This window comes from Culex pipiens, chromosome 2 (assembly GCF_016801865.2).
Source record: "Culex pipiens pallens isolate TS chromosome 2, TS_CPP_V2, whole genome shotgun sequence".
In the NCBI taxonomy this organism is placed as follows: Eukaryota; Metazoa; Arthropoda; class Insecta; order Diptera; family Culicidae; genus Culex; species Culex pipiens.
In genome coordinates, this window is record NC_068938.1 from 191,035,194 (window position 1) to 191,299,282 (window position 264,089).

The 264,089-nt window shown below is 33.4% G+C and overlaps 3 protein-coding genes across 3 annotated transcripts; 2 read left to right on the plus strand and 1 right to left on the minus strand.

Annotated features, from left to right (window-relative positions):
- Positions 1-47,908: 47,908 nt before the first annotated feature.
- LOC120414045 (frizzled) lies at positions 47,909-233,618 on the minus strand. The gene is made up of 5 exons (XM_039575065.2): positions 231,930-233,618; positions 182,913-183,032; positions 176,551-176,745; positions 175,568-175,793; positions 47,909-49,195 (listed from the first exon to the last, which is right to left on the minus strand). Exons 1-5 carry the CDS (start codon positions 232,641-232,643, stop codon positions 48,639-48,641), a joined length of 1,812 nt encoding a protein of 603 aa, XP_039430999.1. The 5' UTR covers positions 232,644-233,618; the 3' UTR covers positions 47,909-48,638.
- Positions 90,657-91,212, plus strand: LOC120414047 (cysteine-rich venom protein 6-like). Its single transcript, XM_039575068.2, has 2 exons — positions 90,657-90,898; positions 90,959-91,212. The coding sequence occupies exons 1-2, from the start codon at positions 90,829-90,831 to the stop codon at positions 91,204-91,206; spliced, it is 318 nt and encodes a 105-aa protein (XP_039431002.1). The 5' UTR covers positions 90,657-90,828; the 3' UTR covers positions 91,207-91,212.
- On the plus strand, positions 186,942-188,507 carry LOC120414046 (juvenile hormone acid O-methyltransferase-like). The gene is made up of 2 exons (XM_039575067.2): positions 186,942-187,633; positions 187,688-188,507. Exons 1-2 carry the CDS (start codon positions 186,982-186,984, stop codon positions 187,837-187,839), a joined length of 804 nt encoding a protein of 267 aa, XP_039431001.1. The 5' UTR covers positions 186,942-186,981; the 3' UTR covers positions 187,840-188,507.
- Positions 233,619-264,089: the final 30,471 nt, after the last annotated feature.

Sequence of the window (264,089 nt, forward strand, 5' to 3'; positions counted from 1 at the left end):
TTAATTACAGTATGTAAAAAAAGTATTTACACCCGTTGGGCACTATACACATTTTGTGATGAAACATGTAACAATTTAAAGTTTGACAGAAACCTAGTACTATGTTTTGTTCAGAAACTCATGCCGAACATTTTGCTACAAAAAGCTCATGAAAAGATGTTTTCTATAAAAAGTTATATATCAAATACTATTACAAAAATAAAAAAGGTGCAAAAAAAGTTTGTACACCTTTCGAAAAATTAACATAAATACCGTAAACTGGGGTCAATCGGGACACATGGGGCGAATTGGGACAGCAGTTTTAACCATGTTGGAGCACAATATTTTGATTTTTCTGGTTGGTTTCGGTTAGAACAGACTCAGGCCAACAAAATGTGTACATCCATTTCCAAATTTAAAAGCTCTAAGTGCTCTAAAAACTGCTGTCCCTATTCAGACTGTAGTCCCGATTCACCCCAGGTTACGGTAATGTTATTTGTTGACAAATCACCATAAATCCAGTCTCCCAACTCCAAATAGGCTTCCTTGACTGATTAAAAAAATAATTTGGATTGTATATAAAGTTTACTAACTACTTAGTATAAAAGTTTATATAACTCTGGAAATTTTATATAAAACTTATCTAAACTTAATTTTGCAAACTTTCAATTTAACTAAATGTCAATATATTACCATAAAATTGCTATTTAAACATTCTGGAGTGGGTATAACACCGTTTTGGGGGTCTTTGTATCGCTAGAATAGATTTTTCGTTGGAATTTCGTACCAACCCGGAATTACGTCGTCGGAAAATCCGCCGGCATCCGAACCGGTCCACAATTCACAAGTCAACCTATGTGGCATCGGAAAGGGCATACAATTTCCGATCTTTTGATACCCATACATCCAGGTTTTCTATAAAACCCACGTTTTTAAATACCTAGGCAAAAACGTTGTTATGGTTTCGTTTGAGCAACCTGCCAAAAATGTATGGAATTTCGTAATTTTTGTTCTCGTGGATCAAACTTACTTTTTGCCCAGGTATTTAACAACGTGGGTTTCATAGAAAACCTGGATGTATGGGTATTAAAAGATCGGAAATTTTATGCCCTTTCCCATGCCACATACGTTGACTTGTGAATCGTGGACCGGTTCGGATGCCGGCGGATTTCCTGACGACGTAATTCCGGGTTGGTACGAAATTCCAACGAAAAATCTATTCTATCCATACAAAGACCCCCAAAACGGTGTTATTACTACTCCAAAATGTATATTTAGCAATTCTATGGTAATATATTGACATTTAGTTAAATTGAAAGTTTGCAAAATTAAGTTTAGATAAGTTTTATATAGAATTTCCAGAGTTATATAAACTTTTATACTAAGTAGTTAGTAAACTTTATATTCAATCCAAATTTTTTTTTAATCAGTAAAGGAAGCCTATTTGGAGTTGGGATACTGGATTTATGGTGATTTGTCAACAAATAACATTATCTATTAGGATGGGTCATTTTTTTCGAAAGTGCTCGGATCCGGCTGAAATAAGGTCCATCTTGTAGAGGGTACCCATAGGGACTCTCATACCAAATTTGAGCTCATTTGGTTGAAAACTGGCTTGTCGCTCGGGGGTTGAAGTTTGCATGGAAATTCTTATGGGAAATGTGTGATTTTACTTCAAACGCTCCTACAAGCTAAGCGACAAACTTTAGTCCACACTTACACTAGGTAGCCGTGTCGGGGGTGGTCCAAGGAACATTTTTCTCTAAGGGTTCATGGTCATCCGTTCAACCCTGAGCTTGCGCAAAGCCGAAACATCCGGCGACGCCGGAATTCTTCGAAATCTCAGTTTTAACGGTCAACGCATGCTACAAACTATGACAGAAGCATCGTTTGAATGAATGGAAAACGCGACGCCAAACGTCAACTCACTGTTTGGAATCAAATGTAAGGGTTTGCGCTTTTCCAACAAAGTGTTTTTTTTTTTTCTTGAAAAATAAAATGGTTTTCAATAGGCAATTTGAAAATAAACATGGCCTCCGAACCCGAGTTCGTCGTTGAGCGGGTCGTTGCAAAGAGAACTCGGCGCTAAAAGGTCCAGTTTCAGATCAAGTGGAAGTGCTGCAAGGATTCTGAAAGCACCTGGGAACCGGAGGAAAATCTCAACTGCCAGGATCTTCTGGAGAAATTTGCAAGCGAGGAGGGCGAATAGCGGGTCAGCAGCGACAAGCGAACATGGATCGGGTCGAAGAAGATGGGGGGGGCCTCCGGCGATTTCAGTCAAACAAATGAAAGCCAAAAATGGATTCGAAAAGGACACGTGGCGGAGAAGTTGGAAGGAGTGCCCGAAGAGGACAGCGACGAGGTGGAACTGGTCCAGTCCAGAATGGTCCGCCTGCACGTTCAGGAGCTTTGATTTCTACGAGAGCCATAAGATAAGCGTTCAAGTGATACAAAGTTGAAGATATTTAGTAAACTTCAATAAAATAACTTTTATTCGTCTAAAAAATAAAAAAAGCTTTACTTTCTTAGTTTGTTTCTTACAAATAAAAATATTATCCTGATTAACCGATGCTAACCGCTTCGATAAGGTCAGTTAAAACATGTCCTGTCCATCCCGATGGCTCTTCCGGTGAACATCTCGCCGACGATGCCGCTGGACTTGCCAGACGAACCCCAAGCCGGCTATTCCGCTGGCCCTGTGCGTCGAGCAACCACTTCCATCCACGAATTCCAACCGTAACTACCTGTACATGTCCTGCCTCGCCGTCGATTCCACTGCCCCGGGGCGACGATTAAGGACAGGAAGTCCTAACGCAAAAAGGGGTTTTTTTATTCAATTATGTTTCTTGCATACCTTAATTCGAATAATTCTCACTAGAAATAAGCATGAAAAATTATGAATAATTAGTTATTTAATGCAAAAAGTAAAACCCACAATACTGAACCTTTTATTTTACTAACATTTGAGTGTTTTGACGTTTGGCGTCGCGTTTTCCAATCATACAAACGATGCTTCTGTCATAGTTTGTAGCATGCGTTGACCGTTAAAACTGAGATTTCGAAGAATTCCGGCGTCGCCGGATGTTTCGGCTTTGCGCAAGCTCAGGGTTGAACGGATGACCATGAACCCTTAGAGAAAAATGTTCCTTGGACCACCCCCGACACGGCTACCTAGTGTAAGTGTGGACTAAAGTTTGTCGCTTAGCTTGTAGGAGCGTTTGAAGTAAAATCACACATTTCCCATAAGAATTTCCATGTAAACTTCAACCCCCGAGCGACAAGCCAGTTTTCAACCAAATGAGCTCAAATTTGGTATGAGAGTCCCTATGGGTACCCTCTACAAGATGGACCTTATTTCAGCCGGATCCGAGCACTTTCGAAAAAAATGACCCACCCTATTATCTATGTTAATTTTTCGAAAGGTGTACAAACTTTTTTTGCACCTTTTTTTATTTTTGTAATAGTATTTGTTATATAACTTTTTATAGAAAACATCTTTTCATGAGCTTTTTGTAGCAAAATGTTCGGCATGAGTTTCTGAACAAAACATAGTACTAGGTTTCTGTCAAACTTTAAATTGTTACATGTTTCATCTCAAAATGTGTATAGTGCCCAACGGGTGTAAATACTTTTTTTACATACTGTACATGTTTTTTTATATATTCGACTTATATAGCAAAAAAGTTTCGTGGCGCAGGGGTAGCGGCTTCGGCTGCCGATCCCGATGATGCTATGAGACGCGGGTTCGATTCCCGCCTTATCCACTGAGCTTCTATCGGATGGTGAAGTAAAACGTCGGTCCCGGTTTCTCCTGTCTCGTCAGAGGCGCTGGAGCAGAAATCCCACGTTAGAGGAAGGCCATGCCCCGGGGGGCGTAGTTGCCAATAGTTTCGTTTTTAGCAAAAAAGTTTTCGCTTATTTGCATTTATTTATCTTTTAAAATTTAATTGAATTTCATATCAGAGCATTATTCAATATTTTTTTCCAACCAAAATTTTTGAAATAACTTGAATTTTCTGCGACATTTGGCCAGGGTTTTTTATTTCTCTTCTCAAAAGCTAAATTGAAGATTAATAGACAAACAAAATTATCTCATACAAAATCATAAAAACGTTATTCAAGACCAGAGTAAAAAAAATTTTTTTTTAACTTCCACGGCAACGGTATCGTGAAAATTTAAGGTGACTCAGAAAACTTTGAAATGTTCTGAAAATGTGATTTTAAAGATTAAAATTCTATACATTTAATCTTGCATAACCCAGCTTTAATCTTTTAATTTCTTTTAAACTTATACCATTTTAATAAAATAGAAGTCAAGAAAACCGAAACCATTCATTTGATAACTTGATGTATCCTAGAGTATGTTTTTTACTTTGACTGATTTTTGATAACATAATTAAAGTATTCGCAGCATTCACTTCTCAGCAGATGTTTTACCATTTTTTTTGGTTAATGTTTGTTTTCAATTGAAATCTACTATTAAAATTTACCTTAAAAACATCTATTATTTTGCTATATCAAAAAATTTACATTTGAAAATTGATAAATTTCACGGGATTTCACGGAAATCTTAAAATTTCACGAATTTCACACTGCCCTCGAAATCGTGAAAATTCACAAATCCTTAAAATAACTCAGTCACTTTAAATATTTTTTAAAGTTTACTTCCTTTCAAAATTGGCCTGAAAAATAAGGGTTGCACCCCTAATTTATTTAATGGAAAATGAATTCTAACCAGCTGAAAACAATAAACAAATGTAGCTTTCTGCGGTGAAAAACATATAATACACACAATTATTTTAATGTTCTTAAAGTGTCATGATTATCTCAATGAAAATGTGTTTGAATTGAAAAACGGACTGCCTTTCAGATTCTTTGGACAATTTCATACTAAAAGAAGATAAACTAAGTTTGTAAATGATCATTTGCATGTGTTTTTGAACACAATATAAAAAAACGCATAATTTATAGAAATTTTCAGTAGAACACATTTCATAAAAATTGATGAATTCTTACAAATTAAGTTTAAAATGCAATATGAATCGATATAAACAGCTGTAGAGAAATTTATGCAAAATTTTGACTTTTCACAAATTTCACCAAAAAAGCATATAAACTTAGAAGAATAAGCAACAACAAAAAATGCTTTTTTTTTGTATGAAAATTGTCCATTGGGAATGAGATTTCCAAAGAAGTGTCCACGTGGTTTATGGATAGTCCCTTTGTTTTTCTACCTTCGAAATAAATTGGTAGTCAAGTTGTTATTTCAAGTCGACTGTATCTACTGAATGTTACTTGTACAAGAATATTTGCTATTTTTTGATCATTAAAAATGATTTAATTTTCGAAAACAAATCTGATCAATCCTTTGAAAATTAATCACATTATACTTTTGTAGAATCAGATGGAAAAGTTTTGATTGAGTTACTTTTTAATTATAAAACAAATATGAAGAATTACCATGTGTTTAAAGGATTCTTACTTACTTAAGGGGTTACATACATGTAAATCGGAAAAAATGTCAGAGGTTGGTTTAAGCATAAGCATAAGCATAAGCATAGGTGCCCACCCGCAGTTGCTACTCCGTTATTGACCAGGACCTCCAGAAGTTACATCCACGAGCCGTGGAAGATAAGTGGGTGCTATCTTTCCTCGCTTCGCAACTTCTCAAAGGCCCCTATCATGCTGATCAATACCGGCGCCGGCCACGACCAGTGGTAGGGTCACGGGGAAGTGGATGGGAATGTTAGTCCGATACTTGAGTGATAGAGACCGCCCAATCGACTGCATCTCCGACAAAGTATCACATGAGTTTTGAGGGGGTTAGTAGATGGGTATGAGGTCAGGATTCACGAGTGGCAGTGATGTGACCATGAGCATTTTGTTTATCGGTTGAAATTTTAAATCTTAGGCAGCCGGCTGCGGAAAGATAAATAATTGATTATTTAAAAAGTTTGTTTTAATCGAACGCGTGCCAACCGAGCGGTAGTGCTATGGGCTGGACTTATCAGTATATCTTTACTGTTGGTACAATTAAGATAACGCGAGCAAATGTCAAAAATAGTAGATGAGTTAATACTAAAGCTGCCAGTTGGAATAAATTATTACGATCAACGAATGTAAACGAAAAGAAAACAGGACACCACGTAACCGATTGTAATGAAATTAAAACATTAACTTAAACGAACTTAACCGGCGGCGTGCCTTCCTATCAACGATGATAAAAGAAGGACTTATAAATTTAAAATATAAAAAGACTCCAAAAAACACGTTGCATAGTAACCGCGAAGTCCCGCTACTCACAATCGAATCCGAAAGATAGCTATCTAGAATTTTAAATATAGTATTAATTCGACCGCGATCCTCCAGAAATTCTTCGTCAGCGTGCCTTCCGATCAACGGTGATGTAAGAAGGGCTTTATTCATTAAAATCATTTTATATCATAAGCCTTAAAACATATTCGTCGGCGTGCCTTCCGATCATCGATGATATAGAAAGGACTTAATCCAGCAATACGACTTGCTTGTCTCGAAAAAAAAAGAATTCGGATCGTTTCTATCGAAAAATATGTAAAGAGAACAAAAATAAACTCATTGGCCAACGAACGCGCGAACTAAAAATAAAGAAAAAAGAAGAAGAAGAAGACCAATCACACCATGCACACAAACAGTGACACAAAAGAGATGAAAACAACACGAATCAAAAGAAATCCAATCACCCCATGTACACAAATAGCGACACAAAAGAGATGGAAAATAACACGAAAAAACAGGACTGCGCGTCCACACAGGCACCGCACTACTGATCCGGAAAAAATGTCAGAGGTTGGTTTGAGCACAAACTCAAACCTTTTTAAAACCCGTTTTCAGAACATTAAAATAAACATTTTTAACTATTAACGAAATAAATTTGAAGACATTTGGTTGTATCTACGATTATCAAAAAACGGGTGCAACCATATCTCAACACTGCCTTGACCAAATCGGCTCAAATTTTGGTGCAAGTAAAAATTTAAAAAAATTTGAGCCTTAGAAAAAAAAATCTCTGTTTTTTATACTTGATAATTTTTACTCCTAATACAATTTTGATTTGAAAGGACATTTGAAAGAAAATTTGAATAATAATAAAATAAGAATTAATATTGATTTAGGTTGATTCATAATTGAAAAGGCTAACCAGCACATACCACAGTAATCACAAATTCAATATTTTCAAAAATATCGTAACTTACTCAATTAAAAAGAAATAATACATTATAAGTCACCATTATTTGTTAAGAGATCAGACTTAAAAGAGGCATGGTTTCTTTGGTGGACGATAAGAATAGTGTTAGCTGGTAAAAGTTTTCTTCAACATAATTTTTCTTGAGTTTCAAGCAGCTGTTGGATTTTTTTGACTATAAATGACTAAACCAAACAATGACTGACCATAAACCAGACGGGACGTTATGATTGGTTGAACCAAATTGATTTCTTTTTGGCTCACAGCGTAAGCCCTCAAGCTCCAAAACCGATCCAGTTTTTGCACAACCGTGTCTAAGCTAATTACCACCGAGCCCGGTCCCGGAATCATAAATCCTTCTCACCAGATCCACTGCCAGAAGGAGCGGCCAACATCAATTGCCACCAGTTGCCACTCCGAAAATCAGCGCGTCCACCGGGGAAAAGGTAAAGAGGGCAGAACCTGAATCTCTGTGACGGACAAACACGCAAAACGTGGTTGATTCATCCATCAATCCTGGTTCTACAGCAGCACAGAGTCCAGGGATCTGAGAATTTTGATCTTGCGAGTCTTGAAGGTGCAAAGTTGGCCCGCAGAAGTGGCGCGGGAATGTGCGCGGCCGTAAACAAACATCGAGCCAAAAACCGCACGAATCCAATTAGGCGGAACGGATTTTCGGGGGCCACTTCGCCGGACTGGTTCTGGATGGATGGTCTCCGGTCGTGGGCTAGGCCAAATTGATCTGTAAGGCACTGACATTGTCGCTGGACCAGAACAACGTGACAAAAGGCTACAGAAAGGGTTAATCGTATATCACGCAGCAAAAAAGGAAACTGGTCTGTGAAAGTGTCACATTTTTCATTTAAAAAGTTTCTAGGAAGTTGAAGCTTGAGAGTCAAAGTCAGAATCAGAGTCAGAGTTGTCAGAGCAGTTTTTGGACGACCCTCAACTCAGATGAACCGTGAACCCGTTGGTGTTCCTCCGGTCATCAATCTGGGCTACTTTGATAGCTGACCACGTCCGTTTTACATGACGTGGCAACGGTTTCGAAAAGTACTTGCCCGTCAAGAGCTGCCCTCACTCGGAGTGATTTAAGCCCGCCTAAATGACCAACTCCCCCAAAGGCTCGCTAATCTAAATAGCACAACGCACTAAAATAGAACCATTTCAATTTTCATTACCGCAAACAAGCCATCAAAAGGCGTCCAAAGCAGAACATCACCACACGGAGAAAAAAGAGTTCCCAAAATCGTGAACAAGCGTTCATGAAAATGGGAACCTCGAACAAAGTGTTCAAATCCCATGGTACGATTTTGAAAAACGTACCATGAAATTTGAACACTTTGTTCGTGGTTCCCATTTTCATGAACGCTTGTTCACGATTTTAGGAACTCTTTTTTCTCCGTGCAGCCGGGAAGAGACAGAGCGAGAGTTGAGTGACGGTCGGCATTTTCCCTTAAGTAGACACAAAAAAGGTGCCTCAACTGGATGGCAAATATTAGCCCAAGCTTTGCGAGAACCGCGGCTATAAATAAGTCCATAAAAACAAAATGGAAACGATCACTCCATAAAGATAAGGACCACGCGAGTGGCTGGAGGGAGAGAGGGTCGTAAAAATGTCCAGCGATACCGACCTTAGAGATTTGAAAACTATTAACCACTTCTGGAGGAGAGGAGAGATTGTTCTTAGGAAATCCACTGGCCCCTTGATTGACGTGTAAGCTGATACACCTCAACTTTATAGGGGTGGAACAGCAAGGATTGATGGGCCAAGTCGAAAATAGGCTCGCGAGTTCATCAACTAAAAGTAGTCTAGGTTGATATCTGAAATTACCGTTTCGGTTGCGATGGAATCTGGAAAGATTCTTAACTCTACTTTTTCAAACGCAAACATTAAGATACGGTTTCGTTTATAAAATGAATGCTCTGCAATTAGTCATCCCGAGGGAGCGACGTCGCCTTTGGCTGTGCGCCAGGGTGTGAAAAATTGTCATCTTCCGGTGGCAGTTTTTGGTTCCAGAGTTTCAGTCGGGTTGGGGACAAAACGAAACAATTGAGCAATTTTCTATGGTTTTGTAAGTGTATGAACGGACATAAGCTTTAGTGTTGCTCTAGGCCCAGTCAGAATAGGAAGAAAACGAGTTTTTAAAAAGAACGCCAAAATAAATTTAAATAGTTTCATGTTAAATGAAATTTATAAGAGAAAACAATGCTATTTGAGCACCTATCAATTTTTTTTTTCTTAAGTGAGCTTTGTCCGTGCAAGAAATTAAAACCATGAAAAAAAATCTTGATAATCCCTTATTAATGTACAGTCTAGAGTCTAGACTTCGGAATATCGAAACACGACATTTTTTTCGCCTCATTTTTCAATGTCAAACTTAAATATGACTACAAAACAACCCTAAAGTAATACAGAATTTTTAAATCCAATACGGAGGCCAAAATGGCGGATGGCGGATTAGATAAATTCAATTGGCCTTCACTAAATTAACAGCAATCTCTCTCTATACAAAAATTGGCATCAACACAGTCCAGATTCGATTATCCGAAGGATCTTCGGATAATCGAATCACGAACAAATTTTTTTTTTCGTTTTTTTTATTTTCTTGCTTTAACATTAAATTTGAGTTCTGCGACCCCATTCTAGTCCAATTTGAATGGTTGGTTGTCTAATAAATTGAAAAATGATATTTTTTAAATTCCATCGCCGCCATTTTGGCTGCCATCTTGGATTTGAAAAATCTAAATCGCATTAGAGTAGTTCAGGGGTCATACTTAGACTCGACAATCAAAAATAAGACAAAGATTTTTTTTTGTTATTCGATTATCCGAAGAGAAATTTTGCCAAGGCCTTCGGATTATCGAGTCTGGACTGTACTATACAATCTGTACCTTGAGAACAAAAGATCTCATGTCAAAGATTCGCATAAAAATCAAGAAAATTATGTACCTACATTGCAATAAATTTTTATTTTACAAAAAAAAAGATTTTTTTTTCTTGTTTTAAAGTATTAAAAAAGACAGTTTTTTGCTATTCAAATATTAAATATTAAAATAAAACATATTTTTTTGGAAAACAATCCAAAAGCGAATTTCAAACTTTTAATGCAAATCGGATTTGAAATCATGAAGAACTTTACAGAATTGTAAAGTACTTTGATGGAATGCATAGTTTTCGAGAAAAATTCAACGAAAAAGTATTTTTGCTAAATTTTAGCAATTTTTCGTACATGTTCAATAGTCTGAAAATATTGTTTATGAAACCATTTTTTTTAGCTTTGATCTTTGGACCTCTAGTTGCTGGAATACAGACAGAGACAAAGGAAAAATTGGGTGTTTTTTCTATCACTGAAATTGTACTCAGCTTTGAGATACCGATATGTCAGCAACTTGATTCAGTTTTAAAATTCAAAATATGTTACGAGAAGTTTTCTGATTACCAATACAATATTATCAAATATTTAAACTCCATGACTGACATTTAAAATGAGTTCAAGATGTATACCTCAAATTTGTTTTGCAAAAAAAAAGTGGATTTCCTAAGAACAATTTCTCCTCTAAAAATTAAGTGATTTTTTTACCCTTTTTGCAAGTTTCCCAAAAATTACGATTTTAAAAAAATGGCAGCAACATTTTCTGTTCAAAAATAATAAAGTTTTGATAAGTAGTTCACAAGGTATGTATAAAAATGAGTTTTTGCATATATCTGGATCTCATTTAAATGCACGTAAACTATGTCTGGTTCGATCATGAGACGGCGTTTTTTTATTACAAACATTTTTTTTATCAAAAAAAAGTTCAAAAATAGTTTTAAAATCGCTGCCATTTCCAAATAGCATGTCTCAAAAATTGTGAGACATTCCATTTTATGGGAAATTGAATGTTATATTTTTTTGTGTGTTATAGAACATTGTAAAACATTTTTAACACTTTTAAAAATAACCTAGCAAAGTTTGAAAAAACACGTAAATTCAAAATGAAATATTTTGTTCTAGCTAAAAAAACCCTTCTAGGTTATTTCAGATTCGAAAAGTAAATTAAATTGCCCATAAAATGACATGTGTTACGATTTTTTACAGTTGATTAACGGGAAATGGCAGCGATTCTAAAACTCTTTTCGAACTTTTTTTTTTTGAAGAAAAATACGTTTTTTTCGGAGTTTTGTGTACGCCATCAAATCGGGCGTCCAATTTTACACATAAGTCCCTTAGACACCAAATTTCTATCTCTTCACGGTTTCGAGCTTAAAACCAATGAAAAACATGTCATGGTAAAAATCCAGAAAATTTAAAAGGGTCGTACCACCCCTCTGTCACAAGAATCGAAATCGTGATCAGCGATCAAAATTACCCCTCAAATCAAAAATTTCACAAAAATCTAAGAGGGGTCGGGGCAACTTTTTCTGATTTCGTGTGAGTTGGTGAAGAATTACCCATTTTTGTTTGGACAACTGTCAAAACTTTTAGGAGCCATGTCTAGGCGAACCAGTGATACAAAAAGTTTGAGCCAATTAAAAAAAATAGAATAAATAAAAGTTCACGAAATTGACCGTTTTCGAAGAGTATCTCTGCTTTAATAAAACTATGATTGCATGTTCTCTTTTAGAACAGTCAACTTTTGATTGGAATATGATTGATTTCGATTAAAAAGGGAGTAACCAAATAATATCAAAACCAACAAACCTCATTAACCTCATCATTGTTTTACATCATTACTTCGTTATACATAACGATCTCACGGTAACAACAAAACACGAAACAAAATCTGCCCAACAATTATATTTCACTCCGAAAAAATCTGCCATCGCAACCCTCCAAACCCATCAATCCCAGCAGGATGTCCCGCTGAAGAACAAAAAATCACAGCCCATTCCGTTCTAGGAAACGGCTTCGATGATAAACATTCAAAGGCGTCCTAATTTATGACGAGTTGTTAAAAAATTTATCGCTTTTCATTAGCGCACCTCGCGAGGAACCTTTTGTTCCAGAACCAGGGTCAACCCGGCGGGGACAATTTAGAACCCTTTTTTTCGCTGTGAAATCCGATACCGCACTCTAGGAGACTTGATATATTTGGCTAGTTTCCCCAATTCAGAAGCTATTAAGTGGTTTAGATATGCGAGAGGAGATAAAAATGTGAAGTTTTTGAAAAGTTATGTTGCTTTTGTTTCTGGAGAAACTTTCTTCACGCGATTCGGCGATGAACTCGGAGATAATTAGAGCGGTCCTTCCAAAGGATTTACGATTATGGACTGCGTTCGAAGTGATTTCAGGGTGTTCCAACTGGGGTGAGTTATGTCCACTTTGACGCTGTACCTTGTTTAGTGTGGGCTGACAGCGGTTATTTCATTTTATGACCCCCTTTTCATGGGTCTTTGGAGACAGTCAACAAGTTGTTCGTGTGGGAATTCGTCGCGCGGTCCATAAAACAGGCCGTCCAGTTATTCAAATATCGGACTAGTATCGTCGAGAGATTTAGCCATAAAGATGACACACGCCGAGGGAAAAACAAACAAACCGACTCGTTCCAAATAGGGTCATAAAAGTCGCTATCAACGAGGTCTAGGTCTTAAGTTCGGTCCGAAGAACTTCTTCCAAAAAACCCCAACGAACCATTTAAAATGTCACATAGGCCACCAACTAGCCACCTCCAACAACCTTCCCGAGAACCGTTTCAAATTTTAATGAAGATCATAAAAAAAAGTCGCTGATGCCCGAAAGAGGTCCCAAACGAACGGCAATTACATAATTCAATCCCGCACCGCCGACGTTCAGTCGCAACGGTCAAAACGATAAAGATCGCCGTACGTGGTCAATAAAAAAAAAAAGTTCGAGCAGCTCTTCGAGAAGTTGCGTGAAGAAGCTACCGCCAGGAATTCGATACCCGTTTCGGATCGACGGAGATCGTAAACGAGGTGGCGATCTCAGGTTTTGAAGTTGTTCTTTGATTTGACTCCCCCCGTTGGCTGATGATCGTGTCGAGGAAGGGTCTGGGAATGCTGGCCCTAGCACCAGGCAATTGATAACTCAATATAAACAGTGTAATTGAGATGCTTGAAGTTTAAAGTCAGACTTAAGTTATGGTTTGTTAAATGTGGAATGTAGACCCGGGCAGACGGTAATAACAAAATTCATGCCATTTCAATAACAAATACTGTTAAAATAACAGAAATTGTTATGGAATCTTCTTGAAAAATCAATTTTTGCATAATAGTTTAATAACAGTTCTAGAGTTTTTTTTGAATAGGTCCTATAAACATATGAAAGACAATAGGTTATTGGACCTTTTCAAAAAAAACTCAAGAGTTCATGTTATCATAACAAAAATTGTGATTGGTCTGATATTGGTTGGAAGCCAAAACAACTTTGTAATAACAATTTTTGTTATGGAAGAATACCTCCAACTGTTATTGGCATGATCGGATTAGTTGTTAAAATAACAAAAAATAATAACAAAGATTTGTTCGAAGAATAACTTAAAATGTTATTAGTCTGTTATTACATTAACAATCCAATAACAAAAAAAAAATCATAACGACGAATAACAAATCTTGTTATTAATAACATAAAATGATATTGGCCTAGTATTTTCAAATATCAAAAAAATGTTATTGCCAAGTTATTCCCGTCTGCTCGGGTTGTAATATACTGTATTGTATTATAATTTAAAATTTTAAGAGTCACCTTTAACACCATTTATAGGTTACGTTCCTTCACAACTGACTCGTATCGCTTTAATGAAGAACGGACTTTCCCCATTTTCCACTTTCACGCCTGTTTGCAACTTTTCTCATGCAAAGCATTTCCACCTCAGAGGAGCGAAAAAAAACAGGACCATTCCACGTGGGTGGTCAACCCACTCCTCGTTGCCGACGACCTGAAACGGGAGTGTGTATGTTGATGGGTCATTATCCTTTTTACGGCCACGTGAAGCCCGGGGAGGAAAACTAGAAACAAAAGAGTGATAAAGCCATGTTGTGGTAGCGGCCGCCGTCGAGAAAAGTGTCACGTGTCGTTTTTATCCTCTGCCCGGAGCGCCGTATCATGTGTGACCCAGAAAACGAGTTGACGAGGGTCCTTGCAGGATGAACCATTTCTTCTAGACGGACGTCGTGGGTGGTTTGGGCAGCCAGTCAGTCAGTCTGGTGGATTCTATTTCAGATCCATCATTTTAATGTGGGTACGACGGTGATTATCTTATTTCTTGTCAGGAAAACGACGATGATGGAACGAACTTGTTTGTTTGCTTGCTGGACCATTACGAGAATTGGAATTGGAACTGGATGTTTCCACTGCAAGGATTGTTTTCATGTTGGCAAACCACATCGTGAAATCAATGCTACGGTCGTTTGTGGTTTTTTGTTTTGATGTCTAGTCGAGATGCAACAAATGAGATTTTTTTCTACAAAAGGTAAAAATTACAATGAGCAAATTGTTTTTGAAAAATAAACTATGCATAATTGCATTATTTTTAATGTAGTTTGTTCATAGAACCTTAGAGTAATTCTCCCAGAATAACGAAAATGGAATTTATTTGTATTTTTTTATCTCGTTAAAACTTTGTGGGTACAGGCAGATAGACTCTAAATTACAAATTTTAGCAATATTTGACCTCCAATTAAAAAAAATTACAAGCCAAATTTACTAGATTTCTACCATTTTTATTTATTACACAAAAATCATAGTAGGAATAAACAAGACGACCAAATAAAAATGTATTGTTTGCTCAATTTTCAAATCATGCCCTCAAAAAAGTTTAATTTTAAGGTTGAAATTTGGTTTGTTGAAAATAACCTTGAGTAATTTGAGTAATTTACCTTTTTTTAAATTGTGAACCTAATGAAAATTCAACAGTTCCTAAAGTAATATTCTACTATTCTTTTTACACAAATCTGTCACCGTTCCCTGATGAATATTACCATCATTTTTTGAGTAATAAATAGTATGTTGAGTAATAAATCATTTGTTAATAAAATATTAAATGTTCAAATTTGTGTCCAGGCAATATGTATTTTCATGGCAAATTGTACTAAGAAAAGATTTTTTTAAAGGTAAGTTAAAAATCTGTTAAATTTGGTTCGAAATTCTTTTGTTGTTGGCCAAATAATGGTCAAATATTTAGTTTTGAGTCTCTCAAGGCATATTCATAAGTAATTTGATGAATACGTACATTAATTCATCGATTTTTATAAATTTTTCTGAAGAAAAAATCTATAACATTGAGAAAAAATCTTAAACGAAGTTGCCCCGACGACGGAAAAAAATGAGTGCCAAATTTTATCAATCAAAAAGTTTCCTATAAATTTGTATAGGAAGCATTGAAGAGTGAACCTCTTGTAGCGGTGTTATAGCAATTAACGGTGCACATCAACTAGAGCTTTTGCACCCAGATTTTTGTTACAGACATTTTAGTATCTTCAAAACTACGGGAACTATCGATATGATTTTTGATTCATCCCCTAAAGTACTGTCCACAAAGTAATTTACAACAAAGTTTTACTAATTTTACTATCCCGTTGTTGCAGGATTTGGTCCGCAAGTTTGACAATTTTGTAAAAAATAAGATAACAACTTGCTTCGTTGCTGTGCACCCTTAAAAAAAAGCAACAGATAAATTAAAGTTTTCATTTTACAGCTTTCAAAATCCGTTTCAAATGAAATCAAGTAACGAAAAGCTTAACAGGAAGTTAGCTAAGCAAGCCCCTGTAAAAGTCATATTAAATTTGTTTAGTATTACTGTTTTTTTATCCAAATTCTTCTGAAATTTAACGAAATGTTGACCAACTTGATAAGAGCATTAGTTTTGTACTCAAATACCAATCGACAAATCCGGTGAGTCTAAATTTTTCTGGTTTGCACAATTTCGATATAAATGAATGTTCAACTAAGCTTATTATTTTAAAATACAATCCATATCAATTAATAATTGAGTAAATGGAAAGTTTCCATTGGAAAATCACAATTCTACTAATTTTTATTTTTACGAAAAGCCTTCAAAAATATTCTTCAAGAATGAATTAAAAATTTGCACAAATCTGTTTTATTGAAATTGCCTATCAATTTGACAAAAATTTTGAATTCTGTTTGAACAACATCTTGTTATAAAGAAACTATTTTTTCGGTTATCGAAAGAATCAAAAAATGCAGTCCGTATCCCAATTCGAACTCATTTCCACATTGACAGTTCAAGAGTATTTAAATAACCTTATTTATCAACGTTTTTGAAAAGTACTCAAAATTTATAATTTTGCAATATGGGTAATATTTTTTTTTGAAGCAAAACTACGTATTTAAAAAAACACATAAAGTTGCAGTTTTTATAATATGCACAAATACGTATTTTCAAAAAAAAAATACTAAAAATTTTAGTTTTGGACTGAACTGATAGAAATTTCGAGTAGCCTTTTTCGAAAATACATAGTTTTGTGAAATTTTTCAGTAATTTCAAAAAATGTGTTATAACTTTCGAAATGTATGGAAAAATCCCAATCATCCCAATCACATTTTAAAATACAGAAATTTTGAGATTTTTTTGAAAATACGTAGTTTTATAAAAAAACAAGTATTTCCAAAAAAATGTGTTATTATTTTTGAAATGTATAAAAAAACCTTGATCATTAAAGACTCATTTTAAAAAAAACAGTAATTTTTACTATTTTTCGAAAATAAGTAGTTTAGTGAAATTTTTTAGAATTTTCAAGAAAATGTGTTATTATTCAGTACACGCAGAAAAATAAGGCATATTTTAATGCTAAACGTCAAAGCAACTTTTTCAAAACAACAAAAGGTTTTTGTGGAATTGAGAAAATCAAGGTTTGTTTCAAAGCAAAGTCGGCGTTGATTATATTCAACAAAAATTTTGTTGAATCAAACCTCGTACAGGCTGATCGTACAAAATATTTTTCTGCTTGTATGAAAAAATCCCCAAAATTTGATACCCATATATTGTTACAACTGGAATTTTGAGTATTTTTCGAAACTACTTAGTTTTGTGAAAATGATAATTGTTTAAAAAAAAAATAGTTCCGAAATGTTTGAAAAAATTACCCATATTGCAAAAATAATGATCTTGATATTTTTTTCCAAAAAATTGCATTTTTAAAATCCAGAAAAAATACACATTTTTGAAAAAAAAAATCATCTAATTATAGTGGCAAAGGAGAGCTGACATCATCCCGATTCTAAAACACTATAATTTTATAAAGTTTGGATGATTTTTCATAGGATTACAGCTAATGTTTCCAAATAGCCAAAATTCCATAAGCTCTGTGCTTCAGTTACGCACGCCTATGTTTTGAATCCCCCACATCCGGTGCTTAACCGAGGCATGACTGTATCGAGGACTCTGTGCTCTCTTAAGCTAACTAGATAAGGGAACGTTCTTTTATTACGAAACGCAGTTTGGGGGGGGGATTATAAAAAATCACAAAACTACGTATTTTTGAAAAAATACTCAAAATTGCAGTTTTTACAAAATGCACAACTACGTATCTTAAAAAAAATACCAGAAATTTTAGTATTTAACTGAACTGATTGAAATTTTGAGTATTTTTTTTTTCGAAAATACGTAGTTTTGTGATTTTTATTAATAATTTAAAAAAAATGTGTAATTTCTTTCGAAATGTATGAAATCTTTTGATACCCATACTGTAAAATACTGAAATTTTGAAAAAATTTTTCGAAAATACGTAGTTTTATGAAAATTTTGAGTATTTTCAAATATTTGTGTTATTATTTTCGAAATGTATGAAAAAATCTTGATCATTTGAGACTCATATTGATTAAAAAATCTGAAATTTTAGCATTTTTTTTTGAAAACTCGACTCCAGTCACTTAAATAAGAAATTAGCATTTTGTAACACAAATTTGATTTAGAAATATAAAACATAAATAAAGTGAATAAAAAGAATCTTTCTGGTTTTGGCGAGCAGTCTTTTGCGAAAAAGAAAAACAGATTTTCTCTACTACACCGACGTTTCGGCCTTTATTTTGAGGCCTTCTTCAGGGGTTTACTAAAAATGTCGCCAAAACCAGATTTTTTCAAAATAATCAGTCGTAGCAAACCCGGATCAATACAAAGTGAATAAAAAGTTTTCAAAATCGCAGAGAATGTTTTTTATTGGTTAGACAGAAATCAACAATACAACTAAACTCTGCGATTTCAAAACCACATAATCTGTAGCCATTACTGCCATAGCAGTCTCAGTCGTGATGTGTGATATTTAAACTTGCGGTTGCATTTGCACACGATGAGCAAATCGATCTAGCAAATCTTGCGGTTTGGTTGGTTTCCGATAAACGTAGATGAAGATTTGCTCAGCTCGCTTAAATTTTTCAATTTTGCAGCTCATTACTTTTTTAAGGTGATTGTTGTTTGCAGCAATTGAAAATTGTGCCAAGTTTGCCAGCTCATTTCAGCGTCTGACAGAAGCAATTTTCTCGTAAAAGTTGTGATGTTTCTATTTGTTTCGGGAGCGGAAAAACGGGAGGTGGCAGCACACAACAAGGTAATGGCATAATAATGGTGATGACCGCCGTTTTCCTGGTCGACTTCTTTCACCGAAAACAAGCTCGGGAGTGTTTGAATGATGATGAAAATGACACTAATTTCAGTTTGCCACAAGCCGCAGTAGAACGATTTTCCCAGCACCATTCTAGCCCGGATCTCTAACTCTGCTCCAATTCCTGAATGGAGGCAGTTCTGGGGAAGACAACTTCTCGAATGCCATGTGAGTGGAGTTGGTGCCCTCGGGGTAGACCGTGGAGTACACACAACATGTCCTACTACAGTGCAACACTTGTGTGTGTGTGTTTGTTGCTTGCTGAAAGTAGGAATTATCTCGCGTCCCGACTAAAGAAGCATAAATTATTCATAAGAATGTAAAATATGCTAAACTGGCGAAAGGCCATGCTCGGTCGTACGTTACGATGTTTTCGACTTGGAAAAGGGTTTGTTGGGGATGCCATTTGATCGTGGTTTTGGAACATTATTGGGAGGAGAAGGAATTCGGTGCCAACAACTCGAAATAGTTAAAATTACACCAAAAATCGACGATTTTTTTTAATTGGATTTTTTAAAAATAAAGAAGATAAATTTTCGTTACCTTTTTAAGCAAAATAAGGTAAAAATAGTCCAATTCCATTTCTAAGTATCATAACTTTAAAGGTTAAAACATAAACCAATGTCGACATTTAACAATTTCGCAAAACTTCGAGCTACCTTTCTTCGATTACGATCAAAACATGCAAGATAAATAGCATAGGAAAGCTTGAGGGTACCCTAAAGGTGCTATTTATGCTTCCTTTGCCACCAACTTGTCGATATCGACCATGTGCGGTTAAGGTGCACCCCAAAAAGCATTGCATGGTCCCATGCTGAGCTCAATTCCTGGAACTTCACGTTTGCTTTGCTGAGAAGAGTTTAATCGAAGTTCTTCTTTTCTGCAGCAGCAGCCAGGAAACTTGATACACCTAAATTCACCAAAGAGGTAAAGGAAGCCCTTTTCTTCTCATATATCGCAACACTCAATCGTGCTGGGCAGAATGTTGTGGAGTTTCAGCGAAAACAGCGTGAAGGTTCACACTTTTGCAAAATTGTGGTCAACTTTTTGGGGGTTCGAGCGAATTTTGCGAGGATGTGGTGGCTTGCATGTGGAGCTCGATGAAATTGCTTTCAGGGGTTAGTTTTCCTGGAATTTAAAACTACTCAAACCTCAACCGGAACAAATTTGTTCTGGCAAATCGACGGAAATTGCAGCAAAGTTATCGTTTGTTTATTTTTGCTGTAGCTTTCTAATTCAATTAAATTCACTTTCATTCAAATCTACTCTTTTCCCTAAAAAGGACCCAACCACTTTTCTATAAAAACAAACAATTTCACATCCCACAACCTAACTCCTCAAAAAGACCACCCATTCCGAAAGCGCACCTCGAAAAAAATTACCCTGCACAACAAACTTTTTATCTGCGAGCCCTGACCCGCGAACAGATTTGTTCCATTAGTCACCCTCAGCGCGTATCTGAGCCGCGACCACCACCGGCGGCGTCTGATTGGAGCAATTTTCCGCACCCTTAAAGGTGGAAATCTTTGCCCGGTAGCCAAGCTGGCAGTCAGTAGCCAATGTAGCAAATATAATAGCCGACAGATTTAGATAAAAGCTGGTCAGCAATTTGGCGATTGTGGTAGCAGTTCAGTTTAGTAGAGCAGCAATTCGTCGTCGTTGTGCTGTCTTGGCGAGAGGGTGAACAAATTGGGGTGGAAGAGTGTCAAGATAGCACAATGGGGACGAGTTGCCAAACTGATTGGGGAAGACAAGGTGAGACAATATGCCGTAAAACCTTACACTAGTTTATGCAACAAGTTGCAAAAAGAATATTTTTTCAGCACGAGTCGTACATTTACCCAACAAGATTCATCAAGTTGAATGAATACGACGAGTGCTGAAAAAATCGCATTTTGCAACGAGTTCCATGCAACATTTTTTTGCAATTCCGAAAAACACCCTTTGAATGGAATTGTAAGTCCATGTATTTAGTCAATATACCGTTCATTTAAAACAATGTTGAAACTCGGGCAGTCGGTAATAACAAAATTCATGCCATTTCAATAACTGTTAATATAACATAAAATGTTATGGAATCTTCATGAAAAATCCATGTTTGCATAAGGTTTTAATAACAGTTTATGACATCATAACAAAATTTGTTATTGGTTTGATATTGGTTGAAAGCCAAAACAACTTTGGAATAACATTTTTTGTTATGGAAGAATACCTTCAACTGTTATTGGGATGATCGGATTAGTTGTTAAAATAACAAGAAATAATAACAAAGATTTGTTCTAAGAATAACTCAACGTGTTATTTGTCTGTTATTACAATAACAATCCAATAACAAAAAAATCATATCGACGAATAACAAATCTCGTTATAAATAACATAAAATCTAATTGGCCTAGTATTTTCAATTATCAAAAAATGATATTTCCAAGTTATTTCCGTCTGCTCGGGAAAGCATTACTTTTCAAATCAAGTGCTGAAAAGTTCAACTTTTAAGCATCGATTTCAGTTAAAAAAAGCAGAACTTTTCAGCATTTGTTTGGAAAAGTGTTTCTGTTTGATTCTGTTATTTTTGGTTGAGAAAAGTAGGCTGTTTCGTCGTTCGAGAATAACAGGAAAAGTAAGTAGTTTTACAATGGAATTGCAAAAAAAATAGATTTCTTTAATCCTCTGCTATCTAACCCCGCATCTGGGGGGCCTTAGATCTAAATTTGCCAAAAATCTATTCTTCAACCAATATCAACTCTCAATTTTTAAGGAAAAAATGGGGTTTGTTATTTTACTTTTTGGCATTTTGTTGAAAAACTTGATTTATAGCGAGGGTCAATTTTTGCTTAACTGTGATATATTTCCAAAATATCTTAGATTGCAAATTACGAGCTTAATTCAGAAAACTTCAGTTTTCATTTTATTTAATTTTCTTAGGGCAATATCTCTGCAAACGAAAATAAGGTAAACTTATTAAAAAAAATCGATGATTTTTTTCATGTGATTAGGCCGTTGCAAGTATTTTTCAAAGTTTTTGTCCTTCGGCTCGGACCGGGGTCGACATGAGGGGAAAAAGTGTTTTATAATGCATTTTACACTCGTTCAGTTGTTTTGCAATTATTAGTTTTCAAAAAATGTAAGATTTGAGGAAAACTAAAATTATAACGAAAAAAGAATTTTTTTGCGGTACTGTGCATCGAAAATTTTCAACAATTTAAAAGATTTTTGAATAAACCGTAACATGTTGAAAATGATTCTAAACGCAGGGGAATGCATTTTAAATCGATTTCAACTGATTGCACTTGAATTTCCATTGAAATTTTGAAGTTTTTTGAAAAAATATTTTTTTGCCCACTGATTATTCGGGACGATTTTGAAGCGGGTGGGAGACAAAATCTTTCAAACATCTTTGTACCAGCCTTAACACCTGGTAATTATTTTTTAATTTTAAAAAGACACAATTTTTTTATAATTTCAAACATTTTGTTCGAGCAAAAAACCATCTTATAAATGATATTTAGAAAAGTTTCCCTTTCTGATAAACAGCCTAATATTATTGCCAAAAACCGCAAATTTTCTGAAAAATACATCTGAATAAGTCTAGATTCGATAGAAATTTTCTTTATCAAAAATTTAAAAGTCGTTTTCGGTTGCAAAGAGAAGAATTTCTAAAATTCGGTTCGACCATATGAACCAGATTTTAAAACAATCATTTTTTTTTAAGATCATATTCCGGAACCAGATTAACACCATCATGCTCAAGAGGTGCTGTCCTTGGTCTCTAAAAATAAACATATAATTAAATATTAAAAATTTAAATAACTCATTTTTTACTGAACTGTTTGCTGAAAAGTCTTTATATGATAATGACTTTGTCTCTACAACTTTGCTAAAGACATCAAATCGATAAGAAATGTTTGTTCTGATTATATATATGGACAAAGTTCCATCCAAATCAAAACAATATAAGGAAAAGTATAGTTGCGAAAATGTAGAGAATTACGCAACCGTCTTTACTACAACTTTATAGAACAATTTAGTACTAAAAAAACGACATTTTAAAATGAATAATTTCCTTGCAAAACTTATCTTTATAGGTTGTTGTAGAATCAAACATGACATTGAAATACTCATAAAATGACATGACAAATCACAAAAATATCTCTTTTTCAATGTATAAAAAAATTTAAGAGCTTTCATCACGAAATATTAAAAAAAAAGGTTTCATGATCAGGATGCTAACTGCCAATCGACACAAAGTTTGTCGTAACATTTAGAGGGTTTATGAGCTGACAAAGATTTTTTTTTCAAATCTTATGAACAAATTAAAATCTATGAAAATAGAAGCTAAGTATTATTAGTTTCATTAGCTAGAAATGAAAAAAATGGGGATGTTCCCTTGCCAGAAAAATATAACATATTTTTTAATTTAGTATTAGTATTAATTTAGTTGGTCGCACTAGTACAACTTTTTATTTATTTCAATCATTTTTTTAAGCAATGTTTTCAAATGCTGATTCTTTTGAATTGTTTGTAGTTCAAATTAATCCTTTTTTATCCAGTTGTCAAAAAATTTAAACGAAAAACTGGTATTTAAATATTCCTAAATATCTAAGAACGATTTAGAGCGAAATGTTCACGTCATACTTTCCTAGCTTCCGTTGAAAACGTGCCTTCTGCGGCCTTAACTTGCACCGCGGGGGAAAGATTCTGCAACATGGTGCAAAGCATAGTGACTGCCGGTGCACTGGAAGCGAAAAGTTTTAGCATTTAGATCGATTATTTTGATTAAAGCTGTGCTCCACACGGTCAACCCCCCTCGGGAGGCGGCGGCGTTCATTGATGACGGGACGGTTGGCGTTTGCGCCAGAATGCGCCACGTTGTTGTAGAGACTAGAAAATTGATTCACTGAGCTTTCAGCGCTTTGTGGTGGCATGTCGTGTTCTAGCAAATTGAATCATTTAAATGCATTGGATGTATTTATGTTGGGGTGTCTTCTAGTCTGGCTAGATTTATTAAATTTATTGAACAAAGTATCTCTGCGAACTAAACGCAACTAGGTCAAATGTAGGGCACTGATTAGAAGTTACCAAATGCCCAGCGTTTAAACCGGTAGCTCGAATAATTACGTTAAGCCTAATAATTAAAGTTCAGTTAAGAGTGCTCAAACTGAAGATGCAGCCCTTTTCGAATCTTCGGAGAACCCAACCACTTATTAGAGAAACTCATCTCCGAAGGCGCATCTCCCTTTCACCCAACCAGCAAATAAAAGGCTTCCTCTCATTTGACTATCGAAAGCTTACGATCAACCGCCGAAACATAAAGTGGAAGCCAGATAAAATCGGTGTCACTGATTGAACTCACCGAGATAAAGGAAAGAAGCTTTCCCCAATTTTTGCTGCAAAGTTCAAAATTTTCGTCACGTCATCACCTACGGCTGGAATTGGATCAAGATCTGGTCCATTGAGAAAATTAATGAGCGGGTCGTTCACCTTCTCCCACCCACCTTTTGTGATAAAAGTAATAATTATGATGATGCTGTTGATGATGGTGGGTGGCACTCGAGCAGATTGATATTCCCCTTAGATATATCGCACAGATAGTGGTGGCAGCATGGCGGTAGCTGGTTACGGTCCTCCAGTACCACCTTCGAAGATCCATTTATCAACAGGCTTTGAACTCGGCCGACTTGTGGACCACAGTGATACACACTGAACTTTTTGAGGGTGTAGTTTGAATAATGGGACTGGATATTAGTCGATCTTCTAAGACTTTGACGATTTTGATGAATTTTAAAGAATAACTCGTAACTCCAACTTTTCTAACAAGCTGAAATGGATTGTTCAGTTCAAATTAAAGTTTGTCATCTATGCTACAATTTTATCTCATATCATCTCCGATCGTTCCATCCAAAGACTGGTAATTAAGTCATAAATTTACATTAAAAAGTCATTCTTCTTGATTCCCATGTTCATTTCTGGCTCTACACTGTAATACAGAAATTTCCCTCCAGGCATAAAAAAAGCCCGGAGCCTCAGCACCATCAGCACAAAACAAGCTCCGCTTAAAAATCGCTTTGACATAATCGTTTGCTCTAGTTCATCTTTAACTGAGGGGGTTAATGTCCGCAAATTTGCAGGTTCTTACCTTCTTCCAGATCAACTGCGATATTCTCGCGCGTAAGACTTTCATATAAACCCATTAAGAGCAATCAATTCTGCGGTATTAATGTTCCATTTCCGAGGTTGGCGATCGCAGCAGTGTTCTGTGGTTTTTATGACCCAAGTCATAATTGTTATCAATTAATATCCTAGAAGGTTGCCTTTTCCTTCTTGCCTTCATAGTCTTCAAGTGCTCCACAAGAGACCAATTGAATTAACTTTCCCCTTCCTCTGGAAGCCACTTTTACCACTTGGACTTTAAGACTTGGCGTCAATCTGAGAATCTCGGAAATCGATTCCGAGAGTTTAACCTCAACAGCATTCCAATCAATTCTCCAGAAGCGATCTTCAGCTTGATAGCCCAAACGATAGTTAAGGTCTGACCTGCAATTGCCTCAAAAGCCCGGCAAGATGAAACCGTTGATTACCAAAACCTCCTCGCCGAAGCGGCCCGCAATATCTGTCCAAAGTTGCACTTAAATTAATGAATCTCTGCAGGATGCAGCTTTTGATCAATGACCTGGGCAGCCGCGGCTTCAGACGCAGCACCTGTGATGCCAAACAATAATCAATACCTTCGCCGGGCGACCGACCCCAACCGTGGATCTTCGTCGGGCCGGGCAATGAGTTATTTAATGAGTCTGTGGAGTCTGCTACCTGATGATTGCTGGGCAGAAGGAAGGAAAGCTCGGCTTTAATCTAGATTTAATTGCTGGGGGCTACCTGCAGAGAGTTGGGATGTGGACGACGGGCGCTTTCAATTGCAATCGGGCTCTGGATGTGAAAGGGGTTTGTGCAGCAGGGTTAATCGATTTTGGCGCGTTTTTATTTACGATGGTGAGGGTCTCGTGGCGCAGGGGTAGCGGCTTCGGCTGCCGATCCCGATGATGCTATGAGACGCGGGTTCGATTCCCGCCTTATCCACTGAGCTTCTATCGGATGGTGAAGTAAAACGTCGGTCCCGGTTTCTCCTGTCTCGTCAGAGGCGCTGGAGCAGAAATCCCACGTTAGAGGAAGGCCATGCCCCGGGGGGCGTAGTGCCAATAGTTTCGTTTTTTTTTTCGTTTTCGAGGGTAACTGACAGTGTGATTGTGATTGCGTTAGTGTGTTGGGTTTGAAGTTGAAGTTCAATAACATTTATTTTAACTGTTTTCATACAGTGATTTTGTTTGAAATATGACACGAAACATGAAAATACACAGTATTTGCATCAGCAATTTCTCATTGAAAAATGACAACTTTGCATTCAGAGCAATTCTCTGAATTTTTGGTCATTCGTTTTTTTGTATTTTTTTAATCCGGCTGAAACTTTTTTGGTGCCTTCGGTATGCCCAAAGAAGCCATTTTGCATCATAAGTTTGTCCATATAATTTTCCATACAAATTTGGCAGCTGTCCATACAAAAATGATAAATGAAAATTCAAAAGGAATGTTTTGATCGATTTGGTGTCTTCGGCAAAGTTGAAGGTATGGATATAGACTACACTAAAAAAAAATTTTTTTTCTGATTTTCAATTTAAGTTTTTGTCACTAAAACTTGATTTGCAAAAAAAAAACACTATTTTTATTTTCTGATATGCCACCAATTTTCAGAAAATTCCAGGACGGGCAAAAAATCTTTGACCGAGTTATAATTTTTTGAATCAAAATTGTAATATTGGTCGCAAACATAACCCATTAAAAAGTTAAAAAATCTGTCGGATTTTATTATAATCATCTTATTCTAGGTCTTGACTAAGACTTTGTTAAAACAAGTTTTTAAAAAAATCCTGTTTTTTAATGTGAAAAATTGATTTTAAAATTTTTGATTTTCCGTACGTTCTACTCAACTAGTGGGGCAAGACGAACAACCCGTTGGGGCAAGAGGAACAATGCATGAAAAAACATGTTAATTTGCTAACAATTGAGCTGTTATCACTTAGATACATCAGATTAGAATGTATTTGAATGGTTTCTTCCATTTTTAGATTAAATAATAATATTTTACTAAAAAATTTATCGTTTTTACGAAAAAAAATACTACTTCGATGATAAATAGTAAATTTTCATAATATCACTATACTTTGCATGGACAATTTTTTTTAACGATTGTTTATCAGTTTTTAAGTACTTTCATGTATTTATTTCCCAATAAAATATGTTGTTGCAGCAATTCGTAATTTTTTCCATACTAAAAATCCATATGGTACACTTGCCCCACCTGAACAAGATTTTTCAAAAGCTCTCAACAAAAATAACCAAAAGTTAAATCATACTTTGTAATAGGTGCATGTCATTTGTAGGGACACTACTGATCTAGGAAAAATAGCATTTTGATAAAATGAGCCTTAAAACGAACCCTAAGCCTTATTTTGTACTTTCCAAATATTATAAGAAAACTAAGGTTTTGAAAAAAACTTCACTAAATCTTATGCCCCGTGGCGTTTACGTCATTTTGGCGGTTATGTGGTAGTAGAATCAGCTAATTGCATTGCTAGCAACAATTCCTCATACTGGAAATAATCAAAATTGTAAAAATTACGGCCGTAGGAGCGATTGTTCCTCTTGCCCCATATGGTCGTCTTGCCCCACCTTCCCCTAACTTTTTTGAAAATAGTCGCAGTTATTCATTTTTTTAAATTAGTGTCCATGTTTGCCCCACGGATTCGTCACGACTGTCATCCACATACAAGGCGAGTTAAGTCAAAATCGAACCAAGATCGAACCAAGTTTTTGGCGCGTAGCGTTTGAAAAGTCGTAGGCGCATCGGTAATTTACAAAAATTAATACTTTTTTCAGTATATTTCTTTTCTTTAAAAAGATTTACATTTAATCTCGGACTGGAACTTGTGGATCAGCATTTAATTCCATCGAGCATCTTTTGTTGGCATATCACCTTTTTGATGTTCAATGAAAACTAGCTTAAAAAATTTTCGACGGAAATTTAGTGAGTATTTTAATAGCGCAATTTATTTTAAACCAACGGTCAGGAAGAATCAAACGTAATTTATGTTGTTTCAAGGAATTGAATCTATTTAATTTTTAGTTTAGTGTATTGTGATATATTGCCGTGTATATTGCTAAAATGGTCAAGTAAAACTTTGTAATATTTTGATATTATAATTGTTAAATGCGGAGAAATTTAAGTAATACTTGTAATTATCTCAAATATATATGCAAAAGATAGTGAAAACTTACAAAAAAATAATTTGGAAAAATAATTATGTATGTATTTTATACGACCTTTTCAAAAACCACACGTAAACAATATTGACAGCGCCTCTGGCGGTGACTTCAGAAAACTGCATGCGTGTCAGATCCTTGGTTTGCCCACTTTTGAAAAAAATATTTTTGGAAAACTGAGAAAGTTCTCTATATTTAGCTGAGATATTGCCATGCAAAGGTTTAAAAACAGGAAAATTGATGTTTTCTAAGTCTCACCCAAACAACCCACCATTTTCCAATGTCGATATCTCAGCAACTAATTGTCCGAATTACAATGTTAAAATATGAAACATTCGAAAAAATTTCCGATCTTTTCGAAAACAATATTTTCAAAAAAATTAAATCAAGACAAACATGTCAAAAGGGCCAAACATTCAATATTACGCTCATTTGAAATGTTTGTCTTGTTTTAATTTTTAGGAAAATAATGTTTTTGAAAAGATCGAAAAATTTCACGAATGTTTCAAATTTTAATATTGTTAATCGGACCATTAGTTGCTGAGATATCGACATTATAAAATGATGGGTTGTTTGGGTGAGACTTAGAAAACATCAATTTTCCTGTTTTAAAACCTTTGCATGGCAATTGATTCTAACTCAATTATATGCATCAAATTCCCTCCCCCGTCAAAACAATCTCAGTTATTGCGTTGTATTCTTTTAAATACCACTTCATATCGTTAATATGCGATTATTTATATATTTAATAACTTCATTAGTCCCTCGTTGTACGCAAGGATTCTTTGCCTGTTGCCGCCCGACCGACCAATTGGCAACCAATTTAGTAATCCGCTCACGTAGCGTCACTAACCCTTGGCAGCACTTTGCGATCAATTGCTCCCTATGTTTTGCTCTCATTGTCCGATTAAGCAGTCGTAACTGTATAATTGTCCTATTTGCAATTGTTTTATTTTTTTAGAGGGTTGAAAATGGTGTTATCATTACATTGAGAATAACTCATTTATCATTATTTGAAATTCAAATTAAATATTTTCAATAGGACCATCTTACAATCAGTAAATCCTAGTTGAGGTGGACAGTGGTGTTGGCTGCAGGAAATTATGTGTATTTTATAAGTAGATCGTTTATTAAATTACTGCACTTCACTTTATAGCAGCAACGTTCAGCAGCGTGCACAAGTTGGGAGCCGACGGACCGGAGGTTGTTGAAAGGTTCTCGTTCGAGCTGAACTGACCGCAAAGAGACCTGGCGGTGGAGAGGATTTTTATGATGTGTTTTAATATGTTTTATTCTGCTATCTAGTTTTATTTGCTTTTGCTGATTTGAAGTCAATATTCAGACTATTTTTTATATGTACCTAAAACCAAATGTAAATATTCAGGGTTTCTCGTCTACTTCAAAGGTCGTTTACATTAGGTGTTTTCAGGACACATTGGACACGGATAGAAATCCTGTAAGCAAATCCGGTAACACTGTGTTGTTGAATTCAACAACATGGAAATCGACAATATTTTTCTCGAATTCGCTGCAAATGTTTTCAAAATCGATAATATTGTTGTTCAAAATAAAAAAAAATGTTGACGATTTTGGAAACATTTCCATGTTGTCGAATTGAACAACACAGTGTTACTGGATATGCTTACAGGATTTCTATCCGTGAATGTTTCTTTGGTCCTCATAAAAAACGTCCAGATTTAAAAAAAAACTTAATCCCCTCTTCCTCACATTTTGTTTGTGTTTTTTTGATAACCTGTCTAACGACGGGTCGCATGAAAAAAACCACCCTTTCTACAGTCTTCTGAATCTTAGTTTAGTTTGAAGCAACAAACTTGAAATGATAATTTTAACACTCTTCTACCCCAATTTTCTCGATATTTTTTTCCCGGTTTTAGGAAGTCATTTTGAGCAACTTGTGGTCTTCGAATACATATATTTTGAAAGTTTTTCGTCATTTTTTTTTTATCTTTGTTCAGGCTATAGCAAACATTTTTTAAAGCTTTTGTCATCTCACTACATGGAATTATTTTAAGCTGAATTTAGATTAACTAAAAAGTGAATTACATAAATTAAAAACATTTTCGATTTTATTATCATTTTTTCCATAAAACTATTTTATTAGGTTCTTTTTGTTATTGGGACCTGGTTAGAATTTTTAATCATTAATAGAATTTATCATTCATCAAATCATCAATTTAGAAGCCAAAAAATGCCATCTTGCTATACGCTCAGCAAGGACAAAAACATTTTTACCGAGTTATGATATTTTGAAAAAGGTGCGTCACTGCAGCAAAAAATAATATTGATTTTTTGTTTACTGTAAAATCAAATATGGCATCGAAAAAAATCTTTTGAGATTATATGATAATAGCTGGGTAAATTTAGACAAACTATACTTTTTCACTGAAAAATGCTTGGATAAAAATTTGAAGAGGGTTTCTTCAAAAATATCCAAAAATAAAAACGAAAAACAAAAATTGTGTTTTTGTGAAATTCACTTTTCATTGACAAAACTTAATTCAAAATCAGCAAAAATAAATTTTACCTTGTATCTTTTTCTTTTCACAGGGTTCTTACTAATACTCACAACTTCACTGAAGACCCCAAATCAATACATTATTCTTCGCGGGATACAGATGTTTGAATGTTTACGTGCCATTTTTGTATGGGCCACTGTCAAATTTGTTTGGACGAACCGATGACAAAAAATGTCAAAAAATGACCCACAAAGTTTCATGCAAATCAAAAGAAAAATGCAAAAAATAGAATTAAGCAAAATTGCTGTTTTCGTAGAAAATTGCTCATTGCTAGTTGATGGCTTATTTAACAAACCCCAATCATGTTTTGCATTTTTGATGTTTTTCTTGATTTTCTAAGCAATTTTTTATTTTTTTTATTGTTTAAAAAAATTATAAAGGCGTTGCAAATTTTATTTCAAGTTCTTTTCCTCTCCCCTTTTCAAGAATTCGCATAAAAAATGAGGGGAATTTTTTTTTACTGGAATTTTAATTTTCATTGAAATCACATGTTCTAATGGTTGTGAATAATTCAAACTGATTTGTATAACGCTTATTAATGCATTTTTAATCGAATATATTTTTTTGATCGTTCTCTAAATTTTGAATTTTAATATATTCTTTAATATATTGTAAATTTTTGATAGGAGAAATATACCCTTTCTGGGTCCTTCTGTATTATTTATTATTCAGAACTTTGACAATGCTTTCATTCAGTGGTTTTGGCTATTCCAAAGTAATCAATAGCACAAATAAAAGCTAGCAATCGCCGGACGTATCTGTATCTGAATCTGAAAATGTTTTTCAAATAGCGGCAAACCGCAAAAGTGACAGGAATAGGTCTAAAAGCTTAGTGTGACGAAATGAATATTTTTTTTTGCTTGGAAATTTTGAAAAAAGGCTTGAAATTTTTAATTTAGTTTCATTTTATTTTTGTTTGCATCCCAAAGATATAATTTGGGACAGAACTAAAATGACTGCATTCTTATTTTGACATAAAAAGATATTATTAGAAAGGAACATGGTCGAAGTTTAACCTAGAAAAATATGTATTTTTCTTTCAAAACGTTGACAAAGTCCCATGAAAAATGTCAAATCATCAAACCCAAGATTTTCTTAAAGTTTATTCTACTTTTAAATGCCATTTGAAGATTTAAAATCCGTAACCAAAAATATCTTTTTGGCATTTTAAATATAATAGACCATTGTAAAGGGGTCATATGGAACTCCAAGATGAATTAAATGAGAAAAAACGGTTGGGTCAACCAGTGTCGAGGCAATCGAGTGCATGGATTTTGGATGACTGGCTCAAGATTTTTTTTTTAATTTAGGTTCCTAATCAGCTTTTGAAAAAAATCCAATTGGGTCCCAAAAAAAAGCTTTAATTTGTGATATTATTGCTCACAACGATAAAGCTTATTGTTCTAAGAACAATGACCCTTTGTACGACCGATGGATGGATTTTTAAATCAATTTTCAAAAATTAATTTCACGGCCCTTCTTGACAGAAAAGTAGGACCGCTCGTTCCAAGGGAACCACAGTTGATCCATCAAAAAAAAAATGTCCTGTATTTTTTTTTTGCATGAAAATGAAAAAAGTAATCAAAAAATGGTTTTTAATCGTGTTTTTACCGTTGTATTTAATAATGCACATAGGGCTTTAGAACCCAACTGCCTCATCAAGCGACAGCCTGTGAACACTTCACTTCTCGATCAACATCGAGCAGACCAACGCTTCCCCCAGAGTAAATTAATTAACACGTTGGCTAATCGTGTCCCTCGTCGGTGCCCAAGAAAACCCACCTTCCAGAATCTAGCCCAACTCCAAGTTCCGCGCGGCGTCCTCATCGCTAATCGTCCAGCATGCATCTCATTTGTACCTTCGTGTACCGGTACAGGTACTTGCCAGGCGCATAGCCATCTTCCCATTAGCGGCAATGTCCCCACCTAGGATCTTCCTCTAAGGTTCTATGCGGTACTTAGCGGTTCTTCCTTGGGACGATGTCGCGCGAGATCCACAGCGCGCGCGATCACGTCGGCTAATTAATATCATCTCGTTATTAGCAGATAGCCATCACCACTGCAGATGACCGGCTGACCAACGCCACCACGATAAGATTAATGAGTCGCGTGCTCAACTTGAGGAAAGAAGCGTTAGAACTAGGAGCAGGTGGCGTCTCGGGCCCCGATGCCAGATAATGTCAATAATGGTGTTTGGGACTACACCCCGGAATGGCCCGATTTACCGTTGCGAAAATTGCGATCGAAGGTTTTAATGTCGTCACGATCAGCTGAGGAAGGTACTGTTACATTGTGATTGATGAACGGACCCCGGGTTGGCAGTTTACAGGTCAGTTTTAATTACCGCGTCGTTTCAATAAGTATGGTAATGTGTAAACAGCAATAAATCTTGCTTAAGAAACGACGCAGTTTCCTTTTTCATACAAATTTATTGTTTCCGCACAAAAAGTCTGGAAATTGGATAAAAATTGTCAAGGCAAAACTCCCACTTCCTGAGCAGTCAAAAACACATTATTAGCTTCACCAGCAACCCTCAGCAATCTTGGAAAAATCTCAAAACTCACACAATTCTCCCCCCTCAAAACAACACTTGATTCGACCCCAGCTGCGTGAAAACGTGGCAAAGTTCCAAAAATGGCATTAGTCACACACACCCAGCAATTGCATTTAATTTGTAGAATCTTGATTTCCAAGAACTCAAACATTTCATACAACAGAGAGCAGAGAAAAAGAAGGCCGACCCCCGAAGGAAATTGCAAAGGAAAATATTTGCCCATTCATCAGCAGGCAGTGTGTTGGCAACCCTCAAATTTCCGGCCCTTTTTCTAACTTTTGAAAGAAATCTGAAGCAGTACTCTTGAGATGTAAGGGTTGACGATTTTTCTGTGAGGGGAAATCAGACTATACCAGGGGGGTGGCGAATGAGTCACGGTGGTTTTTGCGTGTTTATTGCGAGGTGGTATTTTAAAGTGTCATTTGAATGACGACTTTTGTTATAACCCGAGCAGACGGAAATAACTTGGGAATAACATTTTTTGATATTTGAAAATACTAGGCCAATAACATAATATGTTATTTATAACAAGATTTGTTATTCGCCGTTATGATTTTTTTGTTATTGGATTGTTATTGTAATAACAGACTAATAACATTTTAAGTTATTCTTCGAACAAATCTTTGTTATTATTTTTTGTTATTTTAACAACTAATCCGATCATCCCAATAACAGTTAGAGGTATTCTTCCATAACAAAAAATGTTATTCCCAAGTTGTTTTGGCTTTCAATCAATATCAGACCGATAACAAAATTAGTTATGATAACATAAACTGTTATCGAACTCTTATGCAAAAATGGATTTTGCAAGAATATTCCATAACACTTTCTGTTATTTTAACAGTATTTGTTATTGAAATGGCATGAATTTAGTTATTACCGTCTGTTCGGGAAATAAGATCACTTTGGAGTTGAGTGAGGCACTAAGAGAGTTATAGGCTATAGCAAAATTTAATGCAAACTAGCTTATTGGCTTCTCTTCATTACAAAAATAATTTCTTTTTCAAAAACGAATTTTGATAAATTGATCTTAATTTTCAATAATTGCTTCAATGAGTTTTTATTTTATTATTGCAAGTGGATATTTTTTCAGATTTATGCTCAGAATCAAATACTGAATCATGATAAATTTTGGTTACACTTGTTAACAAATTGGATATTTTTGAATCTTTCAGAATTTGATCTGATAGATCTGATTACTCGCAACATGCAGCGGCAGCACACAATTTTGTTTGAAAAAAAAAAAATCAATTTAAGATAATTTAAAATCTAGCGCAATTTATTATGAAACTAATTTTAATGTTAATAATGAGATCATACAATTTGGTAAAGAATCTGAAGATAAGAAACTATAACTAATATTTATTGATTTGCACAGCGTTGTACATGACATTTTTTATTTTTTTTCCTTTTTTTAAGGTTATTGTTTGTATTCAAATCTTTTTTTAAACTGGTATTTTTGGTGTTTTATTGTTTTATTTTTAATTTGATAAATTAAATATATTCTAGAAAATTCAAAGTTTTTGTACAAAGCCAATTAATTAAGAATATTTTTAAACCTTGACAAAATATAGCTTTTGTTTCTAACTGAAACTCAGTTTTCAGACAAAATGTTTGAATATCCTTTTTTAACCAGAGCTTCGGAGACGCTTCAAAATAGAAAATGTGTAAATATTGGCATATAATCTATTTAAGTCGGAACAAAGAAAATCATAAAAATGACGAATGTAGAGTATTTCACTTTTTATCAACACCGTTAAAAATAACACTACAAAAGTGATGCTCAGATCAGCTTATTTGCCCTGAAAATAGAAAAACTTTGTTTCGATAAATTAAAACTGAAAATATTCCTTTATTTGAAACTCCAGGTATCTTCATTTTTAAATGCCTAAATTTCAATGGAAAAGGATCTATTTCAATGTTAAAATTTATCATACATCATAGATACTAAAAATATAACCATAAATTATTATATAGAAAATTTTGCTATATGGATTCCTTAAACATTTTGCCGCTTGGCGCCCCTTTTTTGATAAAAAAATAATTATTGAACATTAATTTCCAAAAAAACATTGCGGTAGAAAAATAAATACAGTTGGTTTTAGCGCCCCAGAACAGTAGTGTAGAAAGAGTGTAGAACACTCTACATAATACTTTTTTTTTTAATTAAATCCAAATAATCATGTTATTTTGTAGTACTACTTTAACTTCTGTCTCCTTCCCTTTTATTTTAAATTATCTACTGAGGATTTTTTAATGACATTAAATTTTTTTTCAGTCATCGATTTCGAGGTACGACGCTGACTCTTAGGCAACTTGATTGGAAATTTTCTCTACTTTTCGAACAAAATATTTTCTGGAAAGGACAATCATGGACAGGGTTGCCATTTTTTACATTATGCCCATTTTGAACAACTTTTTGATTAAAATAATCGAAAATGTGTTTTTCAAAAAGAAAATGTAAATTCATAATTTTTGAGGTCATAAAATCAAGTAAATCATCTGAAGTCTACAAACTTTAGAATTAATTCATATCCTCCCTCCTCGTCACCATTCTGAATTGTTATGTTTTCGTTGGCCTGATTTTTACTGATTTTTAATTGATACTTTGCCAGATTTTTTAAATTTCGACCTGGTAACCCAGTCCATTATATGCCCAGAATATGGGACTTTTTTTAAAAAAAAACCTCGCTCCACATGCTGATTATTGTTCTTTGAGCTATTTTAGGACTCTGGGTCAAATATGAGCATTTGATACTCGAGAGTGATGCTTGTAAGGGAAAAATCGAAAAAATGTATGAAAAACCATATTTTCTTACGATTTTGTCTCAACAGTGAGATTCTTGTTGGAAATTTAATGTTTAATGTAATGCAGTTTAACTTGAAGTTATGAGTGATTTTGAAATGTCATTTTTGTATGAAAAACATTTTTTTCACCAACTTTAGGATCGAGTATCAATCAAATAATTTAAAAACTAACTAATTTTGCTCAAAATTTGCACAGATGCTTAAAATAACCTAAAAAAAACATTTTTCGCTTATGGAGGAAGGGGTCATTTTATCTGGGCACCCTACTGTCCATACTTTGCAATGGCTTAAAATGATGGGTTTTCCCTTAAAACATATCAAAAAATTTAAAAAATACGGATTTGGAAAAAAATGTTTAAAAAAAATAATTTAAGAATCGGCAAAAAAACGTGCCATTATGTTTTCCTCATCAATCTGCGATCCGAAAATTCATTCAAAAGTTACATATTTTCGAATATTTACGTACCATTTTTGTATGAACAGCTTCCAAAATTGTATGAAGACTTGTATATGACTGAATCAATGACACAAAATGGCCTCTTTGATTATAGAGAAGGACCCCACAAAGTTTGAACCAAATAAAAAGATACAAATATAATCAATGTTTGGTTTTGGTGGAGCTCATTTATTGCGTTTCAAATATTTTTAAAAATTTACAAAATTATCAAGACGATATCTTGCTTAAGCGATTAAAACAAACACAATTCATTGGTCAGCAAAATGTGGAATGTTGCATAACTTTGGCTCGCTAAATGAACATAAATGCGCGCCCATCTCGTGCCTCTCTAAGAGAGTTTCATTACTCTGTAATTATGGGCTTTTTTCTACAGTGGCGGCGGCGGCGGAAGATGTTGAGCAAAAGCTCGCCGCACCAAAGCTAAACACTTAAAAACAGCAATATGATGCCGGATAGGCAAATGAGTGGTGGTGGGTAGTGCGGGAGAGCATCATTAGCAGCATCAGCAGCGCAGTTTTGTTATAAATGGTACAGTGAAAATAAAAACATGCTGCAGTCAGGGAAGGAAGCACTCTAAGTACCTTTACGCACATGTTTCATCAACTTTGGGTGTGTGGTTTAAGGGTATTTTAAGTTTTTGTGCTACTTGCAAATGTTTTTACGATCGCGCATGAATTATGCAGAATGTGTTGATGCTGCGGGGCAATGGAATAAAATATCTTTGGTTTTACATATGTGAAGTTTTCATAATTGGGAAATGAATCAGTTTATGACGCTGATGATAACTGTTATTAGTCATTTGTTTTATTAAAGATAATTAAGCCTTTATGAGTTTTCCTAAAATAAACTGTCTAATGATATGAAATGCATTTCTATCTTGGTAGAAGAGAAATCTCTTGAAAAAGGTTACAAAAGCAGAGAATATAAAAGAAGCGAAACATAATCTAGATCGAACATTTCACACCTCTTTCAAGGATTACGAGAAGGTGTCAAAATAACCGTAAATTTTACCTTTTCTTACCTGTTCAATACAAAAGAAAGGTGAAAAGCAATTAGGAGAAATTGGAAAGGGTCAGATTTTATCATTTTCATTTTTGTCATATCGGCTGTTCAAAAAATTGAAATACAGATGCAATAAAAAAAAGGATAAAGACATAAAAACCAGCTGTTTTCTTCATCATATGTTTCTGTTTGATTTTGATTCGTCAAAATTGTGTAACAGAAGAATGAAAATCGTAATCACAAAGGATGTTGTTCCCTTGCCTTGTTGGTCTCTATTGCAAGATATCTATTTGACTCTAGGCATTCGAAGGCATACATGGCAAGACAGGTCGAACCTCTCTCAAACCTCAAACCTTCAAATTGATAAGCTTTGGATTGTGAAATGATTAAATTTAATCAAATTTTGCCCTTGCTTAGCAGCTCAGAAGTTCTTTTTCGGTTCTCTAAGCATCCTCTCATCCGATTTCGTGCATTTTTTATGTCTTTGTATTTTTCATTTAGCTCAACGTTTTGGGGGCGTTTCATCATTGGTTCACCCATACAAGACTCCATATAAATAAATCAATAAAATAATGATCATAGGGCGTCCAATTTTCCCGGGTTTTGAATTTCCCGGGAAACGGGAAAAATATTTTTGAAATAGCATTTTTTAGATAGCTTGAAAGATTTTTTTTGTTCTTTGTTGAGCTTTGGTTTCTTGCCTTGTATCTTATCCAATGTGATTCAAATTAAATAAGTATCTTAAAAAAAAATATTTTTCTTTTTTTATTTGTCATGATTACACCCAAAATTCAGAGTCGAGATAATCGTTCTCTCAAAATTTATTGAGGGCTCAGTGCCAAAATCGGTAGAATAATGGTACCAACTCACACCATCATAACAAATGAGTTCATTCGTTAGTTGAATCAATAAATCTCCAACAAGTGTCATACATCGACTTCTGACTTCTCCTTGGTCACCAAGCTGTGGTGGCCGAGGCAGCTAAGTCATTGGATTGGTTTGTCAAAGGTCTCTGGTTCGATTCCCGTTGTCGACACTTTTGGTTTTTTGTTTGACGATGAACTTTTTTTGCAAATGAACCTCGAGAGAATAGTTCTATCGCCCATCTCGAGCTGTGTTCTCTCCGTCCGTGAATAGTACCACTATTCTCTCGACTCGAGACCATCATTCTCTCGGACTAGCGCTGCCAGTTTTGGGTGTAGAAAAGCCTCTTTCTTAATGTCTACAAATAAAAAGACAACAAATAAAATTAAACCAGTTAAATTTTGGATAAGTTTACACATTCATGTTGCATATAAAAAATTTTAATCAAGTTGTCTTAAGGTCATTACCACCAACTAGAGAAAATCAGGACTACAGTCTAATTAGGTACAGGAGATTTTAGAGCAGTTCATTTGGAGATCAGTGTACTAATTGTTTGCTCTTTTTCTTTTTTAACCGAAATCAATCAATATAATTAAAATATTATGCAAAAAAAAAATGACTAAAACAGCTGAGTTAATTCGATACATACCTCTTGATTTGCCAAAATAAAAAAATAATATCATTTTAAATTTAAAATCATAAATATACGTAGTCTTTCCAAAAATATATAAAATTTGATAAAAAATATTTAGATAGCTAGCCAATTTACGGATCGGTATTTTATTTAACAAGTTTGCTTCATAAGTCAAATTAATGCTCATACCTTGTTTGAATAGGTCCTATAAACATATGAAAACATTAAAGCTTGTAGGACCTTTTCAAAAAAAAACCCCTGGATATATGCTTAATATTTTATTTTTTATCGTTGTATATCTATTTCAACAAAAAGAACTTAAATTTCCAGACAACAATTTTAAATTATTTCCAATTTCGGAAATTCCCGGGACAAAATACAAAAAAATCCCGGGATTCAGGAATTCCCGGTTTTGGAAAAAATCGCGGGAATTTTGTCCCGGGAATTCCCGGGATGGACGCACTAATTGATCAGAACTAGAAAAAAGGAACACAGAACACATAATATCCCGATTTATAAATAAATTTTTATTTAGAAAAAAAAAACAATATCCCACAATCCGTATTTCATAGTTTTTGATTTTTTTTTTGTTTTTCTTTAGAACAAATCCGCCACTCTTTAGCCAAATAGAAGTACGAACCAAAATTTTGCCGCAGAGTAATCTTTTTTTTTAGCAAGCAATTGCCTCAAAATTTGAATGAAAAAAGTGTTTTAAAGTGCATTTTACACTCGCCCATCTGTTTTGTAATCATTACTTTTTAAAATATCAAGTATTAAAGAGATTTTTTTGTTCGCCACAAAAAAAAAACTTTTTTGCGGTGCTGTACATTGGAATTCCACAAAAATAGAAAATACGTTTTTATTATTTCAAACAAATTGGAATAATCTGAAATTTCTGATTCACACCCTATTCATCTATCTGAAAAAAATATTTAAACAATATTAAGACCAATGCACTTTTTTCACTAGTTAAGTTGTTTTGCAATCAGATCCCAAAAAATTTAAGATTTGACGAAAAAAAAATTTTAACTTTTTGTGGTGTTGAACATCGAATATTTTCAAAAATTCAAAAGATTTTTGAATAAACCTAAACATGCTAGAAATGATTCTAAACTCAGGATATAATTTAAATAAAGTTAAGCTGATTGCACATAAATTTCCATTAAAACTTTGAAGTTTTTTGAAAAAATATTGTTTACCCTCTGATTCTTCGGGACACTTTTGAAGGGAGAGGGATGGGTTACAAAAGTTTAAAAAAGAATATTTGTACTAACCTAACATCTATCATTTCAAAAGGTCCAAAATGCAATATGACGCTCTTAAGTAAAGTTCCTATAATTACCAAACAACTTTTTTTTAAGTCATAACTTGGTGGCAAAATTCTTATTGGCTCAAATATTACGAATATTTGTCCCCTAAAATTCATTGAAAAAAATTGGTAACAGTTTTTTATGTAGCAAAAAGTTAATTAAAAACCCAAGCAGAAAATTCTGCGCTCTATTTTCATTAACTACAACTTAACCGAAGACACCAAATCGATCATGGATGATGGAAGAATCATCATAAAAAAATCTTTTGACGCTCATCAAGAGAAAAAATCGGAATGGAACAGCTCTCCTCTCTCGCGCACGAAAGATCGGTAAAAAGAAACTCAAAAATCATCATCTTGACTATTCAGTGGAACATTTATTTTTCTTCTACACTTTCAGGTATAACGTCACACGTCGAAAAATGATCTGTCACACTAAACAAAACGAAATAAATTGATTAAAGTGGAGCAAACAATGAAATTTACGAAACAATCTTCAGCTGATTGATTTTCTGCGAGAAGTTCGAGTGCGATTTTTTGCGTGATTCGCCTCATCTCTCTTTCGCGGGTGAAGAAAGTTTGATTTTTGAATATTTACGTACCATTTTTACATGAAGCCTTTAGTGGGTGAAGCATTGATTAAAAATTGCTTTTTTGATCATAAAAAAATGCCCGCATAATATTTTAAAATTATAAAATATATTTGATTTTCGAATAACTAAACCATTAAAATGCTTATAAACGGTGCTTTTGAAGAAACAAAATTGTGAAATCATTTTCGATTGCAAATTAGATTTTGCATCTAGCAATATATTTGGTACAACGCCAGTACAGTCATCCCTTATATTCAGAACAGTTTACAGATCGACCAATGTTCAAAAAATCATAAAAAATCGATAATTGAACTTAATGACTCGCTTTTACCTTCATTGGAAAGCGTTTCTTGTGATCTTTCGAATGATGCATCAAACAACTTCAAATTTTAACTTTTGAGCAATTCCAGCCCAAAACAGTAATTTTTTAGGTACTTTTTTCTCGACCCTCTCCGATTTCAATGAAACTTTGTAGATATGTTATCCTAGGCATATATAAGCCATTTTTGGAACCAGTTACTCTCGATAATGACATTTGAGAAGGGCGTAACTGTTTTAAATATTTTTGTATTTCGTAATTTAAATATTGCTGTATCTCGAAGCCGTTGCATCGTATCAAAAAGTGGTCAAAGACAAACTTATAGGAAATTTGACGGGCTTTCAAAAAAAAAAAAAATACACTGAAAGAAAAAAACACACCAGTTTTATATTTTTTTTAATTTTAAAGTTTAAAAGTCAAATTTGAAGATGAGCCCACGATTTTTTTTCGTTAAAAATTTTTGTGAAAATAGCCTAAGATGTTACAAAAAGACTCACGAAAAATGCAGGATGGAGCAACTCACCTAAAAAAATACAAAAATCATTTACTGAAACTGTTTTTTTTTTTTTTGAAAAGTGCTCTAAACGTCAACATTTTCAAAATCCGAGTACGGGAATCGATTCTCCAGACAATTTTGCATAAAAGTCTCCATATTGACCATTGTCCTAAGTCCAATCCAATTACATTTTTTTTCTTACGGATGTAAACAAACTTTGGTTCTCTCCAGGAGTACATATTTTTTACAAAATAATTACTTCACACACTGAAACAAATAAAACTCAAGCTTAGTTATGTTTAAGGAATGGTCTGAAAACTTTTTTTGTGAAAATGTAAATTAAACAACAACGTCCCACAATTATGGAACAGGCAATTTGGAGCAGTGTTTTGCTGCTGCGAATAAAATAGTCTTGAGATGCCGTTTGTTGTTTTAAAAGCACTACTTTTATTAGTGAAATAGCAAGAGAAGGGCCAAATATAGGTCCTTAAAACAGGTCGACAGATAAAATGCATTTGGCATGCTTTTAACAAATTATCACAAAAGTGTTCCGAATTTGTGGGTGTTCCGAATATTTGGGATGACTGTACTAGCTTTTGCATCATCTAAAACTTTAGCAAAAAATAAAATGTGCTTTAGTTCCAACATAAAAAAAATAAAATAAATAAAACCTATTATTACGTATGTTTGAAAAATTAAATCGTAGTAATTAAAAGAAAACCAATATGAATATTATTTCTGTGCACCGCTTCTCAAAAAAGTCATTACCATAACCTCAAATTTGCCAAAGATACGAAATCGATCAGAAAATCTCTTCTCAAGATACAGATAGTTGAATATTTACAAACCCATTTTCGATGACTAGCTAGCAAAGTGATATGAATACTAAAGGAAAAATTAACTATGCAAAATGGCTTCTTTCAACATAAGAAATGCTTAGACTCTGAACTACAAAAAAAAAAAAAACAAAATAAAAATCTTGAAAAAATGTGAAAAATCATGAGAATATCCCAAGTAACATTTTTTTCCAGGAGTTCTACAAGAGCTCTTCAAGATAGCTACAGCATAGCAGTTTGGACCGCGGTAGGATAAAACTCTCTTCAAAACTTCTTCAGGAGTTAGGAAGAGTACTTGAAGAGAGTTTTATCCTACCGCGGTCCAAACTGCTATGCTGTAGCTATCTTGAAGAGCTCTTGTAGAACTCCAGGAAAAAATGTTACTTGGGAATTAAATCCCTACCAAATTCAGGCCAAACATTCAAAACAAGAAAAAAACAGTTTCGGAATGAATTTTGTACAAACCTTAAATAATGTTCTTGTAATTCAGTAAATTAAGTGAATAAGTCAATAAATTTTCATAATTGTCTCATTTCTCAAACTCTCCCACAATCTTTGAAGTACTTGGCAAGAGCAGTAACTTTTTTTCCGCTCTTCCAGAGGTATCAGATTTTCACTACATAATGTCACCAGCCCTGGTGCTCTCTGGAGTGAAACGAGAAGCCAGCGTGGCAATTAAGATGGTTATCAGAAGCCCTAATGGCCGCGACTGTAAGTTATCTGGAGGCGAAGAAGGGCAAGACCGCGCCGCGACACGACCTGGATTTATGAAACTTTTGAATTGTTGTCTGGCGCGGTGTGATTCTAATCTTGTTTTTTTTTCTTTTTTCTTGAGAACTCTCCTCAGAACGGGAATCGTCACTCGTAATTACGAGTGTAATGCCGCTCTAATGAAACCAGTTTTATTTGATTATCTTGAACTTTTTTTATTTGTTTTGAAAGAAGAGACCTCGAAAAAGCAGCAGCAGATAAAAGCTCGAACTTGTCGTGTAATGGGTGCCAAATTAATACCTGGCGATACCATCAAAGTGGCGATCCACACGCGACTCCACGTGTTAATTGCCGGTGATCAATCTCGGAGATTTTAAAGGCATTTTCGCATCACCAATTTTCGGGACTCGCTTTATCTTCGCATCATTACTCAAGCTTTTCGGTTCATTATTTGTTTGGCAAAGTGGCAGATAACATGCAAATATTTCAATTTGCTTAAGGCACTTTTGAAATCTTTAAACTTTAGACAAATTTCCCACTTGATACCGCGACGCCTACAAACTTCCTTTCCCTCGTATTCTCCAGCCCAAAGTGGTGACATTTGAAACCTTGATCAATTAGCCCCATTCCCTTAGGCGGGGCGAAACCTGCTAAAGTTGCAATTTAAAACCCAGCCACTTAAGCCGAACGCCAACGGGAGCTAATTTTTCGCGCTTGATTTCATAATTTATTTTATCAACACTCGTTTTCCGTAAACCGAAGCTTGTTGTGCATTTAGCAAAAACACAGCTGGATCTATTCAAATGGAATAGATTGAACCAATAGATGCAGGCCTTGGAGCGACACTTGAGCGTTACGGGAGCTTTGACAAATTGGGCACCATTCCAGGGCCCGCCTTAATAAGTTGGAGTTCATTTTCTTTAAACACTACTGCACTAAATGGTGACTTGCGAGGGTTGCCAACTAGTGTTGAGGCGGTTAATTGATTTGCTACCAGAGTGCTAAATGGAGCAAGTTTTCTGTTAAGTGCCAAGCGATAGGAGTGGGATTTGAATGGAATTGATATTTGATAACTAAGGAGTTCTATAGAAGATAAAGTTATTTAGTACATTTGAAATTTTATCAACATTTATTTTTCCCAGAATAATTCAAAATGATAAAACTCTAAAATTAAAAAAATAAGGAAACTGCCTTTATTGCAGAGGTGGGCAAAACCGCTATTTATTGGAGCCGCTCTTTATCGCTCGCTCATTAAAATGAGCGGTTCTTTTGAACGGCTCTTTCGCTCTTATTAAAAATATTGATGTTAGGCTATTTTAAAGTATGGTGTGGTGTTTTAATGTTATGTTATTGGACTTTGAAACAATATTGCAAAACGATGACTTTTTTTTCAAAAGAACGAAGTTTCAATAAGAACCGCGGCTCTTTTTTGTGAGCCACGGTTCATTCGCTCTTTTTAGCGAACCGACTCTTTGAGAGGCTCGTTCTTTTTTTGCCCACCTCTACTTTATTGTTTTATGGATTTCGGTATGTTTTAGTAATTGAAAATATATTATTCTCTTATTAGTACTTTATTTTGAAATTGCTTATGCGAGTTTTGTACATATTTACAGAAAGCGACAATTTTCGTTAAAAACATAATTTATCTTCTAGTTTAAAGTATTTACACTGACGTGTCAAAGTGCGCTAGTAAACTTAAGCTTTAATGTTTTATTTCTAGTAACTCTATAATGAATGCATGCTCTTTTACACAATGAAATGGCATATATGAATAATATGAAACTTTCTAACAATTATTTTTCGATTTACTACCTCAATGTCCTAGTTTGGCCAAAATTTCCGAACCAAAGAGCCATGCCTCCACAATTCGGTCAACTTCTTTTTCTCAGTTTAAAAAAAAAACTCTTTAATTGAACCGGTTCCTCCACAGAGAAGCCACCACCAGGGTCCTTGTAACGGTGCGAATTACGTTTTCGACCGCGAAGAAGGGTTATTACTTTTATTGATACCAGACATTATCGTCACGTGGGAATTGGCGGGTCGTTTTTTTATTTGATCCACGGAAAACTGGTTTGATTTAATGTGGTTGGTGTTTTTTGGAGGAATTTTTGGCGGAAAAAAACTTGCCCCAATAAATAAAAGTTCGATTTCGGCGAATGGGACGGGGTTATCCGGGCAGGACTTGAGAAATTGCAGTTTTTGTAATTGTTTTTTTCCTTCTTTTGACGCAACTTTCTCTATTTATTTTTTAAATTTTGATTAAGAGTTCGCGCATTTTAAAGTTGCTTTCGATTGCACTCACATTCGAACGGTTGACACAGCGTAATTGAATAGGATATCGTTTAAGCTGTTTGTAGTATCACATTTTTGTTAGGGGTGATTTTGATTTGAAATTAACATGTTTGTTTTCATAATGATTTGATTCTAACGTTTAGAAATACAAATATAAGCTTCAGTCTGACAAAGAAAAGAACTTATTTACATAGTAAAAGTAAGTGCTTAACGAGTTAAGTATGACTTGTTTTGATGATAAATTGAAACCTTTAAGCTACACAAATTTTGCATTTATTAATATTTTAGGACACAATGATAATAAATTCAAAATATATGACGTTATTTTACTTATAAGCGTTCTTTCAAAACTTATTGACGATACATTTCAATTAAAATTTCTTTGTAGTGGACCACAAATTATACTTTCTTAAATAACTTATGTAAAACATCATTAAAGTATCAGATTTGTGTTGCACTTTCCTCGAATCCTAAAATTGTGTTATTACTGAAGCTCACAATATGTTAACTTTAATAAATCAAGTTTTCTTCATGTTTAACCCGAGCAGACGGCAATAACTTGGGAATAACATTTTTTGATATTTGAAAATACTAGGCCAATAATATTTTATGTTATTTATAACGAGATTTGTTATTCGTCGTTATGGTATTTTTGTTATTGGATTGTTATTGTAATAACAGACTAATATCATTTTGAATTATTCTTCGAACAAATCTTTGTTATTATTTTTTGTTATTTTAACAACTAATCCGATCATCCCAATAACAGTTCAAGTTATTATTCCATAACAAAAAATGTTATTCCCAAGTTGTTTTCGCTTTCAATCAATATCAGACCGACAACAAATTTTGTTATAATAACATAAACTGTTATTAAACTCTTATGCAAAAATGGATTTTTCAAGAATATTCCATAACAATTGTTGTTATTTTAACAGTATCTGTTATTGAAATGGCATGAATTTTATTATTACCGTCTGCCCGGGAAAAATTATCAACAAAACGTGATACGTTTTTTCGAATTAACGACAAAAAGTGATTAAATATGACAAACACAAAATTTGGAAGAGAAAAAAACACTAAATGTTGGGAATCAAAACGTTAAGTTCAACAAAGTTTTTTGATTCGACTTCCGATTAATTATTAATGACTTCAAGCAACGTATTTTTCCATTTTCGAGGTTTAAATTTTGTAAGTAATTTTGTTAAAACAATTTAGAGCAGCTTTCAATTTTGATGAATCAAATTTTTATTTTTGAATTTTACAATAATTTACAACATTTTAATGTTTCTTTATCAAATTTTAAATTCAAAAGTCCTAAAATCATATAATTCCAAAAATGGACTCGATTTACTATCACAAAAATATATAAAATTTTGCGTTTGCAAATTAAGTTTTACTTTAAAAAAATTAAGAAATATTTTTTTTGCATATTTCGAAATTTATTTAATGTTTTTACTTATTTCACAGTCCTTTTTCTTTCTTTTCCATTAGCTGATAAGTTGTTGCTTAGGGGATGTACGACAAACTATCGAATGCCAAAATGTCGAATGGACAAAAGGTCGAATGAACAAAATGTCAAGTTGACAAAATATCGAATGAATAAAATGTCGAATGGACAAAAGGCCGAATGCCCAGAACCGAGTTAGGTGGCAACGCATCTGGAGACAGCTCATGACCCGCAGGATGTCCGAGCATTAAACGTAAGTATGAACAATAGGTCGAATGGATAAAAGGTCGAATGGACAAAAGGTCGAATGTGGCAAAAGTGCAATACAATTTTGTAATATTTATGTAAAATTCTAACGTAGAAAACATGTTTTTATAAATTTTCAGAAATAGTTATGCTTCCGAGATCGAATGGATAAAAGTTCGAATGCCAAAATGCCGAATGAAAAAAGGTCAAATTGACAAAAGGTCGAATGCCAAAATGTCGAATGGGAAAAAGGTCGAATGGAAAAAAATTGAAAATATAATAGATCGAATAGACAAAAGGTCGAATGCCCAGAACCGAGTTAGATGACAACGCATCTGGAGACAGCTGATGAACCGCAGGTTGTCCGAGCATTAAACTTAAACAAGGACAATAAGTCAAATGGATAAAAGGTCGAATGGACAAAAGGTCGAATGTGGCAAAGGTGCAACACAATTTTGTAATATTTTTGTAAAATTCTAACGTAGAATACATGCGTTTAAAAATTTATAGAAATAGTTAGACATCCGATTATTAAAAAAAAAAAAATCATGCCAACAAACCAGTATTATCTGTGAATTTTTCCATTCATTCAATTATGAGCAGTTCTATCAAATAAAAAGCATAACTTCCAAACTATTTTTGTAATAATATTTTGAGTTATCCCATTTTTGGAAACAAGAGTATTTTTTAAAACCTAACCTCGAAAAATATTAAGAGAGATTTTCAATTTTTCTTATGAATAAAATATTTTTTAGAGTTTTTATTTTTTTGTGATTTTTTCCATACTTTCAAAAATGAGCTGCTGCTGCAGTTTTTTTAAATAGTCTGACTTTAAAAATTATTTTGCAAGTTTTTTTAATTACTCAAACAACTAATTCATGTTTGTTTATTTAAACTGATGACTTTCGACCATTTTTTTTTCGTTAATTTTACAATGCATAAATTTATTAGTCTATTACTTATAAAAATTTTGATTAACTAAGCACATTTTCCACAAACTTCAACGCTCAGTTTAAAAAATACATAAGATTAGAATATGCTTAGTACCAAACATGTTGAACAACAGTTCCTCTAACGTTGGTACTACCGATTTCAAATAGATAATCAGTTGCTGCTTTGGATTTAAAGTTTAACCGAAAAATATTCCAAATATCTTAAATCGGAATTTCTTGGAATTTCTTCATTCTGTTTTTCTGATAAAATTTAAAATCTTTTAAATCATCAGTAAAATAAGGATTTAAGGAATAGGAAGTGCATCAACAAAATCTGTTCCTGTAAAAATTAACTTACTTGAAATGATTATTTATGAGACTATACTCATGTTGTTCTGTAAATCGTCTAATCCCTTCATTTTGGGATTTTCAAACTTCACTACAACTTCCCCCTAAATCGCTAACAAATGCCTATAATCTCGATTGTATGATACGTGTCGATCGACTTTTGGTCCACGAAAATCCCTAAACATACGCACCCCGACTCCGGCTGTCCTTGCCCTGCAACCTCTCCGCGAACTGCCTCCAGCTGATGACGGTCTTGCCGGACCAGAGCCACACGCTGGATGTGACCCCAACCAGCATCGAGCACACGTACTTGACCATGTAGATGTGAAAGATTGGCCGCTCCTCGTCCCCGGCCATGGCCATTCCCGGGTGGTGCTGCTGGTGCTTTCCGATGGCCGGGCAGGGAATCGAGAAGATCTTGCACATCTGGCGGTTCCACTGGATCATCCAGTCGTCAAAGTTGTAGTACTCGTAGAAGAGGCAGCCGAGGTAGCCGAGCGCGGGCAGGATGAACAGGCCGCTGAAGAAGCCGATCCGGAGCATGAGGCGTTCCAGCTTGTCGGTGCGAGTTCCGTCGTGCTTCATGACGGTCCGGATGCGGAACAGGGAGATGAAGCCGGCCAGGAGGAAGAGGGCACCGACCGAGAGGTAGATGCAGAGGGGGATGAGCAGGAATACGGCCAGGGAGTGGGTGTCCAGCTGGCCGACGAAGCAAACGCCGGAGAGGACGTCACCTGGAAGAGAAGAGATAACTAGGTTACTTCACAAAGGTCAGATAACGACAATGTTCTTCAGCTGTTCAACATAGATTCCCTCCTGATAGACATTTGCATAATCTTCTCACCAAACAATAATTACAGATTGCACTTTTTCTTGTCGAGCATTTCTTGGACCATCTCATTTTTTCTCCCCTCCTTCAAACTTCTCCGGGAAGTAGGAAATGAAGTTAACAGAAAGTCATTCCATGTAATACTGCTTTCCTCACCTCCAAAGTGCAGCAATGAAAAAAAAGTCCCCCTCCACTTAATGTTGGCACCATTAAGGGCAAACGCGTGCCACAACTATCCAAGACAGTGAGAAGAGGAGATGCACAATGTTCTTCACCGCGGTTGTAAAAGCAAAATAATAAGCACAAGTGTAAGCAAACTTTTCAACCAAGATTGTGGATCGACTTGGGTTACCTTGAAATCTTGAGGAGTTGGGGAGCAGAGACGAGGGGGTTGGGAAAAAGTGCTACGAAGAATGGCCTCCAGAGCATCGGGGCTATGGAAGAGTGAGTTGCTGGCTATGGAAAGGCAAAGGCCAGCATAACGGAAATTCTTCAATAATTTAATTATGATTTTTATGTGCACCATCTTCGACGGAGGGGGGATTGCTCTGGACGATGGGAGATGCTTGATGTGCAACTTTTTCACCTGGACAAGATGGGTTTTGCCTGGTTTAAAAGTGTTGCAAGGTTCAACAAAAAAGATGAACGTGTCTTGTTGGAAGATGCTGTTTTTGATTCTAATATTTAATTCCAAACTTTCGGGTAATCAAACTGTTCTGGTTTGTGAACAACCTTACAAAAATAATTTTGAAAGATTCTTGCTTTAGACATCTCAACGTTGATGGATTGCAAAGATAATTGGAAATCTGCAAACTTTTCTATCTGATAGATTTGCTAATGTTTATTGATGCTAATGGTTTAAATCAATGTTTTAAAAGTTTGAATTATGAGTTTCAATATACACCTAATAATTCACAAGTATAACAAAGATGTGGTAATAGAGGAAAAGCAACGATAAAAAAACAGGAAAAATATGATAAACGAAAAGAGGCGAAAGATACTGATTGAATATTGTAGATCAGGTCTGAAACTTTCCAAAAGGGGTAAAATTTGCTCAAAATAACTTTCTGAACGCAGGAAAAAGAGAAAACAAAAGCCAGCAGAAGGTATAGAACCATTTAAATTTTTTTTTTATTATTTAACTACTTTTGTCTTTTTTGTTATGGCTTGTAAAAATTATTTTTTGAATAAAAATCAATGTTTTTGGAATTTAAAATAATAATGAAAATTTAAAAATGTAATAACGAGCCATAGTTTTAACATTTGAATAAAAAAGTGTTTTTAAAAGCATCATACAACTGTCCAGTTGTTTTGCATAATTAGTTTACAAAATATCTGAGCATTGAGACTTTTTTATTGCTGTGAAAATATTTAAAATATTTTGCAACGCTATAAAACATGTTGAATATAATTATGAATGCCTAAAATTGCAATTTACTTTCATTAAAATTTATTTTTTTATTTATTTTTTTATGTGTTTTTGGGGGCTAAAAAATACATATTTTGAGTTATAGTGCAATTGCATCATGGTGCAAAATCTGGTTTCGGAGATATGGTTTCTTAGATTTTTTTTATGTAATCACAAAAAAAAAAACATTTTTTAAATCGAAATGAATCGAAAAACTTTTTTTTTTGTGAAATCGCGATAACTCGTGATGATAACAAGCAAACCCCTTATGATCACAAATCTTTTTTTTGTTATTATTTACTCTGTAACTATGTGGAACATTGTTACACTCTAAAAAATAGCCATGCAAAGTTAGAAAAAACACGAAATCTCAAAAAAAAAATCTCTTCCAAATTAAAAAAAATGACCCTTCTGGGTTAATGTAGCTTCGAAAAGTACAATAAATTTCCCTTAGATTAATTGTTCCAACAAATATTACAGTTGGGTAACAAAAAATTGCAATGTTTTTGAAACTTTTTTTGTGTTCTTCGATGAAAAAAATGTTTTTTTTTTTATTTTTGAGTATGCCATCAAACAGGGCGCCCAATTTTACAAGAAAGTTCCTTTGACATAACATATCCATTTCATCACCTTTTCAGGCTGCAAATTCTGAGAATTTGAATATTCAACATTTAGTTTCTGAGACACAGCCTCACAAAGAATTCCAATCGATGAAAGTGAGTTTTTTATGTGTCACCTATTTAGCCTATAATTTTCAACTCACGATATCTTAGAAATTGGTTCGATTTTCAATCAATTAAAAAAAACTTTTGTGATTACTTTTCAAAATTTTTATTGAAAATAACTACAAAGTTTTAAAATCAAGCATATTTTTTGAAAATACTACAAAAAGATAATTTAAGACCAAATTTAAGATTTCCGAAATTATTTTTATTCAATAGAAAAGAAAATTACACAGTAGTTTCATTTTTAGCTTAAAAAATCGAACCAATCATTTTCGAGATATTGTCAGTTAAAAAATTACAGCCTAATTAGGTGACACATCATAAAAATATTTTTTTTTTCGATTCGAATTTTTTGTGATGCTGTATCTTACAAACTTCTAAAAAATATATTTTTACAGTGCTGGCTTTCCTTTATAAAGATTTTTTTGAAAGCGAAAAATGTTCAAATTTCTGCAAATTATAACCATATAGTGACTACAACAGGCCTGCCCAACCTTTTTGGCTCAATTTTCACATTTTTGATCGTCAAAATAACAATGGCGTCAGTATCGTGCAAGCAGTGGTGATGGGAAGATGGATTTTTGTGGTGTTCTCTTTGTGCTATGTTCGTGTTCATGTTCGAGTCATGCATGCAGTGGGGGGCCATTGTGGTAATTAATATTATTGCACGTCAGTATCGTGTGGGCAGCAGGGCCAGGAAGATGATTTTATTGTTGTGTTCGTTTTGTAATGTATTTGTATTAAAATCTAGCATGGCTTTTTGTGGTGATGGTATTGTTTTGGTGGTGGTGGTGATGGTGTTAAAAAAACAAACGAGTCCAAAACCTCCCTACAAACATCTATACCACTAGGTGACGTAGAGATCTCTGCGCATTCTAGATAGATGTTTACTAACATACCTTCCAATCCCCGAGGTTAGCAAGGTACCGGCCAGGAGCCCCTTATCTTACTGGATAGTATTACACGCTCATCTAAAGAGGAAAACATGGTATCTCCCGTGTTGGAATATTGTAACCGGATGAGAGTCTAGTGCTATCATACGTTTAATTACAGTTAAACAGCAAGATAAGCGTTGTGCAGCCATCCGGAATTGTGCGACCTTTATTGCTAATGCTAATGCTAATGCTAATGCTTTTGATCGTCAAAATAACAATTGCTCATTTTTTTCATGCTTTACTTGATGGAATCGGTTCTCAGATGATCAGTAAACATAATTTTGACAAAAAATTGGTAAAATATTTTTGCTGGTCTCTTTATGTAAGCTTTAAGTGAAATTCTGCTGATTTTTGACGCAAAATGTGGATAAAAACAACTTGTTTGAATATTTTTTTTTTTAAATTTTGGTAAAGTTATGTTCACTGGTAATCTGAGAACCGATTCCATAAATTATTGTTATTATGACGATCAAAAATGTAAAAATTGAGCCAAAAAGGATTGAACTACAACTTCAAACCGGCTCACTTTATTGAAAATCCAGTAATGAACTTTTCTATTATAAATAAAATTTAGGTATTTTTAAAAATATTTTACCGCAATTTTTTATATTTTTCAAAAATTATATTGAAAAAATCATGTTTCTGGAACCAGATTTTGCACTCTCATGCAGCATGGCTCAAAAGATGTCTTTTTGAGTCCCATAAAATTTATCAATTTACTTCGAAAATTTAAATTTATAACTTTTCAGCCCTTGTATCGAAAATGTTATTTTTGCTAGAGAAAACAGGGCCGTTTCGTCGTTCGAGAATGATAGGACAAGTTAGTAGTATCAAAATTTTATAACAATTAGACACATTCAATCAAGTTTCATGTTTTTTTAAGTTAAAATACATCCAAGTGATATACAAATTTTCTAGTTCTTAATAAAAATGTTAGTTATCAAAAAATAATAAAAAAAAATACGATTAGTAAAAACAGACCAGAATTTATGGAGCAAAAACAATTTTAACATTGGTCGAGGTGACATTTACATTACGAACCTACTACTATAACTACATACCAGCACTGGATCGTCACGCCGTCACCAACAAAGGCGCAATGTTTATTCATGAAGCACAATGATTATATTCAAATTATCGTTCGATAGAACCATCTCGTCACAGAGAATGTGCGTGCGTGTGTGCTATGTACTGTGACTCTCAATGGGATGAGTTTGATGAGATTGGAACCGTTCTCGTTGGACAAACATTCCACGGAACGTTAGTGCGAACCGTATGATAATGTATGCAAATATGTATCCATTGGGAAGAAAAGGGGCCTGGAAGTAGGTACTTCGCCCATAGGTGATTATCACAGACACTTGCGGGGCTAATGAGAAGGCGCGATAGACGACAATGATTTCCCGAGAATGAGGACAAATTAAGCAGTTTGTGATGAGATTAAATGTGGGTGGTATCTTGAACAGCTTGAAGAAATTGGTATCAAAATTGAAGAAATTCAACGGTTTTGCAAAACAAATTACGGAACAAATCGCTGCGAAATTACACTGCTCCTAAAAGTGCAACAAATCGACTCATTAAGGTCAGTTGGCAAAACTTGAAATGATATCCCATCGCTCAAAAACAACACAACACTTCTTGCTCATACTTCCTCTGGAATCCACAAAGTACACGTGCAATTGAGGAATCGAACATTAAAGGCCGTTCTACAAATTTATTTATTAGCACCATTACTCGTCGATTCGCCATACCGGGGAAGTTTGTTCCACACCATGGTACGATATCGCAATCAAGAAGTCATGGTGGTTCTCTGGCCCTAATCACGACTTAATACGCGTATGTTCACGCAGCAATCGGACGGCACAAAAAGTACAGAACGGGAAGGGGCTGGTCCAGAAACAACAGGAACCAACACCTTAAGCTTCAGGGAAGGCCGAGGCGGCACCTTATTGCATCATTTTCCTGCGGGGGTAATTTTCCAACACCTACCTTCCTTTCTTCATGGTTCTAACGGATTTTTCACCTTGGACGTGATGGTTTGGTAGGAAGTGGTCATAGATGACGTATATGTTTGATAAATAACAGATTTTTTTAAGTTTTGAACTTGATTAAATTCGAAAGTTTATTAAATTTAGTCAATCCAATTCCCAAGAAGGGAATAATGTATGATAGTGGGTTAATTTTCCGCACAAACATATAAACCGATACACACTCACAAACCTTTATGAACACAGTGCCCGAGGAGAGCTAATTGGATTAGAAGCCGGCAGACATTTCTCCACCACATTCCAACATCATAACCGACGCGCAATCCCCGGGCGTTTGTGTGTGTGTGTGTGTGTGTGTGTGTGTGTGTGTGTGTGTGTGTAATTTTCACTTATTCAGGCAGATTTCTTGAGCGAGGTCTTAGCAGGATCAAGACCCGGCTTACACCTAATGTGTGATGTTGACTGAGGCGGAAAAGCGAATGCCTAATGGCTAGTTGGCCAATTAAATGGGCAATTAATTCGGTTCGATTGGCCCGCGGCGCGTCGTTCTTGGCGTCACAGACGGGTTATTTTGTACAAGAATCAGGTTTTGCCGGATGATAAGCACGATACGATAAGTTATGAATTTTGTTTGTTTAACAGTCATAAACAAGTAGTTTAGAATTTTTCTATGGTAATGTATGAGAATAATAATTTATTCATGCATTAGTAATAAAAATTACATTACTCTGTTAGCAATGAAGAGCTATTAAACTTCATCAGATTATCATTATGTTTACAAATTTATGATATTTAAGCTGAATCCATAGAATTCCTCCCTTAATAATGCTTCTCTATTGAATTTTTTTATAATGTTTTCTTCAAATGTAAATAACATTAAATAAATTCGAAGATGTTTTTATCACAATGTGCCGTTTAAGAACATAAAAAAAGCAGTTTAAACATATATTGACCAATACTAGGGGGAGAGGGGGTAATATGCACCCCCTAAGGGAAAACTGTGATTTCTCAACCATTACAGCATTACTGTGGAAGAATTTTGTTCGATGTTCTAAAACTACTATTATTCTTCGACATCCATGTGAAAAAAGTCTTGAAAAACCTCAAAATTGTTCTAAAATATAAAATTTCTAAAAACATTTTTGATTCATTCCGAATAATCATGCAGGGCAATATGCACGACAACATGGGGCAAAATGCACCGAGTAAAAGCAGTTTTCACTAGTCACCACTAGATGACACCGCTGTTTTTGCAAAGGAGCTTCACAGCGGTGCATTTTGCCCCGAGCACGCTTTTTGCAGAAAATTTAATTAAAAATGCATTTTTTGATGTTTTTGGACTCATTTATCTACAGAGTAATGAAGATTATGGCAAAAAATATATACCTCAACACTTACAATATCAATAAATGCTTTTTATATTGTCCAAAAATCATAATTTAAGTTCAATGAAAATTAGATGAAAACACAACATTTTAATTTTTTGCAAATAACTTGAGCTGTTTTTATACTGGGATGCTCAATTTTTTCCAGCATGGTTTAGCAATGTTATGCTTCCAATTCCTATGATTTTTTTTCCCCGGAAAATTCTTCCAAATACCGAGAAAAGCAGGGGGTGCATTTTGCCCCGGGGGTGCATATTACCCCCTCTCCCCCTACATCATTTTACACCACGACAAAGCAATAACAACAAAGATGTTTTTTTTTTTTGTTATGAGCAATAACCATTTTGCCTATTTCCAAATTCTTTATTTTACAAACTAGAAGCAATTTCGGAAGACAAAGGGTTAGTCTTCATGGTAAAATACAATTGGAAAAAAAAATATGAATTCGGTGAAAAAATACAAAATCAATACACTTCAATTTTAATACAATATTTATTTTAATAAAACTGAGAGAGTGTTCAATTACCGTTGCTATTGTTAAGGACGAAATCTATACTTTTCTTGTTAATGTTTTTCTTCATTTTTTCTAGTATTGTTATTTTCATTTGTCGTGTTTAGTTTTTGTTTATTTTTGTAGTTTTTAATACATATTCTAAAACTAACAATCATTATCTTTTGCCTATTTACTATTTTCCAAAAAAAAAACATTTATTTTTTCAATTTTTCATGCGTCTTTGACGTTAATTTGATATAAACTTTGATGAATAGCTTTCAAATTGCAGCAAAGTGTATCAAAACATAATCTGGGACATAAAAAAAATTCTGCATTTATATTTTCATGAAAAGTAGAAAACCATACCCATTATGGAATTAAATATGTATTTTATGCCATGATCAATACTTATTTTGCTTTCTTTTTTTAACTAGCTTCATAAACGAAAAAAAAATATTTCAAATACCAAGCTAAATTTAAATAGTAAATATCATAAAATACTTCGAACATAATAACAGTTATGCTGCTGTCTAACATTTGCAAAATGATTTTGAGTATATGTTTGTTTGTTCCCTTTAATTGACGTTTTTTTATATGTTTATTTTTGTTACTTTAGATAACAAATATCATTTTTTACCATTTATGACCCTAAAAAAATATTTTTTTCTTCCTAAGTTTTTGGATAAGTGCAGAAAGGAGAGATCACTACAAAACAGTTCATTATACTGAAAATGTGGTTTCGAATAATTGTTCATTGTCTTTTAAACCTATATTTCAAGCAAGATATTGTTGTTCTGGATGACTTTTTTTAGCTGAAAACCTACTTGAAAAACTTTTTTTCATTGCGTTTAAATTAAAATAAAATAGATATTTTTCAAGAAAAACCAACTAGTGCAACTAACTTTTTTAAAACACAACATTTCGATTTATTTATGAATATTGCAAAAAAAAATATTTGAGAGAGAGTGATAAGAGATTTTGTGCATAAGAATTTGTTTTTTTAGAAATTTTGTTGTGATTTGTCACCAACATTTTTTATCAAGAAATATCCGGCCTGCCAAAATGTTTATATTTATTTACGTTCTGAAATCAACTAAACTACGATTTTTTTTATTTGTTGGAATTTTATACCAAATTTCTCATTAAAAATCATTTTTTTATATACAGAGATGTAGTGACAATTTCTGAATACAAATACTAAAAAAGTTGAACACAGTTAGTTTAATTTTTGATATTCTAAACAAAACTAAACTAAACTTTAAATTAAACAAACTTCACAAAAAATTGTTTTAAACCATTTTCATGAAAAAGAAAATAAAAAAATTAAAAATTTACGGTAAATTACCTTTTAATAAATGAACGGTAAAAAAAAAGAAGTTTAATCTTATTGTTATTCTATAACATATTATGGTGATTCACGTGTTTCAATAAAAAGAAAACATTTTTAAATCTTTTCACTCATTTCAAATTTTGGGAAAAGAGACACAAAATTTTAAAAATATTTTATTTTCATAAATTCATTGATATTTTTTGGATAGTAGCAAAACTGCAATGCAGGGTACAAATTATTTGAAGCGTTTCGCCATTACATGGCTCCAAGTATAATTTTTTACTATTTTTTATGATTTGAGTGAAAATTAAATCAAATGACCTAGGAGACTTGAAAAAATTAAAGATATTGTGGTACTGCCGAAATCGTGAAGAAAATGTTGTCAAAACGGGATGGCCTTGCATAAGATAGGTTTTTGATGAATATTGAGTTAAATCTAAATTTGTTTTAATAAAAAAAATGAATGAATGATTAAATTTCGATTTTTTTTGAATGTAGATTTCTTTTGAATTGGAAATCCTTCCGGCTGTCGCGCAACTATATTTTAATTGACAATCACACTGTCTTTTCAGACGGAACACAGAACACCTAGTAATTTTTAGTAACTTTTATTTATGATTGTATTTTTGAACAATTTTTTGAAAAAATAAACTTAAATTACTTGAATTTTTAAAAGGAATGATTTATGAGTTTTCAATTTGAGATAGCTACAATATAAGAAAAATTAAGACTTATTAGAACATCCATTCTAAAGCATTAGCACTAATACCTGCAATTATAATCTGTTCATCTGTCGATTACTCGTTAATTGTCCATAAATATCCCATTAAACCTAGCCCTGATATCAGCCAATCACTGCCCGCACAAACGAGGTTATATCCTCTCTGTAATCAGCTGTGCCCGTCGTGTGGTCCATAAAAAGATAACTGTCCGCGCCCGACTTCCGCGAGTACCTGCCCGATCTGCCATGATACCCGCAGCAAATGTCCAGATTGCCCATCGAACGACTTCAATTGGCTTCATAAATGTTAATCTAATCCAGCCGCTGGAGCACTGGACTTAATTTCAGCACGAAGATCACTGATCACACGTCCGTCAGTGATCAGTGCCTCGGACAGTTGTGAGAACTGATATGAATTTCTTACGCACCACGTTGAAGAACAGTCTCACGGGAAGTTGGCATACAGGCCACTTTGGGGGCGTAACCATGACCGTCAAAACTAGCTTCAGAAGGGTTCGTTGACCGATCACGTCTAAATTGAGCCATTTGTTCGCACCGTTCTCGCCGGGCGCAGACTAGAACAAGTCATTAGGGATTAGTGGCCTTCCCAGCGGGTGTGCACTTCATTTCAGCAGATCTCCACGAACTGATTTACATTCCACTCGCTGCCGCCACCACCGGGGTACGGTTGATTGATTTGATTAAAGCTTGATGGACGTCTGAACGGAGAACCGAGAGCTTGAATAAATAAAGCATGGATTTCAAATCGAGTCCGCAACATTCCAGGAAATAAATCGCCAACGAGCTTTTCCTCGGAAAATCCAATAAAATACGGGAAAGCGCTGCAGGGTGGGAAATTTATAACCGAGGAACCACTTTTCACTTTTGAGACGACGACGCAACGCTTTTTGCGAGGAAATCCGATCTGAAAAGGTTTTCCCCGCTTATCGGCTTTTCCTTTGAAAGACGATGCTGGTCAAAGGAGCTCAACTTGGTCGAGGTTTTTTTGCTTCCGAGAAAGGAAGTGCTATTAATTTCCGTAATGGAAGTACCAGTGGATATTTATTGTTGGGGAAGGTTCGGAGGATGGCGATTTTGGTTCGAAGCGGTTTTACGAGGACATGCCATAAAGTGCAGTGGGCAATCTATAATCAAATTTATTGCTAGGATGCTGGAAGGAAAGTGCATTTCTGCAAGTCACTTTAAATCAATGATTCAGCAATTTAGAAAATTCAAACCTCACTTCAGACCAGTATAATTTATGAGTCTTTTATAGAACATCCATAAAAGTTCTTCAAACTGGTCAACACGTAGAATGAAGTTCAGCTGACATCTATTTTACACGTTTTACTGTTTGATTGATCCTTAGTCAATATTACCTGGAGTTTGATGAAATTGCATGGTGATGGTGGTGTTATAAATTTGTATGAATTGCTTTCTGTTACAATCCAAAGACCTTATATGTTTTTTTTACTATTTTTGATCGTCGTTTTTTTTAAATAGTGCTTCAAAAGTTGAAGAATTGCTCAAAATAACTTCTCATTATTATTACCAAGAGCAATGTCGTATTTTTTTTACAATGGTCAAGATATTGGAATGAATTTTCACTGCTCTAGTTTTTTTTTTTTTTTGAATAAAATGCTTTAGTTTTTACAAACTACCGTTTTCTTTTTGGCAATACTCATATTTCATAATTTGCAATATGGGTATCAAACGAAATGAAATGTTGTATGCTTTCATTTTTATAAGAGTTTTTTTGTTAAATACTCAAGTTTTCACAAAATACCGTATTTTTTTTAAAAAGCAATCTGATATTCATAATTTGCAATAGGATATCAAATGATTTGAAGTTTCAGAGTGTTTTGAACGAAATATTAAAAATTTCACAAAATACCGTATTTTGTTGAAAATACTAAAATTTTCATGATTTGCAACTTCGGTATCAAACGAAGCAAAGTTTGGTAAGATGTTTCACTTTTATAGACTTTTTTTTGCTGAATACTTAAATTTTCACAAAATACCATTTTTTTAGTACTCAAATATTTATAATTTGCATAATGAGTATCAAACGATTTGAAATCTTGCATGCATTTCACTGAATGAAATACTAAAATTTTCACTAAATACGGTATTTTGTGGAAACTAGAGCAAATAATACCAAAAATACTAGAACAGTGAAAGTGCATACCAAATTTCGCTTCGTTTAATACTCATATTGCAAATTATGAAAATTTGAGTTTATTCGAAAAAATGCGGTATTTTGTGAAAACTAGAGAATTTAATTCAAAAAAAAAGAACTGAGAAAATGCATACACAATTTCGCTTCATTTGATACCCATATGGCTTATTATATCAATTTGAGTATTTTCAGAAATATACGGTAATATAAGAAAAATTTTAGTATTTAACAAAAAAAAAAACTAATAAAAGTGAAAAAGCATACTAAATTTCGGTTCGTTTGATATCCATGTTGCAAATTGTGACAAGTTGAGAATTTTCGAAAAAACGGTATTTTGTGAAAACTAAATCATTCCAAAAATACTAGAACTGTGAAAAATTATACCATTTGAAATCGTACTCATAAAATTTGAGTATTTTCGAAAAATACGGCAATTTGAGATTTTTTTTTGACGAAAAAAAATTGTCAATACTTTGATATATTGGGCAGGTATAAAATGCATTTTCGAACACTTTTTTTTTCATAAAAAACAGTGGCTTGTAAATTAAATTTTATTTTATTATTTTTAATTTTTAGATTAAGGGTCCCGACGATAACAGTAATAAATTATTCTATCAATTGACATCTTTGCAAGGTATTTAAAAATATATGTATTATTTCGATGATTTTTTATTCATTCAATATTGCAAAAAAAAGTAAATAATTCCGTTTCGTTGTTCCAACATTAACATTGTTTATCATTAACACTAAAAGGTGTGAAATTATGATTGCTACCTTTCCACCTACAAGCTACCATAACATATCGTCAGCTGTGTGCTATCTTGTGACAACGACCATTTAGTACTATTCGAGAAAATCGATTTTTAATGTTTGATGGTTAATATTTTCAAAACTATGAATGGTAGAGCCAAACTTTTTGAAGCAATCGGTTCGTATACTATCGCTTAACAAACGCTCCAAGTTTCAACTAATTTGGTTACACCAGTTAAAAGATACAGTAAATAATGTAAACAAAAATCTGAAAAGCACGTGTCACAAGTGTGTTTTGAAACTAAAATTATACTACGTGTCACAAGTGTGCACAGTATTCCCATACAAACTAAAATTAGCTCAAATCAATGGTTTAACCGACTTAATCAGTATATTTTTATAAACAAAAGTTTGCATTGCCTTTAGAAAGTATGTGTGTACATAAATTTGTGAAAAACAAGACAAATTTTCCACATTTTCCAACAACATGTATGACGTGTCACAAGTGTGCACGATCATTTTGATGATAAATTGATCTATGTCACAAGTGTGTATTGCGATATCCGGGAAACGGAAGCGAGTTTCCAAAATCGGGTTAAAGCATCTTGTAGTGTTTGTTAAGTATAGCAAAACGTCATCATTAACTCATTTTCGACCAAAATGGTCTATGTCACAAGATAGCACACAGCTGACGATATCTCGCTTTCCCAAGTAGGTATCACTGTTCTGTCAAAATGAACCACGTTCTACATGTCATGCAGAGGTGAGATAGTTGCAGCAGCAATCCCACTTAATCCCACTCTCTCTCTGTATCATTCTGCTTGACATCACAAAGGTAATTAATTACCCACTGTCATTTGGCGAGTCTAGTTTACTCGTGCCAAACCCAGTCAGCCGGCAACTGCTGCAGTGGCCAACCGTTTTGGGTTAATTATAGTTCAAAGTGTAGGAACAACATCACCGTTGCTGACTTTGATTAAGAGCTATGATTTTCTCGCTCCGCCGCGATATGTGCTAATTGCACTGCACACGAGAGTTCTAATTAGAAGATTCGAGCAAGTGATGCCATTTTTAGCTCGCTCTCAGCTGATCCCTTGGACCAGGTTAATCCCACTGTAATGGATGTTGACGGTTGTTATATTTCCGAATGATTGAGTGACAAATAAATCTCTCCCAACAGCTGCTTTGAAGTTCCGCAAAAAATGTAATTACGCGGTTAAGCCTTGCTTGATACTGGTATCATTTGGGAACAACCCTGCTACCGTGAGTGGGTAATTTAAAATAATCACACCACCGTGATACAGATCTTTGAACCGGCTGGAGACCCCCCGAGGGGTCCCTGGCGATGGCGTGTGTAATGGGGTCCAGCTCTTCAAAACATCACTGAACATCGATTTTCGCAACAAAAACAGTGTCTTAGTCTGCTGAGGATGAACCCTTTTTGAGAAAGTTTCAGGGTAATTTACAAAAAAATACAGAGTTAAAAAAATTAAAAATATTTAATAAAATTAGTGTGAGAAAGGTTTGGCAAAAAAAAAGTACGGAAAGTATTTCGTAATTTTGCGTGGATTAATCCACTTCATTCAAGGCAATCTTTGAAAAGTGCCTCCTCCATCGATCAAAGGGTTCGTTTTTGTTTTTCTCTTCGATTTTTCCATTTTTGTATTTCGGTCAATTTCTCTCAACCCAACAGCCACGCAAAAACAAGGTGGACTTTGTCATTATCGTTAAAACAAATGCGACGAGTCCGGCTCGATCGAAACTCGCAGGAGATGTTGTCATTATTATCACTTGGGCGGCATCAATGTCGTTAAAGTCGGTGCAGTTTACAACATCAAGTCGATGCCGCATCGATCTGGTCTCTTGGTCGATTTTTGCTGATTGATTTTCTGGTTGTAACGAGAGAGCCACGGGAAAGTTCATTGAATCTAATGAGAAAATGTTCAAAATGATGTCGCTTAATGGTGGCAATTTCCTGCAAAGGATGAAAGTGAGATCTGAAAAGTTGATTTAAATAATGGTAATTGCTGAAAAACTTGAGAATTTCTATTTAATTTGTGTTATAAAATAAAACCAAAATTTGTGAAAAAAATTCAAAAAAATCATGTAACAGTTTACCACTAAAAACTCATTATTCCAACTATTTGTACATCACACGTAATGATATCTATTCATCACTTCCAGAAAAAAACGCCCAGACAAAAAAAAATAAACCAACACTATCATAAAACAACTTTCCATGTTTCCACGTCGTCTCAGTTCATATTACGTGTCCGGCCACGTTATTAATCCGAGAGGATATTACATCAACGACACGTAACCATCGCAGCGCTTGCAAGTTGAGCCCTTCTGTAAGGGGAACAGAAGTCCTACTGAAGAAAAAAGGATCATTCATATCTGACGTAAACTAATTTTTTTAGATGTCATTATTCAAAATCGTTGAAAAAATTGTTTTTAGCTAGCTTAAACATTCAATTTAAAAATCTACGTTATTTGTGAATGGTCCCTAACCTAAAACTTACACCATCAATAAACTACAACCAATAAAAAGAAACTTCAACAGCGGGAATGTTCAGTTGAGCCCTTGGACGTCATAGGGAGCCAATGATGTTGACAACAACGTGTTGTTCAGTCGTCCTTGATGATGGGGATCATGTTGCTTGCCACTTGTGTTTAATGGTGGTGATATTTTTTTTAATTTTAATTAACTATTTTTTGCGGTTTTTGCACAGTCAAATTTTGCTTTAAAATGATTCTTTTTTAGAGTAAGACTATTATTTGTCAAAAAAATTCTAAAAATGTTAAAATTATTCAAACCCTAAAATTCACACAATTTTAATAACACATTTTTAACAAGATAAAGTCATAAAATCATAAAATCATAAAATCATAAAAACATAAAATCATAAAATCCTAAAATCATAAAATCATAGAATCATAAAATCATAAAATCATAAAATCATAAAATCATAAAATCACAAAATCATAAAATCATAAAATCATAAAATCATAAAATCATAAAATCATAAAATCATAAAATCATAAAATCATAAAATCATAAAATCATAAAATCATAAAATCATAAAATCATAAAATCATAAAATCATAAAATCATAAAATCATAAAATCATAAAATCATAAAATCATAAAATCATAAAATCATAAAATCATAAAATCATAAAATCATAAAATCATAAAATCATAAAATCATAAAATCATAAAATCATAAAATCATAAAATCATAAAATCATAAAATCATAAAATCATAAAATCATAAAATCATAAAATCATAAAATCATAAAATCATAAAATCATAAAATCATAAAATCATAAAATCATAAAATCATAAAATCATAAAATCATAAAATCATAAAATCATAAAATCATAAAATCATAAAATCATAAAATCATAAAATCATAAAATCATAAAATCATAAAATCATAAAATCATAAAATCATAAAATCATAAAATCATAAAATCATAAAATCATAAAATCATAAAATCATAAAATCATAAAATCATAAAATCATAAAATCATAAAATCATAAAATCATAAAATCATAAAATCATAAAATCATAAAATCATAAAATCATAAAATCATAAAATCATAAAATCATAAAATCATAAAATCATAAAATCATACTGAGTAGCCGATCAAACTCAAAATAAAATCATAAAATCATAAAATCATAAAATCATAAAATCAAATTATTAGTTTTTAGTTTTTAGTTTTTAGTTTTTAGTTTTTAGTTTTTAGTTTTTAGTTTTTAGTTTTTAGTTTTTAGTTTTTAGTTTTTAGTTTTTAGTTTTTAGTTTTTAGTTTTTAGTTTTTAGTTTTTAGTTTTTAGCTTTTAGTTTTTAGTTTTTAGTTTTTAGTTTTTAGTTTTTAGTTTTTAGTTTTTAGTTTTTAGTTTTTAGTTTTTAGTTTTTAGTTTTTAGTTTTTAGTTTTTAGTTTTTAGTTTTTAGTTTTTAGTTTTTAGTTTTTAGTTTTTAGTTTTTAGTTTTTAGTTTTTAGTTTTTAGTTTTTAGTTTTTAGTTTTTAGTTTTTAGTTTTTAGTTTTTAGTTTTTAGTTTTTAGTTTTTAGTTTTTAGTTTTTAGTTTTTAGTTTTTAGTTTTTAGTTTTTAGTTTTTAGTTTTTAGTTTTTAGTTTTTAGTTTTTAGTTTTTAGTTTTTAGTTTTTAGTTTTTAGTTTTTAGTTTTTAAGTTTGTTTTTCAATTTGACATGTTATTCCAAGTTTGCAATAATCCCTAAATTTTATCTCTTGAAATTAAAAAAGAAAAGTCCATTATATAAATTGCTCACATTGTAATCCACTTGCATTGCACTTTTTCACAACAATTCTTCTGCACTTCGATTGCACTCCATCATTGCAACCTTCAAACCAGGGGGTAGTCGTCACCACCTACACCCCCAGCAAACAAAATCGATACCCACCATCATCGAATGAGTTTTCATTCTGGAGGCCACAACGACTCTACTAGCACACTTGGAAAAGCTCTCGTCGTTGGAAATCGCTCAGCTTGCGGTTCACTCATCTGCATTTATTCAACCCCCCTTCCAACCCCTTCACAAAATCGAGCAAACATTTTTCCAGCCTACAAACCATCTGGGACCGACGACGGGATTTGCCGGAATTTGTGCTTCCCTCCGGGGTTGGGAGTGCAAAATTCGCGCTCCATCGAACCGCACTGCATAATGCACTTTATTTGTGCAACGTGCATGAGAGCGCTTTATGAAGGTCTGGAAAGCGCAAACCAGACCTCGACCCGCACCAGCTTACGGAAGTTGGCCGTTTGGCAAAAGCCGGAAAGCCATTTTTCCGTTTGAGGCTTTTTCCGCGCTTCATTATTGTGGGATAATCTCACTCTCTGTGTGGGTGCAAGTGGTTTGACGTGGACATTTGCTGGAGGGATTTAGGAAGTGATTTAGGTACAAATTTCCGGGTAAACGGGTGCGGAAGTTGGATTAGGAGCAGTTGTTAACCTTTGGGGAGTCAGGCAGTAGGGAAAATCAGTAGGATAATTTAAATTCACTCGTTTGAAAAAAAATTACAGTAAAGATACAATTTGCTGTTGGTCATCTAGCTCTCCCCATAACAAACCTTTCCACCAAACTGATATTGGATCAAAATTAAATCAAATAAGTTACCTGAAAAGAGAAAAAGGAAAAAATGTTAGTTTGTTTGAAATTTGTGATAAGATAATATAAAAAGATCCTTTAAAATACTTAGGTTCAAATTTGATTTAATTTAAAAAATCTCTAAACCATGAATCACGTGCCCATAATTGGGTGTGCAGTTTATTAATAATTCAGCCAGATCTTCACCCGGCCAGAGTTGAACAAGTGAAAGAGACAAACAGCTCTTCTCGAGTAACATCCCGGGAATACGTTTGCCGGAAAGTGCACTTATCTCGTGACTAAAACTAACATACATCATCCTGCAGCATACGACAGTCTGGCAGAGGGCAACCACTTTATTCTGCACCACCAAAGTCAGCCTCACAGTTGTGCGGATGACGCCGAGGACGGAACATAACCTCGCACTTGTGCCACAATATAATATGTAATTCTCGGAAGTATGCATGCTAAGTATACATTTAAACATGGTCTGACATGTTGTGCATTAGGGTGGCCCATTTTGACGGTCAGACATTTTTTCCTTTTCCTCTCGAAGGAAAAAGAATTTCCCTCCAAGCTCTGCATGGAATTCTCTATAGTTAGTTTGCTCAGCCCAAACGATTTACAACCCCTACCCCATTTCAAAAACCCACAACTAATTGGTCTGCTGGCTCGAATTCAAAAAACGGAAAATTCCACAAGAAGGGGTTAATTTTCAAACATTAGCTCGAAAAGCATCACTCTTTTTGTCTTGCGACGACTCCACCAGAAGTTGGAGAAAGTGCCTGGAGCAATGTCTCTACTGTAAAGCATTTGTCTGACTGTCGTATGGGATGGTACAGAAACAAGGGGGTGGAGTGTCATTTTCTTCATTAGCAGACACTCGAAGAGATTGTCATCACCAGCTTGTCACTGTGTTGTGGATTTGACTTGTTCGATGTGACATAGCTAATGATTTGAATAATTTAATATTTGGGCCAACTTGAGACGTACTTGAGGAGCCATGGTTGGATTTTCAAGAAAACATCAAAATCAATATGATCATTTAAATTCGTTCAAAATAAATGTTTTGATACCTATTAATTTATTGAAAAAGTTTTAAAATGATCAGAAAAGACTCATTTTTTAACACTCAATCAACAGTTCTCGTGATAAAAATCGTCAGTTTAAAAATGAAGGCTAATTAGGAGGCAATGAAATAAACTTACTTTCACAAAATTTAAATTTTGGGTCGCTGTATCCAAGCAACCAATTAAGAATGGCTTTTAAAATGGTAGACAATTTTCTAAGCTTTTCCTTGTAATTTTGTGCAGGAGTAAAACAAAAATTGAAAAATTTCTTTTTCCGAAAATTTTACACTTGAAAGCTCAATCCGGTAGATACTTGGCATTTAAAAATTAATTTGAAATGCCATTTGTTTCATATTTGTAAAGAGTTTTTTTTCAGGTTTGCTTTTGAAAGTACCCTTGAAGCATGTGAGTTTTTATACGTTTTCGCAAATCGACTTTTTGACACCCAATTTTTATGAACTGCACCGTTTTAAAGATACAAGCATTTATTTATTTTTTTCAAAAATTGTTGAATTGTTTGCAAATAAATATATTTCATGAAAAAAGCAACCCATCCAAAAGAGCAATTTCAGTCCAAAACAGGATTTTTTTAGGTACTTTTTTCTCGACCCTCTCCGATTTCAATGAAACTTTGTAGACATGTTATCCTACGCTTATATAAGCCATTTTTGTGTATAAGGAGCCAGTTACACTCGATAATGACATTTGAGAAGGGCGTAAATGTTTTAAATATATTTGAATTTCGTAATTTAAATATTTATGTATCTCGAAGCCGTTGCATCGTATCAAAAAGTGGTCAAAGACAAACTTGTAGGAAATTTGCCGAGCTTTCCGAAAAAAATACACTGAAGGAAAAAAAACTCACCACTTTAATGAGATTTTTTGATTTTTAAGCCTAAAAGTAAAATTTGAAGGTGAGCCCACGATTTTTTTCGTTCAAGGATGGAGCAACACACCTGAAAAAATACAAAAATCATTTACTGAAACTATTTTTTTGAAAAGTGCTCTAAACGTCAAAATTTTCAAAACCCGAATAAGGGAATTTTACATAAAAGTATCCATATTGACCATTGTCCTAAGTCCAATCCTTGTGAAGTTACAGCGGTTTTAAAAATAAAAATGTTGAAAAAATAGGATTTTTGATGGTTTTTGGCAATTTCTATATGACCAACTTGATTTTTCAGTCTCGAAAATATTTTTACCGGAAAGCTCGTCCAATTTCCTAGAAGATTATCTTTCACCACATTTCAAAATAACTCGTTTTTATGATTTAAGCTAATTTACTATCCAGGTTACTATACTACACTGAAGAAATATTATGTTTTCAGTTATGAGCAATGTAATTAGCTTATATCTGTAAGCCCATACATCCAATTGAAATGTGGTCAAAGACAAACTTATGGGAAATTGGACGAGTTTTCCGGTAAAAATATTTTTGAGAGTAAAAAATCAAGTCTGTCATAAAGAAATTGGCAAAAACCATAAAAAAAAACAATTTTTTTAACATTTTTATTTTTAAAACCGCTGTGATTTCACAAGGATAGAACTTAGGACAATGGTCAATATAGAGACTTTTATGTAAAATTGTCTGGAGAATCGACTTTCGTGTTCGGTTTTTGAAAATTTTGACGTTTAGACCACTTTTCAAAAAAACAGTTTCAGTAAATGATTTTTGTAATTTTTTAGGTAAGTTGCTCCATCCTGCATTTTTCGTGAGTCTTTTTGTAAAATTTTAGGCTATTTTCACAAAAAAATTTGAACGAAAAAAAAGCGTGGGCTCACCTTCAAATTTGAGTTTTAAGCTTAAAAATCAAAAAATCTCATAAAAATGGCGTGTTTTTTACTTCAGTGTATTTTTTCGGAAAGCTCGGCAAATTTCCTACAAGTTTGTCTTTGACCACTTTTTGATACGATGCAACGGCTTCAAGATACAGCAATATTTAAATTACTAAATACAAAAAATATTTAAAACACTTACGCCCTTCTCAAATGTCATTATCGAGTGTAACTGGCTCCTTATACACAAAAATGGCTTATATAAGCGTAGGATAACATGTTTACAAAGTTTCATTGAAATCGGAGAGGGTCGGGTACAACCGATTCCCTATTTGACATGGAATTGCTCAAAAATATTTTAGAAGGCTTAGAACATTTACTAAAATATCGCTCTTTTGACTTTGTTGATCGGATTGCTGGTTAAGTTTTGTGGAAAAATAGTTTTTTTCAATACCATCTAGCCCTCATTCATCAACTCTGAAACCATTGGTTCGATCAATGCTTGAAATTGTGAAATTTTCTTTTTTTTTCAATGACAATTTCTTCGAGTTTGAGAATCAAGAGAAGCTGTTTTCAAATGCCTGTTAAACTTATTTAGGACATTTGAAAAAGTTGGATTTGATTTTTTAATTTATAAAAATACTGAGAGCAAAAAAATCACAAAAAATTTCATTATTTAATATTAAAACTCAAACAAATCATTAAGGAGATATCTCGATTTGAAAAATGATGAAATGTTGGATGACACTGAAGAAATATTGTTTTACAATACTCAGCTTTTAAAAGCGATCAACAAAGTAAAAAAAAAGGTGGAAATATTTTCAGCATCTTAAAAAAAATGGCAACTGTAATTTTTTCTCTATTCTGAAAAAATCCTTCTATTAAGCAGAGGCATTACGCTTTTTTAATTTGATTTCCCTTAAACAAAAAAACATAGCATGTAATTTAAAAGCAACTTGAAGATCTGCACAAGACGTACAAATTGCTTGCAAAAATGTTGCATCCTTTCAAAGAAATTCACAAATTATAAAACGTCACGTCACGTCAAAATATTTGCATCCTTTTTTTATAATTTTCTTGTTTTTAACATCAAATTCAAAATTTTCAATCCCATTTTAGTCAAAATTAAATAGTTGACTGCCTATTAAATTACAAAATGCATTTTTTTCATCAACGCCATTTTGGCCGCCATCTTGGATTTGAAAATTCTAGATCACTCAAGTATACTTTAGGGATCATACTTAAGCTCAATAATCAAAAATATGAAAAAAAAGTTTTTTTGTGATTCGATTTTCTGAAGATTCGATTATCCGAAGTGAAATTTTTCCGAGGCCTTCGGATAATCGAGTTTAAACTTTATTCGATAACAAATTGTGATGCTTTTTATAGTCCACTAAAACATAGAAAAAATCGATAATTAAAAAAATACGTATTTTGTCACTCCGGCATTCAATCTCACCTCGTTTAATGGTTTTTTAGTGATCAAAAGTGCAAAAAAAATAGTCATGATTTTTTTCCGTGTAAGACTTTTGAGATCGGATGCTGTAGAACAAGACTGCATTGTTCTCATTAAATGATGAAAATACATATTATTTATATTCATTAAAAAAATCCACATTAAAATATTAACTAAATTGCTTTCTACTTTTCAAAGAGGTTTTAAATTAAAAAAAAAACTTAATCATTTCAATCTATTTTAGTGGATGTGCTTTGAAAAAAACTTACCTAAAATAGGCTCAATTTTCAACCCTAACCAACAACCTCCAAATCCGACAGACTTTGACACCGCTGTCGTGCTCCACCCTCTCTGTTGAGTGTCCATTTTGGGGGGGCCCTCTGTTGGCGTGCCAACCCAACGGTCAACATAAAAGTGACACCACAATAGACACTGACGGCATTTATCGCAAGGGTCATCTCTCTCGACACAGCAGTCAGTTGGGGCTATTGACAGACAACCCGACAACGAGAAGCCCATTCATTGGGATTGATTTGAATGGCGCGAACGACCTCTGTTTGGTCAATATCTAAAGGTTGTCTGAAGTCTATGGAAGTTTGATGTTTTTTTTACAACTCTACAAGAAAATCTGCCATAAACCGGTTCAGAATGAAGAAATTATCGCGAACCGACATTTTTGCGGAACCAACACCTATGATTACGTCTTTATCTCGTGGTCCTCCGGAATCGAGGTCACGGAAGTCAGCTCGACGACCGTGCCAAACCATACCAGACCAGAGTCTGCGACGCTAGCTACCTGTCTGGGTTGTGCGGTTTCAATTCATAAAGGGTTTAATGAACACCTTTTATCAGCTCCTCAAGCTCTAGGAAACGGCGGAAATCCTCTTATGAAAGCGATGTTGAGGTTATGAAAACGATGGTCGCCGTAAGGGCGTCTGGCCACAGGAGGAAACGATAGATTATGCTCGAATAGGTTATGTTTATCTTGGGCAGGACGCTCGGATGAGCTTCGAGATGGTCTCGGATTACCGCACACTCTGTTGAGGAGGTGATAATGGAGTGACTCTTGGTTGCGATACTGAATTTGTGATTCTAGTAGTAATTTTGAGCTTGTTGGTGGTATTATGTAAATTCCAAAACAGGTACATCAAACAAACAAAATCCATTCACAAAACCCTTTTTTTATCACCACAATCTTTTGACGACTTTTCCGTTACAAATGACGCTTGCCCGTACAACAACGCTTCCTCTCCAGTCCGCTCACAATTCGTCTCGAGTGTCAAGTGTCCGTCACTTGGCGATTCATTGCACGTCCATCCGGGCGGCATGCCATAAAAAATGTCGTATCTCTCTACTCCCGCCACCTTAACCTCTCACAGCTCACAAGTCGGTAGCAAATAAAGAATAAAAAAAAGTGCCGAAGAAGAGTCAGAGAGAAAAAAAAGTCCCATCCAAAGAGTGCTGATGGATTTATGAGCTTTCTCGCCCAAGGGTCTGACTTCAACTGTGCCCGGTAGCCCACAGGGGGAAAGGGGAAGAGGAAATCGAAAATGAAGATGTCATAAATGACATCGCTTTTCACCGGACCGACCGACGATGACGACCCCCTGGGGCTCCGGAATCGTCTTCTAGTACTGATGGAGTAAGAGGTTATGTTTGCCAGTCGGCAAAACACTTGGAACAAACATTGCGCTAGACGAAGCAAAGCTCTAACAAATTGCCAGCTAATTACTGAGCTGATATCGGTTGGTTGTAGCGTTAGGGTTCAAGTCACATTCATCACATTTATATGAAATTTAATTCATAAATATAATAACTCTTTTGGCAGTGCTAGCAGATTGTCTAAATGATTTTCAATTATGTATCTTTTAAAGAATTTTCTTACCGGTTAAGTGTTATCAGCAAAGTTGTAGTTATTGATGACAACTATTGAGGAAAAATTGCACACGGATTTTTTAATTAACTTTTTTTTAAACCAAAATTCAACTTTCCAAAATACATAAATTTATTTTTTTGATTTTTTTTATATGTTTTAAAAGACAAAAAACACAACTTTTGAGCCATTCTTTGTTTTTTTTTCAGAAAAAGTAGAAATTTGCTGACTAAGTAGAACAATCAAATTTGCAATCAAAAAGTGCTCTACAGATTTTTTGATGAAGTGCACCGTTTTCAAGACTTAAAGTATTTCCACTTAAAGTATGATTTTAACTGAAAAATTTATGGGTTTTATTTTTTCAAATTGTTTTCATGATTGTCTAGGGTACGTTATCCATTAGTGGACCCCTTTCCTATAGTGGACCCTCTGAAGGGTTTTTGATGAAAAATTCAATAAAATCACAATTTCAAGCGTGTTGTTGTCTACAATTCTTTTATTTGGCATGTTCAGCATCATTTAAAACAATGTTGACTGACATTGAATTGTCCTTTTTACCAAAATAAGTGTTTTGAGTTCGACATCTGAAATCAGCCATGGCCACTAGCATTTTCACAACAAAACTGCATTTATATTTTATGATTGAATTAACCATCCAATCATTTTTTGACTGATTATTTAACTTCAGCAAGTCGAAATAATGTAAGTTTAAGGATCTTTACTAAAATAAAGCGAAGAACTGCTCATTTTTGAGCAAAAATTAGGAGGGTCCAGTATAGGACAACGAAAATCCAAACTTTTCCAAAAGTGGACCCCTGTTAATTTAACTTTCAAAAATAAAGAAAACTGTGTATTTAAGCAAAAGTTTCTCTTAAACATACAATAAATGCTTGTTGAAATCAACCTAAACGCATATTTTTTCCAATTATGAGTATAAATATAGCTGTTTCCATGTCAAAAGTACCAAATATGCTGAAGCCGAAAGAATTTATAATTAATCAAAACTTTAGTTAATAATACTTAACTGAAACATCATAGTTGCAGTTTGAAATGATATTTTATAATAGTAAATCAATAACAAAACATTATTTTTAAATAAACATGCGTGGTTTTATCAGCAACTGTAAACAAATCTATTGTTTAGTTTCAATCAATCATTTATGTAATTAATATGGAAAAATTGCATCAAAATTACTTTTTTAAATTATTTGTATGTTTACAGTGGTTTTTGAAACGTTTTCTCTGATCTTTTTCGGAAATAAATGTGTTTAAATGTCTGTTAGATTTTTTGTTGTTTAAAGCCAAATTTGTTAACAAAACATATTTGTTCATGATGAAAAGTGAGCAAATCCATCATTTATTCATTATATCTATCATTAGACCTACACCATGCATCAAAACATCAAATATCGGTTAAATTTGGTATAATATACTGATGAAATAAATAACTGATGAAACAAATAGTCAACATTGTTCAAAAGACTTCAGATTTAATTGTTTTGTACAAAAGGTTATGAAAAAGTGCTTAAAATATTGAAAATTTGTGAAAAATGTGCTTCGGCTCTACTAGGGGGTCCACTAATGGTTAAAATACCCTATTAAAAAAAATATTTTTTCAAAAAGTTGAGAATTTTTCCAAATTTGCCTTAGAGACATTTGAGATTGGACCTTGGGTTGCTGAAATACAGCGAATAAAAGAAAAACAAACAAGAAAATTTAAGTTTTTTAAGTCTCATCCAATCATTCCCACATTTTCTTATGCTTATATCTCAGCAACTTATGGTCCAATTTTGAATGTTGAAAAGTGAAACGATATATTAAATATTTGACCATTTTGAAATGATAGAAAACTTAGAAATCTTCAATTTTCGTGTTTCTTTTCGTTAAAACGGCTGTATCTCAGCAACCCGAGGTCCAATCTTCAATGTCTCTTAGACAATTTTATGGCAAATTTTCAGAACTTTAAAAAAAATATTTCTAGAAATGGTCACTCATGGTCTCATTTTTTAAAAATCGAAAAACTGCGAATATTTCGCTAAAATCAAACTTTCAGTGGCTTTATCTTGAAAACAGATCCCCTTATCAAAAAATATGTTAAGTATTTTTCGATTGGAATTCAATTTTAAATTAAAAAAATACGTCAAATTTGTTTTTGCATAGAATTTCGATTTTTTCCAAAAATCACATTTTTTTTCAAAAATTCATAACTGGGCGGCACTTTTTTTGATCATGTTTCTCTATGGCTCAAAAGTTGCGGGTTTTTGTCCCCTAAAACATATCAGAAAATCTCGAAAATCAAAAAATATGTATTTTGGGAAATAGGGTTTTGTGAAAAAAAGTTGATTATAAAATCTGCATTTTTTTCCGTGTACATATTTTTTTCTCAATAGTCCTCAAAAATACCTACAACTTTGCCGAAGACACCAAATTGATCAGAAAATTCACTCAAAAGTTACAGCTGTTTGAATATTTACGTACCATTTTTGTATGGACAGCTGCCAAAATTGTATGGAGATTTGTATGGGTGAACCAATGACACAAAATAGCTTATTTGGTCATAGGGAAGGCCCCCAAAAAGTTTGAGCAAAATCAAAAAATACAAATAAAATCCATTTCCGGTTTCGGTAAAGAATTGCTAACATGCTTAAAAATGGTTATTTTTATCCATTTTAACCCTTTCTTATGGGTTTCTAGGAATTTATTTAAAACATCGAAAGATGAAGTACTTTTAATAATCGATTTTGATTTCTTTCAAAAACCTTTTCAAACCTTGTTCCTGCAAAAATATGAATAACCATTATCGTCAGATATTTCAACAAGTCCCTTCCCCAACAACAAGTTACCAACTCACGAAGGACATTAACATTTCCCTCACGTAATCAGAATTACGTCAAAAATGCAGTCAACTACAAAATGCCTTTCATGAATATTGATCATAACACGTATCTGTGGAATCGCTCTCATCCTGTTGACCATTCAATCGAAGTTGGTACCCGCAAGATATCACGCACTCTCAGCCCTACCTTTCTGCCCACAGTGTTCAGTGATAAAAGGTCCGTACTCCAGTTTAACTCCAGTTTCCGCTGGTCAGTGTGCAAACCCGTAATTACAATTCAGACTGGTTTACGGACCTTAAATTATGTCGGACGACGATTTTTGAGACCCCGATACCACCCATCGGTTGCCCTCGTGCGCGAAACTTGTTCTTTTCTTTGCGGGGTCCCCACTACTGGGTAGAACAACAACCGAATCTATGAGGGACCACTAATCAGTCTTCTCCCCCTCGTTTTTTGCGGATCCAATTTCCTCATTAATTCCTAGTCGTTCTGGATTGCTCGTTTGGCAAAACAAACAAACTGGAGGCAGCTCAGTTTGGTCACGGTCATTTGTTCCAACTCGTAACAACTCCGCCTGATTATGGGGTGTCACGAGCCTAGAACCGCCAATTAGTCTTTGGGTTTCCTCTTTTTTTTGTGTGGGATGATTTATTGTATTTAGGTTCATTCACTCGTTACAGCCGAAATTTACCTCCAATTTGATTCGAATCTTCCTCTTGAAGCAATTTGTCTACTCTGTTGACCAAAACAGAGATCAATTTCAAATAAAATTTCCTTTTTCTTATGGCAAAAAAGACAACCTCCCTCTTGACCCGTTGAACCGCGAGGGTTAGCCGATGGCGGATTAACTGGTTCAACAGGTTTGACCAACAAAGTGACCTGCTGACATCAAACGGTTGGGTTTGAGGGACGTTGATTAAGGTTGAGGAGTAGCCTTGTGTTTTGCATGCTTTTGTTAAAGCTGTTTTTTAAAGTGGTAAATCATTGTAATCTGCACACTGATAATTTCCTAATGTGAATATTGCTTGCGAAAAAATTATTTGTTTTCAATTATGGCCGCCTCAAATATTATTTGAAGTTTAAATATGATATGGCTCAATATGATTATCAATACAGAAAAATGCATTTTAGATTGTTTTCAGTTGAAGACTTCTGTTTTCATTTAAAAAATTAAGATTTCCAAAAAACTTGGTATTTTTTGCCCCCTGATATTTTAAACTAATTTTGAAGTGGGCCACAAAACTTTAGAAATTATTAGCAATTAGGCTTTAAACACGGATGAAAATCAGTTTTCAAAGAACAATGTGTTCAAATTTACATAAATTTTCTTCATAATTTGCAAACGAAAGAAATTTTGCATGCATTTCATTTTATTCAATAATTTTAGCAAAATACTGAAATTTTAATAAAATATCTTTTTTTTTTTTAAACGCTCAAATTTTAATGAAAACAAATAATTAAAAAAAATATGATATCAAACGAAGCGAAATTTAATTTTATTACAGTCCAGATTCGATTATCCGGAGTTCGATTATCCGAAGGATTGGATGGGACTTCGGATAATCGAATCATCGAATCGAATTTTGAAACATTTCTTCACCGCCATTTTGGCCGCCATCTTGGATTTAAAAATTCTCTCACTTTAGAGTAGTCATCAATCAAAAATATGACAACGAAATTTTTTTTTGTGATTCCAAAGCGAAATTTTGCCACGGCCTTCGGATAATCGAGTCTGGACTGTATAGTTATTGTGTAAAATATAAAAAATTTCACAGAATTACTTTTTTTCGATAATACTCAAATTTTCTTAATTCGCATTGTATGTTTCAAACAAAGCGCATACAATTTTTTTTTGAAATTCTTTTTTTTTGTCAATTCCGCAAATTTTCACAAAATACTGTATTTTTAATAAATTCTAAAAATGTAATGAAAATATGATATTTTTATTTTTATATTTTTATAATATTTTGTGAAAAATTTTGTATTTTACAAAAATGTGAAAATACATGCAAAATTTTGCTTCGTTTGATTTGATTTGATGATTCATTGATATAGCAAATTATGAAAATTTGAGTATTTTCGTAAAAAAAATACCGTACCATTTTTATTGATTCATTGATCATTTTACAAAAAAAAACTCTTATAAACAAAAAATGCATCTAAAATTTCACTGTGTGAAAATTTGAGTTTTTTCAAAACAACGGTATTTTGTGAAAAAATTCAGTACAATATCAAAAAAAAAGAATAGATAGAAAGATCGAAATAATGATAATGATTAATATTATGTAAGGAGTTCAAATTTTTATATAAAAAAATATTTTTGTAGTTTTTAGAATAACGTATAGTAAAAACATCAAACCTTCAATTTGAACCATGAAGCAATGTTTTTCTTCATCACAATTTATCATTAGAATCTTTCCGATGATAGAAATTTTCCCAATTTCCAGCAATATTCTCGAAGGACATCTTCTACTCAAACAACCCCAAAAAGTCCTACACAACAAGGGTAGTTCATTGACATCCAAAAGGGAAAAAGACACCATGAAAGACACGACACACATTTCTCCTGCCGTTTTCCACTCCACAAAACACAGATCGATACAATTTACAAGACGTATTTCTCTAGGAGGGAGGAAGGGGGTCGGAAAAAGGGACACTCTCCCTGTCGGCATTCCCTTCAAAAGACGAATCAAGGTGGCAGCTTCTGGTTGTTGATGTTTTCCAACCTCCCGTCCCCCACCCACAAAAATGTGGACCGAACTTATTTTTGGAAATATTTGGAATAGCGGATTTTCTGAAGGTGGGAGGGACTGAATCGATGAAAATTGGTGATGGAAATTCCCACTTTCGAGCGACCGATAACTCGATAAGGAAGTCTCGTGAAGGCTCGAGAGTCGAGTTGAAGACAGGAAACAGGAAGGAAGATGTGTCATTCCGTTTGGATTGATTTTCGCCCCTTTTTCTCTGAAGGATGTTTGAGAAGTGGGTTTTCTCGTAGTTACGTCTTCCTCGAATCAACTTTTCCAGCCAACCTACTGGTGGAAGTTCGAGAAGGAGTGAAATATGGTTTGCCTCCCACGCCAGCAAAATCTACTTAACCCAACTAAACGTGCACCACGTTAGTCAAAATGTAGTGTATGTGTAGCTTTTCTTAATTAAATTTCACTTCCAGAGAGAGTTGCTGTGGAGCAAATCCGTCCTTATAAAACGAATTCAATTAAATCTTTTGCATAAATAAAGCTACAGCATCGTGCCCTGGCTCAAGCCAGCGGAGAATATTTTCACCTTTCTTCGAAGCAGAGTAGAGCGAAAAAAACAAGGAAAATTCAATTTCTCGTTTATTTACACAAGCCCCTGACGTTTTGCATTATGCAAAAATGTTTCGCTCTGGGGCGAGAAACGGAGCTTTTCTTTCGGGGGAAAACCGTGGAAAACTAGGTGGGACTACCTTGTTTCTAGTTTTCCGGCCACGGAACAAAGGATTAGTTCGTAGTCGGAACACGTTCCAAGTCGTGGAAAAGGTTCACGTTTCTCGTATATTTTGTGGTGACGATGCTGTGTGGATTCCTGGTGGGAAGTTAGTTAGGCTTAGTTTTCCAAACGGAAGAAGAATCTTGATACTGATGAACTGTGGCGTTGATGTCATTTCAGGACATGGTGCTTAATTACACATGAAAACAGTTACAAAATACTCAAACTAGCAAAGTAACAACAAAATTCAACCCAAGTTATTGCAAAGTTCAACCAACTTTTGACCGTTGTAACGCGTTGCCGTAAAATAGCTGATTGGACACGTTGTCACAGTGGGTGCAACCAAAATAACGATATCAAGTAACGTTGGACTGAATGGGAACTAAAAGCGCTGGTAAAGTCACGTGTCTGTTCGTATAAATACCTCTTCACTAGTAACAACATTCATCAGAAGTCATCCGTAGCTTCAATTCTTAAGAACTTCACCAACAAAAGAAGCTAACCCTTAAATCATCATGAAGGTCACCATTGCGCTTCTCGTCCTGGCCGCCGTGGCCATCGCTGCCGTGAATTGTGCTCCTAAAGGTAAGTCCTGACTCAATAGTCCTTGAAACAATGCTTTCAATTTTTCAAACATTTCCTCCCAGATTGCTGCGGAAAGCACGAGGAGCGAGCTCCCTGTGGTTACCACTACCCACGCCCGTGTGACGACGGCAAGCCGTGGGACTGCGTGTGCGTCAAGGGTTACCACCGCAACCACAAGGGACACTGCGTGAAGAACTGTCCGCCGTACCATCCGCAGGAGTCGGGATCGTCTTCGTCGTCTTCCAGCGAGGAGAGCAAGGAGAGCAACAAGAGTGAGGAAAGCAAGGAAGATTAGTATGATTTTGTCGATTTATCATGATTTGAAGTACTGACAGCGAATGCATCGTTGACCAACAAATACATTGAATATCATCCTTAAAAATCATCAAGCATGAAGTTCAATTAATATCAACCATCCGAAATTTTGATTTCGTGTAATAAATTTCTGCCTCAAACAAAACAAATAAATAACAAAATCATAATTTTATGTTCTTGAAATTTTCAATACAAATTCTTTAATGGAGTTTTCGAACACAAAAAATATTAAAAATATCTTCCTCATTTTAAAATCGATTTCTTAAAATTCTTTCCGTTGTAAATATTTTTCAAGGTTTATGTATATATTACTAGCCTTACCCGACAAACTTCGTTCTGCCTTTTTTGGTTTCTCGACGTTTTTTGCTTGTTTGCTTATTCAGCCTCCTGAAATTTGATTTTTTGCAACTTTTCCCATACAATCTGCAGATTTTTCGGAATCGGTTCCAGAGTGGCCAAAGTGTCAATTAGTTAGCGTAAGAACCTTCCTTGGGCTCATACGAACCCAACGCAACAAAAAGCACCTCGATCCGACGCTCCGTTTTGAACTGATTCGCGTTCGAACAAAACCGTCGAAATTTTGTATATATATAGATTATATATTTTTTCATAAAACTGGAAAATTTTAATGGAAATAGAAGCCTAATCAACTCAAAACGATCTAAAATGCCTTTTTCTGCATTGATAATCATGTTTGACTTGTTTTGGCTATAGCTTAAAGCTCAAAATATTTTACATATTACAAATTACAATAAAACTGTCGTCAATACTTAGACATTTTGGAAACTTATGATTTCAAAACAACTGGACAGGTGTATAATGCAATCCTCCACGAAATCGGTCTTTTTTTAGAATTTTAATTTTTGTATTTTTTAAACCGACTGAAACTTTTTTGGTGCATTCGGTATGCCCAAAGAAGCCATTTTGCATCATTAGTTTGTCCATATTATTTTCCATTCAAATTTGGCAGCTGTCCATACAAAAATGATGTTTGAAAATTCAAAAATCTGTATCTTTTGAAGGAATTTTTAGATCGATTTGGTGTCTTGGGCAAAGTTGTAGGTATAGATATGGACTACAATGAAAAAAAATGATACACGGTTAAAAAAATTTTGGTGATTTTTAATTTAACTTTTTGTCACTAAAACTTGATTTGCAAAAAACACTATTTTTAATTTTTTTAATTTTTTGATATGTTTTAGAGGACATTAAATGCCAACTTTTCAGAAATTTCCAGGCTGTGCAAAAAATCTTTGACCGAGTTATAAATTTTTTAATCAATACTGATTTTTTCAAAAAATCGAAATATTGGTCGTAATAATTTTTCAACTTCAATTTTCGATGTACAATCAAATTTGCAAACAAAAAGTACTTCAGTGAAATTTTGATAAAGTGCACCGTTTTCAAGTTAAATCCATTTTTAGATGACTTTTTTGAAAATATTCGCAGTTTTTCATTTTTAAAATAAGTGCACATGTTTGCCAACTTTGAAATTTTTTTTTGAAAAGCTGAGAAAATTCTCTATATTTTGCACTTTTGAACTTTGTTGATACGACCCTTAGTTGCTGAGATATTGCTTTGCAAAGGTTAAAAAACAGGAAAATTGATGTTTTCTAAGTCTCACCCAAACAACCCACCATTTTCTAATGTCGATATCTCAGCAACTATAGGTCCGATTTACAATGTTAAAATATGAAACATTCGTGAAATTTTCCGACCTTTTCGAAAACAATTTAAAAAAAAATTTAAATCAAGACTAACATTTCAAAAGGGCCAATAATTCAATATTACACCATTTTGAAATGTTTGTCTCGGTTTAAAAAAAAATTATTTTTTACGAAAAGATCGGAATATTTCACGAATGTTTCATATTTTAACATTGTAAATCGGACCATTAGTTGCTGAGATATCGACATTAGAAAATGGTGGGTTGTTTGGGTGAAGCTTAAAAAACATCAATTTTCCTGTTTTTAAACACTTGCATGGCAATATCTCAGCAACTAAGGGTCGTATCAACAAAGTTCAAAAAAGCAAAATATAGAGAATTTTCTCAGCTTTTTAAAATTATTTTTTTCAAAAGTGGGCAAACATGTGTAAAAACTTTGATTTTTTTCGAAAAAGTCACCTAAAAATGGATTAAACTTGAAAACGGTGCACTTTATCAAAATTTCACTGAAGTACTTTTTGATTGCAAATTTAATTTTACATCAAAAAATGAAGTTGAAAAATTTTTACGACCAATATTTCGATTTTTTGAAAAAATCAGTATTGATTAAAAAATTCATAACTCGGTCAAAGATTTTTTGCACAACCTGGAAATTTCTGAAAAGTTGGCATTTGATGTCCTCTAAAACATATCAAAAAATGAAAAAAAAAATAAAAATAGTGTTTTTTTGCAAATCAAGTTTAAGTGACAAAAAGTTAAATAAAAAATCACCAAAAAAATTTTTACCATGTATCATTTTTTTCAGTGTAGTCCATATCCATACCTACAACTTTGCCGAAGACACCAAATCGATCAAAACATTCCTTCAAAAGATACAGATTTTTGAATTTTCATACATCATTTCGATGGACCGCTGCCAAATTTGTATGAAAAAAGGTAATGGAGAATCTAATGATGCAAAATGGCTTCTTTGGGCATACCGAAGGCACCAAAAAAGTTTCAGTCGGATTAAAAAATACAAAAAAATCGAATGACCGAAATCTGAGAGAACTGCTCAGATGTTTTGGATTTCCAATTTAATAAAGTTTAGATTCAATTTACAAGGCTGTTTTTGAAACTGGAACAAATAAAAATTATAAATTAATCAGCAAAAAAAAATAAATAAAAAATGCGACCAACAATTTTTTACTTAACAGTAATTATATTTTTCACTTTTTTGTCCCTCTTATTCTCAGTATATAAAATTCAGTGGTAAAAAAATCAGGGGGCAAAAATGTGTTTTCAAAAAACTTCTAAATTCTGATTGAAGTAGACGTCATATCATTTGAAAACAATTTGAAATGGAATTTTCTGCGTTTAAAATCATAGTTAGCTTGTTTCTGATCGATTTTTTAAATTTTTGTGAAATTCCAAAGTATAGTACTGAAAAAAATATTTTTCGCTATATTTTGTTTTTCCTAAAAATAAATATTTTGAAAATTATCGATTGCAAAGAAACTGGGCAGGTGTACAACGCATTTTAAAACACTTTTTTTCAATCAAATGTCAAAACATGACTTGCAATTTTAGCATTGATATTTTTAATTTCTTTGCGATGGACATTAATAGTATGTATTAAAAGAGTAATAGTTTTTTTTTGTCATTTTAAATGGAAAACAATATTTTTTGGCTTCTTATTTTTTAAATCTTGAATCAAAAACTGAAAACAGACACAAAACCTGACTAGAACGTATTTTCTATTACTTATTTTTATATTTTTTATTGGTTTCTGTTAGAACAGACACCGATCAACAAAGATAATCGGTTATAGTATGATGCATATAATTGCTCTTTTGTCTCTTTTCAATCATTTCAATCCAGATATTAAAAAAAAATATTTTGAAATGTTACTATAAACAAATTTGTTTAAATAAAGAAAGATACTTAAACCCCAACAAAATGCTTCAATTATAAGGATTATTTCATTTGTCTAAAAAGAGAAATCGCGAAAAAAAACTAATTGCGAGGGTCAATTGTGATAAATTTAAATCAATTTCTAATGAACAGCTGGATTAAACAGCATTAATATTTCGAAAGTTAATCTTATGATCTGATTTTCTTTTTGTTTTTACAGTTAAAATTACAAAATTGTTTAATCATAATCTTTTATCATTTCCTATTTTTTTTTTTATCTTTTATCCGTTCCTTTTTGATTTCTATTTATTTATATTGTTTTTTGAGTTGCGAATGTTAAGCGGCAAACAATTTGAAAACTTTTTCAATAAGTATTTTGACAACTGGCACTATATTACACATTTTCTAGCTTTTGGGAAGTTTATCAAAAAACTTTTTGAAAACAACCATTAAACATGATGAATTTAGTAAAATAGTTACCTGTTGCCTGGCAAATTCCAAAATTGCTGCAACTTTTAGAATGCTAAAACTTCTTTTTCAAATGTTGCTCCAGTTATACTTTTTTATGTTAAGAAAATATGTCTCAAAACATTATGCAACAAAAATTAAAGAACGAAGACATTACAATTTTTAAGTTTTGCAACGACTGTAACATTTATATTCGCTTCGTTGATGTGAAAAGCTTGGTGAAAGAAAGGAAATGAATGTTTTTCATAAAATTTATGGATTCTGATAAATATTACGAAATTCCGAAAAACAGAAAACAATTTGAACGAGACATGCCAGAATTTTCTAGAACTGCCTAAAACTAACAAAAGCATATTGTTTGGTTTGGATCCAATTTTATTTACTTTCAGTTTTATTTTATGTCAAAAATATTTAAAGGCTATATCATAGTATTCAATCCAGCATCCTATCAATGCTCCTTGCTCTCCTCACTCGACGACGACGACGAGTGAGACTCATCCTTGGACGGATACGGGTACAGTCCCTTGGGATGTCCGCCACACCGATAACAGTCCGGCACGCAATGTCCCTCGTGGTTCCGGTGGTAACCCTTGATGCAGACGCACTTGCACGGCCGGCTACAGCCTCGGTGGCCATCGCAGGGCTTGGGACAGTCCGGTCCGCAGGGGGCTCGCTCCTCGTGCGGTCCACAGCAATCTGGGAAGGAGGTTGGAGGTTGAAGAATCTTTTTGAAGGTCTTCATATCCGTGGGACTTACCTTTGTGGAAACAGTTCACAGCGGTGATGGCTACGACGGCCAGGACGAGCAGGACAATGGTGACCTTCATGGTGAGTTGAGAGATTCGGTTCTTGAGCTGTGCTGAAGTTAGTTGGGATTGAAGCTATGGATGACTTCTGATGAGTTGGATCTCTCGGGAGAGGGTATTTATATGGCAGCATACGTGACTTTTGTTGAACAGCTCATACGGATAAATTTGCTCACATAACGGATCAATTTCACCAACTTCTTGTCTCACATGTTACTCGATGCATTGCTTAGAATACTTGCTGTTGGTCCAAGATATTCCATTAGAGACAAAGATTTCCGAAAAATAATTTTGTTTACATTTATTTATTTACCGATCACCAATCACAACCATTTGCAGTCTAGCGGTTCTTCGAAATCCTTCTCTCCAAACCCTCAGATGATGTCATTTGGGCAGACATTTAAATTGATCTCTCCGAAACGGTTCCCCTGGATCAACGCTGGTCGTAATTATCGAACTTTCGAGAACCCAAGCCCCGTGCTGATGATTGATGATGCTTGAAATACCTCGACCTTCCACCGAGACGACTGTTTGAGGTCAACGATCCGATCACGGGTCTTCGCCGCAAATTCCTCATTGACACTCGAGATACTTGCAGGAGTTGCTGCAACTTGGAGGTGTGAAAAGTGGTGTCATTTTGGCAGATTATGGCAAGATCGAGAGGGATTACCAACGGTACAGTGGTTGTCCCGATTCACACGAACCCCCGCTTGAATGTCACACAATCGCGAAAGGTCGCAAGTGCAATTGATCACTATCACACGAGAAGAATCGTGTGAACCAAACGTGAATTTGCAGTACCGATTCTTCATTTGGTCGCCAAGGTGGAGCTTCGAGTTCTACCAGTTTCCAGCGGGAGGGTGTCAAATCGTGCAGGTCACGTGGGATTGTTCTGGTTTAGCTACGTTTGCGGGGACAATCCGTTTTGCAAGCAAGAAGTCGTGACAAAGTGTGTCTCGTTCTAAGCTGAAAATTACGATGAATCACAGCACAAAACCAAACATTTCCGTTTCCAGCGAACCGGGAACACCCACAGTTGAAGACCTACGTCGAAGCTCGAGCTCATTACGGATGCACCGAGCATAATTTAATCGAATTCAAATGATGTTCACTTCCTAAACATAGACCACTCCCTCACGACGAAGACCTCAACGGATCTCTATGGTTTTATGGTTTCATTGACATTTTGCCCATCAATGTCACGATTCTCCAATCTCTCGTAACTTTGTTGTGATAGACAGGCCTGCGGGAAAATAAAACGAAGAAGTTGAAACATTCTTTTTTTACGAGCGATCCGCGTGTGGCAGTTTTCAGCTGGATTTTGAACAGGGGGAGATTCGTTCGGTTTCCTCTCCGACATCAGCTTGGTACATGTCCGGCTGTCGAGGAGTTGTGATCCGTGAATCTGATACATGACAACGAAGCCACGCATGCAAGTGGAAAATCAATTCGTCACGAGGCCGGAAACTTGATGATTTCTAAAGAAGGGGAAGTAAAATACGCTATAAGACACTGGTGAAAAAATGATTTCAAGGTTTCAAAATTCATTTAAAATTACGATTAAGTAAAAAAAAAATATGTAAAATTTTGCATAACTGGGATTTATTAGCCGTTTTACTTGAATTTTTGAAATTTGAATGCCACGATTTATTTCTTGTGACGTTGATAGGTATTCATAAAAAATCAAATCCAGTCTTTAGTTCCAGGAATTCCCGTAAAATATTCATCTCGTAGCTCGAAGTTTCTATCAATTTCACGGATTAACTGAAATTCTAAGTAAAAAAAGTGTTATTCTCTTTACATTTTTGCACCAAATTGCTGAAAATGTGTTGCAAAACTCAATTCTTAAATTGAATAAATTTCTGCTGTTTCGCGGTAAGTTTAAGAGGCAGTATTTGTAAATAATGCTCGGTTTGTTCTAGAGGTTGTATCGAGGTGCTCCGATTTGGATGAAACTTTCAGCGTTTGTTTGTCTATACATGAGATGAACTCATGCCAAATATGAGCCCTCTACGACAAAGGGAAGTGGGGTAAAACGGGCATTGAAGTTTGAGGTCCAATAAACATGAAAAATCTTAAAATTGCTCGCATTTCCGTAAAACTTCATCAATTCCGACTCTCTTAGATGCATTCGAAAGGTCTTTTGAAGCCCTTCAAAATGTGCCATAGACATCCAGGATTGGTTAGACTTTTTCTCTTAGGTTTTGCAAATTACTGTCAAAAATGGATTTTTTTAAAACCTTAATATCTTTTTGCAACAGCCTCCAACACCCATACTCCCATAGGTCAAAAGATAGGTAATTACATGGACTATAAGCCTACGATATTAACTTTTTGGCCAATCGCAGTTTTTCTCAAAGTTTTTCGATTTTTCTAGAACAAACAATTTACAACGTTAGTTTTTGCCCTGTAGGCCGCCATAGCGGCACTTTTTGGTCTCAATTTTGTCATATTCGGAATCCTCGGACAATTTCACGTAAGTTAAAAGTATTGGAGTTGTAAATTTGATTTAAAAAATAATTAAATAAAACATTTTTGAAAAAAGAAATAGATCTTATTTACCCTGTGATCAATACGTCAAATGCTGTATCAAGTAGGCGAAAACCTGTTTTACCCCTAATCCAACAAATAGTTAAAAAATATTTTAATTCATTCTAAATGGCAATTTTCCCAATCAAATTTACAACTCCAATACTACTAACTTACGTGAAATTGTCCGAGGATTCCGAATATGACAAAATTGAGACCAAAAAGTGCCGCTATGGCGGCCTACAGGGCAAAAACTAACGTTGTAAAATGTTTGTTCTAGAAAAATCGAAAAACTATGAGAAAAACTGCGATTGGCCAAAAAGTTAATATCGTAGGCTTATAGTCCATGAAATTACCTATCTTTTGACCTATGGGAGTATGGGTGTTGGAGGCTGTTGCAAAAAGATATTAAGGTTTTAAAAAAATCCATTTTTAACAGTAATTTAAAAAGCTAAGAGAAAAAGTCGAACCAATCCTGGATGTCTATGGCTCATTTTGAAGGGCTTCAAAAGACCTTTCGAATGCATCTAAGAGAGTCGGAATTGATGAAGTTTTACGGAAATGCGAGCAATTTTAAGATTTTTCATGTTTTTTGGACCTCAAACTTCAATGCCCGTTTTACCCCACTTCCCTTTGTCGTAGAGGGCTCATATTTGGCATGAGTTCATCTCATGTATAGACAAACAAACACTGAAAGTTTCATCCAAATCGGAGCACCTCGATACGACCTGTTACACATTGGTGAAAAACTCGCTCTTAAGTTTCATTCTAAGTTTTTAAATAATTCTTAATTAAATTTTCTGGAGAACACAATGGTGATAAAAAAAACAAAAATGGAAAATGGGTCAAAATCATAGCTTTCATAATGTGTTTTTGATTATTTAAATAGGTCAAAAAGCTTAGTGTGATAAAAATGGGTACATTTCCCCTAGTTGCAAAGATGTAAGAATTTTGCCTAAATATTGAAAAAATGCATTGTTTTTAATTTTATAGATAATTATTCAAATTTAACCAAAATGGGGTCGCAAAACTCGAATTTGATGTTAAAAGTAAGAAAATAAAAAAAATATGAAGAATTTTTTTTTGTTCGTGATTCAATTATTCTAAGTTCTATACGAACCTTCGGATAATCGAGTCTGGACTGTATTTTTAACATGCAGTTTCTTTAAAAAAAACTTAAAATTTTTGTTTTTGCATCATCACTACCAAATAAACAAAATAAAGTCATAAATTTTCACAATTTTTTTTCAGTTTTTGTAGAATGCACTTGGTTTCGAAAAAAAAACAAAATGTTAGTCAATGTAAGATCGGGAATATTTTTTTATGAAAGTACTTTTTTTTCAAATCTACGTTATTTTGAATAAAAAAAATCCTCAAAATATCAGATTTTTCAAATAGTTATTTTTGAAATCAATCAAAATTTTCTCAAAAAAACGATTTTTTGAAAACTTTACAAAATTTATGTTTTTTTTAACAAATTGATTTCAAATGATTGAAATTTTTATATACAATTCAAAAGTTATTTTTTTAAACTCTTAAAAAATTACAAATCTATTTTTTAGAAAATACTTGAATTTTTCTTTGACCAAATTTTCCGTATTAAATCAACAGCTTGAATTTTAAGATTTTTTCAGTATAAGTAGCACAATTTAATGATCAAAAAAGTTTCGTACCTTTCAATATGTTTTATTAAATGTTCAAAAATTTCACATAACTTCGTATAATTTAAAAAATAAAAAAAAAATATTGCATTATGGGTATCAAGCATTTGTTTAGTAATAATAGATATTTTACTAATATTGACTAATATTTTTTACAAGATTTCATATTTTTCAGTATGAAAAATTCTAAAAAAATAAATATTTTTTTTAAATACTCATATTGTAAAAAAGTGAGTAAAAGTTGAGTAATATAAAAAAAGTATAATTGCTTAAAAAAGGTATGAAACATTCCCGATCATTTGATATCCGTGTTGTAGAAAACTAAAAATTTGGGTATTTTTTTGAAAAAAACGTGGTTTTGAAGCTTTTTAATGTATTTAAAAAATAAATATTCCTCTCGAAAAATATGTTTTTTTTTTCGATCTTTTGTTATTATACTGCAATAACTAATACATTGATTTTTGTCTTGAAAAAAATATTTTTGTGCAAAATTTTCGATCATTTAATAACATTATTATTTTTACAAAATAACGTATTTTTTTAATTCAAGATGGAAAGTCATGTAAAAGAAAGCTAGTTGTTGAACATTTTATGAATTTGTATGACTAACATCACATAATCTTTTAAAAAAAAATTTTCAATAGAAGTGTCCGTTTATTTAGGTAGAAATATGTGTTTTGATTTACTTTTACTTAATTTATTTGAAATGTTTCTGAAATATTATATGTTTGTTGAAACTTTTAAATATTGAGTCTTGTGTTTTTTTTTTCATCATTAAATTTTTTATCCAATCATTTTTTTACAAATTACTCAAATGTGTGCTCCTATCTAAAGTGATAACAATGATTTCAGCCCAACTTCCCTCCTCAGCATCAAAAACCTTAAAAAAAAAGTCTTCTTCTTCTTCAATCTTCCCCGTAAAATTACGTTCCAATTTGTTCAAGTTTGTCTAGCCAGCGGCCATCGCCTCTGTCGTAAACTTGGCCCACGTGACAAAACTCGACTCCAAAAACACTGTGGCCAAACATTGGCCAACGGCAAACAACAAGAAGCTATCTTCGTCATTCGCACGTGTATCAGATGGCGGACGGAAACGGAAAAGCGGAATTAACGGCTGATTTACGACTTGGCTTGAGGCGCGTAAAATTTTTCCGTTTCGCCAATTTTTCATTTGTTGGCGGAAAGAAACAAGCAGCAGTGACAAGTTCGATATCGAAAGTTGTTTCTGGTGGTCTTTAGTCGTTGAAGGAGATTTGAGGGATTTTTGGCTCAAAATCCTCTTTTTTTAGCGAAAAGGTCTCCAAAAGCAACAGTGGGTTGTTTGTATCCCCACATAAAGTGAACCAAATATCGATCAACAGAATTTGTACCGGAGGACTCCGCCAGTGTTGCTTACTTTCGCTGGAAACTCATAAAAAATTCACATCACGAGCCAACCCACCATGGGTGAGAGGGGTTAACGAAATCGTTGTCTATGTGCGTGGAAAATCCAGCAACCCTCTGACCTTTTGGCGAGCAAAAGCGAATGGTCCCTCGTGATGACCGTGTATACACATAGAAATTGGGAAAAGTGGAGGGAAAATCGATAAAACCAGCGTGTACCCGGTTGTCTGGTCTCTAGGATTGTGTCCGGAAAGTGCCATTGAAGCGAAAATCATGTTCACTTGTGTTTTCCGGTCCTTCCGGGTTCGGGTTTTTTGGGGGTTGGTTATGATGGTTGAATCTTGTTTTAGGAGGTTGGAATTCAGCTTGGAAATTCCAAGTTGGAATGAATAGTTGAAAAGAATTCTAACATAGCAGTGTAATACTAGACGACTTCCTGAACAGTTTCACCCACGTGTAGGAGTTGCAGCTGCAGCTGAATGCACTTTTTTCCCAGGCAAGTGCAGTGAGTAGCTGATTGCACACGTAGTCGATGTTAGTGCATCAATAACTTATCCATTACGGACTCTTTAAATGAAGAACCGGTCAACCTAAGTCACGTTTGCTTCCATATAAATACCTTCTCCCGAGAGATCCAATTCATCAGAAGTCATCCATAGCTTCAATCCCAACTAGCTTCAGTTCAGCTCAAGAACCAATCCCTCAACTCACCATGAAGGTCACCATTGTCCTGCTCGTCCTGGCCGTCGTAGCCATCACTGCCGTGAACTGTTACCCCAAAGGTAAGTCCCCCGGATATGAAGACCTTTAAACCGCTTCTTCAACTTCAAACCGCTTCCCAGATTGCTGTGGACCGCACGAGGAGCGAGCCCCCTGCGGACCGGACTGCCCGAAGCCCTGCGATGGCCACCGGGGCTGTAGCCGACCGTGCAAGTGCGTCTGCATCAAGGGTTACCACCGGAACCACGAGGGACACTGCGTGCCGGACTGTGATCGGTGCGGCGGATACCCCAAGGGACCGTACCCGTACCCGTCCAAGGATGAGTCTCACTCGTCGTCGTCGTCGAGCGAGGAGAGCAAGGAGCATTAGAAGCGGTTTAGAAATTTAACGAAGTTGATATCTCAAGAATTTGTATATAATTTAAAAAATTATAAAATTGGATCCAAACCAAATCATTAATTCTTCAAATTAATTCATGAAAGAATAGATCAAAAGCAATCCAAATCTCAAGTCCGGATCCCCTACCGCTGAGTTAATCCGGGATACATTCCAGATATATATCAAGCATTCCAAGGAATCGTGTTTCTAAAACAAGCCCCAGTGGCAATGTAATCGATCACCTCTCGAACCGGTAATAGAGAGATCACCCCAGCTCCGGTTTTGACGAGTGTGCTACCTGCTGCTGCTGCTGGTGATTGACTCTCCGGGAAGTCATTTGGAAAGAAAGTCGGGAAGCCCTGCGCGAGTTCAAAAATAGACTCGTGAGCGCTTCTTGGCTGTGAAACAGAGTTGTTGTTATGTATTATCGTAATTAAACGTGACACCATTTCGTCGTCTTCGTTAGTCACGGGACGGGGTTGAAGACCCGTAGGGCGACGCACAGTTTCTGCAATTATCATTACCGCGCCAAATTACCACGTGGTTGTCAGAGTGGTAGCGAGGCAGGTCTAGAGCGGCTCATGTAACACACCTGTATGAACTTTGTACTTTTTGGTGGAGGGTGTTGAGATAAAAGCGTGTGTGGAGGTTGAGGGTGCTCGTAAGTCACGGGTTTTCTTCTTGGTTTTAGTTAAAATTCATTCAGTTTGATGATTTTGAAGGTTGTTAACGATAAAATTATCGAGGCTCGATAACGATAGATTTCGATCATTCTAGCGGCGATAATCTTATCGCCGATAACACAGCGTAACAAAATATTTTTTTTATTTTTTGGCAGCACGAAAAAAAATGCTCCTCTAGGGATCGGCTTCCCGAACAAAATGCAACCTGGCGCATATTTTTATTGTTATCCTAACTCGAGATATTCAATGCAGAAGTTTTGCATATGAATCACCCCCCGTCGGAAAATATTTTTTATTTTGTTTTCTCTGTAACTTTTGATCAATTAGGTCTTTTTGGACGCTTCCGGTGTCATTCGACGGTAAATTGTTAGAAAAACTCAAGATTTGGTCCCATTAGCCGGTTCCCGTAACCGGTTCCGGAGGAAATCCGGAATATTGGCCAAAACTGTGCAAAAACTTCAAAATTTTGAAGTTTTTTGCTCTTAATGCGAAGTGAACGCACTATAGCATGAAACAATCCATACAAACTAAAAAAATGTTGGTCCCAGCATGTTTGAAGGTGTTTAATGGAAAAGGTGGCCATTGAGAACCGGTTCCGGTCAATCCGGATCCGGAAACTCCGGAAAAAATTAAGCAATATTTTCACAATTCCAATGTGTCAGACAGATATAAATAAAAGTGTTGTTGAAGCATTCTTTGCTACTTCATATTCATATAACCACAAAAACATGGCCAAGTGGCCAATGGGAACCTGCTCTGAATGTTCCGGATCAGGGAACCTGTGGAAATTATATTTTTTTAATTAATTTTATGAAGCAGTTTTTATTAAGAAATTTTCAAGGTTTCTGGAAAAAATATGAATTAATCCGAAATCAGAATCAGAAATGTGGCCAAGTGGTCAACGGGAACCCGTTCTGAATGTTCCGGATCAGGGAACCAGTGGTCATTTGAAATGTGTATTAATTTAAAATAGCATAATTTAATTAGGAAATTTTCTAGTTTTCTAGAAAAATCAGAATTAATTAAAATCAGAATCAGAAATATGGCCAGGTAACCAACAGGAACCCGTTTTAAATGTTCTGGATTAGGGAACCAGTGAACATTTGAAGTTTTTATCAAGTTTTCAAAAAACATATTTAGATTAATGAAATTTAAAAATTCCTGTAAAAATTAAGAACATAGTCGATATCAGAATTAGAAATATTGCCAAGTGGCCTAAGGGAGCTCGTTCTGAATGTTTCGGATCATGTTACCAGAGGAAACTTGAATTTTTAATTAATTTTAAAAATGCATATTTTAATTAATGAAATTTTTAAATCCCTGGAAAAATCTGAATGTATTTAAAATAAGAAATAAAAATGTTGCCAAGTGGCCGACTGTTCCGGATCAGGGAGCCAGTGGTCACTTGGCATATTTTAATTAAGAATTTATTTGAAATCAGAATTGAAAATGTTGTCAAGTGGCCAACGAGAACCTGTTCTGAATGGTCACAATTTTTATTAATTTAAAAAATATATATTTATTTTACTGTTTTTTTTTCAAAGTTTTGGAAAAAATCACAGTTTATTTTAAATCAGATTTAGAAATATTGCCAAGTGGCCAACGGAAACCCATTCTGAATGTTCCGGTTCAGGGAACCAGTGGTTACTTGAAATGTTTATTAATTAAAAAAAGCATATTTTAATAAGGAAATTTTCTAGTTTTCTAGAAAAATCAGAATTAATTCAAAATCAGAATCAGAAATGTGGCCAGGTGACCAACAGGAACCCGTTTTAAATGTTCTGGATTAGGGAACCAGTGAACATTTGAAATTTTTATCAAGTTTTCGAAAACATATTTTGATTAATGAAATTTTAAAATTCCTGTAAAAATTAGAATATATTTAAAATTAGAAATCAAAATGTTGCCAAGTGGCCAACTGTTCCGGATCAGGGAACCAGTGTTCACTTGACTTTTTTTTTGTTTATTTTATAAAGCATATTTCAATTATGAAATTTTCTAGATTTCTTGGAAAATCTAAATTTATTTGAAATCAGAATTGAAAATGTTGTCAAGTGGCCAACGAGAACCTGTTCTGACTAGTCACAATTTTTATTATTTAAAAAAAAATTATTTTACTGATTTTTTTAATTTTTTTTTGAAAAAATTCTTAAATTCTTAAATTCTTAAATTCTTAAATTCTTAAGTTCTTAAGTTCTTAAATTCTTAAATTCTTAAATTCTTAAATTCTTAAATTCTTAAATTCTTAAATTCTTAAATTCTTAAATTCTTAAATTCTTAAATTCTTAAATTCTTAAATTCTTAAATTCTTAAATTCTTAAATTCTTAAATTCTTAAATTCTTAAATTCTTAAATTCTTAAATTCTTAAATTCTTAAATTCTTAAATTCTTAAATTCTTAAATTCTTAAATTCTTAAATTCTTAAATTCTTAAATTCTTAAATTCTTAAATTCTTAAATTCTTAAATTCTTAAATTCTTAAATTCTTAAATTCTTAAATTCTTAAATTCTTAAATTCTTAAATTCTTAAATTCTTAAATTCTTAAATTCTTAAATTCTTAAATTCTTAAATTCTTAAATTCTTAAATTCTTAAATTCTTAAATTCTTAAATTCTTAAATTCTTAAATTCTTAAATTCTTAAATTCTTAAATTCTTAAATTCTTAAATTCTTAAATTCTTAAACTCTTAAACTCTTAAATTCTTGAATTCTTAAATTCTTAAATTCTTAAATTCTTAAATTCTTAAATTCTTAAATTCTTAAATTCTTAAATTCTTAAATACTTAAATACTTAAATTCTTAAATTCTTAAATTCTTGAATTCTTAAATTCTTAAATTCTTAAATTCTTAAATTCTTAAATTCTTAAATTCTTAAATTCTAAAATTCTTAAATTCTTAAATTCTTAAATTCTTAAATTCTTAAATTCTTAAATTCTTAAATTCTTAAATTCTTAAATTCTTAAATTCTTAAATTCTTAAATTCTTAAATTCTTAAATTCTTAAATTCTTAAATTCTTAAATTCTTAAATTCTTAAATTCTTAAATTCTTAAATTCTTAAATTCTTAAATTCTTAAACTCTTAAACTCTTAAATTCTTGAATTCTTAAATTCTTAAATTCTTAAATTCTTAAATTCTTAAATTCTTAAATTCTTAAATTCTTAAATTCTTAAATTCTTAAATTCTTAAATTCTTAAATTCTTAAATTCTTAAATTCTTAAATTCTTAAATTCTTAAATTCTTAAATTCTTAAATTCTTAAATTCTTAAATTCTTAAATTCTTAAATTCTTAAATTCTTAAATTCTTAAATTCTTAAATTCTTAAATTCTTAAATTCTTAAATTCTTAAATTCTTAAATTCTTAAATTCTTAAATTCTTAAATTCTTAAATTCTTAAATTCTTAAATTCTTAAATTCTTAAATTCTTAAATTCTTAAATTCTTAAATTCTTAAATTCTTAAATTCTTAAATTCTTAAATTCTTAAATTCTTAAATTCTTAAATTCTTAAATTCTTAAATTCTTAAATTCTTAAATTCTTAAATTCTTAAATTCTTAAATTCTTAAATTCTTAAATTCTTAAATTCTTAAATTCTTAAATTCTTAAATTCTTAAATTCTTAAATTCTTAAATTCTTAAATTCTTAAATTCTTAAATTCTTAAATTCTTAAATTCTTAAATTCTTAAATTCTTAAATTCTTAAATTCTTAAATTCTTAAATTCTTAAATTCTTAAATTCTTAAATTCTTAAATTCTTAAATTCTTAAATTCTTAAATTCTTAAATTCTTAAATTCTTAAATTCTTAAATTCTTAAATTCTTAAATTCTTAAATTCTTAAATTCTTAAATTCTTAAACTCTTAAACTCTTAAATTCTTGAATTCTTAAATTCTTAAATTCTTAAATTCTTAAATTCTTAAATTCTTAAATTCTTAAATTCTTAAATTCTTAAATACTTAAATACTTAAATTCTTAAATTCTTAAATTCTTGAATTCTTAAATTCTTAAATTCTTAAATTCTTAAATTCTTAAATTCTTAAATTCTTAAATTCTTAAATTCTTAAATTCTTAAATTCTTAAATTCTTAAATTCTTAAATTCTTAAATTCTTAAATTCTTAAATTCTTAAATTCTTAAATTCTTAAATTCTTAAATTCTTAAATTCTTAAATTCTTAAATTCTTAAATTCTTAAATTCTTAAATTCTTAAATTCTTAAATTCTTAAATTCTTAAATTCTTAAATTCTTAAACTCTTAAACTCTTAAATTCTTGAATTCTTAAATTCTTAAATTCTTAAATTCTTAAATTCTTAAATTCTTAAATTCTTAAATTCTTAAATTCTTAAATTCTTAAATTCTTAAATTCTTAAATTCTTAAATTCTTAAATTCTTAAATTCTTAAATTCTTAAATTCTTAAATTCTTAAATTCTTAAATTCTTAAATTCTTAAATTCTTAAATTCTTAAATTCTTAAATTCTTAAATTCTTAAATTCTTAAATTCTTAAATTCTTAAATTCTTAAATTCTTAAATTCTTAAATTCTTAAATTCTTAAATTCTTAAATTCTTAAATTCTTAAATTCTTAAATTCTTAAATTCTTAAATTCTTAAATTCTTAAATTCTTAAATTCTTAAATTCTTAAATTCTTAAATTCTTAAATTCTTAAATTCTTAAATTCTTAAATTCTTAAATTCTTAAATTCTTAAATTCTTAAACTCTTAAACTCTTAAATTCTTGAATTCTTAAATTCTTAAATTCTTAAATTCTTAAATTCTTAAATTCTTAAATTCTTAAATTCTTAAATTCTTAAATTCTTAAATTCTTAAATTCTTAAATTCTTAAATTCTTAAATTCTTAAATTCTTAAATTCTTAAATTCTTAAATTCTTAAATTCTTAAATTCTTAAATACTTAAATTCTTAAATACTTAAATACTTAAATTCTTAAATTCTTAAATTCTTAAATTCTTAAATTCTTAAATTCTTAAATTCTTAAATTCTTAAATTCTTAAATTCTTAAATTCTTAAATTCTTAAATTCTTAAATTCTTAAATTCTTAAACTCTTAAACTCTTAAATTCTTGAATTCTTAAATTCTTAAATTCTTAAATTCTTAAATTCTTAAATTCTTAAATTCTTAAATTCTTAAATACTTAAATACTTAAATTCTTAAATTCTTAAATTCTTGAATTCTTAAATTCTTAAATTCTTAAATTCTTAAATTCTTAAATTCTTAAATTCTAAAATTCTTAAATTCTTAAATTCTTAAATTCTTAAATTCTTAAATTCTTAAATTCTTAAATTCTTAAATTCTTAAATTCTTAAATTCTTAAATTCTTAAATTCTTAAATTCTTAAATTCTTAAATTCTTAAATTCTTAAATTCTTAAATTCTTAAATTCTTAAATTCTTAAATTCTTAAATTCTTAAACTCTTAAATTCTTAAATTCTTAATTCTTAAATTCTTAAATTCTTAAATTCTTAAATTCTTAAATTCTTAAATTCTTAAATTCTTAAATTCTTAAATTCTTAAATTCTTAAATTCTTAAATTCTTAAATTCTTAAATTCTTAAATTCTTAAATTCTTAAATTCTTAAATTCTTAAATTCTTAAATTCTTAAATTCTTAAATTCTTAAATTCTTAAATTCTTAAATTCTTAAATTCTTAAATTCTTAAATTCTTAAATTCTTAAATTCTTAAATTCTTAAATTCTTAAATTCTTAAATTCTTAAATTCTTAAATTCTTAAATTCTTAAATTCTTAAATTCTTAAATTCTTAAATTCTTAAATTCTTAAATTCTTAAATTCTTAAATTCTTAAATTCTTAAATTCTTAAATTCTTAAATTCTTAAATTCTTAAATTCTTAAATTCTTAAATTCTTAAATTCTTAAATTCTTAAATTCTTAAATTCTTAAATTCTTAAATTCTTAAATTCTTAAATTCTTAAATTCTTAAATTCTTAAATTCTTAAATTCTTAAATTCTTAAATTCTTAAATTCTTAAATTCTTAAATTCTTAAATTCTTAAATTCTTAAATTCTTAAATTCTTAAATTCTTAAATTCTTAAATTCTTAAATTCTTAAATTCTTAAATTCTTAAATTCTTAAATTCTTAAATTCTTAAATTCTTAAATTCTTAAATTCTTAAATTCTTAAATTCTTAAATTCTTAAATTCTTAAATTCTTAAATTCTTAAATTCTTAAATTCTTAAATTCTTAAATTCTTAAATTCTTAAATTCTTAAATTCTTAAATTCTTAAATTCTTAAATTCTTAAATTCTTAAATTCTTAAATTCTTAAATTCTTAAATTCTTAAATTCTTAAATTCTTAAATTCTTAAATTCTTAAATTCTTAAATTCTTAAATTCTTAAATTCTTAAATTCTTAAATTCTTAAATTCTTAAATTCTTAAATTCTTAAATTCTTAAATTCTTAAATTCTTAAATTCTTAAATTCTTAAATTCTTAAATTCTTAAATTCTTAAATTCTTAAATTCTTAAATTCTTAAATTCTTAAATTCTTAAATTCTTAAATTCTTAAATTCTTAAATTCTTAAATTCTTAAATTCTTAAATTCTTAAATTCTTAAATTCTTAAATTCTTAAATTCTTAAATTCTTAAATTCTTAAATTCTTAAATTCTTAAATTCTTAAATTCTTAAATTCTTAAATTCTTAAATTCTTAAATTCTTAAATTCTTAAATTCTTAAATTCTTAAATTCTTAAATTCTTAAATTCTTAAATTCTTAAATTCTTAAATTCTTAAATTCTTAAATTCTTAAATTCTTAAATTCTTAAATTCTTAAATTCTTAAATTCTTAAATTCTTAAATTCTTAAATTCTTAAATTCTTAAATTCTTAAATTCTTAAATTCTTAAATTCTTAAATTCTTAAATTCTTAAATTCTTAAATTCTTAAATTCTTAAATTCTTAAATTCTTAAATTCTTAAATTCTTAAATTCTTAAATTCTTAAATTCTTAAATTCTTAAATTCTTAAATTCTTAAATTCTTAAATTCTTAAATTCTTAAATTCTTAAATTCTTAAATTCTTAAATTCTTAAATTCTTAAATTCTTAAATTCTTAAATTCTTAAATTCTTAAATTCTTAAATTCTTAAATTCTTAAATTCTTAAATTCTTAAATTCTTAAATTCTTAAATTCTTAAATTCTTAAATTCTTAAATTCTTAAATTCTTAAATTCTTAAATTCTTAAATTCTTAAATTCTTAAATTCTTAAATTCTTAAATTCTTAAATTCTTAAATTCTTAAATTCTTAAATTCTTAAATTCTTAAATTCTTAAATTCTTAAATTCTTAAATTCTTAAATTCTTAAATTCTTAAATTCTTAAATTCTTAAATTCTTAAATTCTTAAATTCTTAAATTCTTAAATTCTTAAATTCTTAAATTCTTAAATTCTTAAATTCTTAAATTCTTAAATTCTTAAATTCTTAAATTCTTAAATTCTTAAATTCTTAAATTCTTAAATTCTTAAATTCTTAAATTCTTAAATTCTTAAATTCTTAAATTCTTAAATTCTTAAATTCTTAAATTCTTAAATTCTTAAATTCTTAAATTCTTAAATTCTTAAATTCTTAAATTCTTAAATTCTTAAATTCTTAAATTCTTAAATTCTTAAATTCTTAAATTCTTAAATTCTTAAATTCTTAAATTCTTAAATTCTTAAATTCTTAAATTCTTAAATTCTTAAATTCTTAAATTCTTAAATTCTTAAATTCTTAAATTCTTAAATTCTTAAATTCTTAAATTCTTAAATTCTTAAATTCTTAAATTCTTAAATTCTTAAATTCTTAAATTCTTAAATTCTTAAATTCTTAAATTCTTAAATTCTTAAATTCTTAAATTCTTAAATTCTTAAATTCTTAAATTCTTAAATTCTTAAATTCTTAAATTCTTAAATTCTTAAATTCTTAAATTCTTAAATTCTTAAATTCTTAAATTCTTAAATTCTTAAATTCTTAAATTCTTAAATTCTTAAATTCTTAAATTCTTAAATTCTTAAATTCTTAAATTCTTAAATTCTTAAATTCTTAAATTCTTAAATTCTTAAATTCTTAAATTCTTAAATTCTTAAATTCTTAAATTCTTAAATTCTTAAATTCTTAAATTCTTAAATTCTTAAATTCTTAAATTCTTAAATTCTTAAATTCTTAAATTCTTAAATTCTTAAACTCTTAAACTCTTAAATTCTTGAATTCTTAAATTCTTAAATTCTTAAATTCTTAAATTCTTAAATTCTTAAATTCTTAAATTCTTAAATTCTTAAATTCTTAAATTCTTAAATTCTTAAATTCTTAAATTCTTAAATTCTTAAATTCTTAAATTCTTAAATTCTTAAATTCTTAAATTCTTAAATTCTTAAATTCTTAAATTCTTAAATTCTTAAATTCTTAAATTCTTAAATTCTTAAATTCTTAAATTCTTAAATTCTTAAATTCTTAAATTCTTAAATTCTTAAATTCTTAAATTCTTAAATTCTTAAATTCTTAAATTCTTAAATTCTTAAATTCTTAAATTCTTAAATTCTTAAATTCTTAAATTCTTAAATTCTTAAATTCTTAAATTCTTAAATTCTTAAATTCTTAAATTCTTAAATTCTTAAATTCTTAAATTCTTAAATTCTTAAATTCTTAAATTCTTAAATTCTTAAATTCTTAAATTCTTAAATTCTTAAATTCTTAAACTCTTAAACTCTTAAATTCTTGAATTCTTAAATTCTTAAATTCTTAAATTCTTAAATTCTTAAATTCTTAAATTCTTAAATACTTAAATACTTAAATTCTTAAATTCTTAAATTCTTAAATTCTTAAATTCTAAAATTCTTAAATTCTTAAATTCTAAAATTCTTAAATTCTTAAATTCTTAAATTCTTAAATTCTTAAATTCTAAAATTCTTAAATTCTTAAATTCTTAAATTCTTAAATTCTTAAATTCTTAAATTCTTAAATTCTTAAATTCTTAAATTCTTAAATTCTTAAATTCTTAAATTCTTAAATTCTTAAATTCTTAAATTCTTAAATTCTTAAATTCTTAAATTCTTAAATTCTTAAATTCTTAAATTCTTAAATTCTTAAATTCTTAAATTCTTAAATTCTTAAATTCTTAAATTCTTAAATTCTTAAATTCTTAAATTCTTAAATTCTTAAATTCTTAAATTCTTAAATTCTTAAATTCTTAAATTCTTAAATTCTTAAATTCTTAAATTCTTAAATTCTTAAATTCTTAAATTCTTAAATTCTTAAATTCTTAAATTCTTAAATTCTTAAATTCTTAAATTCTTAAATTCTTAAATTCTTAAATTCTTAAATTCTTAAATTCTTAAATTCTTAAACTCTTAAACTCTTAAATTCTTGAATTCTTAAATTCTTAAATTCTTAAATTCTTAAATTCTTAAATTCTTAAATTCTTAAATTCTTAAATTCTTAAATTCTTAAATTCTTAAATTCTTAAATTCTTAAATTCTTAAATTCTTAAATTCTTAAATTCTAAAATTCTTAAATTCTTAAATTCTTAAATTCTTAAATTCTTAAATTCTTAAATTCTTAAATTCTTAAATTCTTAAATTCTTAAATTCTTAAATTCTTAAATTCTTAAATTCTTAAATTCTTAAATTCTTAAATTCTTAAATTCTTAAATTCTTAAATTCTTAAATTCTTAAATTCTTAAACTCTTAAACTCTTAAATTCTTAAATTCTTAAATTCTTAAATTCTTAAATTCTTAAATTCTTAAATTCTTAAATTCTTAAATTCTTAAATTCTTAAATTCTTAAATTCTTAAATTCTTAAATTCTTAAATTCTTAAATTCTTAAATTCTTAAATTCTTAAATTCTTAAATTCTTAAATTCTTAAATTCTTAAATTCTTAAATTCTTAAATTCTTAAATTCTTAAATTCTTAAATTCTTAAATTCTTAAATTCTTAAATTCTTAAATTCTTAAATTCTTAAATTCTTAAATTCTTAAATTCTTAAATTCTTAAATTCTTAAATTCTTAAATTCTTAAATTCTTAAATTCTTAAATTCTTAAATTCTTAAATTCTTAAATTCTTAAATTCTTAAATTCTTAAATTCTTAAATTCTTAAATTCTTAAATTCTTAAATTCTTAAATTCTTAAATTCTTAAATTCTTAAATTCTTAAATTCTTAAATTCTTAAATTCTTAAATTCTTAAATTCTTAAATTCTTAAATTCTTAAATTCTTAAATTCTTAAATTCTTAAATTCTTAAATTCTTAAATTCTTAAATTCTTAAATTCTTAAATTCTTAAATTCTTAAATTCTTAAATTCTTAAATTCTTAAATTCTTAAATTCTTAAATTCTTAAATTCTTAAATTCTTAAATTCTTAAATTCTTAAATTCTTAAATTCTTAAATTCTTAAATTCTTAAATTCTTAAATTCTTAAATTCTTAAATTCTTAAATTCTTAAATTCTTAAATTCTTAAATTCTTAAATTCTTAAATTCTTAAATTCTTAAATTCTTAAATTCTTAAATTCTTAAATTCTTAAATTCTTAAATTCTTAAATTCTTAAATTCTTAAATTCTTAAATTCTTAAATTCTTAAATTCTTAAATTCTTAAATTCTTAAATTCTTAAATTCTTAAATTCTTAAATTCTTAAATTCTTAAATTCTTAAATTCTTAAATTCTTAAATTCTTAAATTCTTAAATTCTTAAATTCTTAAATTCTTAAATTCTTAAATTCTTAAATTCTTAAATTCTTAAATTCTTAAATTCTTAAATTCTTAAATTCTTAAATTCTTAAATTCTTAAATTCTTAAATTCTTAAATTCTTAAATTCTTAAATTCTTAAATTCTTAAATTCTTAAATTCTTAAATTCTTAAATTCTTAAATTCTTAAATTCTTAAATTCTTAAATTCTTAAATTCTTAAATTCTTAAATTCTTAAATTCTTAAATTCTTAAATTCTTAAATTCTTAAATTCTTAAATTCTTAAATTCTTAAATTCTTAAATTCTTAAATTCTTAAATTCTTAAATTCTTAAATTCTTAAATTCTTAAATTCTTAAATTCTTAAATTCTTAAATTCTTAAATTCTTAAATTCTTAAATTCTTAAATTCTTAAATTCTTAAATTCTTAAATTCTTAAATTCTTAAATTCTTAAATTCTTAAATTCTTAAATTCTTAAATTCTTAAATTCTTAAATTCTTAAATTCTTAAATTCTTAAATTCTTAAATTCTTAAATTCTTAAATTCTTAAATTCTTAAATTCTTAAATTCTTAAATTCTTAAATTCTTAAATTCTTAAATTCTTAAATTCTTAAATTCTTAAATTCTTAAATTCTTAAATTCTTAAATTCTTAAATTCTTAAATTCTTAAATTCTTAAATTCTTAAATTCTTAAATTCTTAAATTCTTAAATTCTTAAATTCTTAAATTCTTAAATTCTTAAATTCTTAAATTCTTAAATTCTTAAATTCTTAAATTCTTAAATTCTTAAATTCTTAAATTCTTAAATTCTTAAATTCTTAAATTCTTAAATTCTTAAATTCTTAAATTCTTAAATTCTTAAATTCTTAAATTCTTAAATTCTTAAATTCTTAAATTCTTAAATTCTTAAATTCTTAAATTCTTAAATTCTTAAATTCTTAAATTCTTAAATTCTTAAATTCTTAAATTCTTAAATTCTTAAATTCTTAAATTCTTAAATTCTTAAATTCTTAAATTCTTAAATTCTTAAATTCTTAAATTCTTAAATTCTTAAATTCTTAAATTCTTAAATTCTTAAATTCTTAAATTCTTAAATTCTTAAATTCTTAAATTCTTAAATTCTTAAATTCTTAAATTCTTAAATTCTTAAATTCTTAAATTCATAAATTTATGTATTCATAAATTCATAAATTCATAAATTCATAAATTCATAAATTCATGTATTCATAAATTCATAAATTCATAAATTCATAAATTCATAAATTCATAAATTCATAAATTCATAAATTCATAAATTCATAAATTCATAAATTCATAAATTCATAAATTCATAAATTCATAAATTCATAAATTCATAAATTCATAAATTCATAAATTCATAAATTCATAAATTCATAAATTCATAAATTCATAAATTCATAAATTCATAAATTCATAAATTCATAAATTCATAAATTCATAAATTCATAAATTCATAAATTCATAAATTCATAAATTCATAAATTCATAAATTCATTAATTCATAAATTCATAAATTCATAAATTCATAAATTCATAAATTCATAAATTCATAAATTCATAAATTCATAAATTCATAAATTCATAAATTCATAAATTCATAAATTCATAAATTCATAAATTCATAAATTCATAAATTCATAAATTCATAAATTCATAAATTCATAAATTCATAAATTCATAAATTCATAAATTCATAAATTCATAAATTCATAAATTCATAAATTCATAAATTCATAAATTCATAAATTCATAAATTCATAAATTCATAAATTCATAAATTCATAAATTCATAAATTCATAAATTCATAAATTCATAAATTCATAAATTCATAAATTCATAAATTCATAAATTCATATATTCATAAATTCATAAATTCATAAATTCATAAATTCATAAATTCATAAATTCATAAATTCATAAATTCATAAATTCATAAATTCATAAATTCATAAATTCATAAATTCATAAATTCATAAATTCATAAATTCATAAATTCATAAATTCATAAATTCATAAATTTCATAAATTCATAAATTCATAAATTCATAAATTCATAAATTCATAAATTCATAAATTCATAAATTCATAAATTCATAAATTCATAAATTCATAAATTCATAAATTCATAAATTCATAAATTCATAAATTCATAAATTCATAAATTCATAAATTCATAAATTCATAAATTCATAAATTCTTAAATTCTTAAATTCTCACATTCTTAAATTCCTAAAATCTTTAATTTTTGGAAGAAAATATTTCAAATATTGGAAATGCAATTTGTTTCGAAATTATTCGAAATTAAATGTGGGATATGGAATACAATCTGTATTAAAATTCATAGATTTTGAATTTTTAGAATTTCGAAATCTAAAATTCAATCATATTCAAATTTTAGATTTTGGTTTTTTGAGGTTATATTTTTGAAGTTAAATTTCATTTATTAGATTTTAAAATTTTGTTTATATTGGTTTATAATTTTCTATTTCGTTTATATTGGTCAAAATTATTGTAGTGTCCCTCTGATTCGCAAAAAGTTTATGTTGGTGACATTTTTCTTGACGTCTTTTTAGGTATTTTTTAAAAGGATTTTTTGCTATCATTCCTTCAAACATAAAACGAGTTTCATTTTTTTTATCAAATACTTTCTGTATTAGTTTTTTCTTTGGAAATAATGTTTCTTGAATGTTTGTCGCGATTTTTTTTATATGGCGTGAATTACGCGCGGATTGAGGTTTCGATCAGCGCGGATTTGGCGCGGATTTTCTTTCGACTTTCCCATAACAACCCTGCATGCCCACTGGTTTCTTGATCCGGAACAGTCAGAACGGATTGCCGTTGACCACTTGGCAACATCTAATTCTGATTTCAAGTAAATTCTGAATTTTTACAGGAATTTTAATTGTGGTTTGGTTGATTGTGGTTTAAATTTAAAATTTCATTTATCAAAATATGTTTTTGAAAACATGATAAAAATTTCAAATGTTAACTGGTTCCCTAATCCAGAACATTTAAAACGGGTTCCTGTTGGTTACCTGGCCATATTTCTGATTCTGATTTTAATTAATTCTGATTTTTCTAGAAAACTAGAAAATTTCCTTATTAAAATATGCTTTTTTTAATTAATAAACATTTCAAGTAACCACTGGTTCCCTGAACCGGAACATTCAGAATGGGTTTCCGTTGGCCACTTGGCAATATTTCTAAATCTGATTTAAAATAAACTGTGATTTTTTCCAAAACTTTGAAAAAAATCAGTAAAATAGATATATTTTTTAAATTAATTAAAATTGTGACTAGTCAGAACAGGTTCTCGTTGGCCATTTGACAACATTTTCAATTCTGATTTCAAATAAATTTAGATTTTTCTAGAAATCTAGAAAATTTTATAATTAGAATATGCTTTATAAAAAAAAACGTTACTTAATCCACCTATAGGTGGTTGGTGCCTTCCTCACATTTATGGTTTACAATAGGGTCCTAGCGCACCATTTGTTTTGCTGGCCGGTACAAAATTTAAACTCAATCTTTTTCATGTACGTATACGCAATACATGCGCACGTAAAAAAGCAAAGCAATCAACTTTAACGACCCCCGGGTCTTTTGTGGTCTCTGTTGCAAGTTTCTGCTCATTTCTAGGCGTCCGAAGGTTATGTGTGGTGAGTCACCCAAAACCTCTTTTACGCAAATGGACCGACGTTTTACTTCCCCATCCGATAGAAGGCCAGGAGGATAAGGCGGGAATCGAACCCGCGCCCCATAGCAACTTAGGGATCGGCAGCCGAAGCCGCTAACCAACGCGCCACGAGGTTCTACCTACACACGTAGATAAATCTATTGGAGAGGGAAAAGGATGTCATTTTTTTAACACATTGGACATTCCTTCTCCCTCACCACAATTATTCATGTAACAAAACATAGGATCTAATTTGAATCCTAAAATTGAACTAAAATTAGTGATATTCTTGTTTACAACGAAAGTATAATTTTTTTTGATTTTGATTTTTCACAATAGGTTTAAATTAGATTTTTAAATCAATTTTGAAAAATTGATTCCACGGCCGATTTTGACATAAAGTATTTTACTTTAAACCTCGTTCCAAGGGGACCATAGTTGATCTATCGTAAATATTAAATTCTGATTTTAAATAAATTCTGAATTTGTACAGGAATTTTAAAATTTCATTAATCAAAATATGTTTTTGAAAACTTGATAAAAATTTCAAATATTCACTTTTTCTCTAATCCGGATCAATTTAAACGGGTTCCTGTTTGTCACCTGGCCACATTTCTGATTCTGATTTTGAATTAATTCTGATTTTTCTAGAAAACTAGAAAATTTCTTAACATTCCAACGCCCAAGGCTCCAAAAAAGTTGGAACGGTAACTTCAACTCGCTGGTTCTCGGGCATAACTCACCCAATCAAGACAATTCTTTTTCCCAGTGATTTGTTAGGATGTCTAGATGATCCTAGAACTTTGCAGAACTCAATTTGATCAAATCTGTAATTTTTGCGATCAAAAACATCGTTCCAACTTTTTTTTTCGCGTGTAAAAAAAAAATTCGCCAAAAATTCCGCGGAGGCTGTCGTTTTAAAAAAGTTGGAACGATGTTTTCGGTCGCAGAAATTACAGATTTGTTCAAATCAAGTTCTGCAAAATTTTGGGATCATCTAGACATTCTTACAAATCCCTGGAAACAAGAATCGTCCCGATTGGTTGAGTTATGCCCGAGAACCAGCGAGTTGAAGTTACCGTTCCAACTTTTTTGGGAGGCTTGGGCGTCCGTGTAAGTTGGGCATGCGTTGGGCGTTCCAGTGTTAATTAATATATGCTTTATTCTAAATTAATAAACATTTCAAGTGACCACTGGTTCCCTGATCCGGAAAATTCAGAACGGGTTCCCGTTGGCCATTTGGAAACATTTCTAATTCTGATTTCAAATAAACCACTAAATTTTTTAAATTAATAAAAATTGTGACCAGTCACTTGGCCACTTGGCAACATTTCTGATGCTGATTTCAAATAAATTTAGATTTTTCTAGAAATCTAAAAAATTTCTTAATGAAAATATGCTTTATAAAATAAACAAAAAAAGTCAAGTTTTTTAAATTAATTAAAAATTCAAGTTTCCTCTGGTAACATGCTCCAAAACATTCAGAACGAGTTCCCCCCCCCACTTGGCAATATTTCTAATTCTGATATCGAATATGTTCTTAATTTTTACAGGAATTTTTAAATTTCATTAATCTAAATATGTTTTTTGAAAACTTGATAAAAATTTCAAATGTTCACTGGTTCCCTAATCCAGAACATTTAAAACGGGTTCCTGTTGGTTACCTGGCCATATTTCTGATTCTGATTTTAATTAATTCTGATTTTTCTAGAAAACTAGAAAATTTCCTAATTAAATTATGCTATTTTAAATTAATACACATTTCAAGTGACCACTGGTTCCCTGATCCGGAACATTCAGAACGGGTTCCCGTTGGCCACTTGGCCACATTTCTGATTCTGATTTCGGATTAATTCATATTTTTTCCAGAAACCTTGAAAATTTCTTAATAAAAACTGCTTCATAAAATTAATTAAAAAAATATAATTTCCACAGGTTCCCTGATCCGGAACATTCAGAGCAGGTTCCCATTGGCCACTTGGCCATGTTTTTGTGGTAATATGAATATGAAGTAGCAAAGAATGCTTCAACAACACTTTTATTTATATCTGTCTGACACATTGGAATTGTGAAAATATTGCTTAATTTTTTCCGGAGTTTCCGGATCCGGATTGACCGGAACCGGTTCTCAATGGCCACCTTTTCCATTAAACACCTTCAAACATGCTGGGACCAACATTTTTTTAGTTTGTATGGATTGTTTCATGCTATAGTGCGTTCACTTCGCATTAAGAGCAAAAAACTTCAAAATTTTGAAGTTTTTGCACAGTTTTGGCCAATATTCCGGATTTCCTCCGGAACCGGTTACGGGAACCGGCTAATGGGACCAAATCTTGAGTTTTTCTAACAATTTACCGTCGAATGACACCGGAAGCGTCCAAAAAGACCTAATTGATCAAAAGTTACAGAGAAAACAAAATAAAAAATATTTTCCGACGGGGGGTGATTCATATGCAAAACTTCTGCATTGAATATCTCGAGTTAGGATAACAATAAAAATATGCGCCAGGTTGCATTTTGTTCGGGAAGCCGATCCCTAGAGGAGCATTTTTTTTCGTGCTGCCAAAAAATAAAAAAAATATTTTGTTACGCTGTGTAATGAACGATAACTCATTTTTTAAATCATTTTAAAGTCGATTAATTCAACCATGTCATGTTAAATTTCAATAATTAGAACATATTTTTTGAAAATTTTGTAAGTTTCAAAGTTAAATATGTACTCAAAATTGCTCACAAAATACCGTATTTTTCGAAATTACACTATGGGTTTCAAACCAGCTTTGCCAGATATACAGATAAATCTGTATTATACAGATTGTTCGTTCCCAAAAATCACAGATAAACAGATTTTTTAAAAATGATCTGATAAAAAAATTTGAACAATTAAGTAATTGAATTATGCTTTAATATGATTAAATTGCTTAAATCTGCTGTTGAAAGTCTAAAAAAATCTTCTATGGCATCGAATTTGACATGATACAGATAAAATAAAGATTTATTTTTAAGAAAATACAGATCTCCCATTAAATAATCTGGCATCGCTGTATTAAACGATGCGAAATTTTGTATGCTTTTTCACTTTATTAGAGTTTTTTAAGTTATACACTAAAATTTTAACAACATTCCGTGTTTTTGAAAATTACTCAAATTTTCCCAAATTTGCAATACGGGTATGAATCGAAGCGAAATTTTGATGCTTTTTCACTTCATTAGAGTTTTTTTTTTGAAAATACAAAAAAAATCACAAATGACTGTATTTTTCGAAAACACTCAAATTTTCAAAATATGCAATATATGTATCAAACGAAGCGAAATCTGGTTTGGTTTTTCACATAAATAGAGTTTTTTTTTGGAAAATACAAAAAAAAATCACCAATTGCAGTATTTTTTCAAAAAAAAAAAAAACTCAAATATGCAGTATGGGTATCGAAAAAAGCGAAATTTTGTTCACTCAAAAAAAAAAAAATGAGTTCGCGTAAACGTGAACAGAGTTCATGCCACCGAGAACCAGGAAGAAAACTGTTCACTTTCATGGTGCAATGCACTATAAAAGTTGAACAGTTTTCTTCCTGGTTCTCGGTGGCATGAACTCTGTTCAAGTTCACGCGAACTCATTTTTTTGAGTGTATGCTTTTTTCACTTTATAAGAGTTTAATTTTTTTTTGAAAATACTAAGATTTTTACCAACTACCGAACTTTTCAAAAATACTCAGGTTTTATATGAGTATCAAACGAAGCGAAATATGTTCTGTTTTTTCACATTAGAGCAATTCTCGCTGAAACCGTCCCACTAGATGCACATGTTCTCAAATCGTTACGGCAATGTTCTCATTCGATTCGGCGCACCAAAAAACCATAAAAACTACCTTCGAACCAATGAAAATGTCAGCCGTTAGCCACCTGTAAATAAAAACATGTTTTGAACAATGGATTTTTTCGAAAAAATGCCCTAGTTTGAAGAAATGATATCTCCCAAAATACATTACCAAACATCAAAAACTTATATATCGTTGGAAAGGTAATCGCGAGGGCTTTCTATCGCACTTTGATAAACATTTGAAAAATTATTTTTTCAAGGGTAATTTTTAGGGTTTTTGGGAAACTTACTCTTAATTTTGAATTTTGACCGTGTTCGCAACCACTTATCATTACGCAGCCATTTTCATTCGAAAGATTGGACGATTTTGCATAAAATTAACTTGAGAAAAGTAGTGTAATGAAATAGTTTTCGTATAGTTATTAGCGGATGAAGAAAATTGGTAAAATTTCAGTTAAAAATAACCAAAGCTCAGACTTCAGAAATGAGCCTTATTTACAGGCAAAACAAAGCCGGATTGTATTTGAGCTAAATGTACAGTCATTGGAGGCAAATCTGTACATATAGGATGAATAGGGACAGCTATTTGAACTATGCTTTCACTCGTTAGATCATATTTTTAATTTGTTTATGTAAAAGCATACATAAACAAACAAGTTTCTAAATTTGAAGCTTTTAAGTACTCTAAAAACTAATGTCCTTACTTAGACTGTAGTCTCGATTCGCCACATTTCACTGAAGTAATATTTTATGTACAGAATTTGTTTCAGGAAGGTCTGCTTTATTTGTATAACCTCAATCATGCACATAAAAGTGCAAAGTTGAAATCAATATTTTTTGATCAAGTTAAAATTTGGTGGGGCTGTTGATACCATCAAAACAAGCAAGAAACTCGATTTTCGTCCAAATCGAACTACGCCCTTTTATTTGAAACAACCCCCCATTGAAAACTGGATGAAAAATTAACTTTAAAAACAAAAAAAAATAAAAATCCCTTTGCCCCACATACGGTGTAAAGCTACGCACTTATTTGTTCACGGTAATTGCCTAGTTCTCGACATAAAAGCGATTTGAGATAAATCGTAGTACCAAGGTACTACGTTTTGAAGGCAAGTGATAGGGGTACCGTTTTGTATATACATCAAATCAAAAATATTGTATGGTCGGTGACAGAATGATTGTCACTAGGTGCGTACCTTTGCCCCGCTCTTCTCTATTTAATGCAAAAAAAAAAATATGTTGGGTTTCATTCAACTTTAATTTTAATAGCTCTTAATAGGAAACCCATGTATAAAGTTTTAATTTGCGCAACATAAATACACTGAAAATAGTTTTAATTGAAAAACAGACTACACCTATTGATTCTACGCAAAATTATCTTTTTAGTGAATTCTGGCTCGACTTTGTACTACTTGCGGTTTTAGAGATGAAGCAGTTTGAAAATGAAGGTTTTTAACATTGTTTGCAAAAAAAAAAGCGAAACTTTGGGGTGGTTTCAAATAAAAGGGCGTAGTTCGATTTGGACGAAAATCGAGCTTCTTGCTTGCTGTGATGATATCAACAGCCCCACCAAATTTTAACTTGATCAAAAAATATTGATTTCAACTTTGCACTTTTATGTGCATGATTGAGGTTATACAAATAAAGCAGACCTTCCTGAAACAAATTCTGTACATAAAATATTACTTCAGTGAAATGTGGCGAATCGAGACTACAGTCTAAGTAAGGACATTAGTTTTTAGAGTACTTAAAAGCTTCAAATTTAGAAACTTGTTTGTTTATGTATGCTTTTACATAAACAAATTAAAAATATGATCTAACGAGTGAAAGCATAGTTCAAATAGCTGTCCCTATTCATCCTATATGTACAGATTTGCCTCCAATGACTGTACATTTAGCTCAAATACAATCCTGCTTTGTTTTGCCTGTAAATAAGGCTCATTTCTGAAGTCTGAGCTTTGGTTATTTTTAACTGAAATTTTACCAATTTTCTTCATCCGCTAATAACTATACGAAAACTATTTCATTACACTACTTTTCTCAAGTTGATTTTATGCAAAATCGTCCAATCTTTCGAATGAAAATGGCTGCGTAATGATAAGTGGTTGCGAACACGGTCAAAATTCAAAATTAAGAGTAAGTTTCCCAAAAACCCTAAAAATTACCCTTGAAAAAATAATTTTTCAAATGTTTATCAAAGTGCGATAGAAAGCCCTCGCGATTACCTTTCCAACGATATATAAGTTTTTGATGTTTGGTAATGTATTTTGGGAGATATCATTTCTTCAAACTAGGGCATTTTTTCGAAAAAATCCATTGTTCAAAACATGTTTTTATTTACAGGTGGCTAACGGCTGACATTTTCATTGGTTCGAAGGTAGTTTTTATGGTTTTTTGGTGCGCCGAATCGAATGAGAACATTGCCGTAACGATTTGAGAACATGTGCATCTAGTGGGACGGTTTCAGCGAGAATTGCTCATTACTTAAGTTATTTTTGTAAATACCAAAATGTTCACAAATTTCCGTATTTTTTTAAAATACTCAAATTTTCATAATATGCAACATAGGTATCAAACGAGGCGAAATTTGAAAAAGCTTACAAAATTTCAATGCGTTGATTATTTTCAAAAAAATACGGTCAATTGTGAAAATTTATTTTTTGAAAATTTGAGTATTTTCGAAAAAATACGGGATTTTGTGAAAATTATAATATTTTCAAACAAAAAAAAACTCCAATGAATTGAAAAAGCATCTGAAATTTCAATTCGTTTTGATACCCATATTGCAAATTTTTGAAAATTTGAGTATTTTCGAAAAAATACGGTAATTTGTGATTTTTTTTTCAAAAAAAAACTCTTAAAAAATTAAAAAGCATACAAAATATCAATTCGTCTGATACCTATATTGAAAATTATGAAAATTTGCGTACTTTCGATAAAATACAGAATTTTATTAAAATTTTAGTATTTTACATAAATACTTTAATAAAGTGTTAAAACATACAAAAATTCGCTTAGTTTGAAACCCATTTTGCAAATTAAGAAGATTTTAGTACCGTCATCAGGGGTGACATTGGGTCTGGGGGTGAGATTGGGTCATGCAAAAAAGCAGAAATTTGTATGACCCAATTTCACCCCCAGACCCAATGTCACCCCTGATGACGGTATGTGCGAAAAATACGATATTTTGTGAAAAATTTTGAGTACATATTTATACTTTGAAACTAACAAGATTTTCAAAAATATATTCTTAGTGAAAACATGGAAAATTTAACATGATGTAAGATTATCGCCGATAGAATTATCGTTATCGCCCGACGATACAGAATCCGCATTTGAACTATGTACCTACCACCTTGAAAAACACACAGTTTATAGATTTTGATTCCTTATCATATCTGCATAGCTTCAGTGGGTAGGGTAAACTCATTTGCTAATATAATTGAGAGGCCTAGATAATCCAAAGAATACCTGGAGTAACAAATAAGAGGTCGGCGAATTTCGAAATTATTTTGTGGTGTCTTGGGTCACCCAAAGACTCCCCCGAGCAGCCATGCCAGATATACAGATAAATCTGTGTTTTACAGATTTTTCGATCCCAAAAATCCCAAAAATCTGTACATACAGATTTTTTAAAATGGTTGTATTTGAAAGTGCTTTGATATGATTAAATAGCATAAATCTGCTGTTTAAAATTGTAAAATGTCTTCTATGGCTTCGAATTCGACAAGATACAGATAAATTCAGATTTATTTTCAAGAAAATACAGATCTCGCAAAAAAAAAAAAAACTGGCAGCGTTGCCCCCGAGTAAAGACCTGTAAGTCTAAAGCTGTAAAAAGCAAATGGTTGGCGGGTTTTGACTCCAAATCATATCCGCATAGCTTCAGTGGGTATGGTAGACTATATTGCTGATATGTTGGGATATCCAAGGACTACTTTATTCTACAGCTTATAACTTTGGATCGATTTGCAATCTTCGACCATCAACTTTGTTGCACAAAATCAACAATATTGCTGAAGCGGTTGTAACTCAAATTACATCCAAGATTCCTGCGAGTCATCTTGACCCCCGGATTACCTCACGATCATTGCGGATTAAATTATTATAATCACACTCACTAGCCGTCGTCCATGCTGACCAGGGTAATTGAATTTGGTTGCACTTACACTGAGCCGTGATTTCAGACTGAAATTACATCCCCGAGCTGATGGCTATCTGACGTTGACATACTTGGCCAAGATCTGCGCCTTTCAATTAAGGCTTGCACACCGCGTGGAATGTCAGACTTCCGTGTGGAGGTTTGAGCTTTGCAACAATTTAGCATCTTCTCTGCTGGTTGGGGGGGAAACGATTATTGCGGTAATCATTCGACGTTCTTTACGATGATGCAAGCTAGAATCGCAAATGTGGATTATCCCGGGCACAGTGAGAATATTTTGAGAAAGTTTTAAAAATCTAAATCTTGAGAAAATAAAAATATTTTTCTCACTGTGATTCCAGCAAATCTTCCCCAGGTGTGACACACACACGGGACGCACGTAAGGTGCCCAAATTGGTGCTAACTCTAAGGTGCTCAGTATAACGCGTAGGGGCAATAACCATAACGTTTGCGATGATGGGGCTGCCGCTTAATAAATTGCGAGTATTTATGGATTTAAGCGGGTACGTGTGTGAGTGCGTTTTGAGAAAACATTAGGATTACGGTGGTGATTTCACAGTAGAGTTGGTTGATTGAAATAAAGGTCGAATTACTGGGGAGTACATTTACAAAATGTTCATTTTAACATATTAATCGTACAAAACAAGCCCAAAGGATCATCTTTTGCTAATTGCATTGCCATGTCCGAAGCCCTGTCACATTTCGCTGACAGCGAAATCATCTTTTGCAATTTCAAATATGTCATGTACCGTCCTCAACCCTTCCTCCACAACCCCCAATTACCGACCCTTCCGGGCGCAAACATGAATGCACTCTGCACATCCATATTGTAACAAATTAATTGCAATAAAACGTGCCCTTGGCGGCGGCGGCTTCGGTCGCCATGACTGTCATTCCCCACCAATTCGCGTTGTAAATTCATAATTGATGATTTATGGATTCCGGGCTGTTATTTTTCCACACAGCAATTCATTTTATCCTCCCTTTTTGGGTCCAGATTGGCCCCACTGCTTTTGGCAGCCGGCAATCGTTTCATGTTGAAACAAGCGAAACCGCACAAGAGTGCAATGCTCAACCGAGGGGGGGTCGTCCTTAAATCCTGTGATTTTGGTAATCACGACTTTTTAACAACACAACTCGACATTTTTGAAGTTGATGTCAGTAAAGGGTTCAGTTTCGTCAAGGTATGATAGATTTGAGCTCGCTGAACATGCTACAATCGATAGTATTGATTTTTCCCGTAAATTTCTGAAAATTAAAAATTGTGGATTAGATTTTTCTATTCCATTTATACTCGAAATTTACAATTTTATTTATGGGCAGGAAACTCACCAAAAAAGATTTTGTCGATTGGAGCGTGTTCAGGGAGCCCAAATCTATCATGCCTTGACAAAACTGAAGCGTTTACTGACATCAACTCAAAACATGTATAGTTGTGTAATTGACAATTTTGTAATGATGAATTAACAATCTTGAAAAAAGTTAGTTTTCATCGAAATTCATAAAAATAACATTTTGAAAACATTTTTTAGAACATATTTACGTAATTTATGAGCTGAGCGTATACATTTTACATGACTTGAGGGCTGGTTATGATTTCGCGGGCAGAAGCCATCATCATTGGGTAACCCTTAGCTTATCAAGCCTCTCAAGTTTCAACAAAATTGCGCTGAAATGATGGTAGATCAAGGGTTTCGTGTCACACGGATGACAAGCGTGACATTGTGGTTTATGTGCCACGTAAACTGCGAATCGGTTCGTTTGCTGGTTTGTGGAAATATATGGAATCAAGGCTAATGGAGACAATCGTTTTTACTTTTTTGGGTACATTTTTTCCTGAGTGCTTCACGTGCCAATGGAGTGCATTTTTCATTTCCATTTTCATTATTGAGCAGTTCTCTACACTTGTGTGAACAAAAATCAGATTAATATTTTTTGTTATTTTAGAATTAAATGTTACTTTTTCGGTTAGTTTTTGTTCAAGGAAGCCATTTTGCAGAATTAATTCAACTATACAAAACGACATAGAATTTAAAGTTATTCAACCAAATAAATATGTTCTAAAAAAATTTACTTAAATATCAAATTTAATTTTCTCTCTGATGTCCATCAAGTGCAATATTTCCTAGCATTTTTAATTTTTTTATAAATGTTCATCATTTGGTTGCAGAGATATTTGCAAATAATGATTATTTGTTTGTCTTTTTGTAGTCTTGATTTTTGAATAATTTAATTTTTCAGTGATCAAAATTTAAAATTCACGACTAGTTTTACATAAAAGAGATACATAAGATTAACAACTTGAAAAATCCTAAATAAATTTAATTCAATTCGGTTTTATTGGCGAATAATCACGATACAATAAATTCTTTTGCAGTACATAACAGAGTTTTGGAATTCCTTTCAGCTGTGTGTTGTATCATATTCCATTTTAAGAATATTATATTTTAACTTAAAACTACTCTGAGGAAGAAAAATTTAAAAAAATACATTCTAAAATTACACAGGAAAGGAGATTTCAGTAAAGAAAGTCTATACCTAGATCATAGGTATTTATTAGCAATTTAAAACAAATAAAATAATTTTATTAATTTTTGTATGGCTATATCTTGCAGCCAACAATGCTTGATCCCTGAAAATCTATAATTGAAAAAAGGTGATTTAAAGCATATTATAACTAGAAATCGTGTTGGGTATAATTTAATTGTGTTCGTTTTTTTTTTTCATAGAATCAATTTTCAAAAAGCTTAAGTCTTCAAAAAATGAAAAAAAAAACATATTTCAAAATGAAAAAAAGCTTGTAAGAACGGTATTAAAATGGTCAAAATAAATTTCTTATCAAAATGCAATTAAAAATCAATAAGCTAGAATGTAATTCAGTTCTAAAGTATTTTTTTTAAAGGTCCTATAAATATATGATACACAATAGTTTATAGGACCTTTTCAAAAAACAAACTCTAGAATTGTATTTTTTTCTTCTGAGGCCAACGCAAATTTTATTTCAATGTTTCGTCTATCCGTTCAAGATTTTTCAGGGGGTGAAAAATATATATTGCTTGAACGGGAAATTTTCTTTAAATAATCTTGAAAAATTGATAGTACGTAGTAGTTTCTTTTGTTTTTTTTTTCATCAGAAAGGCCACTTTAAGCATTTTGAAAGTATATTTTTCCCCCCTAACCACCTTCCTTAGTAATTGTTGCAGTTTTTTGTTAACTTTTTCTGCTCTTGCTGACTCCATTATCATTGAAATAAAAGAAATCATTCGATTATTGTACTAAGCCGTAGATGAAAGGATCTCCATAACATGAGCATGAGCATGAGCATGAGAGATCACCCATGGTTGCCCCTCCGTTGCTGAACAGAACCGTAATATCCTTTCAGCACTACTGATTATAGGCTTCGACGATCTAGTGGTGTTTCCCTTATCAACAGCATGTATGAATGCGCTGAAAAGATAAAACACCATGATTGCTAAAGCTAGATCAGTTGCGAATAGGTAACAGTCATTGGCCACCAACGGCGCCCGCCATGTCAGTTTGTAGACCTCGATTTTAAGGGACGGGAATGTTAGTTAGCGCAGGTTGCTACTAGGGCAGCTGATTTACTCTGTGCTTACACCCCACGAGCGCCAGGAACCTGAAAACTTGTTAGTAGGATAGGGTGTTTGGTCAGGATTCATCATAGAAGATGATGATGCGACCCAAAATCATAGTGTTTGTTGAACGGTATTTTGTATTATTCTCAAGGCAAGCAATCGGAGGCTGCGGATGAGACATTTCCCGTTTATCTGTTGTTAAATTTTAAATGAAATGGTCTAGTCTTAGACAGCCGGCTGTGGAAAGATAGAACCAAAATCATTTGTAATTAAAACTGAAGGGTTAAACAGTGTAATTTTTAACTTGAGATGATTTCACGAGTTTTGAATGATTGATGTTTAGTGAGGTACTGATTAACTTTGCGAACGACGAGTTACGATGTATCGAGATGAAATGGTATGATAGGGTTTTGTTGTTGTTGCACATCGACAACGGACGCGAAAAATTTACCGACCCGACGAAAAGGCATCGCAAGTCGAACTGACTGTCATCGGGACAGTCAAAGCCAGCCGCACCTTCACACGCACACACGCACGCGAAAAAAAAAAAAAAAAAACGAAAAACACACTGCGACGGACGCGAAAAATTTTGCGACCCAACGAAAAGGCATCGCAAATCGAACTGGCTAACTGTCATCGGGACAGTCAAAGCCAGCCGCACCTTCACACGCACACACGCACGCGAAAAAAAAAACGAAAAACACACTGCGACGGACGCGAAAAATTTTGCGACCCAACGAAAAGGCATCGCAAATCGAACTGGCTAACTGTCATCGGGACAGCCAAAGCCAGCCGCACCTTCACACGCACACACGCACGCGAAAAAAAAAAACGAAAAACACACTGCGACGGACGCGAAAAATTTTGCGACCCAACGAAAAGGCATCGCAAATCGAACTGGCTAACTGTCATCGGGACAGCCAAAGCCAGCCGCACCTTCACACGCACACACGCACGCGAAAAAAAAAAAACGAAAAACACACTGCGACGGACGCGAAAAATTTTGCGACCCAACGAAAAGGCATCGCAAATCGAACTGGCTAACTGTCATCGGGACAGTCAAAGCCAGCCGCACCTTCACACGCACACACGCACGCGAAAAAAAAAAAAAAAACGAAAAACACACTGCGACGGACGCGAAAAATTTTGCGACCCAACGAAAAGGCATCGCAAATCGAACTGGCTAACTGTCATCGGGACAGTCAAAGCCAGCCGCACCTTCACACGCACACACGCACGCGAAAAAAAAAAAAAAAAACGAAAAACACACTGCGACGGACGCGAAAAATTTTGCGACCCAACGAAAAGGCATCGCAAATCGAACACGTAGATGAAAGGATCTCCATAACACTACATTATGTAATAAGTTAAACAAAAAATTGTACAATGATAAGTATAAAATAAATATGAAATATGAAATATATGAAAGTATTTTTTTTTGCTTAACTGATAGATTAAATAAAATTTCAAAAATAAGGCCGTTACAAATAATTTGTGAAAACATTTCGCGGTTCTGTAGCATAAAAGTTGCAAAGAATTATAAATATGTTTACTGCCCCTGATCGCATAAATGTCCCATATGCATTTTCATCGATTTCGAGTTAATGATGCAGTTTGGTTCAAAATTGTGAGCTCTTTCAAAAGATCCTATAACATCCAGTACTTTGTTCTAGAAATCAGGAGGAAATCCAGTTTTTTCGCGAAAACTTAACACTTAGCCTTATGTATGGGACAAACTTCAAATGCGTTTTTCTCAGCTTGCTGTTTTTGCATATGGGACATTTATGCGAACATGGGCAGTTTAAGTCTATGCAAATATTTTTAAGAGTTTTTGTCCCTCAGCTCTGGCCAGAAATTTTAAATAAAATTTGTTCCAGCCTTAAACTGGTTTGATCATGCTGCAAATAATTCTCACCACAGGAAAATGCTTTTTATAATGTTTTCAGTTGATACCACTTCTATTTCCGTTTGTATTTTGAAGTTTTTAGAAAAATATTGTTTTCTTCCTGATTTTTTGGATCGATTTCAAAAGAGGAAGGGGGCTTAAACTTAAAAAAAACATTTTTATTTTTGAAGGTTAATTTTTGTGAAAAATATGGATTGTGATTTTTTCAAAGAAAATTAAAATAATTCAAATTTGCTTTTCAATTTTGTACCACCCGTTAACCTTTTGTCATAAATTTCACAAAAATTAATACCTTACAAAATAAACAAAATTTTGCAATATTTCCTCGAAAAAACATTTGAAAAAATTATAAAACACACTCCAGTGCATGCAAAAGTTAAAGCAAACAGAAATTAAAAAGTTTAAAATCTAAAAAATCCTTTGCATTTTATTTATTTTATCTTTGATTCAATTTTGAAAAATAATAATCTAGAGATTTTTTTCAAGGGTCCTATAAAAATTGGGAATGCCATAGCTTATAGGACCTATAAAAAAATCTTTAATTATGATAAAAGGTCTCTGCAAATGACCAAACCATGATGATAACTTGATAATATTTTGAAACGACCGTTTCCTTAACTCCTTCTTTAGATAGTATTTTTTGTATAAAATCGCAAAAAATCTTTTTTTTATTTGTTTCATGTGAATTAAAAAACGATTTGTTAGGGGTCAATTTCGGCCATGTTTCTAATTCATATGCTCTACTTTTTATGTATAAATAGATATGAAGAAATTTTATAAAGTTTCAGATTAAGTTTTGGCTTATTTATTTTTGCGTCTAAAAATGTTAAAAAGCACCCAAAAATTAAAAATGTGACTGTAAAAATATTAAAACAGTAAACCTGAAAAAGGTTACGATTGAAATTTGTAGAATGGATCCAAAAAATACAAAAAAATAAATAAACATGAAACAATTTTACAAAACATATTGAAAATAAATGAAGAAAATTATTAAACAAAGGAAGCAAACTTTTTTGTAGAACAAAAATTTCTCAAAGCTGAAAAAATTATCAGTAGGGGATGTATGAAAACGGATATTGGCTTCATCCATAAAGTCCACGCTAAAATCAGCCAAAATTTAACCCCCCCCCCCCTTTGTCACGCTTTTCCTATACTTACAACACGCAATGTCACACTTGCTCAGACCCCCCCCCCCTCCCCCCCTAGAGCGTGACATACTTTATGGATGACGTCTATATATAGAACATTGCAAAAAATTCTATAGTGGAAGAAATACTATCAATCAAATAAAGTTTGAATGAACTTTTTCACAGGAAAATAATTTTTCATTGTGATTTTTTTTGTTCAAAAAGTTAAAAATTAAAGAACTAATTTTGAAAATAAGGCATCCGATAAAGATCAGATATACATTAATTTATTTGAATTAAAATTTTATTTTGGCAAAACAATCCCAGCTGCAAAGTTTTAATTTCTTCTGTCAATAAGACGAAACAAATCAATTTCGTATCCTGTCAAACGATTTTGTTAGTCATCCACATCCACACACCATAATAAATGAGCAGCTTCCGGGGCTAGTTTTCAAAAACATGAATCAGCTCTCCGTTTTCCTGTTTCAAGCATCCATCCATACGGGGCCATAATTAATTGGTTCTTTGGCCCGGCCATGGCACCGATCCAATCCGTTCCAGAGTGTAGTGCGGGATTCTGCCAGCCGAGGGGCGAAATTCATGAGCAAGCATAGCTCACTCATGGTGGTAACGCTGGTAATCGTTTGCTTACCGTACCGAAAAACCACGGCAAGATGTTTGTTCACGGAAAGTTTGGCAAATAGTTTTGCACTTTAAAAAAAAAAGTTTTTGTTTATTTATTTTTAATATTTAATTTAAAAAAACCTCAAAAAAATCATTAAAGAATCTTCGTAAATTTGACATGCAAATTTCTCACAGTGCACACCGCTCGGTGATGGATACATGACGAAGTTCGGTTCGAGTTTGCTTCTTCTACGAGATTACCCACGTGTACAAACACACTTGGCTTCACCCGCCGATGGTAGTCATCAATTTCGGTTCGGAAGTGTGCTCACTCTGGGGCGGTGAGGAATGAAACCGATATGAAGCTGTCGTAAGTTGTATGCAAAGCGGTTTCCTGGAAACTTTGAGATGATAGAGAGAACAAATTTTAAGTGATTTATTAGACAGCTAGAAGAAGGTAGTTTGATTTGAGTAAATTTTCTTAAATTTCAATCTTGCAGGTAAATTCCGAATAATTAATTCTTTAAATTCATCATCAGATTTTTCAATTAAGCGCCTTTCAAAACTGTCAATCCAATTCCGTTACCACTTTCCCGATTTGAAAGTGATGATATTGCTTCAACAGCTCAGTTCGTTCCATGAAATCTCATTATTCTTGACCAAACCCCCAGAAAACCAGTTCCCCAAAGTCGTCAAAAGTAACAAGTGCTGATAGCACCACCAGCTGAAAAAATCCCGAAAAAAAACAAGAAATCAACAAATCCAACATCCACGCAGTGAAAAGTCTCACGCAGCGCGCGAGTAAGAAATTAAAATAAAAATTTAATTAATCTTTGCAGTCGGTATCGCTGCGTTGGGATCGCTTTGTGGGAGACTCGGCGTGAGGTGCGGACTCGGAACCTTGGTCATTCCGGGACAGAGAGAGAAGCAGAAACTGGTTCACCCAGAAGCGACAACCCGTTCTGGCTCGAAAGATGTCAGCACTATCTGGATGGGTTTCCATAGCAAAAAGAGGGTTTTTTGAAACGCCTGAAGTCACGCAACAAAATTTCTTTGTAAAATTTTTGGTAGAAATCAAAGCAAACTCTTTTTTCTCTTTATCAAAATTTGTTTAAAATATAAAAAAATACAAGTTTTAAAAATTAAATCGATTCTTTGACCAATTTGACGTGGAATTCTTGAATCCAGGTGAAATCATATTTTTCCCAATGAACCTCTTTTTTTGAGGGGGTAATGCGATCTGCGTTGGTTGATATGCGAATTTTGCGAGCAACCAACCTCGGAGGAGGTGAAGGTGGGCATAAAATTTTAATTTTTATGCTGCTGCTCCTGCTTTGGTGTCATAATCGTGATTTTGGGGGGCTCAGAGTGTTGACCACGTTGCACTCTTTTTTGTTCCCTTTTTTTCGTCTGATGGTGGAAAAATATCAAATTTCATAAACGCCCCCCTTGCGTGCTGACAGGAACCGTTCGGAGATCTTATAACGTGCGATTATTGGGTGACTGCAAAACGGTAGTAGTGGAAGGCTTTTGGAGGGCTTCTTACTGTGGATTGGTGGAAAAACTTGAATTGATTAAATTTTTGGGGAGGTTTGAGGCAAAAAAAATCTGAATTACTAAAGAACAAAACGTATTTGCAAAATTATTCGTACCAAGAATTCAATCATTCATTTTGATATAGTATGTGACATAAAATACTTATTTGATTTATAGAAAAAAAAAGTCAATCAAAACTCAATATTAAACCTACAAAATTCATATCGATTAAGAATGTATCAAATAAAAGTTTTATTATTTTCCTTATACATCGTTAAATGTTGTAGAAGTAGAATGAAGAAAACTTGATTCTCGGTAAACCTCGTTGGATAAATGTACGACTCGTGCTGAAAAAATCCTATTTTGCAACTTGTTGCATAAACTACTTTTTTAAATGATCCATTTTTAAAAGTTTCAACTAATGTTTTGCATGCGGCCTGCAATGTTAAAAAATGGCAAATAAATAATTAAATCTTTTAAGCTTTAAAGCTGTTTTCATTTTTCAAACCGTATTTTGGAAAAAAAATAGTATTTGAATCTCCGCAATCATTAAAAATCATTTTTCAACTATTTCGGATAAAGAGTTTAGGTGTTGAATAAAAGTATTCACTTAACTTTAACGTAGTTGAATTTTTTTTAATATCTTGCACAAAACTGCGTATTTGTCTCAAAACTGATGAAAATATGATTTTTTTTTCTGAATCCGACCATACGCATGTTTACAAAAGAATGGGTCAAAAGCATTTGAACTCGACATTTTTAAATTTTTCGCTTTTTTGATAATTATGACCAATAATGTATCATAAATTCCAATCATTATTTATATAACCTTATGTTAATTGAATGTTTCAATATAAAATAACTAAAGCTCTTTTTTATAAAAAAAACTTATTTGAGTGTACAACTTAATTCTCATTTTGAAAGAAATTATTTGGTTTTTAACATTTCGCTCAGAACCCACTTATCATACCTTGTTTAGAAGTAACATAGAAGCTCTAATCTAGAATATTTTATAAACACATACCTGAAAGTAAATAGAAAGAAAGAATGGTTAGTTATGATTTAGTTGAATTTCAGGTAATTACAAATAATTGTTCTGTTTCTATAGTAAATTAAAAAAAAAATCAAACAAGAGACGAGGACCTGATAAATTTACTTCTAGGGCCATTTTAATTTTTTTCAAACTTTTCATAAATTACACTCTTAATTTTTTTTACCGAATTCTGTAAAGTTTACCGAATTTTCAACTGCTGAACTGTTAGTAAACTGAAATTAAACGAATTCGTTAAAAACTTACCAAAATTCGGTAACGAAGTTCATTATTGTCCATCGTACAACCGAAATTCGGTATTTATTTGTTTATTTTGACAGACGGTTTAGCGATCTAAACTTTCCCGTTTTTTCAACTACCGAATTCGGTAAAAAAATTTAAGTGTGTTTTAATGAAATTTTGATATACTTCACGTAATTAAACCTATTTTCCTTTATGATTTAAAATATCTTAAGCTACTTAATCCCAAGGTGTTATTCTCAGTGCCTTTTTCTCCCATTTATTTACCAAATACCCTCACCTTAAGCCTGCTCAAGGTCCAAAGTTCATTTCTAGAGCCCTCGACCCAACAGTCATTCTCGTTCTTGTGCCCATATAATTACTTAATTTTTATGGTCGACAATTTCCAGCCAGTTTTCTTTGTCTTCCAGAGTCAGTCTCTCTCCTTCCCATTAAGCCAGGTTTAGTGGGCGAATGCGAACAAATTAAAAACGGAATGACGAGTGTGTTTTAGTGTGACTTGAAATGCTTAAGGGGGAAACTCCGTTGTTTTTGGCGCGTTAAAGTGACGTTGTTTTTCCTTTTTCTGCCTTGGAGGGTTTCGCCCATAAAACTGGCTCGAAGTGACGACGGACATTCGGGTTTTAATGGGGTGGGGAGCTTAAGACAAAGGAGGTCTATTTGTTCTAAGTTTTGAGGGGGCAGAACACATTAAGAGTCTATGATAACCGAGCTTTTTGGAAAGTTGAGGGGAAGATTTTTATGAGATAACGCTTTCCACGTTAAGGGAATAGTTTTCTAGTAGGTTGGGCGTAAATATAAGATTTTAAGACAGTTTTAACTAATTTAAGGGGGCCCCTGGAATTCGTTTAAAGTTCCTCCCTAATTTGCTGCTCGACAGACTCGTTAACAATTTTTAAAATTTTGCTCTTCTCAAAAAAAGAGGGGAGTTCAAAAATAAAGCAAATCCAGAAATGAAAAGCTAGTTTTCCTCACATTTTATGGCACAAAGTGCGTTTTTTCTTTCTTATTTTATTTGTCTGCTTGCGCCCAGATTTTACGAGCTGATGGCGTTCCACTTAATAGGAGTGATCTCGAAAAAAGAACTAAAGCCGACTGCAGAATAGTTGGAGTAATTTTTATTGGTTTCTGCACGCTGCCGTTACGAGCAAAGTTGTTTGTTTGGGGCTGCCGTGTCTTCAGGGAGCGAACGAGTTTATCGCTGCAGCGATAATTGTACAATTTATGGTTTGAGCCGGGATTATGACGGACATCGGTGGCAAAGTGATGGATGCTTTTTAAACATTGTTCTAAAATTTAAAATTGAGAAGAAAAAAAAATATTCGCAGAGAAGATTCTGTGAACGGATCACATTTTACAGATTCCACAGGGAAGGAAGGAGGCGTGGACATACCGTCAATACAAAAGTTAATATTTTTGTTTTAAATTATACAAAAATAATCCAATTTGTTTAAATCTTAAAAAACCCTCTCAAACACGCAAAGTTGTCACTTTCAGGCTAACCTCACGCGATGACCACTTTTTCCCTCTGTTTCAAGCACACAGGTTTAAACTCCAAATACTCTTTACGTTTGCTGCATGCGTGAAATCATGCCACTTCAAATCGCGCATTTGCAAGTGAAAACGACAACAACGAGTGTGTCGAGTCTCGGAATGCAAATTGTGGCGAATGGGTTGGAAAATTTGCATAAAATCTAGTTTCGATTTTCAGTTTTTGCTTAGCACTGCAAATGGTACAAATGGAAGTCGACACATGCTGCTGATATAGTGCTACAGGTGTGGAGATTTGCTTGGCTGCGCAGAAAGTGAGTTTGGCGTGTTTGGAAGAGGGGAAAAAATATCGCAAAGCTCTTGCTGCAATTGTTTAGCACAACTTGAACGAAGCTGAAAGTGTTATACGGGGTCATGAACTTTATCTGCCTTTGGAATGAGCTTTTTTTGCTGTTTGGCCTTAGCGATTCCAGTTTAGGTGAGGTTGTTTTGATGAAGAATTTCAGTATGATTTGACTTTATTTTTAATTTTCGTTTTGTAAATATTAGCATTTTTACAAAAAATGCAATATTTCAGTTGGTTTCACATTGTTTAAGATAGACTGTTACAGTTTGTCTTAATTCGAACTATTCCTGACTTTGAGTAGGTTTTACATTGAACTATACATGGCTTAGAGTTTGGTTCAAGTTAAACTATGTACAGTTTATAGTTGATTTTATATTGAACTGTACTTCACGTTCAGTAAGGTTCAAATTGAGATGTACTCACTCATAGTTTGGCTCCACAGAGATTGTGTCTGACTTACAGTTAGTTTTAAAATGAACTGTACTTGTTTTTTTAGCTAGGTCAATGTAGAACTGTAATTTTCTTACAGTTTTACTTGATTAGAACTGTGCCTGACTTACAGTTGGGATCAACATCAACTGTACCATAGTCACAGTTCGGCCTCATTGAAATTGTACCTAGCTTACATTCAGTTTTATATTGAACTATACATTGCTTGCATTAGAGTTCAGGTTAAGCTGTTATTTACTCACAGTTCGGTTTGATTGGAACGGATTACGAAGAAGTTGACTTTACAGCGGTCAGCCATTGTCTGACTTACAGTTGGTTTTATATTGAACTATACTTGATTATTAGTTAAGTTTAAGTTGACCTATACTCATCCACAGTTTTGCCTCAAAGTTGGATTTATGATGAACCTTAAATGTGTTTAGATGGGTTTGAGTTAAATTGTACCTGACTTTTAAATGGGTTCATTTGAACTGTACCAAGGTTGTTAGCGATAAAATTATCGAGGCTCGATAACGATAACGATAATCTATCGTTATCGTTATTTCATTTTAATTCATTTTAAATTTTCTATGCTTTCACTATGAGTATATTTTTTGAAAAAAATCTAATAAGTTTCAAATTAAAAAAAAGTACTCAAAATTGTTCACAAAATACAGTATTTTTTCAAAAGTACTTAAATTTTCTTAATTTGCAATTAAAACGAAGCAAAAAATTTGCAAGCTTTTCACTTAATTGGAGTTTTTTTTTAATATGTGGGTAATTCTCCGCCAACTCACACAGCAGTTGCCCCGACTCCTCTTCGATTTGCGTGAAACTTTGTCCTAAGGGGTAACTTTTGTCTCTGATCACGAATCCGAGGTCCGTTTTTCTCGTGACGGAGGGGTGGTACGACCCCTTCCATTTTTGAACATGCGAAAAAAGAGGTGTTTTTCAATAATTTGCAGCCTGATACGGTGATGAGATAGAAATTTGGTGTCAAAGGAACTTTTATATAAAATTAGACGCCCGATTTAATGGCGTACTCAGAATTCCGAAAAAATAATGTATTTTTCATCGAATAAAACACTAAATGAGTTTTTAAGAACTCTCCCATTTTCCGTTACTCGACTGTAAAAAAAATTAGAACATTACATTTTATGGGAAATTTAATGCACTTTTCGAATCTACATTGACCCAGAAGGGTCATTTTTTCATCTAGAACAAATTTTTTCATTTTAAAATTTCGTGTTTTTTCTAACTTTGCAGGGTTATTCTTCAGAGTGTAACAGTATTCTACAAAAATGTAGAGCAGACAATTACAAAATTTTTGATATATAGACATAAGGGGTTTGCTTACAAACATCACGAGTTATCGCGATTTTACGAAAAAAGTTTTGAAAAAGTTACTTTTTGCGTTTCTCTTTGTTTCGTCGTCCGTGTCTGTAGCGGGTGACCATGAACGGCCATGATCAACGACGACCAACTTTTCAAAACTTTTTTTCGTAAAATCGTGATGTTTATAAGCAAACCCCTTTTGTCTTTATAACAAAAAAATTGTAATTGTCTGCTCTACAACTTTGTAGAACATTGTTACACTCTAAAAAAAAACACTGCAAAGTTAGAAAAAAACACAAAATTTTAAAATGAAAAAAAATGTTCTAAATTAAAAAATGACCCTTCTGGATCAATGTAGATTCGAAAATAACATTAAATTTCCCATAAAATGACATGTTCCAAAATTTTTTACAGTCAAGTAACGGAAAATGGGAGAATTTTTAAAACTTTTTTAGTGTTTTTTTTTTCAATGAAAAATACGTTTTTTCAAAATTCTGAGTACGCCATCAAATCGGGCGTCCCTTTGACACCAAATTTCTATTTCATCACCGTTTCAGGCTGCAAATTTTTGAAAAACACCTCTTTTTTCGCATGTTCAAAAATGGAAGGGGTCGTACCGCCCCTCCGTCACGAGATATCAAAAAACGGAACTCGGATTCATAATCAGGGACAAAAGTTACCCCTTAGGACAAAGTTTCACGTAAATCGAAGATGGGTCGGGGCACTGCGACTATTTTGAACTATTGTGAAAAAAGTTACATAAAAATGGCTGTAACTTGAAAACGGAGCACTTTATCAAAATTTAACTAAAATACTTTTTGATTGCAAATTCAATTTTACATTGAAAAATAAAGTTTCAAAATTTTTGCGACCAAAATTTCGGTTTTTTGAAAAAATATGTATTGATAGAAAAATTCATAACTCGGTCAAAGATTTTTTGCACAACTTGGAAATTTCTGAAAAGTTGGCATTTTATGTCCTCTAAAACATATCAAAAAATAAAAAAAAATAAAAATAGTGTTTTTTGCAAAACAAGTTTTAGTGATAAAAAGTTAAATAAAAAAATCACCAAATTTTTTTTACCGTGTATCATTTTTTCCAGTGTAGTCCATATCCATGCCTACAACTTTTCCGAAGACACCAAATCGATAAAAAAAAAATCCTTCAATGGATACAGATTTTTGAATTTTCATACATCATTTTTGAATGGACAGCTGCCAAATTTGTATGGAAAATTATATGGACAAACCAATGATGCAAAATGGCTTCTTTGGGCATACCGAAGGCACCAAAAAAGTTTCAGTCGGATAAAAAAATACAAAAATTGAAGAAAAAAGACCGATTTCGTAGAGAATTGCTCATTGCAAAATATGTCAATTTGAAAAAAATTGAATTGAAAAAATACGGTATTTGTGATTTTTGGAGTAAATATTTTTACTTTGGGCTCTTTTTTGACGTTGCAAATATTTTTCAAAGTTATGTCGTTAATAGCGCAAAAAGTTTTGAATCGGCGAAAACAAAAATATCTCCAAAATTTGAATATTTTTGAAACTAATGACTGCAAAACATTCGGGCAGGCGTAAAATGCATTTCAAATCTTTTTTTTAATTCAAATCTTAAAACAGTGGCATGTAATTACCTTTTTTTTATATTTCCCTTTCAAAATATTTGCAACGGCCTTGCTACATTTTCAAAATATATATCCTTAGTGAAAGAAAATTTAATATGATATTGTTGATTTAATCAATTTTAGCGCATTATCAGCGATAAGATTATCGCCGATAGAATTATCGTAATAACGACAACGATATCGATAGATTATACTTGACTTACAATTGATTTTAAATTGAGCTGAACTTGACTAACAGTTGGGTTAAAGTTGAACTGTACTTAGCTTACAGTTGGTTTCAAGATGAACTGTACGTAACAAACAGTTGGCATCAAATGGAATATTATTGCAAATACCAACTCGGTCTTAACCAGGTCTTAGTACCAAAAAGGACCTAATAAAAAATGTTATGAAAAAATGGAACTGTACTTTTGGCTTACAGTTGGTATTATTTTGAACTTTACTCGACATATAGTTTAGACTAATCTAGCGTCACACATTTGTTCCAATATATTTATAATAATTTTGACAAAACGAACATGCTTTTTTTTTTTTTTTTGGGAGGGTGGTCCAGCCGCACATCGTTGATGTTGAAACCTCTAAACTGGGCCCTTCGTCCTGTCACGTCCGTCAGTAGTCTTGTCGTACATTACAACTAGAATCAGATCTGCCAATGAATTAGTACACTTCGACCAAATAAACACTGACGCTGTATGGATCTGACTCTAGAATAAATGCACAGTTGTGTGTTATTCATAAGTCCAACTTATTCAATTATTCATTTAAGTCCAAATATTCATTTGCTAACTACTTTGGATTGAAAATCTAAATTTTAATCTAAAATCCTCTAAACTTAATGTTCAAAACTAAACGTTCCTTTAACTGTTGCAGTACTACTTCTATCAAAAAACAATAAAAAATTGTGAACTGATATACAAATAGGATAGAAATCGCGATCTGAAAAAGAAATGTCCATTTACGTCAAAAGATCCGTAGTTCCTCGCTTCGCAACAATGGTCAATACAACCATAATCTGAAAACCGTTAGTTCAACAGATCAACGAATTTTGTCCGATATCATTACATTATTGATTGATCGAGACTCTATGGAAATTTTGACATAAAAGCATGCCTAGTATTCTACATCAATCAAAGTTTATTTACAGCATTACTTTAACTTAACAAGTGCAACTAAATTTATCATCAAATAGATTTGAAAAGCATACAGATTTATTTTAAATGCTGATGCTAAGCAACAAATCAATTGTACTATCCTGAAGTCCCACCTAAATCCCACATTGTGATAGTGAAAAAGTCACAGAAGCAGCGGTGTCTTGTGCAATTGTGATATTTTCACTATCGGAGAACTACCAAGTTCACGAAGACAGCTTATCGGTCAACGCTTAAGCCCTGGGGCTGCGACAAAGCGAGTTCTCGTAGCATGAAGTGGTGTCCATAGTTCTTATAAAAAAGAATGTATACCCAAATTTTAACTAATGCACTAGGATCAAATCATGCCCCTTGACTTTACAAGGCCCAGGGTAATTTTGACAAAACGAACATGCTGGACTTTTATGTTATTGACTAAAAGTTGGTTTCAAGTTGAGCTGTACTATTTAATTCAAAGTAGAGCATAAACAAACTTTCCTTTTTAATTTCTCAAATGAGCAGGTGTTTTGAACTAAACCAAAACTTTGCCATTTCTCAACAAAAGAGTCTCTACCTTCTTTTCAAGCCGCATTGCCAAACCCCACTAAAAAAAAGTGGTACAAACATCGAACAACCTGCCAAATTCCCGCTGGTGGCGTTCTACATTTGCCCACAGCATGTCTCGTTCAGCTGCTAAAAATATTAGTTTTAGTCGTTGTGACGGCCGGCACCGCCCCGTTGTGGTAACAGCAGCAGATTGAATAATTTAGCACGATTTATCAAAGTTTTTCCCGATGTTGAAGCCGCGAGCCACGAGTGGTGGGCCAGATAGTTATCTACTTCGTAGGACAATGCGGAGTACACAATTAGGGGTCCGTGAAGGACGGAGACCCCCTTCGGGGTACCTCCGCTGGTTGTTGAGTTGGTAGCGCACTTTGCGGATATTAGCAACTTGTCGATATGATTGTGTTGAAATTATCCAAATTAAAAATCGTAAATCAAGTTTTGTCAGAGAACTTTCAAAACAGCTGAGTGTAAGACTTATTTTATTACATAAAAACCACATTGTCGTTTGCAATGGAAAAACAGAACCTCAGAAATTAAAGATCTCTAACCAACTCAGAAGTTTAGCGCCGATATATAGGGAGCTAGTTTTTCAATAGTTAGACAAGACATGAATGCGAAATTCCCTCGAGGGAAATTCATGAGCCTTTACAGAACAGTATACTCTGAAAAATTTATCAAAGGATTTCGATTAAAATTTTCTTAAATTTGAAAAGAAATCTCAAATAAATGTTTGACGTCTGGACAAATTTTCCCATTTTTATAAAAAGGTTAAAAAATTAATTGTCAATTTCCCAGAGACCTCTTTAGCAACAAAGTTTCCCCCTTTGCCAAGTTTCGCTCGTTTGCTTGATCATATTATTTATACGAGAAAAGTTTCCGCCACCAGCTTGGAGAGCTTTGCAGAACGCAAAAGTATCTCCACGTATGAGTGTGTATGTAATTAGGATGTAATGGTGGCGCGAAACTTTTCTGCGGAATGTTTCCCCGGGTGATGAAAACTGCGCCGTTACACGGTCACAAGTTCTGCCCAGATTAGCAGGAGAACACTCATTGTTGGCACTTCTTCATCACATCGTACATTCCCGCTGGCAAGTTCCATTTTTATCTCGGTTCTTTTGAAGTTCTGCCGACTTTCAACCTTGCCATCGCTTGAACTCAGGTTGAAATATTTATGCGTCGTTTAGATTAATTGTAATATTTACATTTTATTGCCCGGCCGTGGTACATGTTTTAATTAATTTTGTCTCACCATGTCGGGCGTTGGGAAGTGCCCTCGGGAGCATGTTTTCGTTGACGGCGTTGCGTCGGAAGCAAGATTGATCGAAGGCGATTATGGCACAAGTGAGAGGTGATCGTCGACGGGGCCAACGTAATGTCAACACGTATCATTGATGATTGCCATGATATTATGGTGAGTGAAGAGGTAGCTGCGTAAAATTGAATTAATTTTTTTAACTAATTTTGAACTAAAATTGCTTGATAAAGTATAGTTTTTCGGGTAAAGAAGAAAAATAACAACTATAGACTTCCATTGAAAAACCCTTGTCACAATTATTTGCAATTAATCACTTTGCAGAGCTATAATTTTCCACCGAACCGCTTACGGACAAGGACACACAAGATAAAATAGGTCTCCCACATGCAAATGACATCCCAGCGACCACAGTGATTTCAATTTGTCGGCCGAACAAAACAAATTAAATAAAATCAGTTCCACCGTCTTTTTCTCAATTTAATTATTATAATGAACCAAACCATTGATGCCACCAATTACAATTAGCAACCATGAGTTCTGTCCATACCGGATAATTGGCACTTGTTGCCATTCTTGGACCCGAGAGACTAGACCTCCAAGGAACCACAGTCACACACCACGTGTGACTCTGGGACTCTCCAATTTGCAAACTGCCGCCACCTTGCGAAAGCACCTCTAGACATAGGTTCAGGTTTCACCAGAGAAGCGACACACCACCTCGGTGATTCGTGAACAAACGCAGGGAAAATTTATCTTTTTCGATGAGCAGGACAATAAATTACGTCTGGGCGCGCTAACGAAAGCTTGGAATGCACACGACTCCCGGAAAGGAAAAGCTCAACCTAAGAACCCTTTGGAAGGTAGACATGGTTTATGCAAATTAGGTTTTCCAGGTGAGCGGTTCTCTGTGAAAAATTGTTTTCGTGAATTTTAAAATTTGATTACAAAATTAAATTTCAGTTTAGTTCTCAACTTTCTTATTTTTTTTTTCAATTTGATTGCATTTTTCAAATAGAGATATTTTCCAGAGAATTTCCACCATCGGAAAATTAAATTTAATTGAATGCTGGCTTTGTATAACCAGACGTTGGTATTCTACAAAACCTTTCGTTGAACTCTACACATTCTTCAACCTCCCTCTGAAAGGAGGTCTCACCCGCAAATTTGTGCTTATATTTTCGAGAGAGAGGTAAATTGAAAACCCGCACCCGAATGCGCACTCATTCGAATTTATTCCCGGCCTGGGAGTTAGCATCGGTAATTACACTTTTTCAATATAAATCTCAGGCCCCAGCAGCAGCATCATTCAGCTCAGCCGAGGTTCGCGAGATCACTAACGAACTTCACCTGGGTTTTCCCTCCCCCTCTTTTGGTCCATTCTTGTACGTGTGCTCTGCCCGTATGTATGAACGGCGGTATGTAGAACGTATAATTCTTCCAACAACCTCTGAAGAGCTTCAATTTTTCCAGTAGAATTCCTCCTCGTGCGAAAAATGGCTCCCCCTGTACCCTATAACGGTAGTCCTCGAAGCGCGACTACCGGAGTTGAAAGAAGCTGGAGAAGGTATTTTGACTCTGGGTGAGCATGAGCTTTGGCAGCCGAATGGTTCAAACTAATGAATCGCTTGAGTGGGTGGGCGATAACTACTTGCTACTGCTTTGTGTACAACAAATCGAGGTTTTCTTATATGATAAATCTCAATCTCAATCTCAATCTCAATCTCAATCTCAATCTCAATCTCAATCTAAATCTCAATCTCAATCTCAATCTCAATCTCAATCTCAATCTCAATCTTAATCTCAATCTCAATCTCAATCTCAATCTCAATCTCAATCTCAATCTCAATCTCAATCTCAATCTCAATCTCAATCTCAATCTCAATCTCAATCTCAATCTCAATCTCAATCTCAATCTCAATCTCAATCTCAATCTCAATCTCAATCTCAATCTCAATCTCAATCTCAATCTCAATCTCAATCTCAATCTCAATCTCAATCTCAATCTCAATCTCAATCTCAATCTCAATCTCAATCTCAATCTCAATCTCAATCTCAATCTCAATCTCAATCTCAATCTCAATCTCAATCTCAATCTCAATCTCAATCTCAATCTCAATCTCAATCTCAATCTCAATCTCAATCTCAATCTCAATCTCAATCTCAATCTCAATCTCAATCTCAATCTCAATCTCAATCTCAATCTCAATCTCAATCTCAATCTCAATCTCAATCTCAATCTCAATCTCAATCTCAATCTCAATCTCAATCTCAATCTCAATCTCAATCTCAATCTCAATCTCAATCTCAATCTCAATCTCAATCTCAATCTCAATCTCAATCTCAATCTCAATCTCAATCTCAATCTCAATCTCAATCTCAATCTCAATCTCAATCTCAATCTCAATCTCAATCTCAATCTCAATCTCAATCTCAATCTCAATCTCAATCTCAATCTCAATCTCAATCTCAATCTCAATCTCAATCTCAATCTCAATCTCAATCTCAATCTCAATCTCAATCTCAATCTCAATCTCAATCTCAATCTCAATCTCAATCTCAATCTCAATCTCAATCTCAATCTCAATCTCAATCTCAATCTCAATCTCAATCTCAATCTCAATCTCAATCTCAATCTCAATCTCAATCTCAATCTCAATCTCAATCTCAATCTCAATCTCAATCTCAATCTCAATCTCAATCTCAATCTCAATCTCAATCTCAATCTCAATCTCAATCTCAATCTCAATCTCAATCTCAATCTCAATCTCAATCTCAATCTCAATCTCAATCTCAATCTCAATCTCAATCTCAATCTCAATCTCAATCTCAATCTCAATCTCAATCTCAATCTCAATCTCAATCTCAATCTCAATCTCAATCTCAATCTCAATCTCAATCTCAATCTCAATCTCAATCTCAATCTCAATCTCAATCTCAATCTCAATCTCAATTTCAATTTAAATTTCAATTTCAATTTCAATTTCAATTTCAATCACAATCTCAATCTCAAACTCAAACTCAAACTCGAGGGGTGAGTTCCATTTTTTTGGATTTCAGCCCCCAATCCCAATCCCAATCCCAATCCCAATCCCAATCCCAATCCCAATCCCAATCCCAATCCCAATCCCAATCCCAATCCCAATCCCAATCCCAATCCCAATCCCAATCCCAATCCCAATCCCAATCCCAATCCCAATCCCAATCCCAATCCCAATCCCAATCCCAATCCCAATCCCAATCCCAATCCCAATCCCAATCCCAATCCCAATCCCAATCCCAATCCCAATCCCAATCCCAATCCCAATCCCAATCCCAATCCCAATCCCAATCCCAATCCCAATCCCAATCCCAATACCAATCCCAATCCCAATCCCAATCCCAATCCCAATCCCAATCCCAATCCCAATCCCAATCCCAATCCCAATCCCAATCCCAATCCCAATCCCAATCCCAATCCCAATCCCAATCCCAATCCCAATCCCAATCCCAATCCCAATCCCAATCCCAATCCCAATCCCAATCCCAATCCCAATCCCAATCCCAATCCCAATCCCAATCCCAATCCCAATCCCAATCCCAATCCCAATCCCAATCCCAATCCCAATCCCAATCCCAATCCCAATCCCAATCCCAATCCCAATCCCAATCCCAATCCCAATCCCAATCCCAATCCCAATCCCAATCCCAATCCCAATCCCAATCCCAATCCCAATCCCAATCCCAATCCCAATCCCAATCCCAATCCCAATCCCAATCCCAATCCCAATCCCAATCCCAATCCCAATCCCAATTCCAATCCCAATCCCAATCCAATCTCTTAAAACTTCAATGCAGTTTGACCATCCAGGTCTACACACAATCACCCCAAACTCACTTGAAGTGTTCAACAACCTCTACCAGCAGAGAGATTCCGTAAACTTTCGCACGATCGGTGCCACCGATCAGAAGAGGTAGAGAAAGAGGCGATACTCGATCATTCTAATCGCATTGTTTGGTAGCAAAATTCGATATGCTTTAATTAACCGCACCGGTTGGTCGTTGGTCCATGTCCATGGGGTGACTCTTCGCTCATGTACCGCTTCACGTATGCATACTGAACTTAACCCTTGGCTGACCATTTTTGTATTTTATTTCTGTTGTTTTGAATGTTCGAGATGTCATTCTAAATTTTGTAGATCAATTACAAAACTCGAAATTTTTGAATTTGATGTTAGTAAACGCTTCAGTTTCTTCAAGGTATGATAGATTTGATTTGATTTTGGCTCCAATCAACAAAATTTAATTCTAGTGAATATTCAGCAACAAAATTAAATTGTGAATTTATGGTATTTATGCTTGGATTCAATTCACTTGATACCTTGACGAATTTTATGAGTTTACTGACATCAATTTTAACAATGCTGAGCTGTGTCAACATTATATTTCATTCTCAATCAAGTTTTCGCTCAATTTTGATTAAGATAGGTCGTCAAGGGTTAACTCCACCAGAACTCGTCGGAGAAGGTATCAATTTTCCGTGGTCTTCTTCCGGGCTGTCGAAGAACCTCCTATGCAGAAGATAATTGGCAACGTTGGCTGCGTGTGCGATTCGTATAGTTGCAGGACTAATCAGGCACCCAGCTCCGGTGCTCGTGGCTCAACGACAGCGGCTTGACCCGTTTCGTGGTTCATTTTAATAAGCTCCAGGTCGGTAAGGCTTCGGTGACGTCTAATCCCTGAGTCGTTTCTGGGGGGGTGGGAGAGTCTTCGTGGCCACGACCAGCGCAAAAACAAAGGCCACATTAATATTCCTTTATTTGAAAACAATGGCTCCGTGTGGGATTACAAGAATTGGTCGTTAAAAGTTATTGGATGGACTCCTGGACGGGCATTCTTTCGGGGCGAAGGTGGAGGTCGAGCCCGCAAGGGACATAATCCGTAACTTCCCCCTCCCGTCTTGGACCTCGGTAATATGAGGTAGAGGTCGCGTAAGTCAACTCGTGGTAGCCAGCGGAGGAGTTCACTGGAAAGCCGGTTTTGCCTTTAGCTTTGTCTGGACGTGGACGATCCTTAACTAGCAAGGTCGGGTGTTTTAGTGTTATTACAACGCACACCCCGGTAGGATCGTGGTAGTTTTACGGCGTACAATGTTGCAGGGTAAAAACATGCCGGTGATAATAACATTGTAGCAAGGGAAGATACTGGCCGATGAAGGATTGATTACGGGGTTGGGTAACGGGAATGGACTTGGGTTTGGATGAGGTACAAGTGTGGTATTAAAATGAGTATTTTACTGCAAATGAAAAGCGATAACACTTTCTAAGTGCACACATCAAGGGTTCAAAGAAATTAAAAATAAATCAAGCATACCATAAACAGTCCAATTCATTCATAAACTGACAAATTATTTTTATAATTTTACATGTCTGACAGAAATTTCTACAATGTCCTGCATCAAACTAAACTAAACTCTTTCGAACATTCATGGAACAAATATTGAAAATCACAATGTTGCACCTCCAATACACGGATTTTTTTTTAAATCACTTTTTGAAACTGAAAATGTTTTTTTAAGGGGACCAAATTAAACATGTTAGAGAAAATATGATTTTTCAAAAATATCTATAAACGGTTCAAACTGAATTTGGATTTAATTTTTAATAAAGAATTTTATTTAAAATGAGAAAGTTTTTTAGTGAAATTAAGATAAAATGCACCGTTTTCAAATTCAAGCCATCTTTGGGTAAGTTTTTATTTTGATGAAAAAAGCCGTCCTTTTGAAAACTTTGAAAATATTCGAAATGTTGGCCCTTTTTTGATTTTTTTTTTTTCCAAAGCCTAAGAAAGTTTTCTTTATTTTGGAGTAAAAATCGTTTAAATAGTTATGATTTTTTCAAAAAAAGTGATTTTAAACAAAATTATTAAATAGTTTAACAAACTTTGACTTTTAGATGTAAAATTAATATTACAATCAAAATGTATTTAAGTGGTAAATTGCTTCGTTTTCAAGTTTTGTCATTTTTTTGGGATTTTTTTTAAATTTTATCCGAAGTTTTTCACTTTTGAAAATAGCCCAATTTTGAGAAAAATATGGTCGAGATACTGAGAAAATTAACTACATTTAACTTTTTTGAAAGGATAAAAAATCATTGACCAAGTCATGATTTATTTAAATTAATTGTAATATTGCAAAAAGAACAAAGAGGTTGAAAATTTTTGGATTTAATATTTTAATGTAAAATTCATTATGCTATTAAACAGTATTGTAGTGGAAATATGAAAAAGTGCCGTTTTCAATTTCAAGCCATTTTTGGGAAAGTTTTTTTTCTTTGAAAAAAAACAGCGTTTTATCACTTTTTAAAAATTGTGCAAATGTGAGTCCATTTTTGAAAATAAAATATTTCGAAAGGTTCGCCATATTTTGCTTTTTAAAGGGGGAAAAACAAAAACGTTGACAAATTTATGACTTTTGAGAAAAAAGTGATTTTATACAAAATTTTCAAAAAGGTTAAACTTTAGAGTTTATTTTTAGATGTAAAATAAATTTTGTATTCAAACAGTATTCAATTAAAATTTTGATAATGTGCTGCGTTTTCAAGTTATAGGATTTTTTGGTATTTTTGAAAATAAAATCCGCAGTTTTTTTTCATTTTTCAAAAAGATGTCCACGTCAGAAAAAAATTGATTTTTTTTCGAAAGGGTAACAAAATTAGTCTAAGGGGTTATATACATGTAGAAATAAATTAAATTTGACACAAAATTAACTAAATTTATTAAAAATGTGGTTTTTATCACTCCTAAAAGTATCATGAACTAAGTCATGATTTTCGAAAAATTGTTATAATACAAAAAAATCAAAAAAGTCAAGCAAGTTCTTGTTTTAATGTGATATTAAGTTTGCATTCAAAATTCAATTATGTAAAATTACAATAAAGTGCTCCGGTTTCAAATTATAGCCATTTTTAGGCATCTTTTTATTTTGAAAACAGCCAGGTTTTCAACTTTCAAAAATAGTGCTCATTTTTGAAAAAAAAATTTGAAAGGTTTGAAAATTCCGTTGATACGGCCATTGGTTGCTGTGATATGGCTATGCAAAATGAGAAAAAAAAAATAAAATCAGATTTTCTCAGTGCCTTTATTTTTTGATCATCGTTATCTCGGGAACTTATATCCAATTTTCGACGCTAAAAAAATTCAGCTCTTTTCAATAAAACTCTATCTTATTTTTTAAATAAAACTCTATAATAATTTTAAAATTCAGCTCAATTTTTGGGGAGGGAAAAATAAAAGTTTTTAGTCTTTTCGAATAGTTACTGTACACAGTAAAAAATCATGATAATATTGAGCAATTCCACGTCAAATAGGGAATCGGTTGTACCCGACCCTCTCCGATCTCAATGAAACTTTGTAGACATGTTATCCTAGGCATATATAAGCCATTTTTGTGTATATGGAGCCAGTTACACTCGATAATGACATTTGAGAAGAGCGTAAGTGTTTTAAATATTTTTGTATTTTTTAATTTAAATATTTCTGTATCTCGAAGCCGTTGCATCGTATCAAAATGTGGTCAAAGACAAACTTGTAGGAAATTTGACGGGCTTTCCGAAAAAAATACACTGAAAGAAAAAAGCACTCCACTTTTATGAGATTTTTTGATTTTAAGTTTAAAAGTCAAATTTGAAGGTGGGCCCACGATTTTTTTTCGTTCAAAATTTTTGTGAAAATAGCCTAAGATGTTACAAAAAGACTCACGAAAAATGCAGGATGGAGCAATTCACCTAAAAAATTACAAAAATCATTTACTGAAACTGTTTTTATGAAAAGTGCTTATATCTATAAGCCCATACATCCAATTGAAATGTGGTCAAAGACAAACTTATGGGAAATTGGACGAGCTTTCCGGTAAAAATATTTTCGAGACTGAAAAATCAAGTCTGTCATATAGAAATTTCCAAAAACCATCAAAAAACCTATTTTTTCAACATTTTTATTTTTAAAACCGCTGTAATTCCACAAGGGTTGGACTTAGGACCATGGTCAAAATGGAGACTTTTATGTAAAATTGTCTGGAGAATCGACTCTTGAGTTCGGTTTTTGAAAATTTTGACGTTTAGAGCACTTTTCAAAAAAACAGTTTCAGTAAATGATTTTTGTAATTTTTTAGGTGAATTGCTCCATCCTGCATTTTTCGTGAGTCTTTTTGTAACATCTTAGGCTTTTTTCACAAAAATTTTGAACGAAAAAAAATCATGGGCTCACCTTCAGATTTGACTTTTATACTTAAAAATCAAAAAGTCTCATAAAAATGGGGTGCTTTTTTCTTTCAGTGTATTTATTTCGGAAAGCCCGTCAAATTTCCTACAAGTTTGTCTTTGACCACATTTTGATACGATGCAACGGCTTCGAGATACAGAAATATTTAAATTACGAAATACAAAAATATTTAAATCACTTACGCTCTTCTCAAATGTCATTATCGAGTGTTACTGGCTCCATATACACAAAAATGGCTTATATATGCCTAGGATAACATGTCTACAAAGTTTCATTGAGATCGGAGAGGGTCAAGAAAAAAGTACCTAAAAAATTCCTGTTTTGGGCTGGAATTGCTCTATATTACCAATATAACATCTAGGAAAGGGTTCATCTTTTATGTCAGAAAAAATGTGTAAGTCTACCTCTGAAAATGTGTAATTTTACAACTTTTCTGTTGTAATATCACTTTTCCAGTCTAAATTGAGACAAAATTACAGCATATAAGAGGTAATGTTCAACCATCCAAAATTAAACCTTCCAAATTTAAATTGTTTAATTTTGTAGTTTCGACTTCTTCTATGTTTTGTTTTTTATTTAATTGAAACAATGCAGCTCAAAAATCTTATTTATGCTGTGTTAAAGTACTGTCCCACAAAATAAATTTCTTTACATGAAACATTTTATTTAAACACTAACAATTTTACCTTTTTTTTGTTCAAGCCTGATTTTTGTGAATTTGACTTACACAGTATAAAAATGTATAAATTTGGAAGGAGTAATTTTGGAAGGTTGAATATTACCCCTTTTATGATGTAATTTTACCTCAATTTGGACTGAAAAAGTAAAATTACATATTTTCAGAGGTAAAATTACGCATTTTTCTGACAATAAAGATGTACCCCTTTCCTGATGTAATATTACCATATTTTTTTAACTGTGTATAAAATTATTGATAAAATGTTTTCAACCATATGTTTTGTTACTATTTTTTACTTTTTGATTATTTTTAACATATTCTTTATCCAGTGTATTTGATGACATTCTTGAAATAGCTTAAATTTATAGGTTTTTCAACTTTTTTACCCACTGCCCAACCACAAACATCCCATGTTTTCCGCGCCACCAATCATCGCTCATCTGGCCTCGTCTGACTCGGGGCAACTTCTGTTTATTAGCACGAAACGCCAACCTGGCCCAATAAATTTCTATCAACTCCACCACCAGAGTACCAGAGTGTGTCCCATACAGTAACTGACACTCGGCGTGGTAAAGAATCGCGCGCGGTCCTACCACAACATGACACGTATTAAGAGCAGAGTGCGCACTGGCTGGGCTGATTTATCGTCTGAAGGGAATTATTTATAGCCCTCCGGTGTGGGATCTCCTCTCCTGAGGCCACGTGGTGAATCCCTCGTCCCGTGGGTGGGTTGCGATTTTCACCCGCGGAAGCACTCTCCGGGTGCAATTAAAAAACATAGACTTTTAAGCTGCTGGCACGTACGCAACTCGTGGCCATTACTGTAGGGGCAATAGATCAACTCCACACGATGTTTGTTGTTCGGGAACCATGGAACCAGGTCAGGTTCGGACCCCACGCTGAAGCTGTTGACTTTATGAATAAACAAACTAGAGAACCAGAAAGAGCTGCGAATCTACACTGGTTTGGATGTGACCATCGATCGTGTTACTGATGGGGATGCTGTAGTTCTGTGGCCACCGGGTCGCGCCGCGGAGGGACCTCATAAATTTTCATAATAAAAAAAAACCTCGTGGATGGTTGAAATAAATCCTCTGCACTTTGGATGGACTATGTTGCAGGGCCGGAAAAAAACGACGCAAACATTACACCAAATACACACGGGAGAGACACGTACGAGAAGGTCTGTGTGATACAGTGCCACATAGTGTGTTGGCCTGGTGGCAGATGTAACATAGGAGAGCACACCATACTCAGCCTGCCCGGTCGGGAGTTGGACAGTGCCGTGGTATGTGTCCTACAGACTGCTGGGATGTGGTGAAGGTACGTACGTCGTACCTGTCCCAACGGGCGCAAAAAAAACTAGCTGGTCATTTGTTTTAATTTATGAAGATGCTCCAAAGCTTGCGTAATGGCTGGGTATACTGGGACAAAACGAGGGGGAAAGCGGGTAAAATGAGGTTGAATGTATAAAATACATTTGGTTAATATTCCGGTCACAAAGTTGATTGTGATATCTTTCATTAGTTTTTGCAGTGATTTCCAATCTTTGAATGTGATTGCAAATCTACTTTCTAAATAATTTTTTTTAGCAAAAAAAATGTGGAAAACAAGCAAAAAATTGAAAAAAATGAATGTTAAAATATACAAAAATAGAAAGACAAAATGTTATGATAGGAATTGTAGAAAATGCCAAATACGACCTTAAACAGGGTAAATGCAAATTAATATACTGAAAATAAAACAGAGCAGTTCTCTACGAAATTGGTCTTTTTTCTTAAATTTTAATTTTTGTATTTTTTAATCCGACTGAAACTTTATTGGTGCCTTCGGTGTACCCAAAGAAGCCATTTTGCATCATTAGTTTGTCAATATAATTTTCCATACAAATTTGGCAGCGGGCCATACAAAAATGATGTATGAAAATTCAAAAATCTGTATCTTTTGAAGGAACTTTTTGATCGATTTGGTGTCTTCGGCAAAGTTGTAGTTATGGATATGGACTATACTAAAAAAAATGAAACACGGTAAAAAAAATTTGGTAAAAAAAAACTAAAACTTGATTTGCAAAAAACACTATTTTCAACATTTTTATTTTTTGATATGTTTCAGAGGACATCAAATGCCAACTTTTCAGAAATTTCCAGGTTATGCAAAAAATCTTTGAGCGAGTTATGAATTTTAGAGTCAATTGAGTGATTTTTATAAAAAATCGAAAAATTGGTCGTAATAATTTTTCAATTTCATTTTTTGATGTAAAATCAAATTTGCAATCAAAAATTACTGTAGTGAAATTTTGATAAAGTGCACCGTTTGCAATTTTTATCCATTTTTAGGTGACTTTTTAAAAAATAGTCGAAGTGTTTATTTTTTTAAAATTAGTGCACATTTTTGACAATTTAAAAAAATAGTTTTGAAAAGCTGAGAAAATTCTCTATATTTTTCACTTTTGACCTTTGCTGATACGACCCTTCGTTGCTGAGATATTGCCATGCAAAGGTTTAAAAACAGGAAAATTGATGTTTTCTAAGTCCCACCCAAACAACACACCATTTTCTAATGTCGATATCTCAGCAACTAATGGTTCGATTTTCAATGTTAAGATATGAAACATTCGTGAAATTTTCCGATCTTTTCGAAAAAAATATTTTCAAAATTTTTAAACCAAGACTTAAATTTTAAAAGGGCATAATATTGAATGTTTGGCCCATAATTCACTCAAAGATTTTTGCACAACTCGGAAATTTCTGAAAAGTTGGCATTTGATGTCCTCTAAAACATACCAAAAAAAAAAAAAATAATAATTGTTTTTTTGCAAATCAAGTTTTAGTGACAAAAAGTTTAATAAAAAATCATCAATTTTTTTTACCGTCTATCATTTTTTTTCAGTATAGTCCATATCCATACCTACAACTTTGCTGAAGACACCAAATCGATCAAAAAATTCCTTCAAAAGATACAGATTTTTGAATTTTCATACATCATTTTTGTATGGCCAGCTGCCAAATTTGTATGGAAAATTATATGGTGCAAAATGGCTTCTTTGGGCATACCGAAGGCACCAAAAAAGTTTCAGCCGGATTAAAAAATACAGAAAAAATCGAATGACCGAAATCTCAGAGAATTGTTCTATAGCAAAAAAAAAATGTGGAAAACAAGCAAAAAAATTAAAAAATACATGAATGAATATACAAAAATAGAAAGGCAAAATGTAATGATAGGAATTGTAGAAAATTCCAAATACGACCTTAAACAAGATAAATGTCAAGTTTTTAGTAGAAAAATAGTTGCTCAAAATGAAGAGAAAAAAAATAAATAATGGGCAGTAGAGGGTTAAGAAGTTGCTTTGACACATATTTGAAAATATTTTTATTTATTCAACAGAATTTTATTTTTGTTGTTACTTTTTCGATAGTAATTTATTGCAATATTTGTTTGAATCTTTTTATTATTAATAACAATTAATTTATAAAAAATCGATTTGGTTAAATTTTAAATAACTGCTGGGTAATAAAAAATAACCTTAACAAATAGAAAAAAAACCTGGAAAGTTAAATTTATAAAAAAAAATCACTCATGCATTTTTGTGGCTGGTTTTTCATTAATATTTGATGTGAAAAATCCAATTTGCAAAAAAAAATCAAGGAAATTTTGCAAATAGTTTGTTGTTTGCTGATTTTATTAAGAGAACAGTTGAAAACAACAAACCGGAAAATTTCTAAAAATCAAATAAAAAAAATGTCGATTTTAAATTTTAAACGGATTTATTTATCAAAATTCAGCAGAAAAGCTATTTTGATTAACACTTTACTGGAAAAAGTTAATAAAGTCAATTGTGCTTATGACATTTTCTCAAAACAAGTTTATTGAAATACTAAATATTGGTAATTAAAAGCTCCCAAATATAAAAAATAAAATAAAACATGAAAAAATATGTTTTTATCAACTCTTTAAAATCACAATCAATATGTAGGCACAGTATCTCTTTTGAGAAACTGAAGTGTTCAATTTTTTTTTCAGTTTTTCGTTGGTTTTTAATTTTGTGTTTTCTTCTATTGATTCCTTTTGTATCAATAACTATTTTGCATTATTCCATCTTCAAAAAAATGCAGGGGATGTCCATATAAAAAAAATATTAAAATATTAGAAAATCTGGAGAAGGGATTTTCTGTTTGACTTCATTAAGGATGCAAATGCTAGTTAAGTAAAAATAATTAAAATCAAAAATAATACATTTTGGTTATCTTTTTGAACACAAATCGACGTCGTCGTGCTATCTTGTCGCACCCGCCATTTTGACGTTCCGAGAAAAACGCGTTTTAATGTTTGACCTTGAATATTCAAAAACGAGAGCACGCAATGTAAACAATAACAAACACGTTTTGTTTGGCTCACCATTCTGTGCATTGTCCCAAAGTTTGGTTGAAGTTGGTTGCTGGAGTCCCGAGTTATAATTACAAATGTTTACGGTAGCCTAGCTTGTACGTGCGACAAACGCATCCTGACTTTCCTGGCCTGAAATCCCTTTGGCCTTTTGTCGCACTTACATAAATTTTCATGGAGTGACAAGATAGCACGACAAGATTGAAACTACTTTCATATGTAAAGTGACAAAAATGCACGGAGTTTTTTCGGTTTTTGTTGAATATCTCAGGATTGAAATCGAATTTTGAGGATCTGTGAAGGTCAAAAGGTGAGGCATTGTGAGCTGCACAAAATGGCGTTCTTAACTCAATTTGGCCCAAAATGCACGTACGACAAGTTAGCACGATGGCGACGAAATTATAGATCTTAAAACTGTTAACCTCTTTGATTTAGATTTTTTTAAACTTTTTAGAAGAAAATAAATGCCAGTTTTTGACTCAAACTGTATGACGAAGAATATTTTTTGGACAAGTTATAAAATTCAAAATAAATTCCTAAATGTTGAAATCAAGTCTATTTTTTCAATATTACCTTTGACCTTTGGAATTGCTCTGTATGTTTCAATATATTGAATATATTTTTTTTCCAAAAACAAAATTATTTAACACTTGTAGCACCATCGGAGCCAAAACTTACGCGAAGCACCAAGGAGGTAAAAAAGGTTGAAAATGCAACTACTTCAAAAACTCAACCGATTTGGATGATTCTTGTTGCATTCAATCCGAAAGGATGTCAAGAGTCAATAAAAAAGACATTTCCAACTTTTTTTCCCCAAGGGTTCAGAGAGCCGGTAAAGTTGCATTTACAACTTTTTTTACCCCGTTGGGATTACAAGTGTTAATGATGGCATTTTTTTACATTGAAAATCGAACCATAAGTTTCTGTACTTTCAGCATTGAAAAATTGAGTATCTAAGAAAAACCTATTTAATAAAACAGTTGTCATATTTGTAAGACGACTTGTGATGACAAACCGGCTATTTAAAATTCGGAAAAATCGAATGAATTTCTTCTCGTCAAAAATAACAGAACTGAAATGTTCCTTCAGCATCCACTATAGTGCTGAAAATATCAACTATTAAGTGAGCAACTCTCTACGAAATCGGCCGATTTCGACCATTTTTATTTTTTGTATTTTTTGATTGTGCTCAAACTTTGTGGGGGCCTTCTCTATGACCAAATATGCTATTTTGTGTCATTGGTTCACCCATACAATTCTCCATACAATTTTGGCTGCTGTCCATACAAAAATGGTATTTAAATATTCAAACAGCTGTAACTTTTGAGTAAATTTTCTGATCAATTTGGTGTCTTCGGCAAAGTTGTAGGTATTGTTGAGGACTATTGAGAAAAAAATAGGTACACGGAAAAAAAAATTTTATCAACTTTTTTTCCACTAAAACTCAATTTCCCAAAATATGTATTTTTTGATTTTCGAGATTTTTTGATATGTTTTAGGTGACAAAAATCCGCAACTTTTGAGCCATAGAGAAACATGGTCAAAAAATCTGCCGCCGAGTTATGATTTTTTGAAAAAATAGTGATTTTTGGAAAAAATCGAAGTTTCATGCAAAAACAAGTTTGACATTATTTTTCAATGCAAAATTGAATTTGCAATCGAAAAGTACTTTACATATTTTTTCATAAAGGGCTCTGTTTTCAAGATATAGCCACCGAAAGTTTGATTTTAGCGAAATATTTGCAGTTTTTCAATTTTTAAAAATAGTGACCATGAGTGACCATTTCTTAAAATATATTTTTTGAAAAGTTCAGAAAATTTGCTATAAAATTGTCTAAGAGACATTGAAGATTGGACCTTAGGTTGCTAAGATACAGCGGCTTAAAGAAAAAGAAACACGAAAATTGAAGTTTTCTAAGTCTCACCCAAACAGCCCACCATTTTCTAATAACGATATCTCAACAACTAATGGTCCGATTTTCAATGTTAATACATGAAACATTCGTGAAATTTTTCGATCTTTTCGAAAAAAATATTATGAAAATTTTTAAATCAAGACTAGCATTTTAAATGGGCGTAATATTCAATTTTTGGCCCTTTTAAAATGTTAGTCTTGATTTTAATATTTTCAAAATATTTTTTTCGAAGAGATCGGAAAATTTCACGATAGTTTCATGTATTAACATTGAAAATCGGACCATTAATTGCTGAGATATCGTCATTAGAAAATGGTGGGCTGTTTGGGTGAGACTTAGAAAACTTCAATTTTCGTGTTTCTTTTTCTTTAAGCCGATGTATCTCAGCAACCAAAGGTGCAATCTTCAATGTCTCTTAGACAATTTTATAGCAAATTTTCTGAACTTTTCAAAAAATATATTTTTAGAAATGGTCACTCATGGTCACTATTTTTAAAAATTGAAAAACTTCAAATATTTCGCTAAAATCAAACTTTCGGTGGCTATATCTTGAAAACGGAGCCCTTTATGAAAAAATATGTTAAGTACTTTTCGATTGCAAATTCAATTTTGCATTAAAAAATAATGTCAAACTTGTTTTTGCATGAAACTTCGATTTTTTCCAAAAATCACTATTTTTTCAAAAAATCATAACTCGGCGGCAGATTTTTTGACCATGTTTCTCTATGGCTCAAAAGTTGCGGATTTTTGTCCCCTAAAACATATCAAAAAATCTCGAAAATCAAAAAATACGTATTTTGGGAAATTGAGTTTTAGTAAAAAAAAGTTGATAAAAAAATCCTCAATTTTTTTTCCGTGTACCTATTTTTTTCTCAAAAGTCCTCAACAATGCCTACAACTTTGCCCGAGACACCAAATTGATCAAAAAATTCACTCAAAAGTTACAGCTTTTTGAATATTTACATACCATTTTTGTATGGACAGCTGCCAAAATTGTATGGAGACTTGTATGGGTGAACCAATGACACAAAATAGCATATTTGGGTATAGGGAAGGCCCCCACAAAGTTTGAGCCAAATCAAAAAATACAAATAAAATCCATTTCCGGTTTTGGTAGAGAATTGCTCAAGTATTTAAATCGAAAAGTCATACTTTTCGATACTGTTTCGGAGTTTGACATTTTTAGACGCTGAATATCATTCAAAAAAAGTTTTTTTTGGTTCCAAACCACTCGTCGGGTTTATCCGATTCAGTAAACCTCACAAATTATTATTTCGCAATCCCATAAGATCGATATTACAATTTGTTGATTTTTCGAAAAAATAAGTAAAAAATCAGATCAAATTCTATTTTTAATGATTATTTTAAAAAAGAAATCAATCTATTTAAGACAGACAGTTTCACCCGATGCAGCCCTTTTAACAGCAACGCCACTACGACCATGCTCCACTATGAAACAAAGCTCCAAAGTAGTCCCGTGGGACTAATCCTTTCCGCGTGTCAGCTGGATTTGTAACATTTTTGTCCTTTCTGGAACCTCCGTGAAAAAGTATTATGATCCCATTTTGAATTATGGAACTTTTAAACATTAGTTGCACAGTGAGCAAGATGTGTTTCAACGCAATTTATCCTCAGCAAATTGGTATGTTCAAAGATATGTCATTAGCTCAAAAAATAACTGAGGTCGTTACCAGTCCAGTCAGTGCTTAAATTTGGCAACCGAGCAGCATCATATTCCTCCCCTTTGCACAAAGGTATAGTTGTAATAGTTCCCCAAGAACCACAACAAGTCCATTCTTGGCCAAGTTCTTCTTCTCAACTTCAAAACAGCACAAAACATGAAGCATGTGCGAAGCCGCTAGCAAAAAATGAAACTCCAACTCTTTTTTTCTCAACTTTTTCTTTCCACCTGGTTTATTCGCGCGTTCTTCATCTCTGAGTTGTTTTTTTCTGCCTTCTAGTTTCGACTTAAACATCGCCGAACAACATACATTTAGCGGTGCAGAAGAAAAAGAGAGTTATAATACTTTTTGCAAGCCTCTGGCAGTCGTTTTCGTTTTGTTGCAATTCATATTCCGGGTCGGCCCCATTGTTTTGTGCGAAACTTGTACTTGAATTTATGCTGCTTTTCTTCATGTTTGAAGCGTTCCCCCCTGCAGTTGTGCGAGGTCTTCTTTGAAAAGTTCTTGGACGGTGGTGAAACTGACCAATGGTCAGAGATGAATTTGAGGTTTTAGGATTTTTGTTGATTTTTTTTTCATTTTTTTTGTGAAATTGCTTGATTTTTTAGAAGTTTGAATTTCTGTAAATAAGACAATTTTCATGAAAAACTTCTAGATACAACCCTGTGATGACCAACTGGTCGTCCAACAAGATCCAACAGGTACTCTACCTGGAATAATTGCTCGCATGCAGTTCAGCTGGAGTCGTTGTGCAGAATAACAAGTACCATCCAAGTTTTGTCCCCTAGGCCACCACGAGCCACATCAGATCTTGACCACAACTGCCCTCAAGAACGTCGTCGCCGTCGCCGATAACGTCGATACGGTCCAACCTCCTGTCGTTACACCGAGACCGTAACCGCCCTTCAAAGTGGCCAGTCAGCCAGCCAAGAACAGAACTTCATTGTCCACAAACTGCAATTTCCCGTTCGGGCGTCCTTTCATGAAGACCGGCTTGATTGGCTTCTTCGTCGTCTTCTTGGCCACCACCACCAGAGAGGTAGTCGATACAAATCGGAGGAACCGGTTCTCGCGGGGACAATGGGCTCGCGGGTTATCCCGGCAAGACGAGGAGAAGCTCCCTGCTCTAAATTCAGCTGTGATCGGTGTGATTACCCAACCTGCACTCACCTCAAGCTGTGCTTGGCGATGTCGACCGGCAGAACTGCTCAGAACTTGTTGTAACGCTATGGCACTCAAAGGGCTTTCCGGTAAAATTACACAGAAAAAAATACTTCGCGATTGATTTCAAAATCATTGAATTTTAAATTTTAAAATATTTTTTTTCCGTGTATCCAAATGCAACACGCTGACGACGTCCCGTCGTCATCGCCGTCGTCTACACCGTTTCAGGTCATCCGGACGATATGTGGTCCTCCAGTGCCGGTAAAGAAAACTTGTCTCCCGCGTCCCCTCCCTCCCATAAGCCCCAAGCTATCGGTTCTATATTGGGTACGAGACCACAAATATGCTGAGAGCCGACTAAGGGCAGGTTTCAGTTGAGGGAAGAAGAAATTTCCAAGAAGTTCCACGTTCAACGTGACGTTACCGAAAAAAAAGTGAGGCGTTTTTTGTTCTTGTTTTCTTTGCAGTTAGATTTACTTTAGTTTTTTTGTTATTTTGAAGTAAAAAATGACCTGAAAAAAGAGGAAGGAAGTTTGCCACGTTTTAGAAATATGCTGGTTTGAGAATGTTGTTGAACGACATCTGCTGGCAGGATTAAAAGTTTTTGCCACGGAACTTTGAAAGTGCTGACAGATTTTGTAGGTTATGTGCTGGTAAGAGGATTTTTTCTTATCAGATTGAAAAAGTTGAAGACAGTTGTTGATGTTTTTTTTATGAATTTCCAACCCTCACCAAACCTTGTAACTTATCTTGTCAGTTTTATTGGCTCCGTAAACGGAAACACGTTTTTTTTTTCAGGTCAAATGCACATCCTGCAAAGTCAAGATCCAATCCAATCACGAGGGGCCAACCAAGGTTGTGAACCATTTGTTCCATAAATCATGCTGTTTCACTGCCCGAAGGCACGCGAAACCGTTTTATTTGACCTGCTCATGCCATATCCTGTGGCTGATCCATGATCCCGTGCAGCTCATCTCTTTTTTTAGTAAAAGTGTTTTGCTTAGCTATGACCATGTTGACCCTTGAATGTGGGCAGTGAAGAGAATGATTGTTTAAAAATTGAGAACTATTTTAAAACTTTACTTGTAAGTGTAAAATTATTTAAATTTAAGCTAATTTTGATTTCATATTTTTTCTAGATTTTCTCAAAATTACGATCATTATTCACAAAATTTCATGGGTCGAATTTTAGTTTTACCTATCCATTTTTATTTTGTGTAATTTTTATTCTGTTTTTTTTTTTTTTTTTTTTTTTTTCTTCAAACAAAAAGTGTACTTGATAGTGTTGCCAATTTTTAAAGTCAGGATTTTGTTAAGCGTCAGAAATAAAGATTAAAAATTAGATTAACTGATGAAAAATCCCTATTTTTATTAAAATAGTGCTTTTTTACCTTGTAGAAAGTGTGATCGTGAAAAAAATTAAGGAATCTATTTTTTAATCTTCGATCATTTTAATGTAATTATGGATTTTTTTTAGGAAACTATAACATGTTTTTTGCAATTCCGTCGTGAAACTACTTACGTTTCCTGTCATTCTTGAGCGACGAAATAGCCTACTTTTCGGTACCAAAAATGACAGAGTCGAATAGCAACACTTTTCAAAATAAATGCTGAAAAGTTCTACTTTTCAGCACTGAAATGGGTGCTGAAAAGTTGAACTTTTCAGCACTTGTTTCGAAAAGTAACACTTTTCAACATTTTTTTGATTTAAACGTTTTATAGACAAAATACATGAAAATTTGACTTAAAATTTCACTCAATGGGTGTTTTTCGGGATTGCAAAAAATGTTGTATGGAACTCGTTGCAAAACTTGATTTTTTTCAGCACTCGTCGTATTTATCCAACTCGGTGAACCTCGTTGGATAAATGTACGACTCGTGCTGAAAAAATCATCTTTTTGCAACTTGTTGCATAAACTACTATTTTAATTTTTTTTTTTTGGAGAGTGTAGAAAGAGAGAGAGAGAGAGTGTTAAAAAATCTATATCACTTCAATGTTATGTTTTCAATATTGGGTTTAAATCACTAGCGTGCACAGGGTGGGACAACATGAGGCTACTGCCCCACCATCCACAGAAATTTGTTCTAAATTTGGTCAGGGGGTATCCACAAATGAGGTATTTTTCAAAACGTGCATATTATTGCCCCACCTTCCCCAAAGAGCTGGTCAATAAAAAAACAAACCAGTTTTCAAAAAAAAAAAAAAAAAATTTACTATATCATATTAGTAGGAGTTCCTCTATCTGTTCTAGAGTTTTAGTTAATTTTTAAATTGACTACTTTTTTTTTATGTTGGGTTTAGAACCACTGCGACCATAGGGTTGATCTATTGCGGTATACCCATTTTATTATCGCATATTTCAGGATGACACGTTACCATTAAGGGTAGCTGTCATTGACTGATAATGCGGTATCTCCCAGTTTGGTGAGATTTCCAGAATGAAATCATCAACCTTGCTGGGGTTTTCATGCCAGATCTCAGCAGGACTTAAAATTGCCTTGTTAAGAATCCACCTCCGTCTGGCATATAGAGCGCTACAGTCACATAATAGATGTTTTGCAGTTTCGGGTTCACAGTCACAGAACCGACAGATATCAGTTTGACTAAGCCCAAGCTTCTTCAAATGATATTTTGACGGACAGTGTCCTGTTATAAGTCCGATATATATTTTTAGGGTTGTTTTGTTCATTGTTATTATTCTTTTTGATTTTTGTTTTGAAGGAGTTATGAACTCTTTCGATTGTCTCAATAATTGTGTTGTCATCCATTGTGTTTGAATCGTTGTTTCTTCGTATTTTGTAAATTCCATTGTCAACACACTTTTCGAGATCCCGCAAAAAGGCTCAGGCCCTATAAAGAACCCATCCGAGCCTTGTCTAGCAAGAAAATCAGCTTTTTCATTTCCTTCTATTCCTTTATGTCCAGGAACCCAATACAGGTGTACAAGGTTTCTAGAAGCAAGCTTTTTTAGGAGTACTATACATTCCCATACCAGCTTAGACCGGCATATGGGTGATTTTAGAGCTTTTAATGCAGCTTGGCTGTCTGAGAAAATGCAGATTTTAGCATGTCTGTAGTTCCTGTTCAGGCAGATTGCTGCACATTCTAATATTGCATAAATTTCTGCTAGAAATACAGTTGTCCACTGACCCATGGGTATAGATACACTAATACCCGGACCTGTTATTCCTGCACCCGTTTTATTTCCCATTTTTGATCCATCAGTGTAAAAAATGACCGATCCTGTTGGAACACATGGTCCTCCAGACTCCCATTCCTGGCGATTAGGCTCCGTTACTTTGAATGGTTTGTCTAGATTGACTACTTGAAAATATCACAAAACTTTGTGTTTAAAAAAAAACATTGGGACCATCCACAAACCACCTGGACACTTTTTTTGGAAATCTCAGCTACCCCCCCCCCCTCCACCGTTTTAATGGAACGTGGACAATCGCCAACCGCCCCCCCCCCCCTTAAGTTGTCCACGTGGTTTATGGATGGTCCCATTCAATAATTTCATGATTTTTGTTTAAATCGAATCAAAATTTCAAAACTCTTCAGTTTCCAAAATTACTTACACTTTAGTCTTGAGCTATTTTTATGAGCTTTTTTATGTGTATTATTTTCTTATGATTTTTTTTTTATTTATTTTTTTTGAGTCTATGTTTCACCCATGCATGGCTCCATACAATTTTGCCAAGTGTCCATACAAAAATGCTACGTAAATATTCGGAAATCTGTAGCTTTTGAAGAAATTTTGTGATCAGTTTGATATCTTCGGATAAGGCGACAAAGATTCAGAAAAAAAAAACATTACAATTTATTTTCCATAAATCAATTTCACAAAATCCAAATTTTCTAATTTTTGAAGCTTTTTGATATGTTTATAGGACTTAAAAGCCATAGAAAAGCATGGACAACATTTGAACAATTTTTTTTCTGGAAAAATAGGAATTTTACCCGAAACTTTTTTCTGATTTCAGATATTAATGTGCCATCAAATTTGCAATACTCAACAGATTTTGTGGTAAAGTGCACCGCTTGCAGGATATAGTCACTTAAAGTTTGTTTTTAACTAAAAAATTGCAGTATATTTATTTTTTAAGACATTGTCCGCTCCTGTTTTTCTTTGTCTTTATTTTTGATAAGTTGAAAAAACCAATAAAATTGTTAAAGAGACATTGATGATTGGATTTCTAAATGCTTAAATACAGCGAATTAAAAAATTAAATAAGAAAATTCAACAATTTTTCTACAACAAATAATTTATTTCAAATTTAAAAAATGTTACAGTTGAGTTTTCTGATCTTATCGAGAAAATATTAAAAAAAAACCATGTTAATCAACTCTAACGTTTCACAAGGGCGTAATATTGAACATTTGACATTTTAAAAATGTTAATTGGGTAATTCTCTACCAACTCACACGAAATCGGGAAAAGTTGCCCCGACCCCTCTTCGATTTGCGTGAAACTTTGTCCTAAGGGGTAACTTTTGTCCTTGATCACAAATCCAAGGTCCGTTTTCTGATATCTTGTGACGGAGGGGCGGTACGATCCCTTTCATTTTTAAGCATGCGAAAAAAGAGGTGTTTTTCAATAATTTGCAGCCTGAAACGGTGATGAGATAGAAATTTGGTGTCAAAGGGACTTTTATGTAAAATTAGACGCCCGATTTGATGATGTACTCAGAATTCCGAAAAAAACGTATTTTTCATCGAAAAAAACACTAAAAACGTTTTAAAAATTCTCCCATTTTCCGTTACTCGACTTAAAAAATTTTTGGAACATGTCATTCTAAGGGAAATTTAATGTACTTTTTGAATCTTTATTGACCCAGAAGGGTCATTTTTTCATTCAGAATAAAATTTTTCATTTTAAAATTTCTTATTTTTTCTAACTTTGCAGGGTTATTTTTAAGAGTGTAACAATGTTCCACAAAATTGTAGAGCAGACAATAATAAAAATATTAATATGTAGACATAAGGTGTATGCTTATAAACATCACGAGTTATCGCGATTTTACGAAAAAAAGTTTTGAAAAAGTTACTTTTTGCGTTTCTATTTGTTTCGTCGTTCGTGTCTGTCGCGGGTGACCATGAACGGCCATGATCGATGACGACCAACTTTTTCAAAACATTTTTTTCGTAAAATCGCGATAACTTGTGATCTTTAGAAGCAAACTCCTCATGACTATATATCAAAATTTTTGTAATTGTCTGCTCTAAAACTTTATAGAACATTGTTTCACTCTAAAAAATAGCCCTGCAAAGTTAGAAAAAATAAGAAATTTTAAAATGAAAAATTTTGTTCTAAACGGAAAAATGACCCTTCTGGGTCAATGTAGATTCGTAAAGAACATTAAATTTCCCATAAAATGACATGTTCCAAAAAATGTTAGAGTCGAGTAACGGAAAGTAGCAGAGTTTTGAAAACTTTTTTAGTGTTTTTCGATGAAAAATACGTTTTTTCGGAATTCTGAGTAAGGCATCAAATCGGGCGTATAATTTTACATAAAAGTCCCTTTGACACCAAATTTCTATCTCATCACCGTTTCAGGCTGCAAATTATTGAAAAACACCTCTTTTTTCGCATGTTCAAAAATTGAAGGGGTCGTACCGCCCCTCCGTCACGAGATATCAAAAAACGGACCTCGGATTCGTGATTAGGGACAAAAGTTACTCCTTAGGACAAAGTTTCACGCAAATCGAAAAGAGGTCGTGGCAACTGCTGTGTGAGTTAACGGAGAATTACGCAATTTAAAAAAGAAAATGTTTTCTTAAAGATTAGGCAATTTTCCATTTGTTTATTTCTCAAATCAAATCAAACCATCCACATTAACGACCCCCGGGTCTTTTGTGGTCTCTATTGCAAGTTTCTGCTCGAACCTAGGAGTCCGAAGGCTTGAATGAGGAGAGCACCCAAACCTCTTTCTACTCCAAGGAATCTTCCACCCCAGTGTTTGAACTGACGACCTTTGGATTGTGAGTCCAACCGCCGCCAGCGATTCCACCGGAGTAGGCTTGGTTTGGTGTGTTGTTTGTACTTATGGCATGGAGACGACTCTTACACCTGGACGGCCTAACAACCAAGGCCGGGACCGACATTTTACTTCCTCATCCGATGGAAGGTTGGAGCAGATGAGAATCGAACCCAGAATCATCCGCTTACAAAGCGGTCAGCGTAACCATTCGGCCACGTACTGCTCCTTTGTTTATTTGTTTATCTTCTATGAGACTTTAAAAACTCATCTTCAACTTTACCAAAAATGGAAAAAACATCGAAAAACTGATTTTTGTTTGGTAAAAATTAAACTTTAAGTGGCTATATCCAAAAAACCTGTCGTGAAAACGGTGCACGTTATCGTTCTGATGGATCAATTAATTTTTAGCCTGAAAAAAATGGATTTACGGTTTCATTAAAATAAATAATTACATTTTTTTAATTTTCTATTAAACACGTTAAAGCTGTTAAATCTCAAAATCTGGCAAAGATAAAGATAAATCTTTATTCTAGATGACTCTTGAAAAATCTGGCATTCACAAATTGATCCTGCAATCTGGTAACCCTAATCAGAACTGTTTTTGACTTAAGAAAATTAAAATAAAATATAAAATTAAACTAAGAGCGTCTCTACTTTATTCCTATTATAAAAAAAAAACTGAGTTTCCCCAACCCTGGAATTGGTGATGATCTAATTTCGTGTAAAGCCACTATAAATCGAACTCTGTAGCAAAAAAGGAAATAAAAACTGCGCATCACTCGAAGTGGGGACCAGGACCAGGAGTGTCCACTGGCGGCATTACGAGTTCGATTTTATGACCCTCAAGTTATGGGCATTAAGCACGTCCAAGGGGGCGATATTTCCGATGACGACGACCCACGATGGGCGAGAATCACAACTTCATCATAAAGAAAGAAAATCAGCGAGCGGATTGGAAAGCTTTTTGCTGTTTTTTTTTTGGTTGGGGAGTGCGATATTTATACGATTTTTATTTTGAAAGCCAGTTGAGAGGTGTTGGACACGCGAATAAAGTTGTGCGGAGATAATGTACGAGATCTCTCGGATTGGGGAATTGAGTCCTGAACGCGACGAGCGGATTTTAAGTCCTGCGGCTTTGGGTTAGTGGAATAAATTTACTTTATGGGATACTTAATCTTAAAAAAACATGTGTGGAGGTGTTGGAAATGTCGTTAAAAAAAGTGGACAAGAGGTCACCCTGGACCACCGTCGGCGTTGAGCGATGGTTTTTTGTTGCAAATTTCACCAGTCAGAACCCAACGAATTATCAAATTTGCATGGATAAATCATCGGTCAACGCAAAAAACAAGAATTCAATTTGCATTCATTTTAAGGCTTAACCCAAAAACAAAGAACTCAAAACTGCTCAATTTCAGATTAGCATAACACAAACGTACAAACAAACATTTCAAGTTTCGAGCTTTTAACTTTTTGGAATAATTTTCACGCTTTCGAGAGCATCAAATCATTTCGGGATTCAAATCATTCCACCATTAATAACGTCGGTTATGAATGTGATTAAAACATTTTGGGGAAGAGGACACACACGCATGAATACAAACAAGGGGGACGTCAAATGTGACTTTCTGTCGCTCTCGGGATAAACAGAGCGAATAAATACATGTGGGACCTCGAAATGTCGAAAGGATAAATATGGAGGTACTTTTTTTGTGTGTTTGTGGACATTTTGGGTGGGAAAATGAAATTGTTGTCAAATTTGACGGTGATGAGGAGCAACGATGACGATGGGGAAGTGATGTTTGTGTTTGGCTTGTTCTGCGTGCCGTCCAGATGAATTATGAATTTATTTGTTTCGCAACCCGAGCAGACGGAAATAACGTGGGAATAACATTTTTTGTTATTTGAAAATACTAGGCCAATAACATTTTATGTTATTTATAACAAGATTTGTTATTCACCGTTATGATTTTTTTGTTATTGGATTGTTATTGTAATAACAGACTTATAACATTTTGCGTTATTCTTCGAACAAATCTTTGTTATTCTTTTTTGTTATTTTAACAACTAATCCGATCATCCCAATAACAGTTGGAGTTATTCTTCCATAACAAAAAATGTTATTCCCAAGTTGTTTTGACTTTCAACCAATATCAGACCAATAACAAATTTGGTTATGATAACATAAACTGTTATTAAGCTCTTATGCAAAAATGGATTTTGCAAGAATTTTACATAACATTTTTTGTTATTTTAACAGCATTTGTTATTGAAATGGCATGAATTTCGTTATTACCGTCTGCCCGGGAAGCACTGTGACCGACATATTTGGACAGGTACTCACGCAATGTTTGTGTTAAAATCGTTGCTTACACAGTACAAATCAATTCATGACCAAGTAAAATCACATGTTGAAAATGTGGTCAGAATGAGAAATAAAGGTCTTCAAACGTATAATGGGGCCATCCACAAACCACGTAAACACTTTATAAAGGGGAAATTTCGGAAAAATGTCCGCTTGGTTAATGGATGGTCCCAATACAGTATTTCGTGAAAAAATGATGCACACAGCGCTTCCACGTCAAATTAATAGGATCCAGATTAAAAATTCTCCAATTTAGCTTATATTTGCCCTAACAGTTCCTTGGTCCAAAAAACATTTTTTTTCAGTGTGGTCTAATCCGATTTGAGGTAATAAAAATGGCGTTTTTATCGATTTTTGTAAAAACACATTTTTCAAAAAATCATATCTACGGAACAGCTGAACCGATTTTGTGCTTGCAACATTTTTAAAGAAACGACAATGCCTGGCTGGAATTTTAAAGAAAAGAAAAAGAAAAATAGTTAATAATTAGACATTAAAAAAAGACATAGCTGAATTTGCTTACATATCAAATGAAAACTTTGAGTGCTAATTTGAATATCTCGAGATCAAAGAGCTCACCGCTGAAAACTTTTGATAGGGTTGGCAAATTTTTAATGTTTTGAAAGCGTTAGAAAGGTCTTTCGATTACCTACCCAACGACAGGTCACATGATAGATCTGGACATCGTTTTCATCAAAAAATCTGAGATCTGGCCTTCAAAAAGTGCATAAATAACACTTAAGTGCTTATAACTTTTGATAGGGTTGTCAGATTTACAATGTTTTGGATGCGTTGGAAAGGAAATACCTTTCTAAAAATGCCGGGTTTACTTACAAAAACCACCCTTTTTACAATCTTCCGGACTTATGTTAAAATCGTTTTTTTTTCAGCAAACTTTTGAAGTACTTAACTAAACTGCATAATTTTTAATAGCGACTTATGGGACCCCAAGACGGATCGAATGACGCCAAAATGGACAAAATCGGTTAAGCCAATGTTGATATAATTGTTGATCAACATCCCACCACACACACAGACATTTGCTCAGATTTTGATTCTGAGTCGATAGGTATACACTAGGGTATACATGAAGGTAGTCTAATTGAGAAGTTCAGTTTTCGAGTGATTTTATAGCCTTTCCTCAGTAAGGTGAGGAAGCCAAAAAAAACAGTTTTTTGTTTATTTTTTTAAAATAGTGTAAATCCTTAACCATCTTCGAAAGAAACATAGTTATTAGAAAAGTTGAGAAATTTCTCAACAATTTGCTTAATAGTTTCTTCCAATGTTTAAGTGCTTTTTTTAAGTTTTTCCCAATTAACCCTCAATTTTTCAAATCTTGGAAATCATTGATCAGGTTGGAAATGCTAAAAGGTGAAACATAAATGTTGTTTTTTTTCAATTTTTGGAAAAGGAATATATTTAGATTATATTTACTGAAATTAAAATGCAGCAAAAAAAATCGGAGTTTAGCCCTTTTAATTTGTTAGACTTTTTTTAAAGTTTTTAGATATTTTTTCAGGGGTTGAGAAAATTGCAAATTGGAATAAGAATTCAAAAAAGCAAATTTCAGGTAATTTTCATTCTTTGCAAAGCCATATCTGAGCCATCCAAATTCGAATCATCTTTGTCCAAAAAGCAAATTGTAAAAAAAGTTCTCAGGTTTTTGAATATTTTTTTTCGAAATGGACAAGGATAGATTTTTTTCCAATTTATTAAAAAATAAAGAATTTGTTGAAAAATTTAACTAAAAATTGGCTTAAACTCAAAAACGGTACACTTAACAAAAATTTACAAGAATACCTTTCGATTTAAATTTTAAATTTTCATCAAAAATTTCACATAGATTTGTATTATCGATAATTTTTCACAAATTAAAACTCGGCCAAAAACAAAACGTATTTTGCCTTCCTCGCTGAGGTAAGGCTATAATCATGCTCTAAAAATGAACTTTTTATTCAAAGCTCGAAGACCCACCTTCATATATACATATCGACTCAGAATCGAAAACTGAACAAATGTCTGTGTGTCTATGTGTGTGTGTGTATGTATGTATGTGTTCAAAAATCTTGCCAAGGCTGAACCGATTTTGATCGAACCAGTTGCATTCGACTTGGTTTAGGGTCCCATACATCGCTATTGAATTGTTTGAAGTTTCGATAAGTAGTTCAAAAGTTATGTATAAAAATGTGTTTTCACATATATCCGGATCTCAATTATATGCATGTAAACGGATCCATCATCCAACCCATCGTTGGTTAGGAAATTGAAAGACCTTTCCAACGAGTCCACAACATTGAAGATCTGGTAACCCTGCATCGAGTTATGACCACTTAAGTGATAATTATGTACTTTTTTGAAGCCGGATCTCACTTTAATGCATGTAAACGATGTCCGGATTCATCATCCGACCCATCGTTGGTTAGGTAATCGAGAGACCTTTCCAACGAGTCCACAACATTGAATATCTGGCAACCCTGCCTCGAGTTATGACCACTTAAGTGATATTTATGTACTTTTTTGAAGCCGGATCTCACTTAAATGTATGTAAACGATGTCCAGATCCATCATCCGACCCATCGTTGGTTAGGTAATCAAGAGACCTTTCCAACGAGTCCACATAATTATAAATCGGGCAACCCTGTCTCGAGTTATGACAACTTAAGTTATATCTGTGTACTTATTTTTCTGGACCTAAAAAAATAACTGAAATATGTGTCCAAACCACTCATATTACCCATTGTTGGTAAAAAGTGAGGAAGGCATCAACCACATAGGTGGATTAAGTTAGTTTTTGTCTAGTTTATGTGATAAAGTTATTGAAAAATTGTATTTTTTTAAAGACTAACTGTTTTTCTGAATATTCCAAATTTGAACCTACTACTTTGCCCAATACACCAACTCGATCAGAAAATATGCTCTTGAGATACAGTTTTTGTAAAGTTTTCATAGCCCTTTCTATAGACACCGGACAATTCCCATATTTGTATGGAGACTTGTATGAAAAAAACTAATGATGTTAAATGGCATTTTTGAATGCAGACATTTTCAAAAAATCAAAAATCTGCAAATTAAGAAAATTAAATTTGCATTTGCCCAAATAAAAAAAAATCAATAAAATCTACATTTCAAGTAGCTAAGAAATTTTGTCGAACTGTGTAGTTGGCCACGTGCATTATTTGCACTCACATATTTCGCAAAAACCAAATGAAAAAATCTCATCTGACAAAATTGGCTTTTCACTGTTGGCGAATGCGATTGACTTTTCGAACGAAATTTTTTGCCAAAATAACGATTCATGTGCGTGCTTTCAACTGCAAATATTTGATTTTCACGTGCATGTGAAATAATATATCTGGTTGAGTATTGTTGATTTTCGGTTTGCATGTCAGTTGTGGCCCCAAGCCTTTGATGTTGGTTGGCGGTTTGTGGTTGATGTTGTTGGACTTTGTGGTATACAATCATTTTATAAGTGATTGGTTAAAATAGGGGAAAAACAGAAATAAAAAGTGTGACTTTTAAGTGGTACATTTAAAAAAAGGAATCAACAACTTTTCAACACATAAATATTATCAAAAAAAGATATTTTATGTAACTAAATTTGCTCATCAATCTTCCTACTTCAACCCAGTACAAATTGTGTCAAGTTGATGAAGAACTTGTCCACCAGACCGGAAAGCGTTTGGAGTTTTTCTTTATGTTTTGCTCTTTTTTTTGGTGCTAATTAAGTGAGTCAGATGCGAGAAACGAAGCTCGCAAGCTGTCAACTGTCGCAACAATTAATTACAACTCAAAAGAGACAGAATGATGTTTTGCTGGTTTAACTTTAAATCTTAAATTAGTTAGAAAATTTAATGATTTTATTGCTTTTTTAATTACAATAACAAATCCAACAAACAACATATTCTCTAGCAAATTTCTGGTCTAGTACCCTTAAGCCACAGTCATAACAATTCGACTGGCTGAACATTGCCGACACACGTAAAAGTTAGAAAATATTTTTCCGGGCAGAGAAAAAAACAACTGAAGCATTCCCTTTTTCCCCCGCAGGCTTCGCGTTGTTTTCCCTTTTGTGAAATCTGTCGCTCTATAAATTTCCACTTTACGCTGATGGCTTTTGGCCGAGGGCCAACAAAAAATGGGTCCAAAAAAAAGTTTCCGGGAAAATGCATTTCCTGACGAAGGACTGGGATGTTGGCAAAATTTTGCTGGTGGAACTATTTTTTTTTATTTTGTATGGAACATAACCGATGGTGTTGAATTAGAAAAGTGAGATAGTTTCCAGTTAGACAATTGTGGCCGCAATTTGTTTGTCGTTTTGGCTTTAATATGCGTTTTTAGATTGAAATGTTATTTCTACAGATATTAAGCCTTTTAAGGTTTTATTTTCTGCTGACAAAATTCATTTGTTTTTATTACTTACGCCTTTCCAAATTTATTCAGCAATTGAATCAATAACTGTTTTGCCTTCCTCACTGAGGTAAGGCTATAATCCTGCTCTAAAAATGAACTTTTTATTAAAAGCTCAAAGACCCACCTTCATGTATACATATCGACTCAGAATCGAAAACTGAACAAATGTCTGTGTGTATGTGTGTGTGTATGTGTGTGTGTATGTATGTATGTGACCAACAAACTAGCTCATGTTTCTCGGCACTGGCTGAACCGATTTGACCCGAACTTGTTGCATTCGACTTGGTTTCGGGTCCCATAGATCGAGTTTTATACAGATTGAAGTTTCGATAAGTAGTTCAAAAGTTATGTATAAAAATGTGTTTTCACATATATCCGGATCTCACTTAAATGTATGTAAACTATGTCCGGATCCACCATCCGACCCATCGTTGGATAGGTTATCAAAAGACCTTTCCAACGAGTCCAAAACATTGAAGATCTGGCAACCCTGTCTCGAGATATGGTCACTTAAGTGATATTTATGTACTTTTTGTAGCCGGATCTCACTTAAATGTATGTAAACTATGTCCGGATCCACCATCCGACCCATCGTTGGTTAGGTTATTGAAAGGTCTTTCCAACGAGTCCAAAACATTGAAGATCTGGCAACCCTGTCTCGAGATATGGTCACTTAAGTGATATTTATGTACTTTTTGGAAGCCGGATCTCACTTAAATGTATGTAAACTCTGTCCGGATCCACCATCCGACCCATTTTTGGATAGGTTATCAAAAGACCTTTCCAACAAGTCCAAAACATTGAAGATCTGGCAACCCTGTCTCAAGATATGGTCACTTAAGTGATATTTATGTACTTTTCGTAGCCGGATCTCACTTAAAAGTATGTAAACTATATCCGGATCCACCATCCGACCCATCGTTGGTTAGGTTATCAAAAGACCTTTCCAACGAGTCCAAAACATTGAAGATCTGGCAACCCTGTCTCGAGATATGGTCACTTAAGTGATATTTATGTACTTTTTGTAGCCGGATCTCACTTAAATGTATGTAAACTATGTCCGGATCCACCATCTGACCCATCGTTGGTTAGGTTATTGAAAGGTCTTTCCAACGAGTCCAAAACATTGAAGATCTGGCAACCCTGTCTCGAGATATGGTCACTTAAGTGATATTTATGTACTTTTTGGAAGCCGGATCTCACTTAAATGTATGTAAACTCTGTCCGGATCCACCATCCGACCCATTTTTGGATAGGTTATCAAAAGACCTTTCCAACAAGTCCAAAACATTGAAGATCTGGCAACCCTGTCTCAAGATATGGTCACTTAAGTGATATTTATGTACTTTTCGTAGCCGGATCTCACTTAAAAGTATGTAAACTATATCCGGATCCACCATCCGACCCATCGTTGGTTAGGTTATCAAAAGACCTTTCCAACGAGTCCCAAACATTGAAGATATGGCAACCCTGTCTCGAGATATGGTCACTTAAGTGACATTTTTGTACTTTTTTATTCCGGATCTAAAAAATAGATGAAATTTGTGTACAACCCCATCAAATCATCCATTGTTGGTAATGAGTGAGGAAGGCTCCAGCCACATAGGTGGATTAAGTTAGTTTTTTACATTTCATGTCAAAAACTACAAAACCACCAGCATTCGATGTACTCAGCTGGATGTTTATTCCTCACTTTAGCTCTATCGTTAACAAGCACAGGTCGTCACTCGCGTTTCCAATCCGCTTATTGACGGCGTATTTGAGCACTTACGATTCGCGGCTGCTCTCAACACCTGTCGATGGCACTAAATTGCCCACATTTCTACCCCTCAAGCTTAGCCCCCCCAATCAACACACGGCGCGATTTCATGCAGCTTATCATACCGGCGTGGTAATTTTAATTGACTTACATCAACATCGATTTTTCATATTTTTCTCCTCTGATTGGAAAAGGGAAAAAAGACGTTCCCCAAGGGGGGGTTTGACAGTCGACCAATATCTGGTTACCGACATCGGAGGGGTCTCGCGAGGGCAAATAAGCCCGATATGGTGTGAAAGAAAGCTTACTTAAAGCTAGTTAGCTCTCGCCGTGTGTGACGACAACTCTCTCGACAACGTTGTCAATTTAGATGCTTCAGATCGCGCGCTGATGATGGCTGGTTAAAAATAGCTCGCTGCAACTTGTGAGGACTTGGATAATTATCAAGCTGGCAAGCCCCTTTTCTAGACTGGTATCATTTTTCATTTCTCGCTCAAGTTGACAGCTGTTGCGAGCGGCGTAGACACGCGACATTTCCAGTGAAATTAAACTTTTCATTTCACTCGGTTGAGATGGGTTTGCTTTGCTTTTGGATTTTGATATTTGAGTCTATTTCACAGCAAATTATTATTCTGTATTGTTCAAAGTTGTAAGATACGAGCAATTCTCTACTAAAACCGGAAATGGATTTTATTTGTATTTTTTTATTTGGCTCAAACTTTGTGGGGGCCTTCCCTACGACCAAAGAATCTATTTTGTGTCCATACAATTTTGGCAGCTGTCCATACAAAAATGGTATGTAAATATTCAAACAGCTGTAACTTTTGAGTGAATTTTCTGATCAATTTGGTGTCTTCGGCAAAGTTGTAGGTATTGTTGAGGACTTTTGAGAAACAAATAGGTACACGGAAAAAAAATTTGCAGATTTTTTAATCAACTTTTTTTAACAAAAACTCAATTTCCCAAAAAAACGTATTTTTTGATTTTCGAGATTTTTTGTTATGTTTTAGGGGACAAAAATCCGCAACTTTTGAGCCATAGAGAAACATGGTCAAAAAATTTGCCGCCGAGTTATGTATTCTTGAAAAAATAGTGATTTCTGGAAAAAATCGAAGTTTCATGCAAAAACAAGTTTGACATTATTTTTTAATGCTAAATTGAATTTGCAATCGAAAAGTACTTTACAGATTTTTTTATAAAGGGCTCCGTTTTCCAGATATAGCCATCGAAAGTTTGATTTTAGCGAAATATTTGCAGTTTTTCAATTTCAAAAAATAGTGACCATTTGTGACCATTTAAAAAAAAAAAAATTGAGCAGTTCACAAAATTTGCTAGAAAATTGTCTAAGAGACATTGAAGATTGGACCTCGGGTTGCTGAGATAGTGCCGCTTTAAGAAAAAGAAACACGAAAATTGAAGTTTTCTTAATCTCACCAAAAAACACACCATTTTCTAATGACGATATCTCAGCAACTAATGGTTCGATTATCAATGTTAATACATGAAACATTCGTGAAATTTTCCGATCTTTTCGAAAAAAATATTTTGAAATTTTTTAAATCAAGACTAACATTTTAAAAGGGCCAAACATTGAATATTACGCCCGTTTAAAATGCTAGTGTTGATTTAAAAAAAATCAAAATATTTTTTTCGAAGAGATCGGAAAATTTCAATAATTTTACTTGTATTAAAATTGATAATCGGACCATTATTTGCTGAAATATGGTCCTTAGAAAATGGTGGGTTGTTTTGGTGAGATTAAGAAAGCTTCAACTTTCGTGTTTCTTTTTCTTAAAGCGGCTCTATCTCAGCAACCCGAGGTCCAATCTTCAATGTCTCTTATACAATTTATAACAAATTTTCTGAACTTTTCAAAAAAATATTTTAAGAAACGATCACTTATGGTCACTATTGTTAAAAATTGAAAAACTGCAAATATTTCGCTTGAATCAAACTTTCGGTGGCTATATCTTGAAAAAGGAGCCCTTTATCAAAAAATCTGTAAAGTACTTTTCAATTGCAAATTCAATTTTGCATTAAAAAATAATGTCAAACTTGTTTTTGCATGAAACTTCGATTTTTTTCCAAAAATCACTATTTTTTCAAAAATTCATAACTCGGCGGCAGATTTTTTGACCATGTTTCTCTATGGCTCAAAAGTTGCGGATTTTTGTCCCCTAAAACATATTAAAAAATCTCGAAAATCAAAAAAATACTTTTAGAATTTTAGTAAAAAAAAAGTTGATTAAAAAATCTGCTATTTTTTTCCGTGTACCTATTTTTTTCTCAAAAGTCCTCAACAATACCTACAACTTTGCCGAAGACACCAAATTGATCAGAAAATTCACTCAAAAGTTACAGCTGTTTGAATATTTACATACCATTTTTGTATGGACAGCAGCCAAAATTGTATGGAGACTTGTATGGATGAACCAATCACACAAAATAGTTTATTTGGTCATAGGGAAGGCCCCCACAAAGTTTGAGCCAAATCAAAAAATACAAATAAAATTCATTTTCGGTTTTAGTAGAGAATTGCTCATGTCTAAAATATTCTCACCAATAGTTCTTTATTTTAAGGAACAACCCTCTTATAGACGGGCTCAAAAAATTAATCGCCAAAGTTCCATTTTTAATCATATTCCAAGTCTTAAGAATGGCTTGGAAAAGGCAATCAATACATTTTTAGAAAATAACCAAGAATTTATGATTTAGTTATTTTTGTTTGATTGCGATTTTAGAAACCCAATTTGCTTCAAATCGAATTTCTAAACTCCAAAGATCTGGCAAAATTCAATTTTTGAAGTAGTTTTTAGAATTGTGAATAATAATTCCAGTAAAAATATTAAACATACAGTCATCCCACATATTCGGAACGGTTTCCAGATCGGCCAATGTTCAAAAAATCATAGCAAATCGATAATTGAACTTAATGATTCGCTTCTACCTTCATTTGAAAGATTTTCTTGCGATCTTTCGAATGCTGTATCGAACATCTGCAGATTTTAACTTTTATATGAAGTTTTTGAAGAATTACTTTGACCCTTCAAATCCACAAATTCGGAACACTTTTTTCTTACGAATGTAAACAAACTTTGGATCTCTCCAGGAGTACATATTTATTACCAAATAATTACTTCACACACTGAAACCAATGAAACTCAAGCTTAGTGATGTTTTATACATGGTTTGATAATTTTTTTTGTGAAAATATCAGTTAAATTCAGGTGTTCCACAATTGTGGGAGGCACAATAACATCCTACAATTATGAAACAGGCCATTTGGAGGCAGTGTTTTGGTGCTCTGGACAAAATAGTCTTGGAATGAAGTTTTTTGTTCAAAAAGTACTACATTTACTAGTGAAATAGCAAGATAATGTCCAAATGAAGGTTCTAAAAATAGTAAGGTCGACAGAAAAGCTACTTTTGGCTACTTTTGACAAATTATCATAAAAGTGTTCCGAATTTGTGGGTGTTCCGAATATGTGGGATGACTGTACTAAACTGTTTAACAAATTTGCTTTAAACATGTATCTTATTTTAAACCAAATTGAAATAAAAACTTCATCTAAAATTAAGATATTTTATTTGAATTTTTTACGTGTTACATGCAATTGATCCGTAGCTATTTTAATAAATTTTAAAGATATTTAAAAATAAAATAGATCAAACTGCTTTGCGTTTGATTTCATTTAAGTTTTCAATCAAGTTCTTTAAAATTATTTTTATTTTTTTAAGGCAAAATATTTTTTTTTATAAAATGCTTAAAATTTAACATTGTCTAATCTAGGGCTTGTTAAATCAAAACCATTTTCACTGGAAATTAGCAAAAAAAATTATGTACAGTGTTTGAATGTTGAAATCGAAGATTACATACAATGAGTAGCAATTTGACAATAAGACAAACTGCGCGAAACTGCGAAAAATCTCTTGCCCTAACCATGAGTTCTGGACCCAATTTGAAAGAAAATTGAATAAGTATCATTTAAAATATCTATTATAAGATTGTGCCAAAACTAAAATCAATAATAAGCATAGAAAATTATTGGAGGTTGTAGAACAAGCCTGAAACAATGTACAGTCCAGACTCGACTATCCGAAGCCTCGATTATCCGAAGGTTTGTATGAGACTTGGAATAATCGAATCAGAGGTTTGGGTGAATGCTCTTAAGATTAATGATGACGCATGACGATAACGAAATTTATTGTTTTATTTAGGATAAAAAGAATGATGAAAACTTCTTCTGGATATCAGACATCAATTTAGTTGTATTTATTCTGTATTTATCATTGATTTTTTTTAATAGTTAAAAAAGATTTTCTTATTTGTACAAATGCAAATTAACTATAGCCAACTTCAATCCCGTGCATTCTTCATAACATCTCACAATTCTAGGTCACCACTTCAACCTGTCCGTTCGACCTGAATAACTTTCCTCGGAACGACCTACGGTGGCGGCAACTGCTGCAATCTTCCGCCAACATCCCCCAGCAAAAAAAAAGATCCGCAATTTCACCCATAATCGACCGTGCACGACCCCTTGAAAGTCTTGGAACTTGCGCCACCAGAAGGTATGCTCGAGAGCTATTTGCACACTTCTGGCAGAATGTCGATGCACAGTGGCAGCCGCAGCAGCTTAATAATGACAGGGTTACAAAGTTTCAGCATACTTTCCCGGTTAGTGAGAGCAGCAGATGAGCAAATTCCTGATGCTGCAAGCAAGGTGAAATCCGTTAACCCTCAGGTGACCGGTTTTGAATATTTAACATACTTTAAAAAAAAAAAATAAATATTTCTGTTGAAGTTTTCACTGTTGAAGGGTTAATCCAATTCGAAGTGCACTCTAGATTTAACACCTGTAACCACACGAGAGGGGACACTTTCCCAAAAAAAGTTGGTCTTTTCGTGCATTCCCCACCGATGTATGTATGCACGGTCGGAACAATTAACTCCAAACTAATGCGGAAATCCAGCACCTTCCAGCAATCAGAACCCCCCTCGACACACACTCGAAGTACAAATCACCGTGGCGAGAACGAATCTCGAAACCGCGAAATGGGAACTAATGAATTCGAGCAGCGTCCGGAGTCCATGGACCTTTTGCGCGCCGTTAAGGGGGGTAGGTAACCTGGGCCGGCAATTATTTACATTTTACGTGAGTGCTTGCTCCAAAATGAAGCATAGAACCTGTTTGTTTGTGGCCACACCGACCCAAGTTTCTGGAAATAGAAACAGTGAAGAAGTTTGGGGTAGAACCTCTGAGGAGTTGAGCAGACATGACGTAACGATTGAGTTTAGAGTCAAGTCTTCAAGAAAGGTTACGTAATTTACGAACGTCCCCCACACTTCAGGTGAAATACGTCAAGTCATTACCGTCGATCGATTACATTGAATTGTCTGAGGGAATCTTCTTCTTCTCGTCTTGTTACGCTTTTGTCTTGGCCACCAGGTAGAGGGGCGTGTTTGTGCGCCCGGAGAATAGGTGCCCCGGGGCTTGTTTGGGAAAGTGATGAAATCTTCCCCGGGATCATGAACTTGAAGGCGACGGGGTCTGGCAAACATTCGGCCTATCGGATGGTTTGCTCACGTGTGTGTGTGTGGATTAGAGGAGAGATAAATGAGATGATGGAATCTTCACATGTTCCGAAAAAGGAGATGCGATATGATGGTTCGAATTGTTGGGCATTTTTCTGGTTGAGTCATCGCGATCTGGAATGGGGTGAAGTGAAAAGTGTTTCCAAATAGAATATTCCCCATGTCCAAAGAAACGATTTTGAAACATTGGTTTGTCCATGAAGGTCTCGGTACTAAATTGACAGCTGATCATTGAATTGTTGAAATATGTTGAAAAATGTTTTGCAAAATTTAAATTACGAGTTAAATACAAACGGAATGGTATGGAACCATACTGACCTTGGTCAACAAATTTTGAAAAGTTTAGACTACTAAAATTGCAAAACAATGATAAATAAAATTATTTTAGTATTTTCAGAGTGTCGTGTTTTTCTTAATGAAAATTAGTTCGAGCCGGCAAATGGACTGCAATATCGAATTGTTTGGACAGTTTTACTTCAACAACAGTTCAAATTGATTTCAAGTTTTACAAATTTTAGTGTTATTAAATCGAAATTCAAAAATATCTTAGAATTATAGGCATTTTCATTACAACAAGATTTTCAGTAAGTGTGTAATTTCTATGTTTCATGCTACAAAAATGGTTTTGTTGCCAACCAAGTTTGATATTTTTTTTTAAATAACAATTTGTAAGGAATTTTAAACAAATTATGAATTTATTAAACTTACTTTACTTAAAATTTCTATAGATATTATTAAAAGTAAATCAACTAAGCAAACCTTTAATTGGGATTTTTCCATATATAACATTCAATGTCTCCCTAATTATGGTCAATTTGACGTAATGAAAAAAAAAAATCAGACTTTTTCAGAAGAAAATTGTTAGAAACACAGTGACTATCAAAATCATCCCGGATTTTAAAATAAAAATCTTCAGCAAAATAATACTGTTTTTGAATACACCATTGAAAAAACATTTTTTTATGTTTAAAAAAACAATCTAGAGACAAATGTTAGCCATTCAAATCATATTTGAAAAATTAAATGAAATCCTATCAATGTTAATTCGGTTTACGGTGCTTCATATGACGACGAAGTTGACTTTATAGCTGTCAGCCACCATTGCTAGTACCAACCACTAGTGTCTTCCTTTTATCTACAAGGACTTTGCCGCCCTGGGCTTCTAAGTGTATGAAAGTATGGCACGGAGCGACGGCGCCGAATACCCATATTTACACAAAGAATTTTAGAGCGCCTGCCGCGGGATTCGCGCGGTCCGATTGATCCACACGGGCGGGACGACTTGTTCTAATTTTAAATTCATATTCATGAAAAACAAAAAAAAAACATGTTTAAAAAAATGATGATCATAATTAAGAGACGATTTGAAACATAAAGTTGAAATTTTGGTTACAGAAATTCGATTTTTTTTAATTATTCTTTAAGCAATTAAGCCCTGAAAATGTAGGTAAATAGATGAAATTCTAAGTGTTTTTTTAATTGTTTGAATATGTTGCTAAACTTGATTTTTGTTTTCTTGTAAATAAAGTACAATTAGCCGGATGGAATTTGTGCCGAATTGCAAAAAAATTAAGCCTCTAAGACTCAACCCCGTCATCAGACGAGCCTCTTTCTGAAAATTCGCAAAAAAAAACTATTATTTGACTAAAAAAAAATATTTAGAAGGAAGCCTCATAAATTTGAAGAAAATAATGAATTTGGTAATTTAACATGTTTTTATGTGACTTTGTAAAATTTAATTATTTTTTTTTTCAAGGGTTTTCTTAGACCAAGTTTTCCACTTATATTCACCAAATGGATGCATTAATTTTTGTTTTAACTTTGATTATGCTTCGAAAAATTATTTCTTTTTGTTTAAATTTCCATAAAATAAAAAAAAATAAGGGAATGCAGAATTTCCCTAAAACTATCAAAATAAAAAAAAAACAAACAAAATAAATGGTTATAAAAATACCAAAAATGAATGAAAAAAAAAACCTTTTCAAACTCCTTTCTTCTATTTAATATTTATAAGTAATAATGCTTCCGATTGAATAACGATGTAAAACACAGATGAAAAGAAATCCAAAACTCTGTTAATCAACTTATTGAACTCATTGCAACTTGATTATTCAATTCAATTCAATTTATTTTGTCAGTAAATAATCAATTTACAATTCCGTATTTCTTATAACCTAATAGAGTTTTGGAGTTCCTTTCAACTATGGTTTACACTATAATTCATTTTGATGTAATTGGATATTCTAACAATGGATTTGGCAAGAGAAGGAAAAATTAAAAAAAAACCTTCTTGATTTGCTAAGGAAAAGGATAGAAATAGAAAAGCTTAAAACTAAATCACAGTATGTTTTGTCTATTGACGTCGAAAAACTTCGCTGCACAAGGCAGCTTATCCGTTGTAGATGTACTTCATCATCAGCTCACTGAGAGCTTGGAATTGTTCTGCCTTGTTTCGGCAGGCACGAAAGCGCGTGAGCATCTCTCCAGCAAGGGCGAAAAACTCAGGAAGCGTGAAGAGATCATCACCGGTAACATCAGCTTGTCCCGGGGGAGAACCGCCCCCAGAAGCGGCTACTCTAGCGTACGAACCTCCCCAACCGGGAGGGAACGCTGGGTTGGTCGATGGAGCCGCTCCGCCGCCAGCTGCTGCAGCGGTCGAGCTCGAAGTCTTCGGAGGTTGGCGGGACGCTGGCGCTTTCTTCTTCTTGTCCTGCTCCTCGATGTACTTTTTCCGCGCGGCACAGCCACGGAAATTCGCCGTGTGGTTTCCACCACAATTGGCGCACTTGACACGTGCTTTGTGCTGCTGGGCGTTTTCCCCCAGTTGGTCTTTCCGCGGAAGACTGCACCTTTCGGTGAAGTGGGTCTCACCGCACTTTACACACCGGGGTGGGAGATTGCAGTTTCTTGAGCCGTGTCCGAATTTCTGACAGCGGTGGCATTGGGCTGCGTCGGCCGGATTCTTCGTGTAGAATCGCCACGTCACAAAGAAGCCGTCCAGTGCTTTGATCCGCCGTAGGTCCTGGATTTTGACGGACCCGCGATCGAAGTACAGGAGGTACAAGGTGTACGTACCTGTCACCGTAGTCGATTTTGAGAGCACCTTTATCTCTCGAGGCTTAACCTTGACGCCCGTCAGGTGTTCTTCCAGGTCGGAGATCGGGCGGTCCGGATATCCCTGAAGGACGATCTTCACTGGGACCTTCTCTGCAGGATCAAATGTGAAGAATTTGAAGTTTCGCAACTTCAACTTCTTCACCACCAAGTCGAAATGCAGCTTTTTGTGAGTAATCACTTGCACAGAAGTTTTGCTAATTTTGAGACAATATTGGAGTCCCTCAAGCAACTCGTCAACATCGTCAGCCAACGTATCCAAAACAAAAATTGGAGGTGGTCGTCGTTCCTTCGGAGAGTTACCATTTTTCTGCTTTCCTTGCTTGCGCGCAAGTTCATCATCGTCATCGTCGTCGCCAGCACTGCTGCTGTCACTGTCGGTGTTGTTTTCATCTCCACTCAGCATCTCAAATTCGTTGCTGGTGGGAACGTTGGAAGTGGTTGTCGTCGTAGTGCTGGTGGACTGCTGCTGCTGGCCGGAAGTGCTTCCGGATGCCCGGGTCGATTGTCTCGTCCGTACCGGGGACTCACGTGGACGGTATGACACGTGTAAAAATGAAGGATCGGTGACGTCACCGGGCACGCTCCCATGCGCGATGGCGGTCGATGCGGCATTGGTGTGTTTACCTTTCTGCACTCTGCCGGTAGATGAACTTCGCGGGTTTTTCGAGGCCGCACTCGAACTGCCTCGGCCACGGCTGGCCCTTGGCATGCTGGAGGAGCAAACTCGCGGGTAATCACGGTAAATTACGGCGAAAAAATCGAAAAGTCTGAAGAGCTCCGAACACTTGACTGTTGCTGGCTGGTGTTGCCAGTCCCGATGAAACTTGATTATACACAAATAAAACCGAATTTAAATTGAAAAAAAAAACTAAAAAAGTGAAGTATAGTAAAGTAAAACAAAAGCTGCTCAAAATGATCTCCCAAACAAGGGATAAAATTTTTGAAAAAGTTTTTGAGCAAAACAAACAAAAATGTAAAAAACAATCAGTTTTTTTTTCTCGAAACTTTGAAAAAAATTGCCAATGTTTAAATGAATCAGAAGCTCCCAGACTTATTTTATTAACCCGAGGTATATTATAGTACTTGCCATTTTCAAAAAGCAAAAGTTCTCAGTAATATTTTGCTGTTTTTTTAACTACACGGAGAAAAAAGAGTTCCCAAAATCGTGGCCAGCGTTCATGAAAATGGGAACGAAGAACAAAGTGTTCAAATCCCATAGTACGTTTTTGGAAATCGTACCATGGGATTTGAACACTTTGTTCGAGGTTCCCATTTTCATGAACGCTTTTCCCTTTTTTCTCCGTGTAGAGACTATCATGATGATCAAACTGGGTATAGATTTTTGGTCACAAAAGTTAATCATTCAAAAAGACCACAAAAATATTTTCTTGGTAAGTCTTCACATGCTTAGTCCAAAAATCTTCCCACAATTCAACTTTACAAGACTTACGTCAGCAAACACACAGTAAAGCGACTAGACGTACTAATCTTGATCTAGAACATTCCCCATAAAGTCACGCATGCCGTGTTCCGGCCTCATCCATTACAGCTCCAAGGCATTAACCATACAAAGTGTTTCCATCTGGAGCAATTACTCGTCTTGGCCCAAGGTCTCTCCCCTACACCGTCTTAACCACGCAAATGAAACAAAAGTGTCTTCAAAGCGTCCGCCAACAACACCCTCGCCCGATTCTTCCCGAGAAGATTTATAACCTCCCAACACGACTTAAGCACTACAGCTGCTGTACTAACCTTCAACTTTGCCCAGTGCCAGCACGAATATGGTCTGCACCGCCGGAATGGCCCACGCCACCAGGTGGAACAGATGGGACCGATTCTCGATGGCCTCGTGGCCCCACTTGAGGCCGGCGGCCAGGAACCAGGCTAGGGCCAGACAGGCCCACCAGGCAAACGCGGCCATGCAGCAGAAGTACAGGGCCATGAAGAGGACCGTGCAGGAGGTCGATTGGCGGTGACCCTGGAAAATCACATGAAATTATTTGCAAAATTTAATTGCGAAAAGGTTTAAAAAAATTATGTCTGAAATTTTTTTATTTAAATGAATACAAATTCTAAGAAAAATTCTAAAAAAAAATCTTTGAAAAATCCTAAGGAAAATTTTTATGAAAATTCTTCAAAAAATTCTTTAAAAAAAATTTGAGAAAATTCTTAAGAAAATTCTCATGAAAATTCTTATGAAAAATCTTAAGAAAATTGTTAAGAAAATTGTTAAGAAAAATCTTAAAAAAATTGTTAAGAAAATTGTTAAGAAAATTGTTAAGAAAATTGTCAAGAAAATTAAGAATTTTCTTAAGAATTTTCTTAAGGATTTTTTAAAGAATTTTCAGAAGAATTTTCTTAACAATTTTCTTAAGAATTTTCTTAAGAATTTTCTTAAGAATTTTCTTAAGAATTTTCTTAAGTATTTTCTTAAGAATTTTCTTAAGAATTTTCTTAATAATTTTCTTAACAATTTTCTTAACAAAATTCTTAAGAAAATTCTTAAGAAAATTCTTAAGAAAATTCTTAAGAAAATTCTTAAGAAAATTCTTAAGAAAATTCTTAAGAAAATTCTTAAGAAAATTCTTAAGAAAATTCTTAAGAAAATTCTTAAGAAAATTCTTAAGAAAATTCTTAAGAAAATTCTTATGAAAGTTCTTAAGAAAATTCTTGAAAAAATTTTTAAGAAAATTCTTAAGAAAATTCTATAAAAATCTTCAAATTCAAAAAATTACCTGCGTGATGGTGGACAACATATGCATCCGACCCAGCTTGATCTGTGGTTGGAACGGTTCACGGCAGGCTACCGAATCTCCGGCACCCAGTCCGGCCACGTACGCACAGCCCACGATCAGATAACAAATGGCCAGGAACACGATCGGACGTTCCGGGTAGCGAAACCGTGAGCTGTCAATCATGAAGGTAAGGACCTGAAAAAAAGATAAAAAAATGCGTTTATTAAAATGTATTAAACTTTAAACAAATCATAAATCTAAAACTGTCAACTAATTTGCAGACTTTCCTTCCTTTCACGTTCGATCCATCACCTTAAAGCTTGAACAAGAGAACAATCACCATTGAGCAAATTAAATTCGCTTCATCAATCACGATCAGTTTTGAGTGAGCAAACAAGCAAATCCTTCATCCCTCCCAACCTCCCTTCTCCGCTTTAATATTCTTGGACCATAAACTGCATCAAAATGGTCTGCAAGTCAGTGCCGAGCATTTTTGCCCCCCTCCCTTCACAAAACTTTAATCGTAAAAATCGATCTCTTTTCCATGCTTGGGTTCAAGCAGAAAGTTGCATTTGCCTGTCACGGTGCTTTTTATTCGCGAGAGAAATATCGAACGAATGTCGATCGACTGTATGCAAATCAGAGCATGATGTAAGCTTGTTAAAATGTTGGCTTGACGATCGAGGCTCGAAGGAAGGGGGAAGGGGAGAGCTGTTCTTATTCGTTTCTTGGGTTGGATTTGCTTCGTTGCTAATAGGTATCATAAAAATGCCGTCGTGATTTGAGGAATCCCAGGTTGATTTACTATCGAGTGAGTTTAGACAATTGGTTCATTATCGATGTGGTTTTTCAATAAGCTCATTAAAAGAAAATAATACTTTTATGGTGAAATCTTTCGATGTCTTTTAAACAGAGATTAAATCAGAGAAATTCAAAACGAAATTATTTTTCGTAAAAACGAGTCCATCAACAAATTTAAAATATTCGAAACTGTGATTTTTGTTGGTTGATGGAGAAACTGTCCGACAAATCTGCTAACAATTTAAAATGACAAAATTTAAACAATCTGGGCAACTTTAAACTGCAATCAAAATGTTTAACCATCGGTTCTGGTTAGGTTCGAATGACAGGGTTATCTTGTAAAATGTAATGTTTAAGGATCCAGAAAATAAAAAGGGGAGAAAAGTGTAGCTATTGACAAGATAAAAGTTCTCATTCCGCTCAAAGTTTGCAAAATATCTGGACTCAATGTCTTTTTCCACAATTATCACATATCATCATATTTTTTTTCAATTTCGCTGATAATGTTTTCTAAAATGATAAAATTGTTCCCAAAATTCGATTTTTTGTAAGATTTTTTTAATTTTTCAATTTTGCCTGAGTTCTAAGTTAAAAATATGTGTACAGTAATCGGACATGTACGTGTGATAAAAAGCCCTTAAAATATTTTTTCTTGAATAAGTTTCCGCACAAGCAGCACGTTCTGAAAGGACCTTAATTTCATATGAAGAGCTAAAATATTGCACGAATCAAAATAGCACGATCACGACGAATGTTGTTGTTCGAAGTGTTTAAATACATTTTTGGATGCAAAATCATATACAGACATGCCTCGGTTTTGCACTGCCCCGGTTTTGATTCGTTCAGCTGCCTCGGTTAAGCACGGTCCAGTGCTTAACTGAAGCACAGAGCTTATGGGATTTTGGCTATATGGGAGACATTGGCTTTAATCGTATGAAAAATCATGCAAACATCAAAAAATTATAGTGTTTTGGAATCGGGTTGATGTCAACTATCGATTAAAATTATAATTTTATGAAAATTTTCACAAAAATACGTATTTTCCTGTATTTTGAAAATGCAATGTTTCTCGAAAAAATACTCAAAAATTTTGTTATTGCAATAAGGGTATCTAATAATTGGATTTTTTTGTCGTACATTTTGAATGTATAATATTTTTTTTGAATGCACTCAAAATTTTCACAAAACTACGTATTTTTGAAAAAATACTCAAAATTTCAGTTTTTACAATATGGGTATCAAATGATCGGGATTTTTTCATACATTTCGAGTGTAATAACAACATATTTTGAAAACACTCAGAATTTTCACAAAACTACGTATTTTCGAAAAAAAATACTCAAAATTTCAGTTTTTACAATATGGGTATCAAACGATCGGGATTTTTTCATACATTTCGATTGTAATAACAACATTTTTTGAAAATACTCAAAATTTTCACAAAACTACGTATTTTCGAAAAAATACTCAAAATTTCAGTTTTTACAATATGGGTATCAAATGATCAGGATTTTTTCATACATTTCGAATGTAATAACAACATATTTTGAAAACACTCAGAATTTTCACAAAACTACGTATTTTCGAAAAAAAAAACACTCAAGATTTCAGTTTTACAATATGGGTATCAAACGATCAGGATTTTTTCATACATTTCGAATGTTATAACAACATTTTATGAAAATACTGAAAAAAATTTATTAAACTACGTATTTTCGAAAAAATACTCAAAGTTTCAGTTTTTACAATATGGGTATCAAACGATCGGGATATTTTCATACATTTCGAATGTAATAACAACATTTTTTGAAAATACTCAAAATTTTTACATTACTTATTACAAATGTATGAAAAATCCCGATCGTTTGATACCCATATTCTAATAACTTTCGAAATGTATGAAAAAATCCCGAACGTTTGGAACCCACATTGTAAAAATTAAAATTTTGAGTATTTTTCAAAAATACGTAGTTTTTTTGAAAATTTTGAGCATTTTCAAAAAATGTTGTTATTACAATTGAAATGTATGAAAAAATCCCGATCGTTTGATACGAAACGAAACTATTGGCACTACGCCTCCCGGGGCATGGCCTTCCTCTAACGTGGGATTTCTGCTCCAGCGCCTCTGACGAGACAGGAGAAACCGGGACCGACGTTTTACTTCACCATCCGATAGAAGCTCAGTGGATAAGGCGGGAATCGAACCCGCTTCTCATAGCATCATCGGGATCGGCAGCCGAAGCCGCTACCCCTGCGCCACGAGACCGACCGACCGATCGTTTGATACCCACATTGTAAAAACGGAATTTTTGAGTATTTTTTCGAAAACACGTAGTTTTGTGAAAATTTTGAATATTTTCGAAAAATGTTGTTATTACAATCGAAATGTATGAAAAAATCCCGATCGTTTGACACCCATATTGTAAAAACGTAAATTTTAAGTAATTTTTAGAAAATACGTATTTTTGTAAAAATACGTAGTTTTGTGAAAATTTTGAGTGTTTACAAATAATAAATTTAACATTCGAAATGTAGGAAAAAACTAATCATTTGATACCCATATTGCAATGACCATATATTTTTGGTTTCTTTAAAGAAAAAAAAAGCATTTTCCGAATACTGGAATAATACGTATTTTTGTGAAAATTTTCACGAAATTATTATTTTAATGGATAGCTGACATCAACCCGACTCCAAAACACTATATTTTTTTATGTTTGCATGAATTTTCATACGATTATAGCCAATGTCTCCCATATAGCCAAAATCCCATAAGCTCTGTGCCTCGGTTATGCACGCCTCGGTTTTGCATCCCCCATATGCGGTGCTAAACCGAGGCATGTCTGTAAGTATAAAAATTTTTGAGCCAAGAGAAACTTATTGAATAGGTTTATTTTTGATATTTTAAGAGTTTGGGCCAGATTTAAAAACTTAAAATTAAATTTATTGAAAAGGCAGAAAGTTTCACAAAAAGTTTATTTATTTTACATTAAAAATCGAACCAATTATTTCAGAGATATCGCGAGTTGAAAATTAGGGCTGATTAGGACAAGCCGAGAAAATCTCTTATTCAACAAAAATGAAAATTTATAAGACTGCATACCATACTTCAGCATACCGACCAACATTGTCAAAATAAGAAATTTTAGGTCATTTTCTTGCCTTTCGAAAAGTGCCAATAATAATTATAAAACGGTGAACATCTTTTAAAAAATGGGTAATATCATTTTTTTTAGCAAAAAATGTGGCTCAGGGACATAAGTTTAATTTTTTTTATTTGACGATATATTTTTCAAAGTTGAAGTCTCCCTCTCACAAACAGAGGGCGAAAAAATCAAATAAATTCAAAATTTTAATGGAAATAGAACTCTTATCAACTGAAAACAATTTGAAATGCATTTTACCACAATTTCTAATATTTGCATGCTGGACATGCAAAACCCGCAAAATTGTATAGAGCCTGTTTAGGAAAAAAACTGATTACAATTAATACCTACATGGACAAAGTTGCATTCAAATGAAAAAAAAAAACAAAGATTCTTTTTGCGAAAATGCAAAGAATCTTACTTAGAAATCATGCAAATCATCGACAAATTTGTTGCTGCTACAAAAAAAAAAAACAAGATCTCATCATATTTTTACTCTTCTCTTTAATTGCATTGATTTTTACTTCAATACTGATCAGAAAAATTAGAGTGAGTGATTTTCGATGTTTTTTGTTTAGTTTTTAACACACAAAATCTTTAAAAATAATATTGATTTAGGCTGCAAGTAAAATTTATAAATATTAAAGTGAATTTGAAGAAAAACAAAAAAATCAATGTTTATTTTATTCCATATCTATTCACCACGATTATGATTTTTTTTAAATAATAACATTCATGACAACTGCAACAAGAAAAAAAATGTCTATGTATTGCTTTAAATTACTGAATAATTCTCACCAAACAAACAAGATTTCTGTTCTAAAAATATGTTTTTTATAATTATGTTAAGCCGTTGCAAATATTTTATGAATTTTATGTCCTTCTACTCTAACGTCCCAAAGGAGTTAATAAAATAAGAAAAAAACGTTAAAAATTTGAATAGGTATTATACGCATAGCAGACCATTGCTATAGCTTTAGTAGAAAATAAATTAAACATCAATTTATGAAATTTTATGTAATAACAACCTCTTGGGCGAAATGTAAACATTTGAAAACTATGTGCAACAATCTATTAAAATAAAAAAGGTTTCTTTTATCTATTTATATAAAAAATATCAAAAAATGACCAGCTGTTTTTTTTTCAGATGAACAGAATCAGGAAAGTTCCAATTGAAGAAAAACTAAAATTAAAATAAAATTAATTAATAAATATTGGACAGAGAATTTTTCACTCATGATTTTTTATGGTTTTAGATATTGATAAAAAATTATAATTTTTTATGAATTCATTTTTTTATTCAATAAGTGCAATTAGCTCAGCAATGATTTTAAAATAATTTCAATTAATTTTACAATGATCAAAATAAAAAAAATATAACGTAATATGGTCAACCTTGTATTCTCATTTTATGTACTACGGGAATGGGTCACCTCAAAACTTCACAGTTTGGTTCTCACCTCGATTTTTATGGGTTTTCGAATTGATTGAATGTTTAGTATTAAGTTTGCGAGATATTGAATTTTAAATGATACAGATTGATAATTTCCTAGATTCTTGCTTGATTTGATTGTTTCAACTGCCACACACAATTCGAGCATGATCATGATCATAATGATTTGATTTCAATTGTGCACTATATTACGATTGAAGTGGAATGACGCATACACAATCAGCCTAGGTCAGCTGTCACTTGCCCCTGCCAAAATAGTCAGCATGATGTGACCTTTTTTTAAGCTATTGCAGGAGATGTACAAATCAGACGATTTAATTGCTTTGACAGAATTTAAAGCAACATGCCTCGGTCCAGCGAAATCGATTTTTTTACTTGTTTCTTTTTCATCAAACTGTAATTTGAAAAAAAAAAAACATTCTAAACTTTTTGTAAAATTAAACTCTCGTTTCCCAATAATCTGGAAATATCTCACATAAGATACATTGTTTCAAGCAATAATTTAAAACTCCTCACAGCTAAATACCTCAAACCCAGCCAACCACGAAGCAATCTGAACCCCAACAGTCGTCTACCGTCAAAACCCAACAAGTCATCACTCAGAAGCTCACAATCCCAGAAACTTCACCACCCTGTCCGGAGCCCAATTGCCAGCTTTCGCAATCACATTTTGGCGGATCTCATTAGTCCCCGGTGGTGGATGTGAATTAATTTTCTCCCTCCCCATGACTTATAGCAAAAAAACGCCAACTGGCACTAATTAGAAGCTCACGCAATGTCGGTAGCAAAAGCTAAATTACCCCACAGGCAGGTTGCTATCGAGGTTCAGCGCCACAATTTGTTTACATTTTTCTCGGGGAAAAAAACACTTGTTGCTTTACGCGGGTGTCACTTTCGCCACCGGAAGTCGTCTATCTGAGGGGGTTTTTTTCATTTCCAAAAATTGTTGAAGAATTACTCACCGTGAAGAGACAACTGGCCACGCAAACCGCCGCCCAGGAACCGACCCAGTACTTCAGGACGGTGCGCTCGTTCTCCGAGAAGAACATGGAGTTGCACGGTGCTCCACAGTCCTTGGTGACCTGGTTGGGAGGAAGAAGAATGAAAAAAGAAATTAAAGTTAGATTCCGTGATTTCAGTCAATTATCAAGCTAGTATTTGCTAATTGGACGCACGTTAGATCGTGACCCGATTTTGTCGAAATACTCAGAATAGAATTAAATATTTTAATTTAGAAATAAAACAAAAATGATTTAATAAATTATGGACAACACTGAAACAATATTCCTTTTTATAATTAAATCTGATATCAGTAAGAAAATCATTTGCACCAACATTTCACAACCTTCTCCCGCTCGAGTTCCACTTCACGTGCAGCTAGTGATCTAGTGTGAAATCAGATCACCAAACTTGTTCGACTAGCAAACAACACCCGACCCCGAATGATATATGATTCCACCGGCTTAAGTAACTACGGGGTGCGGCTAACCACTGCGACTCACTCTATACGGAGCCAGTAATTAAGTTACCGAGCTGCGATTGAAAGATCAGCGGCCGGGGCATATGCGATAATGACCAACACGGGAGGGGAGCTCCCACAGCATGTGTCACACCCGAATACTCAGTACAGCCTAGTAAGAAGGTTGTTCACGGTACAGTTTCGACACAAAGTTTACATCGAGTCCCTGCAGGGGGGCAATTAATCATATCGGATAGTTTTTTTTGCATACGTGCTTAGAGGACCAATTTGAGAAGATTTCACTTTTGTGCCGGATAAAAAGTGAAACCTCGGATTTGCGTGGTCTTGTGAATCAAACTTCTTCAATTGATTCAGTTCAACGAAAGTTTCTACCACTGCAAAACGAGAAGAATCAGCAATTGCAATTGAGCAAACAGGTTGTTTTATCTGCTTACGGTTGACACCTGGGCGTAGGCTTGCAAGACAAATGTGTTGCTGCCGCGGAAATGCATGTATAAAAAGCGATCAAATGACGGCGAAAGCGAAAATTAAAATTTATTGCCACCTACGGCTACTAAAACTGGATTTGAAAATAGTTATGGTATTGCTTTTTTTAGTGGGACAAAAAATGGAACATTTTTAATGGGGCTTGAATGGATCATAACGTAATATAAATAATACAAATTTCTCTAAAATTATACAACAATTCGATAATCACAATTTTGTATTCCTCGATTCTACAAAACCTAACTCCGGATTGGGGTTTAATATAAAGCCATTTAAAACATATTAAACATAACATAATCTATAAAGTAAAACAGAAATAAAAATCGAAAAAAATCTAGCATATTGTGAATAGACTCCTGGACGCAATTTTCAAATCTCGTGACAATGGGGAGCTATGAGCCGAGACCTGCAATTTTTCTGATTTTTTACTAAGACACGCTTTTTAAATATATAAGATATAAATTTTATGTCATGTGGACTTTTACACCCGATTCGATTGCGTACTCACAATTCCGATTTAACGTTTGTTTCATAAAAAAAAATTAAAAAAAATATGAAGTTGTCTTAGAACCACTGCCACTTAAAATCGAAAAAAATACATTTAATCGGAAATTTTATGTTCATTCCGAAACCCATAATAACAATAACCCAGAGAGGACATTATGGCAATTGAAAAAATCATTAAAAATTACGTTTAAAAGTTACGTTTTTATAAACTTCATCTTAACAAAAATTATAAAGGATTCAAACTTTTATATTAATTTGAAATAAAAGACCACAGTTGAACTTTCACAAAAACAAATCAACTGTTTGTAAATGAATGTTCTAGTTATGAATACTTTGCTATAATTTGATTATTAGATAAAGAAGTAAAAAAAATAATAAAATTTCGATGTGAAGACAAAATTTCTAATAAAATAATTACGTCAAATGAACATTGCTTAAAAAATCAAAATCAACAATTAAAATAAAAAAAACATTTTAAAGTCTGAATAATCAAAATTCACCAAAACCACAAAATACAATCCAAAGGCGCTTACGTCAAATGCAAGCTTAGTGTAGTTAATTAGAGAATGACGTTCGCTAGTTACAACTGTACTGGAAAAGTCATAATTGCAAATTTTCAGGCAACTTTTGCAAATAATACTGAAAAGTTTATACTAACACCTCTAAAGGACTTCAATTCTGGGGTGTTTACGTCACTTGGTAAATAAAAAAACAAACAGTGATGGCTTAAGGCAATATTCTACACCAGTAAAAGTATTTCAATTGACATTTTCATTTTTTATTTTACTCTTCAATTGAGTTAATCTATTGGATTCAGTTTGTTAAATGTTAATTCGTTCAAGTGCTTAAAGGTAACTAATGATGGCTTTAAAAAGCGTGATGGAAATTTTGAACCAAAATGTTCAAGGTCATAAGTTTTAGTTTATAATGTTGTTCCAAAACATTATATTCTATAAAATTTTATAAACAAAATGTATTTTTCTTTAATGTTTTCAAACCTTTGGAAAAATAATTTTCTTTTTAATTTTTTTTTAATGCAAAAATTAAAGTGATGATTGTTTGTTTTTTTTCCAGGTTTGGAAGATATTGGTGACGAAAAAGAGCCAATTTGATTGGTTCCAGTAAGAGATTTACTTCAGACACACAGAAAAAAAAGTGTTAATTAGGAAGGTTAGAAATTACCTCTTCTAGGTTGTAATTTTACCACAATTTAGACTGAAAACGTGACATTACACCAGAAAAGTGGTTTAATTACACATTTTTCTGACATAAAAGATGTACCCCTTCCCAGATGTAATATTAGCATGATATTTTTTACTGTGTAGTTGCACTAAAATTTTATAAAAAGTTGAATAGATATTCCAAAAATTTATTTTTTTTAATTTGACTAAAATGATGTCACAGAACTCGTATTTGATAATAAAAGTGAGTAAACAAAATTGGACAGTTGAAAAAACTTAAAACTAAATGTAGTAGTGATTGCTTATTTTTTTTCTTTGTTAAAATTGTTAAGAGGATTGATATGAACATGTTTTAAATCTTTATTCAGAGCAATAAAATAATCATGTTTTAGCATAATAATTTGAAATATCTGATTGTATCATTACCGAGATAAAGCTATTTGAAGTTTGCAGTTTAAAAAACAGGTGTCACGATATCTCAACACTGTTTTGACCAAATTTGCTCAAAATTTTGGCGAAGACTCTTAAAACCGGTCCCGTGTGCATGACGAAGACCGATTATCAAAAAATTTATATGACATGTACCCAGAATATGGCATGAGAGTCTTCAAATTGCGAGATAAAATTTTGATGTCTTCTAGAAAGATGCAAGCCCAAAAAAATTTAGAAGACAAACAAAAATCCAAAAAATATTTCGGAAAAGTAAGATTTTTTAAACATTCTAATCCTGACCCACCCTAATTTTCAAACAAACTAAAAGTTGCCCCTTTCTTATTTGCAACAACTTTTCTGGTGATACCAAAGCTCCGAAACTGCACAATTTTTCGGAAAATCCTTTATTTTGCAAATTGCAACTTTGCATAGTAGTCTGTAGACCACTATGCAAAGTTAAGCCATTTTAAACTTTTTGATATAAAATTTCATGAATTATATCAAAAGTTACAATGTAAATTAGAGTTTCGTATGACAAAATAGTAAACAATGAATATTTTTGATCGATTTTAAATAATTTTCCGAAAAAAAATTTCAAGCTTGACAATTAATTCTACGTTTTTGAAATGTAACGTTCAAAAACCCAGAAAAAAATGATTTTTTTATGTTTTTAACAAAAATAAAAAAAAATATATATATATATTTTGCGGCGTTGTTCACGGTGGCTTTGTCGTCCTTTAAAGTACTACCTTGAGAGATACTAATTAAAGAAATTGCCCTCCGTAGAAGCAGAAAATTCCAACTCAAACTGCTATTTTCCAGTAATTAATGCCCTAGTGAACCTGAACCATTATCCTTAAATGGACCCGTTAGTCGCTGGCATCGTGCCAGTCTCAGTTCGGGTATATCACAGCATCGTTGCAGTTGAGGATAACCGATTGTGCCATGAATAACGCGGACTTGTACGCAAAATCACACACGATCCAGTTCGAGGTGAACGCAGAGATATTGCAGCAGTTTGATTATTTGGTAAATTGGGATAAATTCGTGAAAATCAAGCTACTGGATATTGGTTGTGGCGATGGTGATTTTTTGGTGAATGTTTTGCTGAAGAAGCTGGATAACAGGTGTGAAGTTCTTGGGGTAGACATCTTCCAAGATATGGTGGACATTGCTGCGAAAAAGTTTGGCTCAATGCCAAATGTGAAGTTTACAAAGTTTGACATAACAGCGATCGATTTGTCTGAATTGTTAAAAAGTGGACCCTTTAATTTGATTACCTCATTCGTGTGCTTGAACTGGGTCCGAAATCAGCGACAAGCTTTCGTCAATATTTATCAGCTGTTGGCTAAAGAAGGGCAGCTGTTTTGTACTTTTGTGCGGAATGATGCTCTGAAGTTGGTGTATCAAGAGTTGGCCAAGGATCCACGATGGTCGCCATTTATGACAGATTGGAACGATTTCACTGCACCTTACGTCGACGTTGAAGATTGGAGACAAGTTCTTGGAGAACACTTGAAGGTGGCAGGATTCACGGATTTTCGAATGGAAGTTTCCCATGGACCGTATCACTTTAGATCGGAGCAGGAATTGAAAGGTAAACTTGAACGAAACTTGAACTTGAAAAAATCTAATTAGTTGTTAATTTCAGATATGCTACATTCAGTTAATCCTTTTGCCTTAAGAATCCCTGAAGAACTAGAGGTCAAATACGTGAAAGACTTACTCAAAGAATTCCAGCGACAATCCAAATCTCCGGTAAAATATCCTTATGAAATGATTATTTTATACGCTAGTAAATAAATCAAATATTTGAAATTAGGTTCTAAAGTCGAATCTACACAACTTTCACTTCTCCAACCGCTCAGCAAACCCCTCATTTAGATCATCACGCTGATCCATTCATCTAAATCCCACTTTCAAAAGCGATCGACCGCGTGATTCGCGTGGGCTAATAACCATCATGAAACTCCCCTGCAAAAAAAGTCTCCCCCCTGAAGCTTATGCCACATCAAAGCACCTTCTAGGTGCAGCCCCAGCGGTGCATTAATTTCCGCCAACCCGGAACGTCGTCGTCGTCGTGGGTCCATGCCGGGCCAGGTTAATGGGTTTTTCGTGAAGCCGATTAAGGTTGTGCTCCATGAGAAATAGAGCCCCGATATCGGTGAACTAATTATCGTTACGAATTAAAAAATGCAACACACCTCGAGCGATTTGTAATTCTAATTAAATGGTGCACGGACCCCCACCGAGGTGGGAAGCATTACGATTTGTCAACAGTGGATTAGACGTGATTTGGGGCACCTCGAATTAGAATCGCAAAGTTTGCGTAATAAAAGTAAACGGTTTACTGCCGTTCCCAGGTCAAACTGAACGGCAAAGGTGCTGCTGAAAACGTGATGACCCCGGAAACCCGACTGGAAACGAAATTGTAGCAAAAGTAATTCACGACTAGCGAGATCCATCATCATCATCATCATCATAACTTTAAGATCTCTGCGCGGTATCTAGCAGAGAGCAAACTATTTCGCTAAGCAACATGGTGTGAACATGATCGTTATCGTTTTGAACGACCTGGCGCCAAGTCGGGGAGAGATGAATGGAGAGAAGTTTGTTTTTGTGGTTAACGGACAGGGTTGAATTTATGGACTGAATAAAAATGTTGGAAAATAAAGTTGAATTCAAAAACACGAAAAATATACTCAAAAAATATAAAATTATAAAAACAAGCAAAAAATTACCAAAATAACGAATGATTAAAATGATCAAAATGATCAAAATGATCAAAATGATCAAAATGATCAAATTATCAAAATGATCAAATTATCAAAATGATCAAAATGATCAAAATGATCAAAATGATCAAAATGATCAAAATGATCAAAATGATCAAAATGATCAAAATGATCAAAATGATCAAAATGATCAAAATGATCAAAATGATCAAAATGATCAAAATGATCAAAATGATCAAAATTTTCAAAGTGATCAAAATGACAAAAATGACAAAAATGACAAAAATGACAAAAATGACAAAAATGACAAAAATGACAAAAATGACAAAAATGACAAAAATGACAGAAATGACAAAAATGACAAAAATGACAAAAATGACAAAAAATGACAAAAATGACAAAAATGACAAAAATGACAAAAATGACAAAAAATGACAAAAATGACAAAAATGACAAAAAATGACAAAAATAACAAAAATGACAAAAATGACAAAAATGACAAAAATGACAAAAATGACAAAAATGACAAAAATGACAAAAATGACAAAAAAGACAAAAAGACAAAAATGACAAAAATGACAAAAATGACAAAAATGACAAAAATGACAAAAATGACAAAAATGACAAAAATGACAAAAATGACAAAAATGACAAAAATGACAAAAATGACAAAAATGACAAAAATGACAAAAATGACAAAAATGACAAAAATGACAAAAATGACAAAAATGACAAAAATGACAAAAAAGACAAAAAGACAAAAAAGACAAAATTCACAAAAAAGACAAAAAAGACAAAAATCACAAAAATGACAAAAATGACAAAAATGACAAAAATGACAAAAATGACAAAAATGACAAAAATGACAAAAATGACAAAAATGACAAAAATGACAAAAATGACAAAAATGACAAAAATGACAAAAATGACAAAAATGACAAAAATGACAAAAATGACAAAAATAACAAAAATGACAAAAATGACAAAAATGACAAAAATGACAAAAATGACAAAAATGACAAAAATGACAAAAATGACAAAAATGACAAAAATGACAAAAAATGACAAAAATGACAAAAATGAAAAAAATGACAAAAATGACAAAAATGACAAAAATGACAAAAATGACAAAAATGACAAAAATGACAAAAATGACAAAAATGACAAAAATGACAAAAATGACAAAAATGACAAAAATGACAAAAATGACAAAAATGACAAAAATGACAAAAATGACAAAAATGACAAAAATGACAAAAATGACAAAAAAGACAAAAAAGACAAAAAAGACAAAAATGACAAAAATGACAAAAATGACAAAAATGACAAAAATGACAAAAATGACAAAAATGACAAAAATGACAAAAATGACAAAAATGACAAAAATGACAAAAATGACAAAAATGACAAAAATGACAAAAATGACAAAAATGACAAAAATGACAAAAATGACAAAAATGACAAAAATGACAAAAATGACAAAAATGACAAAAATGACAAAAATGACAAAAATGACAAAAATGACAAAAATGAGAAATGAGAAATGAGAAATGAGAAATGAGAAATTAGAAATGAGAAGTGAACAAAAAAAATGATGATTTCACCTTGTGCTTTTCAAAATGATCAAAATAAAATACTAGCTCACATTAGCCAACGAAGAAAAATAACCAAAGGCAAAAAAACCCAAAAATTCACCAAACGGTACTTGACGCAAAGTAGCACTTTTCAGCTGATCCCCTCAGTGTGGGGTGAGATTTCGCGGTAGAGACTTATGCTTGCCGCGCCCAAATGACCATCCAATCATATTTATGCAGCTCACTTCCCATCAAGAGCTCGGCTCCATGACTTGGTGTTTTTTGGTTCTTCTCATTTCGGTCCGGAGAGCTCAAACAATACCCCGAGAGCTGAAGAAGTTGAGCTTTGTTCAAGCATTATAGGGTTGAATCAGCGCAAAAGCAATTACCGTTACCGTGGTGAGCTTTTTCGGCAAGGTTTCCGAGGAGGAATGCAATTTTCTCGTGGTCTTTTTCGGGAATGATTCAGCTGGGAGAGGTGAAACATTAGCAATTTGCTCTCGACGATACGAGACACACTCACTAATGTGAGACTTCCATTGTTGAAACTTTTCCGTACGCGATGTTCAGTTTTCACAGTTCGTGGACCGGAACTGCGATATATTTTCTCATCATCCGGAACATTTTCCATTAAGGGGAAAGGTCTTCAGATGAGGGTCTGCCAATAAAAGCTTGAAATTGTCGTCACGTTTCAAATTACACCCCTTTTTCGACCGGAGATATTACGATGGACCATGTCGCAAAACAAAAAGGTCGTTTTTGCAGTAAATCTGCTCCGTAACGATTATTAGTCACTGTCAGTTGAAATTTTTTGATCAAGTTTCATGGGACCCAACTTTCACAATGTTGTGTGAATTAACTTTTATTCGAATCATATCTTATCGGCACCGTAAATCGTCTTCGCTAGCAGCTTTGCATCGCCGACAACAGGTTAAACTTTGTAATTTAATTAGCTGTAAAACAGATTTTACAAACTCGCTTTAAACGTAACCAGTTGTTTTCTCACAGGTTGGAATATTCCCTGGGGTGAGGTCAGTGGTCTTCAAGCAATACTTGAAAAAAAATCTTATAAATTAAAATTTTGAACCAACAGGTAATCCAGGAATATCTCATAAAAAAGTTGAAGACCACTGCCTCAGCCCTCCTCAGAAACAATCTACAGATACACTTCATTAAAGTTTATGGTTCCAAATTGCACTAGTGCGGAATTTTCCCAACCTCCTCCAGGGGCCAGAATCCACCACGTTAAACGCCATAAAAGCCCAACAACTGGCACAGTTCAGCGCGCGCAATAGAAGTTAAGTTAATCCAATCAACGGGCGCGCGTACTTTCAATCTTTGCGCAAAACCGCAACTAAACAGGCGGCAATCAACGCCAGCTGTTGACGGGGCACTTCTTGCCACCATTACCGAGGGGGCCCCGATCTACCTGTCCCGATATATACAAACATCAATCAGAACGACCTGGCGCGGTGTCCAACGGTGGACCAGTTTTCGGAACAGATCCGGCGGGGACGATTGACTTTTATTGCCGCTCATTTGGCGTTGGTGTACCTATTTTCGACCTACTTTCGACCTAGTTGGACCTATTTTCGACCTAGTTATTTTTCTTTATAATTTCAAATGTTGAAGTCTATTTTCAATTTAAAAGTCAATACGGCCAAAATAGCTGACCCTACCCCGTCCAATGGTCACTTTATAGGGCCCTTATACGGCTAATAACCATTAGAAGTCGCTCTCGTCAGCTGTCGTGTGACTTTTTCGTTCGACCCCCCCAACCCAGGGAAAACTCTGAACTGAATCTTTCATGTCAATTTGCGGAACGTTTCACGTCGGTTCGTGCGGTGGCAATTGGCAGCACACACACGAATCATGGCTGTTGATTTGCCAATTATGAGGAAAATCGATAGCTTAGAACGACATAGACACGCAGCTGCTGCTGGTTCCAATAAAAAGGAGGGATAATGTGGGGTGAGAAGTTGCAGAAATCTGTAATGTGACAGGAAAATGTGATTGCTGTCACGTGGTGGGAATAACTCGGAGTGCTTGTGACTTGAATATTTTTGAGCAACCTTGCTCTAATTTTCCCACCATTTCATAACAGTGAATCTAATTGTTGACCATACGAAAATGTCATGGACCATTCGCTTAAGCTAACGAACCACACGCGCAAAAGACACCTTAATCGTGTGGTTCCCTGATTGGCACGACTCCAAATCTAATTCGTTCAGACCTTTCGAAAGAAACAAAACAAACTGTCTGTTCTCCGTGAGACGAAACAATCAACTTCTTTCTTCGTTTCGCAAAAAGTGTGGATCGCTTGAAAACCAATTCTAGCAAGTCACCTCTTTTTTGGGGACACGGAAAAAATAATTTAAAAAAATATTGAAAAAAATTAAAACAACAAACTTAAAATTTTGAACTTATGATTTCTAGAAAATATTCACAGAAAAGTTGCCATTTAAAATATTTTTCAAAATTTTAAAAATTCAATGAAAATAAAAATCTAATCAACTGTAAACATTTTTTACATTGATAATCATATTTAGCATGTTTTGGCTAGCTCAAAAATATTTAGAATTTTAATAAAATTCCAATGTACAGCACCGCAAAATCTTTTTTTTCTTCAATACTTAGATATTTTGAATTAATATGATTGCAAAACAATTGGATAGATATAGAATACATTTAAAAATATTTTTCCATTCAAATGTTGAAACCGTGGCTTGTGATTAAATTTCTATAACTTTTTTAATTTAAAAAAAACTCGTTGAAATATATTTTCATCAAATTATGTAAGGAAGATCAGTTTTATGTTTTCGTTAAAAATGTATCAAAATGATCAAATATAAAAACAATCAAAATTATCACTTTTTTCACAAATAATAAGTTAGTAAATCGGTTGATACTTGAATGAACCATTTTAAATTTTAAAATTGTCATTGTTTAAAAACTTTTAATTTTCTTCTTTATTTCGGATTTATTATGCTGAATTCTATTGATAGGTTATTATTTTTTTTAACTTATCATTAGGGTTAGTGAATTTTCACGATTTCGCGGACAGCGTGAAATTCGTGAAATTTGAAGATTTCCGTGAAATCCCGTGAAATTTATCAATTTCTCAAATCATTGCTTAGAAATAACAACATAATAAATATTTCATCAACGAAGACTTTTTAAGTAAATTTTATTAGTTTTCAATTGAAAAATTTATTGAAGCATTATTAGCAAAATATACATTAACATAAAATTGTTACAACTTTTACTGAGAAGTGAATACTACGAATACTTAAATAATGCTAACAAAAATCAGTCAAAGTATCAACAATATTCTCGTAATCATCAAGTTTTCACAAGGATGATATCAACAATCATTTGATTGCAGTTATTCTAATACCAAAAAGTTATTTTTTTTACAAATGCTTTTAAAACCAAAACTTGTTAAAATTGACTAAACAAGTATTTTGTAATTAGTTTTTAAAAGATCGCGCAGTTTTTTTTTAAATTGAATTGATTTATTTTTAGAAATCTTCTAAAAGATTAAATTAATAGTATTTTTGATCTTTAAAAAAAAATGTCAGATTTTTGCTGAGTCCTGTTTAATTTGCATGATATGATTAGTTTCCTTGGATACAAAAAAAAATCTTTTTTTTTGTTTGCGCTGTTTTGATTTTGAATATCAATTTGAAGATTTCGTTATAGATTAAATAATTTTTGTTTTTTGGATTTTTATTTTAGTTTTAGATAAAATAAAAGCAGATTAGCGCAAACTTTTAAACTACATTAGTCGAATATTTAAAAAAGCTTTTCAATAACAGAGAATACGCATGTCCCACATTTCGTTTAAAAATATTTATAGAGCCCATCCCAGTTATGAATCAATGGATTTTTTTAAAATTAAAAAAAGTTTTTTTTTGTGTCACGTTAAAATTTAGTTAAGAATTTTTATTACCTTATTGGAAAATAATATTATAATTAAGAATAAAAAGTACTTTCTGCAATTTTTACATCACATTTTTAGGGTTATTTTTAAAAAATTCACGATCCGCGAAATTTCCGTGAAATTTGGTGTTTTGAGATTAGGGTCCCCGTGAAATTTGCAATTTTTGAGCGTGAAAAATCACTAAGCTTCTTATCATTATAATTTATTTATTTTGTGTTTTCATGATTTTAAGTTGTTTTTGTTTTTTTTTAAAGTTACAACAAATTTCGCATCAGCAAAAAAAAAATTAGAATGACCCTTACACTGATTTTAACCTTTATAATAAAGAATGTTGGTCACAAACGTGACTTTTAATCCAATAAAATGTGAATTAAAAAAATAACACAATTCAAATCAAACCATCTATTCAAAATATTTTAAATTTTAAAAAGGTATTTTCATCTTCATTCTTTTCATGATTTCATTTTTAGATTATTTTTTAAATTAATAATTAATCTTTTCACCGATTACAAGTAAAATAAAAACTCTAATAATTAAAATGTTTTCAATTACAATTTCATCATATTATTTTTTTCAAAGTTTCAATTCTTCTTTAAATATTTTTTTTTGAAAATCGTTACACCGAATTGGACGTTTTGCTGAAGGTGATTTCGCGGCATTGAAAAACAATCGACAAAAATCGTTTTTTTAATAAATCAGTAAAGTTTAAAAAAAATCTGTTTTAATCGAAAGATGTTACATTCTTTCAATGAAAAGCAATTCTTTCGAATATTTGAAAGATAATTTTATTCATTTTTGTGATTTTTTTTAAATATTTTTAAAAAGGGTCATGAAAAAATGTATTAGTTTTTGCATTCTGTTGAACGCTTTTTTGAAAATAAATATAATTTTCAGAAATAAAATCTGTTAGTTTTATATTAGTTCAACAGTTTTTATGTTTAAGAACAGGACCAGTTGCTTTTGAAAAATATTTTTGTTTGAGTTAGTCCATTATTGAAATAAATATGGGCAGTTTTTGAAATCTTTAAAGAGGTGTTTTATTTTATTTATTTAGTTTTAAGTGATTTTGCATTCCATTGGACATGAAAGATTCCTTTGAAAAAAATGAATTTTAGCATTCTCATGGTTTTCAAATATGACAGTTTGTACATTTTGTAAGGTGAAATTTTATTGAGTTCTGTGAATTATTGGCCAGTTTTAATAAACTGGTTCTTTTACAAAAAAAGGTTTCTAGAGTGTTTGCATTTATTTAGAGTAAAGCAGTTCAAACAATTTGCATAAATATTTATTTATAAATCAAATTTGTATTTTTTAAGCGTAAAATCATGTCAAATCTTTTTCATGATTTTTAAAGCCGGGGAAATGAACTTTGGCGAAAGGATTTTTGTCTTTAGAACAAAGAACAAATTTGGTCTATTTTTATTCCGAAACTTTATGGTAACGGGATAATTAAGTCTGAATAACTCGAAACTGTGAAAATATGTCGTGGGACAAATGTGCCTTAAAAAATAAAGTTTTAGTATTGAAAATTCAAAAAACAAGTGGAACATTAAAAACAATACTTCTTACAATATTTCAAAATTAATGTCCTCCTGTTTTGTTAAATTAAACCAAAAATATAAAAATAAATAAATACTATGTTCTGGTTTAAAAGTTAGACAACAAAAGAGCTCTGAAATGCATTTATTTAAAATACAGTTGTCGTGCAAAAAAAAATTTATTGACAAATTGTTAAATAAATTGAATTGAATTTATAAATCTCAACAAAAAATCATTTTCATCATCATCATAATCTTTATTAGCCTGTTGGTAATTTTAAAATCAAGGCATAATTATTTTGCAAAAAATCTTTATTATTTTTTCCGTGTTCCACAAAAGAAACCTTGTGTACATTTCAAACGCTTTGTCCCTTCAAGTGTAACTGTTTGTTGTTTTTCTTTGCCCAGCTTGGTTAGACCCAATTCAGCGGAACAGCCCAAAAGGGGTTCCGTTCCCCAAAGTTGAAGAATTACTCCACAACGCGCGTGCAAGTCGTTTGTAAGCGGAAAAAGATCAAACGGAACCAATTCGTGACGCGGGACGACCTCCGTGAATTACACGGGAATTTGAACACTTCTAACTTGTGTGTGGTCACCGGGTAGGAATTGGGGGGTCTTCAAAGTCAATTTTGAGTGGGTGATCGACTTGGTTCGCTTCCCACATCAGACACAAGTTGCGTTACCGGAGCCTGCAAAAACCTGATTAAGTTGGCACTGCTGACACAGTTGTCGAATTCCCCTACGCGAGATAAAACCCCCAGACGTTCGACACTAACGAGCATATTTTTGCAAAGCTGCGTTAAAAAAAAAACTTCAATTGGTTAAGTTGTCTTACGACCTACGAGTCTAGGGAGTGCGTGGAGCCGGATTATGCTTAAAACCCAAGCCGTCCAGTCCAATCTACGCGATTCGCTACAAGTAACACATTAGTTCTCGCCGCGGATCAGCACACGAGATTGCCCACTAAGTAGGACGGTGGGACGCAAATCGCTGTTTATTTTAGCGCGCGATGCGTCCCGATATAGGCGCACACATAAATTATGCAATTCTGGGTTTGGATCTGGGAACACTAGACTGCAAACGAGTCTTCATGAACTCGATCAATATCTAGGAGTTGTTCGAATCAACTCTTTGAAATTTGTAAACCAGTGTAATCCACACCACACGCTGAGGTAGCAGCGAACAACTCGGGGAAGATTTGCATGTAGATCATGCAAAGGAGTGAGTCTGAACCCAGGGCAGACAACTTTCGGAAGGGTAATAATAGCTGGGTGCGCGCCAGCAAAACACAGTAGTTGCAGCGTTCCGCGGATCATGTAACACCACGCAGATCATTACCGGCAGGAGTGTTGATCGGGATTGGCAAAGAGGTCGCCGCGGCGTGACGATCCAATTAGGGGGAGAGGGGGTAATATGCACCCCCGGGGCAAAATGCACCCCCTGCTTTTCTCGGTATTTGGAAGAATTTTACGGGGAAAAATCATAGAAATTGGAAGCTTAACATTGCTAAACCATGCTGGAAAAATTTGAGCATCGCAGTATAAAAACAGCTCAAGTTATTTGCAAAACTTTAAAATGTTGTGTTTTCATCTAATTTTCTTTGCACTTTCATTATGATTTTTGGACAATATAAAAAGCATTTATTGATATTGTAAGTGTTGAGGTAAATAGTTTTTGCCAAAATCTTCATTATTCTGTAGATAGATGAGTCCAAAAACATCAAAAAATGCATTTTTAATTAAATTTTCTGCAAAAAGCGTGGTCGGGGCAAAATGCACCGCTGTGAAGCTCCTTAGTAAAAACAGCGGTGTCATCTAGTGGTGACTAGTGAAAACTGCTTTTACCCGGTGCATTTTGCCCCATGTTGTGGTGCATTTTGCCCCGCATGGTTGTTTGAAATGAATCAAAAATGTTTTTAGAAATTTGATATTTTCGAACAATTTTGAGGTTTTTTAAGACTTTTTTTCACATGGATGACGAAGAATAATAGTTGTTTTAGAACATCAAACAAAATTCTTCCACAGTAATGCTGTAATGGTTGAGAAATCACAGTTTTCCCTTAGGGGGTGCATATTACCCCCTCTCCCCCTACATGGAATTAATGCTGTGGAATTATTGGCGAAGGGAAAGGTTGTAGACAGGATTAAATTAGCAATAGAGCTAAGATTACATGTTTGATACGTAATTTTTCATAGTTTATGATTCATGAAGCGTGATGCAGACTTCATGTATCAGAATTGAGTTACTTAACTTTAGTTTTTGCTGTCTAACATTTTATTTTTTAATTGATTTCAGAACATTTTAACTTTTTATAGTCATTGGTCGTTGGTCATTGGTCATTGGTCATTGGTCATTGGTCATTGGTCATTGGTCATTGGTCATTGGTCATTGGTCATTGGTCATTGGTCATTGGTCATTGGTCATTGGTCATTGGTCATTGGTCATTGGTCATTGGTCATTGGTCATTGGTCATTGGTCATTGGTCATTGGTCATTGGTCATTGGTCATTGGTCATTGGTCATTGGTCATTGGTCATTGGTCATTGGTCATTGGTCATTGGTCATTGGTCATTGGTCATTGGTCATTGGTCATTGGTCATTGGTCATTGGCCATTGGTCATTGGTCATTGGTCATTGGTTATTGGTCATTGGTCATTGGTCATTGGTCATTGGTCATTGGTCATTGGTCATTGGTCATTGGTCATTCATTTTCTCTTGTCTCGATTGCATAACTAAAATGAAAACTCTTTAACCTGTCGATGTCGGCTGATTAGTTCCAATCTGTCTAATTAGTTAGCTTTCTTTGAAAACAACCCAATCTTGTCAAACCACTTGCAAATCCCGGTGCGTCGATCCCAATTGATTGCTCGCGATTTCCACTATCCGGTTCAACTTTCCTCTATGCTCCAAGTTTAGAGAAGAAAATAAGCCAACTCACTTGACATCCATTTAGCTGAGCAATTAATTTTCTTCGGCGGAGATAACTGCTTAAAACGAGGCAAAATAAAGATAAATAGTTCCCCAGAAGTGTCAATGAAGTAAGAAGAAACAAGCAGGAAAAATAAATTAGTCCAATGTTGTTCCGCTTATCAGGCTTGTCACACCAGCAGCAGCAGGAGGATCCAACTTTTTAATTGCCTTGGAATCTAAGTCATTTGGGGAATGGCTCCGGGTGAGTGACAGAAAGTGACACATCACTGCTCTCTCTCTGTTTGTTTACCTTGGTTGACAGGGCACAACTCGGGGAGTTGGGGAAATTGCTGGTCTTATCACTGGTTTGAGCAATCGGTGTGTGAAGGGTGTGCAATTCACACATTTTGTTTGGAAGAATCTCATTTAGAATGTACATACTTGAAGGTGTGAATCTAATAGTGTAAAATTACATGTTTGTGATGTAATTATGATTTGATTTTTTATTGAAGAAGTGCAATTAGTTTGATATTAACAAATAAATTGTTTGAGCAAATTTTTTAATTTTGAGCAAATTGTTCAGTTTTGAGCAAATTTTTTATTATTGAGCAAATTTTTTTTTTGCAATTTTTTTTTATATTTTGAGCAAATTTTTATATTTGGAGCAATTTTTTTAATATTGAGCAAATTAATTTTTTTGCAATTTTTTTTTATATTTTGAGAAAATTTTTATATTTGGAGCAAATTTTTAAGTATTGAGCAAATTTTTAAATTTTGTACAAATTTTTAAATTTTGAGCAAATTTTTAAATTTTGAGCAAATTTTTGAAATTTGAGCAATTTTTCAAATTTTTAGCAAATAGTTGAATTTTGAGATTTTTTTAAATTTTTGGCAAATTGAGCAAATTTTTAAAATTTGAGCAAATTTTTGAATTTTGAGCAATTTTTTTGAATCTTGAGAAATTTTTTAAATTTTGAGCAATTTTTTAAACACTGAGCAAATTTTTAAATTTTGAGCAAATTTTTGTATTTTTTTGCAAATTTTTATATTTCGAGCAAATTTTTATATTCCGAGTAACTTTTATATTTTGAGCAAATTTTTAAATATTGAGCAAATTTTTATATTTTGAGCTTATTTTTAAACTTTGACCGTCTGTAGACAAATCAGAAGCCAGAAGCCAGAAGCCAGAAGTCAGTAGCCAGAAGTCAGAAATCAGAAATAAAAAAAATCAAATTTTTAGCAAATTGTTGAATTTTGAGAAATTTTTTAAATTTTGAGCAAATTGAGCAAATTTCTGAATTTTGAGCAATTTTTTGAATTTTGAGAAATTTTTTATATTTTGAGCAATTTTTTAAACATTGAGCAAATTTTTAAATGTTGAGGAAATTTTTGTATTTTTTTGCAAATTTTTATATTTCGAGCAAATTTTTATATTTCGAGTAACTTTTATATTTTGAGCAAATTTTTAAATATTGAGCAAATTTTTATATTTTGAGCAAATTTTTAAACTTTGACCGTCTGTAGACAAATCAGAAGCCAGAAGCCAGAAGTCAGTAGCCAGAAGTCAGAAATCAGAAATAAGAAGTCAGAATTTAGAAATCAGGAGTCAGAAGGCAGAAGTCCGAAGTCAAAAGTCAGTCAGAAGTCAGAATCTGAGATAGAAATCAGAAGTTAAAAGGTAAAAGCGAGAAGTCAGAAGGTAGCAGTCAGGAACCAGAAATCAGCTGTTAGAAGTCAGAAGTTAAAATCTGAGTCAGACTCAGAGACAGAAGTTTGAGTCAGACTAGGCGCAAATCAGATACCTTGTGTAAAATTACATCTCTGTTATGTAATTTTTGCATGGTTTTTGTCGAAAAAGTGTAATTCCCTCATGTAAAGTTTTTTTTTTCAAATTTTGGCCATCTTTAAACAAATCTGAAATCACTGTCCACAAAGTGTGACACATTTCCAGTGTGTGGGCACAAAAGCGAAACTGCTCTCAGGTGAAACGTGAGTACCCCACGCGTGATCCATAATTTCACTGCTACACAAGCATTTCAACGACCATATCTTGCCATTTCCCCTTCCAGACATCAGGTTTTTGCTTTCGCTGGAAAACTTGCATTGCGTGTTCTGCTTCGCCGACACGTTTGCTCCAATTTTCAACTCATGATCTTCTTTTCTGTCCCAATATCATGTTGGCATGTTATTTGCCAATTTTTGGCGTCCAATTTCGACCACGAACGCGGAGTTTTCGCTTTCTCTGCGAAAATTGTGCAGGAATTAAGTCGACGAGCTTTCGTGCGACGTGTTTCGGCCCTTATTTAGTGGGCATTCTTTTGCAAGATAATTATTTTCGAAGAATTTTCTAACCATCATTTCGTGCCAATACGTCCGAGATCAGAATTAACAAACAGTTTCCCGGGCGAAGAATTATTAAAAACTTTATTAAAATCCCCACCTCCCGAAACGGTTGGGAATGCTTTCGCCAAGGAAAAGTAATTACCCATTGTTGAACGACGAGGCGGGTTGAATGTGGGGGCGCAGTGATAAAGCTCCCAGTGAGAGTTCCTGGCGGAGGATGTTTCCATCTCGGAGCCCAAAGTTCATGGCAAACAGTCTGTTGGCAACATGAGAGAGGGGGAGCGTTGAAATTATGGCGGTGTTGGTCGCAAAATTGTTGGTCCTTGGAGGTTAACCCTTGATTCATGATTTATATATTTTTTGGACTCATAAAAAGTTTAGCCTTAGTCAGACATCAGAAGTCAGAATACATCAGTCAGGAATCAGAAGTCAGAAGTCAGAATCTGACTAAGAGACAGAAGTAAAAATGCAGAAGTCAGAAGTCCGAGTCAGAGTCAGAATATAGAAGTCATGTTTTTTTTTCAAACTCAATGAATCTTGAAAAGTTTAATCTGAGTCAGATGTCAGTAGTCAGCAGTCAGAAATTAGAAGTCAGAAGAAAGAAATCAGAGGTCAGAAATCAGAAGTAAAAAGTCAGAAGTCAGTAGTCAGAAGTCAGATGTCAATATGTTGGGGTATGTGGGAATGTGGTGTGGGATTGGGAAGTTGGAATTTGGATGTTGGATGTTGGATGTTTGGATGTTTGGGATGTTTTGGATCGCTTATTGGATGTTGGGATGTTGGGATGTGGGGCATGGTTTATTTTGTGATGTTGGTATGTTTGAGATGTTTGGATGGTGGGATGTGGTAGGTGGAGGTGATGGTGGATGGTGGATGTTATGGTGGATGTTAGGATGGGGAGGTTGTTGATGGTGGATGGTTTGGATGTTGGGATGCTTGATGATGTTTTGGATGTTGAGGCTAGATGTTAGTGCTGTATGGATGGTCTGGATGTTGTGAGGATGAGGGATTAGGGTGGGTGTTTAAGGAAATGTTGAAGGGGGAGGATAATTTTGGGTTAATGATATGTAAGGAAAATTTTGTTTAATTAATGATGGGATTTGGGGGGAGGGGGTATTGTAATGGTGTGGGGAAAAGAAAAGATAAATTATTATTTAAAAGAGAAGAAAGAGGAAGGAATATGAAGGGTTTTGGTAAGGTTGGGGGAAGTATAAGGAGGGGGGGGGGAGGTGGAATTGTTTTAGTAGGTTAGGGGGGGGTTTTGAGTGGGATATTATTATAAGAGAGAGGAGAAGTGGTTGGGGGGGGGAGGGGGGAGGGGGGTTTGGTATAAATATGGGTTGGTTTGGGTTTAGGGTAAGAAAGGGAGGAGGGATAGGTTTATGGAGGAGGGAATTTGGGGAAGGGAGAGGTAGTAGAAGGAAGGGAGGGGGTTGGGGGGTATTTATTGGGTTTGGGGGTTAACTTTAAAGTAACATGACAAATTGCGACCGGAGTGCTGCTCTTGGAAAGTTTTGAAGTGAAATTGATTGGTCACTTGAGACTGGCCGTCAAGATTAAGAGCTCTACGTCGGTCGGTGAGTTGGAACGCCCGGCCAAATTGCTTGCTAATTGCGTTCGGAACCCGCCTACATCGCCTTATCGCGGGCACGCATTTCAGTGATTAACATGGAAATTGGACAAGCCACGAGGCCTAAAGCGTTTAACACTGTCACCCTAATGGTTATTTACACGCAAAACAACACTTTGGATCGAGCTCGGCTGCACGCTGTGGTGACCGGTGGTCATTTGGAATTTGCATATTACAATCAATATCCTGGCCCCGGCCGGACCGAGTTTCGTGTCCCGAGCCCATCTGGAACTTGTTGAACCAACAACTGGTAGCTACTTCAGCCTTGTAGACCAATTTTCCACAGTAATTAATTGCGCTCGCGATACTAATTGAATATTTCAGCAAGACTAAACACATCATTACGTCGACCTACGCCAATCTTCGAGGCGGCGATGATCTGGGTCGGCTCTCAATCGGGCTTGAAAGCGCCAGCGTCATTGATGGATTAGACCACGACGGTGCAGACAGCGCAGCGGTTCAAGGAGCCACGTTGACGTTGAGCGATGGAGGAGGTCGATGGGGATTGGTCTCCTAAATAGAAACAAATGTGTCAGAATTGAGACACTTTTGGTGCAGGACTTCTTGGAAACACATAAAGTCAGGACGTCTTGAATCTCCCCAGCAAAGTTCACACGATGACCTGTGGGACGAGGAATCGAACAAATTGCCTGAGCAAAGCTCATTTATAACTCCAGAACCGAGCACCGCACCGCATGTCCCCAACAGTTCGTTACAGTCGGTGCAGTGTAGAAGCTGCTGAAGCATGAAATGGTTGACATGGGAATTGAGAATTGAGCACTGCAGACTAGAACTCTGGCAAATGTTTACTTGCACCAGTTGGCAAACATTTATCTTCCAGCTTGGACCGTCGACGACTGACTGTTAACTGTTAGTGGCTGAAAGCTAGTTCGTTTCAATAAAGACTCACTTTATACTCTTTCAAAGGCCGCTGAATTTCATTGAACTAGAAATGCATGGTAATCGACAGTTCATTAGAGCGAGCTTATGCCAATAGCTGCGAGCGATCAAATTATACTTGGATATTGCTCGACGCTCGTAAACGCGACGACCTACATCACCGTGGGGAGTAGTAAACGTTTACGACCTGCGCCGGAGTAATTCCGAAAACGAAATCCCGCGATAGTTTAAACAAAACCCTTGGTAACCTTCAGGGCTGCAAATCGCATTTCCTCGAAACCCATTTCCGACAAAGGGAAAATTCCGAACCATATGTTGGAAATGAAATTTCCTCGCCGTTTATTGCCACCTTTCCAGTGGCAGCACCAGTGGAAAGGTGATAAACGAATAAAACGTGGGGGAAACCTATTGGGATTTTCACGATTTGGGGCTCTGTCGTGGAGGCGTTGAGTCGTAAAATCTGCAACGTTTTGAGAAATTTCCTTTCGGTAAAAAGGTTGAAGGGTTTTACGATCATTTCATTATCAGGTGCGTTTCCGACAGGGTCGAGGGAATTTAGGGCAAAGTGAAAGGGTAAGTCTAGGTCATGGTGGCATGAGAAATTGAAAACAAGAAGTCTAACGATTGACCTAGACACAACAGATTCAAAACATAAACATAAATTAAATACAAACATTTTAAATGACTTGTTACCGCTGAGAACTGCCAATGACCAATGACCAATGACCAATGACCAATGACCAATGACCAATGACCAATGACCAATGACCAATGACCAATGACCAATGACCAATGACCAATGACCAATGACCAATGATCAATGACCAATGACCAATGACCAATGACCAATGACCAATGACCAATGACCAATGACCAATGACCAATGACCAATGACCAATGACCAATGACCAATGACCAATGACCAATGACCAATGACCAATGACCAATGACCAATGACCAATGACCAATGACCAATGACCAATGACCAATGACCAATGACCAATGACCAATGACCAATGACCAATGACCAATGACCAATGACCAATGACCAATGACCAATGACCAATGACCAATGACCAATGACCAATGACCAATGACCAATGACCAATGACCAATGACCAATGACCAATGACCAATGACCAATGACCAATGACCAATGACCAATGACCAATGACCAATGACCAATGACCAATGACCAATGACCATCGGTCATTGAAAGGAAGTTCGACATTTCCTAAAGAAAAGAACATTACGCTTTTCAATTCAACAGATCTTGATTTCAATTTTCCACCAAATTTCACCAATCTCAATAATTGCACGGAATCAATTTCCGCCAAAAGCCATTCACTCTTTTACGACCCCACCAATTTCCCGCTAAACACGGGCAGCACCCGTCAAATCCTCATAAAACTCAAATCACGCACGACAAAGTACGGAATTAACATCTGCCACGCAAAGGAAGGAAACCTTAGGGCCAACACGACAATCGTGTCACGAGATCTCTCGCGCTGCCTAAATGTCCTTTTTCCTGAAGCCGTGAAACGGCTGTCATTTTCACTCAAAGGGAACCTTAAGGAAGGTGCACAAAAAATAAACGCGCCCCACGAGAGGTCGTCCTGCAAGATTAAACACAAAACGGCGCCGCCACCACCGTCCTTGGGGCTCGTTTTGGACGGTTTTCTGAAAAAGATCCGCCGTCGAGAATGGGAAAAATAAAAAAAAATCGGAAACAATAAAAGTGGAGAAAAAGGAAGCACAATTTTTGCAGTTTTTCACGAAATATTTTACATTCGCTAAGGTGCGGGGGGGCCCTTTGTTCTTCTTTAATTCACATTATGCACGAAAAATCAACGCGCGCTTTTGTTGGGAAAATTTTCTCAAGAAAAGCACTAAAAGTGGAAAGGAACCAAAAAAACACATCAAGCAAATAAATACACAATGGAAAATTGTCTGAGTGTGTTTCAACGCCCGAGGCACACAATGCGAGGAAAGAAACGGAACAGAGAAAAAGAAACACTTTATGGCTATAGATGGTGGAAAAGCCGGAAAAACTGTGTCAACGGTGAAATGAAAATTAGGCTGGTGATGACAACAGCGAAGGAAAAATCTAGAAGAAGGGAAGACCTCGTTAAGTGGAAGAGATATCCCGGACCTGGGGACACCCGGCCGGGATTCCACTGAATTTCATTAAATATTTTCCAGGGAAAAATTGCGCAACTTGGGGTGGAATGGAATTTGAGACAGGGGATTAGGCACGGTGAGCGAAGAATGCTGACAGTGAAAGCACGTTTTCATAATTAATTGTTGCTTTCCTTGAGGGAACTCAAGGTCAATGGCAATGTCTGAAGGAATTTGTATTTCCGTGAGGCAATAAAGCGCAAAGTATCAAATATTGTGAAGACGAAAGGAAAGAAGGTATTTCTTTTTTTTTTTTAATAGGAACTTGAATTCTTATTACTAATCTTTTTGGAACTTCTTTTTATTCGTGATTGATGTTATGTCTGAGTTCTGAATGATAATGATTGATGATAGCTAATAACAAAAAACGTTTTGAAAATAAACTGAATTGGCTTAGATCGGTATTCTATTCTATTCGGTATTTTAATTAACTTTTGATGACCGAAAAATTCTTTTGTCACGTTGTTAATCTTAGTCATTTTCGTTTTTCAACTGTTTTGTGTTGTCTTTTAAACAAACTTACTTTGTATCAGTATAGTAAAGTACTTTTCTTTCAAACCAAATGCTTTTTGAAAAATTGTTTTAGTTACGAATGTTTGATGATTGATCAATAAATCACTTCAATTTATTTAACATTTCGAATGATATTTTATGCACATTTTCTGCATTTTCAAAGTATTGTTTGAAATTAAAAAAAAACATTTTTCACAGTTATGAATATTTATTCCGGTTAAAGGAGAATTCTTCTAATTAAATATTTCTTTTTTATAAATTATTTTACAAAAAACATCTTTCGTTCAGTTCCGTTTTTACAATTGAATATGCGTTTCAATTCGACTTTTATTACTTTTTTTCGATACATTGTTTTATAATAAGTTGTTTTTTCGCAATGAAGAGATGGAGGATAAAGTTCCAGGTTTAATAAAAAAAATATTGAAATGAATATTATCATTAAGTTTTATTTTGAAATAATTGAAAAAGTGATAAAGTATGCTTGCATGCAAATCTGACAAATATTGTTTGCATTTTCAAGAAAATAGGAATGTTGAAAAAAAAAATCAAAAAATATATTACAAGCCATGATTTCAACACTTGAATAAAAAAAGTGTTTTGAAATGCATTTTCAGTTGTTTTGCATTCATTAGTTTTCAAAAAATTTAAGATATGAGGAAACCAAAAATAATATAGAGAAAAAATTTTTTACGGCACTGTAAACCCAAACATGTTGAAAATGGTTCTAAACGTAGGGGAATGCATTTTACATTGATTTTTGCTGATTGCACTTGAATTTTCATTGAAATTACGAATTTTCGACCCCTGATTTTTGGGCCAATTATGAAGGGGGGGGGAGACAAAAACTTTTAAAATTATTTGTACCAGCCATATAACAAAAAGTAATTCACGTATTTTAGCATTTTCAAGTCGCAGATTTATGGCGAATTTTTTGTTAGCTTGCTTAATTTTCCAATCTTTATTTAACATTCCAACGCCCAAGGCTCCAAAAAAGTTGGAACGGTAACTTCAACTCAATGGTTCTCGGGCATAACTCAACCAATCAAGATGATTCTTCTTTCCAGTGATTTGTTAAGATGTCTAGATGATTCTAGAACTTTAGATCAAATCTGTAATTTTTGCGATCAAAAACATCGTTCCAACTTTTTTTTTCGCGTGTAAAAAAAATTCGCCAAAAAATCCGCGGAGGCAGTCGTTTTGAAAAATGTGGAACGATGTTTTCGGTCGCAGAAATTACAGATTTGTTCAAATTAAGTTCTGCAAAGTTCTAGAATCATCTAGACATCCTAACAAATCACTGGAAAGAAGAATCTTGATTGGTTGAGTTATTCCCGAGAACCAGCGAGTTGAAGTTGCCGTTCCACCTTTTCTGGGAGGATTGGGCGTCCGTGTAAGTTGGACATGCGTTGGGCGTTCCAATGTTAAAAAAATACTTATTCAATCTGAAGTTTTTCATTAACAATTGCAAAACTCTCAGAAATGTATTCACCATTTTTTTTTTTAATAATTGAAAGTTTTTTGCAAATATATTCAAAAGAAAATTTTCTTATTTAAATAACTGAGGAAAAAGGAATGGAGGAAAAATCAAATTTTATAATTTTCAAATTTAATAAAATTTAAAATTAAATGATTATCAAATAATTTAAAAAAAATCAATAATTGAAATTATTTCAAATGTATTATAGACCTGCCCAGTTATTTTGATATAATTTATTTTCAAAATATCTAAGTATCGACTCTTCTTTTTCTCTCCAAAATACATTTTGCTGGATTGGAATTTAACAAAAAAATAATTACATATTTTTGATCGATCCTAAGACAAAAGATCGAATGGAAATGGATTACAGATATTTTTAGAAGTACGACTGTAGAGAATGTTAACGACTATCAAAAAAAAAAAAAAAAATAACAAACAAAATATTACAGCCACCAAGAAAAAAAACTACTAATAAAATAGCATGTAAAAAAATGTAAGGAATGGAAACACTCTAAAAAAAGATACGCTATTAATTTAAAAAAAAAACTGCTCATAACGAAGAATGAAAAAAACCTCTCAACAGTATACGTTTGTTTTTTTTTTGTAAAAAAAATCTACGGCAATATTTTAGAAGTCTAATTTTTTCTGCTCATGTGTATTAGGAAATACATAAAAATATAACAAAATTTGGTTTCCCTCTTTCCACAATCGACCTCTTGTCTTTTTGTCGCACATCCCGAACATGGGTAAATATCAAGGGAAATGCGTAATAATACCTTTCTCTGGTATCAATACCAAATTTTGGTATTCCTGGACCCTTTAAAATTTGTCTTAAGGATTATGCAAGAGCAAAATGCGGTATCATACCAATTTAAGGTATTGTTTTGATATTGCAAAATTGCAGAATTTGTCAATGATCGAACACCACATTTTGGTATTCTTTTGGTATTACAGTATTTTATCAAATTCCTCTGCAACTATGGGAAAATTTAGACCAATTTTGACAAAATAATTAATTTTGCGCTATAATGATGTCTCAAAGCGAATGCTTTCATTCAAAACCGGAAATTTCAAACTTGATTTTAAACATTTTTGATATACCCCCTACAGAAATGACTTGATATTGTGGAAAAATTTCTAAGTCAGGATGGCACATTTTGGTATTATTTTGGTATTAAGGTGCTTTATCAATTTCCTCTGAAACTATGGGAAAATTTTGACCAATTTTGACAAAATAATTAATTTTGCGCTAAAATGATGTCTCAAAGCGAATGCTTTCATTGAAAACCGGAAATTTCAAACTTGATTTTAAACATTTTTGATATACCCCCTATAGAAATGACTTGAAATTGTGGAAAATTTTCTAAGTCAGGATGGCACATTTTGGTATTATTTGAATATTGAAAGGTTTCATCAATTTTCTCTGAAACTATGGGAAATTTGTTAAAAAAAATTTACGAGTAAATTAATTTTGCGCTAAAATGACTTGAAACCCAAAAATGTTAAAGATGATTTTAAAAATTAGTGTGATAAACCCACTAATAATTTTTTCAAAAACGTTGAAATATCTCTAAGTCGGGATAACCAAATACTTTGAAAAACGAGTCAATCGAGAGATTAATGAATTTTGGTGAATTTCAATTCAGTTTCATTTTAATAAAACTTATTTTTCAATCTTGTTATTATTCAGAAGCTTCAAGAACTTCAAGCACATGCCGTTCATCAATGATAAATGCATTCGGTGTGGTGAAGAATATCACTAATAACAACATGGAATCATCAGGTGAGTAGATTTGGCTGTTGCATATGAATAATTTTCGTTTTTTCACTAACTGCAACTGCTGCACTAAAAATGGTATGAAAGTACCAAATTTTGGTATTACTTGTTCAAATACCAGCGACCAAAATGTGCTCTTGGTTGCCCAGTAATAGATGGTAAAATACCATGAAATCATACCAAAATCATGTATGTGAAAGACCACAGAAATACCAAAATATGATTTTCCAAGGGCGCGGGAATACCTAAAAATAAAACCATGACAATACCAAGTTTTGGTATTCAAGCAATGTTCAAAAATCCAGAAGACCTCAACTTGGTATTGAAATGGTTTTATTTTGAGGTATTATTTTACCCTTGGAATAACATGGTTTGGTATTGTTGTGCCCTTACACATACAAGATTTTGGTATGATTTCATGGTATTTTACCATCTATTACTGGGCAACCAAGGGCACATTTTGGTCGCTGTTATTTGCCCAAGTAATACCAAAATTTGGTATTCCCGTGTTATTTACCCCTGCTCGGGATCCTGAAAATGCGTTTAAAATTGTTTTCAGATGATTAGACTGACTCCTATTTTCTTTAAAATTCTGAGGATTTTTTAAAACACATTTATCTGTCCTTTTTGAGCCGAAATAAAATAAATACCACTCTAGGTTATTTCAAATTCCAAAAGTTGATTAATTTTCCCTTCTAATGACGTCAAACATTTCTTCATAGTTAATTAACGAAAACTAGTAAATGTTTTTTTTTGTATATTTTTATGAAAAATATTATTTTATCGGAATTTTAAGCACGCCGTCAAATCAGGCCCAATTTCACTTAAGTGTCTCTTTGACACAAAATTTCAAAATCATCATCATTTAAGGCTGCTTCTTTTTGAAAAACACGATTTATTTGAAAATATTCTAAAATGAAAGAGGATGTACTACTATTCCGTCACGAGATATCAAATAATGGACCTTGGAATCGGGGTCAGGGTAAAGGACAGAGTTTCACGCAAATCGAAGAGGGTTGGAGCAACTGCTGTGTTGGTGGAGAATGACCAATTTAAAAAATATATTTGTTTTATTTAGTTACTTTCTCATTAAAAAAGTTCACATAAGTGGTTCATGAACTTTGATTTTTCATTGGATTTTTTGTAACTATCTATCATAAAAAAATAGTTTTTTTTTTTTTTTTGTTGGAATCGATCGAATTCCCAGGAACTTCTCAATACCCATCTGCTCTAGTTCGCTGTTTGATAAACAAGACAATATTGTTCCCGATGCCATAAACCGCTCAACCGAACCGATTACGGACAAGCACACACGCACATTTATAGCACTCGACGGCTGCTCAACGGTTGTAAACCGCTAACAACGATAAACCTCCCATACGGCACACAGCCCCGATCCATCGTTTACCTTTGGCCAGGGCCAAGTGACAACGGTTGCGTTTTTCCCTTTGATGTTGCTCAAAATGGTAAAGACTACCAACGCGGTTTGGCCTCTGCTCGGTGGTTCCAAGTTCCAACAGTTCGAACCTGACACGGCTCTGACGTCCAGTGGCGGTATCTTGAGTGTTATCGCGGGGGAGGACACTGTTGAAAGAATTGAATTTTGATTCAGTTTGACGTCAGACGTTAGAATTCAGACGATTGAGACGATTTCTAGAAATCAAATGTCTGAAACAGACAAGATCAACATCAGACAGACGTCAGAAATATGTCATCTAAATTCAGACGATTAAACTCACAAATCCATCTCAAATTTTGAATTAACTCTAAATTTTACAGTGTCCTCCCGCCAAACCGTGATGGTGGTCAGGACCGCCGCTCAATCTGACGGTCCCGCCAGTGTATGTGTGCATCAGCACCACTGTACGTGTGCACTCACGTACGTGTGACGGAGCGAGACGTAACGCTTAAGGCGAAGCTGTTTTGTGTGTGGCCTTTGATCGTTTGAGCCGGTACCGCCATCACTCACCATATTTTGTCGGCAGAATCGGCGGTGTGTGTGTGAGTGCGCACGATTCACCAGAGAGTGAAGACGTAAACAAACAAACCGATTCTGGAGAAATGTGCGTGCGAGGGTGTGTGCGTGTATGTTTTTCTCCTTTGGCTGGAAGGCGGCAATCCGTTGATTGGTGGAAGGGAGAAACAAGATTTAGTACGATGAATTTGTTTACCTTTCTGCGTTCAAATAACAGCCTTTTGATTGTTTATTTTTCTGGTGGTAAGCTTTGTATGTAACAAATTATTAGGTTTAAATATCCTATTCATTTTCAGTACACAGAATACAATTTACTGGGTTACATGTTTTTTTTATTATTCAATTCAATTCATGTTTATTTCTTGTTCTAATCATAATACATTTTGTTTTAACTTATAAACTAATGTAGAGTTATGGTGATCCTTTCAGCTACAGCATTATCAGTAATTATTGGATTAAATTAAATTGTTATGCTTGGTGAGATTTAAAGAAAGCAGAAAAAATCAATTACAAAAAACTGCTTATTTTATTTAATTAATTTCTTCATTATTAATCTTAATTTTTCATCATACACTCAACCCCCGGTGGTTGGTCACTTTTTCGTTTGACACTTTTTTAGTTTATACCCCGTTGGTTGGTCAAAGTCAAACTAAAAAGTGACGAACTGTCACTTTTTACACGACGCTCACGCACACTATCAAAACACACGTTTAGTAGTGTGTGTGAACTCCGTGTAAAAGGGGTGTCAAACTAAAACGTGACCCCGTTCGTTTGACAACAGTTGGTGTCAAACCATCGGGGTTTGAGTGTATTTGGAACGATTCAAAATGCTAAATCGTTATTCATATTTCCAGAAAGTAGTTGCCAATCTGAACAAAAGAAAAAATTCACTGAAAAAACATGTACTATCAATTGTAAACTACCTATTTAAAAATATTTTAAATTACTATTTTTTCCATAAAAATTTCAGGACCAATATTCGGGAAATTCCGTAATAGTTTGAAGAAAACAAATGGTTTATCAAATAATAACAGAGTATAATGCAAATTTTAAACACTAGCCAAACTTTTAACATACCCAATTTTGTTGTGATACTCTTTGCTCAAACAATCCAAATTCTCTACGGAATCGGTCTTTTATCTTTAATTTTTATGTTTGTATTTTTTTATCCGGCTGAAACTTTTCTGGTGCCTTCGGTATGCCCAAAGAAGCCATTTTGCATCATTAGTTCGCTCATATAATTTTCCATACAAATTTGGCAGCTGTCCATACAAAAATGATATGTGAAAATTTAAAAATCTGTATCTTTTAAAGGATTTTTTTTGATCGATTTGGTGTCTTCGGCAAAGTTGTAGGTATGGATATGGACTGCACTGAAAAAAAAGGTACACGGTAAAAAAATTGGTGATTTTTAATTTCACTTTTGGTCTCTAAAACTTGATCTGCCAAAAAAAAACACTATTTTTAATTCTTTTATTTTTTTATTTATATGTTTTAGAGGACATCAAATGCCAATTTTTCATAAATTTCCGGAATGGCCAAAAAATCTTTGTCCGAGTTATGATTGTTTGAATCAATACAGATTTTTTCAAAAAATCAAAATATTTGTCGCAAAAATTTTTCAACTTCAGTTTTCGATGTAAAATCGAATTTGCAATCAAAAAGTACTTCAGTGAATTTTTGATAAAGTGCACCGTTTTCAAGTTAAAGGCATTTTTAGGATTTTTTTTTTTTGAAAATAGTCGCAGTTTTTCATTTTTTTTTTAAATTTAGTGCCCACCTTTGAAAAAAATAGTATTGAAAAGCTGAGAATTTTCAATCTTTTCTAAAACAACATTTTTCAAAAATTTTAGTTCACAAGTTGGCCCACAAAAAAATAATATTTTTAAAACATTGGCAAAGTCTCACAAAACAAGTAAACGCTCAAAGCATTTTATAGGTAAAAACAAATGTTGCAAAAGTGGTGAATTTTTAATTCGTAACCCACCTAGATCGAGGTTGGGTTCTAGTGGGTTAAAGATATTATTATTGAGCTTTAATTTTCGTATCTATTTATTTTAAGACTTCTCTTTCCAAACAAACCATAGAATTCTGAAGTCACCGGGTTGAAATTTCCAGATTTTTTTCCTTTTTTGAAACGGATTTGTTTTTAAGATACTTTTTTAATAAGGTACCGTAAACCGGGGTGACTTTGATAGGATTTCAATTTGTTTTTAGAATATTTTCCAACAGGTAAGGGTTTTCTCAATATTATTATTTTTAAAACATGTACTGGGGTAGGCCACACAAAGTCCATGCACAATTTTGGAAAAAAAGTTTTTTCAATAGTGTTTAGAAAAATAGTTACGTTAAAAATTCTTAGTTTTAATTCCGGGGTGACTTTGATAGTCATAGTTTTTCTTGTTAAAATCATATTTAAGATGTTCAAACTTTATTTTTACGTTAAATGTACCATCACTAAAGTAGCTGATATAGTTTGTAAGAATAAAATCAATGTTTATGTTAAGTTAACTAAGTTTATAAGCTTTTTCAACAAAATACATATAAATTTTAGGTAAAATTGTTAAAAAGTCGGAATTTAGCCTGAAATTTGCTAAAACTAGTTTTGTTTGTAAAATTATCGATTTATATTGCATTTTATACTGAATTCGAAGCACGAATCACAAGTTTTCACATTTTACATGAAATTTGTTATACTGAAATTGCCTATAAATTTGGTGATTTTTTTTAAATTATGTTTCAAAAATACATATTATTTATTATTTACAAACTTTTTAAACCTTCTCCTAGTGGAAAATTGTCCAAAGAATCCGAAAATGCATTCTGTTTTCCGATTAAAAATCATGTTCATTGAGAAAATCATGACACTTAGAGAAGTTTAAAATAATGACTTTCATCAACATTTTCTTAACTATAGTTAACTAACTTTTTAAACTTGTCAACATTTTATGAAAAGTTCTTCTTGAGGTACTTTGAACACTTCTCTATCACGGTCAGTTTGTTTCTAAACCATTCCTTACGTATTTTAATTGTACTCTTCATTTTGCGGAAAAATCGCAAACCTATCAAAGTCACCCCGGCTATCAAAGTCACCCCGTTTTACGGTTTATTAAACTTTTAACTAGAATTAAGAATCCCTAGCACTGTCAAAAAAAAACAACAAATAAAGAATAAAAAGGGATAAGAAAGGTTTGACTGCCGATGCTTTAAAAATATTGAAAGTATACTTTGTTTTGGTTTTATTTTTAACAAAATTGTTGCTCTGAAATTTTGTTTCAAAAATCAAAAAAAAAGGAAAAAACGTCAAACAAAATGCTCTTCATTTTTTCAGGACTTTTTTTCCATTTTCGGGAGTGAACTTGAGTCAAATTGTTCTATGAAAATCTTAACTTATCTTGTTGAATGATTTTCATCATGCAGTTGTAGTGTTTTTATGCGAATTTATATGTTTCATTTTTGTATTCAATTGTTTATTTTTTGCTTGTTTTGTAGCATGGAAGGATTACGGGATGATGTCTTTCGATAATTCATCGTTCGTGTTTTGAGAGTTTTCTGTAATATTGACTCTACTTCTTACAACCACTAATAATTTTCTTTTGCATTGTTTTAAAATTTTTCCTTTTATTTTATTTTTTATCTTTTGCTTTTATAATATTTTTTACCATGTACATAATGCAATCATTAGCTTTTAAGTTACATAAAACTGCGTTAAAAAAATATAGTCAGAGTTTGAGACAAAACTTAATTGGAGCATATTTCTATTGATGTAAAAAGGGGTTATGAATAACAAATACGGTTAAAGTTGAAAATTAAAAAATATTGGACAAAGGAAAATTAACATACACCATGTAAAATCAACCAATTCAGGATATTCTGAAAACTCCTATTCACTGCTTGGTAAAAACCAAAAAATGGTTTAAATCTTGCCTTTTTCCAAATTTTTAAACGGAACTCGCCTAGAGGTCGAGTATTTGATCTTAAAGAGTAAAGAAGGAATATAATCTTAAACACTTAAAAACAAGGAAAACTATGGAATTGAAATAACCTAAAAACTAAATTAAACTAAAAACAAGGAAAAAATTAAGCTTGAAATACGAGAACATTTTTTTTAATCATAAATATTTGGTTTAAATAAGAGTTTTTTGCAACATAAAGAAGATTTTAACATAACAAATCAGTATCGAAAAGTATTACTTCGTGTCTTCAGCAAAGTTGTAGGTATGGATATGGACTACACTGGAAAAAAATGATTTGCAAAAAAAAACTCTATTTTTATTTCATTTTTTTTCATTTTTTGATATGTTTTAAAAGACATAAAATGCCAACTTTTCAAAAAATTTCAGGTTGTGCAAAAAATCTTTGACCGAGTTATGAATTTTTGAATCAATACTGATTTTTTCAAAAAATCGAAATATCGGTCGCAAAAATTTTTCAGTTTCATTTTTAAACGTAAAATTAAATTTGCAATCAAAAAGAACTGAAGTGAAATTTTTATAAAGTGCACCGTTTCAAGTTAAATCCATTTTTAGGTGACATTTTACCGTGTATCGTTTTTTTTCCAGTGTAGTCGGTATCCATACCTACAAGTCACCAAAACGATCAAAAAATTCCTTCAAAAGATACAGATTTTTGAATTTTGATACACCATTATTGTATGGACAGCAGCCAAATTTGTATGGAAATTTATATGGGCAAACTAATGATGCAAAACGGCTTCTTTTGGCATACCGAAGGCACCAAAAAAATTTAGTCGGATTAAAAAATAAAAAAAAAAATAAAATTGAAAAAAGACCGATTTCATAAAGAATTGCTCATAGGTCAAATGTCCATGCATTTAGTCAATGAATCCTGTAAATCAAAAAATATTGAAAAGTATAACTTTTCCAAACAAGTGTTGTAAAGTTCTACTTTTCAGCATCAATTTCAGTGCTGAAATGTAGTTTTTTTAGCATTTGTTTTGAAAAGGTTTACTATTCGATTCTGTTATTTTTGGTTGGGAAAAGTAGGCTGTTACGTTGTTCAAGAATGACAGGAAAAGTAAAAATAAAATTTTAAACAATCAAATGAATACTGGGATACTTGCAAAAAGCAAGTTTTTCATCACTTTTGTGTATTTTTATCCTAAGAAGTTTACTGAATTGGATAAATACAGCAAGTGCAGAAAAAAAACAAGTTTTGCAACAAGTTAAATATATTTTTAATTTGCAGTTCCGAATGCATGTTTAAGAATCAGATTTTTATTTAGAATGTCTGTTTCACCCATATTTTTTAGATTTAGAGTATTAATAATAAGAGTGATCTCATTTCTTTAATTAACTAAAATCATTTCAATAACTATTGTTCTACTGCTTGCTCAAAAATATTTGCAAATTGCAGCAAAAAACAAAGAGTTATATCTGCTAACTACGTCACACCTCTATTCGGTAACTCTTCGATTATCATCAAACTAGATAAAAATCGCAACCACAAACACACTCATCAACGTGCGAGAGAGCGTGTGAAAACGTGCCCCGGCATAAACGGAACCGATTAGGTGGAGGCCCTACCACCACAAGGCACGGACCGACCTCTTATCGGCACAAGAACTTAACACAGACCGGCGCCGCCGCCATCGTCATAAATCTTAATCTGTTAGCAAAACATAAATAAACTCGGCCTTTTCGAAGAAGATTTACGGCGCTAAGTCTTTTTTCCCAGAAACTATTCGTCTAAGTGGAGTTTGAAATTTGTTTCAAAAGAATCGCGCTGACAACGCGGTGGTGGATTTGCACAACCTGTCACGGTTGGAAAAGTGAACAAAATTTTCTCGAACGGTTTTATTCTGAGGAAAAGCGAAAATCTCTTCTTTTTGGAATGATAAGAACAGGCACTTTTTTTTAGCAATGACGATGAAAAAGAAGAAAACATCACAAATCTGTAGAGTTTTTCTTATATAAGAGGAGGTGGTATCACCTTGTCTTTTCGTTAGTTAAACCCTCAAATGTATCCTACTATTTAATTTATAAATTTGTTTTCATTGTTTAAATTTGTTTTTTTTTTATATTTCTGTTCAACTAAGAAATGCAAATAAAGTTTTAAATAATCAGAATGACATTTCTAAAAATTTCAACCGACCTTTCCAGGGTTGGCACCCTCGAAAAAGCTTTTACCTGAAAGTTTTTCAATTACATCCACTCGACGACGGCTGCAGAATGGCACCCGGAAGTAGTGCTGTAGTAGCAGCGACACAAGGACCATCCCCGCCAGCATTCCGGTGAAAGGCATTCCAGATGGAAAAGCAAGATACCGTCACACAAACTGCCTTTTCCCGGGAAAATGCAAAACTAGAGATGGCCGGTCTCTTTCGGGTCCTTTGAAATTCCTGCTGCTGGGAGATCAAAGCGAAAACTTACGAGATAACTGGCACTCTTCAAGAGGAAACTTTGGCGAACTTTTTGCTCAAAAGTGGAAATCTCAAAAAACCACCAAGAGATCAAAACTAGATAACTCCACCCTAGATATGCAAAAGGGGCCTTGTCTAGTGGTGACGTCGTCGTTTCTCCCAGACCGCCAGAACATGGAGTTGCTCAGCGCTTCTCGGAAGCATTGTAGAACTGTGCCTGCAGCCATTAGCACACAGTCGGGTCTTGCGAAAGCTTCAGACCCCGAAACTGCTACTAGAGAGTGGGGAATCACAGTCAGTTTCGTAAAAAAATCGCATTTTTTGTTTGACTTGACAAATTTTTTCATGACAAAAAATTGTGACAAAAAAACTATTTATTATGAAAAGTTAACAATATTTCTTGAAACTGAGTGTCCCCCAGCCATATCAGCGAGTTGTCGTGGAATGTCCCAGCCTCGAAGAGAACATGGCAGCCTGGGCAGAGCTAGCCTAGTATGTTCTAGCTGGTAGGACTACGATGGCGCACACAAAAAATAGAATACGCTGAATTAGATAACAACACGTGTGACAGCGGCAGGTACCACCATAATCTCGTACTCGTAGGCTGAAATGGTGAAGTTTTGGGATGATGGGAGGGGGAAAAAGGGGAAGAGGGAGAGATGTTAACGTGGCACGTTTACGTTTTTGGAAGATGTTCTTTTGGTTGGGGATTGTATTTTTTGGGTGACACGTTGGAAAAATGGAACGTTATGTAACATTGAGTGTGAGCTGAGAATGTTTTATTTTAATTAAGAAGAGTTTCAAGTATCTTCTCTTGTAAAAAAGTGCATAAGACCATTACACTGTCACAAACAATATTTCTCGCTTACTTTCTCAAAATGTCCTTTGTACATAGAAAACCCATGGCGAATTGGTTGTTTTGAAAAAGTAATCTAAATTTGTTTATTGCATGAGTTATTATCATTCAAAGCCTTAGAAATTTATTTAAAAAAATATTTATTTTCAAAATCAGTGAAATTTATTTAAAAAATCCAGCAAAAGATTTCAAAAATAAATAAACAAAAAACGAAAAGAAATTGTTGTTTTTGAGAAGACAGAACATATTTTTTAAATATTATTTATTCAAGCATTTTTTTCAGATTTTAAACTAAAAATAATAATATTGCAGGACATTACACCGAAGGTAGTTTTTTCTGAAAAGGACGCTTCGCTTATTGTACGTATATCTGAATGATCTAAAAAAACGAATTGTGACAAATACATACGAGTCATTCCACCCCAATCGAGCAGAAAAAAAATTCTAAATTAAAATCAACATTTTCTGATAAGGCTCCAATTTGGTAGAGCTAGTTGCCTTGTTCGCAAAAGTGTTGAAAACCTTTGTTTTCAAACTGAGATATATCTGAAACCGCAAGCCGTATAATGTCGAGGCAGGACTAATTCAACAAAAAATTGACGTAGAATCGATTTGAGCTTGATCACCAAATATTGATTTCGAGTGCTGTGTCCGTTACCCATAAACAGTAAAATAGCAAGAAATATTTTTTAAAGTTTTACATCTTTGAGGATTTGCTCTTTGCATATTTTGTTTTAGCATTCTTGAGATGAGAATACTTGTAAGTTTTTGCATTATTGCATACATAATTTGCATAATTGAGTCAATCATATTTTTTCCCAAGAGATTTTTTTTTATGTTTTTTTTTTTTCATTTTTAAAAAAGAATCTTAAAAGGTTTCTTATAAAATCTCAAAGTTTTTCTTTTTTTACCTGAAAATTCTTTGAAAAAAAATTGAATTAAAAAAATATGACGATGTTTGAATCCTTTCAAACATTAGTCATTCTTTATTTTTTCAAGGAGTTTTTTTTTTAAATTATTTTTGTAATTAACTGCATTCTTCTAAAACTTAGCAGTTTTTTTTTAAAAAAGGGGTTTTAAAACAACACTCTAAACTTAGGAACATGTACCCTTCCTGTAAAGGCTTAGGAATTGATCTCAGTTGAAAGGTTCTCCAAATCTCTGAATTGAAAATGTAACATCCTTGAGCAGAACTGTTAGATTCTAGTAAACGCTAATTGAATTGAATTGGAAAAATAATCTTGCAAATATTTTTCAAAGTTAATATTGACTCAGAAAATCAATGGGCAAAATAACTATTTTCATGATTTCAAATTTCAATAGAAATAGACTGAAATGAATTTGAAATGCATTTCTTGCTATTAGAATCAGTTTTAACCAGGTTCCACCAGATTTAAGATATTTAGAATTTTAGTAAAATTTCAATGCATAGGTACAATAGTAAAAAAGAAAAAGTAGGTACAATACCACAACATTTTTCTCTGCAAAAAAAAATGGTCATCAATTATTTTTTTTAAATATGTGTCTTAAAACACTTTTACTTTTTGCATTTTACATCAATTGTTATTTAAATTTACTTAAAAAAATTATGTTTTTCTCCCTCTTGATTTCGGCCAGATTCCAGGGAAATAAACTCAAAAAATATTAGCATCGGGCTAAACTGGTTTGAAAAAAAAATAAAAAATTCAGTATTTGCATTTTTCGAACATGACCAGTACTTCAAAACACCGTTGAACAGAAAAAATGTTGTTTTTGTATTATTTCAAAAATGAATTTGAAAATTTTTCAAAAAAAAAATTCTGTGAAGTTTTTGCCTTCCTCACTGAGGTAAGGCTATAATCCTGCTCTAAAAATGAACTTCGTATAAAAACGTCGTAGACCCACTTTCATGTATACATATCGACTCAGAATCGAAAACTGAACAAATGTGTGTGTGTATGTGTGTGTGTATGTGTGTGTGTATGTGTGTGTGTATGTGTGTGTGTATGTGTGTGTGTATGTATGTATGTGACCAACAAACTAGCTCATGTTTCTCGGCACTGGCTAAACCGATTTGACCCGAACTTGTTGCATTCGACTTGGTTTAGGGTCCCATAGATCGAGTTTTATACAGATTGAAGTTTCGATAAGTAGTTCAAAAGTTATGTATAAAAATGTGTTTTCACATATATTTGGATCTCACTTAACTGTATGTAAACTATGTCCGGGTCCATCATCCGACCCAACATTGGTTAGGTTATCAAAATACCTTTCCAACGAGTACAAAACATTGAAGATCTGGCAACCCTGTCTCGAGATATGGCCACTTAAGTGATATTGATATACTTTTTTGAAGCCGGATCTCACTTAAATGTATGTAAACTATGTCCGGGTCCATCATCCGACCCAGCGTTGGTTAGGTTATCAAAATACCTTTCCAACGAGTGCAAAACATTGAAGATCTGGCAACCCTGTCTCGAGATATGGCCACTTAAGTGATATTGATATACTTTTTTGAAGCCGGATCTCACTTAAATGTATGTAAACTATGTCCGGGTCCATCATCCGACCCAACGTTGGTTAGGTTATCAAAAGACCTTTCCAACGAGTGCAAAACATTGAAGATCTGGCAACCCTGTCTCGAGATATGGCCTCTTAAGTGATATCGATGTACTTTTTTGAAACCCGATCTTACTTAAATGTATGTAAACTATGTCCGGATCCACCATCCGACCTATTGTTGGTTAGGTTATCAAAAGACCTTTCCAACGAGTGCAAAACATTGAAGATCTGGCAACCCTGTCTCGAGATATGGCCACTTAAGTGATATTGATATACTTTTTTGAAGCCGGATCTCACTTAAATGTATGTAAACTATGTCCGGATCCATCATCCGACCCAACGTTGATTAGGTTATCAAAAGACCTTTCCAACGAGTGCAAAACATTGAAGATCTGGCAACCCTGTCTCGAGATATGGCCACTTAAGTGATATTGATATACTTTTTTGAAGCCGGATCTCACTTAAATGTATGTAAACTATGTCCGGGTTCATCATCCGACCCAACGTTGATTAGGTTATCAAAAGACCTTTCCAACGAGTGCAAAACATTGAAGATCTGGCAACCCTGTCTCGAGATATGGCCTCTTAAGTGATATCGATGTACTTTTTGGAAGCCGGATCTAAAAAATAGATGAAACTTGTGTACAGCCATTGTTGTGAGGAAGGCTCCAACCACATAGGTGGATTAAGTTAGTTTTGTAGTTTTGTTTTGAAGTTTTGAGAAAAATCCTAAATTAAAATGAACTGCACTTGCATTTGATTAACTGTTTTTTTTTATAATTTTTATTATATTTGATTTTATCTTTTTTTTTTTTTTCAAATAAACAGTCATCCCACATATTCGGAACACCCACAAATTCGGAACACTTTTGTGTAAGTTTGTCAATAGAATGCCAAATGCATCTTTCCTGGTGACCCTTCTATTTTTAGGACCTTTATTTGGACATTCTCTTGCTATTTCACTAGCAAAAGTAGTTCTTTTTGAACAAAAACTGCAATTTGAGACTGTTCGCGCGTGTGGTCGGTTCGGGGAATTCGGACACTAATTATAAACCGTTTAGCACTGATTAAAACACTTTTATTGCGCGAACAGAAACTACACAATTTATTCTTAAACGCGTAGCTGTCCGGCGTAGTCAACGTTTTATTTAAGACTATAATATAAAATCCATTGTACATGGGAGGCTGGCCGGGAGAGATCAAGTAGAGCGAGGATTCCCTCTGCTCTCTGCTGGCTCTCATCAAAGATGGACCAGGGACGGTGTGAGAAAGACAAGGACAGTGTAACATTTATTCGTGTGGATCACATCTAGGGTGTAACAAAATTAAATTTGATCTCTCGCGCGATCAGAGACTATTTTATTCAGAGCTGCAAAACACTGCCTCCAAATTGCCTGTTCCATAACTGTGGGATGTTATTGTGCCTCCCACAATTGTGGAACACCTGAATTTGACAGATATTTTCACAAAAAAGTTATCAGACCATTCATAAAACATTACTAAGCTTGAGTTTCATTGGTTCCAGTGTGTGAAGTCATTATTTTGTAGAAAATATGTAATATGGAGAGAATCAAAGTTTGTTTACATGCGCAAGAAAAAAGTGTTCCGAATTTGTGGATTTCAAGGGTCAATGTTTTTCTTTAAAACTTGATATAAAACGTAAAAATGTACAGCCGTCCAATGACATTTGAGGAGGGTGTAAGTTATTTATTTTTTGTATTCGTAATCTAAGTATTGCTGTATTTCGAAGCCATTGCATCGTATCAAAAAGTGGTCAAAGACAAACTTGTAGGAAATTAGACGGCTTTCTGAAAAAAATCACTGAATGAAAAAGACACATCACTTCTTTGAGAATTTTCAAAAAAAAATCACTAAAAATGCTGGATGGTATGTCTCTCCTAAAAAAAAATACAAAATCAACTACTTTTAGTACTGTTTTTTTGGAAAGTGGTCCAAACGTCAAAATTTTCAAAAACCGATAATGGGCATCGATTTTTTTTATTCATTCAGACATAATACGTTCTATCTAGATTAAATTTTCAAATGGTCTTATCTGAATAGGAAACCCATTACTCATAGATTGTTTTGAAATTTTACACAATTTATAAAAAATAATAGTTTTTGGTGAGAAGCTATATTTTTTAAACGTGAACACATAATTGCAAATTTCACCAAAAAATATAAATTGTTTTGAGAAATTGATTATACACCTAAATTTCATGCTACATAAATATAAATATTTTGGCGAAATAACCAGTCAGCAGAACGTGGCAGATTCTGGAAGTGTGACGAACTTGCTAAGCTAAGTTAAAGCTGAGTTTAGTAATGGATCGTCCAAATTCTACCCCATCAAAAGACCATGTGCTTTATGGACAAGCACTATCTTATTTTATGATTTATTCTTTTGTTGAATCGTAATGTTTATTGAAAATGGTTTCATGAAACAAATTTATTACTCAGGTCTTCGCAAAAAAGCAACAGACAATTTTTAATAAAATTTCCGATTAACTCAAATTTTGCTTATTTTTGCTTTCAAAAACTGCTCAATTGTTAGATAGCCTCGTTAAATTGTAGAAAAATCACATGAAAAATATTTTAGGCAAAATAAAAATAATCAATAAGTATAGCTTCGCGTCTATGAACATAGTTTGAAAGTTTTGCTCAAAATTCGTTGCTTGAAAATTCGTCGCTTTTTGCTCGCTAAAATGAAAAGTCTCGGCTTTGCTTTTAAAAAAAAGTTTATGATGAAAAATGTTCTCCGGAAATTTTACTAAAAGCTGTATGCACTAGTTACAACTGCAATTTTTTCTTGGCTTATTTTGTGGAGTAATTTTTGAATTTTGTTATCTCATATATATTTTTTTATTCAATTAAATTAAATTCACTCAGAATTCCAGAGCTTCACTTTTCACTCGAGGTTTCACTTTAGGTTAATGTAAATAAGGGGTATGTTATATTTTTATTTAAATCCATATTTTTTTTAAACACGAATGCTACAGTGAATTCTTTTACTTTTTTTTGTCATCTTTTTTTTGCGTGCCAATTGACGGCTTGCGTGATCCTCGTCACCAATTACCGTTTCTCCCCTAAATTCCTAAAATGCATTTTCCCTCACAAAATTCGCAACTAATCGTGCTATCAATCTGCTCGGTTTCCATAATTACAGTGTATTTCAAAACATCACGCCATCGTTTACTTTTTCGCAATTTAACATCGTGCCGTGATGGCAAGTCTCGCCCCCTTTCGATTGCGAAAAAGCCATCAACCGACTTCGATCCAAGACCCACTAACCAACCGCCGCAAACAGTGTCGCTTTGTCTGGTTCTGAATCCCCAAGCCAGACTTGCCAGACACAGGCCGCCGCCGTCTATCGACCTGGATCAATCAAACGCCAAAAGTCTGAACGACGGCAAAAAGGCACAACTCCTAACCGACAACGTTGTGTATTTGTTGACTTTGTATGTGTGCCCGAACAAACACACATACACAAACGCTTGTTTCCAGAGAAACAATCTTTTCAAAGAGGGAACAAGAAAAAAAGAAAGAAGAAAACAAGATTGAGGGAAAATTGGAGCACAATTCCGAGGAAAAGAAAGGAAAAACACACAACAAACATCAACGATTCATTCGTTCGAGGTGAGGTGATCCAGAGTAGCGGGGTGAGAATCCAATTGAGAGGTTTCTGAGCTCGAAACATCAAATCGATGGGGAAGCTGCCGTGATGGCAACGTTCGTTTGATCTCCCGTGCCGTGGAAGCCGTCGAAATCCGATTAGAACTTCAAAGCGCAATCAGCTGCAGCAGCACGAACCACGTTGGAATCAAAAATTTTGTTTTGCTAGCTGGCTGGTTTTGCTACTACCAGATAATCTCAGCTTCCGATTGTGTAGAGTGTGAGCGAGCATAATCCAAACGCTACTGGATTTTTTTTTGTTGCAAGCTGAGGCGAGCTGTTTTGGAGCTTCATTCAACAAGTTGATTTCGGGTATCGACGAGGCACTGCTGGGAGCCTCTGGGTGGTGGTACCGTACGGAGTTGGCCTTTGCTGGCAGACGCCAATCGGTTGTAGCTTCTATCGTACGGAGCGTAAGCCTGAAACGACCCAAAGGGTTGGAAATTTGGTGAACGATTTGCTCTGCATCGAAGGACTCGAAATACGCAATTTTTGACGAGTGTATCCAAATCAACCCCTCAGAAAACTATTTCGTGACATTTTGTTAACTCGTGAAGAATACATGCAAATCCCTTATGTATGAAAATCAAAATGTTGAATAAAACACGTAATTCTAAAAATTAAAATGTAGTTGTAGATCTTAAAATTACCTTTTTGCAATTCCGTCGTGAAACTACTTACTTTTCCTGTCATTCTTGAACGACGAAGCCTACATTTCTTTACCAAAAATAACAATCGAAAAGCAACACTTTTCAAAATAAATGCTGAAAAGTTCTACTTTTCAGCACTCAAATGGATGCTGAAAAGTTGAACTTTTCAGCACTTGTTTCGAAAAGTAACACTTTTAAACATTTTTTCGATTTAAACGATTTATTGACAAAATACATGAAAATTTGACATAAAATTTCACTCAGTGTGTGTTTTTTGGAATTGCAAAAAATGTTGTATGGAACTCGTTGCAAAACTTGATTTGTTCAGCACTTTTCGTATTTATCCAACTCGGTGAACCTCGTTAGATAAATGTACGACTCGTGCTGAAAAAATCCTCTTTTTGCAACTTTTTGCATAAACTACTATTATGGCTTATTACTAATTCAAAAAAAAAAAATCTTAAAAAGAAATCGATTTGTGTATAAACAATACTTCTTTCAAGCTATGACCCAGCAAAGGTCATCATATAATAATCAAATCTTTTTTAAATCAAGCTTTTTTTGAAAAAGTGTTGTTTATTCGTACAAGTACTTTATTTTAAGTTTCAAGATCAAATTTGAAAAGAAACATAATATAATATATAGGTAATTTATCATAAGTTTGATACTGAGTAAAAATTTTGTTTTTTTTTTTAAGTGCTCATGGACTGCAAATATTATGCTCTGTTCCTTTTTCTTGTCAAATTTTTTCAAGACAATTTTCTACAGAATTTTATGAACCTTTGACATAAACAACCATGGGCACTATTGAAAAAAGCTGAAAGATTGCAAAATTTTCTCAAAAATCAAGTTTTGGGTGATTTACTTTGAAATGAAAATATGATTTGAAAAAATGCAACTATGCTAAGCAGGTATAGTTCAAATGTTTATCATTTTTTCCGTTGAAATGTGTAATACATAAAAAAAATGTATTTTTTTATTCAATATTGAACCTATTTTCTCTATTTTCTATTTTTTATCCTATTTTTAATGTCCAAAAAATCATATTGAATCGATAATTGCACAAAACATCGTCCAATTAGCGCAACCTCAATCAAAGGAGAATCATTAATTTTGGGGTCCTTAGAAACTTGTGCACTAAGAATTTAATTAAAATGTGCAGACAGTGCCGAACGGTTTTTATCCAAAGTATGTGTTAAGAATTAGTTTTTTTGCTACTTATTGTTCAAAATACAATAATAATATTTATGTGTAAAGCCAGTGCTACAAGTTATTTATTTTTTTTAATATTTAAAAAAGCAAAATTTGTTTTTCAAACCATGGGTTATTTCGAATGGTTTCTAACCGTCTTAAAAAAATGTTATAAAAGCTCGAATTTTCAAAAAATGCAGTCTTTCAAAAAAATATTTAAAAAAAAAATGCAATATAGGTATCAATCAACTTGATAATTTGTACAGATTTTCAATGTGTAATGAGTTTAAAGCTAAAACGCTCCCATTTTCCCAGTACAAGATTTATTTAAAATAACCAAATTTAAAAAATTGGCTATGTGCAATAAATTCAGCTTTATTTAATGTTCATTCTTAATTCGGAAAAACTTTGTGTATGTTTTCATTTTATTAAAAACATTATGAAAAATACAACCATTGAAAAAAAACTTTCAATATATACTTATGTAAGTGTACCAAACAACACAAAATTTCAAATGATTTCGAAAGCATTCTTATTTTGAATGTGAAATGGTAAAATTTTCACATAAAAAACATATTTTGTAATCATAAAAAAACATACTTCATAATTTGCAAATATGCTTCACAATATAGTACAACATTAACTGATAAATACTGACATGTTTACAAAAAAAAACAGTTGCTTTGTTTGTTATTGTAAAAGTTTTAATATGTTAAACTACTGTATTCATTGGAAATAGAGCCGATGCGAATATTTTTCACAGTTTTTTTCCCTTGGCTTTCTTCGAGGCCGAGTGGGTGTGTTGCAAAAAAATAATAAAAACTGAAATATCATGTTGATATTATAACAATATTTGAATGAATAAGTTTTTAAGATAACTAAAATTGAAAACTGGAAATTCCACAAATTAGTTCTATTTTAAATACATAATATTCATACTTCAATCAAAACTTTCAATCGATTTTAACAGAATTTAAACAAAATATTTTTATACCAATTTTTTTTTTCTTTGAAGGCCCTACAAAAACTTTAGATTCTTTACAAAATACTAGTTTTAATGTGAAATTTTCATGATTTACGGTTTGGGTATCAAATGACGTGAAATTTCAAATAGATTTATTTTGATCGTTATCATAATCAAACCATGATAGCGTATCGGTAATTACTAAGTTTAGTGATTTTTCACGCAGAAATAATGCAATTTTTGCGGGGATTACTATTGGAAAACACAAAATTTCACACAAATTTCACATATCGTGAAATTGCAAAAATAACCTTTAAAATCTTATGTTACACATCCGTAAATGTATTTGTACATTTAGTTATATATTATGCATAAAAGATAGGTGATTTTTCAAGCTGAACATTTCCAGTTCTCTCGAGGACCATCTAACCAAATCACCAAATTTTGTTGGATTTCACGGGACTAAGAAAAAACTAAAATATTCAAGAAAATGCCTGATTAGTTTTCAAAAATCTTAGTTTTTACGAACAGTACATGCAAATTTCACCTCAATCTAAAATAATTTAAAACCAGCCCAATCGTGCAGAAAGTGATGATAAATGCAGGAAAATGCAATTAATTTCAGCTTATTGCACTTTTTTTCACAGTTTTGAAATTTTGAAAAAAAAAAATATAATTTTTGTTCCTGTATATAAAAAACACAAGTTTGAAGCAATTTTATGTTGATCAAAAAGGATCTATGAATGATTTAAACTTTTTTCAGGACAACTCATCGCTTGTGTGCTATCTCCCAGTCAACTCAATCAGAATTCTGAAACGGAATTCATTTCGAATCGTTTACGTATTCCGTTTCAAACGCAACAACCGGTACGTACACGGAATCGGTTGTTGCGTTTGAAACAGAATACGTAAACGATTCGAATTGAATTCCGTTTCAGAATTCCGATTGAGTTAACTGGGCTTGTGACACGTCTGCTGTAAAAAAGATAGGACGGAAGGATTTTTTGCATTAGTCTGTAACAAATCTATTTTAATGCTAACGTTCCTTTTAAATCGAAAAGTTCAACTCAAGATTTGCAAAAGGGTCATTCCATCTCAACTGTGCACGAAAAAGTGCAAATTTGAAAATTACCCTCTCCGATCCTGCTCAAATTTGGCAGAGCTGTTGATACTAACAAAACATGCAAGAATTCCAAATTTCATCCAAATCGGACCACCCCCTCCATTTTTGTACCTCCCCAAAAAATCGACTTTTTGGTGATTTTTGACCAAACCTCCTAGTTTCAAACGGCGATAGCTCAGGAACCACAAATCTTAGAAGGTCGGTCTTAGACTCAATTTTGAAGGAAATTGGACGTAGAATCCATTTCCGTGATCAAAATTTTGATTAATTTATTTTTTCTACCTGTATTGCGCAATTGAAAACTTTAAACGGCCGTATCTCAAAACACCCCAACTTATTTTTTTTATTTGACCTCACCATCGTGTTCCCCGGCCAATTTTACATAAGAATCACTTATCGACAGAAATGAATATGTTTCGTTCCAGAGATATCGAATTTTAAAGTTTTGTGTTTTCGAGATTACCTACATCAGCTTCATTTGCCGCATCTGCTAGAAGCACACAGGCGGGCTGATCAATAACTGCTACCTGGTGTTCTGGGAGATGATTGATTTAATTTATTTTTTTAAATTTTACGCAAATATTTATTCAAATGGCTAATAGGGGAAATTCTCGTATGTTTGGCAGGTTAAGTCCTCGCTCCTAGTTTCGTCCAATTTGCTCATTTTCACTATTTAAACAACAAATTTTGCAAAACTTTCGATAGAAACTTGCTTGTTCACTTCTTATTGAGCTATTTATCACTCGATTTCAGTTGAAAACGCTTTTAATCAGCTGTAATTGAATGCCAAAGCGCTGATATGGCAACATTAGAGGAACGTTGGAATTAGATGCTGTTCCCCTACCTTGATCAATCTATTTTTGTGAAAGGAATATTTATTGGGTTATTTTGAATGCACCGTTTTTTACGTGTTGCTAACCGTTTTAGAGTACCTCCTAGGCCATGACTAGGGCCTTTATCATGGGCGGTAGCAAAATAGTGTCATTCAGCAAAAACCCCAAAACCTGCTTTATTATTATTATTATTATTATAGTTTATTATTGACACTTTACCATAATTTGGCAAATCTGATTTATGGTTCAAAAGATTGATCATATTAAATCAATTTTTATATTGTGAGCCAGCTCCATTTGATTAAAAGATGATTTTGGTCAAGTTACATTTAATCCAAAAATAACCTTATACGTGAGGACAGCAGTTGTATTGTGTTCCAAGAATCCAAGAATGATAAAAGAAAAAAAAAACACTGTTGTTCGGAGGGTATCGAAATCATCGCAACTAAATATGGGGAATTAGCCGCAGATCAAACTTTGTGATTTTCTTACATTTTTCAGTTTTATACTTTCCAGAAATCCTTTTTCTACTCCTTGTGATCGTTCTTCATTAGAGTACAACGTATCAACAAATTTTATTCATTTTAATTCATATGTTTTACTCAATAATGTATCGTGCACTTATTGTTCAGTGTTACTAACAAGATTAATTGCATTTTCCTGCTCGCTCCGTCGGAATCCAATTCTGCCCTTTACTGTGTGTCGTTATTGCTCTGTCCTGTGGGTTAGCACAGAAATTCACCTCATTCATTTTTTTGAGCAGATAAACATTCGAGATTAAACTCCAGGTTCCTACAGTGTTATACAGTTAATTTTTGCCCAATTTGATAAAGATTATTTATGATGAAATATTATTTCAATAAATGGTCAGGTAGTAGTTATTGATCAGCCCACCTGTGTGCTTCTAGCAGATGCAGCGAATGAAGCTCATGTAGGCAATTTCGAAAACACAAAACTTTAACATTCGATATCTCTGGAACGAAACATATTCATTTCTGTCGATAAGTGATTCTTATGTAAAATTGGCCGGGGAACACGATGGTGAGGTCAAATAAAAAAAAATAAGTTGGGGTGTTTTGAGATACGGCCGTTTAAAGTTTTCAATTGCGCAATACAGGTAGAAAAAAATAAATTAATCAAAATTTTGATCAAGGAAATGGATTCTACGTCCAATTTCCTTCAAAATTGAGTCTAAGACCGACCTTCTAAGATTTGTGGTTACTGAGCTATCGCCGTTTGAAACTAGGAGGTTTGGTCAAAAATCACCAAAAAGTCGATTTTTTGGGGAGGTACAAAAATGGAGGGGGTGGTCCGATTTGGATGAAATTTGGGATTCTTGCATGTTTTGATAGTATCAACAGCTCTGCCAAATTTGAGCAGGATCGGAGAGGGTAATTTTCAAATGCTGTTCCGCTTCAGATGGAATGACCCAAAAGTTAATATCAAGTTTTTCAATTTACATTTCAAATATTGTGGATTTTTTTTTTTCAAATTTATTGTTTTTATGCATTAATTTCTTAAAATCCTTGAATTTCACGGGATTTCGCAGAAATTTTGAAATTTCAAGAATTACACGCTGTCCGCAAAATCGTGAAATTTCACTAGCCCTAGCCAAATTTGGCCAGTTTTTCACAACTTAGTAGGAACATTGTTGTTAAAGCCAGAGTTAGAATTGGTGGAGTCGAGTCTTTTTCAGGATTTGTAGCTGAAGTCGAGGTCTCTAAATATGTCATTTTCTGAAACCTTCGTTGGAATCTTTTCCAAGAGATCATCCCACTGGGTCGCTACAACCTAATAAAAGCACCACCCAACAAGTCTCTGTTGTGAATAAAGCGAGTTTGCAGCTCGCTAGTAGCACCCTTTTTTGCGGCCCGGTATTTGTTTGTCAAGCGCTTCTGTATGGCTTCCTCATCATCATCGCGCCTCATCCTGCTTTGCTCTGGGCACAAATGGTGATCCTTCTCTCAACGAGAGCTGCTGGTGCTCCACCGGTTTGTTTGAGGTTAGACACCAAATATTGGCGCGTTCTGTTGTGTTGAGCTCAACTTTGCCTAGCGGTATGGTATTCAAATTTTTGGCAGGTACGAAGTGACGAAGGACGTGATTGTAGCGAAAATGAGGCTGACAAAGTTTGCACAATACGGCGATTACGGACGATTATGTGAAGGGATGACTTTTTTGTAACTCACCTTTCCCCCAACGGTCAGCTGATAGCCCATGATGGTCGGCGCTTTCAACTGTACTGGACAGATAAATCCAAGGTCTCGATGAACGTTGACCATGTTGTTCCCGCTGGGAATCATCGCCGAGTGCTGACTGCTGCCGGCCGCTCCAGCTCCCTGGTTCTTCCTGGGCACCTGATGCGGCTTGGTGGTGTGCATGGCACTCGTAGGCATTGGCGTACTCTCCGAGGAGTTGTTCTGGGAGACGCATAGTTCCTTGCCGTCTTCGGGGAACTTGGAGCACTCTAGGTTCTCCGGCCACTGGAAGTCGAACGTCCGCATGATGGTTTCGCAGACCCGGGCTGATTCGCACAGCGATCGACAGGGTGGGATTGGGTAGTTGAGGATCGTGCAGACTGGAGCGTACAGGGTGCAGAGGAAGAACTTGAGGTCCGGACTGCAGTCGATTTTGACGAGCGGGATAAACTGGTGAACCTCGAGGGCGGCTTCTTCCTGTTTGGTGTGTCCGATCAGGTTCGGCATAATGGTCTTGTTGTACTGGATGTCCGTACAGAATGGGATTGTGATGGGTTCGCAGCGATTGTGGTGTTGGAAGTCGTCCACGCTAATGCTGGACACTTCATGACCCCCGAAGGTCTCCTGTTGCTGAATGGATAATCCGACGTTTGCATAGCTCAACAGCAGGACAACAGCCCTTAACATGAAACACACTTTTGCCATTTTTTGCCTTCCCGAGCAATCCCACACCCCTTAACACCCTCTTTCACGTATGCTCTTTTGTATTGCTCTTAACTTTATTAAGCTCTTCACACAGAGCGCTTCCCGGTGTTATTTTAACACGCACACATCCACTTGCTCTCTTCAGCTAAATGCAATAAACAACACAGACATCACAAGAGATCACGTAGAGCCGCGCGCGCGATGATTCTCAACACCAATACACACACACCCAGTTGATGCCGCTGCTTTCTTTTGTACTGCGCCGCCTGCTGCGTGTGTTATATTTTTAGACCCGCGCGCTCTCACTCACACCACTGCGCCACGCACCGCAAGGCCTACTGGCTCGTAATTTACCAACATTCTACTCTTCAGCCAGCACTCCCAAAGTGCAATGAAAACCCGATCTCCGCTCACACTTCACTTCACCCGAAGTCGGCGAACATTCACCCCCAAACGGCTCCTTCGAACGATGTGTGTTTATTCTCGCGGCATCTGGTGTCGGCTGCTTCAGGGCCTTCTGCGACCTCTCACATGTTGACAAATGCCAGACACTCGCTACTCAGTTATCACTCACTTGCCGACGACCGACCGCGACTCGCTTGCTTTGATCTTCGCCGACACCGCGTCTATTGCTTATCTACCGCGCGCTTATCAATCGCTAGCGAAACAATACCGTCAATTAATTAGATGACGTTACACCACCACCAACAACCGACAAACAAAAGAAGCAGCAAACACAAAACGGAAATTCCAGCGCCCGGCGACACAACAAAAACACGATCCACAAACCCGCAGTTCCGACGGCGAAAGCGTCCGAAATACAACTAAAGACAAGTGGCACTCGCAGACAGACACAGAGCAGGAGCACTGACAGTTGCGCAAGGTTCGGCTGTGTTCCCATCATCTCTGCCCAAAAAACGCAGCAACCGATGACGACCGACCGACGGGTTTCGGGCTGTTCTCGCAGCACGGGTTCATCTGCTCTGTGCGCGCTTCCTTTCTCGGAGAAGAAGTTATTTTGGGGTTGTATTGGTGCGAGCGGAGGTTGTAAACAATTTGGGTTTTTAGGAGGAGGAGGAGGAGGCGGTGAGCAAGTGTGAGCGCAAGTGGATGAGGGAGAGGGGAACGTCAAAAGGGACCATCCATAAACCACGTGGACACTTGGGGGGAAGGGGGGGGGTATGGCGATTGTCCACGATCCATACAAAAAAGTTTTTTTTTTGTATGAACAATTGTCCACGAGGGGGGGGGGGGGGGGTAACAGATTGCCAAAAAAGTGTCCACGTGGTTTATGGATGGTCCCAAAACTGGTTTGACAACAAAAGGAGCACTTGTTGACGGAGTTAACTGGTTGGGACTCTGGTGGAGAAAGATGGAACTGAAGTTGTTAGGTTGGTGTCTTGACTTAATTTAACTAGATCAGTTGAATGGATTTGGTCGATGAGGACTGGATAATGCAAGGAGGTGGTGTATCTAGATTAGTAAGATATCTACGATAACAAACAATCCATCTGGTGGTCAGTAGCTTAATCGTCTACTAAAATAAAGATATCACTAATGTGGGTTTATTGTAGTTATTGCACGAAGTGGTTCTTGTCAAAACTATGAAACTGCTGCGATTTTTGTAAGTTTCATTCAAAAAACACAGAGGGATGATTGAAATATATAACATAGTATTGATATCATTTGGAATCAGCACTACACAGCAAAAAATCCGATGGTAAAATCGCATGCAAAAGCATGCACATCACCTTCGTCAAAATAAACACTTAATATTACACACTGCATGTACAATTTTTGAAACACACAAAAAAAAGTTGCAACCGACGGGATTCAAACCCAGCACCAACAGTAAGGACTGGCGCCTTAGCCCATTCGGCCATCAGACCGATGAAAATCTGTAAGGATAAACGCATATATGAGCTTGACATTTCGGTCAAGTAGGTTTCCCATACTGATGGGCTACATATTTCAGAGTGTAAAATCACATAAAATTGCATAAAATAATGCAATATTTATTTTACACCCAGGCCTTTTACACGCAGCTGGATTACTACTTTTTTAGCTGTGTAAGAAATAAACTGTTAGTACAAATTATGTGAAGATGTATGAGTATAAAATGCTTTAAAAACAAAAAGAAAAAGAAAATTTTCTTAAGTATTTTATTGTGATGTTTTGCAGTTTCTGTTCATTTTTTAATTTTTTGTTTCTTGTTTCTTGTTTCTTGTTTCTTGTTTCTTGTTTCTTGTTTCTTGTTTCTTGTTTCTTGTTTCTTGTTTCTTGTTTCTTGTTTCTTGTTTCTTGTTTCTTGTTTCTTGTTTCTTGTTTCTTGTTTCTTGTTTCTTGTTTCTTGTTTCTTGTTTCTTGTTTCTTGTTTCTTGTTTCTTGTTTCTTGTTTCTTGTTTCTTGTTTCTTGTTTCTTGTTTCTTGTTTCTTGTTTCTTGTTTCTTGTTTCTTGTTTCTTGTTTCTTGTTTCTTGTTTCTTGTTTCTTGTTTCTTGTTTCTTGTTTCTTGTTTCTTGTTTCTTGTTTCTTGTTTCTTGTTTCTTGTTTCTTGTTTCTTGTTTCTTGTTTCTTGTTTCTTGTTTCTTGTTTCTTGTTTCTTGTTTCTTGTTTCTTGTTTCTTGTTTCTTGTTTCTTGTTTCTTGTTTCTTGTTTCTTGTTTCTTGTTTCTTGTTTCTTGTTTCTTGTTTCTTGTTTCTTGTTTCTTGTTTCTTGTTTCTTGTTTCTTGTTTCTTGTTTCTTGTTTCTTGTTTCTTGTTTCTTGTTTCTTGTTTCTTGTTTCTTGTTTCTTGTTTCTTGTTTCTTGTTTCTTGTTTCTTGTTTCTTGTTTCTTGTTTCTTGTTTCTTGTTTCTTGTTTCTTGTTTCTTGTTTCTTGTTTCTTGTTTCTTGTTTCTTGTTTCTTGTTTCTTGTTTCTTGTTTCTTGTTTCTTGTTTCTTGTTTCTTGTTTCTTGTTTCTTGTTTCTTGTTTCTTGTTTCTTGTTTCTTGTTTCTTGTTTCTTGTTTCTTGTTTCTTGTTTCTTGTTTCTTGTTTCTTGTTTCTCTTGTTTCTTGTTTCTTGTTTCTTGTTTCTTGTTTCTTGTTTCTTGTTTCTTGTTTCTTGTTTCTTGTTTCTTGTTTCTTGGTTTTTTGCTTTTTTGCTTTTTTGCTTTTTTGCTTTTTTGCTTTTTTGCTTTTTGCTTTTTTGCTTTAGGGAAACTTTGTCCATCGAAACTTTTCCACTAATTCTATCTATCAGTCTAACTCCAAGGATAACCTCACCTCTGATTTGGATTCACAATTTTACGATTGTTTCTCTGACTGTCTAGCTTAGTTTTAAGGGAACAACATCTGAAATGCCATGACCCCTCTCCAAAAATTGTACTGCCCAATAAAGGCGACCAAAACATGCTCCCAGAACATCTGTACTACTGTAAACTTAATTATTTAAGAGCGCACTAAAAATTTGTACCCCAACTTAATGAGTGCCCAATAAAAAATATTATTTATGGCAAGCTACCAGTCCACACAGGTCTATCTCTGAAGCTCCATTTCATCAGTGGTCGTCGCCTTCGGCGGTACGACTCATCTCAAAACTTTTGTAGTGCAAATTTAGAGCAAAATTTACTGTCCGGGGGGAACATTTCCTGCAAAACTTTAATAAATTTACAGCTGTTGTTGGGGGGCGAAACAAGTCCGAATGAGTGATTTTATTGCACGTGGCTTCCACCAACATAACCGCTCAGTGGAATCAATTACCGAAAGGCATTATGCGAGGGAGCCCTGTTGTCCAATAAAAGGCTAATTATTTCCAATTTTACATCATCCGCCGTCAACGACTGCTTTGTAAGACTTGTCCCGCCATTTTCGTATATGACATTATTTGGTGTGGCTCTTTTGGTTGGATTTTACGATCTGCCACCACGTCATTGTTTGCGAAAAGACCTCCGCACAGTGGGATTCGATTTTTGGTCATCTTGATTGAGCTTAAGAATTGCTCTTATTGGTTCTTTATAAAAAGATTTGTAAAAATATCTTAAATTTTTAATGGTCTGTTGAAAATGGATTTTTTTTTGAAAATTTATTTCAATCCCAATGTGCCAAACACTGATGATTCAACTCAGTAGGTCATGCGATAAAAGTTGGCAAATTTGGGACCTTCTCCAAGAGCCCGCCACTTTCATGGCCTACCGCGATAATCGCGAGAGATGGAATGCTTTATGATTCATTGACTACTTGATGTCCACGGTGCCGTGTGAGTCGCACGAGGGGACAGCAGGACATAAATGACCTGTTCGCAGTCAACTACCCGCCCTGAGATGGCTCGAGGGGATTCCATGGCCTTATTTGGGGTACTGTAATTAACTGTTTTGATTGGGCTGGTAATTATCGTGCCTTCGGTGGCCTGTATGACTAATTTGATGGAATTTATGATCAAAATATCGGGACATTGAATTTGAAGATTTTGTCACAAATATTTGTTAAACGTTAAACTTTTGGATATTTTTATGAAATATTTCAAGCAAATATTGTTAGATAACCACAGGTGATCAACGCGAATCAATCTTCAAAAGGTGAACATGTCATAATCGCTCAAGTTCGAAAATTAAAACCTCCTTTCAACTCCAAACGCCGACGACAGTGACCTGACCCTATCTGATAAATGTCCCAAACAACTTCATTTGCCCCAGAGCAACGCCAAATTTTTCCCAAACAAATTAGTCTATGTCAAGCGAGTTCAACGGACCTTCCATCATCTAGTCAGCTGTGAGCTCCAACGGTGTCAACGCCGGCTAGATTTGAACAAATGACCAATTAATAGCTTCAGCTGAATCGAGGTCGCAACCCATGAATGAACCAAGGACTTCACATGTGTGAGTACGCCAAGTTCTCCGGGGAGTTGCGCTGATTAAGCCGCGGCGATAAGCTACCCCGTTGAAGTACACGGTAGCTCAAGATCTGGCGAGACCCCCTAACCAAGTGTCTTCGAATCCGCTTGAACGAATTGAATCGCCATCAATCATATTTTTCACTTTCGTTTACGCTTGCAACATTTGCTTGGCGCGACTCAGTCAGCAGATTCGGTTGATTTGACAGGTGGTGGCCGGTGGGCAAAACGTTTTGGTCAATCAGCTGTGGTGTGGTTTGGCGTCCTGTAGGGCAATTAAAATGATACATGGAGCGGTTTTGAGTGATTGAGCTGGTTGAGCTATGATCAAACTTTTCAGATATTTTGCGCACCAATTTGTCCCTGTCCAAATAACGATTCGGGGATAACAGTGAGTGGTTATTGGGTTGCGGGTTTGAATTTGAAATGGTGAGTTCAAGTTGACAAGGTGTATGTATAACCAGAGATTTAACATCATGTTTGTCTGGTTAGATAATAATACTGCATCGAAATTTTTTTTTATGTTTGAAAATAAAAACGTCCTTCACTCCATCACTTACTGTTTGATTCATGCACATTTATTCTCACCCTCTAAACTACACTACACTACAATTCGATGCCAGTGTGCTCATTTGCACTAAGCTTGCTAGTTTTCCTATCTAAATTGAACAAGAGAGCACACGGGCATCGAATTGCTGATAGTCACTGCCTTTTTACTCGTTTTCACTTACTTATTGTCATTTTTACTCACTCATTCGGTTTCAAATTCACCTTCCTTTATCTCTCACTCAATCATTTTTATTTAATCTCACTTTCTTGGTTTTGTTGTAGTTTTTACTAGTAAACGTTTCTCAAAGTGAGAGGGATGAAACAAATTGTAGAATTTAATTTGGTAACTTAAAAAATAGATTTGCATTCCCTTATTTTGTTTAAAACATGAAAAGTTTAAGTTAATTTTTGCAAAAAAAAATCCTGAAAAGTGCCTAGGTTGTTTATGGACTTCTAGACTACCTCACTTTTTCTCGCTTACCTCTTACTTATTCACTCAATCACTCACTCGCATACTAATTTACTCACTAACACACTAATTCACTCACTCACTAACTTACTTACCCACTAACTATCTCACTCACTCATTCATTCACATACTCACTCACTAACTCACTCATTCACTCATTCACTTACTTACTTACTAACTCACACACTCACTCATTCACTCACTCACTCACTCATTCACTCACTCACTCACTCACTCACTCACTCACTCACTCACTCACTCATTCACTCACTCATTCACTCACTTACTTACTAACTCACACACTCACTCACTTACTCACTCAATATCTTTCTCACCAACTAACCAAATGACTCACTCACTCACTTACTCGCTGACTAATTCCTTCACTTTGACTTGATCTGAGCCAATTGTTTCCTTTTTTAAATATTACTTGGCACAACATTAGTTTGGCTTGCTTCGGTAACTCAACTCTCAGTAGGAAAATTTTAGCAAATTCGACTCATTTTCAACAGTTTTGGCTCGGGCTCAAAGAACAACTGTTTGCGAGGCATAACTTTTTTTTAAGTCTATCCACAATTTAAATTATAAAACAAATAGTGAAACAAAATTCATTATAATCAAAAATAATTCACAATTTTTTTAATTCAGTGAACAATTAATTTATAAAAACTAAAAAAGTTAAAAAAAGCCTTGCATGTTTTTGAATTATTTGAAAAGACAAAATATGTTGCAGGAATCATGAAATCACTTTTTATGACCATTTTTTTTATTACAATTCGAGAATATGAGTAAACTAATAACTAAAAACTAACTAAATCCACCTATGTGGTTGATGCCTTCCTCACTTTTTACCAACAATGGGTAATATGAGTGGTTTGGACACATATTTCAGCTCTTTTTTTTAGGCCCAGAAAAATAAGTACACAGATATAACTTAAGTTGTCATAACTCGAGATAGGGTTGCCAGATCTTCAATTATGTGGACTCGTTGGAAAGGTCTATAGATTACCTAACCAACGATGGGTCGGATGATGGATCCGGACATCGTTTACATACATTTAAGTGAGATCCGGCTTCAAAAAAGTACATAAATATCACTTAAGTGGTCATAACTCGAGGCAGGGTTGCCAGATCTTCAATTATGTGGACTCGTTGGAAAGGTTTCTTGATTACCTAACCAATGATGGGTCGGATGATGGATTCAGACATCGTTTACATGCATTTAAGTGAGATCCGGCTTCAAAAAAGTACATAAATATCACTTAAGTGGTCATAACTCGAGACAGGGTTGCCAGATCTTCGATGTTGTGGACTTGTTAAAAAGGTCTCTTGATTACTTAACCAACGATGGGTCGGATGATGGATCCGGACATCGTTTACATACATCTAAGTGAGATCCGGCTTCAAAAAAGTACATAAATATCACTTAAGTGGTTATAACTCGAGACAGGGTTGCCAGATTTTCAATTATGTGGACTCGTTGGAAAGGTCTCTTGATTACTTAACCAACAATGTGTCGGATAATGGTTCCGGACATCGTTTACATACATTTAAGTGAGATCCGGCTTCAAAAAGTACATAAATATCACTTAAGTGGTCATAACTCGAGGCAGGGTTGCCAAATCTTCAACGTTGTGGACTCGTTGGAAAGGTCTCTCGATTTCCTAACCAATGATGGGTCGGATGGTGGATCCGGACATCGTTTACATGCATTTAAGTGAGATCCGGCTTCAAAAAAGTACATAAATATCACTTAAGTAGTCATAACTCGAGGCAGGGTTGCCAGATCTTCAATTATGTAGACTCGTTGGAAAGGTCTCTAGATTACCTAACCAACGATGGGTCGGATGATGGATCCGAACATCGTTTACATACATTTAAGTGAGATCCGGCTTTAAAAAAGTACATAAATATCACTTAAGTGGTAATAACACGTGGCAGGGTTGCCAGATCTTCAATGTTGTGGACGCGTTGGAAAGGTCTCTTGATTACCTAACCAACAATGTGTCGGATAATGGTTCCGGACATCGTTTACATACATTTAAGTGAGATCCGGCTTCAAAAAAGTACATAAATATCACTGTTGAGTCGCGGGGGATGTCCTGAACCGGGCACCGGTTCTGTCAGCGGAGTGATTAAAAGAAAACTTCGTTCTTTTCCACTCGCTACAAAACTAAAGTTTATTTATTAATAAATAACACAAATAGTTCACAAAAATTACAAAACTTACATCTTTGGTGTTTTTTCACAGCTGAATTCTTCAGCTGCGCCCGTGCTCCCGCTTACTCAAATTGTTTTGATCTTACTTTCTTTATTTCTAAGCGACAGCACGGGCACCAGTCAAACAATCACAAAACACTGACACTGACGCAGAACAAGGGGCTGCTTCGGACGCGCTCCGTCGCAACAATCACTTAAGTGGTCATAACTCGAGGCAGGGTTGCCAAATCTTCAACGTTGTGGACTCGTTGGAAAGGTCTCTCGATTACCTAACCAATGATGGGTCGGATGATGGATCCGGACATCGTTTACATGCATTTAAGTGAGATCCGGCTTCAAAAAAGTACATAAATATCACTTAAGTGGTCATAACTCGAGAACGGGTTGCCAGATCTTCAATTATGTAGACTCGTTGGAAAGGTCTCTTGATTACTTAACCAACGATGGGTCGGATGATGGATCCGGACATCGTTTACATACATTTAAGTGAGATCCGGCTTCAAAAAAGTACATAAATATCACTTAAGTGGTCATAACTCGAGACAGGGTTGCCAGATCTTCAATTATGTGGACTCGTTGGAAAGGTCTCTTGATTACTTAACCAACGATGGGTCGGATGATGGATCCGGACATCATTTACATGCAGTTAAGTGAGATCCGGCTTCAAAAAAGTACATAAATATCACTTAAGTGGTCATAACTCGAGACAGGGTTGCCAGATCCTCGATGTTTTGACTCGTTGGAAAGGTCTCTAGATTACCTATCCAACGAGGGGTCGGATGATGGTTCCGGACATCGTTTACATACATTTAAGTGAGATCCGGCTTCAAAAAAGTACATAAATATCACTTAAGTGGTCATAACTCGAGACAGGGTTGCCAGATCTTCAATGTTGTGGACTCGTTGGAAAGGTCTTTTGATTACCTAACCAACGATGGGTTGGATGATGGATCCGGACATCGTTTACATGCATATAATTGAGATCCGGATATATGTGAAAACACATTTTTATACATAACTTTTGAACTACTTATCGAAACTTCAAACAATTCAATAGCGATGTATGGGACCCTAAACCAAGTCGATTGCAACTGGTTCGATCAAAATCGGTTCAGCCAGTGCTGAGAAAACTTGGCAAGATTTTTCAACACATACATACATACACACTCACACACATACACACACACACACACATACACACACACACACAGACATTTGTTCAGTTTTCGATTCTGAGTCGATTTGTATACATGAAGGTGGGTCTTCGAGCTTTTAATAAAAAGTTCTTTTTTAGAGCAGGATTATAGCCTTACCTCAGTGAGGAAGGCAAAATATGATGAAATCAATCAAGTTAGAAAGTGATTGAAAAAATCAAGTAAATTTAGTGAGTGAAAGAGTCTGTAACTGCGAAAAATTGAGAAAGTGAGAAGTCACAGCCACTAAAATTTTAGGCAACCACTATATAGGTCATCCTTGTGGCCCTGTTGGTTATCACATCAAATCAAATCAAAATTGAGTAAGTGAGAGATTTACAAAGAATTTTGAGTGAGTGAAAAAAAGTGAATAAAATTGAGTGAAATATAGTGTGTGATTGAGTCTCAGTGAGATGAGAAAAACAGAAAAAGGAAGAAAGAAAATAAAGAAGATATTGAGTATATGCGAAAATATAAAAAGAGGGAAACAGTGAATAAGTGAGTGTCTAGAAACGAGTGAAGATTAGGGTGCCCAGTAAAAATGACCCCCTGCTCCACAAACGGAAAACAGTTTTTCATACAAAAATGACGTATTAAAATCGATTATAACATTTCAGAAAAAAGTTGTACAGTTTTGGTACATTCTACAAAGTTTTAGAGATTTAAATTTTCAATAAAAATCTCACTTTTGGGAATATTTTGATGAAAGTAGCGCACCGTGCAGACCAAACCATAAAAAATGGGATTTTCCATACATTTTTTCGTTTTTTCCATACAAACTTAACCTAAGAGTATCAATGGGAAAATGTTGACCGATTTTGCTCATATTTGTCCCAGCGTCCTAAAATATCTCAAGGAACAATATTCAGCTAGTGGAGCGAAGCTTTGAGAAAAAGTCTCATATTCTGGGCACCCTAGTGGAGATGAGTAAGTAGGACTTACTTTGAACATCACGTTTTTGAAACAACCTGAATTTCTTGAATTTCTTGAATTGATCAAATTTAATAAATTTCTTGTTTTTTTTAATTTCTTGAATTACATGAATTTCTTAAATTTCTTAAATTTTTAATTTTTGAAAATAACATGAATTTCTTGATTTTATTAAATTTCTTAAACTTCTTGAATTTCTAGAATATTTTGCATTTCTATTTTTGTAGAGTTTCTGGAATTTGGAGAATATCCAGAATTTCTAGAATTTCTAGAATTTCTTGAATTTTCAGAATTTCTACAATATCTAGAATTATATATTATAAATTTCTTGAATTTCTTGAATTTCTTGAATTTCTTAAATTTCTTGAATTTCTTGAATTTCTTAAATTTCTTGAATTTCTTGAATATCTTGAATTTCTTGAATTTCTTGAATTTCTTGAATTTCTTGAATTTCTAGATTTTCTAGAATTTCTTGAATTTCTTGAATTTCTTGAATTTCTTGAATTTCTTGAATTTCTTGAATTTCTTGAATTTCTTGAATTTCTTGAATTTCTTGAATTTCTTGAATTTCTTGAATTTCTTGAATTTCTTGAATTTCTTGAATTTCTTGAATTTCTTGAATTTCTTGAATTTCTTGAATTTCTAGAATTTCTTGAATTTCTTGAATTTCTTGAATTTCTTGAATTTCTTGAATTTCTTGAATTTCTTGAATTTCTTGAATTTCTTGAATTTCTTGAATTTCTTGAATTTCTTGAATTTCTTGAATTTCTTGAATTTCTTGAATTTCTTGAATTTCTTGAATTTCTTGAATTTCTTGAATTTCTTGAATTTCTTGAATTTCTTGAATTTCTTGAATTTCTTGAATTTCTTGAATTTCTTGAATTTCTTGAATTTCTTGAATTTCTTGAATTTCTTGAATTTCTTGAATTTCTTGAATTTCTTGAATTTCTTGAATTTCTTGAATTTCTTGAATTTCTTGAATTTCTTGAATTTCTTGAATTTCTTGAATTTCTTGAATTTCTTGAATTTCTTGAATTTCTTGAATTTCTTGAATTTCTTGAATTTCTTGAATTTCTTGAATTTCTTGAATTTCTTGAATTTCTTAAATTTCTTGAATTTCTTGAATTTCTTGAATTTCTTGAATTTCTTGAATTTTTGAATTTCTTGAATTTTTTGAATTTTTTGAATTGCTTGAATTTCTTGAATTTCTTGATTTTTTTGAATTTCTTGAATTTCTTGAATTTCTTGAATTTCTTGAATTTCTTAAATTTCTTAAATTTCTTGAATTTCTTGAATTTTTTAAATTACTTGAATTTTTTGAATTTCTTGAATTTCTTGAATTTCTTGAAATTCTTAAATTTTTCATTTTTTTAAATTTTATTTAAGTTTTTACTTTTTTTTAAATTTCTTGAATTTCTTAAATTTTTTGAATTTTTTGAATCTGTTGAATTTGTTGGATTTCTTGAATTTCTGGAGTGAGTAAGACTTGCCTTGAAAATCATATATTTTTAACTGCTAACTGCAAAGAATACAAGAATTAAATTTAGTAAACGTTTATAGATTTTGCATTCTATTTTTTATCACACGAAGGTGATCTTCATTTTTAAAACGGCATAAATCTTCCATCGTCATTCAATATCCTCACCGAATGGCATGGGTAATTAATTTTCCGTTGAATTTTTCAATCCTTTCCATACTGCACATCTCTCCTCCTGCTGCTGCCAGATTGAAACCAGAACCGCTCAACTGACAACGATAATACCTTGTAAGTAACCTTTCGCCTGCCTCACCACAGCGCCGACCTTTGGTCTCATTCGAACGTTTTTTTTTTACAACTTTGTGGTCGCAAATTTATAGTTCGTTCTCGGCCGCTCGGATCATCTCCGCAAGTCTTGGCCCGTGACACAAAGCAGAGATCTCCGGTGCAAAATTGTGGTTTTATTTTTCATTTTCTCAATTTAAATTTAATGCCCTTATCGTGAGGCAGTTATCTGTGCTGGTCGCTGCGCTTTGTGAGCGCGTTCAAGGGTTCGGGGATAAATTTCCTTTTGCCACCGAAATTTATTACCTTTTCAAAGAGTTATTTTTTTTGTTTGAGTTTGAACACCCAGTTAAGGTGACTGCCAAACCCAGATTGACTTTTGGTTCAGGAATTTCCCAGGAGAACTTTGGCAAATACGACAGTCGATAAGAAGTTCAGGAAAAGCAGTTGAAAATGGCTTATTATACAGAGTTGTCTACCAAAGATTAACGTTGTTGTAAAACTTTTCGAAAAGATACTTCTTATCAAAGAAAGGTTGGCAAATTTTCATTACCCCGGCAATTGTGGCACAAAGTAAACCGCAATCCAATCGGGAGGTCTTGATCCGAACTGTGGCTTAGCAGTACAAGCTCAACGGAAGAGAGGTAACCAAGAACTAATTTAATCAATTCCACAGAGGGAAACCCCCTTTGGCAGCTAGCGGACCTCTTTTGAGGTCTCGACCTGCTCGAACGAGTCGTGTAAGATCAAGGTTGATGGAACTGGCCACGGTTAGCTGAAGCGCCACCAGCAACACCGAGGTCCACGGCGGTAAACTTAATGTAAATAATCAAAACTATTGATTAAGAAAAAAAAAGTGCCGTACCCTTAAGAGAACACCTTCAATTTCCGGGATAAAATTGAGTTATGTTTGGAGCAAAGCTAGGAAAAGCGGTTAAGAAATCGTGTCCAAGTCTCGGGAGTAACCAGGGAACCGTTAGTCACGATCTTGAGGTGAATCTTCGGTGTGATCTTGTTCTGGTCGGAGAATGCCAAGGGCGCCGCGCCGGGTGAAAAATGTACCGCAAACTGGTAAGTTATGTTGGACTCGATGGCCGACTTGGTTTCACATTAATTTTCTTTATGCTGGTGAGAATGCTTCGAATTTTGAAGGTTCAATTTCTTAAATTTCTTGATTTTCGAGATTTTTTTGAATTTCTTGAATTTCTTGAATTTCTTGAATTTCTTGAATTTCTTGAATTTCTTGAATTTCTTGAATTTCTTGAATTTCTTGAATTTCTTGAATTTCTTGAATTTCTTGAATTTCTTGAATTTCTTGAATTTTTTGAATTTCTTGAATTTCTTGAATTTATTGAATTTCTTGAATTTCTTGAATTTCTTGAATTTCTTGAATTTCTTGAATTTCATGAATTTTTTGATTTTCTCGAATTTCCTGAATTTCTTAAATTTCTTGAATTTCTTGAATTTCTTGAATTTCTTGAATTTCTTGAATTTCTTGAATTTCTTGAATTTCTTGAATTTCTTGAATTTCTTGAATTTCTTGAATTTCTTGAATTTCTTGAATTTCTTGAATTTCTTGAATTTCTTGAATTTCTTGAATTACTTGAATTTCTTGAATTTCTTGAATTTCTTGAATTTCTTGAATTTCTTGAATTTCTTGAATTTCTTGAATTTCTTGAATTTCTTGAATTTCTTGAATTTCTTGAATTTCTTGAATTTCTTGAATTTCTTGAAATTCTTGAATTTCTTGAATTTCTTGAATCTCTTGAATTTCTTGAATTTCTTGAATTTCTTGAATTTCTTGAATTTTTTGAATTTCTTGAATTTCTTGAATTTCTTGAATTTCTTGAATTTCTTGAATTTCTTGAATTTCTTGAATTTCTTGAATTTCTTGAATTTCTTGAATTTCTTGAATTTCTTGAATTTCTTGAATTTCTTGAATTTCTTGAATTTCTTGAATTTCTTGAATTTCTTGAATTTCTTGAATTTCTTGAATTTCTTGAATTTCTTGAATTTCTTGAATTTCTTGAATTTCTTGAATTTCTTGAATTTCTTGAATTTCTTGAATTTCTTGAATTTCTTGAATTTCTTGAATTTCTTGAATTTCTTGAATTTCTTGAATTTCTTGAATTTCTTGAATTTCTTGAATTTCTTGAATTTCTTGAATTTCTTGAATTTCTTGAATTTCTTGAATTTCTTGAATTTCTTGAATTTCTTGAATTTCTTGAATTTCTTGAATTTCTTGAATTTCTTGAATTTCTTGAATTTCTTGAATTTCTTGAATTTCTTGAATTTCTTGAATTTCTTGAATTTCTTGACTTTCTTGAATTTCTTGAATTTCTTAAATTTCTTAAATTTCTTGAATTTCTTGAATTTCTTGAATTTCTTGAATTTCTTGAATTTCTTGAATTACTTGAATTTCTTGAATGTCTTGAATTTCTTGAATTTCTTGAATTTCTTGAATTTCTTGAATTTCTTGAATTTCTTGAATTTCTTGAATTTCTTGAATTTCTTGAATTTCTTGAATTTCTTGAATTTCTTGAATTTCTTGAATTTCTTGAATTTCTTGAATTTCTTGAATTTCTTGAATTTCTTGAATTTCTTGAATTTCTTGAATTTCTTGAATTTCTTGAATTCCTTGAATTTCTTGAATTTCTTGAATTTCTTGAATTTCTTAAATTTCTTGAATTTCTTGAATTTCTTGAATTTCTTGAATTTCTTGAATTTCTTGAATTTCTTGAATTTCTTGAATTTCTTGAATTTCTTGAATTTCTTGAATTTCTTGAATTTCTTGAATTTCTTGAATTTCTTGAATTTCTTGAATTTCTTGAATTTCTTGAATTTCTTGAATTTCTTGAATTTCTTGAATTTCTTGAATTTCTTGAATTTCTTGAATTTCTTGAATTTCTTGAATTTCTTGAATTTCTTGAATTTCTTGAATTTCTTGAATTTCTTGAATTTCTTGAATTTCTTGAATTTCTTGAATTTCTTGAATTTCTTGAATTTTTTGAATTTCTTGAATTTCTTAAATTTCTTGAATTTCTTGAATTTCTTGAATTTCTTGAATTTCTTGAATTTCTTGAATTTCTTGAATTTCTTGAATTTCTTGAATTTCTTGAATTTCTTGAATTTCTTGAATTTCTTGAATTTCTTGAATTTCTTGAATTTCTTGAATTTCTTGAATTTCTTGAATTTCTTGAATTTCTTGAATTTCTTGAATTTCTTGAATTTCTTGAATTTCTTGAATTTCTTGAATTTCTTGAATTTCTTGAATTTCTTGAATTTCTTGAATTTCTGGAATTTCTTGAATTTATTGAATTTCTTGAATTTCTTGAATGTCTTGAATTTCTTGAATTTCTTGAATTTCTTGAATTTCTTGAATTTCTGGAATTTCTTGAATTTATTGAATTACTTGAATTTCTTGAATGTCTTGAATTTCATGAATTTCTTGAATTTCTTGAATTTCTTGAATTTCTTGAATTTCTTGAATTTCTTGAATTTATTGAATTTCTTGAATTTCTTGAATTTCTTCAATTTCTTGAATTTCTTGAATTTCTTGAATTTCTTGAATTTCTTGAATTTCTTAAATTTCTTGAATTTCTTAAATTTCTTAAATTTCTTGAATTTCTTGAATTTCTTGAAATTCTTGTTTATTTTGAATTTCTTGAATTTCTTGAATTTCTTGAAAAAAAAAAAAAAAAGAAAAACGAAACTATTGGCACTACGCCCCCCGGGGCATGGCCTTCCTCTAACGTGGGATTTCTGCTCCAGCGCCTCTGACGAGACAGGAGAAACCGGGACCGACGTTTTACTTCACCATCCGATAGAAGCTCAGTGGATAAGGCGGGAATCGAACCCGCGTCTCATAGCATCATCGGGATCGGCAGCCGAAGCCGCTACCCCTGCGCCACGAGACCCACAACTGCAAATTGAATTTCTTGAACTTCTTGAATTTCTTATTTTTTTTGAATTTCTTGAATTTCTTAAATGTTTCAAATTTCTTGTATTTCTTGAATTTTTTAAATTTCTTGAATTTCTTGAATTTTTTGAATTTCTGGATTTTCTTGAATTTCTTGAATTTCATGAATACGGATTTGTATAGTTTGCATAATTTGTACAATTTATGAGATTCAAAGGATTTGTAGGATTTATAGAATTTGTAGAATTTGGAGAATTTGCTAAATTTGTAGAAATTGTTCAAATCTGTAGAATGATAGATATTGTAGAACTTGAAAAATTTGTAGAATGATAGGTTTTGGAGAATTGGAAGAATTTGTAGAGTTTGTAGAATGCGTAGAATTTGTAGAATTTGTAAAATTTGTAGAATTTGTAGAATTTGTAGAATTTTTAGAATTAATAGAATTTGTAGAATTTTCAGAATTTGTAGAATTTTTAGAGCTTTTTTGAACCTGTAGAATTTGAAAAATTTGAAAAATTTAAAAAAATTTAAAAGTTTGAAAAATTTGAAAAATTTAAAAAAATTTAAAAGTTTGAAAAATTTGAAAATTTTTAAAAACTTGTAAAATTAGTAGAATTTTTAAAATTATTAAAATTTGTAGAATTTTATAGAACCTGTAGAATTTGTAGAATTTATAGAATTCGTAGAATTTTTAATGTTTTTAGACTTGTAGAATTTTTTTTTTAATTAGTAGAATTTGTAAAATTAGTAGAAATTGTAGAATTCTTAGAATTTGTAGAATTTAATAGAATTTGTTGAATGTGTAAAATTTGTAGGATTTTTAGAATTTGTAGAATTTGTAGAATTCGTAGAATTTGTAGAGCTTTTAGAACAGGGGTCCCCAACCTTTTGGCCCTTCGGGCCAGATCTGATTTTTCTGAAGGTGTGGCGGGCCGGAACTAATGTTTGACAAAAGTTGAAAAAGATGACAATATTTTTTCATAATATAATGTTGAAAAGGTTCTTTTGAAGTAAACAAATAAATAAACTAGTATTGCAAATAAGCTTCCTGGTTTTTGGAAAGAAAAACAAAAATAACTGTAAAAAATGTGTTTTATTATCACTGACTTTAAAAAATATATCAAAAATTCATTGATCGTTGCAAATTTTTTAAAAGCTTAATTTCTTCAACACAACTATATATTTCAAAAATCAATGAGGCATAATACAATTTATTAACAATCATCATTTTTCAAAATAAACTTTTGTGCCCCCTCATAAATATTTGCAGTGATCTTTCTTTTCAGTATGAATAATTTGCCTTTCAAAAGTTGGTCCTAAAAATTCCATTATTATTTGCTTACTCATTTATTGAAAAATAAATTTTAATCATGTAATTCAAAACAAAGATGCATCAATTTGTAGTAAACACAGTAAAAACTGAAAGAAGTTTATTATGTTTTTATAAATTTTTGACAATAAATCTATTTTTTATTTATATTTTACATTCAAACGAATCGGATAGCTTAGTTTTTATGTGCCATTTTTCAGTTTAATATTTAATATATAAATCATAAGAATTAATTTCAATTATGAAGAATGTTAGATTTTGAAAAAGCAAAGGCAAAATTCAAATAATACGTTGAATCAATATTTCATGAACAGCCTTGAGTTGAGGGCCGGTCATAGAACAATTTTGAAAAGCCGTCGCGGGCCGGACGTTGGGCAGGCCTGTTTTAGAACTTGTAGAATTTGAAAAATTTGACAAATTTGAAATTTTTTTACAGTTTATAAAATTAGTAGAATTTGTAAAATTTAATAGAACCTGTAGAATTTGTAGAATTTGCAGAATTCGTAGAAATTGTAGAATTCTTAGAATTTGTAGAATTATATAAAACGTGTTAAATGTGTAGAATTTGTAGAATTTGTAAAATATGCAGAGTATGTAGAATGTATAGCATTTGAGGAGCATTTAGAATTTTAATCTGTAGAATTTGTAAAATTTGTTGAATTTCTAGAATTTGAAAAATGTGTAGCATTTGTAGTATCTGTGATTTTTTTTCGAATTTGTAGAATTTGTAGAACTTGTTCAATTTATTGAATTTGTTGAATTTGTAGAATTTGAAACAATTATAAAATAGTTTGAAGAAAAAATATGATAAAACCTTTTCACAGATTTAAACAATCATCATCCAACAGACAGACCAATGCAGACGCTGATAATTAGTGGGGTGTGTATTCGAATTAGGAGCCATCAGACATCCACCGTACCGTAAACGAAGCCATCGGGCTAATGATTATGGCAAGGGGATCTTATGAATTTGATGCTTTTGACCCAAATCATGTTAGCAATCTACCGCGACTAAGGATCTTTTGCAAAAGTGATGTTAGTTGCGTTTCGTAAGTTTAAACAATGTTTTCCATTTTTGACCTCAGTTCTAAGAATCGAACCTTTATCTTGCATTTTTATTTTATTTAATTCCCCATGGCATCAACAGAATTTAATTTCACAATCACCAATCATGAACTACCAGAAAACGTCCATGTTTTTCGAGAGTCACACCGAGGGAGCAGACTTGTCGGTGCAGCAATGCCAAATATCTCAATTATCTCGCCGTAATGTCTGAATATTTTGCCGTTTTTTGCAGTCTGTGTGTGTCCTTTTAACCAGACTTGAAGAAGTCGAGATTCGATTCGGGAGGAGAGTGACATCGAAAAAGAACAGCAAATGCAACAGTTTTTGTGGGATTGGAGGGATTGCGACGTGTTTTTTATTCACTTTATTTCTTAACATGGCATCTGAGAAACATGTTTTGCCGAACTTTGGTGGTTTAAATCTTCAATGGTACGTTAAAATACTTAAGCGGTCATCGTTTTTCCGAGAACGGTTGAGTTATTTTACAATGTGTTGATTGTTTTCCTTTGAATAACTTTTGTTTTCAATTTCGACTAAGAAAATGATTTTTTTTTAAATTGCCTTAAATTGCAATTTGCAGATTTAAAAATTCTATATGACTCATAGATCTTCAAAACACAAACAAACTTAACGATGCACCTTAAATTGATACCTTTTATGCGATTTCATTACCTAGAGCTCCAAAACCATTCCGTACTGGGGCCTTAAACCACTCTTTAATTGGTTGTCTCCGGCGTAGCCACTACCAGCCCCCTTCCTCAAAGCATCAGTGAATCATACCCTTTGGAACGTTTAAAATCTATAATTACGGGTGCAGTGTGTATTTATTTGGTCAAAAAGACACACCAGAGACGTTATTTTCCCGACGCCCCGGAGGCTCCAAATTGCTATAATCGTCCCAACCAACTTTGGGCAGCGACGGAACATAAAACCTGTGAGCCAAACATAAAAAAAAATCCACCTTAACGATGATGATGCACCTCCTGAGAGAGGAATTCCCTCCTTTCGGACACTGCAGTTTTCAGCAGGTGAGTAACTGTTTTGGCCTTTTTGGATCGAAGTTCGTTTTTATTTCGCTGAATTGTTTTTGAGCGCCTCTTTCAATGAATGCATTTTCTGCGAAAGGACAACCCCTCATTAACGGGGGTTAAGTGCTCGTGGGCTTTAATTCACCCTCTAAAGCAACACAAGCTTTGCGCGACATTGAGTTATGATGGTGAAGTGCGAAAATAATTATGTTGCACTGGAAGAGCAACTCCCTTGGCAAATTTTTATTCAAACACAGAACATTGCGGAAAAAGGTAGAATGATGACATCATGGTGAGAGACAAACTCGGACAAAAATGTATTCAAAAGGGTTGTTAGAATGGGCGCAGAAAAGGTGGCGGCATTTTTTTTTGTTCTGTTTGCACCCGAGTTTAATGATGCACTTGCGATAGCATAATTATGTGCGAACAAGGTTTTGCTTTTTTGTGCGAGTTTCACTGGAGAGCCAGCAGTGGAGCAGGTTTTAGTCAAGTTAAAGGATATTTGATTTGTCTTTTAGGATTTTAGCATAAATTTAAAATAAAAAAAAATAAGATTTTGAATGCTAAATATTAAATTGATTACATTTTTTTTGTACTGGCAAGTGTATCAAAGATTTGAAATACAAAACTTTAAATTTAAGCCAGAGTTATCAAAAAATCAAAATAATATGGAAACCTGTCAAAAAAGGTTTATTAATTTTTCAAAAATTTTAAAATTTGTTGAGTAGTTTTATTCTGGGTGCTGAATAGTGGTTAGAAAAACGGTCTCAATTTTGAACTGTCAAAGTGGAACCAATTTACTGTTAGCTAAAAGTAGAGAGTATTGTTATCGATGCAAAATAGTTTTTATTTGCAAGAATGATTTTTTTTTGCTTTTGAGGACCAGAAGTTGAAGTCAAGTAATCTTAGGAACATTGAAAGCGAGATCGCCGATGCTGTTGTACCATCCAGAAGCTGTCCTTATTGTTTGATTCCGTTTTCAAAACTACTGATTTAGTGAAAGTCTTTTCTGTTTGTTGGATCAGATTTGCTAGAATTAATTATGATTTTTCGCTGGACCAGGAAGAGCTGCAGGATTCCAAAATAAACCGAGGTATTTATCTTCAACATCGCAGAATGAAACTCTCGTCGCAGTTCTTGATCACCCGTAAAAAAGGAAAACCTCTTTTAACCGAAAGAAACTTGAAAACACACACAATTTTCCAGCAAAATAATGTAGAAAACTAGACTAAATAAAACGCATACAACTGATTATAAAAAAGGCTCATCTACCACTAGGAAAAAAGTCATGCTTATGCTTGAACAGCCTCCTAGTTTGTAGATGCAAACAAAGTGGGATCATTCGAAAATCACGTTACGCATTCTCTCTATTCATCACCCAGGTTTTATACATGCAGAAAATCACAAAATTTCATATTACAGAATTTTTTTGAATCCACTAAAAGATGATTTTCAATCACTCTTGAAAGTTTCATGAAGATATTACATGGTTAAACTGAGTTAGAGACGATTTTAAGCTCAAAATGCCACGATATCTCGAGATGGGATGGACCAAATTGGCTGAAATTCGGGGTGAAGACTCTCAAAAAATATCCCGTGTGCATGACGAAGCCTGATTTTAAATTTTCGCTTTTTAAAAAATACAAAAATCAAAAACTGTTGATTTTTTGTATGAAAAAAAAATATTTTTAATCATTTTTAAAATAAGTTTTTTGAAAATTGGCTTTCGTCATGCACACAGGACTGGTTTAACGAGTCTTCACCAAAATTTTGAGCCAATTCGGTCAAGGCAGTGTTAAGATATCGTGGCACCCGTTTTTTGAAACTGCTAACTTAAAATAGCAATATTTCGGCAATGATACAACAAAATGTCTTCAAATTTGTTTTGATAATGGATGAAAATGTATATTTCAATTCCCTGAAAACAGATTTTTAATAAAATTAAGTGTGAGCAACTCTCTACGATATCGACCATTTTAATTTTATGTATTTTTTTATTTGACTCAAACTTTGTGGGGGCCTTCCCTATGACCAAATAAGCTATTTTGCGTCATTGGTTCACCCATACAAGTCTCCATACAATTTTGGCTGCTGTCCATACAAAAATGGTATGTAAATATTCAAACAGCTGTAACTTTTGAGTGAATTTTCTGATTAATTTGGTGTCTTGGGCAAAGTTGTAGGTATTGTTGAGGACCTTTGAGAAAAAAAATAGGTACACGGAAAAAATTGCAGATTTTTTTATTAAATTGTTTTTACTTAAACTCAATTTCCCAAAACAAGAATTTTTTGATTTTAAAGATTTTTTTATATGTTTTAGGGGACAAAAATCCGCAACTTTTGAGCCATAGTCAAAAAATCTGCCGCCGAGTTATGAATTTTTGAAAAAATAGTGATTTTTGGAAATAATTGAAGTTTCATGCAAAAACAAGTTTGACATTACTTTTTAATGCAAAATTGAATTTGCAATCGAAAAGTACTTTACAGATTTTTTGATAAAGGGCTCCGTTTTCAAGATATAGCCACCGAAAGTTTGATTTTAGCGAAATATTTGCAGTTTTTCAATTTTTAAAAATAGTGACCATGAGTGACCATTTCTAAAAAATTATTTTTTTTGAAAGTTCAGAAAATTTGCTATAAAATTGTCTAAGAGACATTGAAGATTGGACTTCGGGTTGCTGAGATAGAGCCGCTTTAAGAAAAAGAAACACGAAAATTGAAGTTTTCTAAATCTCACCAAAACAACCCACCTTTTTCTAATGACGATATCTCAGCAATTAATGGTCCGATTTTCAATATTAATATGGGTAATTCTCTACCAACTCACACGAAATCGGGAAAAGTTGCCCCGACCCCTCTTCGATTTGCGTGAAACTTTGTCCTAAGGGGTAACTTTTGTCCCTGATCACGAAACCGAGGTCCGTTTTTTGATATCTCGTGACGGAGGGGCGGTACGACCCCTTCCATTGTTGAACATGCGAAAAAAAAGGAGTTTTTCAACAATTTGCAGCCTGAAACGGTGATGAGATAGAAATTTGGTGTCAAAGGGACTTTTATGTAAAATTAGACGCCCGATTTGATGGTGTACTCAGAATTCCGAATAAACGTATTTTTCATCGAAAAAAACACTAAAAAAGTTTTAAAAATTCTCCCATTTTCCGTTACTCGACTGTAAAAAATTTTGGAACATGTCATTTTATGGGAAATTTAATGTACTTTTCGAATCTACATTGTCCCAGAAGGGTCATTTTTTCATTTAGAACAAAAATTTTCATTTTAAAATTTCGTGTTTTTTTCTAACTTTGCAGGGTTATTTTTTAGAGTGTAACAATGGTCTACAAAGTTGTAGAGCAGACAATTACAAAAATTTTGATATATAGACATAAGGGGTTTGCTTATAAACATCACGAGTTATCGCGATTTTACGAAAAAAAGTTTTGAAAAAGTTACTTTTTGGCTTTCTCTTTGTTTCGTCGTCCGTGTCTGTCGCGGGTGACCATGAACGGCCATGATCGATGACGACCAACTTTTTCAAAACTTGTAGAACATTGTTACACTCTAAAAAATAACCCTGCAAAGTTTGAAAAAACACGAAATTTTAAAATGAAAAATTTTGTTCAAAATGAAAAAATTACCCTTCTGGGACAATGTAGATTCGAAAAGTACATTAAATTTCCCATAAAATGACATGTTCCAAAAATTTTTACAGTCGAGTAACGGAAAATGAGAGAATTTTTAAAACTTTTTTAGTGTTTTTTTCGATGAAAAATACGTTTATTCGGAATTCTGAGTACGCCATCAAATCGGGCGTCTAATTTTACATAAAAGTCCCTTTGACACCAAATTTCTATCTCATCACCGTTTGAGGCTGCAAATTATTGAAAAACACCTCTTTTTTCACATGTTCAAAAATGGAAGGGGTCGTACCGCCCCTCCGTCACGAGATATCAAAAAACGGACCTCGGATTCGTGATCAGGGACAAAAGTTACCCCTTAGGACAAAGTTTCACGCAAATCGAAGAGGGGTCGGGGCAACTGCTGTGTGAGTTGGCGGAGAATTACCCATATATGAAACATTCGTGAAATTTTTCGATCTTTTCGAAAAAAATATTTTGAAAATTTTTAAATCACGACTAACATTTTAAAAGGGCCGAATCTTGAATATTACGCCCATTTAAAATGCTAGTCTTTATTTAAAAATTTTCAAAATATTTTTTAATGTTATTTTTTTTGGAATATTTTTTAATGTTAATATTCCAAAGGTCGTTGATGAGGTTCAGCTTGTGAAGATGCAACTACCTTCCCTTTATTAAGCAATCGAATCCAGAAGGGAAAAGATCACCAATTGTGTTGGTCAGAGCCGAGATTTGAACCCCGATCTACCGCTTACTAGGCAGGAGCGTTACCAAGCGGTACATGTGGCCCAGATATTGAACAGTCATCATTAGCAACACAATAATCCAAGCTCAACTTTTTTGGAATGTCATTAATCTTCGATGTTGCAATTTTGCCATTCCTGGTACAGCAACTGCGAGCTCCGGAATTGATTAATTGGAACAAGCTCATTTTTCACACCCCTATTAATACCTGGTGTATGTCTGTGCGTAAAGGTGTGCACCTCTTGCCAAATTAGGGCTCTCACATTCCACAAAAACCCAACGGGGTTGGTTCGATATCCTGCGGTGAGCTCCTCTCAAATCGAGAGCAAATCCTCCCAACAGTGTTGGCAGACTGCTTAGAGAAAGTCGTTTGAAAGATGACTTTCCCCAAAAAACCACAAACCTCAAGTTGCCTCGTTAGTTTACACTTGAGCGATTGGTTGCTGCTGCTGCTGCGGTTTTCAAACTATTCTTTGGGCTCTTTAACTTGTCTAAATCCATCCAGACGAACCACTCATAACCTATAAGTTATGGCCCAGTCCCCAGCCAGTATTGGCTTCCAAAAAGTGTGGCCAACGGCGCAGCCACGCTGTTATTTATTAAATTAAATTCTTAATTTGAATGATTTACGGGTCGCACACACTTTTGACTGCTACACTCTTGTGTTGTGTTAAAAAGCCACGAACAAACTTACATACAGGCACATGTACAAAAAATGAAAGGGACTCATCTAGTGAAATGACGCTACAAAGGAATTTTTGTGTTTTTATTGTTCTGGAAGGCACTGTAAATAAAATCAAAATATAAAAACTCTTCAAAATTCAGGAAAACATCAAGCTATGATAGCAAACATGTTTCATAAATTTTTCACCGTGCACCCTCTCCACATTTTGCATGGTGCCTGGTGTCATTTATGTCGAGTAGCTTGGCGAGGCTCTCCAGTCTTTTGGTCGTTTTCCCTTTTCACATATCACACATGAATGATGAGGAAGTGGCCAACGCGAACAGTGATGACACTGCTGTTGTGAGTGTTGAGCCAAAGGAAGTGCAGCGCTACATGCTCCACCGTGCTTACACACACACACACGCGTTCTCCGGTCGGTCTCTTTTGCTCTGTGTGATGCTGATTAATGCTCGGAATATGATGAGTTATAATAAAATTTATTACATTTTTATTGCCGCTCGGGAAACACCGTGGGATTAATAGTAGGAAAAGTGTAAATAAATACAAAAGAGTACAATTTATTTACTGCAAAACCTTTTCGAAATATCCACACTTTGGAGGATTTTTGTTGTTCTGTTCTGTTATTTGATCGATTATTGGAAATAAAAAAGGCTTGATAAATTATTGTTTTAGCCTTACTCACTAAAGAAAGCTAAAGGTTTTACTTTATGGCTAGACATCATTTTCATCTTCGTAAATATTACAATTTAGCATGAATTTTAATCGGAAAAATCTCTAAAAAATCGCACTGCTTCAATTTTCGACGCATCGTCGCCAAGTCGATAAGTTGTCAAGTTGAGTTTCGAATACTGGGGCGAGAATGCTGGCGCATGTATTTTGTGGCTCGAGATAAATTTGTTTTGTAGTAGCTTGCATTTCGATGTGTAGTGTCCCTCGGATGATATAAAAGTATTGCCAGCCTCAATTAGATAGGTAGCATTATTTTGTAAATTATGGCATCAGACTAGGTGCACACAAATGTTCAATTGTCGTTCCCTTTCGTCTTCCGATCGTCGTCCGGAACAGACGTCCTAAGTCGGTCTTAAATAAAGTGGTGTAACAGAAGTCTAACGCGTGTTTCCCTAACCTCAAATCACAACACTTCACGATGCTTCTCAGTTTCTTTTACCCTGTCCATCTGTACACAATTGTCCAATGTTTATGCGAAAACTTTTGTGACATAGGACATTTAACCGACTAAAATGAAACTGTTTCCCAAGTGCTTCTAAAATAACCTAAAAGTAGACTACATTTTTTGTGATTTCGAAATTTTACATTGGATTCCAATAGGAGCTTTCTAAGCTTTTCATCATTTATATCGTTTTCAAAGTTTTCAATGCTCGCGACGCCAATGGCTTTTTACCTAAGGTTCTCGCGGTTGAGTGTGTAGTGGTGCGGTTTTAAAAATAGCTTTCTCTGACTCTGTCACTTTCATAGAAGCTGAATGGCAAACTTTCCTGCACCGCTACGCTATGCTCGCGTTTTTCATAAACACTTGTTTGATTAAAAATATATACGATTAAAAATATTCTTTCGGTGAAAATTGCGTTTAGAATATCTTTTGGAAAACATATGGAGCCTAACATTTCATTAGGGCACAAAACTTTTGTAAACAATAGTGTATCCCTTTCACTCGAATGATAGTTTGCGTAAGGTGTGAGAGGGATACACTATTGTTTACAAAAGTTTTGTGCCCTAATGAAATGGAAAGCACGATATCATTCACAATACTTTGCTTTCATTATAAGTTTTTTTTTGTATAATTTCACTTTCTTTTGTACTGACGTTATAAATAAACATAGTTAATGTTATGCATTGGAAGAAGCCCAAGTAACATTTTTTCCAGGCGTTCTACAAGAGCTCTTCAAAATAGCTACAGCATAGCAGTTTGGACCACGGTAGGATAAAATTCTCTTCAAAACTTCTCCAGGAGTTTGGAAGAGTACTTGAAGAGTGTTTTATCCTACCGCGGTCCAAACTGCTATGCTGTAGCTATCTTGAAGAGCTCTTGTAGAACTCCTAAAAAAAATGTTACTTGAGCAACTCTCTACGAAATCGGCCGATTTCGACCATTTTTATTTTTTGTATTTTTGGATTTGACTGAAACTTTGTGGGGGCCTTCCCTATGACCAAATAAGCTATTTTGTATCATTGGTTCACCCATACAAGTCTCCATACAATTTTGGCAGCTGTCCATACAACAGCTAAACAGCCCACCATTTTCTAATGGCGATATCTCAGCAATTAATGGTCCGATTTTCAATGTTAATACATAAAACCAGGGCTGTGGAGTCGGAGTCGGAGTCGGAGCCGGAGTCGGTGGAGTCGGGTCTTTTTGGGGACCTGGAGTCGGAGTCGGAGTCGGAGTCGTCAAAACTCATACAGCTGGAGTCGGAGTCGGAGCCGGAGTCGGCTAAATTTTTATGAGCTGGATTCGGAGTCGGAGTCGGAGCCGAATATTTCTGATAATCCGGAGTCGGAGTCGGAGTCGGAGTTATCTTAAGTTCAACAAAATTATGTACATTGTTTATTAACAATTATTATTTATTGTTATTGTTATTGTTATAATGCAGGTTAATTCATGGAACTTCGTATATTTTCAATCGTTTTTTGGATCGCATGCACTGCGTTGCCTTTTTATTCATTTTCTAAAAGAGATTTATCAGATGTCATTATGTTTTTAAGCATTTTTATAGTGATTGGAATGCTTTAATTGTGTTATTTCATTATGATCATTTAATGATAACATATTAATCCTCTCTTACCCAAGTATGCAGCATGATAACTTAAAAAAAATAAACAATATTGGTTTTGTAGTCGGCAACATTCAACTGATTCTTAACTGCTTTCTTTTGCTTATATACGATTTCAATTCAAATTTGACCATATTTAATCCAGTTTTTTTTCTGAAAAAAGTACACACAAAGTCATCTTTTAACCCTATAGTGATGTCTTTGAAGTTTTAAATAATATTTTTATAGGAAAGAAGTTGCGCGGTACATAAAAATATTGAAGATAATATCCACTGTTTTTGAAAATCGGGAAAAACACTGACAGTATAACTGTTCCATCAAATTTTCTACGATTATAACAATCTATTACTTGTAACTCAAAATGCTAATTTTGCTTGTAACAAATACAAAAAAAAATCAATGTGTCACATTTAAAAAAATTAAAACTGAAAAAAAAATCATATAAAGTTGCAACTAATTTTGAAATAATCATTGAATATGGTAGGACCGGGCCACGTAGCCTAGTGGTAACGATTCCGCCTCGTAAGCGGTAGATCGGCGTTCAAATCCCGGCTCGGACCAACACAACTGGTGATCTTTTCCCTTCTGGATTCGATTGCTTAGTAAAGGGAAGGTAGTGTATCGTCACAAACTGGACCTTATCACGACACCTTAGGGAGGCGACCTATGGAATGTCAGCTTTTTTATAAATTACAAGCTTTTCCCGGCAAACTTCGTCCAGCCCTTTTTTGGTTCGTTGTCGTTTTAGCTTGTTTGCTTATTCAGACTCCTGTGATCAAAATTTGATTTTCCGTAACTTTTCCCATACAATGTGCAGATTTTCCGGAATCGGTTCCAAAGTGGCCAAAGTGTCAATTAGTTAACGTAAGAACCTTCCTTGGGCTTACATGAACCCATCGCAACAAAAAGCATGTCGATCCGACGCTCCGTATAAATTTTTTTTATATATAGAAGATATGTAAATTTGAGGTTAAGTAAATAAATCCATGTACACTTACATAATTGTTCTTCTACAAATGCCTACAAAACTGGAAATATTTTTTGATTTATGTTTCAATACCGTATAAAAATTATAACCTAGAAACTTTTTTTCCCTTTTTTGATTCGAACTTTCTTTCCTTGAGAAAAACATGACACTTAGAGAGTATATAAATAATCCCATTTATCATTGTTTTCAAAATAATAGTTACCGTAAACCGGGGTGACTTTGATAGGATTTCAATTTGTTTTTAGAATATTTTCCAACAGGTAAGGTTTTTCTCAAGATTATTATTTTTAAAACATGTACTGGGGTAGACCACACAAAGTCCATGCACTATTTCGGAAAAAAAGTTTTTTCAATAACGTTTAGAAAAATAGTTACGTTAAAAATTCTTAGTTTTAATTCCGGGGTGACTTTGATAGTCATAGTTTTTCTTGTTAAAATCATATTTAAGATGTTCAAACTTCATTTGTACGTTAAATGTACCATCACTAAAGTAGCTGATATAGTTTTTAAGAAAAAAAATCAATGTTTATATTTAGTTAACTAAGTGTATAAGCTTTTAAGCAAAATTCATATAAATTTTAGGTAAAATTGTTAAAATGTCAGAATTTTGCCTGAAATTTGTTAAAACTAGTTTTGTTTATAAAATTATCGATTTATATTGCATTTTATACTGAATTCGAAGCACAAATCACAAGTTTTAAGATTTTACATGAAATTTGTTCAACTGAAATTGCCTATAAATTAAGAGAGTTTTTATAATTGTGTTTCAAAAACACATATTATTTATTTTTTACAAACTTTTTTAACCTTCTCCTAGTGGAAAATTGTCCAAAGAATCCGAAAATGCATTTCGTTTTCCGATTAAAAATCATGTTCATTGAGAAAATCATGAGACTTTGAGAAGTCTAAAATAATGGTATCTCAGCAACCAGAGGGTCCAATCTTCGATGTCTCTTAGACAATCTTATAGCAAATTTTCTGAACCTTAAAAAAAATATTTTTAGAAATGGTCACTCATGGTCACTATTTTTAAAAATTAAAAAACTGCAAATATTTCGCTAAAATCAAACTTTCGGTGGCTATATCTTGAAAACGGAGCCCTTTATCAAAAAATCTGTAGAGTACTTTTCGATTGTAAATTAAATTTTGCATTAAAAAATAATGTCAAGCTTGTTTTTGCATGAAACTTCGATTTTTTTCCAAAAATCACTATTTTTTTCATAAATTCATAACTCGGCGGCAGATTTTTTGACCATGTTTCTTTATGGCTCAAAAGTTGCGGATTTTTGTCCCCTAAAACATATAAAAAAATCTCGAAAATAAAAAAATACGTTTTTTGGGAAATTGAGTTTTAGTTAAAAAAAGTTGATTAAAAAATCTGCATATTTTTTTCCGTGTACCTATTTTTTTCTCAAAGGTCCTCAACAATACCTACAACTTTGCCCAAGTCACCAAATTGATCAGAAAATTCACTCAAAAGTTACAGCTGTTTGAATATTTACATACCATTTTTGTATGGACAGCTGCCAAAATTGTATGGAGACTTGTATGGGTGAACCAATGACACAAAATAGCTTATTTGGTCATAGGGAAGGCCCCCACAAAGTTTAAGTCAAATAAAAAAAATACAAATAAAATCCATTTCCGGTTTTGGTAGAGAATTGCTCACTTGGGAGTTCTACCATTGTTATATTTTTTGTAAGAAAGGCTCTATCTCACCCCAGGTGGGATTAAATCTGGTTTTTATTTTTTTTGTTGGAAATAAATTTTATATTAGTTAAATTAAAATAAAAAAAATTATTTATATTCTTTGAATATCAGAATGAATTATATCTATAACTGAACATATTTTATTCGTATAACAGAGATAATTTTCTAAACTTTCTTATTTGAAATTTGGAACTCGAGGAACTGTCCAGTTCCAAATATGAAATTTTGTTTTTTTTTTCTTTGCTGGTCATGAACCGGAGCGCCCCTTTTCAGTTTTGAACATGCGAAAAAAGAGGTGTTTTTCAATAATTTGAATCCTGGAATGATGATGTTTTGGAAATTTGGTGTCACAGGGACTTTTATATAAAATTGGACGCCCAATTTGATGGCGTACTCAGAATTTCTATAATAAAATGTATTTTACATCGAAAAAAATACAAATATAATTTAAAAAATTCTGCCATTTATTCAATTCAATTCAATTCGGTTTTATTTGTGAATAATCAATTTACAATGAGTTCATTTAGGTACACAACAGAGTTTTGGTGTTCCTTTCAGCTGTGATTTACATCGTAATTCAATCGAAAAATTATTACTTATAACTATGGAATAGACAAGAGTAAGAAAAAGTTTTCAAAAAACTTACAGAAAGTGCAATAAGAAAAGGATAGATAGAGAGAAAGCTTAAAACTAGATCACAGACAAAAATAATATCAATTATAGATGTGCTTGATCATCAGCTCTCCGAGGGCCAGAAATTGCTCCGCCTTGTTACGGCAGATTCTGCCATTTATATAAATTGAAAATGAGGATAAAATCAAGTCAAAATATTATGTACAGTATGGCCCTTAAAAAATGCGACATTACACAGTTCAACAAAAAATCAAATGTTTCTTGTCTCTGAGACGAGTATATGCGTTCCTAGTAGAATTTTGCCTGCTGAATCCGAATCCGGGTCAAGAATTGCTCCAAATGGTCCGAATTTTGAGATACACCCGTTTGAAATGTTAGTTTAGGTCAAAATTAGCTACTTTGTCGACTATTTTACAAAAGAACTATTGAATAAACAACTAAACCAATACATGTATCTTATAGTTCACGTCTTCCCCTTTCTGAAACACCCCTGGTTTTTAAAATTTGATTGTTTCTATGCATATTTATAGCCATTTTAAAATTATATTTTCAGTTGGTTCTCATTCAAGTTTTTCCAACTTGCATGCAAGTCATATTATGCTGGGATATCAATAATAAAAATCAAAAATGCTTTGCAGAACGTTAAATAAGTATGTCTCGGTAATCTAATTGATCATATTTCATGTAATTTTGTCTGCTGAATCCATTCCCATCATTGGATTTTTTCAAAAAGGTCAGCTTTTTGAGTAAAAATTGAATTTTCGATGATTTTTTCAAAATTTAATCTATTTCATGCTAAAGTTTGGCTCAAAGATGACTAAATGTCGATGTCTCGTTAGTCTAATTGATCATTTTTAATGTATTTTTGTCTGCTGAATCCATTCCCATCATTAGATTTTTTCAAAAAGGTCAGGTTTTTGAGTAAA

Coding starts and splice junctions, on each gene's coding strand:
- LOC120414047 (XM_039575068.2), top strand. CDS start 90,829: ATGAAGGTCACCATTGTCCTGCTCGTCCTGGCCGTCGTAGCCATCACT. Junction 90,899..90,958: donor CGTGAACTGTTACCCCAAAG/GTAAGTCCCCCG, acceptor ACCGCTTCCCAG/ATTGCTGTGGACCGCACGAG.
- LOC120414046 (XM_039575067.2), top strand. CDS start 186,982: ATGAATAACGCGGACTTGTACGCAAAATCACACACGATCCAGTTCGAG. Junction 187,634..187,687: donor ATCGGAGCAGGAATTGAAAG/GTAAACTTGAAC, acceptor TGTTAATTTCAG/ATATGCTACATTCAGTTAAT.
- LOC120414045 (XM_039575065.2), bottom strand. CDS start 232,643: ATGGCAAAAGTGTGTTTCATGTTAAGGGCTGTTGTCCTGCTGTTGAGC. Junction 183,033..231,929: donor AGCTGACCGTTGGGGGAAAG/GTGAGTTACAAA, acceptor CCTCCCAACCAG/GTCACCAAGGACTGTGGAGC. Junction 175,794..176,550: donor TGTTGTCCACCATCACGCAG/GTAATTTTTTGA, acceptor GTGATTTTCCAG/GGTCACCGCCAATCGACCTC.